We start from the raw sequence: 225828 nt of genomic DNA, 5'->3' as shown, positions 1-225828 counted from the left end.
CATTGAAGAGATTGGGAGATGGACAGGAGAACTTTGACAAGTCCAGCATGGTTAAAATTGAGTGTAGGGCTGAAGATGAGGCCTCTGGATATGACTGAAACCTCGGTGGAACTGAGGGTTTTGGTGGAGATGTTAAAAACCAGGGTTGCCACAAGTTTTCCCAAGTGAAATTCCCTGATTTCCCGACAAGTTTTAGCATTTTTCCCTGACAAATTTTGAGATCTCAAAGACATAAGTTGACAAAAAAATGTAAGGACATTTGTATTTTTAAACATGCGAGCAAAAATCTTAAGTACTAACATCAACATCTTGTGTAATGAACTGCTAGATGGAGAAAGCAAGCCAAATGATATATATGTTTCATTAGGACCACTGGTGATATTTTATTTCAATAAAGCGAAGAACATTTGGTGACAAAGGTACGCATTTTGTTGGAGTCGCAAGACAGATCTAAAATACCTTCACTGCTTTCAGAAATAACCTCAGAAGAAAGTAGATCTCTTGAAAGAAATGTGTAAGGTGGGGACGAGTTGTGTAAACCAAAGCTGTAGGTGACCGCGAATAAAATGTTGGTTCTACTATGTTCGTTATAGTCGGTTATTACTCACTGTGTTATGTCTATTATTCTACAAGCATTGTGTGATTTTTCTTTCAAGAAATATATGAGTACATAGTGTACAAACTGCCAGTGACTGCCACAATTTTCTTTTTCTTATCGTCCTTGCTTTCTAATATATAAACTACTTTCAAAGTGCCAAAATGTACTAGAATAAATAGAATGTCTATAAAATGCCGCACTGTACAATGTACTTGCAGTGAGACAGTCACAGTTCCTGAAATCAATCGCCTATGGCTTCTGGCCTGCCGAGGTGCTTGGGTCCATAGATAAACAATGAAAATCCTCCACATTACACCACACACTGACAGACCCACCCTGTGGGCAGATCAGCGATACTAGATCTGACAGGCAGGTCCCACACCATAGTGGGAAATTATGGGCTTCAGATTGGCAGGCCTGATCCATTAGAGATACCCACAGAAATGGCCTGTGGCTTTGGCCCGTCGTGGAAGTCCACTCGTGTAGCCAGCTATTCACATGTCACAGACACCATGTTGATGAAATGAGAGCTCAGTGACCACCCATGCAACAGATAACTTGCGCAAATATTCTGAGAATCAATACTAATCAGAATGTAGCAACTCACAGTAAAGATGATTGCTGAGCCACAGACACACACATAGAAAAGACAATCACTCTCTCACAGTTAAAATTTGGCCATAGCCTTTGTCAGAAAGAGAGAGCACACACACATTCACACAATCACTCAGACACAACTTATTCACACATGACCATTGCCTCTGGCCACTGCGTCAACAAGCTCTGAGAACCACATGCAACCAAACCACTCCTCATGCTGCCCTGCCTCGTGCAGCTGCTAGGCTAGCAACAAATAGTGGTGGTAGCATTGACTGCAAATGGAGAGGAGGGGTGGAGTGGGTAGAAGCAGTAAGAATGAGAGTCAGGAAGTGGCACACGTACTCAGCTGCGTCCGGTCAGTGATGAAGCATGCCATCTCAGTAAACAAACTATTTCATGCTAAGAGATTTTTCCAGTGCTTTTTTTCCAAATTTCCCAGATTTTCAGAACTTGTGGCAACCCTGAAAATAGTGTTATGGGAAAGTTTTGGCTCTGGATTTGGTGGAGTGTTGATAGGGATTTTTGGGGAATGTGGCAAGTTGAAAAGATCAGCGAGAAAATGTTTATGTGCTTTGAGAGGTGGACAAGGAGGAACACCTTGGATACGATATGGGTTGGATATTTATGGAGGTGGAGAGCAAGGGATTCAATTTCAGAGAAGTGATGGATGAAGCAAGGATTGCATAGTAGTAGTAGTATCCTAAGGAGGGAGCAGAGATGGTTCTGGGATGTCTGTGTCATGGAGATGTGGTTTTCCAGAATCAGGTTTGTGAGGGCCAGGGACTGGCAGAATGTGAAATGGTGAATGTCACTGTGAAAGGTGGGCTGCTATCCAGAGAAAGGAATTTTTATGGTTAGGCCATTTGTGGGGATGGTTTAGACAGCATTTGAGAAATAGGATGTGGGATGGGTTTTAGCCAGGGAAAGGGATACTTTTCTGAACTGTTGCAGAAAGATGGAGCAGGGGTCCATTGTGGTAGGATTGGTGCAAAGAACATGGGAATAACAGGGAAATGGCTGTGACAGGAGCTGGATGACAGAAAAGATGTGTAAGAAATACACCAAGACAAGCAAAAACATGCACTAATACATACAAATAGTACACAAAAATACGTGAAACCACATAAAAGAAGGCGTAAATACATTAAAAACATACAGAAACGTGAGAGGAAAGGAACGAATGAGGTGTGTTCGTTTGTGTGTGTGTTGCGCGATATGTAATAAGGGAAGAGAGGGGGAGGGGTGATGGGTTAGGTTGAGGATCAGAAGTTCGTGGGGAATGGGCAGATTTCGAAAATAAAACACTAAAGCACATCAGGGTGAGGGGTGAAGTCAGATCAATAGGAATAAATATAATTACTGTACAAATATTGGAGGAAAGAATCTGGGGCATCAGATGCTGCATCAACAATCCTGAAGTCACAAAGCCTGTGTTGTGTGTGGACGATTGCTGACAAAATATGGCTTGGAAGTAGATGTGATTTGGAGGCAGGAAAGAAGAGACAGTGAAAAGAGTAGTGTTATAGAGAAGCTAAAAAAGAAAAACATACGGGGTTATAGGATGGAAGAAATGCTGTTTGGTAAAATTAAACAGAGGAAACTCCAGTTAAGAATATCAACAACGTAGGAAAAAGATAGATTGCTACCTAATGTAAAGATTACATATTAAATTGCAGACAGGCTAGGAAGTTCTCCTCTGGATGGCCCATAAACAGGTTGGCCCAACCTCCCAAAATGTCATAGACACCTAGTCTGGTTCAGGTTCATTGATAATACCTCCATGATCTGGATGGAGGAGCCCAGACACCCTATCTGCATTCCTTCACAACCACAATACCTTCTCTCCCATCCGCTTCACCTGGTCCTCCTCAACCCAGATGCCACCTACCTAGACATTGATGACCACCACTCTGATGGCTCCATCAACACTTCTGTCCATATTAAACCTATCAACCGCCAACAGTAGCTGCATTTTGACAGCTGTCATCCCTTTCAAACCCAAAAGTCCTTCTCATACAGCTTTGCTCTAGAGCTCCCTTCCCCAATATGCTGATGTCTCTCCAAGGCCTTCACTGAGAGGCACTATATCCCAGACGTAGTCTGCAAACAAATCTCATGTGCCTTTCTCCTCACACCCTCGATCCTTACACCACCCGAAGAACAGGCCACAGGGGAGTGCCCCCCCCCCCCCCTCTCTTTCATCAGCCAGTACCTCTTTGGATTGGAACAATTGAACCACATTCTTTGCTACAGCTTTGATTACCTATCATCATGCCCTGAAATGAGGAACATCCTACCCCAGATACTTCCCACCCATCCTGAAGTGGTGTGCCATTGCCCACCCAACTTCCACAACATCCTTGTCAATCTCTAGGCCACTCCCAATCACAACCCCTTGCTACAAGCATCATATCCCTGTGGAAGACCCAGGTGCAAGACCTGCCTAATCCACCCACCCAGCACTTCCTATTCCAGTCCTATCACAGGTTTATCCTTCTCCACCAGGGGCTGGGTCACTTGTGAAAGCTGCCATGTCATTTACCAGCTCTCCTGGAATCACTACACAGCTTTTTATATTGGTATGACTACCAACCAGTTGTTCACTGGGTAAAGGACCACTGCCAAACTGTGGCCAAGAGCACAGTAGACCACCCTGTTGCACAACGTGCAGCTTAACATGACGTGTATGACTTCAGTGGTTGCTTCACTACTCAAGCCATCTGGAGCCTCCTCTCCACCAAAAGCATTTCTGAACTATGCAAATGGGAGTTATACTTACAACACATTCTGCACTCCCATAATTATCCTGGCCTCAACCTATGGTAACACTCATTCCCCACATCCTTCACCCAACAGTTTCCAGCCTCTCTTTTCTATCATATCCTCCCAATTCTCATCTCTCACCCTCTTTATTTGCCACCCCCCTGCCAACGCACCCACCATCTTTCCCTGCTGCTCTCCTTTTTTCCCTACCTCCCTGCCCAAAACCTCCGGTCTCTGTGCCCTCTCTCCCGCCACCTATACACTATTATCCCTTCCCCTTCCCCACCCTCTCCAGACTGCTGCTTCCATCTCACCTGAAAGTTGTATTCTGGCCCTAGCTGCCAGAGTTGGCAGTCGTCTGTGTGTGTGTGTGTGTGTGTGTGTGTGTGTGTGTGAGAGAGAGAGAGAGAGAGAGAGAGAGAGAGAGTATTCCACTGAAGTGATGTATAGAGAAACTACATGAAACCAATGTCAAGGATACTTAATGGAGGTTCCAGTGCCTCGGAGCCATGCCACTTTCCTGGATATATAATGTTCATATTCTAAATGGGAACTACTTACTATTTTCTTGGAAAGAAGATAATCGTTTGACATCCTGACAACAGTGATCATTAGAGACAGAGTACATGTTTTCATTGGACAAGAATGGAGTATGAAATATCAGCCTTCTTTTTTCGAGCAAACCATGCAAAACCTAAATCTGGATAGCAAGCCAGGAATTTGAAACCCTCTCCTTTCAACTACGAGTCTATCGATTTAGATGTTGCACCATTTTTCTGAATATGTCATCTTGGAGTTCCAGCAACCAAGCACAGCTCCAAACTCTCTTGTCAAAGCTACTTCTTAAAAATCAATTGTTTCAATAATTTTTAATATTCATTTCCTCCTTACATTCCTCCAGAATATCAGTTCCAAATAAATCTTTTTTCCTGTTCACTAAAAAAATTCCCCAGTTTATTATCATGCTTCCTTCGATATAAGTGTCTACCAGTGCGACTGGAAGTTATGCAGAACTGTATCATGAAGTCTATTTAACCACACAGTTAATGACACAAATTGGAAAGAATCAGTTAACAGTAGATAGTTGCTAGAAGATTTTTACACTGAAGAGCCACAGAAACTGGTACACCTGCCTAATATTGTTTAGGGCCCCTGCGAGCACACAGAAGTGCCGCAACACAACATGGCATCGACTTGACTAATGTGTGAAGTAGTGCTGGAAGGAACTGACACCATGAATCCTGCAGGGTTGTCCAAAATCCATGAGAGTACGAGGGGATGGAGATCTCTCAATTTGAAACAAGACTCGTCCAACCAGGCAACGTGTTTCCACTCAACAGTCCAATGACTGCTTTGTTGGGCCCAGGCGAGGCGTAAAGCTTTGTGCTGTGCAGCTAACAAGGGTACACGAGTGGGCCTTTGGCACCGAAAGACCATATCTATGGTGACTAGTTGAATGGTTTGCATGCTGACACTTGTTGATGGCCCAGCATTGAAATCAGCAGCAAATTGCGGAAAGGTTGACCTCCTGTCACGTTGAACGATTCTTTTCAGTCGTCATTGGTATCGTTCTTGCAACAAACTCACTTAAATCTTAATAACCTGTCATTGTAGCAGCAGTAACTGATCTAACAACTGCACCAGAGACTTGTTGTCTTATATAGGCATTGCCGACCGCAGCGCCATATTCTGCCTATTTGCATATCTCTGTATTTCAATACCCATGCCTATACCAGTGTCTGTGGCACTTCAGTGTAATATTCATATCAACTGAAGTTCTTTAAACCATTTTACCCTACAGAGTCTTCCAACATAGAAGCACCGTCATGTGTATCAAAACAACACACATTTCCTCATAATGAAAATATTTTATTGGAAAATATATAAATAAATAAATAAGTAGACATTTCCTCATAGTGAAAATATTTTATTGGAAAATATATAAATAAATGGTGCACACTTGTTCAATAAATATTAAATTAATAATTTATAAATTTATAAAACAAAGGTGTAAGTTAACGATCATCAGGAAAAACAGGATTGAACCCTAAGTGCTATAAAACAAAGCTGGTTATGACTGTAAAATGTGTGTGTGTGTGACCTATAGGTAACAAAGTTTGCAAGAAATACACACAAGTTCAGTGTGCTATTAAATTTAAACCTGCTGCCAGCCAGATTACAGTGTGGATCTTAAACACTGAAGCTATTACATTAATTTGGAAAGGACAAATTCCTACTTACTCCATAGGGCAGGCACTGAGTAGCAGACAGGTAAAATGGAAAGAGTGCTACAACTATTTCAGCTTATGGACAAAGTGCTTCGTCAGCAGTAGAAAAGTCATGCACAAGCACAACTGTTACTCATTTGGCCAGTCTCTGGACACTAAGGCCCTAGGGCATCTGGGGCTCCAGAGACTGACCATGTGTCATGTGTGTTTCTGTCTATGACTCAATGCCTCTTCTTCTGGGTGAGTAGCAATATCTCCGTACAGTAGCGCTGTTTTCCATCATACTTTCCATTGTTTGAAATTCTTATACTCATAAATAAAATGATATTTTAAGAATTCTTTAATGCTCTTGTAGAAAATATGAGAAAAAAAGATTAATGAGAAAATCTGTTACTAAGTTTGAAATTTGAAACAAAAATACGCCACTAACCGTGAAACATACCATTATTATTGAGTGGTAGAATTTGAAGTTTGGAGCTCTTCAAGGTAATTTGTTGCTGTCAGTTGTAACATTGAGGCAAATGTCTCGTTTACTCAGAAGATTGGTACCTCACATAGAACATTAAATAAAAACAATAGTACTTTCAAGGAATAGCTTACCATTACTTTTGTACATAAACATGTTCAGCTTAAAAGAGCAGTCAATTTAAGAAACTGTACTTTATTGTACACTCACACCTGCATTTGAAGTTGTTTTTTAATTTTATACAACTAGACTGGTCTGATTGTACAGAATATTGAGGCAACCTTCAAGGTATGTTATTTCAAAATGACACATATTGCCAAATTAAAGCCAGGATGTAAAATTACGTGAAAACATTAACATTCTTCGTGGAACCAGAAAAATCTGAATGCTGAATGAGCACAAGTCTCCTCACAGTAGACTGAGACCATGTAAGAAAATGTTACTTACAATGTAGGATGATATCACAGATGCAACATGCTCATGAAACAATGATAACACCTGTTGAACTGTTTTTCAGCCACTGCCATTTTCTTCAGTTTTTATTCTATTTTGACACTTAACTCAAATTTCAATAGTTTTCACTTTATACCTGCTTCACACACATTAGCTTCACTACACAAAACAAAATACTGCAGTGAAAACAGTAAATATATTTAAAGCAGGACACAATGAAAGTAATTAACTGCCAGATTAAAGAAACCAGCATGTATTATTCAATGAAGATTAATCCATTTGTTACTAGGGGAAACTAGGTCTTTGAAGCACCTGTTAACAAAAAATAATGTGGAGTAAAGGATGTAATGTATATCAGGCTTGCTACAAAACCAGACCTATTCAAATTTGAAGAACAATATGAAATTCAACAGGAAGAAGAGCGAGAATCGTGTGTACATTTTAGGCAGTTATATCTACCCCATCAGCAAGTCAGACATACTTCCTTACTAGATTACTACTTTATATTTAAGTACACATGCCTCTCTCAAGTTCCCTTCATTAGATGTTGCAAGATCCGATACATACAATGCCACAATTCTTAAAAATACCATTCCACTGCGGTACTGAGATGATCTAGTGTACTTATTACATAACGAATCACATCATGTCCTTTCTTTCATTTACCTAAGAAAATATATTCCTTTTTCCAATTTGTTGTCCTGACTGAAACAGCCATTAAACTATGCACATAATTACAAAATACTGCAAGTTCCATTCCAGTTATTAATGGAGATTGATCATGCACTGATGAACTAATACATGAGAACAGTCATTATGCATTATCACTCTTAGATTCTGCTGATGAAACTATATATAAAATGTTTGTTCCAATGTACTGTCGTGTACCATTGCACTCAAGTTCAATTCCAGGTTTATCTGTATTCACATGGAGTGTTCCCTCAAGGCTTATGCGTACAGCATGTTGAGTCTCTTTACCAGCTACAGGCACTTTACGGGGACCCAATTCAGGATCTTTATAAAACCACAACTGAATACATGATGTATCTGAAACCAAACAGCACAAATAGTTACAAATCAAACAAATGGACCTATGAACATAACAAAACTTATTTTTTAAACGATGCAACTATTTGTATGTAAATGTGTAATTAGTTGTCTCAGAATATTGACTTCACTGGCATGTATGATGTGACCAACGAAGTATCCCATTAGTGCATAGTGTTAACTACATTATCTTCTAAAAAAAAAATTGTTTGTTATGTAATGAGGTTCTTGGAGATTACACTGAATTAATGAATTACTTATACATGTTGCTATGTCGAACACCACAGAGCCACAAACATTTTAGTGACTCACTGGCTGAAAAGGACTCACTTAGTCTTTTTTCTGTTTGTTTTCCGAATTGGAGAAAAATATGCAATTAATTATCTTATCTGTTAGCAACTAACTTTTTTTTACATATATTGTTACACATTACATTTGGTTGTTTACTTGTGGGTGCACCGAGGAAAAAGCTTTGTGGCTGTCGTACACACGAATATGCTTTTTATAACAGTCCATGGGAGAACATCTAAAATTCACTCTGCAGCTTTAGAATATTTGTTCTTGTGCTTTCTAATCATATGGTATGCTAATTTTACCATAAATTTGAGTCTTTAAAAGCTGAATGGTGAGTTAGTTGAAATGAATGGAATTTGTGGTGTAATACTGACTTGCCTTTCCCCCATTATCATACTCCGTATTTGCCAATTTATTGGCTGAACTGTTACTTTTTTGTTGCTGAAACTGTCAACTCACACAATAGTTTCTCTCTATAAGTGGATACACTTTATTGATTGGTTGTTCATCTGTCTTTACTACATTGCACAACTTTTTGGTTATGAGGAGTGCAGATCAAAGTGATATCAGCCACTGTATTCTAAAACATTTGAGAATATTCTTGAACATTTCATAACACACATTAACATTCAAAAACATTATAAAATAATATGAATCTTTTCCCTTGAAAAATATATTGGTGGAAAATGGACAGAAGATGTCTTGGCAACCACTTCAAACATTCTTATCTTCACAACTTCAACAGTACACAATGAGGGGACTAAGGGTAGCATCAAAGAGAAAAACCAGCGATTGGCGGCATTTGGTTGTTTTCAAAGTATCACCAACTTCACCCACAAATACAACAAAATACAAACTTTTTAATCTGAAAGCTTAGTAGATTTTCACTATTTCAGAGGAGTTGTCAAAGCAATCTTACAGTGTACATAAATTTTATTACGTACTTAAGAATATTGCAGAATTGCTGACTACTGTAAACTGCTCAAACTTTTAATGTGGTATCATGTGAATGTGTCCAAAAGGTGTGAAAGTACAATGTAAAATTTGTGACCTTCATACTGTTATGTAAAATGACATTACACATTTTGTTTGAATGGTCAGACAGTGAACTTCTAATAGATTTTAACAATGGACCTCAGAACTAACTATTCTCATTGGCTGGCTAAGATGAAATGACCAGGCTGAATTTCACCTGCACTAATAATATATGCAAGGGTTTCATAATTCCACAGATGAATGATGACCATCTTTACAACTCTTGAGGTGATATTGCTGTACGATTGTCACTGCTATCAACAAGCACCAATCAGAACTGTATCTGTGCGAACTATCCACCAATCTTACAGTTTCATGAACTTTATTTCTGCTAGATCAGTTTTTAATTCTTCCTAGTAACTGCCCTGTTCTGTGCTCTGCTGAATTTCTACATTTAAAGATTAAGATTTCATAAAGATTTAATAGATCATCCTCAACCCAGAGTTTGGTTTGAACACCACAGTGAATTACAAGGCACAGTCCTAGTGAAGACAGTATTCCCTTAGCTTCCTCTGACTTATCCCGTCAGTTACAGGGGGACCTACAGTTCAATGTGCACTCCAAACCAATGTGCTGCTAGTCGTTTTACATATACTGCTGAAAGAAGTGATAAATGACATAAAAAATCTTAAGATTGACTGACAAATGAACCCTGCACCTTTCGATTGGCAGTCTGACACGCAGTTGGTCACCAAGCCTCACAAAATTGATAATGCTACTTTGCTCCTTCTGTAGCATAAAAAAATATGTTTTAAAACATAATTCTCATGGTCTCTGCCTTTTGTAGGATCCCAAATTTTTACATTGATCTAAAATGCCACAATGCACAAAACAAGCTGTTTAATTAAACTTCACTCGGACTTATTTGATATTGAACATTACTGAAATATATATAATTATGCACAAATGCAAAGATGAAGGCACAAGTGAATAAGTCATATTACATCCACCTCTCCTCCCGCCCCCTTGTGCACCCGCCAGCTTTATGTTCCTCAGCTTACCTGCATTATGCACTGCAATGTTGCACTGTATTGGGATTGTTTTCTGTCGTAATGTTGAATACAAAACTGTTAGTGCAGTTAATTTAGCAGACTTCAGCTTAGGTCAAAACAAGGGATGAGATCGAGGGGGGGGGGGGGGGGGATTTAAGATTTATTTGATTATCAGTGTCACTGGAGCAGTATATTACAAATTATCTCATCTGTAGCAGCCTGATTTGATTAACAGATTACGCAAAGCACAGTGAGCACTGTGATTTTTATAAATAAAATACTGATTACTAACCACAAATACTATTAGGGATTGTATATATCACCATAAAAGTTTTAGAATCCCAGTGTCACAGAAGCAGCTTCTACAAGATGTTTGGTTACAGACTTAACACAATACTCTTACTACATGATTTTGTAGAAGACATGGTATTTTTACCTTAGCTGCATTACCCTAGAAGATTATGTCATAGGGCAATCTTGAGTGGAAGTATAATAGTTGTCCATATATTGGTCAATACAACAAGGTCTGTAAATGCAAATCTGACAGAATTTAGCTTTTTTGTTTAGCTTATCCATGTTCTGATCCCACTTCAGTTCATTAATCATTTGGATACTGAGGAATTTCCCTCATGGAGCCTCATCTAGTGTGTGTCCATTGATCTCTACTTCTGGTACCTGCAAGTCATTCTGATTTGTTTGGAATTGCATAAAATGAATGTCTCTAAGATTGAGAGATAAGCTATTTGCTGTGAACTAGTTGTAAGTCTGTTCCATTATTCCATTGGCTCTGCATGGTATGGATGTGTAACTTTCTATGGTATATTTTTGTCAACAGCAAAAATCCTGCTTTCTGAAGATGTCCTCCAATGCCCCTATTAATTCATTTTTGATATTGTCAGCCATATTATAAGTATACAAAACAATTTTCTTTTACACAACATACCCTTACATCAGGAATGGCATAATGGTTCTGTGATGATCTGCTAGTTATCCACCATCCCTCTCTTTTTGTGTGTGTAAACATATCCACAGAAGTTTGTTGATACTTTTAAGCAGCATCATCTTCCCTTAAGATTTCTGCTGTTTTCTTTGATTTTCTTAAGTGCACTGTATGTCTATATCTGCTTGCGGCTCTTGCTTTGTCATATCTGTTCTTTTAAATAACATAATTCAAACCTATTTTTTTCATTATGAAGGACGCACAAATCTAAAGACTCCTCAATGTTTCTACCTTTTAGTACAATCTACATTCCCAGAAGAGCAGCCACATCTGGTCAAGTGAAACCAAAAGCAATGCATAACAGTCCTACCAAAAAATTTACAAAGTGTAAAATCTGAGCAACAAAACATGCCACCTGCGCTTGGTAATAAACTGTATTTTACATCACAATGCATTAACATCTGCAGTAGCACGTAAAACACAATGTACTAACCAAGCACCCATAAAAGCACGCAGTCATATTAACTTTCCATTCAAAAATTATGAATATGAAACTAACCTTTAATATTTCCATTGTGCTGCATCAGTTGCTTCAGAATTGTAGACACTGTGTCACCATTGTAAACAATTATATGTTGAGTGAAGTGTCCACTGCATGGTTGTGGATTCACTAAGGTTAATTCCACTCCCTGTTGAGCACTGAATGTCATGAAAGGAAAACCAGGCCTGCAATCCTGTGCAACATTTTCGGGTGCCTCATCTGTATAACGGACTTCAATGTCTTTTATCTGAAAAAAAAAAAAGAAGTGCAATTCCAAGTAAATACACTTAGCTCAGTTCTAACAAACACAGTTTATCCTTAATATCCTAAATAAAATTTAGAATAGATAGCGTATGAGAATCACTAATTTGTAACATAACAAACATTAAAATACCTGACACCACCGAATTATTCAACACACACACACACACACACACACACACACACACACACACACACTCTCTCTCTCTACAATGAGTCTAAATGTAGTCACCACTGCTCAATGTGAGATTGAATGCCACTTGGTGGCACTGTGTGCTCATGATGCAGCAAGGAAAGTATATATACAAAGCAGCAACCAATTGTGATTCATTCTAGTGATAATACAGTCTACAAGTGGGGAAAACTATTGACATAAGCAACTTTGACAAAGAGCAGACTGTTATGGCCCAGGGTCTCTGAACAAGCTTTTCGGAAATGGCAATGCTGGCTGGCTGTTCACATGCTGCTGTTGTCAGCATCTATGGAAAGTGACTGAGGGATGGTGAAACCATGAGTAGGCAATAAGGTATTGGGAATGAACATAGAGATCAGAAATTTGCACACGCTGTAAAGGAGGGTAGGCAGCTGTCTGCGGCAGATTTGATGATAGAGTAAAATCCTGTTGAGGTACAACTGTTTCAGAGTACACCATTCACCGTGTGTTGTTGAACAAGTGCTTCCATCGGCGACGATCCCTCTTGTGTTCCCGTGGTGACCGAGCAACACTGTCAATTACGACTGCGGTGGGCACAGGAGCATCGAGACTGGGCCATGGATCAATGGTCATATGTTGCATGCGTGGATGAATCATGCGTCTTGTTATACGTGGTTGATAGTCATGTGTGGATACATCATCAACATTCAGGCAAAAGACTGCTTGAAACATGCACTGTCCTGACAGCTGTGGACTAAGTGAACATTACTGTGGACCATTTGCATCCCTTCAAGTGCGATTTTTTTTTTTTTTTTTTTTGGGTAGGGTTTAAGGGCGCTCAACTGCTGAGGTCATTAGCGCCCAGTCACTGGTGTTAGAGCACAAGGAACCCGCTAAAACTCAAGGGGATGGGGGGACATCAAAAGGACCTGACAAAGATGCAGATGAAATAAGTAAAAAGGTTAAATGTCTTTGGTCAAGCCAGTTAAAGTTATAAAACGCAGAAGACGAGCAGCTGCTCGAGCGTCATCAGCTAAAACATCCGGTAAGGTAGATGGCAGGGACAGGACAACACGTAATTGACTAAAACGGGGACACGACAATAAAACATGGCGCACCGTTAATGCCTGACCACAAGGGCACTGCGGGGCTGGGTCACCAGAGAGCAGGTAGCGGTGGCTAAACTGGCAATGCCCAATCTGCAACCTGGTCAGAAGGACCTCCTCGCGCCGAGATGGTCGGGAGGAAGTTGTCCAAGCAGTTGGGAGCGGTTTTACTGCCTGGAGCTTGTTTCCTTGGAGGGATGACCAAGCATCCCACCACAAGGACACAAGCCTCTTACATACATCCCCACAAACGTCAGATGACGGGACACAATGGGAGGCTGGCCGAGGCTGGAGGACTGCAGCCTTGGCTGCAGCATCTGCAGCCTCATTCCCAGGCACTCCTACATGTCCGGGGACCCACAGAAAGCTGACAGAACCGCCATTATCAGCGAAAGAATGGAGGGACTGCTGTATTCGTTGAATCAAGGGATGGACCGGATAGGGAGCCCCAAGGCTCTGAAGAGCACTGAGTGAGTCAGTGCAGAGTGCATACGATGAATGGCGGTGGCGGCGGGCATACTGAATGGCCTGATGGAGAGCAAAAAGCTCGGCCATAAAGCTGGAACACTGGTCAAGGAGCCGGTATTTAAAGGTGGCGGTCCCGACGACAAAGGCACAGCCGACACCATCGTCATTTTTGGAGCCATCGGTGTAAATAAAGGTGTGACCAGCAAGTCGAGCACGAAGTTCGACAAACCGTGAGCAATACACTGCAGCCGGAGTACCCTCCTTCGGGAGTGAGCTGAGGTCGAGATAAATACGAACCGGAGCCTGGAGCCAAGGTGGTGTCGGGCTCTCACCCTCTCTGAAGGTGGTAGGGAGGGCAAAATCCAATTGTCGAAGCAGGCGACGGAAGCGGACTCCGGGGGGCAGCAGGGCAGACACATACAACCCGTACTGACGGTCGAGAGAATCGGCAAAGAAGGACTTGTAAGAGGGGTGTTCGGGCATAGACAACAGCCGGCAGGCATACCGACACAGCAGTACGTCGCGCCGGTAGGTCAATGGTAACTCGGCAGCTTCAGCGTAAAGACTCTCGACAGGACTAGTGTAGAAGGCTCCGGTCGCAAGACGTATCCCCCGATGGTGGATGGAGTTGAGCCGGCGTAAGAGGGATGGCCGAGCGGACGAGTAGACGAAGCTCCCATAATCCAGCTTCGATCGGACTATGGACCGATACAAGCGAAGCAGGACAGTGCGATCCGCTCCCCAAGATGAACCACTAAGAACTCTGAGGACATTAAGGGAACGTGTACAACGGGCCGCCAAATAAGAGACATGTGGAGACCAACACAGTTTCCGGTCCAACGTGAGCCCTAGAAACTTAGTTGTGTCCACGAATGGGAGAACAACGGGACCGAGATGTAAGGATGGCGGAAGGAACGCTTTATATCGCCAAAAGTTGATACAAACCGTCTTCTCTTCAGAGAACCGGAAGCCGTTTGCCACGCTCCATGAGTAGAGGCTGTCTAGACAACGCTGGAGGCAGCGCTCCAGGAGGCATGTTCTCTGGGCACTGCAGTAGATCGCGAAGTCATCGACAAAGAGAGAGCCTGAGACATTAGGTGGAATGCAATCCATAATTGGATTGATCGCGATGGCAAAAAGGGCTACGCTCAAGACGGAGCCCTGAGGCACTCCGTTCTCCTGGAGGAAGACGTCGGACAATACGGAACCCACACGTACCCTAAACGTTCGATCCGTTAAAAAGGAATCAATAAAAAGGGGCAGACGACCGCGTAGGCCCCACTTGTGCATAGTGCGGAGGATACCTCCTCTCCAACAGGTATCATAAGCCTTCTCCAAGTCGAAGAACACGGCTACCGTTTGGCGCCTTCGCAAAAAGTTGTTCATGATGAATGTCGACAAGGTCACAAGGTGGTCAACAGCGGAGCGGCGGCGACGAAAGCCGCATTGGACATTAGTAAGTAGTCGTCGAGATTCAAGAATCCAAACTAACCGAGCATTAACCATGCGCTCCATCACCTTACAGACACAGCTTGTAAGAGAAATGGGGCGGTAACTAGAAGGAAGGTGTCTATCCTTCCCGGGTTTGGGTATAGGAACAACAACGGCGTCACGCCAACGGATGGGGACCTGACCTTCGGTCCAGACGCGATTGTAGGTTCGAAGAAGGAAGCTTTTGCCCGCCGGAGAAAGGTGTGCCAGCATCTGAACGTGAATGGCATCTGGCCCCGGAGCAGAGGACCGGGACAGTGCAAGCGCACGTTCGAGTTCCCGCATAGTAAAGGGGGCATTGTAAGTTTCCAGAGTCAGCGAGTGGAAGGAAGGTCGCCGAGCCTCGTCTGCTTCTTTCCTGGGAAGGAAGGCAGGTTGGTAATGGGCGGAGCTTGAAACCTCCGCGAAAAAACGGCCAAAGGCGTTGGAGACAGCCACAGGATCAACAAGGACCTCATTACCTGAGGTCAGGCCAGGTACTGAGGAGTGGGCCTTAATGCCCGACAGCCGGCGCAGGCTACCCCAAACGACAGAAGAGGGAGTGAAACTGTTAAAGGAGCTGGTGAAAGAGGCCCAACAAGCATTTTTGCTGTCTTTGATGACTCTACGGCATTGCGCTCGGAGTCGTTTGTATTCAATACAATTCGCCAACGTAGGACGGCGGCGAAAGGTGCGTAAAGCACGTCGTCGAGCACGGATAGCGTCCCTACAAGCCTCGTTCCACCAGGGGACGGAAACGCGACGTGAAGAAGAAGTAGTACGAGGTATGGAACGTTCGGCAGCATGGATAATAACAGCCGTGAGGTATTCGACCTGACTGTCACAACTGGGAAAATCGTGGTCCGGAAAGGTCGCCAGGGAGGAGTAAAGTCCCCAGTCAGCTTTCAGTATGTTCCAGCGCGAAGGACGTGGGGATGGGGTGTGGTGCAGGAGACGAACGACACAGGGGAAGTGGTCGCTCGAATAGGTGTCAGAAAGGACATACCACTCGAACCGACGGGCAAGAGTGGTAGAACAGATCGAGAGGTCCAAGTGGGAGTAGGTATGAGTAGAGTCCGAGAGGAAAGTCGGGGCGCCGGTATTGAGGCAGACAAGATTGAGATGGTTGAAGACATCCGCCAAGAGTGAGCCTCTTTGACAGGATGCAGGAGAGCCCCAAAGGGGATGATGGGCATTGAAGTCGCCAAACAATAAGAACGGCGGGGGAAGCTGATCGATCAGGTGCATCATGTCAGCCCGACTAACAGCAGATGACGGTGGAGCGTAGACGGTACAAACTGAAAAAGTAAAAGCAGAAAGAGTAATGCGGATAGCTATTGCTTGGAGTGGGGTGGTCAATGGGATGGGATGGTAATAGACATCGTCCCGAACGAGCAACATGACCCCACCATGAGCTGGGAGACCGTCCGCAGGGGCGAGGTCATACCGCTCCGAGGTATAGTGGGAAAAGGCAATACGGTCAGTCGGGCGCAACTTGGTTTCCTGGAGACCAAGGACGACCGGACAGTGCAGGCGGAGGAGCAGTTGTAATTCCTCCCGATTAGATCGAATACCTCTTACGTTCCAATGAAACAACGCCATTGCTAGTCAAAAAGTTGGGGGAACGAGACGGGGAAGAGCTGGTCACCTCGATGGCCGCGGAGGGCCAGGTTGCGAGGCAACAACGCTACAGCTGACGGCAGGCGGATCCGGTTCCATCGACTCGTCGCCAGCTGCGGCCGCTGTCCCTGATTGTGTAGGAGGGGCCGCATCATTTGCCGACAAAAGGCCGGCGGAACGCCTGGCAGCAGAGCGTCCCGGCGAAACTGAGGACGGCCGGGAGCAGCGACTCACGGATGAAGCGTCAGATGAAACGCGCCGGGGTGGAGAGGGGGAGAGAGACTTCTTCTTGGAGGCCTTCTTGGAAGGCCGAGGAGGCACAGGGATGGTTGGCTGGACCCGAAAAAGGTCCTCACGCGCGGGGTCCGTTTTGGAACGCCGGACCTCGGAAGCTGGGGTCCGGAACGTTTCCCCGATGGACGCCTGAGAAGAGGATCGCTTCTCAGGTGGCGTGGGGGGAGGAGGAGGAGGAAGGGTGGCCCCTGGGGCAGGGGGGGTGGGGGTCGCGGGGGAGGAGGAGTTGGAAGGGAGGGATTTGGGAGGCGGAGGCAGAGCCCCCTGATGGGCAGAGGAGGCGGAGGGGGGACAGGATAGAGGTGAGGATACAGCGGAAGGAGTGGACACAACTGAGGCAAACGAAGTGGCCAGTGACACGGGATGAAGGCGGTCATACTTCTTCCTGGCCTCAGAATAAGAGAGCCGATCCAAAGTTTTGATTGCTTGTATCTTTTTCTCCTTCTGATAGGCGGGGCAGTCTGGGGACCTAGGCGAGTGGACGCCAGGACAATTAGGGCACCGAGGTGGTGGGGTGCAAGTATGTTCCTCACGAAGAGGACGTCCACAGTCGCCACAAAGGGGCTCAGCCTCACACCGGGACGACATGTGCCCAAAGCGCAAACACCTAAAACAGCGCATAGGAGGCAGGACGTAAGGTCGCACATCGCACCGGTAGCACATCACCTTTACCTTCTCCGGGAGAACGTCCCCCTCGAAGGCGAGGATAAAGGCCCCGGTGTCGATGCGACGGTCTTTGGGGCCGCGCAGGATTCGCCGGACGAAATGCACGCCGCGGCGCTCCAGGTTGGCCCTGAGCTCCTCATCAGATTGTAGCAGGAGGTCACGATGAAAAATAACCCCCTGCGTCCTATTTAGTGCCAGATGTGGGACAATGGAGACTGGGATGTCCCCTAGGCGGTCGCACGCCTGGAGTGCCGCCGATTGTGTGGCAGAGGTGGTCTTGATAAGAACGGACCCCGATCGCATCTTGCTGAGAGCCTCGATTTCCCCGAAGACGTCCTCAATGTGCTGAACAAAGAACATGGGCTTGGAGGTGGCGAACGTCCCCCCATCTGTTCGAGAACAGACCAAATAGCGGGGGAAGTACTTCGCCCCAAGCCGGCGGGCCTGCCCCTCCTCCCATGGAGTGGCCAAGGGGGAAAGGGCAGGAGAACCAGAACTAGAAACGGTACCTTTTCTTTTGGAAGACTCGGCCGCAGAGCGACCTGATACGTGTTGACGTTTCATGTGCGAAACGTCCGCCCCGATACCACCCACTCCGACCAGGGGCTCTCCCCACGGGCGCCACCCAGCCGCAGCAAGGGCCACCTGGCAGGATGACCATTGCCGGGAGTCCTGATGCCCCAAGTGCCCCAAGGAGACGGGCATCTACTCCTTGGCCAACGTGGGGAGGGTGCAGCTCAGGTATCGGCAGTATGATCCCTGTGTTGTCAGGGGGCTACAACCTAGAGGGTACATGACGACCCCACCACAACGGGCTGGCTACCGTGCTGGATTTCTGGTGCCATGGAAAGTCCATCATGATCGCTGGTGCAGATGGAGATGCACTATGGGCGTAACTTGGACAACCCATCAGGCGGTTAGGCCCAATTTGAGGAATAATGGGTATGATGACAACGCCGGTGCAATGCTGAGTGCCAAGGTCTTAGTGCACTTAGGACCAGTGGTACACCATGTAAGGTGTCCTTCCCCAAAAGGCTCGTACTTCTGTAGAATTTTGAAAAATGGAGGTCAAACCCCAAGGGGGACCATCACATTAAGGCCAAAACATTGGAGACTCCTTTTAGTCGCCTCTTACGACAGGCAGGAATACCGCGGGCCTAGTCTTACCCCCGAACCCGCAGGGGGGCTTCAAGTGCGATGTCTTCCCCTACAGTGACAGCATTTTCAAGCAGGACAAGCGACCATGTCACAAGACCAGAAATCACACTAAAGTGGTATAAGAACACAATATTTAACTCATTCTGATCTTTTGGTAACAACAATCGCCTGATCTGAACCCGATGGAAACCATCTGGTATGCGAAAATATCTTTAACACTTGGCACAGCAACAAACAACATTGATCATATTGTACCACTGGGCATGTTCATTACTATCACATCAGATCACAATGATAACATTCCAGCAGTCATCAAATATGCAACAGCAGTATACTTATTACTAAATATTCAACTTGCATTCCAAAATGCAAGAATGACAGAAACAGATGTGACATTACTGGCTGTCATACCATGGGTACATTTCTGTTTGATTCTGTCAATCTCCCTACCAGATGTCTTCATGCATATGTGCATGCCCCGTAAGCTCGAGTATTCTACTCTTCCTCCCCTCCTCACACTAATAAAACTTTTAATTCTAAGGCAGAAGTTATAAACACCGCTAATACAGTAAAACATTTATGTTTACACGATTATGGAAAGTACTGAAAAATTCCAATTAACAATGTCTTACATCAAGTGTATTCTTCAGATATACTAGATTCTTCGTAAGAACTTCCTTCTCATCAAAGTCCACAGAAAGGTTCAGGGCATCAGCTCCAAGTGTTTCCACCTTTTCCCGAGTTGCCTGGACAAATGGCATCAGCTTCTTGGCGTACTTCTTCAACTCAGGAATTGCATTTAGTTCTGCTGAGAGAACTCTGTTGTCTGGCAGTTTTCCATTTGCCTGTTAAACCAGATAAAACAATGACAGCTGTTCCAAATAAGAAAAAAGAAAATGGTATGGCATACTTATGACAACAGAAAAGAAAACAAGGACACAATTAATTGAAACAAACATTTAAGAGAATGATTCAGCTCCACAATTATAATGTTAACCACCTTAAAATCAAATCAGATCATATTAAAATCAACACTTTTGAGAGTAAAAGTTTCCAATTTCAGGCCAAAGGTGGAAGGTGAATGTTCTGAAATAAGTTGAATTCTTATTAAAGGTTACTTGGATCACTTCAGAGAATCATGAAATTAAGGAAATCACAATGAGGTTGAACTTTTCACACTTTCTCCCTCCACCCCTTCTTCTTTAGCAATTATAAGATGACAAAAATATCTCCCCCCCCCCCTCCCCCTCCTCTCTCTCTCTCTCTCTCTCTCTCTCTCACACACACACACACACACACACACACACACACACACACACACACACACTATATTACTCCACCTATTGAAAATTTCAGAAGATGTTGCTTGAAGGTGGTGTGCGGCTCACTCTCATTTGTAACAACGAAAATAATAAATTTTTGAAAATATGATGTAACTGGATAGGTAAAAAATATACTCACCAAGTGGCAGCAGGATAAAATACATGTAAAGATTAAGTAAATGTGCAAGCTCTTGGAACCAGTGGCTCCTTCTTCTGGCAGTAGGGTTGAAGGGGAAGGAAAAGAACTGATGAGGTTTAGGAAATGGGGAGAGTTCGGACCTCGAGTCAGGTTAAATGTACTGGACACGATGAGAAGGAAAGATTGCACTTTTACTTAACCTTTATATACATTTTTTCCTGCCACTGCTTGGTTAGCAGATTTTTTATCTGTACAATTACATTTCACTATCATTTATGGTTGATGAAATAAGTAATATCAGAATGTCTCTGAGCTTGGACATAACAGTGTGAAAGAGTTATAGTTCTCAGATATTTTACCCTGCAAGACAAATTTTAAAAAAATTCCACTAACTACCATGACACAACAGTCAACTCAGATAACTGTTACAGATTAGGTGCCCCGCATACTGCATTCATCAAACCTAAAACAGAACACTTCACAGTCTCATCATCTGCAACAAGGTCATAACAGATCACATTTCCGAAACCTCCTTCCTCATCCTCTTCTTGGTCAAGCAAACCCTTTCAACTGCAGCTGTTTTTGCATTTACATTCTAACTGAATAATTTATTTTCTGTAGAAACAATACACTCATTAACATGAATCATGTGCAGTGATTTCAGCTGCATGGTAACGTGTTTGCCTACCATGCAGCAGGCCCGGGTTCGATTCCCGGCCACGTCGAAGATTTCCTCTGCCCTTGGACTGGGTGTTGTGATACCACCACCACCACCACCACCACCACACCACCACCACCACCACCACCGACATACAAGTCGTCCAATGCTGCGTCACCTGAAATAAGATTTGCAACCCGGTGGCCAAACTTTCCGATATGGAGCCTCCTGGCGAATAATGCCACATGTCATTTCATTTCACTTCATTTCAGTAATGCTGAAATGGAAAAATTTAGTGCCTGCTATTAACTGTCAGAAAAGAGAACCTGGGATTTTAGGACATCAAAGAAAGGTTATTAGAAAGTTGGACACAAGGAGAAGATATCTAGAATATAAGCACTGATGAGACAAGGAGGGAGTAACAACAGCAGTAAAGAAAAAGGAAGAAACAACAGATTCCCTGCTCGAAGAACACCATAAAAAAAGAGACACAATAATAGGAAACAAATATGACTGAACAGAAAGTCTATGACAAAAGTTAAGTGAAAAGGAGGCTGACAAAAGCAGAAGAGTTTGGCATAAGTTGCAGTTATGTAGTGTTCAATGGTCTCTGATATCTATATGTGTTGCTTGGTGCTTGAACAAATGCATTTCAGTTCACAAATCCAAAGGTGTCCATCACTCATCTTTATTCTCACCTCTAATGCTTTGAACACAAGAAAAATGCTGAGAGGTGCAGTGGCTCAGATCCTAAACTATATGTTGTCTTACATTTGGGTGAGCAGTCCATTCACAGACGAAGAGAGCAAGAGTGTGTTGCTCTCAATAGGACCCCATGTTTTACACAGCATTGAAGCATTCATTTCATTCAGCCTTTGTGCTGAGGGCTCCTTACGATTTGGTGGGAAATCTGATTGTGAATAAAACTATAGCTTGATTAAAATAACTTTGTAACTGAACAGTTTAAGGAGTTAAGAGATGGAGTAAGCCTCCATCAAATCAACACTGTTGAAGCACATGTACTCACTGTGACATGAAAGGGTGAGAATAAGAGTGTTAGTATTCTGCATGTAATGCTGCTTCTCCCTGTGCTCTTAGTTCCCAATCATAAAATTATTTCAATTAAAGATGCAGTGAACTGATTGGGAGAAGTGAAGGCAGTGGGGAGGTTGGTTGTCTGTTTAGTAGAAACAGGAAGGAGGAGTGAAATTGGCAGAAAAATTAAGGATTTCACTTGGAAATGATGGCAACTGTCAATATCCAGGAACAGTTGTTTACCATGCACTTTTGTACAGAGCTTTATGGAAGAAACAATTCAATCTCAATACAAAAATTATGATTAACTGTCTAGCTTTTCCCAAAGTACAAATGCCTCTTAGCCCTTGGATTCTCTCTCTTCCTCTTTTAATAGATGAAGAAATAACTCAGCTTTATCTTTTTTGATGGTTTCATGTTTGATTCACTGTTCGCATATATTACTTCACTTTGCCTCCTGTTATTGCTCAACACAATAGCAGAATAAACTTATTAAGAACAACAGTTATCACATCTAAGATAAAAAAAATACGTGTTTCAAGAATAAACTTTAGCATTTGATCTAACATTATAGGCCAAGGATTTAATGGTGTGCATGATATCAGTTCTTTAAGGAATAGTCATAGTCCTGCTTTATTCACTGAACACCTTTCACCCATTTCTTTGTATTTATTTATTTGCAATTAACTGCCATTATTACACTTTAAGTTAGAAGTGCTATATCTCTATCATCCGAAGAGTTTCATACCCTGTTATGTTCACCAATTCCTCCGGTAGCAGGTAAAAGGCGTCAGCAGGCTGTCACATGGACCTAGCCATTGACATCACACCAGAGATAAAACTGGGCTACTGTGAGACTACAAGAGCCTTCAAGTTGTGCTGTGCTAAAATCTGTACCGCACTTACAACATACTTTCATGTTATAGCTGTTTACTGGATTTCAACTTAACTATTTTTTTTGCATGGTTGTAACATGGATTATTGATGGATTTGCTTGGCTCTGGACTATTTGGATTACTCTCTTGGTGTGTTCTACAATTTACAATAGCTTGGTGCAGTCTGGAATTGTGAACTATCAAGTGGTTACAGTGTATATTCATTTTTTGCGTAGTAAGAAGTGTATTGTACCACAGCAGATGTAGATATGTAGATGTATATAAAGTATGTATGTAGGTATGTTCATGTATATAAAGAGCACTGAAATATCAATATTTCAGAGGTTCTGAGGAGAAAAATGAGTAGGAGCATTCTTTGCTACTTACCAACAAGAAATTTTTCATGTGTGTCAGAACTGTACACTGCCATGGTGGAAATGTTTTTGCCACCCAAATAGTGGCATTGGTAGGCTTCACTGGTGCAATGGCGTTTTCACCTTTACGAGCTTTCCGTGGCTGAAGGTGATTCTTTAAGTATACTCTGAAAGCATGTGCAGCTTCCATGAGATAAGCAGATGACTTGACCAATATGTAATCAACAGGACCTGCCACTGGCCACTGGGCCTTGACTATGCTTTCCTTCTAAAGAAATGGAAAAGAACAGAACATTACACAGCATATTATTAAAACAACATTTGAGACACTATATGGCACAACCAGTAACATGTAATTTATGCAGAATTGCTGTATCTGTAGCAAATGCACACAATAACTCCAGAAGTATAAATTAAGATCATTCTTTCTGCAGGACAAAGATTTTTAACAGTAATTTACAATGTGTCCTTCAAATTTAGAGCTTGCTTACTTTGCCAAGAAGAGACCAAACATGTTCTGCAACATGAGGACATATAGGTGACAGAAGTAATGCTTGAATTTCCAAAAACTGCCGGATGAGACCACGATGCATTCCTTCCATCACAGTGAGTTCTCGGTACTTATCACGAACTGCTTGTAGCTCAAAGAAACCTGTTCTTAGAGCTTCCTTGAAAAGCAGTCTATTATAATTGTTTTCTGTCTCCTTTATTTTGAGATTCATCTCACTGAAACAATATTCAGCATATCAAAAAACTATATTGCAGCACCATAATTACACAGAATGATAGTTTCTCCTATTATTATTTACCTGAGAAATACTTGATCATTAAAGCTATCTGGTTCACCATCTCTCAGTTCTGCTTTCAGCATTTCTTTTGTCCACTCGATGAATGTATAAAGACGGAGAATACCTGTCAACACAGTAGAATAAATTTAAACAGAACTATTGACATCTTATTCACTGTTCAGATAATAGATGTTTTAATGAGATACCTGCATCAGCCATATTTTCTACAAAATTTGCATCCTCAAGTGAATCTCCAGCATCAGCCAGTGTTAGACGCATTCCGTCAGCACTGAATTTCTCCACGGCTTCCGAAAGGGTCAGAAAATTACCCTCAGATTTTGACATCTGCAGAATAAGAAATACAGAAGTCCCAGCAAAATATTATGGCTTCAATTTGCAGATAAAGACAGAAAAATTTTACATTAGACATATATGTAAACTACACTTTACAAACAGGATCCATTTGCACAAGACATGTATAGTACTTATCATTCACAGATAAGTGAATAATATATCAAGAGCTGTGCAGTGACTGTAAATTTCAATTTCCTGATACCAAACAACAGAAAATCCAGGATGGAATGTAATAATATTATGAGAGGGGAAGTTGCCACTCACGATACAGTGGAGATTCTGAGTCGCAGATAGGCACAACAAAAAGACTCGCAATTAAAGCTTTCGGCCATTAAGGCCTTCCCTCCTGGCCTCAACCTTCGTTAGTAACTGTCATCACCCATCCAGCCCCTTCCCTGTTCCCATTCCAGCACTACACAGCCGTCATTCCACCACCACACCCCGTCTTTTTATACCTCTCCTTTCCCATTTCTCCTCCCCCCTCCCTTCCCACCTCTCCCCTGCCTTCCATCTAACCTGCAGCACTTCATTGTCCACCATACTATTCCTCCCCCTCCCTGCCCCAGCCTCCTCCTTACCCCCACCCAGTCACCACTCCCATCATGCAATGGTACTGCTGCTTGCAGTGTGGTTTCAGTTGGCTGAGACTGCAGTCTTGAGTGTGAGTTGCGTTTGTGTATGCGTGCATGTACAAATGTGAGTGCGCACGCACCTGTGCGTTTGTCTATTGTTGGTGAAGGCCTTAATGGTTGAAAGCTTTAATTGTGAGAGTCTTTTCGTTGTCTCTATCTGTGAGTGGTGAGTAGCGACTTTCCTTCTCATAATATTGTTAATTTCCCAATATATGTATTCTTCCAACATTTTAAACTAAACTGACATGTCATAGTCAAAAATTAGACGGTTTCTTAATTCTTAGTATCTCCTGGCATATTTGTTGACAGAACATTCCACAGATGTAGGTGTATTTACACTTCAAGATGCACTGAAAAATTATCCTCCTGGATGCATAGTGGATATATAACCCACCCATGTCTCTGAAGCACTATTCTATACACTGGTGGAGTCAGGAACTGTGTGTCAGCAGTGGCAGTGATGTTGACATAGCTGTAGGTACTTCACCCATCTCAGAACCCGTTTCATTGTATTTGCTTAATACCTCATTCTTCTCCTTAACCATACTGAGTGTTGGTTCCCAGACAGTCACAGTTTTTCAGTTGGTCCTTGATTCATACTTGGATGGTGTCTTATGATATGGTCCCAATATTGAAAATATAATATAGTTGGAGGGATAAGAAATCTACTCACTAAGTGGTGGCAGGAGAAAACACACATAAAAGTTGTGGAAACGTGCAAGCTTCCAGAGTCAATGGCTCCTTCTGGCTGAAGGGCAAGGAAGAAGGTGAAGGAAAAGGACTGGCAAGGTTCAGGAAATGGAAAGAGTTATGGATAAATCACCCACCATCCCAAGTCAGCGGAGACATACCAGACAGGAACAGAAGGAAAGACCAATTGTTGGGGGGATGGGATTCGAAAACTTGAGAGCTTAGAGGTGGAAGATAGGGTAGTAAGCAAGACAGAGATTATTGACAAAACACTGTGTATGATTTAATAGGAGCAGAAGGCTGAGTGTATTACCCATGGTAGACAGGCGAGGTGGCAAAAAAATAGTTAAATCAGAAAGTAAAAGACATAGAAAACTAAAATGGAGTGAAGAAATGGAATAGTTATTGAAAAGAAATGCTGAGACTATAGCAATTTACATTAATTTAGGCCAGGTGGGTGGCAAGAATGAAGGACATGTTTTAATGCCAGTTCCCACCTGCAGAGTTCTGAAAGACTGATGTCAAGGGGAAGAATTCAGATGGCACATGTGGTAAAACAGGCACCAAGTTCACAACTGTCATGTTGCTTTCGTTTATTATCTGCCCGTAAAATGTAATTTTACAAGCATGGCACAATTTTTTTCCAGTTACAAATTACCAACATTTTACAGTACCCTACAGTTCCTGTACTTTTTTCTAAAACTGGATTGTTTCACGTATATGGGGAATGTTGGTATAAGTGTAGGTGGAATCAATGATGACGAGCAAGGACTGTGGTGGAAGTGGAATGTGCACAGATTCAGACTGTCTGGGAAATGGTTGGTATCTTAAGTACAGAGGGGAGTCTTTGTGCTATTGGTTGCAGGTATATGTTTAGTGGGTGCTTTGAACCCAAGAATATGGGACAGAAACGGTGGCAACTTCGCAGGTGGGAACTGCTGTTACAATAGATCTTTTGTTCTTGCCACCCATCTAGCTCCTTTCTTTCTTTCTTTCTTTTGTGGAGGGGGGGGGGGGGGGGGGGGGGGGGGGAATTGTCAGTCTTTTGATGGTTTAATGCGGCCTGCCACACGTCTCTCCTGTGACAACCTGTTCATCCCAGAGTAGCACTTGCAACACAAGTCTTCAATTATTTTCTGGATTTATTCCAATCTCTGTCTTCCCCTGCAGTTTTTCCCCTCTACAAGTCCCTCTAGTACCTTGGAGGTCAAGCCTGGTGTCTTAACAAATGTCCTATCATCCTATCTCTTCCCCTTGTCAGTGTTTTCCACATATTCCTTTTCTCTCCAATTCTGCGCCCTTCTCATTCCTTACCTTACCAGTACACTTAATTTTCAACATTCGTCTGTAACACCACACTTCAAATGCTTCAATTCTCTTCTGCTCCGGTTTTCCCACAGTCCATGTTTCACTACCATACAATGCTGTGCTGAAAATGTACATTCTCAGAAATTTCTTCCTCAAATTAAGCCCTATATTTGATACCAGCAACTTACCTTGGCCCGGAATGCCATTTTTGTCAGTGCTAGTCTGCTTTTGATATCCCCCTTGCTCCGTTTGTCATTGGTTATTTTACTGCCAAGGTAGCAGAATTCCTTAACTTCGTGACCATCAATCCTGATGTTTCTCACTGTTCACACTTCTACTACTTCTCATTACTTTCACCTTTCTTCAATTTACTCTCAGTCCATACACTGTACTCATTAGACTGTTCATTCCATTCAGCACATCATGTAATTCTTCTTTATTTTCAATCAGGATAGCAATGTCATCAGTGAATCATATCGCTGATATCCTTTTACTTTGAATTTTAATCCGACTCCTGGCCTAAATTTACATTAATTTCTTTGGTCTCGGCATTTCTATTCAGTAACTGGTCCTTTTCTTTTCCCCTTTTAGTTTTCTATGTCTTTTATTTTTGGACCTGTCTACTTTTCCACACCCCCACCCCCACCTCACCATTCTACCTAGTAAATGCAATTAGCTTTTTGCTCTGTGGTGCCGCTACCAGGTTTAAGAGTAAATTATGTCAGAAGATGCAGTGGAACAATGCATTAGCAGCTGTAGGCCAACAGCATGGCATATCAACATTTGGTTTTAAGACAACAAGCATGTGAAATTATTATGAGATGGGTTGGCTTTGCTCAGCACAACTTGCCAATGCAGCAATAATGCATGATGCAAGCAAGATGTCTCCATCTTCTGATTTTCAGTGGTGTTGCTGAGTATGTGACCAGGTGTGGCATATTGGCACAACAAATGCACTACTATCTGCTGTAAACAACTGTTGACTTTGTAATAGATTCATTCACAGTACAGTAGTGCCACCAAGACACAGGTGCTACGCCTGACGATGCGATGCCATGGAACTGCCAGCCCCAGCCACAGTTTCAAGCTCTCACGGGGGTACATGCTTCTTGCACTAAGTCCATCCAGAGAATTTGGTGCCAGTGCTGCAGGCTCTAGGCCCACTTCAGCAGAGCTGGACTCCTGCCAGGCGGCAGTGGGTCGCACCCTAGGCACAGCAGCCACCTTTCAACAATGTGGTGGGCGTGCCTCTTGCCACACACTTGGCTGCACAAATTCATCCAAGAGGGAGATACTTCTGCAAAATTCCTGTACACACCACTGAAGGCAGTGCTGTGGCACATTCAAAATAGCCATGGGCCCAGCACTAAGTGCATACTTAACAAAGCACAGTGCGGTACCAGCAAATGTTGCACCCAGCTGGACGGATGCTACCCAATGGCTGACCAACTACTAGCCCTCTCCTTTGTGGAGTAATGGTGCAATCGCCTCCACATCACACCACAGAACTAATATTTAAGTTGGAAATAAAGTGTTAGTTTTGACAGCTGCTTTGTTCTGGGCCTTGTAAGTCTGCCATCTACTCTCAGCCCCTGCCACCCATACTACTTACGAAGTAGTCATCATACCATCCAGAGGACCGCTATAAAATGATGGTAGAAGTGCTGACATCAGTGGATAGTAGAGTGTGAGTCGTCCATGCAGTGCAACATGTGGACTGCAACCTGCAGTATCAATATGATGGGGTGATTGGAGAAACTGTTTGTTACTTTTTATGTGTGAGTCAGGCATGGGATCTAAGAGGAAGTGCCATAACTTGAAGGCTCTGTTCTTCAGACCAGAAGAAATGGCTGAAATGTCTGAACTGGCAACAGTAAATGCCAGTGTTTAGAGCCTATGAAGTGTTCTCAGTGTAATCTGCTTGGACAGCATGTAGCATTTTGGTTATGTTACAAAGCAGCGTAGAGAATCTATATAGTTGATGATAGGGCACAGAGTGTAACTTGTTTATGATTGAAGGGTAAAAATTTAATGGGACAGCCATGGTGTCACTGGGCCAGATGCAGTTCAGGCATTAGTTAATGAGGTAACATCATGGAGAGAAGAAAATAAGGTCTTCTTAATAAGCCTGCAACTAAATGTGATGAGTTACTGTTGCTCAGGGCACCAAGCCTTGTAATAGAGCCAGCTGCCACTAAACAAATCAGTCCCTTTTCTGCAAGGTTGTCTGAGGATGCAGTTTGTGGAGGACAAAACAATGTTGGCGAGTATTGGGGATTGGTCTGCAGTGCCACTAGCCTTGGTGGAATAGTGGCAATATGGGTCGTCAACAGCATTATGGTAATGATGGTGGGGTGGACAGAGAAGAAACAAGCAGCCGTTAAACACAAGAGGGAGCCCAAAGTCTGCTGAAAGGCTTTCCCGTTAAACTTAGATGCAACAAGTACGAATACAGAGGCAGAATGTGCAATAATGGGTATGGTGAAGGGAAGAAAGTACAAGTTTTTATTAGATACAGGGGCACATGTATTGGTAGCCAGTAGAAAATCAGTGGGCTGGAGGCAAAGGAACCCACCACACTATAGATTGCATGGGGTGTGGAATAATGATATAAGGCCATTGGGGTCAGTGGAAATAGATTTTTGGGTGGAGTCAGTCGAGTTTAAGCAGTGTGAGGAAGTAGTGCCTCTTAAGTGAGGGCACAGCATGATCCAGTGGTTAGACTTTTTGCATCAAAATCCTGCCATAATTGGCCTTCAGTAACATATGCTGGAGTTTAGTGGGAACACATTCTTATGTATGCAGTTGATTAAGGTGAGCAAGAACGATGTCATAGGTTAGTAATTAGGTGAGCTTTGTTTGAGGTAAGGTTCAGCAGCAGACAGTCCATGTACAAGGGGAATTTTTGTTATTTTGCATTTTTACTGAACTCTACATTCACAGTACTTTAGTCCCCTACAAAGTATTGTCCATGTGCATTAACACACTTCTCCCAACACTTTTGGCACTGCTGGAAACAGCTCTTGAACACCTGAGGCTGGATTCTGTTCAAAGCCATTAGCGTGTTTTCTTTGACGTCACCCACATCAATGAATCTGTTTCCTTTCAGAGTTGGTTTCATCAGTGGGGAAAAGGTCAGATGGAGCCAGATTGGGTGGACGAAGCACAAGCACCATGTTGTTTTCTGTGAGGAATGGTTGAACCGTCAGAGCTGTGTGGGCTGGAGCATTGTTGTGGTGGAGCAACGAGTTCCCATTTTTCCACAATTCTGGGCGTTTTCATCACATACTCTCAATCTTTGTAACACATCCAAATAAAAATGTTGGTTCACTATTTGTCCTGGAGGAACAAACTCCTTGTGAACAACACCACTGACATAAAAAAATAAAATAACGTAGCTTTCACATTGGATTGCGCTTGATGTGCTTTCTTGGGTAGTGGTGACGTTTGAGTTTTCCACTGACCTGACACTTGCTTTGACTCTGGATCAATCCGTAGCTCCAACTCTCATCCCTAGTCACAATTCTTTTAAGAAAATTTGGATCATTCTGCACTTTGCTCTTCAAGTCGTGGCAAACATTCACGTGGTTCTCTCTCTGGTCATCTGTGAGCAAGTGAGTAACAAATTTTGTATACATCTGTCTAACGTGAAAATCTTTGGTTAAAATTCATTGGACCATGCTCTAAGACACTTTCATTTCCTCAGAAATTTGGTCAATGGTCCTTCGATGATCTTCATCAATTGCATGTTTGATTAAGGCAATGTCTCCATAATTTCTTCCTAAAAGACAACTGAAGTGTTGCATGTCTTCAGTTGACATGTTGCCCAATTTGAAAGGAGAAAACGATACGTAGACCTGTGATTTCCCCAGCGAATCACCATTAAAGGCTTGCCGAAGCATCCCAATACTCTTGGGTGCAGGAAACAAAATTTCACACACACTCTTTACTCCTTCTTATTGGCCATGTCATTAATATTCAAGGGTTGAAATAGTACTGCAAACAACAGAGAACCACAAACAAACCACTTAACTCTGACTGATGCCAGCTTACCGAGTGATGTGGGAGACCCAAACTAACACCACCTAGTGGCAAGATGCATAACTACACAGCGTGCATATGGAACTGTTCTATTCTGGTTACTTTTGGGTCATTCCTAGTACATGGGCAATGTTGGTATAGAGGGAGGTGGCATCAGTGGTGACAAGCAAGGTATGTAGTGGGAGTGGAATGTGCGCGGATTTCAGACAATCTAGGTAATTACTGGTGTCTTTAATATAGAGGGGTGTCTTCCTTCTACAGGTTGCAAGTGTTGATCAGCTAATGCAGATACACATTCAGTGGGTACTTCAAACCCAGCAACTATGGGACAGCCAGGGTAACTGGGTCTGTGGGTCTTAGGAAGAAGGTAAAAAGTGGAAGTGCATGTTTTGGACGAGCTCCAGTGGTAGCATCTTTAATTAATAATCAAAACATTCTCAGTCCCAGGTTCGAAACCCGCCACTGCATAAATTTTAATAAATAATTACCACTGGTGGCCAAAGACCTCTGGCGTAAGAAGTCATTCTGCCAACGGACTTGTGAAAGAGGGCGGAGGAGCGCACAGAGGTTCAGGGTGCTCTCTTGTCCTTGGGGTGGGAAATTGCCCCTAAAGGTAGAAGAATCAGCAATGATCAATGGCATGAGGATGCAGAAGGCAATGGAAACCACTGCAGTCAAGACACACAACATGTATTCGCAGGACATGAGGCCTGTAATCGAAAAAGTGTCACGATGATCTCTCCTATGGCAAAATATTCCAGAATAGTCCCCCATTCAGATCTCCGGGATGGGAATACCAAGGGGGAGTTGACCATGAGGAAAAGCATGAATAACCAATGAAAGGCTGGTGTTCTACAAGTTGGACATGGAATGGAGAAGCTTGCAGCAGCATAAAATGGTATAACACAAGTAGGATTCATTATGGACAGGAAGGTAGGGTGGAGAGTGTGTTACTGTGAACAGTTCAGTGACAGGGTTGTTTTTATCAGAATCGATAGCAAATCAACACTGGTGTGACAGTTCCGATCATGCAACATACAAGCAAGCTGGAGATGAAGAGATAGAAAACGTATACGAGGATATTGGAAGGGTAATACAGTACGTAAAGGGAGATGAAAATCTTATAGTCATGGGGGACTAGAATGCAGTTGCAGGGGAAGGAGTAGAAGAAAAGGTTACAGGAGAATATGGGCTTGGGACAGGGAACGAGAGAGCAGAAAGACTACTCGAGTTCTGTAATAAATTTCAGCTAGTACGAGAGAACACCCTGTTCAAGAATCACAAGAGGAGGAGATATACATGGAAAGGCAGATAATATGGGAAGATGATGTCCATGAACCATGGACCTTGCCGTTGGTGGGGAGGCTTGCATGCCTCAGCGATACAGATGGCCGTACCGTAGGTGCAACCACAACCACAACGGTATCTGTTGAGAGGCCAGACAAACATGTGGTTCCTGAAGAGAGGCAGCAGCCTTTTCAGTAGTTGCAGGGGCAACAGTCTGGATTATGGACTAATCAGGCCTTGTAACATTAACCAAAACGGCCTTGCTGTGCTGGTACTGCGAATGGCTGAAAGCAAGGGCAAACTACAGCCGTAATTTTTCCCGAGGACATGCAGCTTCCCTGTATGATTAAATGATGATGGCATCCTCTTGGGTAAAATATTCCGGAGGTAAAATAGTCCCCCATTCAGGTCTCCGGGCAGGGACTACTCAAGAGGACGTCGTTATCAGGAGAAAGAAAACTGGTGTTCTACGGATCGGAGCATGGAATGTCAGATCACTTAATCGGGCAGGTAGGTTAGAAAATTTAAAAAGGGAAATGGATAGGTTACAGTTAGATATAGTGGGAATTAGTGAAGTTCGGTGGCAGGAGGAACAAGACTTTTGGTCAGGTGATTACAGGGTTATAAATACAAAATCAAATAGGGGTAATGCAGGAGTAGGTTTAATATTGAATTAAAAAAATAGGAGTGCAGGTTAGCTACCTAGCTACAACAAACAGCATAGTGAACGCTTTATTGTGGCCAAGATAGACACAAAGCCCACGCCTACTACAGTAGTACAAGTTTATATGCCAACTAGCTCTGCAGATGATGAAGAAATAGATGAAATGTATGACGAGATAAAAGAAATTATTCAGGTAGTGAAGGGAGACGAAAATTTAATAGTCATGGATGACTGGAATTCGTCAGTAGGAAAAGGGAGAGAAGGAAACATAGTAGGTGAATATGGATTGGGGGGAAAAAATGAAAGAGGAAGTCGTCTGGTAGAATTTTGCACAGAGCATAACTTAATCATAGCTAACACTTGGTTCAAGAATCATAAAAGAAGGTTGTATACCTGGAAGAATCCTGGAGATACTAAAAGGTATCAGATAGATTATATAATGGTAAGACAGAGATTTAGGAACCAGGTTTTAAATTGTAAGACATTTCCAGGGGCAGATGTGGATTCTGACCACAATCTATTGGTTATGAACTGCAGATTGAAACTGAAGAAACTGCAAAAAGGTGGGAATTTAAGGAGATGGGACCTGGATAAACTGAAAGAACCAGAGGTTGTAGAGAGTTTCAGGGAGAGCATAAGGGAACAATTGACAGGAATGGGGGAAAGAAATACAGTAGAAGAAGAATGGGTAGCTCTGAGGGATGAAGTAGTGAAGGAAGCAGACAATCAAGCAGGTAAAAAGACGAGGGCTAATAGAAATCCTTGGGTAACAGAAGAAATATTGAATTTAATTGATGAAAGGAGAAAATATAAAAATGCAGTAAATGAAGCAGGCAAAAAGGAATACAACGTCTCAAAAATGAGATCGACAGGAAGTGCAAAATGGCTAAGCAGGGATGGCTAGAGGACAAATGTAAGGATGTAGAGGCTTGTCTCACTAGGGGTAAGATAGATACTGCGTACAGGAATATTAAAGAGACCTTTGGAGAGAAGAGAACCACTTGTATGAATATCATGAGCTCAGATGGCAACCCAGTTCTAAGCAAAGAAGGGAAGGCAGAAAGGTGGAAGGAGTATATGGAGGGTTTATACAAGGGCGATGTACTTGAGGACAATATTATGGAAATGGAAGAGGATGTAGATGAAGACGAAATGGGAGATAAGATACTGCGTGAAGAGTTTGACAGAGCACTGAAAGACCTGAGTCGAAACAAGGCCCCGGGAGTAGGCAACATTCCATTAGAACTACTGATGGCCTTGGGAGAGTCAGTCATAACAAAACTCTACCATCTGGTGAGTAAGATGTATGAGACAGGAGAAATACCCTCAGACTTCAAGAAGAATATAATAATTCCAATCCCAAAGAATGCAGGTGTTGACAGATGTGAAAATTACCGAACTATCAGTTTAATAAGTCACAGCTGCAAAATACTAACGCGAATTCTTTACAGACGAATGGAAAAACTGGTAGAAGCGGACCTCGGGGAAGATCAGTTTGGATTCCGTAGAAATGTTGGAACACGTGAGGCAATACTTACCTTACGACTTATCTTAGAAGAAAGATTAAGAAAGGGCAAACCTACGTTTCTAGCATTTGTACACTTAGAGAAAGCTTTTGACAATGTTAACTGGAATACTCTCTTTCAAATTCTGAAGGTGGCAGGGGTAAAATACAGGGAGCGAAAGGCTATTTACAATTTGTACAGAAACCAGATGGCAGTTATAAGAGTCGAGGGGCATGAAAGGGAAGCAGTGGTTGGGAAAGGAGTGAGACAGGGTTGTAGCCTCTCCCCGATGTTATTCAATCTGTATATTGAGCAAGCAGTAAAAGAAACAAGAAAAATTCGGAGTAGGTATTAAAATTCATGGAGAAGAAGTAAAAACTTTGAGGTTCGTCAATGACATTGTAATTCTGTCAGAGACAGCAAAGGACTTGGAAGAGCAGTTGAACGGAATGGACAGTGTCTTGAAAGGAGGATATAAGATGAACATCAACAAAAGCAAAACGAGGATAATGATGGAATGTAGTCAAATTAAATCAGGTGATGCTGCGGGAATTAGATTAGGAAATGAGACAATTAAAGAAGTAAAGGAGTTTTGCTATTTAGGGAGTAAAATAACTGATGATGGTCGAAGTAGAGAGGATATGAAATGTAGACTGGCAATGGCAAGAAAATCGTTTCTGAAGAAGAGAAATTTTTTAACATCGAGTATAGATTTAAGTGTCAGGAAGTTGTTTCTGAAAGTATTTGTATGGAGTGTAGTCATGTATGGAAGTGAAACATGGACGATAACTAGTTTGGACAAGAAGAGAATAGAAGCTTTCGAAATGTGGTGCTGCAGAAGAATGCTGAAGATAAGGTGGGTAGATCATGTAACTAATGAGAAGGTATTGAATAGGATTGGGGAGAAGAGAAGTTTGTGGCACAACTTGACTAGAAGAAGGGATTGGTTGGTAGGACACGTTTTGAGGCATCAACGGATCACAAATTTAGCATTGGAGGACAGCGTGGAGGGTAAAAATCGTAGAGGGAGACCAAGAGATGAATACACTACGCAGATTCAGAAGGATTTAGGCTGCAGTAGGTACTGGGAGATGAAGAAGCTTGCACAGGATAGAGTAGCATGGAGAGCTGTATCAAACCAGTCTCAGGACTGAAGACCACAACAACAACAACAACAACAACAACGTCTGAGGTCTGACAGATTCCGAAATCAGATACTGGATTGTAAGGCGTACCCAGGAGCAGATATAGACTCGGATCACAATTTAGTAGTGATGAAGAGAAGCCTGAAGTTTAAGAGATTAGTCAGGAAGAATCAATATGCATTTGAGATATGGAACTACTAAGGAGTGACGAGATATGCTTGAAGTTCTCTAAGGCTGTAGATACAGTAATTAAGACTATTCCAGTAGGCAGTACAGTTGAAGAGGAATGGACATATCTAAAGAGGACAATCACAGAAGGTAACTGCAAAGCAGGCATGAGTAACAGAAGAAATAGTTAGGTGATCGATGAAAGAAGAAAGTACAAAAATGTTCATGGAAATTCAGGAATACAGAAACACAAGTCCCTGAAAAATGAAATAAATAGGAAGAGTAGGGAAGCTAAGATGAAATGGCTGCATGAAAAATGTGAAGAAATTAAAAAGAAATGATTGTCGGAAAGACCGACTCAGCATATAGGAAATTCAAAACAACCTTTGGTGTAATAAAAGGCAAGGGTGGTAACATTAAGAGTGCAACGAGAATTCCACTGTTAAATGCAGAGGAGAATGTGGATAGTTGGAAAGAGAACACGAGGCCTCTATGAGGAGGAAGATTTGTCTGATGTGACAGAAGAAGAAACAGGAGTCAATTTAGAAGAGATAGGATATCCAGTATTAGACTCAGGACTTAAGAGAGCTTTGGAGGACTTAAGATCAAATAAGGCAGAAGGCATAGATAACATTCCATCAGAATTTCTAAAATCATTGGGGGCAGTGACAACGAAATCACTATTCACATTGGTGTGTAGAATGTGAGTCTCGTAACATACCATCCGACTTTCAGAAAAGTATCGTCCACACAATTCTGAAGGCTGCAAGAGCTGACAAGTGCGAGAACTATCGCAGCTGACAAGAATAATATAGAGAGGAATAGAAAAGAAAATTGAGGATGTGTTAGATGATGATCAGTTTCGCTTTAGGAAAGGTAAAGGCACCAGACAGGCAATTCTGACATTGCAGTTGATAATGGAAGCAAGACTAAAGAAAAATCACGATGCATACATAGGTTTTGTTGACCTAAAAAAAGCGATCGACATTGTAAAATGGTGCAAGATGTACAACACTCTGAGAAAAATGGGGGTAAGACAGAGGGAGAGACGAGTAACACATAATATGTACAAGAGCCAAGAGGGAATACTAAGAGTGGAAGACCAAGAACGAAGTGCTTGGATTAAAAAGGGTGCAAGACAGAGATGCAGTCTTTTGCCTTTACTCCTCAATCTGTACATCAAAGAAGCAATGATGAAATTAAAAGGAAGTTTCTGTAGGAAAATTAAAATTCAAGGTTAAAGGATATCAATGATACAATTCACTGATTACATTACTATCCTGAGTGAAAGTGAAGAAGAACTACATAACCTGCTGAATGGAATGAATAGTCTAATGGGTATAGAATATAGAATGAGAAGTAGCAGAAATGAGAACAGCGAGAAACTTAACATCAGGATTGATAATTATGAAGTAAATGAAGTCAAGGAATCCTCCTATCTACTTAGCAAAGTAACCAGTGACGGACAGACCAAGGTGGTCATCAAAAGCAGACTAGCACTGGGAAAAAGGGCATTCCTGGCCAAGGTAAGTCTACTAGTATCAAACATAGGCCTTAATTTGAGGAAGAAATTTCTGAGAATATATGTCTGGAGCACATAATTGTATGGTAGTGACAGATGGACTGTGGGAAAACCAGAGAACAGAAGAGAATTGAAGCATTTGAGATGTGGTGTTACAGATGAATGTTGAAAATTAGGTGGACTGATGAGGTGAGGAATGGGGAGATTCTGTTCAGAATCAGAGAGAAAAGGAATATGTGGAAAACACTGACAAGGAGAAGGGACAGGATGGTAGGACATTTGTAAGACATCAGGCAATGACCTCCATGGTGCTAGAGGGACTTGTAGAGGGTAAAAACTATAGGGGAAGACAGAGATTGGAATACATCCAGCAAATAATTGAGGACATACGTTGTAAGTGCTACTCTGGGATGAAGAGGTCAGCACAGGAGAGAAATATGTAGTGGACCGCATCAAACTAGTCACATCTGCCCCCCCCCCCCCCCCCCATCACCCCCGAAAAAAAAGTTCTATGGACTGAGATGTTAGTCCTTGTTCCTCCCTCCTCTCCCTACCTCACCTGTTTATCACACATTGTGCACTTAGCTGTCTGCTTTATTGACTCTTGCAAAATGTTTTGGCAGTGATCTCTGACTTGCTTATTACCCTAACTTCTACAATTAAGCTCACAGCTTTTCAAATTTCATCTGGTGCAGTGCCCAACAATGCCTTTCCTTCTCATCCCATCTGGCACTTCTCCTCTGATCCAGGGTTCTGGGTGACTCTCACCATTTCCCAAATATTGTCAGTCCATTTCCTTCATCCCTCTTTCCTTTCAACTTTTCACCCAGAGGGAGTCATTGGCACCAACAGATTGCACATTTCCATGATTTTTATACTGCATGTGTTTTCTCCTGCTGCCACTTGGCAAGTAGATTTTTTTATCTGCCCAATTATTTTCTATTTTCAAAAACTGGTTATTTTCATTGATATATTAGTACTTGCAGTCTCAATATTTAAATGTTTGTGCCAATTTCTGGTGTAGTCATTTTCCATAGTGTGTATTTCAATAAAACAGTGCTCTTCAATAGCCAACTTGTTTGGCAATAGTAAATGTGTGCGACACTGGTATTTACACATTTTGAGCACTAAACACATCTCTGGATTGGCAGGGGATTTGGTACAGCCATGCCAGGGTCATCATATTTAACTCGAATTACCAATCTATGTGAATTAAGCTGTATATGAAGTGTTATAATCCCAATTGTTAATGAGTCTGTGTGGACTTTCTTCTACGCAATGTGATCGTCTGTTCTGAATTGAACACAGATGTCAAACAGGATACCACTGAAAGGACCCTCACTTGACAATGTAATGTTTATAGCCCATGGTTTTAAGTGTAGCAATCGCCTTACCAACACTTTGAATTTTTATCTGAAGTAGCAGTAGTACTGATGAAATCATCTCAGTTTTCAATCCGCGTCAATTCCAATTAAATTCCCGAGCTTTAGATGGCTAGCTCAGCCATCTTAGTATGTTAAGTTCTGTACGTAACAACACATTTTGTGCCTCATTATAGCCTAGCCACATTTTCAGAACTATCCAATACCTCTAATTGTACCACTCCAACAGCTTTTATGAGCAGCCGTGGACTTCTCGCTTGCGGTGTTTTCACGAACATGACCCAAGACATTATTCGCACACTCCACCACAAGTGGGGCCATGTAGTTTTAGTCTGCCTGGTTGGGCTCCACAATCTTTCTTATTAGGAGGCTATGCTAACACAAGTCAACAGTGTAATGGCTTTGCCACACCATGGAAATTATACCCTGGCAACCTGGGAGCATTACACCTGGCATGTGGTAAGTACAGGAACAATTTGAAGTCAACCCAAGGGTAACAACATCTGTAACAAACCTAGAAATGCATAATTATTTAAAATCTCCACCACTATAGAGTACTCGGCATCATTTTAGGTAGCAATGTTGCCATGTCTGAAAATAACTTTTGACTCAATTTCACGCAGAAATGTTCAAGAGCTCCAATCCTTTTCAAGAAATATCAATTACTATGGAAAAATCATGTTCCAAGTGGTAAAACAAACATCTGTTGAAAAAATTGCAAAAAAGTGAGTGCTGTTTGCATGGACAGCAAAATGCAATGAAGCATTTATCATACAAGGAGTAAATTGAGGTTGGCACAATGCTTGGCTTCTTTTACTCCTGGGACAGAACTGTTCTGGTTGATACACAAAGTTGCAGTGCACTCTAGACTGAGCTGCCCTGCACTTCTGCCCTCTGCCAAGATTACAGGACTCTGACAACTTGAGCTCAACTCAACCAGTCGATGATGACGATGATGCCAATTACATGCAAGTGGATGACAGATCCCATGATGGGAGGGTCTCATCGGTCATAATACGGGCTCTTCTAATAGTGGGGGCTGAGTGACCTCCCCTTTCCTTTAAACCTTTGACAGCTTATCCCTCTTACCTCCCTGAGGAAGAAAGTAGTACTTCTGAAAGTAGGATATTTTATGTAATTTTATCTTTCACGTGTTTCTATCAGCAGTACTAAGAATTTCACCTTCTCCTCAATGTAAGCAATGGGTAAATCAACAATTTAAGGAAAAGATAAGATTGCTACTTACTGTAAAGATGACACACTGAGCTGCAGACAGGCACAATGAAAAGGTACTTACACAATAGCTTTCAGCCAAAGCTTTCATCAGAAAAGGAAAAACATAAACAAACAAACACACACACACACACACACACACACACACACACACACACACACACACACACACAAACACACACATATACAATTCTCCTTATATTGTTGTTATTCCAACCTAGAGTTTGGATTTAATATGAATCATAATGCAATCGACAATCCTGTCCCAGAAACAAGTACAATAATAAATTGCATATAAAATCAGCTGTTCACTATGAAATGAATTATTGTCCTACTTTCTGAGTTATTTAATTGTAGATTATTATGCTAAGAAATAATGTTCTTATTTGTACTTTGTTGATATAGCCTATACATTCAACATTATGTTACAAGCAGAAAATAAAATTGAACAATAATAATACATCAAATTAGTTTTGGTACAGGACTTCAGTTAATAAAGTATTTGTACAACTACTATGGCTGGCTGGCTGGCTGCCTGCACACAAGAAAGAAGGCAGGTAAATTAAGGTTTCTTTTCCGAGGATAACAAAATCGTTATAGGCAGAGACCAAGCTTGGATTCTCAATCATTTATCACTTTCAGAGCATAGATGCAGATGCAGTGTACTCTTCTATGCATTGCACTGGCTTCTTTGGCGTGCGCCTTAGTCAAGCAGTTTTCACAGGGTCAGTGTGGTTAGAATCGGATTCGGCATGGTAAATTTAAATGGGTGCCCTTCCTGGCACTACCCCATACACCCCCCCCCCCCCCCCCACAAGGACAGAATCGGTGCACCCCAACTGTCTGTGTCCAGTTTAAACTATGAAAGAGTGTGAATGTGTTTCAAATGTCTGTAAGTCGTGTAACCAAGGTGGGATGTGGGGACCAGCCCAGTATTCACCCTGCGGGATGTTGAAAACCACCTAAAAACCCCACCCAGGCTGGCCGACACACTGGCCCACGTCGTCAATCCGCCGGGTGGATTTGATCCAGGGCTGGCGCACCTCCCCGAATCCAGGAAGCAGCGCATTAGGACTCTTGGATAATTTGGTGCGTATGCATTGCACTGACTAATCTATTCTGACTCGACTCTACTTACTGAGGATTTTCACAACTTTAAGTGTCTTGTACATATGATGCCACTATTTTTGAACAGTTGTGAAAAGATCTAAGCCGTATTACATTTATAAAAATAAAAACTTCTCAGTAAGATTTTTTTAATGGTAAATATTAAACCAGACACTAATATTCCAAAGAAGCACAAAACCAATATAAATTTATACCAAAACAGAATGTGTGGAAAAAACAAGATTTCTAAGAACACTTACCTTAGCAGAATTGAGCATAAGGTGACCATTTGCCCTTATACCTTTTGGCCATTTGCTCTTATCATCAGACCATATTGCACAATGAATATAGATGAAAAAGGAAAGATGGTTCTGAATAAGATCTTTCCCACTGGCTCGCAGATCCACAGGATACCAAAACTCAAATTCCCGTCGCATTTTGTCCAAAATCTCCCGTGGAATGCCACTTTTCTCAGGGAATGGGGACCCTGCTATGAAGATATAATCCCAGACATCTGGAGTCATCTGTTCTGGCCTGTAATTTAGATTGAATTGTATCACAGGCACACACAGCTAAAACTGAAAAATATTAATACAAATACCACAGTGTAAAATCTCTGATAATTTGGTAGTATCTATTTTCCAGATAAACAAGCAGAAGGGGGAAGTTTAACACCCTCTCCACCTCTGCCCCATGACCCTAACTTCACACCCTGCAGTGACACCCTCTTCTCCACAGTTTCCATCTTCATCTGTTCTCCACTTCCCGACACTGTGCACTGCACAAAATGCCCTCCGCCTACAGCCAGATTGATTCCACCAGTATCTCATTCCTATCCTGTACTTTTACCGCCTCTCAACAATAAATCACCTTCCCCAACCCTCCTTCCCACTTACTGCTTCCTTTCTCCTCTTGTCCATTGCATTCAATATAGTCACTCACTCCAATTGACCTTACATGCTGTTACAATGTAATCAGCTAGGACAATGCAGCTATACAGGGGTCTGATTTTCTCTAAAGAATGGTTTGTCTGAACCCTAACAATGTATTCAATCTTGCTTATGCACCTATTAATGATTCAGCACCTCTGCTACTATCTTAAATTTCACACTTGTTAGTAGCTTTGGTGCTCTCAGGAAATGAAATAGGAACATATAAGGAACATACTAATAATAATCATAGTTATAGCTTGAGGGAACCTTTCAGGTGTTACTTAATGGTGTTTCAGGATTCCAGGAACCATCAGCATCTTGTGTGATCCTTTTACAGCACTCATACATACATTATTGAGCCTATGATAAATAACTGCTTAATTTTCAGGATAAGGTAGATCCATTCCATTTCTAAACCTCAAGCCACCATCCTGAGGGTTGATCCCATCCCATATGTGCGCAGATACATTATTTCATGCTTGTAAGCTCACCAACACACCAGAGAACTTTCAATTTGACAACTATCATCGTTTTGACAGAAAATGTTTTCTCCCATGTAGCCTTAATAACTAGTTTGTTTGGATACTTATTTACTACACAAAGTCACAGAACAGCCTCATCACTGAATTCACAGTTCAAAATTATCTCCACCAACTTGGTCCGCAAATAAATTTCCCTTGCAACCATTGCTAGCTCCAAAACTACTGACTCCCTCAACAAATAGAGAGACCAAATTTTATCTCATGGGACTATCCTAGCCTGGACTGAAACTGCCAGTTTCTTCACCTAAGCTATGATTTACTCCAGTTGTAGCTACCAATCTGAAACACATTCCTAATAACAAAGTGGAAGGTAACTACTCATCATGTAGCTAAAATGGTGACCAGTCAACAGACATATAAATGAGACAGAAATGACCAACACATCAACACATGCAAGCACGTCCACACTGTCCTCGAGTACTGCAGCTATAAGGATTGTCTCGTGCAGAGTAGGTAAGAGGAAGTAGCATGTCCCAGACGATGAACTGGAGGAGTGCCACGGGTGGATAGCCATGGACAATGAATAGAACAGAGGAGTTGGGAGGCCACAATGATATCAGTGGAACTGCAGATTAATGGAAAGGAGGCAGCAGCAAAGAAACAGGTTGTGTGTGTGTGTGTGTGTGTGTGTGTGTGTGTGTGTGTGTGTGTGAGAGAGAGAGAGAGAGAGAGAGAGAGAGAGAGGAAGGGGGTTATTGGAGATTAAGAGGAGGAGGATTGCTGGGTAAGAGGATGTGTTGCAACAACAATTAGCATCTATGCATCGAGGTGGTTCAAATGGTTCTGAGAACTATGCGACTTAAGTTCTGAGGTCATCAGTCGCCTATAACTTAGAACTAATTAAACCTAACTAACCTAAGGACATCACACACATCCACGCCTGAGGCAGGATTCGAACCTGCGACCGTAGCGGTCGCTCGGTTACAGACTGGAGTGCCTAGAACCACACGGCCACTCCGGCCGGCCATCGAGTTGGTACTGGGGATCCAGATCGCATGGATTATGAAGCAAACATTGAAATAGAGAACGTTGTTCTCTATGGCATGTTGAAACGCACTCAATGAATATAAGCTTCCAATGTTTTTCTAACATTTCTCGCTGTCTTAACAAATAAATGTCTCATTCTTTATTACCTTTACCTAATTATGTGAGACTTTCATTAAATTAGGGACTCTTATAGACTCTCTCAAGATGAATTCCAAAGTTTAGTGCACTTACAACCTGATATGCTTATTAAGATAAATTCCGTACTTCCTCGCTTCCACCCTTTCTGCTAAGAAGGTGCATTTGCAAGCAAATTATGCACACACAATTGCAGCTTCATACTATGAGTCAGATGTTTCATTGTGCCACTGATAATTTTAGTGTTTGCATCAATGCTGCTTACAGTGTTATACAGCACCTGACAAACATGCTTTACTTTTCTACGAGTTATTGATATTTCTTCTGAAATCTGAAAGTACTTATGATGTTTAACCCCTTTCAGAAACTATTATTGCACCACTGGATGTTTTCCTTCAATTATAACCTGAGAGCTGTCAGGGATTCTTCTTGCACCACGTACAGTAGGTAAATTACATCACATTTTTATTGTTCTGACAGTCTCTATAGCATATGCAACACCACCACACTATACAATGTTTTCAGATGTGCTATTTGTAGCACGTGTATGATTGGTATGAAAGTAAACTGTGCTCAAGATTTTATATGGTCAAAAGCTACATGCCAATGTTTACTACAAACTACTCCTAATGCTGTTCTAAATCTAATTCCTCCTATAAAACTCTTTCGTCGTTACTTCATTAAGTTTACCTATGCTTGTCCAAAGTTTCATAACTTTTAGCTGAAGACTATCTAAAAAATTTGAAATTGGAACATAATTAAATTTATTTTGGGATGTTATAAACACACCAGACATTGCATGGCTGTGTTAAGAATAAACAGTTTCTTAGTCTAGCCAACTTAAACATTTCCTAATGAATATTTTAAATATACTGAAGACCTGCTCTTTGTGTTTTGTGATTCTGAGATAAACTTTTCATCCTTGTGTGAGTGGCAACATCCACTGTAAACTTGTTGTAGACAATGGAGAAGGACAGTCAGTTGCGTTGTCTATGTGGATGACAACATCAAACATGCACAAGCCAGTTTTAAATTATCTGCACACAGTCTTAACCTAAAGATAAATTGTAAAAATTTGGGAAATACAGCAATTTCTCCACTGATTATTTGTAATATACACAATGAGACATAATATTAACAAGGTAAGTGCTATTACCTAAGAAAGAAATCTTACTTTATTCCAAGAGCATTGGATTTATCTCCTTTCAGAGTTCCACCTTGCAGAAAATGTGCAACAGTATAATATGCTGGGTAGATAGTTGAGTCAGACAGAGATTCTATCAGCCATTGTTCATCCCAAGGAAGTCTTGTACCTGGAAATTTTCCCACACATCAGTATAAATAAGACTTCACTTCTATCATGAGATACATAAAGAGAAGAAACATCAAGAAAAAAGATTAATAGTTTTATTTTTATTTTCAATTTAATATATTTAAAAAACAAGTTGATGATGATTTTACTTGTTGAAAAATAATTTCTTATATCATTTGGTCACTACCTGATCTCCTACTGAATCCAGGTACTGGCCACCGCAAAGACATAGATTACATAAATTATATCATTTACTAAACAGCATATTAAGGGTAATGCACATAAACAAGGTGCTGCACTGCAAAAGTATCGATTTTCTTCAAAAACAGCAAATGAATGTACATCATCAGAAAAAAACTATGTCGTACTTGTGAGCCTCCACCAATTTTTATGTCAGTGCTATGATTTTCTAAAGTTATGCCCTGAATGTGGCCAATCTTTTCCACTATTTTGCTTACACCACCTACACTAGATTTCCATAAACCTCCCAAACTCTGAAAAATTCTTTATATGCACTACATCTTCATTCATTTCACTGCTTTTCAGTTTTGTAGCCAAGTGAATGCCCCCATTACTAAATTTTTCCTATGCATCATCCTACCAGCATATGTTCTATCCCATTCATTTCTAATACCTACTTGATTAAAAAGGACAGCCAACTGTGATTTTATTTGCAGTCATGTGCCAATAATGAACAGCCACTGAGCAGCTTTCTATCTATACGTGAAAAACAACAAAGCTGTCTGTTGAGGTGAATGCACAGATATAGAAAAAAATTATATCTATATATGAAAACAACAGAGCAGTTGGGTAAGGTGAATGCATAGAAACACGAACACACTGATGTAAAGCACAATAGGCAAGAATTTGCTGCTAACTTCATAGGTGATTAATGCCTCAATCCCAGTGATTAAGAACTTTCATGTTGCCAATTTACTCTACAGCATGTGTTCAGTTTCCAGCACATATTTGGCACCAATTGAAGCAAATTGCTCCCATTGCTGTCTACCCTTCATCCACTATGTCCTATATGTTGAATGTCTCTCTCATTTATTTATTTATTTATATTTTGATGTATTTTTTTGTCTTTTCTTTCCAGAGCTATCCCCTCCTCTTTTTCCACTTCTAGTCTATGCATCAACTTTCATTCTGTCCCTCTTATCTAAGTTTCCTTAACTTCACTCTCTGTCAATTTTAACTTCTGAAGTTGTTGTCTGTCATCAGTACCAGTATTTTACCCATCATCAGCAACTGTAGTTGTATATATCGAAATAATCAGCAACCATTTGTGTTCTAACCCAAGATCACTGCAACTTTATTACACGAAGAAGCATAAACACGGGAGACAAAGTACATACAACAGATGCCACACATGTGGCCAGCAGAGCCTTCAGCTCCAGCCTATGTAGTCATTAGTTCTAACTGGGGATACAGCCAGCAGACTGTGCATGCAACTGCAGGCATACTAGCAGACCGGGTGGTCAATAGTGACTGAATCGAGCACAAACTCCACACAGGAACTATGAAGCAGTGCACAACCAAATGTGGCACTTACAGTAAGCTGCATAAAAGAAATTAAATTTCTTTTATGCAACTGGTTGCTGATTATTTCATTATATATCTGTCATTCTTAGTTCACTGTTGATTTCTCCCACTCTCATTTCTTTCACATATCACGTTCCATGGATCCTGTCTTGAAGGAGTGGCTTAAGGGATGTGGAACAAGACAATTTACACATTGAAGTGCTGAAGTAACCAGTGCTGGCTGGTCCTGTAAAGTGCACCAACAACAAATTATGAGTAGTGCGGATCCACTCAAACTATAATTATGGTAAAATAAAACAATGGAATATCAGGATGGAATGTAATGTCTGGCCACAGCAGCCAAGGACTTTTGAGTTACGTGGCATTTATATTCTTTAGTCCAAGCTTTCTGATAAATTCCAGAATGAGTGGCTAATAGTTTTTCTTACTTTGTTTTTAAATATTTGGGGATTTCCAATTTCCTGCCTGGTGTCTGCTAACAATCTGTTATGCACTTTTGCACCAGAATAGACAACTCCATTCAGAAACAAAACTGTTGGTGTATCTGATCATAGTTTCTTTTGGTTACCCTTTTACCTGCAGAATTTCTGCACCACCGTAATGACAAAACACACATTCAGAGAAGGAAAGGTCTGCATATATAACAACCACAAAAAATTAAATAAAAAATAAAACTAGAAACTCGAATACAGATTCAGGGAGGAAAGATGGAACAACGCAAAACAGATGGAATGACAACACAGAAACGTCAAAGATACATCAGAAACAGTAGTACAAACTGACTTCAAATGATCCATGCATATTTTCTATAACTGCCTCATCAGTAAATCATTTACTTTTCAGGAATTATCAGTTTTATATGATAATTTAACTCTCTATTCAACTCACACCTTTGAAGTAGATAGAAATTTTTAAAAGTCCTGTTCCCATAGTGATGATTCTCATAGAATTCCTGTGTGATTTATGTAAGAGAACAATTTACAGTTTTAGATCCACACCCTGAAGGATAAAGTTAGATAGGTTAAAGTTAGACAGGTTAAAGTTAGATATAGTGGGAATTAGTGAAGTTCGGTGGCAGGAGGAACAAGACATTTGGTCAGGTGAATACAGGGTTATAAATACAAAATCAAATAGGGGTAATGCAGGAGTAGGTTTAATGATGAATAAAAAAATAGGAGTACGGGTAAGTTACTACAAACAGCATAGTGAACGCATTATTGTGGCCAAGATAGATACGAAGCCCACGCCTACTACAGTAGTACAAGTTTATATGCCAACTAGCTCTGCAGATGATGAAGAAATTGATTAAATGTATGATGAGATAAAAGAAATTATTCAGGTAGTGAAGGGAGATGAAAATTTAATAGTCATGGGTGACTGGAATTCGACAGTAGGAAAAGGAAGAGAAAGAAACGTAGTAGGTGAATATGGATTGGGGCTAAGAAATAAAAGAGGAAGCCGTCTGGTAGAATTTTGCACAGCGCATAACTTAATCATAGCTAATACTTGGTTCAAGAATCATGAAAGAAGGTTGTATACATGGAAGAACCCTGGAGATACTAAAAGGTTTCAGATAGATTATATAATGGTAAGACAGAGATTTAGGAACCAGATTTTAAATTGTAAGACATTTCCAGGGGCAGATGTGGACTCTGACCACAATCTATTGGTTATGAACTGTAGATTGAAACTGAAGAAACTGCAAAAAGGTGGGAATTTAAGGAGATGGGACCTGGATAAACTGACTAAACCAGAGGTTGTACAGAGTTTCAGGGAGAGCATAAGGGAACAATTGACAGGAATGGGGGAAAGAAATACAGTAGAAGAAGAATGGGTAGCTTTGAGGAATGAAATAGTGAAGGCAGCAGAGGATCAATTAGGTAAAAAGATGAGGGCTAGTAGAAATCCTTGGGTAACAGAAGAGATACTGAATTTAATTGATGAAAGGAGAAAATATAAAAATGCAGCAAGTGAAGCAGGCAAAAAGGAATACAAACGTCTCAAAAATGAGATCGACAGGAAGTGCAAAATAGCTAAGCATGGATGGCTAGAGGACAAATGTAAGGATGTAGAGGCTTCTCTCATGAGGGGTAAGATAGATACTACCTACAGGAAAATTAAAGAGACTTTTGGAGAAAAGAGAACCATTTGCATGATTATCAAGAGCTCAGATGGAAACCCAGTTCTAAGCAAAGAAGGGAAAGCAGAAAGGTGGAAGGAGTATGTAGAGGGTCTATACAGGGGCGATGTTCTTGAGGACAATATTATGGAAACGGAAGAGGAGGTAGATGAAGATGACTTGGGAGATATGATACTGCATGAAGAGTTTGACAGAGCACTGAAAGACCTAAGTCGAAACAAGGCCCCGGAAGTAGACAACATTCCATTAGAACTATTGACAGCCTTGGGAGAGCCAGTCCTGAGAAAACTCTACCATCTGGTGAGCAAGATGTATGAGACAGGCGAAATACCCTCAGACTTCAAGAAGAATATAATAATTCCAATTCCAAAGAAAGCAGGTGTTGCCAGATGTGAAAATTACCTAACTATCAGTTTAATAAGTCACAGCTGCAAAATACTAATGTGAATTCTTTACAGACGAATGGAAAAACTGGTAGAAGCCGACCTCGGGGAAGATCAGTTTGGATTCCGTAGAAATGTTGGAACACGTGAGGCAATACTGACCCTACGACTTATCTTAGAAGATAGATTAAGGAAAGGCAAACCTACGTTTCTAGCATTTGTTGACTTAGAGAAAGCTTTTGACAGTGTTGACTGGAATACTCTCTTTCAAATTCTGAAGGTGGCAGGGTTAAAATACAGGGAGCGAAAGGCTATTTACAATTTGTACGGAAACCAGATGGCGGTTATAAGAGTCGAGGGACATGAAAGGGAAGCAGTCATTGGGAAGGGAGTGAGACAGGGTTGTAGCCTGTCCCCGATGTTATTCAATCTGTATATTGAGCAAGCAATAAAGGAAACAAAAGAAAAGTTCGGAGTAGGTCTTAAAATCCATGGAGAAGAAATAAAAGCTTTGAGGTTCGCCAATGACATTGTAATTCTGTCAGAGACAGCAAAGGACTTGGAAGAGCAGTTGAACGGATTGGACAGTGTCTTGAAAGGAGGTTATAAGATGAACATCAACAAAAGCAAAACAAGAATAATGGAATGTAGTTGAATTAAGTCGCGTGATGCTGCCGAAATTAGATTAGGAAATGAGACACTTAAAGCAGTAAAGGAGTTTTGCTATTTGGGAAGCAAAATAACTGATGATTGTCGAAGCAGAGAGGATATAAAATGTAGACTGGCAATTGCAAGGAAAGCGTTTCTGAAGAAGAGTAATTTGTTAACATCGAGTATTGATTTAAGTGTCAGGAAGTTGTTTCTGAAAGTATTTGTATGGAGTGTAGCCATGTATGGAAGTGAAACATGGACGATAAATAGTTTAGACAAGAAGAGAATAGAAGCTTTCGAAATGCGGTGCTACAGAAGAATGCTGAAGATTAGATGGGTAGATCACATAACTAATGAGGAGGTATTGAATAGAATTGGAGTGAAGAGGAGTTTGTGGCACAACTTGACTAGAAGAAGGGATCGGTTGGTAGGACATGTTCTGAGGCATCAACGGATCCACATTTAGTACTGGAGGGCAGCATGGAGGGTAAAAATCGTAGAGGGAGACCAAGAGATGAATACACTAAGCAGATTCAGAAGGATGTAGGCTGCATCAGGTACTGGGAGATGAAGAGGCTTGCACAGGATAGAGTAGCATGGAGAGCTGCATCAAACCAGTCTCAGTACTGAAGGCTACAACAACAACAACCCTACTTACAACACCTTTGGAACTCTTTATCTGAATGTTGTTACAATACTGGTCGTGACCACTTTTTTTCAAAACTTTACTGTAAATTATTAAGCAAAATTCATTAAAAAAGTGATTTTAGTCCTTAGAATTCTTGAATCTGCTACTGACCAGGGATATGATTGCCCTGACTTTTACTGAAATGGAATTCTTACTGTGAGTAATCTTTTCCACAGGCCTTGGGAGCAGATGTCAGCTCTTCACTCTAATTCCTTAACAAATGTGGGACCAATAGGGATTACGTGCTAACAAGATTTGTTTTAGTTTCTTCAGTGTAACATATATTTCTTCAAAATTACCTAAACCGTATGTCCTGGAACAAGCGTATTCGTGTAACCAGTTCAGGGTCACTTGAAAATTCTTCTTAACTTCTTCATGGAAGGTGTTCATTATGTCAAGGCACTCTTCAGCCTGTGTTCTCCAGTTGTTCTCTCCATAGTCAAGATACCACTGATCACAAAGAGCAACTACACATTCATCACCAGATCTGGAAAACAAAATAAAAATCCCAATTACAACAGCTGTCATGGCTATCAAATTTTATTCATGTAGAAAGTGGCTGTGAGGACAGGAGACAAAACTTTATTAAAGTAATATTTAAGGTCACAAAGAAGCAAGGTGTGAGACAGACATCAAAAAGTGGGGCCAGTGCTACCTACGAAGTCCCACTTGTTGACAACACGCTGAGGATACAGGAATGCTGTAATGGCTAGGCAAGTATAATACCCTCAGGCACCAAGGTGACTAACAGATGCTGGCATACAGCCAAGACATACAAAAACCTTCTGCAAGGTTCTGGAAGAATCTTTAGAAATACCTTCAGAAGAATCACAGAGTGTGGGTGGGTGGGTGGGTGGGTGGGTGGGGGGGGACAAAAAAATGTAGGGGAGAATCTCTTGAGTTTTCTGCCTGTCAATAAAGAAAAAGCTATGCACAGTTTGTTTCTAGTAGTAGCAGCAGCAACAGGTGATGGTTGGTATTTTTTATGTGTCAGAAAATAAAGAGGAATAAGCACTGCCTTAAACTTATCTCTTCTTGTGAATGACTTTGTAGAGTTGCAAAGACTAATAGTTGATTTTTCTGTGAGTCAGAATATAAAGAAGAACCACAATCTTGTATTTGTCTCCCATTGTGGTTAAATTATCTGATTGTGTATTATTGTAACGAGCTGCAAGCAGAGTACTCATCTCAGATGGGAAAAGGTAGAGCTCAGGGACTGGGCACTGCTGGATAAAACTAACAAATGAGTGATACGGTGTGCTAATTGATTTGCAAAGATATAAAGTTACTGTAAGACACCTGAATAAGGTTGAACTATTGGGAAATAGTCTAGAAATCGAAGGATCAAAAAAAGAGGAAGACCGAAACTAAGATGGAAAGACAAGGTAGCAGGGGACCTAGGGGAGAAATGTTGGCTCAGAGAAGAAGCAGTGGATAGGCATTTATGGAAGAGAAGGATCCAGCAAAGCAATGCCGACCCCACCTTGGCGCCTGAGGGTATTACCCTTGCCTAGCCATTACAGCATTGCTGCATCCTCAGCACGTTATCAAAATATCAAGGCTATGATGATGATGTAAATTTTTCTTAAACTGAATCCTTGTGTGTTTACATCCTTACTCACTTCCTACAAAGCAATCAATTTCTCCTTTGCATTCCAAAAGCACCTGTGCTAAGCATCCTTGGAAACTATTTCCCTCTCATTCTGTTAAACGTAGACTTTGGCCCACACCTTTGTCCCAAAGCTGGGAACCAGCAGTATGTCCAGAACTTGAGAGTAAAATGTAACAATTTTACAACACATACCCAACATAAAAAAAAAAAAAAATCCACATAGATGAAAATTCCAACTTGATGAGAAATGGTAATTCTTATTGTGCAAATGATAAAATACAATATAAGAAAAAAATAAGCTTGAAAAAAAAATTAAGAGAATAATGAGTAAAATAAAAATAGAAGACACTTTTTGATTTCTAATCTTCAGAAGTATTTTAATGTATGCTACCAATATTCAGTAAGAACACAATGAATCCAGCAAGATAAGGTAGACAGCAATAGAATGAAAATATTGATGAGTGGCGAAACAAATAAATCTCTTCAAGTAAGAAATCTCTTCAAGTAAGAAATTACAGTGATTTACTGACAACTTTCAGTTTGCTTCATAAATTTAGTTTTGTTTCAAGGTGTTATTCATTTCCCCAAGGACTACAAGTATCAAACAACAGTGAGAAAACATCCCAATGAGCCATTTCTTAAAAACTTTGAAGGTGCTTGGCTTATTAACTGGCACATGACTTAGTAAGACAAATGGACTCAATGAAGCTATTTTACACCATTTTACCAATAAACCACTTCCAAAAGACACAACTTATCTTTTAAAGAATTGAGTTTTCCCTAATATTGTTATGACACATATTGTTTCCCATTAAATAGTTTCCATTTTACATTCATGTTTCGAGTTACGTAGTGCACACTTCTTTTTCTCTCTGTTCCTGTAAATGTCCTTGTTTCTAGTGTTAGTACTTAGCAAAGCTTTAATCATGTCTTTTTGTGATATTGCTTGTGGAGTCCTACACTGGTTAGTTTGCAATGAAAAATAAACAAACAAATCTGAGATGAAAAGTCAGTTGGAATGGATGAGAGATCAGACACTAGGTGCCCAAATATATTTTGTCTACGAATTTGATAGAGCACATGTCACAGAGGTAGCAATGTCTTGTTATGAAAACTAATAAAAAGTTTGGGAAAACACACACACACACACACACACACACACACACACACACACACACACACACGTAACCTCAGTCAGCAAGGCAGGAGGGCAAGCTCCATACATCTACAGCAAATAGCTGCCTTTTGGTTTTTTATTCAGGTGACCCTAAAAGGAATTTTAAACATAATGTTTCACTTTCTGTATGAAAATGAAAATCTATTTCAGGAGTTCATTTTGAACACAAGTTTTTTTTTTGAGATTAAGGTTTAAAACTACATAAAAACAATTCTGTCAAGAAAATTATGAGATATAATTTCTGCCCAGTACTTACATTCAGGGGAAATGTCACATGTAAAAGTACGTACACTGAGAGGTTTAGGTTAGGGAAGGTTAAAAAGGTAGAGCAGCTCACTTAAGACTCTAGGATGAGAGGGATTCAAATATTGTGAGGACGAGAAGACAAAGAAGAAAGGTGGTGAAGCATCTCTCTAGCTAGCAGTTCTGTCATGTGATTTTAAGTCTTAAAACTGTTTGCTGTAAACCTGCACAGCTACCATCTGGGCTAAGTACATGGTGGGTGAATTCGGGCTTTTCATTGATATGCTTGTATCAGCAGCAGAACTTATAATTTTTTAACTACCCTCTGAAGTTGTTTGAAAGGGATTTAGTACAGTGTGCAGATTAAGTTTCTTAGAATTGCTTCTTCTTGTTAATGTACTGCTTGACTAGACTAGATATGGCTAAGAAATTGATTGATTGTGCTGAATGAGTTTCCTGTTATTTACAAACAGCTGAAAACTGTGTCGGCAACAGCCAACCAGCTTCAAATGGCAACTGTGAACTGTGCCAATTGGAATGACAGGGTGGGGTTGTGCTGAGCATATGCCATTGTGCTTGCCAGCTAATCCTGATGCTGATAGGGTCTGCAAAGAATCACCAATGATGGCTGGTAAGATGTCCAAGATCTGGAGCTGTTTTGCAGTGTAAGCTGTAAATCGCTAATGGCCAAAAGGCTAGCACCCATACTTCTTACAATTATCTTATTTTACGGACTATAAGATGCACCTTTTTCTTCGAAAAATTGCGTCCAAAATTCAGGTGCATTTTATACTTGAAATTAATGTGAAATGTCCAGTGTTTGATTTAAAATTACAGCCAGTCTTAAAAATGGCAGAAAACCTAGCTCTATCTGGCAACACTGGAGTCAACTGGCAGCAGCAGTGCACCAATACAATGAACATGAGTTGTCGGGTTTCACAAGCTTGCTAACACTGTCTCCCTTCTGCCCCACCAAAACAAACCCAAAACACTGTTTAGCCTATTATGTGTTATTGCAGTCTACAGCGCTAGTAAACTTGAATTGGAACTGATTTGTGTTATCGGTAACAGTACAATATTTTTGTTAGTAGCTAGTTTCGTAACAGAAAAATACAAAAGATATTCATATGATACAGGCTATAAATTGAAAGTAACAGCAAGTGCAGAGCAATAAAGAAACAGAGCAGCTGAGCGGCATTTCGGCCCTCCACCAACAGGAAAAACCATTAGTGATTGGCGAGCTAGTGAAGAACTGAAAAAAAAATTAGTAAGACTAAATGTGCAAACAGAGGACTGAATGCAAAATGGCCAAAACTAGAAGATAACGTATGGAAATGCATTCCAGCACAACAAAAAAATGGCATTGGAATTCATACAAAAATGATTCAAATACACACTTGTAAGCTAGCACTACTGTGGAACTTAACAGATTTTAATGGTGGAGTTACTTGGTGCTGCAGGTTTAGAAAGTGTCATGGACTTAGCAAGCAAACCACAACCAAAATATCTCAGAAAATACCACAAGAGTGTAAAGAAAAAATATTACTTCTCCATCACTTTATTTTTCAAAATAGAAAGAAAACCACTGTGGAACTATGCTGATAGCGAATATGGATGAAATTCCTCTGACATTTGACATGCCGAGTAACAGAACTATCGGCATGAAAGGTGTTAAAACTGTAACTAAAAAAAAAAAAAAGTGGACATGAAAAAATGCACAAAACTGTTGTCCTTTCATGTTGTGCTGATGGTACTAAACTTAATTCAAATGACCATTTTCAAGTGTATAACAATGCCAAAACCTTCTGAAATACTGCCAGGTGTTGTTATTCATGTACATGACAAGGGTTGGGTGGACAAGGCTGGTATGAAATTATGGATTAACGAAGTGTGGGAAAGAAGGAAAGGTGATTTATTGAAGGAGAGTTCTCTTCTTGTGCTACGTGAGTTTAGCAGTCATTTGAAAAATACTGCTAAAGAGAAACTGGGACAGGGAAATACAGAGCTTACTGTTATTCCAGGAGGACTTACTTCACAATTACAACCTCTTGATGTCTTGATAAATAAACCATTTAAAGTGTATATGAGAGAGGAATGGAATAAAGTGATGAAACACAAACATGAATTCGCATTAAAGGGAGCTTTAAAATTACCTACAATCAAACAAATGTGTCAGTGAATAAAACAGTCATGGTCTAGAATAAAAAAAGACATTATTGTTAAATCTTTCAAGAATTCCAGCATAAGTAACACTCTCGACGGCAGTGAAGACCACCTCATCTCATATATGAAGAGGACATCGATGATGATGAAGAGGGAGTGGAGGAGAAGGAGGAGGAGGAGGAGGAGGAGGAGAAAATTAAAGGTCAGTTCAGTTTTATAAACTAAGCAGCTTTTTTTTAGCCCAGCTTTGCAGTCTAATAATACAAATAGTAAAATTGGTACTTTTAAAAAAAGTGCTTAAAATTAAGGTGCATCTTATAGACTGTAATATACGTTGTGTTTGAGGCATTGTCTCATGCTGATAATTAGATAGAGCCAGCAGATCTTCCCTCTACTGCCTGAACAGTGGTTTCTCCTCTATTGAGGTTCGGGCACCCACAGTAAAGGAAGTAGCTGTTAACTGTTCCATTGTTAGGCCCATGATAGCCACTTCTATGGAAATGGGAGTGAAATATATAAAATGTGCACCATGTGTGTCTCTTGAGAACAATTGTCTGCCAAGAAGAAAAGGCCATCCTGGATACAAATGAGCGCACAAGTTTCAGTCAGCCGTAGGTCCAATGGCATATATTACACACACCCTGAGACCATTCTCAGTTTTATTCTAGAAAATGGTGGAAATGGTGAAGATAGCTAACCTAGTTCATGAGGTTTCTACACAATGTCGAATGGAGTGTACCGTTATGAGAGCTAAGTGAAGGGTCTACATCTAAAATTTTATTGTTTCTGTAATGAGTTCGGTTGTAGAAAATAGCATGCAAGAGGCTACTGCAACATGTGCTACAGAACAGTTCCAGCACATGAGGTTCTTAACAGGTGAACAAGCCAGCAGACATAGGACAAATACGATGACACACTGCTAGAATAGTAACAGATTGTTATAGGCCATACAAAAATATTAAGAGAACTGCTCAGAGAATCTAAATGGGAATCTTTGGAAGAAAGGGAATTTTGTCCTTGCATAATACATCTTGAGAAAGGGAATTTTGTCCTTGCATAACACATTTTGAGAAAGGGAATTTTGTCCTTGCATAACACATTTTGAGAAAGGGAATTTTGTCCTTGCATAACACATTTTGGTAAATTTAGAGTGTAAGTATTTGATGAAGGTAGTGCAAGAATACTGTTGTCACAATTGTATATCTTTTGCAGGTATCATGAGAACATGATAAGAAAGATTAGGGCACATACAGAGACATTCAGACAGCAATTTTTCCCTCTCTGATTATGTGAATGGAATAACGCAGAAAATAGCTAACACTGGTGCAAAGCACCATCCACTGTGTACAGTACAATAGAAAGCACAGTGTATGAAGTAGATTTAAACTATGATACTTCTGGGCAAATTAAAACTGTGTGGAGGACTGACATTCAAACCTGGAAAATTGCCTTTCGCAGGCAGTGCTCAATGGCTGACCTATCCAGGGATGACACAACCCATCTTCACTTCTTCTCTCGTACTTTCCAACCATATCTCTCATGACTAGCACTGCTGGAAGAAAGGTTACTATGAAAAAATGGCTTCGTCACAGCCTTGGGAACTGTTTCTAAAATTCCTCACACTGATAACAATTTTAGATGATTCTGTGGCAGTTTTCCATATAAGTAAATTCTGAGAGTAGAAAATCTATATCACTCAGTTAAGTATATCTCCCAATGAAAGATAATCACTGCTGGATTTTTAAACATAGATTCATCATCAACATCCCTTCCCCTTTCTGTTATCCCTCCCTGACCCCTCCAGACTGCTGCTTCCATCCCACATGATAGTTACATTTTGGCCTGAGCTGCAGAAGTTGGCAGTCATGCAAGCATGAGGTGTGATTCTCTTTTTCTGGTATGCTTATGTGTAAGTGTCTTAACTGTGCCTCGCTGCAACTTAGTGTGTTGTCTTTATGGTGAGTAGCAATCTACCTTTTCCTAGATTTTTGTAAAACTGTATTTAGTTTGATAACAGTATTTCAGGCTACTTTCACTGCTTTCCAGTCCAATCTATTGAATACAGGGTGATTCATGAAGATATGCAAATATTTTAATATGTTATTCTACAACTAAAACTACAGAAGATAGTTCATATTAACATACGTCTGCAAATGTTTAGTTATGGAGTTAAGGCTAATAAGAGATTTTGCCTGAAATTTGGCAACTTCACTAATATGAAGTCGTTGCAAAACTGTACAAGGTTAAAGTAAAGCACAATTTCTGTTTATTTTGCTGTAATTGGTCTGATGAATCTAATGAAACACATCCCAGATGTGTATCTGCAGTAGTTTTCCAGAACATTCAGAGTCAAAGATTATTACATAAGTAAATTTGTTTACTTTCAATTAAGAATGTAGAAACGTTTATGTCATTGTTTGCAACCATTAGTGAGTTGCTTCAGTCATTTCCTAACCTTGAAATGAGTTAGTTTTTTCTGGTTTAATTTGAATTCGCGTATGCTATGGTATTAACAACAACAGATTATCTGACACACTCTTACAGTTTCAGTTAACGTTATTACCATCATGTCTCCAAAAATACATTCTCTACAACTTCTGTTGAAAACTGTGCAACTGTCTGGAATTTAAAAAAAAAACTGGGCCAAGTAGTTAATAAATTAAAAATTTTATGAAATCCCTTCTTTGCTTCTCTGGGTGTTCTGGAAAACTACTGAAGATACACGTCTGCCACATGTTTTATTAGATTCACCAGACCAATAACAACAAAATAAATGGAAATTGTGCTTTACTTTAACCTCATACAGTTTTGGGATGGCTTCATATTAGCAAATTTGCTAAATTTCAGGCAAAATCTTTTATTGGCCGTAACTCCATAACCAAACATTTGCAGACCTATGGTAATATGAATTTTTTCTTTAGTTTTATTTGTAGAATAACATATTAATGAATTTGCATATCTTCATGAATTACCCTGTATATTATGATGCTTTAGATTTAATCATCATCATTGGTTGTAAGAATCCATTGATAGTTTAGTAATATTTCATTTCTGATGTGTTGGTTGTGTAGTTTAGTTCAATTACAACTGATTTTGAGGCCTATTTTCATACTCGCTCTGTCAAGATGCTGCAGTTTATTAGTATCACAAAGTGCCCTCAACAAAATTAAGGCAATTCAGTTATTTTCTCATAGAATAAGTTTTTTTTTAACCATGTTAAGGGCTTGGAAACTACCTCTAAGACTGCTGAGAATAATTTTAGTAATATGGAATCTCCTTGCCAGCCACCTCTCCATTCTGAGTTTCCAATTATCTGGATTAGGTAGGCTAACCTAGGTTAAATCAATAGCTTGTTTTTTCCTAGGAGCGTTAGTACAGATTTTGGTTTAGCTGAGTCAAAAACTTTTTCAGAATCGATGAATACCAGACAAAACAGTAATTCACACACAGTACACTCAATTCTATAATTTCATTTTTCTCAATGAGTAAGTTTGCAATAATTTCCTGTAGGCAAATCAAGTCTTTTTCATAAGTATTAAGAGTAGTATTTAACCTTTTGTTTTCAATACGAGCATTAGTATTCTGTCAAGTAGAGTAATTGAAGATTTCATGTGCTAATCTGCATTTTTTAAATATGCAGGCGCAGGGCACCTCTAGGCCTAAAACTTTCACAATCCAGAAACTGATTAATCTCTACGCAACTGTATTTTCTTTTTCTTTTTACTTAACAACTGTACGCTCGACATGGTATACAACTTCAGTGTTAACAGCAATGTATCAACAGGTTCCCACTCTTTACAACAAACATGTTTTAGAGCCTTTCATACTGAATTTTACATAGGTACTGTTTTTATTATCACATATGACCATGTTCCCAATACCTGTACAGGGCACATTATGAAATAAAACATGGATGGTCTATTTGAATGTTCATGAATGTCCAGCTAGAGCAAGACACAGTTTACATCAGTCACTCAGCTTCTGACAGTACATAGGCTGCAACCATTCAATGTTCGCTCTGGAACAGATCTTACCTGAAAGCGTCAATTATGTAAGTAGCAAGTTGAGTCACAAATAACATACCAGGAACCCGTAAATACATTTGTGTATTCTGAAAGTCCTTAAATGAAAATAACCAATTGCACTTAACATTGGATGACGGTTAATCACACACATGGCCAGAACTAAAGTCCTGATTTTTCATTGTTTTATGAATATGTTTACAACATTTTTGCAAACTGTTCTTGTCAGTAAACCTGTTTATACACAAGAGTTACAGTTCAGTTTATTAATGTAACTTGAAGTTTTGTAATGATTCAGTCACAAATATTTTGATGATAGTTCTTGTTTACATAAACACGTTGAGCAAACATCTTCCATTCGTTAACAGATACAGTACACTTCTATAAAAATATTTTTGTGTGACTTTTCACAATATTCAAACAACATTGCAGTACAACATTAGTTGAAATGTTACCACTTTCTGCATAATGTGATTTACTTTGCGGTACAGCACTATTCAGTTGCTTATGGAGGTCCCAAAACACTCTGACTGCCTTGTGTACATGCTGGTGACAATAACCAGCTCCAACAACAATGCCTCAAATCAAATTACAAGTGCCTGTGAGCAACATTAACGTTCAAATATTGTGTAAGGTGCAATGACAGTTTGCTCTCACAAATGAGCTTGAAGTGTTTAGTTCTAATGGTAGAAGGAAACAGAGACCATAGAACATTATCTGACTGTTTTTTCAAGGCACAAAAAATTGCTTTGGCCAGCTACCTCAGTTAGAAAAGGAATAATCTCCAGTAGGTGTAAGTGTAACTAAGGTGCAGCAGGTTGTCAATAGGAAATCAACTGTTTCAAAGAAAATGTGATGTCAAATTTCTTCAAACCAAGATAATAGCAATTGGAAGAGAATATAAATGTTATAGGAAAGTCTAGTAAAATGTAAGTAATTTTGGACTGAAGAAGATCACTCACTGAAAAGTGAAAAGCATTGAGCTGTTGATAGGCTGGGCTAACCATGCGTCCAGCCACCACCATGTAGGGGCATAGGAAGTTAGTTAGTTAGTTAGTTAGTGTGTGTGTGTGTGTGTGTGTGTGTGTGTGTGTGTGTGTGTGTGTGTGCGCGCACGGGCGTGCGCGCGCATTTTTTACTCTAGTTTAGTTCATCAAAAGATAACTTGAGAAGCTAGCAAAGTTTCTTTTTTTTGTGTGTACCTATAAATAATTCAACACTTCTGTTTTTCGGTGAGTGGTCTCCAGTCGCCGATTTAAAAATGTTGTGCCCCTAGGCACACCATATTATATACACACCACCTCAAAAAAAAACATGTTTTAAATAATAACTATTACCTGATCACCTCACAACTGCCATTTTGGGTGGGACTGGCGTGAGCTGTTTCCATACTCTGCTACTCGTTGTTGTGAAGGATGCATCAGCGGCCTAGTCGAATTCAATCAAAATGCAATATGGTTCCTGAACTCTACTTTGTGTACGGCAGTGGATAAAACAAACTTAAAACAGCATTGTTTTAACACATTCTTCTGTCGAAAGTCAACAGAAACAAACACAAGGAAAATAACTTTTCTTTTATGTCCCAAAAATTCAGCAGAGCATGTAGGAGACAATGGATTTTTGTTATACATTCACTTTTAATATGTTCTTTTACACGAAACCAATGAAAATAAAAATAAGATGTGTTAAGATCTAAAAATTGAAGCAAACGTGTCAATAGAAATTAATATGTACTCTTACAGAGATGTGTTCAAAATTAAAATTAAACTGTTGTTTTATGATATAATACCTTGAATGTGGGGCAGATAAAAAATAAAAAAAACACGTTAAATAAAAAACACGTTCGGTATTAATATGTGAATCTATAGGAAAGCATAAGAAATGAAAACGAAAAAGAGATTTTGGTGCACGAATTAATAACTAAATACAGATGAACAAACACAGAACTGGATTTGCTATTACATAATTTTAGAAACTAGTGTAGAAAAATCAAATTTGTTTTATAATCTAATAGTTAACATGTAAAGCATTAGGATTTGTATAGCTAGATGCTGCATAATAAGTGTACACAATACCTTTAATCCATGTAAGGGCTCAACAGTTTTGTACTGCAGCTACTGCTCTCACCATAGCTCTTTCTAACGGTATTAGCTAAGCTTTAACGTATTTATTGACAGCACTGAACTACGTTATTTAACACTTTTTCATCTGAGTGTACACTCTGATAACGTATAATTCTGCGATTACTATACATTTCAGCAGACGCCAAGAATACGTACCAGTGATATACTACAGTATCAGTATGACTTGATTGTACAGTGCCGAGCGTCCTGGGTCATTCGAGTATTGTATAGTATTGTCAGGTGCCTTGGGGCACGTCTGCATCTAAATGAGGTTTAGTTCCATGTTCTGCCATCATCATCAATTGTAAAATAAACAGGTAATAAGTAGTTTGTAAATCCAATGAATGTGTTCTAAGTTATAATAAAAATCACATTATAATCTTAGATTTTTAAAACTAATATGAATAAATAAACAAACTCACCAGTCAGCAAAGTTTGCGTCTGGCTTTGACAGCATAAAACTCGTTGATCGTATCTACGTAGTTCAGACGGTTATCAGTTAGAAGGTCGGCTTTGATGTGAAGATGGACAAGATGTTCAATCTCTCCTCAGACAACGTAGAACATAGGTACGATTTCAGTCTTTTAAGAGCCAAAAATGAGCGTTTTGCTGAACAATTTGTAAGTGCCATACACATAAATATTCTAAGAGCAATGTCAACGTTTGGAAAAACAGACTGTAATCTCTTTTCAGAAAAATTTACTCATTTGGATAGGTATATCAGTAATCTCAGAAGATTTCAAAATTTCCATGAAATGTACACATTCACTAGGGAAGGAAAGCTCTAAATCTGTGTCATATGAAGCTTGGAGATGTGTAGAACATTCAGAAATATTGCTGAACTGTTCTTACGGTTAGTGAAAACTGTGAAGGAGTCCAATGGTGTACTATAGCTTTCCTTCCTCCTCACTAATTTAGCGTACGAGTTGTCGAGTACTGGGAGAAATGTTTTGATCCTAAATGTTTCCCTTCCAGTCAGAAAAACTTCTTCAGAGTCCGCTTCTTTGTCATTATGAAGTTTGAATTTTCGTGATCTTTTGTAGGTGCATTCATAGTCTATATCAGTCACAATCTCCATGGATTTATTTCCATAGTAGTTGAACATGCCACGAATAGATGCAATAAATCCTACAAGTGATTCATATAATTCATGCACTATTTTAATTTCAATATTTACACCTTGCGCTTTCATTTTTACACTATAAAATCTCTGGAGTACGTCCTTCCAAGCTGTCAATATGAATATTGTTTCTAGTCTGCCGAGTTTATTGAATAAAGCTGAAGCCTCATTGTGTACAAGTGGTTTTTCAAACATATTATTGGCAATATGCATGAGGGCATTGCTAATGTCCTCCCAGTTTTCATATAGACTTATACTTCCTCTCTTGCTGACCAACGTGTTTTTAATGAACTTTTTACTGTTTTGCATCTGGTTGTCATGAAAGAAAGAAGTGTATTCTGGCGCTGTATAGAAGCAGAGAAAAATTTTTAAGGTTTTGCACTACATTGAAAAATGAACATGCTTCCCGACAACGGCTTGCAGCACTAGTGCTGATTAAATTCAAAGAATGCACTGCACAAGGACCATAATGAGCTTTCGGATTTCATTCTTTAATGCGTGCCTGCAAACCAGTGTAGGTTCCTGACATACTCCTTGTGTTGTCAAATGACTGGCCTCTACAGTCAGTAATATCAATGGAATTTATAGACACGACTTTTAGTATGGCTCAGCTAAGTTCTTGGACTTGTGTCCTGGGTGTGGTAAAAACAGAAGGAAACGTTCAACAGGTTCACCAATCTCATTCACATATCTTAATATGAAAGATAATTGATCAATTGTGTGAAATGACTGCACTAGAATCTACTATTATAGAGAAATATTTGGCACTCTTTATTACACTTGTGATAATTCTTTTTATTCATTCAGAAAGAAGCTCTATTATTTCATTACAAATTGTTGCAGAAAGATAACTTGTATATCCCTGCCCTGGACTTTCATATCGTTCAATGTGCTCTGTGAGACAAGGATCAAACTCTGCTATAAGTTCAAGATACATCATAAATTGACCATTATGTAATGAATGGAATCTTACAACGTGTCCACGTAGGGGAAGTCACGATTTGTTAGCTTCTTCACTACTGCAAACACCCTTTTCAACACACTGCGTCAGTACATTTTTTCTGTCTCAACATATGATTTCAAATGGTTATCTATTGTTCCAAGTGACTTTTTTCTTGTTAAAAGTGATAACTCAGAATTTTTGTGTTCAAGTGAATTCTCACGATGAGATGAAATATTAGAAATATTTTTCCAATCAGCAATACCATTAGTAGCAATCAAGGTCTTACCTACGAACAATTTACATGGTGCACAAAAAACAGCACTGGTGCTACAGGAGTATAATAGAAAATCACATAAATTTGATTCACCATTTAAAAGTTTACGGTAATATACATTTTTGTTCAAATATCTGGTTTTATAACCTATTGATCTTATTGAATCAGAAAAATCACTGTTACAATTTTGATTACTGCCACGTTGTAAGAGAATGTCAATTACTGATTCACTGACACACCATTCTGCAGGATCATCACTAACAAGGTTATTTCTTTTTGTGATGTCTGACTCAAAACTTAGTTTTTTGTGAAACTCAAAATCAGGAAAAATTTGTTTTTCTTCATTTTTAACTTTTGTTTCATCTGTATTTACTTCTTTTCCAATAGCTGCAGTGCCAGAAATATCATCCGTACTACTTGAACATTTTTTGCAAAAAATTTATCTACTCCTCCAAGTGTTTTGAGAACATTGGCTTCTTGTTCTTGTTTAATAGTTTCCGAAATGCCACCCCACTTAATTTTGCATATTTGCTTTTTTCACTGTTATTCATGTTAAGGCACTTACAAAATTGTCATCCAACAGTCAAAACAAAAGAAAAAAATGTACAAGAAAAGAAAGACTATCCAAAATGAGATTTTCACTCTGCAGCCGAGTGTGCGCTGATATGAAACTTCCTGGCAGACTAAAACTGTGTGCTGGACTGAGACTCAAACCCGGGATGGTAGAGCACTTGCCTGCGAAAGGCAAAGGTCCCGAGTTCGAGTCTCGGTCCGGCACACAGTTTTAATCTGCCAGGAAGTTTCAAGGCTGTATCCTGTTCCAATCATACTACACTGCACCTGAGCACAAAGTTTTTTACTTTAAACATGGCACAGGAGCACAAAGATTTTTACTTTAAACACAGAGCGATGAATTGACCAACTCTGATTACTCGACGTAACTGTGCTACGAAAGAACGACAATTCAGAATAATTTAATTTCATTGTCACCTGTTTCTCTGTCATCAGTGAACAGTAGAAGCACACCTGCCGGCTGGAATTTGTCTCGTAAAGAAAATGGAACAGTCCCTTTTTGGCTTCTGTTCCCCGTGTCGCCGGACTTTTAGCTGGGACGCAAATATGTTCTGAATACTCTTGGCACTGTCTTTCTAATTTAAAAAGCAAACAATTTTTGCAGTTTCTTGCAGTGAGGTGTGCTGGACCGACTCTTATCCCACTTATTCTTATAACATTTTAGCGGAGCAGAGAAGACAGACTACAAAGTTTAAGTAGTCTTGTTGGCAGTTGATGTGGTGTGTTGTCATTTGTGTAACACTGTTGTTATGTCTACACGCAAATGCACCTCTTGTTCCAACATAAAATAAAAATAACCTTTCATCAAAGAAAAAAATCTTAGTTAAGAAGTTTAATATAAAATTTGCAATGCCATGTACTATTTGATTCCACAGACTGCAGAACAATAAATGAGACAAACGAAAGTTGGTTTCTTCTTTTTTTGCCATTAAAAGTAACTAAGTAAATAAAAAAATAAATAAAATTTTTAAGCTGTTGTGAAGTGTATTTCACACATTATTAGATATTCAGTTTATGTTCTTTTTTATATAAACATGGGTTTAAAAATGTAAAACACTTCCATTACCAACATGTTTTGTTAAACGGGTGTCATTAAATCAAAGCTCAGATATTGAAGATCACAGAGCTTTCACATTAATTACAGTAATGAAGGGTTGACTTGATACTTCCCCATAATTTCTACAAGAAATTTAAGTAGAGTTGGGTTTTACATACAGAGACCCACACATGTTACAGTATTTAAGAAACTGCTGATCAGTTTATCACAGCTTTTCAGGGGTTCCAGTCTTCACAGGGAAAATACAGTAGGGTTAAGTAGAAGCCAACAACATTCTACATCTATATCTACATCTACATCCATACTCCGCAAGCCACCTGACGGTGTGTGGCGGAGGGTACCCTGAATACCTCTATCAGTTCTCCCTTCTATTCCAGTCTCGTATTGTTCGTGGAAAGAAGGATTGTCGGTATGCTTCTGCGTGGGCTCTAATCTCTCTGATTTTATCCTCATGGTCTCTTCGTGAGATATACGTAGGAGGGAGCAATATACTGCTTGACTCCTCGGTGAAGGTATGTTCTCGAAACTTCAACAAAAGACCGTACCGAGCTACTGAGTATCTCTCCTGCAGAGTCTTCCACTGGAGTTTATCTATCATCTCCATAACGCTTTCGCGATTACTAAATGATCCTGTAACGAAGCGCGCTGCTCTCCGTTGGATCTTCTCTATCTCTTCTATCAACCCTATCTGGTACGGATCCCACACTGCTGAGCAGTATTCTAGCAGTGGGCGAACAAGCGTACTGTAACCTACTTCCTTTGTTTTTGGATTGCATTTCCTTAGGATTCTTCCAATGAATCTCAGTCTGGCATCTGCTTTACCGACGATCACCTTTATATGATCATTCCATTTTAAATCACTCCTAATGCGTACTCCCAGATAATTTATGGAATTAACTGCTTCCAGTTGCTGACCTGCTATTTTGTAGCTAAATGATAAGGGATCTATCTTTCTATGTATTTGCACACATTACACTTGTCTACATTGAGATTCAATTGCCATTCCCTGCACCATGCGTCAATTCGCTGCAGATCCCCCTGCATTTCAGTACAATTTTCCATTGTTACAACCTCTCCATACACCACAGCATCATCTGCAAAAAGCCTCAGTGAACTTCCGATGTCATCCACAAGGTCATTTATGTATATTGTGAATAGCAACGGTCCTATGACACTCCCCTGCGGCACACCTGAAATCACTCTTACTTCGGAAGACTTCTCTCCATTGAGAATGACATGCTGCGTTCTGTTATCTAGGAACTCTTCAATCCAATCACACAATTGGTCTGATAGTCCATATGCTCTTACTTTGTTCATTAAACGACTGTGGGGAACTGTATCGAATGCCTTGCGGAAGTCAAGAAACACGGCATCTACCTGTGAACCCGTGTCTATTGCCCTCTGAGTCTCGTGGACGAATAGCGCGAGCTGGGTTTCACACAACCGTCTTTTTCGAAACCCATGCTGATGCCTACAGAGTAGATTTCTAGTATCCAGAAAAGTCATTATACTGTAACATAATACGTGTTCCAAAATTCTACAACTGATCGACATTAGAGATATAGGTCTATAGTTCTGCACATCTGTTTGATGTCCCTTCTTGAAAACGGGGATGACCTGTGCCAGTTTCCAATCCTTTGGAATGCTACGCTCTTCTAGAGACCTACAGTACACCACTGCAAGAAGAGGGGCAAGTTCCTTCGCGTACTATGTGTAAAATCGAACTGGTATCCCATCAGGTCCAGCGGCCTTTCCTCTTTTGAGCGACTTTAATTCTTTTTCTATCCCTCTGTCGTCTATTTCGATATCTACCATTTTGTCATCTATACGACAATCTAGAGAAGGAACTACAGTGCAGTCTTCCTCTGTGAAACAGCTTTGGAAAAAGACATTTAGTATTCCAGCCTTTTGTCTGTCATCCTCTGTTTCAGTACCATTTTGGTCACAGAGTGTCTGGGCATTTTGTTTTGATTCACCTACCGCTTTGACATAAGACCAAAATTTCTTAGGATTTTCTGCCAAGTCAGTACATAGAACTTTACTTTCGAATTCATTGAACGCCTATCGCATAGCCCTCCTCACATTATATTTCGCTTCGTGTAATTTTTGTTTTTCTGCAAGAATTTGGCTATGTTTATGTTTGCTGTGAAGTTTCCTTTGCTTCCGCAGCAGTTTTCTAACTCGGATGTTGTACCACAGTGGCTCTTTTCCATCTCTTATGATCTTGCTTGGCACATACTCATCTAACGCATACTGTACAATGGTTTTGAACTTTGTCCACTGATCCTCAACACTATCTGTACTTGAGACAAAACTTTTATGTTGAACCGTCAGGTACTCTGTAATCTGCTTTTTGTCACTTTTGCTAAACAGAAAAATCTTCCTATCTTTTTTACTATTTCTATTTACATTCTCGGAATAATAACATTTCAAACAATGTATTGTAGATTGCCGTCCTTACAGCTATTTTGAACAATCACCAAGTAAACTATGTATATTTCCAAGCTTGTATTGTCAAATTTCGTTTTTAAGGCTTATTTAAACTAGCAAGTTGTTTAACAATATTACAAATTTTTGTCATTTGTAAGCACAGTTATTTTTCTTGATCAAAGACTCTAAAATACCGTGGAAGAATCCCACATAATTCATCCTTTTTCATGCCTCTACATTCACTACAATGAAGCCATCGTTACAACTATCACACCCTATATCTACACATCAGAACTAAACACTTCAAGCTCATATGTGAGAGCAAACTGTGATTGCAACTTACGCAATATTTGAACATTAATGTTGCACTCAGGCAGTTGTAATTTGATTTGAGGCATTGTTACTGAAGCTGGTCATTGTCACCAGCATGTACACAAGGCAGTCAGAGTGTTTTGGGACCTATTTTTACTCAGTCACTCTGACCACCACTGAGTATCTCTCACTCACTATTACAGAATGGCGCTCCTGTCCAAAATCCTTGCACAAAAAACCTCCATAAGCAAGTGGATAGTGCTGTACCGCAAAGTAAATCACATTATGCAGAAAGTGGTAACATTTCAACTAATGTTGTACTGCAATGTTGTTTGAATATTGTGAAAAAATCAGATGAAAATATTTTTATAGAAGTGTACTGTATCTGTTAACGAATGGAAAGTGTTGTTTGGTCACAGTGTTTATGTAAACAAGAACTATCATCAAAATCTATATTCTCTTTCACATTAAAGGACACCACCAGTGGTGGATTTACATACAGTCTCACTAGGCATGGGCTTAGGGGCAGCCCCTTGAGGGGGACGGCATTTTTTGCTCTGTACTGATTTTTGTGACTGAATCATTATGAAACTTCAAGTTACATTAATAAACTGAACTGTAGCTCTTGTGTATGAACAGGTTTACTGACTTGAACAGTATTCAAAAGAGTAAATATAAATGAAAATTATGAACCTCAAATATTTGAAGATAAAAGTAAGTTAAAGTACACTTATTGCATCCAAATATTAAAAGGTTAAATAAAAATAAAAATCAATTAACTTCTGATTTGTCTACATAAATTGTAGTGTAAAAAGCATATTTTCAAAAAATCATTTGAGTCCTAATATGGAAATGCTGATTATAGATGGATATCACACCTCAACATCTAGTTACTGCAAGTAACTGGAGACAGAAGCAGCTGTCACTCACATCAAGAAAGGATACAACTATGTAAAAACTGATGCCATCAGATTCTGCAGCGTTCAGCATTTTGAAGCTTGTGCTGCAAAAGTTAATAACAAAAGTCACAATATACAAGCTCCACTGGGTAACGGAGTTAATTATGAAACAGTTTGGTGCATTATCGAACTTCTTAACTTCCAAGCAGAATGAGGTAATACTGAGAGGAAAAAAATTACGAATGTAGTAACTGTTTTTACAAACTATTTATCTTAGAGTTATACTAGAATCCTTTGTGTAAACATAATCTCTCTCTCACACACACTTTGCAAAAAGAGTTATAGGAAATAGCAGTACTTGAACCATGGACCTTGCCACTGGTGAGAAGGCTTGTGTGCCTCAGCAACACAGATAGGCATACCATAGGTGCAACCGCAATGGACGGGTATCTGTTGAGAGGTCAGACAAATGTGTGGTTCCTGAAGAGGGGCAGCAACCTTTCCAGTAGCTGCACGGGCAACAGTCTGGATGACTGACTGATCTGGCCTTGCAACATTAACCAAAATGGCCTTGTTGTGCTGGTACTGTGAACAGCTGAAAGCAAGGGAAAACTACATCCGTACTTTTTCCCCCGAGAGCATGCAGCTCTAATGTATGCTTAAATGATGATGGCATCCTCTTGGGTATAATATTCTGGAGGTAAAATAGTCCCCCATTTGGATCTCCGGGCAGAGACTACCAAGGAGGACGTCATTATCAGAAGAAAACTGGTGTTCAACGGATCAGAGCCTGGAACATCAGATCCCTTAATCGGACAGGTAGGTTAGGAAATTTAAAAAGGGAAATGGATGGGTTAAAGTTTGATCTAGTGAAAATTAGTGAAGTTCAGCAGCAGGAGGAACAGGACTTCAGGTAAGGTGAATACAGGGTTATAAATCCAAAATCAAATAGGGGTAATGCAGAAGTAGGTTTAATAATGAATAATAAAAAAAATAAGAACATGGATAAGCTACTAGTAAACACATTATTCTAGCCAAGACACGAAGCCCACGCTTACCACAGTAGTACAAGTTTATATGCCAGCTAGCTCCACAGTTGAGGAGAAGAAAGAGGAAATGTATGATGAGATAAATGAAATTATTCAGATAGTAACGGTAGATGAAAATTTAACAGTCGTGAGGGACGAGAATTCGATAATAGGAAAATGAAGAGACTGAAAAGTAGTACATGAATATGGACTGGGGGGAAAGGCATGAAAGAGGGAACCGACTGGTGCAATTCTGCACAGAGCATAATTTAATCATAGCTAACACTAGGTTTAAGGATCATGAAAGAAGCTTGCATATGTGGAAGAGACCTGGAGATGCCAAAAGGTTTCAGATTGATTATATAATGGTAAGACAGAGATTCTGGAACCAGGCTTTAAGTTGCAAGACTTTACAGGGGCAGGTGTGGACTCTGACCACAATTTACTGGTTATGACCCACAAGTTAAAAGTGAAGAAACTACAAAAAGGCAGGACTTTACAGAGATGTAACCTGGATAAACTGAAAGAACCAGAGGCTGTAGAGGGTTTCAGAGGGAACATTAGGGAATGATTGAGAAGAACAGGGGAAGGAATAAAGTAGAAGAAGAATGGGTGGCTTCGAGGGATGAATATAAAAGCAGCAGAGGATCAAGTAAGCAAACGGACAATGGTTTTTAGAAATCCTTTGGTAACTGAGGACATTGAATTTAATCAATGAAAGGAGAAAATATTAAAATGCAATATATGATGCAGGCAAAAGGGAATACAAACATCTAAAAGTGAGATCGGCAGGAAATGCAAAATTGCTAAGCAGCAATGGCTAGAGGACAAATGCAAGGATGTAGAAGCATATATCATCAGAGGTAAGATAGTTGTTTCCAACAGGAAAATTAAAGAGGCCTTTGGAAAAAAAGAGAACCACCTGTATGAATATCATGAGCTTAGGTGGAAAACCAGTTTTAAGCAAAGAAGGGAAAGCAGAAAGGTGGAAGGAGTATACAGAGGGTCTATACAAGGCAGATGTACTTGAGGGCAGTATTGCCAAAATGTAAGAGGATATAGAAGGACATGAGAATGGAGTTACGATACTGCATGAAGAATTTGACAAAGCACTGAAAGACTTAAGTCGAAACAAGGCCCTGGGAGTAGACAACATTCCTTTAGACCTACTGATTGCCTTGGGAGTGCCAGTCATCACAAAAATCTTCCATCAGGTGAGCAAGACGTATGAGACAGGCGAAATACCCTCAACCTTCAAGAAGAACATAATAATTCCAATTGGAAAGAAACCAGGTGCTGACAGATACGAAAATTATCAAACTATCAGTTTAATAAGTCATGGTTGCAAAAATACTAACACGATTCCTTTAGAAAAGAATGGAAAAACTAGTAGAAGCTGACCTCAGGGAAGATCAGTTTGGATTCAAGAGCAATGTAGGAACACGTGAGGCAATACTGACTCTATGCCATCTCCTACAAGATAAGGAAAGGCAAACCTACATTTACAGCATTTGTAGACTTAGAGAAAGATTTTGACAATGTTGACTGGAATACTCTGTTTCAAATTCTAAAGGTGGCAGGAGTAAATACAGGGAATGAAAGGCTATTTACAATTTGTAGAGAAACCAGATGGCAGTTATAAGTTGAGGGGCACCAAAAGAAAGCAGTGATTGAGAAGGGAGTGAGACAGGATTGTAACTTATTCCTGATGTTCTTCAATCTGTATATCGAGCAAGCAGTAAGGGAAACAAAAGAAAAATCTGGAGTGGGGATTTAAGTCCAGGGAGAAGAAATAAAAACTTTGAGTTTTGCCGATGACATTGGAATTCTGTCAGAGACAGCAAAGTACTTGGACAAGCAGTTGAATGGAACGGACAGTGCCTTGAAAAGAGGATATAAGATGAAGCACAATGAGGCTACTGGAACATAGTTGAATTAAATCAGGTGATGCTGAGGGAATTACATTAGGAAATGAGAAACTTAAAGTAACAGGTGAATTTCGCTATTTGGGGAGTAAAATACCTGGTGATGGTTGAGGTAGCGAGAATATAAAATGTGCACTGGCAATGGCAAGAAAAGTGTTTCTGAAGAAGAGAAATTTGTTAACATCGAGTATTGATTTAAGTGTCACGAAGTCCTTTCTGAAAGTTTTTGTATGGAGTGTAACCATGTTGTTGTTGTTGTTGTTGTTGTGGTCTTCAGTCCTGAGACTGGTTTGATGCAGCTCTCCATGCTACTCTATCCTGTGCAAGCTTCTTCATATCCCAGTACCTACTGCAACCTACATCCTTCTGAATCTGCTTAGTGTATTCATCTCTTGGTCTCCCTCTACGATTTTTACCCTCCGTGCTGCCCTAAATTTGTGAGCCCTTGATGCCTCAAAACATGTCCTACCAACCGATCCCTTCTTCTAGTCAAACTGTGCCACAAACTTCTCTTCTCCCCAATCCTGTTCAATACCTCCTCATTAGTTACGTGATCTACCCACCTTATCTTCAGCATTCTTCTGTAGCACCACATTTCGAAAGCTTCTATTCTCTTCTTGTACAAACTAGTTATCGTCCATGTTTCACTTCCATACATGGCCACACTCCACACAAATACTTTCAGAAACGACTTCCTGACACTTAAATCTATATTCGATGTTAACAAATTTCTCTTCTTCAGAAACGCTTTCCTTGCCATTGCCAGTCTACATTTTATATCCTCTCTACTTCGATCATCATCAGTTATTTTACTCCCTAAATAGCAAAACTCCTTTACTACTTTAAGTGTTTCATTTCCTAATCTAATTCCCTCAGCATCACCCGATTTAATTTGACTACATTCCATTATCCTCGTTTTGCTTTTGTTGATGTTCATCTTATATCCTCCTTTCAAGACACTGTCCATTCCGTTCAACTGCTCTTCCAAGTCCTTTGCTGTCTCTGACAGAATTACAATGTCATCGGCGAACCTCAAAGTTTTTATTTCTTCTCCATGGATTTTAATACCTACTCCAAATTTTTCTTTTGTTTCCTTTACTGCTTGCTCAATATACAGATTGAATAACATCGGGGAGAGGCTACAACCCTGTCTCACTCCTTTCCCAACCAGTGCTTCCCTTTCATGCCCCTCGACTCTTATAACTGCCATCTGATTTCTGTACAAATTGTAAATAGCCTTTCGCTCCCTGTATTTTATACCTGACACCTTCAGAATTTGAAAGAGAGTATTCCAGTTAACATTGTCAAAACCATGTATGGAAGTGAAACATGGATAATAAATAGTTTAGACAAGAAGAGAATAGAAGCTTTTGAAATATGGTGCTACAGAAGAATGCTAAAAATTAGATCAACAGAACATGTAACTAATGAGGAGGTACTGAATAAAATTGGGGAGAAGAGAAATTTGTGGCACAACTTGACTAGAAGAAGGGACTGGTTGGTAGGACACATTCTGAGGCATCAAGGGATCACCAATTTAGTACTGGAGGTAAGCATGGCAGGTAAAAACTGTACACCGAGACCAAGAGATGACTACAGTAAGCATATTAAGAGGGATATAGACTGTAGTAGTTACTCAAAAGATGAAGAGGCTTGCACAGGTCAGAGTAGAGAACAGAGCTGCATCAAACCAGTCTTTGGACTGAAGATCACATCATTTATTATTACTGACAACATTGACATAGACGCATCAATATTGAGAAGTCCTAATGTAATTCCTAGCCTAGGCCAATTGCTGACATTTAATGACAGGGTGTATGACAAATAGAATGAAATGAAAAACTACAAGGCTAATGGATGCAAAAGGAATTGAGAAATTCAATAGGCATTTTAGACATTTGCAAAATACAAGACTGCACAGGTATACACAAAACACTTGGTGTTAATGAAAAATATAATGTACCTCTAACACAATCATAGTCTATTTTGAAAATTGTTATCCTAAGACGTTAGCCTGCAAGAAGTAGATCAAATGCTCATCAACTCTGGGTTAGAACGAAATCAAAATATCATGTAAAACTAAGAGAGTACTACTTGATATCAAGGAACACACATGATCACAAGATTAAATCACACTATAAACTTCATTCTAAAATTCTAAGCATAGCTATTAAAGCATTAAAATGTCTGTATTTTGACAGTAATAATAATTTCTTAGGTAAAGTACTAGCATTAGAACTACAAATATATAAACAGCAGCTTTTAAGTGATTAACTGAGCTGTGTTTAGGAGCAACTTGATGCTGAAATTATCTTTCAAGAGGGGGAAAAATATTATTCATTACTTATCTACCACCAGCACAGCTTCCCAAGTACATGCAAGAAAACTATTTTACAGACTACTGCAAAATGAATCACACTACAGACACCAAGGGGACACGAACAAATGTTTTCTATAAATTCAGCAATGCTGTATCCTGCTACTAGGGTGTGTGTACTTAAATCATCTGCCAACTCTATCAGTGTGGGCCAGCCACTAGATGCTGCCTGTAGGAAGTGTGCACACGTCACGTCTCTACAGTGTCCTCTACCGGCAATTCACGCCTGTACAATATGCATGCGGAGCAATGCTGACCATGCTCACTATATACACTTTACTTTGTACCACTTACATTAGTTGTTCCGTGCATTGGTGAACTTTCTGTATGATTCTTTAGTCTTGTGATGTGAGGAGTCGTTACATGCTTATTACCATTATTGTTCAGAGGTTTATGTATAAATCCATATTTGTGTTGGTTGGATCAGTTTTGTGTATTACTTGGTTACTACACGATTCGTGATGAGTTTGGAACAGTTTCTGCGTGTGCAATTTTTAAGTGTGGTTTCATCAGGTTTAGTCATTATGGACATTGTCCTACTAATTTGTTCAATGAATCAGAACCTCTATGCTGTTAAGGAAAGTTGACTATCTCAGTTTTAATTTCTCAATATCACAATTATTCTGCTCACAAACACGGAGTTATCAGCTATGACAAGCTGAGTTCAACACTGTAAGTTGCATGTAATTATTTTCTACAAAAGTACTGTGGTAACAACAGACTTAATGATCAACTTAGTTTCCCCCCAAGTTAATACCATACTTTCGATTTTTCTTTACTCTGAGGAAGCCAGTGAAGAAACTAGCTGCATCACTATACAGTACTTATTATTTTAAAAGAAGCTGACAAAGATTATGGCCAGTAATTCAAAGATTATAAAAAAAAGTTAGTATAACAATGAGTTGGAAAGTCACCTGGAGATCACTTGTTTCTCTGGTTCGTAATATATGACTGCTTGTGAAGAGTCTACCATTTGCTTCTGTATCAGTTTCTTCACATCCTGAACTCTCTTTCCTTTAAAGTCACCAACCACCATAATCTGTTAAAATTTCCAGGATATGTTTAGTACAAAATTTATTTTGCAACTATTTCCACTTTTCATCAAATACCCTGATAACTACATACCCCATCATAGAAGGCTTTGAGATATGCCAATTCCTTAGCTTGTTGAAGTTTTTCATGGTCATTCTGACTCTGCACTTTCAATTGCTCGCACAAAGTCACTGCTGTAAGTTGGCCATATTCCGGTACTTCAATAACTGGAATCTGTGGTAAATTGAAATGAGGAATTAAAAATTATATATGCTTTCAACTAAATCCATTTCAGCAACTTCTGTGAGCTTTGGCCACTGTGTGATATTACATTAATTAATGTGCACTGGGAGAGTTTTAAGAGAGCTTATGTTTGTACTAGGGAGGAACTTTGTGAACATACAGAAAAATATTTTATTTATTGATGCAAAGAAACATATGCTATCCCTAGCAATATCAGCAATCAGTCTCTACTTTCAACCACTATTTTCCTCTTAGTTAAAAGCACAGTTTGACTGGTGTTGGTAATTCTATTCTCACATGCCCCACCAAGTTCTAAACATGCATATCCGTGAATAATTTTCCCCAATCAGATTTTAGTCATCCCAGAAAAACTTACTGTGGAGCAATACACAAAATAAGGGAAAGGCAACCACGTGTCTATAGCAGATAGAAGTGCGGGGCACAAAAAAACATAACAGTGAACAGCATTCACACTAGCTTCCAAGAGCTAGCTTTTTTTCTAGCACAAGTACACACTATAAATGAGTGGTTGCCTTTCTCTTATTTTACATAGCATAAATGTGTTTATGACAAACTGACTTTCACAATTTCTTTAAAATACAATGTAATTTATAACATATATTGAAGAATGTGTAATAATAATTTCCTAAATATACAAGAACATGAACTTACAGGGTCAAAGGGGAAAATCATATGATCTTCAATGCCATATTTTTCCCGAAACGGTTGTTTCCGTTTCAGATCCCCAAGAGCTGCATAATCATCTGGAGAGTCTGATGGAACACTTGTTACCACACCTGTGCCTTTGTCCTCTTTTATTGTCATCATAGGCAACACATAAATGGTCTTGTAAGCAGTCAAAGGTGCACTCAGTCCCACACCCATAAGATCCTGTAAGAAACATTAAAACCTAAATCATTTAGTACATAACAGAAACTACAATTTGCAGAAATTTAAGGCAAAAATGGAGAAAAGTAGCAGAAGATTCTTCAATTCAAAAATAAAATGGAAATAGCAAACTGTGGTTCAGCCTTATTTTACATATCTGTAATCTGAATCCTGACAATATAAGTTTCCACAGTAAAGTTACGTTACCATTTTTACAAATAACTCAGACATTTTGAAATTTTACTGGATCAATTTCTGGAAGTAACAAATGTCTCATGAAATATTTATTTCACATAGATAACTTTAACGGCAAACACCAATACAAACAATTGCAACTGTAAACATTACAAACATTAGTACATGGAGAGTGGCTGCACTGAATCTGACAGTCATCACATTATAATCTGACAATTACCATGTAGCGGAGATGCTAAGTTGCAGATGGCCACAACAAAAAAGAACGTCACAAATAAAGCTTTCGACGAACAGTAAGGCCTTCATCAACAATAGATGACAGATGACACACACACACACACACACACACACACACACACAGCAAGCAAGCAAGCATGCAAATGCAAATGCAGTCTCAGGCAACTGAAACCAGTTAGTAGTTACATTCCATCCTGGATTTTACATTGTTTGACATAATAATCTGATAGTCATCACATCATCAAACCTTTTTTTTTTAATGAGAGATCATCATTGACTTACCATCTGCCAAAAAAGTAACAACTAATGACTAGAAGGGATGATGGTGGAAAAGAAAAAGAAGCAAGAATAGTTGCAGTGACAAAGCAAGAACGCACAAAAGTATTATGCAACTGGATATGAGAGCAAAACAGTGACAGAAATCACAAAATCACACTGATCTGTGCTTATATTGCACATGAGGACATGGGGACACTGGTAGGAACAGCATGAGAAGCACTGTGTGAATACTTATTAAGCACGGAGAGTCTTGTGCAAACAACAGCAGAGGAAGTTATAAAAGAACTGCAGTGCAAGGAAGTGTATTTCAATTGGAAAGGATCCACATTTCTTATTTTCTATACTGGCTCTATTTTGACAAAGAAAAGTTGTTTTTTGTTGTGAATGATTCACCATCAGTACTGGATGTTTACTTGCATTTCTCCTGGCCTGAGTTTCCTCCCATAATTAACTGGGTGTGAACATTATAGGTTCATAGCTCTGCATTAAACAATTTTCATACAATAAAGTGATGGTATGAAATAGTTTGTTCTTTTATGCTCTCTTTACCCAGACAATTGAATATTTTGTGATCTGAGGTTTTGTTTCTAAATTATCAAGTAAAATCGAACAATGCAGAGTAGGCTGTATTCTACCAATAGTAAGCATTGTCTAATAGGTAGCAATTAAAAGTTAAATTTTATGGTGAAAAAGTTGATTAACAGTTGAGTGAAGTGAGTGCCAAGTTCTTGTTTTAAGCAAAAATAATTAACTTCTCACGTTATAACAGCTAACCCATAGGTCTAATTTTTGCAGCTTGTAAATTACTGTAAAATGCGTTATGTGATTGAATTCTGTTTTGAAGTGCTGCATTGTGTGATGAGTGTGGATGTCGCCATAAGGTAGTCAGACAGGGAGTGGTATGCACAGACTGGGGCGATTGAAGTGGGGAACTGAATGGAAGACTCAATGATGCTGGGTGTGTGTGTGTGTGTGTGGGGGGGGGGGGGGGTGTACTGAACAGGAGGCAAAGATTTGTGCCCTGATTACATGAAATATGAACTAGATAGGTTGAAAAGAGGGAAAGATAATGGGAACTGGGTACATGCAAAAAGTAACGGGGAAAGGGCAACAAGCTTTGCAACTCCATCTACATTTGAGGTTACAGTATCTAACAGGTTTGACTTGTTACCTGATGTTGTGGGTGAATAATCTTATCCTGCTGTAGGTCACAGTAGGGTGCAGCAAACTTCAAGCAAGGAAACTAGGTGTAAGTCAGTACCAACAGCAAGTAGCATTAAAAGAGTCTTGCTGCTAGGTAACAGCCATGGGAGATGTTTATGCCAGGACAAATCAGGAACCTGGTACCAGGTCACAAGTGTTGTGAAGCTAAGTGAAAGCCTAGCCAGATGACACAGGATGAAAGGAAATTGTGTATAGATTTTGACAAAGATGGTCAGGATATCAGAGTAGGGGGAGCAGGGAGCAGCTTGGCTGGAGCAGGGAGCAGCTTGGCTAGACAGACACAAGCGTGACTTTTGTTGAGGTCCGACGGCACCATGACCAGTGCTGTTTTAACTCTGCAATGCGATGTGTATACACACTGAGAATGGTGCTATTAACTGCAGTGCAGTGCCTGATGCTACAATTGTGATATGGAGATATACTAAACACACCCACACCTGAATAAAAGAGGGAAAGACAGGATAGCTGAGCTTCTTGCGGAAAATGTACAGGAGAAAAAAAGAAGGGCGGAGGCATCATCACCCCATTGCTATGAGTACTGATGTCAGAGGGGACCATCTTTTTTCATTTAGAAAAATAATTCAGGCACCCTGCTGGAAAAGAAGTTAAATTAACAGAAGAGCCTCACAATATGCTTCAGAACCTACATAAATGTAAAATTAGCTTATTTCAGCACAATATTTGAGGGTTGGGTAATAAGGTACATGTTTAAAAAATTGAGAAAGTCCTGAAATGATAGACATTCTGTGCCTATCTGAGAACCACATAGCCATAGCATCAGAGAAAAATACAAAATATTACATTCCAGCATCTTACTCATGTACAAGTAACATAGCAAAAGGAGTTGTTACATACCATATATCAAGACAGAAATTAAGTAGGTTTTGTAGTGGTCAGCACATGGAAGTGTGTGCTTGTGAATTAATAGTGGAAAAATAGTCAACTTTTAATTGTAACTGTATATAGACCTCTGCTCGGAAATTTTGAATTGTTTACAAGGAATTTGGATTGCTTACTACACTACCTGTCAGACAGCAGCAAACAGTTAATAGTCTGTGGTGATTTTAATGTAGATTTTTGAAATAAGTTTGATATGCAAAATGACTAGGAAACCTTATTTTGATACTTCAATTTAATCTCAGTAAACTCCCCCTCCTGTGAATAATGACAAGAGGACTCTAATTGACCCTGTTTTCTTTGATGAAGGCTTAAAGCAAGAAAATAACTTTACACCCAGTAACAAATGCTCTCTCTGACCATGATGCACAGTTAGTTAGGATATATAGTATGGCGTCTTCACAGTATTGATACTCCTCAGTGGACAAATGATTTTAAGGGTAGTTTCACGAGGTTACCTGGAACAAAATTTTCTATGAACCAAAAGCTGTCATGAAATTCAACCTGTTCCATGATAAATTCGTACCATTATTTGAAAGCAGCTTTCCGTCTAAGCTAATCAGAAAGGACACTAAACAGTTACGTAAAAAAACACCACTCATTGGGGAGTTAAAAGTATCTTGTGAAAGGCAAATGGAAATGTATCATTGGCAAGAAGCAGTAGATCCTGCAGTAGTTGCACACTACAAAAACTATCCAAAATTATTTATAAAAGTTGTTAAAAAATCAAGGAATAAGCACATTATGTCATAAATCTGTAATTCCGACAAAAGACTTAAGGCTACATGGAATATAGCAAAATTAGACAAGACAACCAGTCAGAGAACAGGATAACATAACTTTTGAATTAAATGGAAGGGTTACTAATGAAGAGTCACAGGTAACGAATGTGTATGGTAATCAACAGTTCAAGAGAAAAATCAAAGCAGTTATGTTAAAAAGGCAACTCTCGTAAAATTTAGTCATATGAATGAATCACCAACTTCTCCTCTGAAATTAAGAAAATTAAATTCAGTCTGCAGGTGATTGTTGAAGTGATCATTATAGCAAAAATCTACTAATATCAATATCACTGGCCCCCGTTTTGATCACAACCGAAGTAGATTTTTCCTACATGTCTGTCAAGGGCCTGAAAATGGCACAGTAAAATTCTGAAACTGGTTGCCAAATAAAATAAGGTTGGAAATCTGGTGGCTGAGAGGTGTTTAATTTGACATCCTCTATCGAACAGCAGAGTCCCGCAACCATCTCTAAAACGATGGACATACAGCGAATTAAATATTCTGTCAAAAATAAAGGCTCATCTAGACCTGCCAACATTTCCATCAGGATAATAAAGATTTGTTCCCCTATACTAAAATTCATGGATATGTGATGCATCACTATCTCAGGGCATTTTTCCAGAGAGATTGAAATATGCCATTGTTAAACGTCTCTACAAGAAAGGTGATAGGAGAAATGTCAACTGCTGACCTGTGACTACTGACATCATTTACCAAATATTCTGAGAAGATAATGTATTGTAGAGTAGTATCCCACCTGAGCAACAATAATATCCTCAGTAAATCACAGACTGTATTTCAGAAGACAACTCCACTGAAAACTCCATTACATGTTCAATCACCAAATTTTACAAGCATTAAATAACAAGAAGTAATGTCGACTGGTATTTTCTGCGACCTATGTACAGAAATTTGACTCTGTGAATCACAAATTCTCTTGGATAAATTGTGGTTTTATGGAATTGATGGTATAGCCAACCAACGGATGTCATATCTAATCACAAGAGTGAAGAAAGTTGTTCTTAGTAATTCAACCAATGTGATCAGGGGAGATGATTCTGACTGCGCAGAAATCGCATAGGGGGTTCCCCAAGGATCAGTCTTAGACTGAATTTTCTACATGATAACTTCTTGTGAAGTCCAACTCAAAATGATCACAAACTACTTGTGTCTCATTGTACATTTTATGTCCTTCAGTAAGACAATGTTCCACAACCACAGATATTTCTGGCTGAAATAAAAGTGTGTGTGATATTGCTCCACAAAGCAATACAAGACGGTACAAATTGTTTGTCCAATATAGGCTTTCCTGCAATGGCAGGGAATTTTGCAGACATATTAGGATGCAAGTGTTTATCGTAAGCCCAGGCATACGGACCAGTATCTTCACGCATCAAGTTGTCGTCCATATATCAACGCAAAAGGATCCTCCATACATTGGTAAAAAAAGACCTTATGCCACCTCAGATGCAGATAGTTTGACACAAGAACTGGATCATCTAAAGGCAGTGTTCACACAGAATGTTTATACTGACAATCAGATCTGTTGTGCTTTACAGATTGCACCTTCGCAGGAACCAACAGAAGATACAATGGTATTTCTATCTTTTGTGTGTAACATACCTTTAAAAATAAGAAGAGTTTTATAAAGATTTGAGATTAAAAGTGTATTCTGCCTCCCAGCTAAGACTAGAACACTGCTTGGCTCAGCAAAGGATGATTTTGACTTGAGGAAAGTATCCTGACACTGCAGGAAAGCCTATATTGGACAAACGATTCATATGGTCCACGATCGACGCATTGAGCACCATCACAACACACCTTTGTTTCAGCCTGAGAAAACTGCATTTGTGGAAACACTGTCTTACTGAAGGACATAAAATGTTGTACAATGAGACACACGTGGTTGCCCTGCGTCATGTTATTAGGACTGTATTGTGAAAGAAGCTATTGAAATCCAGCTGTCTGATAACATTATAAACAGAGATAAGAGATTTCTTTAAGTAAGAGTTAGAGCTCTGTTTTGCTTGACATTAAAAAACAATGGTCTTTGTTTCAGTCATCACAAGGTGTTGATTTATGATGTTATGGTAGACTAGTGCCCAGTAACTACAATTCTGATTTCTTCTCCGGCAGGCTGAACAACTGAGCGCTCTTTATCAGGTGTGTGCAGGTACTACCTGACAGTACACTTGTCCCATCAGTAGAAGATTTGAACTGAATTCACACAACAGAGATTCCCTGAGCTGCTAGGGAGATAAATATAGAAACAAGCAAAACCCTCTGTGCCTGAGCCAGCCTTATGTAACTGGAGGGCGACAGGTGTCCCACAGATTGTCTTCTAGAGACTGTTTTACCTCAACAGCCATTCACCTTGTCAATACACAGCACACCTTGAGGTTGAGGTGCCTTCTTTGCAGTCCAGGCATTGAAGCCAAGGCCTCCATTCTTTGACACACACAACATTCCACGACTACGTCTAATCATGGTCCCTGAAGTATGCCCACAGTTCACAGTTGAAGAGGTCTGGTGGTGCCAGCCAGTCCCCAGCTTGGGAAATCTGGTATCACCATGCAAATACCCAATCACTGTTGATGGAGACCCCTACGAAAAAGACAGTCCTCCTGCCCTAAGTTGTGGAATACTCTTTGTCGGACAGTTCTGCTTAGTCTTGTCTGGTGAGGCTGCCAGTAGCTATGCCACTGCCGGCATAGCCCATAGTGTCATTGAATTAGCAACCTCCCCACCCCTTCTGATTCTAAAGGTGTCTACAATAAGGCAGTGTCCTCCAGCAACATATATCGAGTAATGTTCTGACGTAACTCAGCTATAAGGAATTAAGTCTTCACTGCTCAAAGTGGAGCTCAACACACTCATCTTGAAGATATCTGTTTAAGGAGTTGGGCATTTTGACTACTGCTTCACAGTATGTTTACTCATGAAGTTTGTTGTAAATAATCCACTGCAGTACAAAAGGAACAATGATGTACATAATTTCAATACCAGAAGGAAAAATTAGTCGTTATTCTGCATTAAGGTTTTCTTTAGCGCAACAAATAGCGTATAACACAGCAACTAAAAATTGTAGTAACTGACCCAGTGATATAAAATGACTGACTGACAAACAAGTGAACACTGTAATTTCTTAGACTTTCCCGGCGATTTGATGACATCTAGTGGAAATTGGGTTTTCTGCCAGATATCAGCGTCTTCCAAACACGATATTTCGACGTCATTATTTGATGTCTTCATCAGGTGTTCCCTGAGACTGGCTGCTTGCTGGACCGGGTCGCATATTTATGCCTGCCCGGTGCTTGGTGTTCTGTTTGCTGTTCCCTAGTCGGTCCGCACCCGTGAGTGGCGCTCCCTTGCCGCTCTGGACGTTCCCTATTCCGTCTGTGCCCGCTCTGGCCGCCTCCGACTGAGGCTTCCTGGTGTTCCCTTCTTGGTTCGTGCCTGCAGTGTGCAGATGTCTGAGGCTCGTTGTTGGTGTTGGAAACATATTTTCTCTGGTATTGCTTCAGCAGTTCGAATGCCGAGTTCCATGCAGTGCTTAGCTGGTATCCTGCTTCCCGGTTAATCAGGTTTTGTGCCATCTTTATCTCTATAGATTCAATGATGACACTATCCCAAAACCTGGGGGTCTGGACCATGACCTTGGTGTTCTCATAATCCATGGAATGTTCCAACTCTAGGCAGTGTTCTGCTATTGCTGATTTTGTGGCCTGCCTTAACCTGGTATGTCGTTGGTGTTCCTTACATCTGATTTCAACCGTTCTAGTCGTTTGGCCAATGTAGGACATACCGCATTCACAAGGAATATTGTAAATGCCAGGCTTCCTTAAGCCCAGGTCATCTTTGACTGTTCCAAGTAAAGCCCTGATTTTGCTAGGTGGGCAGAAGACACTCTTCATGTTATGTTTCATTAGTATTCTGCTGATCTTGGCAGAAACAGGCCCGGCATACGGTAAAAATGCCAGCTTCTTGATTTCTTCTTCTTGCTCGTTCTCCGGTGTATCCTGGTGTCTGGCGGGATGTAGAGCTCTGTGGATGTCCCTGGATGAGACTCCGTTGTTAGCAAACACTTTTTGAAGATGTTAAAGTTCCCCCGCCAGGCTGTCAGAGTCAGACAGTGTCATGGCTCGGTGTACGAGTGTTCTAAGCACCCCGGTCTTTTGTGCTGGGTGGTGGCAGCTGTTGGCCTGTAGGTATAAGTCTGTGTGTGTTGGCTTTCGGTACACACTGTGGCTGAAGGTGCCATCCGCCTTCTTCTTCACCAGGACATCCAGAAACGGAAGCTGACCATCCTTTTCTAGCTCCATGGTGAATTTAATATTCGGATGCCTTGAGTTCAGGTGGTCCAGGAAGTCTTCCAGTTTTTCGCGACCGTGGGGCCAAATGACAAATGTGTCATCAATGTATCTCAGGAAGCATGTTGGCTGGTAAGTGGCAGTTGTAAGAGCCTCGTCCTCGAACTTCTCCATAAACAGGTTGGCCACTACTGGTGACAAGGGGCTATCCATCGCCACCCCTTCAGTCTGTTCATAGAATTGACCTCCACATAGGAAGTAAGTCGATGTTAGAATATGCTTAAACAGATCCAGCACAGCTCCATCAAACTTCTCACTGATTAAGTCAAGCGTGTCCTTAAGGGGCACTCTGGTGAACAGGGACACCACGTCAAAACTGACCATTAAGTCTGCAGACATCCGCACACTGCGGGCACGAACCAAGAAGGGAACACCAGGAAGCCTCAGCCGCAGTCGGAGGCAGCCAGAGCGGGCGCGGACGGAATAGGGAACGTCCAGAGTGGCAGGGGAGCGCCACTCGCGGGTGCGGACCGAGAAGGGAACACCAGGAGGCCACGACCGCAGTTGGAGGCAGCCAGAGCAGGCGCGAATGGAATAGGGAACGTCCAGAGCGGCAGGGGAGCGCCACTCACGGGCGCGGACCGAAAAGGGAACACCAAGAGGCCACCACCGCAGATGGAGGCGGCCAGAGCGGGTGCGGACAGAATAGGGAACGTCCAGAGTGGCAGGGGAGCGCCACTCACGGGTGCGGACCAAGAAGGCAACACCAGGAGGCCACGACCGCAGTTGGAGGCGGCAGAGTGGGCGCGGACAGAATAGGGAACACCTAGAGCGGCAGAATAGCGTGACTCGCGGGTGTGGACCGACTAGGGAACGGCAAACAGAACACCAAGCACCGGGCAGGCATAAATATGCGACCCGGTCCAGCAAGCAGCCAGTGTCAGGGAACACCTGATGAAGACGTCAAGTAATGACGTCGAAATATCGTGTTTGGAAGATGCTGATATCTGGCAGAAAACCCGATTTCCATGAGATGTCAAGTGAACACTGTCCAAACAGGCCTTGGAGGACCAACACTACCGACCAGCTGCTGTGTCATCCTTAGCCAACATGTGTCACTGAATGTGGATATGGAGGGGCATGTGGTCAGCACACAGCTCTCCTGTCTGTTTTCAGTTTTGTGACCAGTGTCACTACTTCTCAATCAAGCAGCTACTCAACTGGCCTCACAAGGGCTGGATGCACCTCATTCGGCAGACCTGGATGGTGACCCATCCAAGTGCTAGCCAAGCCCGACAGTACTTATCTTTAGTGATCTGACAGGAACTGGTATTATCACTGCAGCAAGACCACTGGAATGTCTGACAGACAGACAAGTGAAATTTAAAAACAAACCAGAACGGTTTCACCTTGGCAATTTCTCCTATTTTGCAGAAGAATTTGTATTATTGTAATGTGTAAATGGTGGTGGTTATGAATTACTAACTCACATCTGTACATTAAAATAAATAAATAACAATAAGAGAAAAAAAGCTTTTAAATGTACAGCATGTAGCCATATTCACAAATTAATTCGTAATGTGAATGTAAAGTGACTTTCTACATCATTATGATTTACAGTGTAAATGATCCACGGAACATAAAACTAGCTAATGAACTAACATATCTGGTGATACTGTATGGCCACCACTCTGAGAAAGTGTGATATACCTCACAGTAGACCTTCTGCCCTGGTGTCACTCGCTCCAAATAGAGGCTCTCACTACAGGCTATTCCTATATGGTGTGGAAACCATTTCCTGACACCCATATTTTGTGATTTCAAACCGTGCAAACTTCATTGGGGACCATACGGATAACAAGTTAGAATGGTGTCAACACATAAACTAATTGAGAAATTCAGTTTGGTATGTCTTGCACTTAGAAGCATCTTTCATTGTGTTGAACTAAAGACAAGAATGTTGGCTTATGTTGCATATTTTCATTGTTTTTGTATTGTGGGATTAACCTACAATAAATAAAGTAGATATTCAATAGGAGCAAGCTGTAAGAATATTGCGTACAGTAAGTGAGGTATGTCTTCCAGAAACCTTTTAAAGGATCTTTCATTTCTCAAGCTAACGTCCCAACAAATTTACTCATTAATGCCTTATGCTGATAAGACATTAAAACTAATTTTAAAGTAAACTTGCCTCCTTGTCTAGGGTTCAGAATAGTGTTACGTATGTTCACGATAAGACATCCAACAAGCTGCCACCTAACATAGAACAAGAAATGGAAATCCCAACCAATTAAAAAAATATCTTGTCTGCCACTCTTTTTACACATATTTAGATTCAAGGATTGAAAAGTTCTGTTAGCTACAGGGCAAGTAGCAGTGTTTGTTGGCTGGCTAGTTGATTTGGGGGCGGGGACGAAACAGCGAGGTCATTGGTCCCATCAGATTAGGGAAGGTTTGGTAAGGAAGTTGGCTGTGCCCTTTAACTGGAACCATCCCGGCATTTGCCTGAAATGATTTAAGGAAATTGCAGAAAACCAAAATCAGGACGGTCGGACACAGTTTGAAACATCATCTTCTCAAATGTGAGTCCAGTGTACTAATCACTGCGCCACCTCGCTCAGTCAGTGTTAGTTGTAAATCTACTACTTTATTAAAATGTAGTAATGCACTATAAACACAACTCAGCACGTACAGTATTTCAAAAATACCAATGTAATCAAGCAAATGGTAAGCTAATAATAGCTTATAAACAGACACTCTAGTTTAAATGACAAGGCAGCAACTTTTTGCAAAGTATTGCTTGTATTCTAATTTATTTGATTAAATTTGCATGGTTTAAGCATGAATGTAATGAAAGAGTATAATGACAGTTTACCACTAATACAGAAGTTTCTATGATTTCCCTATCTCCTTTTAATATATGTTGTTGTTGTGGTCTTCAGTCCTGAGACTGGTTTGATGCAGCTCTCCATGCTACTCTATCCTGTGCAAGCTCCTTCATATCCCAGTACCTACTGCAACCTACATCCTTCTGAATCTGCTTAGTGTATTCATCTCTTGGTCTCCCTCTACGATTTTTACCCTCCACGCTGTCCTCCAATGCTAAATTTGTGATCCCTTGATGCCTCAAAACATGTCCTACCAACCGATCCCTTCTTCTAGTCAAGTTGTGCCACAAACTTCTCTTCTCCCCAATCCTATTCAATACCTCCTCATTAGTTACGTGATCTACCCACCTTATCTTCAGCATTCTTCTGTAGCACCACATTTCGAAAGCTTCTATTCTCTTCTTGTCCAAACTGGTTATCGTCCATGTTTCACTTCCATACATGGCTACACTCCATACAAATACTTTCAGAAACGACTTCCTGACACTTAAATCTATACTCGATGTTAACAAATTTCTCTTCTTCAGAAACGATTTCCTTGCCATTGCCAGTCTACATTTTATATCCTCTCTGCTTCGACCATCATCAGTTATTTTACTCCCTAAATAGCAAAACTCCTTTACTACTTTAAGTGTCTCATTTCCTAATCTAATCCCCTCAGCATCACCCGATTTAATTTGACTACATTCCATTATCCTCGTTTTGCTTTTGTTGATGTTCATCTTATATCCTCCTTTCAAGACACTGTCCATTCCGTTCAACTGCTCTTCCAAGTCCTTTGCTATCTCTGACAGAATTACAATGTCATCGGCGAACCTCAAAGTTTTTACTTCTTCTCCATGAATTTTAATACCTACTCCGAATTTTTCTTTTGTTTCCTTTACTGCTTGCTCAATATACAGATTGAATAACATCGGGGAGAGGCTACAACCCTGTCTCACTCCTTTCCCAACCACTGCTTCCCTTTCATGCCCCTCGACTCTTATAACTGCCATCTGGTTTCCGTACAAATTGTAAATAGCCTTTCGCTCCCTGTATTTTACCCCTGCCACCTTTAGAATTTGAAAGAGAGTATTCCAGTTAACGTTGTCAAAAGCTTTCTCTAAGTCTACAAATGCTAGAAACGTAGGTTTGCCTTTTCTTAATCTTTCTTCTAAGATAAGTCGTAAGGTTAGTATTGCCTCACGAGTTCCAACATTTCTACGGAATCCAAACTGATCTTCACCAAGGTCTGCTTCTACCAGTTTTTCCATTCGTCTATAAAGAATTCGCGTTAGTATTTTGCAGCTGTGACTTATTAAACTGATAGTTCGGTAATTTTCACATCTGTCAACACCTGCTTTCTTTGGTATTGGAATTATTATATTCTTCTTGAAGTCTGTGGGTATTTCGCCTGTCTCATACATCTTGCTCACCAAATGGCAGAGTTTTGTCAGGACTGGCTCTCCTAAGGCCGTCAGTAGTTCTAATGGAATGTTGTCTACTCCCGGGGCCTTGTTTTGACTGAGGTCTTTCAGTGTTCTGTCAAACTCTTCACGCAGTATCTTATCTCCCATTTCATCTTCATCTACATCCTCTTCCGTTTCCATAATATTGTCCTCAAGTACATCGCCCTTGTATAAACCCTCTATATACTCCTTCCACCTTTCTGCCTTCCCTTCTTTGCTTAGAACTGGGTTGCCATCTGAGCTCTTGATATTCATACAAGTGGTTCTCTTCTCTCCAAAGGTCTCTTTAATTTTCCTGTAGGCAGTATCTATCTTACCCCTAGTGAGACAAGCCTCTACATCCTTACATTTGTCCTCTAGCCATCCCTGCTTAGCCATTTTGCACTTTCTGTCGATCTCATTTTTGAGACGTTTGTATTCCATTTTGCCTGCTTCATTTACTGCATTTTTATATTTTCTCCTTTCATCAATTAAATTCAATATTTCTTCTGTTACCCAAGGATTTCTATTAGCCCTCGTCTTTTTACCTACTTGATCCTCTGCTGCCTTCACTACTTCATCCCTCAGAGCTACCCATTCTTCTTCTATTGTATTTCTTTCCCCCATTCCTGTCAATTGTTCCCTTATGCTCTCCCTGAGACTCTCTACAACCTCTGGTTCTTTCAGTTTATCCAGGTCCCATCTCCTTAAATTCCCACCTTTTTGCAGTTTCTTCAGTTTTAATCTACAGGTCATAACCAATAGATTGTGGTCAGAATCCACATCTGCCCCTGGAAATGTCTTACAATTTAAAACCTGGTTCCTAAATCTCTGTCTTACCATTATATAATCTATCTGATACCTATTAGTGTCTCCACGATTCTTCCAGGTATACAACCTTCTTTTATGATTCTTGAACCAAGTGTTAGCTATGATTAAGTTATGCTCTGTGCAAAATTCTACAAGGCGGCTTCCTCTTTCATTTCTTCTCCCCAATCCATATTCACCTACTATGTTTCCTTCTCTCCCTTTTCCTACTGACGAATTACAGTCACCCATGACTATTAAATTTTCGTCTCCCTTCACTACCTGAATAATTTCTTTTATCTCGTCATATATTTCATCAATTTCTTCATCATCTGCAGAGCTAGTTGGCATATAAACTTGTACTACTGTAGTACGCATGGGCTTTGTGTCTATCTTGGCCACAATAATGCGTTCACTATGCTGTTTGTAGTAGCTAACCCGCACTCCTATTTTTTTATTCATTATTAAACCTACTCCTGCATTACCCCTATTTGATTTTGTATTTATAACCCTGTAATCACCTGACCAAAAGTCTTGTTCCTCCTGCCACCGAACTTCACTAATTCCCACTATATCTAACTTTAACCTATCCATTTCCCTTTTTAAATTTTCTAACCTACCTGCCCGATTAAGGGATCTGACATTCCACGCTCCGATCCGTAGAATGCCAGTTTTTTTTCTCCTGATAACGACGTCCTCTTGAGCAGTCCCTGCCCGGAGATCCAAATGGGGGACTATTTTACCTCCGGAATATTTTACCCAAGAGGACGCCATCATCATTTAATCATACAGTAAAGCTGCATGTCCTCGGGAAAAATTACGGCTGTAGTTTCCCCTTGCTTTCAGCCGTTCGCAGTACCAGCACAGCAAGGCCGTTTTGGTTAATGTTACAAGGCCTGATTAGTCCATAATCCAGACTGTTGCCCCTGCAACTACTGAAAAGGCTGCTGCCCCTCTTCAGGAACCACATGTTTGTCTGGCCTCTCAACAGATACCCCTCCGTTGTGGTTGCACCTACGGTACGGCCATCTGTATCGCTGAGGCACGCAAGCCTCCCCACCAACGGCAAGGTCCATGGTTCATATAACTTGAACTATATCACAACTCTGAAGGTTCTCTTTCTTGATGGGGTCTGCCAAACACGATGACTGAATGAATGAATGGAAGTAAAAAAGGAAGAAAACAAAAACTGTGTTATTCACAGAAGTTAAGAGAGATTTATTTGCACGTTCAACTAACAGTTATGACCTTAAAAGATATGCCACTTCCAAAGAAGCCACAGATTTTTAATCCCAGGCAGAATATTCGGTTTGTAATAATGAACGTCCTGTATCACACTCAAGCAATGTTGATTGCAACTTCATGAACGTCAAGTTTTATTTTATTTATCCCTCCATAGACAATGTAGGTTGTATGGATGTTGTCAAAACATAAATGCATAAAACACAGACACACAGATACATAAATATACACAATTACACACATAAATAGATACATACATGTCCTGTCTTGCTGACTAAACCATTGGACATTGTATTTGACTGTTCTATTGAATATATTGTAAAATGCCTCTTAATTGCAGTAATTAATCATTAGCACAATTGTCGACAAAATTTACACCTCATTTTAAATAAATTTTTTTTTATGTTCCTGAAGGCATGTATTTAACTTTTGTCTTTGATTTCTTGTGGTAGTTTATTGTATAATTTAATTGCATTATTGAGCATACTATTTTGGATTTTTTTTTTTTTTTTTTTTTTTTTTTTTTTTTTTTTTTTTTTTTTTTTTTTTTTTTTTTTTTTTTTAAAAAATTGAGATGTACGTTGTGGCTGGACCTGTTCCATGTTCGTGCAGAGACCTGTTCTTTGGGTACTGATCAACATCTTTTTTAATGCGTTTGCAAAATGTACTCACATGGAACAGTCAAGATTGCCATAGATATAAACAACTCAGTGCAGTGAGTTCTCTTGCTGCTTGTCATAATTCCCACATCCCTTTTCTGCAGCTTTAAGATTGTTTGTCTGTTCTGTTCATTTGTTCCCCAAAACATTATCCCATAACTCGTCACAGAATGAATACAGTATATGCAAAATATGTTGTTCTGGGGCAAGAGCTACTATACACAGAATTTATTATTCTCTCTGCAAAGCATGCTGAAGCTATTCGTTTCCCGATGGCGGTACCAGTAACACACTCAGTACATTTTAGTTGTGCGTCAACATGCATCCCTTGAAATTTTGTGTGCAATACACATTCTATGAGGTCGTCTTTCACCTTTAAAGAGTTATTTTTGTGTTTTCTGCTTATGAAGAAACTTATACTACTTTTTTGTAAAGTTAATTTCTTGTTGTCTGCCTATCTGCAATGAAGATTAGGAGCAAGGTGAGGGATAGAGCTTGTGAGGTACTCCATGCAAACATGTGTATTTTCAGTGGCAAACTATCTATCTTCCTACTTAATCAATTAAAAATTGGGGAAGACTGCTTAAAACTTTTCATTTTTTCACAATGGTAAGTTTAAAAACATGAATGAATCTGAATTCCTGATTAGATGGTCCCAACAATGCATTTTAAATACACACACACACACACACACACACACACACACACACACTCATTTTCAAGTCTTTTTTTAAATAAATGATTAATTTCATTTAAACTTTGGTAATTTTCTTTGCACTTACCTGACCAGTAAGCTCTGCAAGAATATCTACACGCTCACTTTGTGCTGTAAGACCTTGATAAGACATATTTCTTGCTGCTCTGGCAGTGCAAATGAATACTTCATCTTTTGCAGCAGCAAAAGCTATGTACCGCATATCAGGCTTCATCCAACAGTTTGTCTGCGCATACATTGTTTCTGGACGAAGAGTAGCAGCAACAAGAAAAACTGGTCGTCCAGTCAAGGATCTTGTAAATGTAACCAAAGAATATATATAGAACATTTCTTATAAATAATAATTTATGCAAGTTTTAAAATTACTCCTATTAAATGCAATAAGAATAAGCATGGAACACAAAAGTAGAGAGGATTGTGATATGTTTGACAGATAGTATTTTCCAGTGAACATGTTCACTGAAATCAATTACAAGTTCCTATTCAATTTATATCTGGATATAATAGTTGCTTTACAGAAAAGAAACCAAGCCTACCAAATTCTAACAGCTGGAAAGTGAATTTATCAATCACATGCTTCAAATACACTAGGAGAGCTCCTTATTTTCATTTTTGCCTTTTCAGAGAAATCCACTCGTAGAACTATCCTTATAATTAATAGCCTCGCTCCTCAGATTTGAAAGGCCCATTCTATGATCTGACTCTTGACCAGAGGACCTATTCTCCAAAAGAAAATTCCTGGTGGGTGGGTTTGGGGGGAGGGGAGGGGGGGGGGGGGGCTGAAGCGCTAATAGCAAAAATAGGTTTACTTTCCAAAAAGTACTGTTTCCTAAAGTTTTTAATTGACAGCCTGAAGGTCTGAGTTGGGAGAGGGAGGAGGCAGTGGAATATGCAGGCAGCACTATACTTTGAGCTTTGTACAGAGAACGTACAGAGATTAAAACTGACCCATACATCAGAGAAATTCTTGCACTATAAATACCATGTCACAGAGCATATTTATCTACTAACAGCAATATTTTTCTATAAATATGTCTGATTCAAATCCTGAATTGTCATTAATATAAAATATCCTACCCATATGACTGGCTACATGATGCTGAAATGCAATTAGTTTTACATCAAATGCCACAGTAAGTTGCTAATATAGTTTTGTTCTAGACTGTAAGTGAAAGCCCAATCTCTTTTTCATTATCATGCATTGTCCTGTACTCACTTTGAATTCTGTACCGACAGCTGCTGGAGAATTCCTCTATCTATAAATCTTCATTCTGATAACTTCTCTAGTAACATGGAGAAAAGGCTTTACTCAGTTTTCCTCACAAATACTCCACAACCTGCTGCTTTTCATAGTTCACTAAATGTGTTATTTATGACAGACACTTTTAATTTTGATTTCTTACTGAAAATTTTAACTACAACCTTGATTTTCCACCCTCCCTTCTCTTCATTTTCTGGCATTTTTCATTGTGAATATTCTTGTTTACTGAATTAATACATGTTATTTGTTCTCTGCAAATTTATTTTTGTTCTGCCATATCCCCCCGCCCCCCACCTCCTCCCCTGCTGTTATATTACTTCTATCACTTAAATTATGCATCCAAAACAGGAGCACACAAATAACTGTCAAATGTCAAAGTGAACTGAAGTACTTCTCTATTTGTTTACAACAGAACAGGAAAGAAAGTACAACCCCACCATGACACTGAAAATTAATTCGGATGCCCCAATGGAGCCTGGCTTTTACAATTATAAGGTTAATTTTTGTTTACATTAAGTATACCTTTTTCAAGATCTACCAATTTAGATAATTTTTGGTAAACATTTTTGGAAACAGTGATCAATAGAGTATCATAGGATCAGTTGACTTCGTAGCAGCTGAAGCTCCGCCTACCATCCTCCAAGGAAGGTATGGGTCTGAAGATGGTTATATAAACATAACCGAAACCAGTTACCTATGTTATTGAGACATAAATGTTGTGATCAAGACTGAACTTTAATTAAAATACAATTTAGGAAAGTTGGAATGGCTACTTAGATTTACAAAAACAGTGTGTGATATAGTACAATGTATGTAAAGCTTTCAACACCTGGAAAAAACAGCTATGTAACTATTCAAGACTTTGTACATAATAACTAAATTATCATCTCAGCTGGACATCTGAAAGAGCATTGCTATGTATTACAAGTACATCAAAAACCAATCAATGGCAAATAAATTGCTTTCTTGTATATTATCTTTGCTTCCTGTCCCCCCACATGCTTCTGAAAGGATGTTATGCCAGTTGTAGCATTACGTGGTTAATAGCAGTGGGGCAATACTATGTCTTTAGCAATTATTGTAAAATTTATACAAAAAAATGGCAATTTTAGAACGGCCCCCTCTACCTTGCCCTTGCCCCCTGCATAAATTTCTGCAATACTCTAATTACTTACTATGTCAGCACAAGATAGGAAACTTAATTAACACCGCAAAAAATTTGCTTTTTCATTCTTATAAACAGCTTGTCCTTTTTCTGATTTGTGTAAAGGAAGACTGTATCAGTGTGGTAAAGTAGTTTGAGTGTAGGGTCATTAGCATCAAGCATTATACACAAAATTAAATTTAATGTTCCAAAAAAGACACCAATTCGAACAATAATTCATGACATAAGTTTAATATTTACTTCAGCTTCTCAGGGTATGGCTCCTGAAGCTTCATCTTAACCACAGTGTATTCCATTGGACCAACCCCTTCTCCAGTGCTCCTGTCATGATCCATGCAAGGTTGCCGATCAAATGGAGAGTAGATTGTGTAACGCTTTCCAAACTTTACTTTATCAAGAGCATGAAGCCGTAGAAACTGCCATCGCACAAACTGGTCATAAAATGGGTTGGCATCTGTTGTGATAAATGAGCGTCGCCAATCAACCTGTAAATCATAAAGAGAATGCCTGCTTACAAAAAGTAGATGAACATACATTTACTGGCAGCAGCGTGGTGGCCATATATGAAAGGCTGACCTTATATAATGAATTGTACCTTCAGAGAGAGACTAGGCATATTGTGGTAGTGGTGGTGGTCAAGGTGGAGGAGGTAAGGAAGAGGAGGGGTGAGGAGATGAATGTGTCTGACAGTTGTATGCTGCATCTGTATCTTGGGCAGTGTCATTTCTTTTCAAGTTTATTAGTGTAGAGAGCTGCATTAAACCAGTCTTCAGACTGAAGACGATGACTACAATATACTTTAATTGTCCTCTACACGAGCAGGAACTGAGGGTCTTTGTTTTTTCATGAATGTAGGCAAATGATAAAGAATATAACTTAGTAAATACAAGCAGTAAGTAACCTGGGGATGTTTACTGAAAAAAAATTATCCTGGTCTTCTCGTATAAGTTATTTGGGAAACAAACTAAACAGACTTGCTTTTGCAGTGACAAAATTCTCCTACACAAGTAATAGGGACACTAGGAAAATTGTTTACTACAGCTATTTCGAGTCTCTTGTACAATATAGAATAATCTTTTGAATACAATAGAGGGGAACATTCCACGTGGGAAAAATATATCTAAAAACAAAGAAGATATGGTAATAATAGAGGGAAACATTCCACGTAGGAAAAATATATCTAAAAACAAAGATGATGTGACTTACCAAATGAAAGTGCTGGCAGGTCGACAGACACACAAACGAACACAAACATACACACAAAATTCAAGCTTTCGCAACAAACTGTTGCCTCATCAGGAAAGAGGGAAGGAGAGGGAAAGACGAAAGGAAGTGGGTTTTAAGGGAGAGGGTAAGGAGTCATTCCAATCCCGGGAGCGGAAAGACTTACCTTTGGGGGAAAAAAGGACAGGTATACACTCGCATACATACACATATCCATCCACACATACACAGACACAAGCAGACCCCCAAAGGTAAGTCTTTCCGCTCCCGGGATTGGAATGACTCCTTACCCTCTCCCTTAAAACCCACATCCTTTCGTCTTTCCCTCTCCTTCCCTCTTTCCTGATGGAGCAACCATTGGTTGCGAAAGCCAGAACTTTGTGTGTGTGTGTGTGTGTGTGTCAACCTGCCAGCACTTTCGTTTGGTAAGTCACATCTTCTTTGTTTTTAGATATATAGCATAATCTTTCATGGAAATGCAAATACTATAAATGCGTGCAATATTAAGCCTAGAGATTTATGCAGACCTTTATTCAGGGATCTAAAAATTTTAACTATTCCATGTATATATATTTCTGAATTGTTTATCTGTACCAACCCAAAATTAATTATTGAAAATCATTTCCAAAATATGTATTATACATGAAACAAAAATAATTTCATGTTACTATCTCACATACCAACACTCAGCTCTGACTCCTCAATACAAGGTTACTAAAATTCTTAATAAATTAAAAGTGAAAAAACATTCAGTATGGAACTAGGTTTACTGAAGATAAAATTACATACCATCCTACATCCTACTTTTGGTATTCACTCATGGAATTTTTAAATGAGTGATGAAGTTTTCTTTTTTAGAGTAATGAAATAACTTTGTACTAATTTTTGTAAATAAAGATTACCTTTAGATTTCTTTTGATGCATTTTATGTATCTCAGTTACATTATCTATAATGACATGTCTCCTATACTTTAAATCAATTATTTGTGTATGTGCATAATGAGACCATAAAATTTTGATTCTGATACATGTAGGTGCTGAGCAAATATTTCATTATGTTGTCCAAGTTTATCAGGGAGAGTAAAAAATACTGATTAGTGTTCAAGTAATTTAAGAATCTTCAAGCTCGTTGTATGATAAATGGCATACCCCTGACGGCATCTTAGATCCTATTTTAGCCCAATCATTGACGCTGCATGTCCATGAATCCATCTACACCGCCTGACAAAAGAGTGAAGCAGCCAGAAGAGATGGTCAGATGTCAATGTAATTTTGTACACACACACACACACACACACACACACACAGTATTAGCAGTCATGTAAATGATTACAGTTGCAATTCTCTATGAGAGGTAGAACAGAATGGGTGTGAACAGCATCATATGCTGTATAGGACACTACACTAGTTATTCTTTTAGACTGATCTTGTTACGAATGGTCCTATTTGGAATCTAAGTATAGTGATGGTCTACCTACCACTGTTAAGTTCTACTTCAGCTGAGTGTGATACCATATGGCCACGTGATGATTTAAGCCTCTCACACTTTCCAGCACTGTAATTCAATTTGTGTTAGTTCTGATTATGTCATTTGTAGTCCTGGAAATTTCCAGAGTCTGGAACTCTTGTAAACTATGGGTCATTTAGTGTGTGTTTCAGCACACTCAACAAAGTGCTAGTAAATGTAAGGGGATGAGGAGTTGCACACAGGCACAACAAAAAGACAGTTGTACATTTGAGCTCTTGGCCACAAGGCCTGCTTCTAAAGTAGAAAAACACACACACACACACACACACACACACACACACACACACACACACACAGAGAGAGAGAGAGAGAGAGAGAGAGAGACTGCTTTCCCATCAGGCACAGTTGCTACACATGGTCCGGCAACAGTGCCCCGACACAGTGGTCTTGTGTGTGTGTGTGTGTGTGTGTGTGTGTGTGTGTGTTTTCTATTTTAGCAGCCTTTTTGTTGAGCTCGTCCGCAACTCAACATCTTCATATGGTGATTAACAGTCTGCGCTTTCCATAATATTGTCATTACTCCATCCTGAATTTTCCATTGTTCAGTAAATGAGTTTTGTAATCTTTATTGGGGACTACAAAACTTGTGCCAAAACTGGCCCAATTCAATTGGATAGCATGGCTCCCCCACAGACATGAAATTTTTTGAATAGTGACAACAGCAGCTTCATCAGCATCATGATTTGGTGAAAGATTTCACTAGCTCGGCTCACACTGAAGCCGCAACCTCTGCAGACTATTTCAACTTTCCAGTCGTTTAACAATACATAGGACGACTTGAAAGTTTACCACAAAAGTGACAATTAGTGACTCATAACAGCAGCAGATTTTTTTTTTTTACCCTAATTTCTGTTTCCTCATGCTGAGATTGGCCCTGCAGTCAGGGCATTGCTGACAGAACATTTTTTTTTATAGTTTAATTAGAACTTTTGCAGCACTGTATGTCAGACTCAGGAAGTTACACTTAATGGATCACAAATCTTCAAAGACTGAGAAGTAAGTGTAAATTTACATGTTCTTGTGGCGCACTACACACAGAAAGTTTAATCAGAGATGTAATTCATATTTCCCCTGATAGAGACATACGTGCACAGACTGTGGCAGTCAGATCAATTGATAGCAGAGGATTTGTGACTGACTTCTGCTTTTGTAATTTCTCAAGCTGCCCAGCAAACATTTTCACTGACTTTGAAGTGTCTACTATTGTCCTGGCAAGGACTAACAAAATGCTTCACAATTTCCGTCCAATCCTACTATGGTAAAAATGTCTCATTATTCAATGGTGGCCTGACAGCCCTGTTCTACTCCACCTCATGTGGATGAGGGATGTCACACACGATGTTTTCGGTTTTTGCCTACTTATTCTGATTTGTTTGACTTTACAGCCGCATTGAAACTGCCTTCATTATGATGCTGAATCCCAACAGTGTTTTCATAAGGGACACAGTGGAAGTATGCAGAGTCAGATAGCTGTCTGGCCGCTGTCTTTCTACAATCCAGTTCAATAACATTACGGGAAGTCATGTTCAGTGGTTCCACAAAAAGTAGTGTTACACACATAAATCAGGAATGTAACTTACATTCTTATTTGATGCAGGTACACATATCACTATGATCAATCAACCAAAATACTTTAGTTTTCACACTCTGCCTCTGAACACTTTCAATCCAATTTTTGAGCTTATGGGCGTCATGAGGTTCATTGTTAAGCTAAATGAGCCTCTCTGGAAGTATAAACAAGTGGTCAGGACACTGCCTTTTCTTGTGGGTACCGATCAATCTCCAGAAATTATTTTTGGGCTTGATGGCTATTTGGCTTTGGTTTTCCAGCCTTCAGTGCCTTGTGAAGAAACTAAAACTTTATGTTACCAATCTGCACCATTATTTGAACCTGGTCTACAGACATCCTTGAATTTTCAGGCATACATTATTTAAAATCTTCTGCAGTGATGTGTTTATAAAGTATCAGATTCTGATGATCTCAGAATGAAGTGAAATAGGAATTAGACAGGTTGGAACAACAGCAAGTGCTTTTGCCTATATGTTTCAGTCAATGGTCTCTCCCTCAGTGGTCATAAATAAGCCTGGTGACACCCTAAGCACATATGGTTACTTTAAAATTATTGTAAATGCCCAAGCAGAAATAGATTCACATCCGCACAATGAACTCTCTTTCCACATTAACTGGTTGCCATTTTTTTTCAAACACTGACCTGGTGAAGTCTTATTTCTGGCTTCTGCTGGCTGAAGAGTCGCAGAACATCTTTGTATTAAATACACCTTTAAGTCTTTACCAGTATAATAGGCTGCTGTTTGGGGTGGCAAGTGCACCTGCAATTTTCCAACGGCTTTTAGAACAGCTGATAGCAGGTGTTCCCAAATGTAACTGTAACTTTTCTAAATGTTTACTGTTGCAACTTTGTCACTTACCTAGGATCATCCTTAGTAAAGAGGGGTTATAGCTCACAGGACTACATCAAAACAATCAAAAACATGCCAGTTTCCAAATCTGTCAGCAGGTGTTTCAAACTTTGAAAACCTGCTCATAATTCACCACTGGTTTTGGCAACAGATGCATCTCAACATAGCATCAGGACCATTCTTTCCCTGATAGTTCTGAATAGCTGGTTGCATGTTTCCAAAATCCTAAACAAACTTCAAGAATATTATTGGGAAACAGATGAGGAACTGCTGGCCATCACTTCTGGAGTGAATCAGTTCCATATTTTCCTTCATGGAAGTAAGTTTCATATATTTTACAGTGACTTTGATAGGCCCAAGGCAAAACTGCCATAAAGAACATTGTACTCATTCAGTTACAAGTACTTCATACATTATTGAGTTTCCCAACAACATTCCATGACAGACTCTCTATAGCTCCAGGCTTTAAACTTGATATGAAACTGTTTTCAGACTCCCAGGCTGAAGAGTCTTTGGAGAACTTCTCAGTAACTTCTAGGAATGATCCAATAGCTTCCAGCAGGATCCTCTACTGAAGTGTGTTTTTCCGTGTGTCTGCGTAGGATAGATGGCCAAATTGTCAGCCTCAGTATCACTAGGCCTCAAGTTTTTTTGTATGATGCCACCGGCTCCAGATTTGCTAAGGTGTTCTGATCATGAAGCAGGAGGCCAATTGTCAGGCACAGGTGTCTGTGGCTCTGTAGCTATGGTGCTGTGGCTCCTCCATTAATCTCACTGGGAGAGCAACATGAAACAGTTTACTTGCGGTTATGTGTATTGATTGCAAACGGACAATGACATCACACAAGTAGTGTGCTGTTGTTTGACCCATCAGGCACAGCAGCAGTCTTATTTCTCTTTGCCACATTCCACTCAGCCATGGGAACACCAGCATGTACAATTTAGTCAGACCATTCTTTGGAACTACATACCTCGTCCATGTTTATTCTTTTTTCCATTTTCCATATGTCATGAGGTTGCAGCAGACAACAACAATGACAGCTTCTGCTGTTACTGCTGCTAATGAGCCACAGTTTACAGTGGTTGCCTTTTCATGATTCTTCTTATGCCCATGATGGCATTGGACAAATCATGAGTCCTGTGTTCAATCCTGCCTCCCAACAGTTTGGCGGAACATTCTGTCCACAGCTTTATGACCCAAATGTCAAAGGCTACTGAAGGCAGCCACATCATAATCAGATCTCAATACTTTCATAGCTCCTTGCAAAGCAATGTCCACTAATGGCTGCAGTCTGGTAAAGCTGCTGCATGGACATCCCTATGGGATGCTGCTGGATCTATTACTACCACTGCCTGCTCCACTTGAAGAAGCAACAACTTTTTGTTTGGGCGCTCCAGTGTCAGTGCATACCAATGAGCTGACCCCCTGGTTGGGTCTGGGGAATCCCGGCAGTTGTCCCCACCATCTGAGGTGCTACTGCAGGAGTGATCGCCTCTGCACCATGACCTACAGCATCCTGCCAAGGACAACAGGCATTCGGTCCTTCCATCACCTATGTGTGATCTTTTTTCCTTGCCAGTGAAGCCGACAGTGCTTCTGGTACTTCAACCTGAGCAGCCAAAACCACCTTATTCACTTCCTCTTTAGGGTCAGAACATCAATGTCCTGGAGGTGCCAACTGAGACCTGATCTGGTAAGGCACCCCTCGCTACACACCACTCAACACTGGTGTAATATTCTACAATATTTATTATTTTACTCATCAGTTTCTAGCTGTTACGACTTCATCAGATAAGAAATTAAGTGTGTCTGGCTGTGAAATATTTGTGGACTCAAAGATTTTAAGCTAGTGAACCTATGGAGTATCTCAGTTGGTTTCCATAGTTGCCAACTATTAATGTTTGATTTAGGACTAAACAAGAGGAATTATTTCAGTAAAAGTGGGATGTAAAAGTATTTAGCTTGGATTATATATGTGCAGATTCATTAAAGAACTACATCACAAATTACCACAACTGTGCTGAGAAGTTCCGGTTACCTTGTCAAAAAAGGTAACTACAGCTATTTCAATTGCCCATTTAGTCTTACTCGTAGTATTTTACCTGTTTGCAACACTGGCTTTGTTAAAGATAAGCTTATTTTGTTCAGTCAATTCTTTGAAACAAGCCACTAAGTTTACAACATATTATTCAATTCATCCTCGGAACAATTGCTGTAATTCGTCATGTAGATAATTATTAAATGTGTCACATATTTTATCTTAGCTAAATAGCTGTACCTCTCATTTTAGTCATAAATCAAATATTAACACTGGTCACATTTCAGAACCAACTGTGACACCCTAGTTTAAAAACTTGGTTCGCACAAAAATTGCGCAACCACACATTCGTGATAGGGTAACGGCCAAAAAAAAGTTCATAAAATAATAAATATTGTAAAATATTACACTAGTTTTTCATTGTTCACAGAACACATCTGCTGGCATTCCCTCTATGCATTCATTTTTCTGTATGGGAAGTTCATCCTTTCTGTTAATGACACTCCTGATGTGTTAATGGAAGATGCTAAATGCAGTTTCATTAGTATCCATGCCTTTGTCTAAGCTGTAAGTTTTGTTTTGCTGGCAGCTGTTTCAACTGTAACATCGTTTTGTGGCTCTGTCTTTTGGACAACTTTAGCCTGTGAGAGGCTGAAGGTATGCACTGGAAATAAGATGACTGGGAATGGATACTGTTTTAATCATACATGATGCTTTTGGCAATTAGCTGTGCAAGTGGCACTTACCAGAAGCATTCAGATGCAGTCCATGCCATATATAATGCAACCAAATGAGTAGCAATATATCAGTCCCATCTGTGAGTGAATGTCCCTTCCTGGGCAATTTCACAAACCCTGTATTAACTTGTTACAAAGAACACTTACAAAAAATCTAATTATCTGGTTAGTTATGAGCTAACTCTGACATTCCTCTCCCATGACTACTACCCAGAACTAAGACTTTCTTGGTCGTCTTAAAACTTTCCCTGCTAGACTTAGATCTCATCCTTCATCCTGAAACATCTGACTGCCTCTGCTGAACTTCATGGGTTGTCTGAATGCTTTTGTCAGCCTCATAGGCATGAAAGCCACAGAGACAGCTAGATTGAAGCTATCGGACTTTCTTCTCCTCCTGGATCTTCTTGATGATTAGAAGGCTTGATTGTAATCAAATTTTCTGGTCTAACCTTAAATGATGCTTGTAAAAGTACTAACTCTATGATGTAACATGTCAATTCTGTGGAGTAACATGTTTCACTTCTAATCACTTAGGGTAACGAAAGATGTTCGTAAACCTGGAAATGGGTAGAAATCATTAAGTGTGGAACATCTCACTGTGGTCGCTCTGGTTTGCCGTATGTGCAAGATTTGGTGCAAAAGGCATCAGTTCAGAACATTGACAAGGCGTGACAGTGACCATCTCCACTTGCTACGGAGGCCCGCTTATGCTTTGCTGTCACTGCTTGGCAGTGCCTCAGAAGCCACGAAGCAAAAGGTGCATGTGATAATGTCAATACTAGACCAGTTCAAGATTATAGGTAGGAGTGGTTACTCTCTAATGTCAAATGAGTACAGCAGTACTGCAAGTTAATAGCATCTGTATCACCTGCAATTATAAGTGAAATTGTACAGTGGAAACATTGTGATTATACGAGGTGTGATTGGAAAGTTTTAAGAATGGGCTTGTAAATTGTACAATGGTGGTACTTACATGCTACTGTGATGCATCTCCTTCAAAATAGTCCCCTTCTGACTGAACACATCAACTCCAACGATGTTTCCACTTTTGGGAACATTCCTGGAAATTTTTTCCTGAAGTGTGTTAAGGACCCTCTCTGTATTTACCTGGATGACTTCAATCGAGTCAAATCGCTTCCCTTTTAGTGAAAATTTCAGTTTAAGAAACATTTACAAGTCCACAGGGGCCAAATCAGGGGAATGTGGTGGTTGTGGAAGCACAGGAATTTTGAATTTGGTCAAAAATTCAATGATGGAGAAGGCACAATGAGCCGGAGCATTGTCATGGTGTAGCACCCAACTCCTGTCTTTCCATAATGCAGGCCTTTTCTTCCGCATCTTTTCGCGCAAACGCTCAAGGACACATTGTAGTATTCCTGGCTAATTGTCTGATCTCCAGGGATAAATTCATGATGCACAATACAGGTAGAACGGAAAAAAATCACCAACATTGTCTTCACCTTCGGCCGACTTTGCTGTCCTTCTTTCCGGTAGTGGTGATCCTGGAGTCTTCCACTGCTTTCAGGATCATATCCATATACCCATGATTCGTCACCTGTAATTACCCTATTCAACAAATAAGGCTCATTTTTAGTCCTATTAATCAGTTCCTGGCACACTTCAAGTTGGTATTGTCTCTGTTCACTTGACAACACTTTTGGAATGAATTTTGCGGACACTCGATGGATGTTAGATCTTCAGTTGAAATTGACTGAACTGCAAAGAAACTTAAATTAAGCTCATCAGTAATCTGCTTGATTTTAAGTCTACGATCAGAGCGCACTAAGTCATGAACTTTCACAACATTTTCACTTGTTTTTGAAGTGGAAGGATGGCTGGACCATGGTTCATCTTCAAATGATTGGTTGGTCGGTTGTTTGGGGGAAGAGACCAAACAGCTACATTATCGGTCTCATAGGATTAGGGAAGGATGGGGAAGGAAGTCAGCCTTCGAAGGAACCATCCTGGTATTTGCCTGGAGTGATTTAGGGAAATCACGGAAAACCTAAATCAAGATGGCCGGACGCGGGATTGAACAGTCATCCTTCTGAATGAGACTCCGGTGTGCTAAGCACTGCGCCACCTCACTCGGTTTCAAATGATTCATGGCCATTTTTAAATCTGTTGAACCAAACAAGAACATGTGACTGGCTCATACAATTATCTCCAAAAGCTGTTTTTAATAGTTTGCAAGTCTCAGAAGTTGATTTCCTGGTTTTAAAAGAACATTTCACACAAACTCGTTGCTACATTTTACGTCCATTTTCACGCAGACAAAATTCAGCAACAAGCCTAACAGACCCCCACTCAACCAGCTGCCACAATGAACTGAATAAAGGAAACACAGTTTCCTGTCAGAGGGCGTTCAAGGACACGGCAATGACTCACTCTCCACCCTCCGTGTACCTGCCTGTCAAACCGGTAAGCAGTAGCGGATCCATTCTTAAAACTATCCAATCACAACTCATGATACAGAAGTGTTATTAAAAAACTGATTAAGTCATTTTAGTAGTTTGAATAGATTGGGGGGCTCTTTTAGCATCCACACACCACAAAAATCACACGTCACAGTCTAGTGGCACTGCATAGCAGGTCCACTACAGCATATAACTTCAAGAATGGAGATCACATGATACTTTTAAGGTAAAAGTTGGCACACATATTGTGTAGCAGGAGTGATAACCACTCCACCTATTGATGCGACCATTAAAAGTAAATATTTTGTGCAATGAAATTTTCTTACAACAGAAAATGAAAATTATTTACTAGAGATCATGTTTATGTGATTTGTTATAGTAGTATTTGTTATTAAGTGCCAATTAATGGAGATTGTACGATAGACACAAATGACTATCTCGCAAATAGATGCTGCTTTAGTTCACAGTCATTACACAATTGAGATAAATCTTAAAAACATATATGTGTGGATGGATATGTGTGTGTGTGCGAGTGTATACCCGTCCTTTTTTCCCCCCCTAAGGTAAGCCTTTCCGCTCCCGGGATTGGAATGACTCCTTACCCTCTCCCTTAAAACCCACATCCTTTCGTCTTTCCCTCTCCTTCCCTCTTTCCTGATGAGGCAACAGTTTGTTGCGAAAGCTTGAATTTTGTGTGTATGTTTGTGTTTGTTTGTGTGTCTGTCGACCTGCCAGCACTTTATTTGGTAAGTCACATCATCTTTGTTTTTAGATATATTAATAACATATCAGTTAGATTATATTCAACTAATGCTTTAGTAAACACTTTAGCTATATAAAATTAGTACTTTCAATAATGTACTGATAATTTTGCAAGACCTAAAATTTAGCATTGCTACAGTAGATTATTGAATTTTATTTCCCCACTAACATGTGTTATCTATTGGGTACATGAAATGATTACATGGCATCAGTGGCTGGGAGACCCCATCTGGGGTACTTTGGCTGCCTGGTGGAAGTCTGACGCCACTTTGGCAACTTACATGCCGGTGAAGGTGAGATAAAATGATTAGGATAATACAAACACCCACTCATGGAGCAAAGAAAGTCTCAGACCCAGCCAAGAATCTAATCCACGATCCTGCGATCTAGAGGCAACAATGCTGATCACTGGACCATGTGCTGCGGACTATTAAGTACAGATATGTTAATATTGGTACAGTTATAAATGCACTTAAATTAAATGTCTTTGAAACTGTAAACAGCAGTATCTCCACTTTCAATTTAGATGATCTGAGCATTTATTTAATAATCATGTGCTCCTCATGTACAACAATTGCCTCAGGTTTCTCCTATCTCATTTATAACTGAGAATAAAGAAGACAGATTTCTTATCTATCAGTTTATAGCAGTGATTGGTCACACACACAATCTCTCTCTCTCTCTCTCTCTCTCAACATCGCTTGAATTCACTCAAGATACACTTTTTACTTTTTAGTTACTTTTGCAGTGAAATAATTAAATAATTATTGGATACAAGCACAGGTCAGTACTACAACAAGAAGAAGAATCCCTTTTTTTCAGCATACAAAGTAAGCCACTTTTCAATTTTGTTTTTACTGTTTCAAAGTTATAATGGTAACTATGGACATGTATAAATAAAATTAACTGAAAGACAATAATAGCAGCCACTAACAGGAATGCAAAAATTACCCAGAGCATAAACTGTGTGTGATGTAATTATATTTAAATTATATGTGATTGAAGATTACAATCATTTAATTAAGAAATCATAAAAAGCACTTACATGGAGGCCAATAGTTTTCAAGTCAACAACAGCTAGTGGTGGAAAGTAATCAAGCCAGTATAGCGGATCAGCAAATTTCTTAATTTCCTCATCATCAAGTCCCAGACTCTGCATAATTTGCCACTGATACTTTGCAGCACCTGCTTTTGCAGTGGCTTTGCTCTGAAATAGGCAGACAGTGTAACAAATTACTTATTTGAAGGTATGGGTTTCCTTCTCTCTCTCTCTCTCTCTCTCACACACACACACACACACACACACACACACACACACACACACACTGTGGCAGTAGTAATATCTGAACAGATGATGATATGCAGAGGATCAGGCAAGATAAGGAGGAGGATGAAGAGCAGTTAGGATGGACAATTGGTGGCCTTGGAAGGATGACCACTTATTTGAGGGGATGTGGCTAGCACTACAGATACAATTAAAACAAGGATGGGTGGAGGAGGTGAACAAAGAAGAAGGGTTAGGAAGAAAAAAATGAGATGAAAGAGAAAATAAATAATATAAAAACTTATAAGTAATAAATACATAAAAAACTTGAACATATAATTACAGTAAGAAATTTAATATACACAAATAAGTGTATTAAATGAAGAAAGAAATGAAGAGAGAAGGTACAGGAAATTTATTTTCTTCTTTTGTCTCTATGCATTTAGAAAGACATGAGTATTTTCAAGTAGTGCTCACCCAGTATAAAAATGCGGGATGAAATATTATTTCTTCCTCATTCTATTCACTTTTACAGAGAAACTCGCTTTATAAAAGCAACACACCAACAGTTGAAATACAGTTGAAATAGAAAAAAACAAAAAGGACAAAGTTTACATGAATCACAGACAGATGCTGTACATGATTTTCCCTAGCATCTTAGGGTAAGTTACCACGTGACACGGGTGGTACCCTATAATAGAAAAAATGTATTGTCCAATTTTGAGTGAGAGCCATCTAATATGGAAACTCCAAAAAAATGGGATTTATGATAGAGAGAGAGAGAGAGAGAGAGAGAGAGAGAGAGAGAGAGAGAGAACTGGCAAAAAAATCCTTTCGGTGGTTTAGGAGAAACCATTTTATTTTTGGTGTTTCTGAAGCTCTTACGGTATTACGATCAGTTTGGTGAACAACATTTTGTTAACAGAATCAGATACTGTGCTTTTCTAATTTATGTACAAATGAAAAAGAAGTCATCAGCAAACATTCTTTCTAATTTGATTAATTTTGTAATATATTTGAAGTGGGTTTATGCTCTACACATTTTACATTAATCAGACAGAATATTACCTGAAACTCCATTCTGCTATGGAGGCAATATTTAGCAGATATAAAAAAACTCAAATAAATTTTACCTTTTTGCCTTTGCTTTTATCCTTCAGAACATTATCTTCAAGATCAGCTGCTTTGACCATCGGAGATATATCATCAGAGGGGAAATTTGGAGGATAGCCAAATTCCTCCATCTCTCTTTTCAGTTTATCTGCACATGCCTTGATGGGCATGCCAGTGCAATGAAAGCCAAATGGGAAGAGTACATGTTTGCCTCTCATTCTCTGATAGCGAACCGCAAACTGTCAAGCAAGCAACAAAACAAATATGAATTAAAAACATAGAAAAGCTAGGAATAAATGTTTTCAATATAAAAAATGCTGTCAATATAATGGAAATACAAATTATTTGCACTTGTTGAACAACTGTCACTGGGAACTGGCTAACAGACCAAAATCCAGACAACAGAATGAGTAAAAATAATCCTCACAGTAAGTTGTAGACGTACTGAGCAGTAGATAGTTTATCAACGAGGATTGACACAGTAGTCAACTTTATGAAAGGGTGTTCTTCTGAGTCCACAGATACATACAGTTACACTGACCATGTTCTGCACCTTGGGTCATAATTAGTCTTGGAGTGATTGAGATAGACAAGGAAGAGGTAGGAGAACTGGAGCGGTGAAGATAAGATGGGGCTAGGACACAGAAGGGCAGCAAGGAAATGAAATAAGAATAAGGCACCAGAGAATTCAGCCTAGTATAAAACAGTGTAATGGAAGAACCCGAAAAGAACCACACAAATGAACATTTATAGACTTGTAAATCCATGAATTGAACTAAAGTGAGAGAAGCAGGCTGTTTTGAGGAGTGCGGAATTGAACACATGTGGGAACAGGGGAGATGATAGGTGTTGGACAGGGACTAGCAAAGAGTGAACCAGTTCAAGGGAATGGAGAATGTGATGGAGGGATATAGTTCCCACTTAAGTAAGCCAGAGAAACTGGTGTTATGGAGGGGGGTCCAGATGGTATGGATTGCAGGGCACACATTTTAAACTGACCATGTTGTAATTAGTAATCACCAGCATTTACTACCAATGTGCCATCTGTCATGTCATTTGCCAGTCGCTATGGGGCAGGTGTTTATTTGTGTAGGAAGCTGGCTGATTGTGATGCCTACATAGAAGACCACAGAATAATTAAATTAAGTTGCTACATAAAGTCATGCAGAATGTCCTTGACTCTAATGTACATTCTGAACATGTTCTATATCACTGCTTTATTAGGTCACTAAAATCAGCAGATGACTTCCTACTAAAAATTAAATATCTGCCACTCAAAACACGACATAGAAATTGGGAAGGAGGTGGTGGACAGAAAGAGGTGGAGGAAGTGACTGACAGAGAGAAGGGAAAGGGAGGGAGCAGGAGGAGATACAGAAGAGAGAGGGGGGGGGGGAGGAGGTGGAGATGGACAAACAAAGGTGGAAGAGATAATGGACAATTTGGAAGAAGGAGGAGATGGACAAAGAGTGGGGTAGGGGGAGATGAACAGAAACAGGGTAGATAAGGAGGTTAGAACATAAATCCAATTCCCATACATATTAGAAATGTGTGCTTTATCTTTTCTTCCTTTTCCATCTAAGTAGACAGAGCCACAGCAAAGTCTGGTTGGGTACAGGTAGAAAAATATAAAAGATACCAACTATTTCCTCCACCAACTCTTAACTGATCCCGTTTCTTTACCACACAGCACCCTGCTCATCATTATTAATGCCACTTCCATCTACACTAACACCCTGAATTGCCAGTATTGAAGACTACTTTTCCCAATGCCCAACTGACTCCAAACCCACTGTGGCAACTATATACTTATCCACAATTACTTCTCCTTTGAATACATCACCTACAAACAAATATGTGGTACACCAATGCACATCAGCATGGCACCATGCTATGCCATTCTGCTCGTGTGCCATCAACAGCAATCCTTTCTAACCACCGAGAATCTTCATGATCTGGAGTGAGGGTGAGGACACCTTATCCATGTTCCTCCAGAACCTCGACACCTTTTCCCCCACTCACTTCACCTGGTTGTCCTCATCCCAACATGCCACATTCTTTGATGTTGATTTTCACTTCAAGGGTGGTTACATTACTACCTCCATCCATATCAAGCCTACCCACCAATACCACATCCACTACGACAGCTCCCACACACTCCATACCAAGAAGTTCCTTCTGTACCACCTAGCCCCTTACAGTTGTAAAACCTGTAGTGGTGAGCAATCCCTCTCCAAATATACCAAGGGTCTCACTGAGGCCATCACAGACTGAAATTATCCTCCTTGTATAGAAACAGACCTCCTGCGAGTTCTCTCCAGTCACCTACCACTTCCAACATACCATCCATGCTCCTGGCCACAAAGCACTTCTTTCATGACTCAGTACCACCCAAGACTAGAGCAGCTGCATCACATTCTTCGCAAGGTTTCCAACTACCTCTTGTTGTGCCCTGAAATGAGGAATATTCTATCCACTATCCTTCCCACCCCTCCCACAATGGTATTCAGTCACCCACTGAACCAATGCAATATCCTTTTCCAACCACACTCCATCTCTGCTCTCAACCCCTTGTCTCGTAACGCATGTCCCTGCAATAGACCTAGATGCAAGACCTGTACAATACTTCCTCCCACCACTATCTACTCCAGTCCTATCCCATCAAAGACCGGCTACCTGTGACAGTACTCGTGATATACAAAGTAAGCTGCAACCACTGTGCTGTGCTCTTTCTATGAGGGTATGACAACTAACAAGCTTTCTGCCCCACAAATGGCTGCCGACAAAAAATGGCCATGAGACAGCTGGACCACCTAGTTGGTGAACTTGCTCCCCAACACAATGTGCTTCACGTCAATGACTGCTTGACATCTGGATCCTACCTACCACTAACTTTTCTGAATTACCAAGGTGGGAAGTCTCCCTGCAATACAGCTTTCTTCCCCAAAAACCGCCAGGCCTCAATTTTTGCTAGTCACCTACCTATCCTTTTCCATGCTGCCACTCCAGCACTACACAGCCCTGTATTCCACCAATGCATCCACTGGTCTTTTCCCCCTTTTCTACTTTTCCACTCCCCTCCCCCCCCCCCCAAAGGTTCTGACTGCACGCAGCAACCCTACCCAATACCCATCACATCCTTGCACGCTCCCATAAGCTACAGCACACCTCCCCCTACCCCTAACTGTCTATCCCTCGGCTCCTCACCCCAACATCTTCATTAGCCACCCCCAACAGATCGCTTCTCCAATCGGGTGCAGCTGTTGTCTGCAGTCCGGCCACACTGGCCAGAGACAGTGGCCGTGCGCTAGCAGGTGTGTGTGTGGAGGGGGGGGGGGGGGGGGGGGGGGGCATGCACTTATGCGAATGTGTGTTTTTTGCTTCAGAAGAAGGACTTTTTGCTAAAAGCATAAATGCACAGCAGACTTTTCCTTGTGCTTGTCTGTGACTCAAAGTCTCCTCTATATTGTGAGTAGCAATCTATCCTTTTAATAATATTATGGCCGCAAAATACTAACAAGAATTAACTAAAAATGGAATGACAAGAGGATCAATTTGTTTGTGAGAGATATAGTAACATGCAAGGAAATACTGGCCCTATGACTTACTGTAGTAGATAAAGTGCATGGAGGTAAACCTGTATGTATAACAGAAACTTTAGATTTAAAAAATATTTTTGACAATGTTGACTGAAATTCACTGTTTGGTGTTTTACAGTTATCAGGGATCAAATTCCTAGAGCATTAAGGTATCAACAATTTGTATAGAAGCAAAACTGCAGTTGTAAAAAGTCCATGGACATAAAAGGGAGGTGGTAACAGAGAAGGGAGCAAGACAAGCTTGTAGCCTATTCCCCAAGTTGTTCCATATGTACACTGAGCAAGCAGCAAATGTAACAAAAGGATAAATTTGGAAACAGAATTAAAAGTTCATGGAGGAGAAATAAAAAAATTAACATTTGCTAGCAGCAAAAGGCAACAGAGTTTGAAGTTCATTTGTATGAACTGGACAATGTTTTAATGTTGACCTGTTACTTATTACAATGTTTGTTTCATCTGAAAACAAAACAAACTTAGCATCTGGCAATGTAATAGATGAGAGGTCATTAATGTACACAAGAAAAAGCAATGGTCCCAAGATAGAACCTTGAGGAACACCACACACAATTAAAACCCAGTCAGATGAAGACTGACTGCTTACTGCACAGGTATTTCGCAATGACACTCTTAGTTTCCTATTGGATGGATAAGACTTGAACTATTTCGCAGCATTGTCGATGACACCATAATATTCTAATTTACTTAAGAGAATGCTGTGGTTCACACAGTCAAAGGCTTTTGACAGGTCACAGAAAATGCCAGTAGCCTCTAATTTATTATCTAATGAATTAAGTACATTCTCACTGTAAGTGTAAATAGCTTCCTCTACATCAGAACCTTTAAGAAATCCAAACTGTGACTTGGACAATATATTATTTGCAGTCACATGCTTAAGAAGACGCTTGAACACAATCTTTTGAAATATTTTTGAGAAAGCCAGCAAAAGTGAAATTGGTTGATAGTTTCATGGTATCTCTTTATCCCCCTTCTTGAAAAAAAAATGCTTAACTTCAGCATATTTTAGCCAGTCTGGAAATGTTCCACTAATAAGAGATTGATTACACAAATAACTTAAGATAGAACTCAACTTACATAAGCACTCTTTGGTTAACTTCGTTGATATGTTATCATATCCACTGGGATACTTAGATTTTAAGGATTTTATGACAGATACTACTTCTTTGGGAGACATGAGGGTCATTTCCATTTTACTGAAGTTATTTTTAAAGACTGGTCTCAGATACTCCATTGCACTGTTCGCTGAACCTGATAACCCCAAACTGTCTGTAACAGAAATGAATTACTTGTTTAAGAGGTTTGCAACACTACATGTACTTATTACCAAAGTCTCCTTTATTTTTAGAGCTATCTGTTCCTCTTCCTTTTTGGCCCCACCTGTCTCTGTCTTCACTAAATCCCACACAGTTTTTATTTTGTTGCCTGATGTACTTATCTTTTTCTCATAACAAAGCTACTTTGATTTCTGGATTACTTGCTTCAATATTTTGCTATATTCTTTGTAATACATTACATTACACTCATGCTCATAAATTAAGGATAATGTTGATACATGGTGAAACAATGCTCTGGTGGGCAGTTTGTGGGTTTAAATCACCTCGGGGTATGACCATGTGGTGCATTTGACCTGCGGTCATCGCACAGTGGTGCTGGCAGCAGTCCACATACGCAAAGGTGTGTTGGTGCATGTCAGAGTAAGGTGCAGACATTTTCAGATGTGCTAATGGTGACTGTGTGTTGAAAATGGCTCAAATAACACATATTGATGACGTTATGAGGGGTAGAATAATAGGGCGACTGGAGGCTGGTCAAACACAGCAGGTCATAGCATGGGCCCACCATGTGCCACAAAGTGTGATCTCAAGATTATGGCAACGATTCCAGCAGAGAGGAAACGTATCCAGGCACTACAGTATGGGACGTCCACAGTGTACAACACCACAAGAAGACAGATACCTCACCATCAGTGCCCGCAGACGGCCACGGAGTACTGCAGGTAGCCTTGCTTGGGACCTTACCATAGCCATTGGAACACTTGTCTCCAGACAGTTGGTGTGGGGTGTGATTATGTTTAGTGTATGTACACCCCTCCATGTCTCTGACAGAGGAACTGTAACAGGTCAGGTGTATCGGGACGTCATTTTGCACCAGTACGTCCACCTTTTCAGGGGTGAAGTGGGTCTCATCTTCCTCCTGATGAATGATAACGCACGGCCCCACCGAGCAGCCATCATGGAGGAGGACCTTGAAACCGAGCAGCCATCATGGAGGAGTACCTTAAAACAGAAGATATCAGATGAATGGAGTGGCCTGCCTGTTCTCCAGACTTAAACCCCATTAAGCATGTTTGGGATGCTCTCAGTCGACATATCGCAGCACGTCTTCAAACCCCTACGACAGTTCAGGAGCTCCAACAGGCACTGGTGCAAGAATGGAAGGCTATACCCCAGCAGCTGCTCGACCACCTGTTCCAGAGTATGCCAACCCATTGTGCGAACTGTGTACGTGTGCATGGTGATCATATCCCATATTGATGTCAGGGTACATGCGCGGGAAACAGTAGCGTTTTGTAGCACGTGTTTCGGGACAGTTTTCTCAACTTATCACCAACACCATGGGCTTACTGATCTGTGTCGTATGTGTTCCCTATGTGCCTATGATATTAGCGCCAGTTTTGTGTAGTGCCACATCGTGTGGCACCACATTCTGTAATTATCCTTAATTTATGAGTATGAATGTATTACTGCTCATCTCTATAAAATAAATATTTTCTTGATTTTAACTGCTTTGCCAGAGAAGATTATGCCACATGATAATACAGAATGATAGTATGCAAAGTATGCTTCTGGAACCCTCTGCAAGTCAACACAATTTCTTGGTGCACAGTAGGCAGAACTGAGCTTTTTGGTTAATTCATGCTGATGTCACCTCAGTATATTACCCATTTGGATGTCTCACAACTTCACACAGTGAGCTTTATCTAATGTGTCTCCATCTATCTCTGTTTCGGCTACTAGCATGCCATTTTTATTTGTTTAGAACTGTACGATATGAGCCTTCGTAAAATTACAAGTTAAGCTGCTTGCATCATTCTCCTGACAGTGTTCAATATGGAAATGTTTGGACCTTTTCACTACAGTGTGCAAGATATGGATTCATTTAGGAGTAAGATAAAACTACTGGCAAAAATCCTTATTCCACAGATGGAATTACAATAATACCCAGTCACAAATATACTCTCAACTGTTGCAAAGCGCTCAGCAGAAATCTTGTCTTCAAATAACTATAGTCATGAGTAACTTAGTGAAAGATATGGACTGCATTGCGTATGGTAAAGGTGAAATGGCCTGGAGGTGTACTGAATCGTATTACCTTTCAGAACCTTGTCTCAAGTTTCAGGTATGTGCATTAAAAAAATAAAATGTTTCAATAAGACTCATTAACAATCTTTTGAAAGAGAATTGTGGCAACCTTTGTTTGGGAGTACCCCATCCCACTACATACGCTACTTGTAGATAGCATAAAGGCCACACTCTAGGGCAGAATGATCAGTCAAGCTCCAATTTTTATGCTCTCTGAATACCTCTTGGTAGGGAACATACAATTCAATTGTGTGAATACGAGATCCCGCACAGCACTTTGCTGGTAACTACTACATCTATTAATCAGGCCTACTCACGCAGATGAAGGTGTAATTAGCGAAATGACGAACACTAACTTCGCTTAATGAATGTTTATTCAGCACTTTGCACATACAAGAGCACAGAGCAAACTGCCTCCGGCCAGAACACATACAATATATATATATACAGTTACAAAACATTCCACAATGGTTCTTGACATTTGTGGATACTTCTAGAATGTACTCGAACCGAATACAGAAATTAAAATTGTACAGTCCGGTTGAGTTTTGAAGTCACGACCCTCCATGCAACAGTTTAGTATCATAACCACTACACTACGGTTCTACTCAGCTTCTCCGCGACAATATCATAATTTCCATGCCAGCCCAAGTTTATTGTTCCAGAAGTAATTTGCCCTTCACAGCACACAGATCTCTCTTCAAACAAGTGGCTTTGGCAAGTGGTCTAAGTTGTGCGACTTTCTATTGTGCCCAAAACATAAGCACATGACATCTCATACAATGTATATGGCTGTAATGTCACTGCCGGTGTAATGCAGTCTATCTGTTATAGGTACAAAGTGTGTTCAGATCGACACAGGGTCTTATGTGAGATGATCAGGTAAATTTTGGTGTGAAAGATGGTTCTGTGGATACATTTCTTCTGAATTCTTGTGAATTTTACCATCAGTGGTCCCACAAGCGGTAGAAACATTGGTCATCAGCTCTCTTCATGAACTACATTGTCATTAAAGGTTGCAGGTATATTTCCTTCCTTATAGCAAATTCTAGTGAGGCAATGTCTTTCTAAGCCACACACAGTAAAATCTTTCTGCTACTTGGATGCTGGGCTCTTCACCAATGTTTTGCAATGCTGATGACAGTCAGGGGTTCACGGCGAAGCTTATGGTTGCCTTCATCTACTGGCAGAATTAAAGAAAAATATAAGAGAGATGCAATTCTGTAATTACAAAATGAGCAAGAAAACAAATACAAAAGGTGATAATTTTTCTGAAATTTGCATACTGGCAACACATCTCCAGTGAGAAACAAATGGGGAAACACCAAGCAAATTAACCTTGCTCCTAAATTGTGATAATGATGTATTTCTGTTTCTCAAACAGAACCAGAGTGTAAAAGACAGTAATTTTTAGACCATTGATGAAGTTTCAATTGAAGAATGATAAATACTTATTCTGATGAAAGTACTCTTACAGTAATTGCATTGACAGTGACAGGATTGATGAAGTATTGGTAAAAAGGTAAAGGTGTCATGAAAATGAACCTGAATTACCCAACCACTTATAGGGGCACCTGCAGTTAAACTTAAATTCCACACCACATTGCATCTTAGCAGTTTTCACATTAGCGTATATAGAGATGAAATAAATGAAAAGTGACATAAAAAATCCTAGGACTGACTGGAAATCAAACTCAAGACCTTTGCATTCAAAGTCTGGCAATTTACTAATGAGCCACAAACTATTGTTAAGTGGTGTTAATATTATTAAGTGAATCCTAATGTCTTGCATTCAGACATTGACTAACATGCTGGAAATACCAAAGCAACATTGAGAATGTAGTTATCTAATGTTTAATGAAATGTAAGTACTGCATTTGAACAACATTAGTTTCCTTAAATTAAGATAAAAATCACAAAAGCATAAAACAGTAGAAGAGACAGACTGTCACATACAATAAAGATGATATGTTAAGTTGCAGATAGACACAATTAAAAGGGTCTCACCAGGGCCTTCACAGACAAGACAGTTTCGCACAGATCTAGCCCACACGCAGATCTACCATGCCATTTCCCCCTCACACCCTCAGTGCTCCACCACCCCCAAGAACCAGCCACAAAAGAGTGCCCCCTTTGTCACCCAGTACCACCCCAAACTGGAACAACTAAACCACGTCCGCCACCAGGGCTTTGGTTACCAATCATCATCATGCCCTGAAATGAGGGATGTCCTACCCTAGATCCTTCCCATCCCTCCTAATGTGGTATTCCGTCACCCACACAACCTCCATGACATCTTAGCCCATTCCTGTGCCACTCCCAATCCCAACCCCTTGCCACAAGGATCATATCCCCATGGAAGATCCAGGTGCAACACCTGCCCAACCTATCCACCCAGAACATCCTACTCCACTCCCGTCACAGATTTAAGCTACTCCATCAGGGACCAGGCCACCTGTGAAAGCAGCTCTGCTGCCATTATTACGTAACTTTTTATATTGGCCTGACTACCGACCAGCTGTCCACTACAACGAATGGCCACTGCCAAACTGTGGCCAAGAGCAAAGTAGACCATCCCTCTGGCACAACTTGCAGCTGAACACTACACAGTTGATTCCAATGGCTGCTTCACTACTCAGGCCATCTGGATCCACCCCTTCACCACAAATCTTTCTGAACTACACAGATGGGAGTTATCCTTACAACACATTCTTCCCTCCCCACTCCTCTCCTTCCCACTCCGTTTTTCCCACCTCCTTGCCCAAACTGACACTGTGCCTGTTGGCAGTCTAGCCCCAAACACTCTGCCAGACAGCACTCCTCTCCCCATCTACCCACACACTGCTAACCCTTCCTCTTCCCTGCCCCCCCCCCCCCCCCCCCCAGACTGCTCCTTCCATTAAAAGTGAAGGTTACATTCTGGTCTGAGCTGCCTGAGTTGGAGGTCAGATGTGCATGAGGTGTGCTTGCTTGTGTGAATGAATGGTGTGCATTTCTCTTCCTTGTTCTGACGAAGGCTGTGGGCAAAACTAATGTTCAAGTGTCTTGATTGTGTCAGTCTGCAACTTAACATGTCATCTTTATGGTAAGTAGCAATCTATGTTTTCCTATATTGTTGATATTCGAACCTGGAGTTTCCATTCCTTCATATAGCGAAGGAGTATTTTTTTAACTGCATGTGCTTTGTAAAAGCACCACACGCAGCATTGTTATAATCTGTCTGTCTCATCTGTGCATGTCATCTTTGACAACAGGGATGCAGCACCTGCCTTCAATAGGTGGGCTCTCTCAACCTGGAGTCTGAGTGACCTGCTCTTCCTTTTTAACCTTCTCCAACCTATCCCTCTCTTTTCCTTGAGGAAGGAACGATTAGTTCAGAAAGCTAGGATAGTGTATATATTTTTACATGTGTCAAATCTAGAGCAATAAAATTTCACCTTCTGAAGGAAAGTTCTGGCCAGAATTTCAGTCTCATATGAGGGTTGACTGAAAAGTAATGCCTACACCTTCATAACTCTTCAACAGTTGTCAGCATTGGTATGTGGCAGATATTGGCTTGTTCTGGAGCCTCTTCTCTACAGCACTAGTTGGCAGGAAGCCTTAGCATTGAACAGTTGTGTTGTTACATTGTAAAGTATGGAACCCTGAGCAGATGGTCCGTCAATGCAATTTAAGCAACGTGTAGTCACTGAATTCTTGACAGCAGAAGGTGTCACCCCAAAGGAGATTCATCAGAGAATGAAAGCAGTTTATGGTGATTGTGTTGATGTGAGTACTGTGCGCCGTCGATCGAGTAAGTTTAAAGATGTTTATGAAGGAACATCTGACCTGCATGACAAACAAAGAGTTGAACATCCTGTGACAGCAACCACCAAATTTCACAAGCAAAATGTTGGCAGATGGATTCAGGTGATTGTTCTAGCACTCAGAGATAACTTGCAAGCACAATCGGCATTTCACAAGAATGTGTGGGTCACATTATTGCTTTGTTTGGCTACCAGGAGATCTGTGCACGATGGGTACCCCGGATGCTGACTCCTTAAATGATAGTGAACAGACTTGAAATTTGCCAGGAACTTCTCCTGTGTTATGAGAATGAAGGTGACACCTTTCTCCTTTCAATTGTGACAAGAGACAAAACATGTGTACACAAATTATGACCAGGAGATGAAACATCAGTCTATGGAATATCGACACTAAGACTTGCCTCAGAAAAAGAAATTTCAAGTCGCAGTCCTCAGATGAAAAAATCATGGCCACAGTGTTCTGGGACGCAGATGGTGTTGCCCATGTTGACTTCCTTGATCGTAGAACAACAACAAATTCAGAACATTATATCACAATGCTGCAAACTCTGAAACGATGTCTAACAAGGGTCTGAAAGAAAAAGAGAAATGTTTTCCTGTAGCATGACAATGCAAAACCACACATTTCATGTGCCACCACAGCAGAACTTCACAGACTGAATCTCACCACCATACGGTATCATCCATACAGTCCAGATTTAGCACTGTCGGACTTTCATCCATTCCTGATAATGAAAGACGATCTGCAGGGCCATCATTATGCTTCTGATGAAGACGTTGAGAGAACTAAGAGACTGTGGTTGCGGAAACAGTGTGTTGACTTTTTACGTAACTGCTTCAGAAAACTTGTTCATCGTTGGCGGAAATGTATCCAATTGCCTGGTGATTATGTGGAAAAGTGAATACTGATAATTAAAGATCATATTCTAAGGATTATTTCTGCGTTTGATTTATTAAAATATTCCCATCAAAACCCAATTAACAAAGATAGAGGCATTACTTTTCATTCAACCCTCATAGTTTTATTGTTTTCTTGAGCGAATTTTTCATTTGATACAACTGAGACATCATCAGACACACTGCAATGAAGGACCAGTGACACACGAGGGAGATGGTATAACTTGGAGGGAGGCAGCTAAGTAGTGGTTGTGTTTACGGACCATAGCAACAATTTCTAACCATAGCTCATCTCCCACAATGGTTAAACAAGGAATATCTCCACAGTAAACAACTCAGTGCTTGAAGTAGCAAGTGGATCTCCAGGTCCAAATTTGATGCAGCTGTTTGCAATACTCTATGATGTGTCCCACTTAAGACACATGCTGCACTGATTGCAGCTTTGCAAACAGTACCTCATTTATTTCTGACAAAAATAGCAGGAGACACCAACACCAACACCAACACCACCACCACCACCACCTCACATTGCTGCGTGTTGTGTGTTGCTGCATAGAATAACTTGACTTCTGTGTTGATCTTAATTACTTTACGCCCAAGTTGTATACATTTCATGCATTCATACATGTTCAACCTTAACTAATAGTACCCTGGTAAATATAATTAACATTTAAAATAACAGGGTATCTAATCCTAGTTTATTATTTAAATTTCACAGGTTCATAAAAAGAGCTATAAATAAATTTTAACATTTCACCTTACAAATTTATATTTTAACCCTAATAATATAAACAACTGTTTTAACCAATAATATTCACTAGTATCAATCGTATAACCACGGCTGCTGGCACGAATTATGCCAATACTAAATCAATTGCTAAATCCAAAGTTCAGGAAATAACTTTCCTATGGAAATAGGTTTTCACATTTTGTTTATGCATGTCAAATGTTTCATGCAGTAGTTCTGTGTTATCACATAAAAAACTTTGAGTTATCTTTATTTCATGTTTTTTCTTTTATTTATGAAGCTAGTGTGTTTCCCATCAAAAAGTTGTCAATGCAACTGCACAAGCAGTAACTGCTACCGGTAGTCTTCTAAAAACAATGGTGATGCTTTAAACTTTTAGTACTCACAATTTAAGTTCTAATTATAAAATACTATGGTAGGTGCACTGATGAATTTACATAAAACCAAGATAATGTAAGCGACAATAATAAAATTAAAGTGCCTACATCACATCTCAACCTGTGGAAGAAGCAACGTTCATGATTGTGTTTCATATACAAAATCTGAAGCCACAGAAATCTCAACCACACAACTCCGTTTAACACGAGAATATTTTTTGAGTAAATCCCCCCCAGTAATACAAAGCTTTCATAACTAAAACAACAGTCCATGAATTTGAATACACTTTGAGCCATAATTTTATTTCTTCTTAACTAATAAGCTTGGCTAATATTGTACATCGTCATATAACTGTGATTACAACTTACCTCACATTTTGAAAGGGAGAAAGTATGTCCCAGATGCAAGCGACCATTCATGTATGGATAAGGAAAAGTAACAAAATACTTTTCGCTGGCACCCTCATTTGACAGCTGAGGTGCATCTACTTCATGAATTCGTTGCTGTTCCCATTGTTGCTGAACTTCTCGTTCAATTTTTTGCAGATATTCAACTTTGAAGGTTCCTTTTCGATCAAGTGTAGCCTGAAACAAGAAACATTTCTGTACCACTACTGAAGATCTGACATTCTTCCAACAGCAAATGTGTGGAAATAAACGTCTTAAAATTAAATTTCAGAAAGTTTGGCAACCCCTGATCCACACATCTGTATGGGAATCAAATCATTGAGTCATGTTCCTGATAAAACTGCATGAAGCTTTTTAAATATACAGAAGAAAAACTCCTTGTTCTTTTTGCGAATTGTTTAATATTTGCATTAGTCAGGGCAAATTGTATGCTACTGAAGAGTGTGCGTGTGTGAATGCTATAACCGATAACGTTATGTTAAGTGAACAGATAAAAAAATCTACTCACCAAGTGGCGACAGGAGACCACACATATAAAAGGTAATAAACTCTGCAAGCTTTTGGAGCCAGCGGCTTCTTTTTCTGGCAGAAGGGTTGAAGGGGAAGGAAGAGGGGTGAAGGAAAAGGACTGGTAAGATTTAGGAAAAGGGGCAGAGTTCAGAAAAGTCACACAGAATCCAGGGTCAAGAGAGACTTACAGGGCAGGATGAGAAGGAAAGTTTGCAACTTTAATACCTTTTTAAATGTATGTTCTCCTGCCGCCGCTTGGTGGGTACATTTTTTTTTATCTGTCCCCTTTCGTGATAACATTAGTAATCTGAATGTCCTACGCATACAGATCCCCCTCCATGAACCATGGACCTTGCCGGTGGTGGGGAGGTCTGCATGCCACAGTGATACAGATAGCTGTATCATAGGTGCAACCACAATGGAAGGGTATCTGTTGAGAGGCCAGACAAACATGTAGTTCCTGAAGAGGGGCAGCAGCCTTTCAAGGAGCTGCAGGGGCAACAGTCAGGATGATTGACTGATACGGCCTTCTAACAGAAAAAATTGTCCTTGCTGTGCTGGTACTCCAAACAGCTGAAAGCAAGAGGAAACTATAGCCGTAATTTTTACTGAGGGCATGCAGCTTCACTGCATGGTTAAATGATGATGGAATCGTACTGGGTAAAATATCCCAGAGGTAAAATAGTTCCCCACTCGGATCTCCGGGTGGGGGCCACTCAGGATGATATCATCAGGAGAAACGGAGTGTAGAATGTCACATCCCTTAATCAAAAATGGATAGATTAAAGTTAGATACAGTGGGAATAAGTGAAGTTCGGTGGCAGGAGGAACAGGAGTTCTGGTCAGATGAATACCGGGTTATACATACAAAATCAAATAGGGGTTATGCAGGACTAGGTTTAATAATGAGTAAAAATATATGAGTGTGGAGTAAGGTACTACGAACAGCATAGCGAACACATTATTGTAGCCAAGATAGACACGAAGCCCACGCCTACCACAGCAGTACAAGTTTATATGCCAACTAGATCCATAGATGAGGTAGATACTGAAGAAATCTATGATAAGATAAAAGAAATTATTCAGATAGTGAAGGGAGACAAAAATTTAATGGTCAGGGGGGACTGAAATTCGATAGTAGGCAAAGGAAGAGAAGTAAAAGTAGTAGATGAATACGGACTGGGGGTAAGGAATGAATGAGGAAGCTGCCTGGTAGAATTTTGCACAGAGCATAACTTAATCATAGCTTGGTTTAAGAATCATGAATGAAGGTTGTATATGTGGAAGAGGCCTGGAGACACTGGAAGGTTTCAGACATTTCCAGGGGGCAGATGTAGACTCAACACAATCTATTGGTTATCAACTGTAGATTAAAACTGAAGAAACTGCAGAAGTGTGGGAATTTCAGGAGGTGGGAAATAGATAAAGTGAAAGAACTAGAGATTGTAAAGAGTTTCAGAGATTGCATTATGGAACGACTGACAACAACGGGGAAAGAAATGCAGTAGAAGAAGAATGGGTAGCTTAGATGAAATAGTGAAGGCAGCAGAGGATCAAACAGGTAAAAAGACGAGGGCTAGTAGAAATCCTTGGGTAACAGAAGAGAGATTGAATTTAATTGATGAAAGGAGAAAATATAAAAATGCAGTAAATAAAGCAGGCAAAAAGGAATGCAAATGTCTCAAAAATGAGATCAACAGGAAGTGCAAAATGGCCAAGCAGAGATGGCTAGAGGACAAATGTAAGTATGTAGAGGCATATATCACTAGGGGTAAGATAGATACCACCTACAGGAAAATTGAAGAGGCCTTTGGAGAAAAGAGAACCACTTGCATGAATATCAAGAGCTCAGATGGAAAACCAGTTCTAAGCAATGAAGGGAAGGCAGAAAGGTGGAAGGAGTATATAGAGGGTCTATACAAGGGCGATGTACTTGAGGGCAATATTATGGAAATGGATGCGGACATAGATGAAGATGAAATGGGAGGTACTGTAGATACTGCGTGAAGAGTTTGACAAAGCACTGAAAGACCTAAGTCGAAACAAGGCCCCGAGAGTAGACAACATTCCATTAAAACTACTGATAGCTTTGGGAGAGCCAGCCCTGACAAAACTCTACCATCTGGTGAGCAAGCTGTACAAGACAGGAGAAATACCATCAGACTTCAAGAAGAATATAATAATTTCAATCGCAAAGAAAGCAGGAATTGACAGGTGTGAAAATTACCAAACTTTCAGTTTAATCAGTCACGGCTGCAAAATACTGACACAAATTCTTTACAGACGAAGGGGTAAACTGGCAGAAGCTGACCTCAGGGGAAGATCAGTTTGGCTACTATAGAAATGTTGGAACACATGTAGCAATACTGACCCTACAACTTATCTTAGAAGATAAATAAAAAAAAGGCAAACCTAAGTTTACAGCATTTGTAGACTTCGAGAAAGCTTTTGACAATGTTAACTGGAATACTCTTTTTCATGTTATGCGTGGGTAAAATACAGGGACTGGAAGGCTATTTACAATTTGTACAGACGGCAGTTATAACAGTCGAGGGGCACGAAAAGGAAGCAGTGGTTGGGAAGTGAGTGAGACAGGGTTGTAGCCTATCCCCAATGTTATTCAATCTGTAAATTGAACAAGCAGTAAACGAAACAAAAGAAAAATTTGGAGTAGGAATTAAAATCCATGGAGACGAAATAAAAACTTTGATGTTTGCCAATGACACTGTAATTCTGTCAGACAGAGCAAAAGACCTGGAAGAGCAGTTGAATGGAATGGATAGTGTCTTGAAAGGAGGATATAAGATGAAAACCAACAAAAGCAAAACGAGGATAATGGAATGTAGCAGAATTAAATCAGGTGATGCTGAGGAAATGACACACTTAAAGTAGTAGATGAGTTTTGTTATTGGGAGAGCAAAATAACTGATGATGGTCAAAGCAGAGAGGATATAAAATGTAGACTGGCAATGACAAGGACAGCTTTTCTGAAGAAGAGAAATTTGTTAACCTCGAGTATAGATTTAAGTATCAGGAAGTCCTTTCTGAAATTATTTGTATGGAGTTTAGCCATGTATGGAAGTGAAACATGGACGATAAACAGTTTAGACAAGAAGAGAATAGAAGCTGGCGAAATGTGGTGCTACAGAAGAGTGCTGAAGATTAGATGGGTAGATGACATAACTAATGAGGAAGTACTGAATAAAATAGGGGAGAAGAGGAATTTGTGGCACAACTTGACTAGAAGAAGGGGTCGATTGTTAGGACGTGTTCTGAGGCATCAAGGGATCACCCATTTATTATTGGAGGGAAATGTAGAGGGTAAAAATTGTACAGGGAGACCAAGAGATGAATACACTAAGCAGATTCAGAAGGCTGTAGGTTGCAGTAGGTACTTGCAGATGGAGAAGCTTGCACACGATAGAGTACCCTGGAGAGCTGCATCAAACCAGTCTCTGGACTGAAGACCACCACCACCACCACCACCACCACCACCACCACCAACAACAACAACAACAACAAACATACATACATACATACATACATACAGATGTGTGAACACTTACAGGGAACCACAGAAAATCTAAATCACGAGATTGGGCATAGCAGATGCCACCATCCCTTCAAAACTGAAGGCCATGCCTTAACAAATCCATTACCTAACAAGTTATTCCTAATGTACAATGCTCTTATGTTTATCCATACTTTGAACAAGTTAATAATATTAAAAGTAATTATATACTTCATTTATTCTCTCTACACATTTCACTGCATGAACAACACACATGTGGTGGTGATTTTAGGGCCATGATCTTGCTGCCCCACTTCTCTTACGTCAATTTCTTCCCTTCTGCCTGTCTGGAAAGCTACGTCACCAGATCGCCCATCCCTCCTCATTGTGAGTGAGATTTCAAGTTTGGAAAAAAGGTGAGACATCAGTATTATGCACTAGCAAATACTTTGTGACACTTTTTTACTATTAATTTCAACTCTGGATTTTATGTGTAATGTTTAATTGTGCAGCATGCATTAGTGAAGAGGTATGATTTGACTGTTTATAAATAATTATAGTTTAACTATCTGTTCTATCTCCTTGAGAAAATAACAACATAATTCTAATTCTTAAGACAATATGCTATTTAGAGTTTTTTTCTTTGCTTTCCCTTGGTAAATGTAAGTGCAAACTCATTCTTGTTCCATGAACATGTATAGAACTATCTGTGTAATACTTATTAAGGTTTTTTCCTTGGTGTGCACAACATACTGGTAGAGGAACTCACTTGGTGCAGTACAGATACCCAATTTTTAAAATACTTCCTTAAAATGAGCTTGATGACTACTCAAATTCACCAGGAATAAGATATCATTTTTGCAATGTCGTGTAGAAGGTTTAGGTAATAAAACAGATTCTCCTGAAGCAGGTATCACAGGACTGGCTCAAAATATAGTTGTTACAGGACATTAGGTATCAGCAGATAACATAATTACTTCATATTATGTAGCTATAACCAAGCAACATCTTACTGTTGAGCACATAATAAATGTGGTGTAGCCATTTACTTGAAATACATAAGCTTATAACCATCATAAAAAGGTACTTTGTATGAAAAACTTTTCTGCTGAGTTTGAAATTACCATCCTCAAATTTGTATTTTGTAGTTTCTATGCTTGTTGTATGTATATATAGATTCTGCCCCTCCCAAAAATTTTGATACCTAATTTCCTGAAACCACTCGATGGAGTTCTGAGTAAATTAATGTCGGATCACAAAAGTGTGCATCCCATGATACTCAGACTTCAGTATCAATACTTTAAGTGACTATCAGTAAAGATTGTAACCTATCTTACAGATCTAGTAATTGACACACTCAGATAGATAGCTCATGGTATAACAAATTATGACCACTCTCTCTCACCAGAAATTATAAATGGTCACCTCTCTGATGAATTAGGCCAGACACTACAGCTACAATGTAATTCTAAATTCACCCCAAGAAACACGTATTAGCACAAAGGGACACTATCTGCAAACAAAATTTCTCTACTAAGACATAGCTGAAGTAAGGAATTTTGCTAACCAGCAATTATTACTTCTGAAGTTATTCTATCCACCTGGAATCCACTGTTATGCAAAAATGACATATAACACACGCTGCCACCCATCCTGTGCTGCTGTTAACACCACTGCAGGAGATGCAGGATAAACAGTGAGATCACAACATAAGACAGCATTCCATTAGAACTTCTGATAGCCTTGGGAGAGCCAGCCCCGACAAAACTCTGCCATCTGGTGAGCAAGATGTGTGTGACAGGAGAAATACCCTCAGACTTCAAGAAGAATGTAATAATTCCAATTGCAAAGAAAGCAGGTATTGAAGGTGTGAAAATTACCGAACTTTCAGTTTAATCAGTCATGGCTGCAAATACTGGCATGAATTCTTTACAGATGAATGGGAAAACTGGTAGAAGCCGACCTCGGGGGAAGATCAGTTTGGATTCTGTAGAAATGTTGGAACACGTGAGGCAATTCTGATTATGTTTGTTGTCAACTGCACCAGCCACAGGAGCCATGTTAACACATGGTTCCAGGCATCCATTTAGCACTCTTATCATGGGCACTGATTCTTCCTCCGCAGATCACATGCCTGCTGATCATCTCGGCACTATTCTTCCACCAGGTCTGTATTATGGATGCTGCTTGGATTATCAGATCCACTTTGCATCAGAAGTCGCTCCAGGCCAACGACCAACTGCAATTGCTGACTCCTCAGTCTGAGCTCTCTTCACCCCAGCGTAGTTCTTCCAAACCACCTCACACAGGAAGTTGCTCCAGACTAAGTACAAACTGCAATCACCAGTCCTTCAATCGGACTGTCGTTTCAAGCCATGTCCAAGTCTTTCCTCTGTACTTCGTTTGAGGTTTCAAATTTGGGCCCAATATCTGCTGTATCTGCAGCCTGTCAGTGAGCAGCTTACCTTCACCCTAGAGCATGCAGGCAGTGTCTGCAGCCCATCCAATGGACCCATGTCTCCACATCGTCCACAGCAGCCACACTACCTCTGACTGGCTACAAGCTCCCACCTCACTGGGACCTCTCCCTCTCCTGCACCACCTCTGAGTACTACTGCTCTCTGCTGATATGGCACAAATGCTGCCCTAGTAACAACTATACTAGTGGTACGCCAGCACCTATCAGTGGACCGGAACCAAGTAGTGTGTACTCAACTCCAAATGATTGCTTTCTTTTATTTCATTTAGGACAATGAATAAAGCTCGTTTATTCTCACTACCTGGGACATTAATTGAGGTGGCTGTCTCAGCCATGACACAAGGGAGTCAACAATAGCTCAAACATGTTCTTTGATGTCCTGAATTACCACTTAACCACAGTTTTTCCTTAAGTGCTAACGACATGTTTATACATCCCATTCCTCTGGCCCTCTCACTGTTGGGGATGAGTTTAAGTGCAGTGAACCACAGATACCTGCATCCTCTAGACATGTTAACATAAAAAGCTGATTTTCCACACTGTTCTTCCAGTAGTGGCTGTGCGTTCTAGCTGCATAATTTGAGTGTGTATCTAGGATTGCTATTGTGGTCACATGTTGCAGATTTCTGCTTTGCCTTGCATGTACCCATCAGAATTAATTTCTTTTAATCTATGAGAGAAATGTCACATAGCAGTGGCTGCACAAATCGAGAGAGAATAGAGATACTCACTATGAGTGGCAGTGAGAGTGAATTCTCTGATGGTAATAGCAGTGATGTGCCTTCAACAGGATCTCCAAATAGTGGGCTTCAACCTGCACATCAGCTGGTACAGCTAAACAGTTTGATGTTTCTATAATATGTGCAGTCAGCAGTTACTTAGAATCTAAAGAGTCAGAAAGTGATAGCGAAACACTTCGGAACAGAGCATGCCTTTGATAACTCTGCTTTAGGACACAAATGTCAACTGGTTAATAACTCAAGCATTTAGTAATTTTTTATGATATTTTTGTCACGAGATCTGTTCCAATTTGTAGCAGATGGTAGGAATTGATTTTACATAAACAGAAAGGCTGCTAATGTGGGAAGATACAGAATTTAAAGAGCTTTGTTATTTTGTTGCTACTTGTCTTCTAATGACTGAAGTTCAAAAGCTGAAAATTAATGATTACTGATCCAGAGATATAATTTAACATAGTTTTTTGAAAAATTATGTCCCAGGCTCTTTTACTTTTGAGAATGATTTACAACTTTGAATACTGGAGGCCACAATTTGTTTAAAATTAGAATATTGTCAATCAAGTTTACTAAGTGTTTCGCAGTTTATTTAGTCTACATTAGAAGCACTGAATTGATGAAAGTCTCATGTTGCTCAAAGATTGATACTCTTTTAAATAATTTGTCCAATCCAAATGAAGTGGAGGGGGATGGACAAAAATATTCAAACACCAAAAACACACCACATGGTCTTGTCTAATATGGTGTAGCAAAACTATTGTCACTGGAAACTGTTCCAGTTATCTCAGAATGGATAAATAAACATCCTGTATGGTTTTCAAGGGAATCTTTTACCATTCTTCCTGCAAAGTCTAGGTAACAATGACAGAGATGGATTGCAATTACTAAAGACAAGAACTCCACACTAATGCATGTTTTTATAGGGTCACTGGACATAGCTCAAACTTAGTACTTATCCATTTTATTACTTTCCGATTCCAAATAGGTATACTACTTCTGTGCATATTTTGACCTTTTTGGGAATAAAAACATGCATAATGCACATCTAAAGCACTTTTACTTTAATTACGAATGTAACACATTATTTTCTGTTTAAATGCATATTTTAATAGTTCTAAGTAGACACCTCAGTTTTCTGATTTTCGTGATCCTCATTTTTGCTTCAGGAATGAGGACTGAAGAAAGAAAAGGGTTGGGACTGGGGATAAGAAACAAAGTTAAGATTCTGACAATAGGAAGAGCACTCATACACAAGGTTAAGGGAGGCTGCATCCCCCCCCCCCCCCCGCTCCCAGCTCTCAGAGAAAGGAGAATACAGTGTAGTTAGGTGTTTTTTCTTCCACAAAAATTATTTAAAAGTCACTATAATGCAGGTTTTTAACAGGGCTCAAACTGAAGCTTCTTACAGCTACTTAAAAGTCACCATTAGTCTTCCAGAATATTAGAAATACTCCACATACCTCCAGGTCTAGGCTCCGTGTCCTGTACAAACTATCATATGGGCGCCTTTGTACAATAGGATGACTTCCCCAGAATTTTACCAAAAGCCCTCTGCAGGGCACATATCATTTATTTATCCATAAATCCACAACAACCTTTGATTCGTGACAATGGAAAATTAGCCCAATAACTCAGATACCACAGATGACAACATCACAGCTGCAGAGCTGTATGGAGAAATTTGAACAAACCTCACTAGCAATTTTGATTCTTCTAAAACTGAAATTATTCACTAAACTGTCTTCGCAATATGTGTGTGAACCTCATTACTGGTAACTGTCTTTGTTATTCTGTTTCCATGTGGTAATGTGCTTCGAATATGCCTTCAATTAAAGGTTCAGGTGAATAAGAGGAGAGGATTTTATAAGATCAGATGGAGATGTATTCTGTGATTGCTGTAGTAAAATGGTAAACTAGTCTTTTTCTGAAAACTTTCTATTGCACTAGGTATTTGTAAAACATTACAAAATTTAATTTAAACAATTAATTAAATAAGAAGTCCAGTTCTTTTTTTAAAAAATCATATCCATATAACGAGAGGATCTTAATTTCAGATAAATGTACTGGAAAATTTCAAGTCATGCTTTGCAAGGAGAACTATTTTTACACACAAATGAATATTTGTTGTTTTACTAGCCAGCTATTGAATAAAATTCACAAGAACTTCTAACATATGGATATCTTTATATGAAACAACTGACCCGATGGTGTACTATGTCGCTAACCCAATTGTATGAAAATTAACTGAGGATGGGTCTGGACAACCCCATCTAACGTGCTGTAAAATCCTGCAATGAGCAAGTAACTCCACTATTGCTCCAGTCTTTGGTGATGAAGTCTGTACGTTTTAATAAGATATTGTAAAGGGATAACATTTTAAATAATACTGAGTTCTCATTTAAGTCTCTGCTTTTATGAACCATTCTCTGAGAAAATGCTTCTTAAATTTTACATATTCTGTGACCAAATAATATAAATAGAAGCAGAGTTATTATGCTGTTAATCGATGCTGCTCCCTACACGCTGAAGGCTGGGAAAGCTATTAAAATGTTCTACTCAAATGTAAAACACAATGTATGTCTTGCTCATGGGCTCCATCATGTTGCAGAAGCAATATGCTCTAATCATGACACTGTCAATAATTTGATATCTTCTGCTAAAAAGATGTGAACAATATGGGGATGTACTATTTCAATGGTCACAAAGTTGTAAAAATAAATTAATCACTTTAAAGTGATATTTTGTTCTACACCTGTGTCTTCAACAGCCCCTGCATGTGTAGCAGCTTACAAAAAGAGTCTACCTGAGTAGTTATTACCCCCTCAGCCCATCCTTACTAGATGAGGTACTTGGTTGGATGCTGTGATGTTTTACTCTGACTATTTTGATGCCATTAAATTGGTATATAGTAAAATTGATAGAGTGTTAATTCAATGACGTCAATACTTTAATGTTTAATTCTAAAGTAAATACTTCGCACATTTTAGGTAGCAACCGGTTTCCTTGCAGGTGATGCCATATGTATCAGAGATGTACAAGCAGCATTTGAATGCAAAAAAAATGAGCAGCAAACTTCTCTAAATTGCCTTTACAGTAACAAAATTAGGAGCCATGTCTCTACCATGCCACTGGTAGACTCAACATCAGCTGTTGAGGAATTCCAGAGATTTCTCAGTCATGCCCAAGAGAACATGAGAGTACATGCACTGGACAATGTCAAACAGGGACCCAGACTACAGATTCTTTTGTTCAGCAAAGTAAATATATTGTAGTGAAAGTGTGAATGAAGAACTTGACTTGCCACTGTAACAAATATGTTCACTCAAATTTGTGCCTGTAACTTTTTGCAATGTAAGGAGATCATCTACCTACAAAAATACGTTGACTGATAAGCTGAAAGGTTGTTAGTTATCAACGGTGCAAAAAGGGAAGTGAATTAATAAACTGGGAACAAAATGATAATGCAATATTTTAACGTATTTTGCACTTGACCATGCATGTATTTTAGTTTGACAGTGCATGATTGCATGATTACTTGGGGATTTTATAGTTCATGGAATGCTTGTCTTTACCAATAACACACCTTTCTCCTCAAAGCAGATCACAAAGACTCAATAATACTGAGAACTGGTGACTGTGGTGGCCGGGGGAGATGCAAAATTTATCCTCACGCTTACAAAACCGGTCCTGGATGATCTGAGCTGTGTGTCATCTTAAAAGAAAGCATCACCACTGGTGAACAAATATTGCATTGTGGGATGGACCTGATCAGTTAAAATGGAAACATAATTCTTGACAATAACGCAGTCTTGCAGAGTAGCCACGGAACCAATGCAATACCAAGATACGGCTGTCCACATCGTCATCAAACCTCTGCCATGTTTCACCCTTGGGATGTAAACATGGTCAGAAATTAGACACAGAGTGAAACAAGACTCTTCCATTGTCCCACAGTCCAAGTTTCATGGCTTTAGCAACACATTTTACGGGCATTTGCATCACTGATGGAGGGTTCTCAAAATTCCAGCTCACCCTGCGATTCCCTACTTACGGAGCTCCATTTGAGTTGTTCTGGTGGTGATAGTTCTGTAGCGATTTTTACAGTTCTCGCCCTTTCACCTTTTCGTCACAATCCTCTTCAATGTCATGATCACTAACAAGTGCTTTCGTAAATATTGTGACTTAGCAGATGAAGTTTCTCTGCTTTCTCAGTATGCAGAATAAATCTTCGATGCAGTGCCTCTTGAAACACCAAACACTTCTGCTATATTGGTTATGAAAATATCCACCATATGAGCACCAGCAAGTTGTCCATGTTAGATTTCACTTAACTTCGATACAATGCACTCACAACTAAACAGAACACTTTTCTGAATACAGCTGATACTTGCAACATACTGAGGACATTGCACAGGAGCTGGTCGCATTCAAATGCAACCGCACACCCTGCAGGCTTGGTTGACAACTGCTTTTATGTTCAAGCATGCATTTCCTCAGTGCTCCTATTTCCTGTCCAACTCCTGTAGATTCTGAATAACGACAAGGCTGGGTACATTTTGGATTTCGTTACATACAGTGCACTGTTGCAACAACTGAAATTGTGCTCCTGCTCCACAATTTTGCAAAAAGTGGTGACTGAGTTGCAACATTTATGGGACCATATTTGGAACAAGGACACACATTGTATGCCGCCAATATATACTGCAGGTCAGATCTGTTTCTCTGGCCTCATATCCAATTAAAAACTGCATATGACACTGTTCATAAAAATAGGAGCAACAGATTAACTGAAACTGAAATGAGAAGAAATGAGTTTATGTTAACTGACAAGATGCTTGCTATCACATGGTGCAATAAGAGAAATGTGGATGCTGACCACGCATATCACAACACAAATTATTGAAACAGAGATGACTGACGTGACTATTGGCAAAAAGTCAAGAAATCCCTATGAATTTTAGATTACTGTTTTAGCTGGGGTGATCAGTGCATATGACTGTGAAACAGTAAAAAAATATATTCTTCTCATTCTGGATTGTGCATTTTAAATGCTCATGCTCTCCACAGGTAGGTTACAGAGCAAAAGATGGCACCTGCTGAGCTTGAAAAAGTTGAAAAATATGCACCAGAATGGAAAACAGCTGGGAGAGGAAGGAGCACTGATGATGAGAATCCTCTACAATTTACAGGGAGGCAATTACCAGGTGTTACTGTGAGTGAACATCTAAGTAAAGTGCACTAATGCGCAGATGCATAGAACATAAAGCATACTCTGAAACCAGATACCAATGCAAAACTTGCAACATACAATTGTGTGCTGTAGACTTATCACACAAAGAAGCATTATTAAATAATTGGGAACTAAAAATGATACTTGAAATTACCTGACACTTCTGATTAAATTATTAAAAATAAAAGAACAAGAAATGAAAAAATATTTTAAAAAAAGGAATATAAAATGCTATTTTTAAGTTTGCCAGTGCTGGTCCAAAGCCCAGTTTAAAAAGAAGGATGGAGAATAGATACAAGGTGTGTAAAAAGTAAGTAGATAAATTAGTTCACAGGCATATGAACAGACTGGGTGTTTCAGATGGTACAATATCAATTCTTATGTGATGTAAACAGACTGGGTTCATTCTGCCAGTTAAACAGAAACTATACTTATTCATCACTTTACAATGTGATGAAATTCCAACATGATGGTAACAATTATATTTGCATACTCTGATTGATTATTCATGAAAGTTGCATAAGGATGAAAATAAGGATTGAAAATACATATTTTAAAAATTAATCAAACAATTAAGTATTCTCACTTTGGAGAGTCTCCCTAAATGAAGAAGTATGCTGGAAAAAAATAAACTTGCTGTTTCAGATGATGATGATGATGATGATGATGATGATGATGATGATGGGTATCTTTTTTACATGATGTAATTATGCAGACTACAGAGTACAATAACAAAAATTATGCATATTTATCTCCTTCAGACATGCTGAAATTATTCCCATGTAAAATCGACAATTATATTCGGTATTGTGATTTTTGGTCATGAATCGTGTCTTGAAACACAAAAATGGTTTGAAAATATATACTACATGTTGCAAAAGTATTCAAACATGAATTCAAGTTTGAAGTGTCTTTCCACGTGAAGTTGTATGTCAGCAAGAGACAGACCTGATTCTCGATTTGCAGCAATATTCACTGTTTGTTTGTTTTCTTTTGCTTTGCTTTGCTTTGCTTTAGGGCACAGAAAACAACTGGAGTCATATTCGCCCAAGTCAAAACTATAGAACATGAAGACAGAGAGAAGTTAAAAACGACTATATGTCAGTCCTAACTGACACAATAAAAGACAGCTAAAAACAGGCACGCGGAAAAAGGGCTAAAAAAAAACAACATACTGAAACAGAGGTCCAGAACTAAAAATTAAATGGCCTTCGCCATATTGCTTTGATGGATAAAAAATAAAAGTTGGTCGATAGCCTGCTTGTCATTTGCTAAAACGGCTGATAACTCAGACAGAAAACTCAAGCGGGAACGTAAACGGTTAAAATATGGGCAGTCCATCAGGAAGTGGCGGACAGTTAATACTTGGGCACAATGTGTACAAAGTGATGTGGTAGCACCAATTATCAAATGATGATGGTTAAAAAGGCAATGCACAATATGCACCCTACTTAAAATGACCTCCTCCTAGCAGAAGGGGGCCGAGAGGAGGTTGTCCAAGTTACTGGGAGAGGCTTAATAAGGCGGAGCTTATTCACGTGAAGCGAGGGCCATTGGTGATGCCAAAGGGACACCACCTCCTGACAGACGGCAACACAAAGCTCATGAGAGGGAATATAGGAACTTGGGGGCTGAAGTACGAGGACTGCAGCCTTGACAGCAGCGTCAGCAGCCTCATTTCCTGGCAGACCGACATGACCAGGAACCCACAGAAACATCACACTGGCTCCACCAAGAGTGAGCAAGTGACAGTTTTCCCGGACCTGCTGCGCTAAGGAATGGGCAGTGTACAGCACACAGAGACTTTGGAGGGCGCTGAGTGAGTCTGAGCAGAGGACACAATTGGGAAGGCTGTGCCGCCGGATGTACTCCGTGGCCTGATACAAGGCGAAGAGCACAGCTGTAAATACTGTGCAGTGTGCCGGAAGCCGATATTGAAAGACATGGGTGCCAATGATGAAGACATACCCGATCCCACAGCCAGTCTCAGAGACAAAAGTGTATACAAAGGTACTATCGTGAAGTTCCATGCGAAGGTCATGAAACTGAAGGCGATAGACTGAGGCTGGAGTAGTGTCCTGAAAAAGCAAATGAAGGCCAAGGTTGACATGGGCCACTTCATGAAGCCAAGGTGCTGAAGAGTTCACACCCATCAGGAAAGTTGCAGGTAGTGTGAAGTTAAGCCGCCATAGCAAGTGTTGAAAGCGGACTGCAGGAGGTAACAGACAAGAGGGACGTGCCCCATACTAGTGATCAAAGGAATCATCAAAGAAAGAGGCATAGGATGGTTGGCCATGCATGGCAGACAAATGCCATGCACACCTGCTGAGAAGAAAGTCACGGCAGTAGGACAGTGGTAGTTCAGCAGCATCAACATACAGACACTCAACTGGGCTAGTGTAATAGGCGCCCGTGGCCTAATGGATGCCACAATGGTGGATAGTGGTGAGACGGCGTAAGATGGATGGACGTGCAGACATTTAAACAAAGCACCCATAGACGAGTTTTGGAAAGACAAGGTATTGGTACAAATGGAGGAAGGTGGTTCGATCAGAATCCCAGGAAGTACCACTGAGGACATGTAGGACATTGAGGAACCACGTACAGCAGACTGCCAGATCAGATACATGGGAGGAGCAAGAGTTTCTTATTGAGCATCAGCTCCAGGAATTTCGTAGCTTTGATGAAAGGAACGGCAACAGGCCCAAGATGTAAAGATGGTGGGAGAAACCAATTGCGTCGCAGGAAATTGATACAGATGGTTTTGTCAGTGGAAAAGCGAAAGCCATTGTTGACGTTCCAGGAGTAAAGATGATCAAGACATCACTAAAGACGCTGCTCAGCAAGACAGGTCCATGGAGAACTGTAATAGATGGCAAAATTGTCAGCAAAAAGGGAGCCAGAGATGCCTGGCGGGAGACTGTTTATTATAGGGTTAATGGCGATTGCATAGAGGATGATGCTCAGGACGGAACCCTGAGGCACACCGTTTTCTTGAATAAAGGTGTCCGACAAGTTAGAACCTACACGTACCTTGAAAACTTGGTCTGTTGAAAATGCCTGAAGGAAACAGGGCAGGCAGCCACAGAAGCTCCACATATAAAGAGTACGGTGGATACCAGTTCTCCAGCAGGTGTCGTAGGCCTTCTCCTAATTGAGAAAAATAGCCACAGTCTGGAACTTCTGCAGAAAACCATTCATGACATGGGTGGACAAAGTAACGAAATGGTCAACTGCAGAACACCATGCTCGAAACCCACACTGTGCATTCGTCAGTAAATTGCGTGACTCGAGCCACCATACCAGCTGGGCATGAATCGTATGTTACATCACCTTGCAAATGGAGATGGTAAGAGAGATTGGCAGTAGCTAGAAGGAAGGTTTCTGTCCTTACCGGGATTGGGTATGGGTATGACAGTGGCTTCACGCTCGCATCCAGGAAATGTGCCCTCTGCCCAGACGTGGTTGTACGTGTTAAGCAGAAAGTGCTTGCCTGTAAGAGAAAGGTGCTGCAACATCTGACTGAATGTGGATGGCGTCTGGCCCTGAGGCGGAAGATTGGGATGAACTGAGAAAATGATCTAGCTTCATCATAGTACAGGTGGCATTGCAGTACTCACGATTCAGAGCAGAGAAGGGTATCGTCCGAGCCTCCTCTCCTCGTTTCTGATGGAGGAAGGCAGGGTGATAGTGAGAAGGGCTCGAAACTTCCGCAAAATGGCGGCCCAAGGTGTTGCGAGATAGCAATAGGGTCCACGAGGACATCGTCTGCTACTGTCAGGCCGGAGATTGGGGAATGGATCTCGGTCCCAGAGAGCCATCTGAGGTTGGCCCACACAAGAGAGGAAGGGGTGTAACTGTTACAAGAATTAGTGAATGAAATCCAGCTAGATTCCTTGCCGTCTCCAAGAATGCAATGAGACTTTGCACTCATCTGTTTATAATGAATGCAGTTCGCCATCATACGATGACGGTTGAAAATGCGGAGAGCTCATCTATGTGCATAATTTGCATCATGGCATGCCTCAGTCCACCAAGGTACTGGGACACGAAGTTGTAAAGAGGAAGTGCGAGGAATGGAACGTTCTGCAGCAGAAATGATAAAGTTTGTGATATAATGGGAAAGCTGGGCAGTGCAGAAGAATAGGTCCAAATGACAACAGGTGTGCGAGGGGTCAGAAAGGAAAGTGCGTGCTCCAGTGTTAAGGCAGAAGAGGCTACGTTGGTTAAGAAGGTCAGCCAAGAGGGCACCTCTCTGTCAGGCCTGGGAGATCCCCAAAGGGTATGATGCCCGTTAAAAGTCACTGAGTAGCAAAAAATTATGGAGGTAGCTGCCCAATAAGCTGAACGAAGTCTGCTCTGGTGACATGGAATGATGAAGAGACATAAATGGTACAGAGGGAAGGAAAAGGTGAACTGCACCAGCTTGAAGATGGCTAGTCAGGGAGATGGGTTGCCTATGAATGTCATCCCATATGAGCAGCATGACGTCCCCATGAGATGGAATGCTGATCTCAGGGGGAAGGTCAAAACAAATCAGTAGGAAATGTGAAAGCTCAAAGCGGTCGTGAGGGTGCAATTTCATTTCCTGAAAGCAGAGTACAAGTGGACGCTGTGATGCTAAATGCAGCCATAAATCCTCTTTGTGAGACCAAAGGCTGCGAACGTTCCACTGAAGGAGAGTCATGCTAAGGAAGAGATGTAGGGGTGTCATCTCGGTGGCTGCCGAGTGACAGCCGGCGAAGAGTAGCTACTAAAAGGCACAGGAGCAGGAGGATCTTGCTCCATGAGGTCCACAGAAGCATATGCTTGCTTGTGCGGTCGGTCTGAGGAATCCAATGCTGAAAAACAGCTGGTGGTGCATACCAGTGACACGGAGGCTGGCGGGCTAAGGTGTCACGTGGCAACACCGTTGAAGAGGATGTTCGAGTTGGTGAAGGAGAAGACCGTTTGCCTTTGGTGGACTTCTTCGAGCCTTTCCAGTTAGAGGAAGATTCAGGTGTTGTTTGGCTGGAGTGACGGAGGAAGTCTACACAGCAGTACTCCTTTTGTCCTTTCTGGCCTACCAGTTGGGTAGCTGGTGGCTTCACCCCTTGAGGCGAGAGTTTGACTGCTTATTGCACAGCTGGACAGGGGGTTGGCGATGCTACCTTGACACTGGGTGATTTCACAACCTCAGAGCTGAATTGGAGGTCACACATCTCCGTGGCCACGTCCTTCATGGAGCGAGGGATAACAAGAACAGAACTATAGGTGCCAGACGGGAGAATGCAGAGTTTGCGACTATCCAGTAACTTGCGAGCTACTGAGTAAGGCACTTTTTCCTTTACCCAGATCTCTCAGACAGCCCGCTCCTCAAGATACACGGGACAATCCCGAGAGCCGGTGGCATGGCCGCCATTGCAGCTGATACAGCAGGGAGAAGGAGGCGGACAGTAACTCTCATGAACATACTTACCACATGTGGCACATTTGGCTGGGTGTCGACAAGATGTTCCAGTGTGAGTGAGACGACGACAATAGTAGCAGTGCATCAGGTTCGGAATGTACGGCCAGACTGTGATTATTTCATAGACTGCTTTGATGTTGGACAGAAGCACCACTCTATCGGAAGGTGAGAAAAAGAGTGCGGGTGGGCACTAAGGAGGAATCTACCTTTTTCAGTACATGATGGATGGCAACGACACCCTGATCAGAGAGGTAAGATTGGATTTCGGCCTCAGTTAGACCATAGAGCATAGACCATAGAGCCGGGTGTAAATTACACCACGGGAAGAATTCAAAGTTCTATGGACCTCGACATGAACAGGGTACCCATAGATATGTGAGGCAGCAAGCAGTTGATGTGCTTGAGAATCAGAAATAGTCTCCAAAGCAAAGTGCCATCCCGTAAATGAGAGCAGGATTTCACAGGGCTGGCACCTGCATCGACACCATTCTGAATAACAAACAGATTTATTGTGGCGAAGGACTGACCGTCTTCAGTACGTGAGGCCACGAGGAACCGTGGTGCAGCAGGAAGGGTCTCTGAATCATTAGCCTCATTATGTTTACGCTTTGTAGATGTAAATTGGGAAAATGATTGACTCATTGTGAGAAAATTCGCCATGATTGCCAGCATCTCTGATGGTGGACTCCTTCCAACAGGGGGCCTCCTTCACAAGGGGACGCACCTGCCTTAGGTGATTGTTCACACCTCTGGTCACACCTTCTGATCACCTGATATAGGGTCCAATCGGCAATTTGGGAAGGCTGCAGCTCAGACAATCACACCTCCGTGGGCCTGGCCTGTACCAGGTGGCATGTGCGAATCCTACCTGTCGACCTGGGGCTGGGAATTAGTCACCTGTTCTGCGTCAGACACGTGGGCCAGCCTTCAGGAGCGCACAGGGAGGAAGAAGAAAAAGAGGAACTTCAAATGCCGAAGCAGAGAAGTGAGAAGAGAAGGGAAACAAAGAAAGGAAAAGGGAGCGAAAAACAAAGGTGAGACTGTTCCTACGTCAGCGACAGACAGTGCAGAACATTCCCAATAACATCCCATACACGTTCCCCAAGTAAGGGGAAAAAGAACAGCAAGAGGATAGACCTGCAGCACAGAAGGGAAAAAATGCTGCAAATGCTGGAGCCTGGTGGTAGCCAAGCACGAACTCACCAAAGAGTGCATGAAGTAAATACATCACATACCTAGTCGAAGTGATTAAAAGATTGTACACATTCAGGTCTGTGCAATGTAATCAAATTATTTCAATGCAAAAGACAGATTTGGCGTTCAAAAACATTTGTTTCTGATCTTGGAGTTTGTCCGACAAAAATTTGGGTACTCTAATCATATTTAGGTACATTGGAAGTATCTTCCAATGAGCACTTCATTTCCCTCGTGAATTGTTTATGAATGAATTATTGTGCTAGCATTAACAAAGATGGTTTGGTTGGTTGTTTGAGGTTAAAGGGACCAAACAGCAAGGTCATCAGTCCCTTGTTTCAAATAGACTCCATTCTGCTAACGGGACATCTCAGAAAAGTCAGAACAATAAAACGGAAAAAGGGGAAACGTAAAAGGGCAGTCACGTTGTCAATAGTAAAAACAAATGAGGGAAGTTGGCAAGAGAACGAACCCAACACTATGCTGAAGCAGCATAGGCAAGACCACCTGTGACTTAAAAGGTACAACTGCTATAATGCAGAAAGTACATATGGGAATAGAAAAACTAACCAAGCCTTAAAAAGAAGGGGGAAAAACAGAGTAAAAGGGAAAGAAAAGAGGATTCCGGTCAGGGAGGTGAATCGGGAATCTCTGAACACTGCCTACAGTGGGAGACACCCAAACACTCACCGCCCTGCCCCAACACCAGAGGGAGATTAAAAACTTTAAAACTGAGAATAAAAACCACTCTCCCGGAGGAAACCTAGAACCAGAGAGACCATCCGGGAATCGTCAGCCAACATCAAAGGTAAAGTGTGGGGGAGTCTGTACCTAGCACGCAGAGCCAAAAGAAGGGGGCATTCAACCAAAATGTGGGCCACTGACTGGAAGGCTCCACAACCACATAGCGGGGGTGGCTCATCACGCAAAAGGAAACCATGGGTCAGCCTGGTATGGCCAATGCGGAGACGACACAGTGTGGTCGAGTCCTTGCGGGAGAGGCGAAAGGAAGAACGCCATGGGCCTGGATTCACCTTAATGGCACGAAGTTTATTAGACAGTGGAGTAGCCTCCCAAGAATTGGCCCATGACTGTGCAAAGTGGGATTTGATGTGAAGCCGTAAATCCGCTGCAGGAGGGGTTACAGAAAACGGGGGGTAAGTAACTGCTCCCCCAGCCAAACGATCAGCGAGCTCATTACCCGGGATACCCACATGGCCCGGGACCCATAGGAAGTCAATGGAACAAGCAGCACGGTGAAGATCAGCGAGATGGTCATGGATGGCAGAGACTAAGGGATGGCGCGAAAAACACCGGTCAATAGCAAGAAGGCCACTCATCGAGTCCGTACATAACAAAACGCGGTTGTGTTGGGATTGTTTAATAAAGGTAAGGGCCCGGGAAATTGCCATCAATTCCGCAGTAAACACCCCACATGAGGGTGGCAGTAGATGATTTTCCGTTCCAACAAAGGACGTGAAGGCATACCCAACATGATCAGCAGATTTAGAGCCATCAGTGTAAAAAACAACAGCATCCCGAAACTCCCATAAAATTTGGCGGAAAAAGGAACGGAACACCACCGGGGGGATGGAATCTTTCGGACCGCGGCAGAGATCCATCCGAATTCGAGGCCGAGGAACTAACCAAGGAGGGGTGGAGGGGAGGGAGCGAGGAAGACAGGACAAAGAAGGAAGCCGAAAATCATGGTTAAGAGACGCAAGGCGCAGTCCAACCGGTAAACCCGCCCGAGGGCGGGAGTCAGGCGGGCGACGTCCATGGTCTGGGAATAGGATAGAATAGGAAGGATGAGCGGGAGAAGAACGGATAGTAAGGGCATAAGACACCAGAAGCTGGGACCGCCAAACAGAAAGGGGGGGGATCCCAGCTTCAACCAGGAGACTATCAACAGGGCTAGTAGGGAAGGCACCGGTGGCCAAACGGATACCACGATGGTGGACCGGATCCAGCACGTGCAGCGTGGAAGGAGCAGCTGAACCATAAACTTGACAACCATAGTCCAAACGTGACAGAACTAGAGCACGATAAAGACGGAGGAGGAGGGAACGGTCCGCACCCCAAGAGGAGTGGGCAAGGAAGCGAAGGACATTGAGTTTACGGAAACATCCTACCTTCAGGAGTCTGATATGGGGCAGCCAAGTGAGCTTGTTGTCGAAAAGAAGACCTAGGAAACGAAACTGTGGAACCACAGGCAATCTTTGTGCAGCGAGATAGAGCTCTGGATCAGGGTGGACCGTAGTACGGCGACAGAAGTGGACCACCCGCGATTTTAAAGGAGAGAATTGAAACCCGTGTGAGAGGGTCCATGCAGAGGCACGCCGTATAGCCACCTGGAGCTGCCGTTCTGCAGATGGCATCGAGGAGGAACTAACCCAAATGCAGAAATCATCCACATACAGGGCAGGGGCGACCAAGGGACCGACAGAGGCCACAAGTCCATTGATAGCAATGAGGAAAAGAAGGACACTCAAGACAGAACCCTGTGGGATGCCCGTCTCCTGGGTCCGTGGAGAACTAAAAGCAGTACCAACTCGAACTCTGAATGACCGATGGATCAGGAACTGGCGGATAAAAATCGGGAGTGGGCCCCGAAGACCACACTGATGAAGGGTTTGGAAGATGTGATGGCGCCAGGCCGTGTCATAGGCCTTGCGAAGGTCAAAAAACACTGCAACCAAATGGCGGCGCTGGGAAAAAGCCTGCCGAACTGCGGATTCCAAGCGAAGTAAATGATCGATTGGAGATCGTCCCTCTCGAAAGCCACACTGGTAAGGGGACAATAGATCCCGAGATTCGAGGACCCAAGTGAGCCGACGGGCTACCAGCCGTTCAAGTAACTTACAACCAACATTGGTCAAACTAATTGGCCGATAGCTGTCAACAGATAGGGGGTTCTGACCAGGCTTAAGGACAGGAACCACAATGCTATCCCTCCACTGAGAAGGGAAGTCACCCTGGAGCCAGATACGGTTAAACACCCGAAGAAGATGGTGCCGTTGTGGAGCACTGAGATGTTGAAGCAGCTGGTTATGAATGGAATCTGGGCCAGGGGCCGTATCGTGAGAAGAAGATAGAGCAGAAAGAAATTCCCATTCAGTGAAAGGTTCGTTGTAAGATTCTGACTCACAAGTGGTGAAACATAAGGTGACAGCTTCAGCCTGCTGTTTTTGATGAAGGAAAGCAGCTGGATAGGAGGCCGACGCTGATGCCACTGCAAAATGGGTCGCAAGATGTTCTGCGAGAACTAATGGGTCCGTACAAATGCCATCTGGGAGGTGAAGGCCTGGGAGGGTGGACTGCCGATGGCAACCTTGGAGAGAGCGAAGTGTAGCCCATACCCGTGACAGAGGGACAGTGGAACCAAGGGAAGAAACGAATCGTTCCCAACATATCCGCTTGCTCTGTTTGATTAAATAACGGGCTTTAGCGCGAAGGCGCTTAAAGGTAGAAAGGCTGGCTACAGATGGGTGCCTCTTAAAGTGTTGCAAAGCTCGACGGCGATCACGGATGGTAATGGCAATGGCCGTACTCCACCACGGGACTTGCCGACGACGAAATTGTCCAGAGCGCGGGACAGCAAGGTTAGCAGCGCGAACAATCGCGTCAGACACGTCACGTAGGACGTCATCAATACAACCCGACAAAGAGGGAGAAAACTCGACCTGTGCAGTATATAGAGGCCAATCGGTGCGGTGGAAAGACCAACGAGGTAACCTCTCCATCGGGGAGCGGGAAGGGAGCGTGATAATCAACGGGAAATGGTCACTATCACAAAGGTCGTCGTGTGGCGACCAGTGTAATGAAGGGAGGAGAGAGGGAGAAGAAAGAGAAAGATCAATGGCAGAAAAGGTACCATGACCAGCACTGAAATGAGTAGGGGAGCCATCATTAAGAAGGCACAGGTCGTGGTCTGCAATAAATTGGTCTATAAGAAGACCTCGTCTAGATGGAAAGGCACTGCCCCACAAAGGATGATGAGCATTAAAATCCCCAAGGAGGAGGAAGGGAGGAGGAAGTTGCTGAAGAAGGGTGGTTAAGGCAGCAGGTGTAAGAGTCCTGTCAGGAGGGAGATAAAGATTGCATACTGTGACTGCAGAGTCTAAATGGACCCTAACAGCAACCGCTTCCAATGTAGTTTGGAGAGGAATCCACGTGCTAGCAATGTCTGTACGGACCAACGTACAAACGCCACCAGAAGCCCGCAAGGGTCCGACCCGATTTCGACAGAAAACACGGAACCCACGGAGGGTTGGTGAGTGAGCATCAGTAAAATGAGATTCCTGGAGAACCACACAAGCTGCTGAGTAGGACGAAAGAAGGGATTTCAATTCCGGAAGGTGACGATAGTAGCCATTACAATTCCATTGGAGAACCACAGAACGATGGTTTAAATGAGGGCTGAACACGCTAAATCCAGTCATACCGCCAGGTCCCCACCCGTCACCGACAAGGAGGGGGCGACATCCATAAACGACAGGTCAGAATCCGGTTGTGAAGTCGGGGAAGGGACCTCCGGTGACACCAGAGGCTCTTTGTCCCGGGACTTATGTTTCTTCTTCTTTTCAGGCTGAGATCGAGGAGGGCTGTGTGGCATAATGGAGCCAGCTGCAGCAAGATCAGGAACAGAAAGAGACCGGGCGACCTGGGGGCCGAAAGACCGCGGCTCTCGCAGTCGCCGCGCTGCAGCAGACCTTTGACCTGGAAGGTGCCGGGAAGGGGCATCCCGGGAGAGGCGCCCTTGACCGGCAGACGCCGAAGGAGTGGGACACTTCTCCGGCTGGGGAGGGGGAGCAGCGCCCAGAGGAGAAGGTGTGGGAGCCGCAGGGGAGGGGGGAAGGAGAGGGGTCCGGGATGGGGGTAAGGAAGGGGGAGGAAGGGATGAAGATGTAACCAAGGCGTAACTGGATGTCATGGACACAGGGTGCAATCGTGCATATTTCTTACGGGCCTCCGTGTAGCTTAAACGATCAAGGGACTTATACTCCTGTATCTTTTTTTTCTTTCTTATAGACTGGGCAATCTGCTGAACGTGGAGAATGACTACCATGACAATTTACACATACAGGAGGGGGAACACAGGGACTCCCCTCATGGAGTGGACGTCCACAGTCACCACAGAGAGGGTCCTGGGAACAGCGAGAAGACATGTGGCCAAAACGCAAGCACTTAAAACACCGCATAGGAGGTGGGATGTACGGCTTCACATCACAGCGATAGACCATAATCTTAACTTTCTCAGGAAGGGTATCCCCTTCAAAGGCCAGGATAAAGGCACCAGTATCAATACGATTATCTTTAGGACCCTTCTGAACACGCCGAACAAAGTGAACACCCCGCCGTCCGAGATTGTCCCGAAGTTCCTCATCAGTTTGAAGGTCTCTGTGAAAAATCACACCTTGTACCATATTTAGAGACTGGTGAGGGGTAATGGACACGGGAATTGTGCCAAGATGGGTACAGGCACGAAGGGCCGCAGATTGGGCAGCCGAAGCAGTTTTTATCAGCAACGAACCCGACCGCATCTTGCTCAGGGAGTCCACTTCGCCGAACTTGTCTTCAATGTGTTCCACAAAGAATAAAGGTTTGACACTGGTGAAAGTATCTCCATCAGTCCTGGTGCAAACTAGATAACGGGGGAAAGGTTTTGCCCCTAGACGACGGGCCTGACCCTCCTCCCAGGGGGTAGCCACGGAAGGGAAGGCCGAAGGGGCAAGAGAAGCAGCACTTGAGGAATCAGTACCACGCAGAGAGACGGCCGCAGAAGAGCGGCCAGAGTTTTGGACCCGTATGCGTTTCATCTGCATAGCGTCCGCCCTGATACCACCCACTCCGATCAGGGGCTCTCCTCACGGGCGCCACCCAGCCACAGCAAGGGCCGTCTGGCACGGCGGCCATTGCCGGGAGTTCCGATGCTCCAGGATGACGAGCAACCACTCCAAGGCATGCATGAGGAGGTCACAGCTCAGGTATCAGAAGTGTGATCCCTGTGTGTTCAGGGGGCTCAACCAAAAGGGTACATAGCGACCCCACCACACGGGCTGGCTACCGTGCTGGCTATGCACCCTAGCATCAGACAACGACGTAAAAGAAAAGGTGGAATGTACTAGGAGGGCACACGTCGGAGACACTAGGTAAGGTGCTCTTCCCCAAATGGCTCACACTACGGAAGAGAAATTTTGGAATGGAGGTCAAACCCCAGAGGGGGACCAAGGAATGCCAAAAGGAGGAGATGATTACGCAACAAAGCCGGAGTGTAAAACCAACAGAACCAGGAGGATAGTGGGGGCCAACATAAGCAAGGACACCAATAGAGGGAGAGGAGAGGGCGAGGGGAAAGGGGTATGGAGGGGAAAGGAGGGGAAGGGAAAGGAAATACAGCCCGGGAGAGAAAGAAGGCTGCAATGGCTCGGGGCCCCGTGCTCGCCACACACGTATCCACAAAAGAGTTGTGGACCCCCAGGGGGGCATTAACAAAGAGCACAGAGGAACTGGATACACTGGATTGTAAAGCATGTAGCTCACAAGCTACGTTCAAAAGATTCAGCACTGCGCCAGGAGCCCAGTGCATGTTATTTAGCAGGCAAGAAGCGGTTCCCTAGGAAGGGTCTGGGTGCAGGTAGTCGGCTTAGGTGATAATGGCTCAACACTTGACATGACCTATGATAAAAATATCTGTATCAGCAAAAGGTTTAAATAGTGCCCTCACGTTAAAAAATGCACAAATATCAATAAATATTGATCTCCGAGTTATTCTACATGCAGTGCAAATATAATTTCCACAAAAAAGGCAGGACAGCAAAAGCAGAACTAATTAGCCGTCCAATAGGAAGCTTCGATAAAGTTTCAGTCTTGCCCATCAATTGCAAATAAAATCAGAAACAATGCAACAGAAAGTAAGATTAATAACATGAAATTAACTACGAAAAAAGATAACACATTGCATCCTCTTCTAGTTAACAATACTTTAATGATTACAACAGAAGTTGACAAATGCCTAAGCAGCCAAAAGCTATAATTGCGAGTCTTTTTGTTGTGCCTATTCTGACTCGGTATTCCACTATATGGTGAGTAGCAACTTTCCTTTTCATAATATTTTTAATGACTTTACAGACTTTGTTGGTAGCAATGTCTGCATGAAACTGGATGCACAACATATATATTAGTTCACCATAGAACGGGTCAGCAGTAAATTATCTGCAGTATGCCCTCAGACATTCTGTCAATTACTGGTAGCCTAAAAATACATAAATTAAAAAATAAAAAATCAGCAGAATCAGATGAAATTTCTTCATTTCTATTGAAGAAATTTAAGCATGTGCTACTGAACCCATTTGATTATATAATACTCTGTGTTCTTGATGACTATCTATTCCATGATAAGTTGATACTAGCTGCTAGGACAAAAATGGAAAATATATAATGTTCAGAACTACAGACCTCAATATTCCGCAAACTGACTGAGAAAATAACGTTAAATAGCGTCTTGGAACACTACAACTAAGCTGACAAAGTAAGTTATTTCCAGAATCTACATTACTAAACCACTATCGTTCAAGCCAGCACAAGTTGTAGCTTAGGGGCAACGAAACTTCAGTTTTCAAATTCCGTGTAATTATTGCCTGAATTAACAATTTTAAATGCTCTCATGATCTACTCATTAAAAGGTAGAATTGGACTTAAAATTTTGTTTGCGATTGCATGTGCGATGTGTGAGTGCGAGTGAGTGTTTGTGTTGTCTATGTGGCTCAGCATCTCTGCTATAACTGTGTAATTGTCTTTAAGCAGTGTAACTGAAGGTGTGCAAATACATGAACTTCACTCATCCAGCATTCGAGAATGAGTGCAGTTCTATTCACGCAGTCAAAGTTCAGCATCAGGCATGGAGTTTTAATTTATTAGCTCTCTACTATGAATTCTATTTACAACACATTTTGCACACAGTATCTACATATATCACTGAATGTGCCTGCTAAATTAAATAATTGGATGACCCTTAGTTCAGTCTACTTACAGTGGAGAAAGTTTTGCTTACAGTAAGATCTGCTTACAGCAACTTTTGCTTTCAATGGAAAGCAAATTAACCAGTTTATATTCATCCTGTGTTTCATAATGAGAGCACTTGGTGATTTCCAGCAAACTTTAAGCATAATTTCAAACCTTCCCTAACCTTTTTCTCACTTACATGCTTACAGGCAAATATTTCACAAATTAACTCATTTGCAGAGTGATTGAAGCTGCTTTATATATGGGAGTTCGGTTCTTTGAAGAATGGGGAGTTTACTGAGGGTGTCATTAACAATCTGAGTACCCCATCAGCTATAGTACAATTTGTCTATTATGTACACGAAGAAAAAAAAAATAATTACATGAAAAGTCTCAAGCAGCAGGAGCATTCCTGGACCTTACCAAAGCTTTCAACAGATCCTATCATCATGCAATCTTATCTGAAACTGTGACAAGTAGAATCACTGGAAATCTCATGCAATTACTAGAAACAAATGTAATTGACAGACAACAACTGAAAGAAATTATAGATGATAACTGAGAAGTACTAGTGACAAGATGGTAACGAACAAGAAGTATACATTTTAGTGAACCTCAGGGCTCCATTTTAGATTCATCCCTGTTCATATGTTGTGTGAATTATTTTCCAAATTCTGTGGGTAATTAGCATCTGATCACTATGTGTGCTGACGAAGCATCTCATGTCTGTTACGCAGACAGTGAGTCTAGCCTTATTGAGGAAATTCACAACTTTACTGAAAAGGCAAAGCTCTCTTTGAAAGAGACACTGCACAAGTTAGCATAGATAATAAAGATTATACAGGGTGTAAACGGTATCAGGCGCCAAAATTATACAGATAGCACATCTCACAATGCTTGACAAAAAAGTCTAGTAACATGTTTGCGTATTTCCTACGGTTGTCCCAAAAAAAAAAAAAAAAAAAAAAAAGGAGTTCATCTCAGGATAATGGTTTTCAAAAAGTAGATACTTGACCGTGCATGTAAGCAATCAATTCCTGTTATTGCCCGCTGCACGTACTGACATCGCAAGCGTAAATCGTAAACACATAGGCAACTGCGGCCTGAGTGGCTGCATCATTGTAATATACCGGGCGACGACAGTAGGCGAGTAGCCTGTGCAGATGTTATTGCAACTCTGTTAACTGTTAAGATGGAAAGGAGATTTACTATAGCTGAACTATGCGATATGCATTTAATTTATGGTGAGGCAAAAGATGTTGTGAGGGCAGCTGTACGAATTTATCGAGAACGCTTCCCACAATGACGAATTCCTGCACGAAAGACACTTGCTGCTGTGCACCAAAGGTTTGCGTCATTGTAATTCTCTACTTGTATGCGATTATTATGCATTTACATCTTAATTAAGTACAGTAGTTATCTGCACCTTTGCAAATTTTTGTCCGTATGCAAAACGTATCTTCTGTTCCGATATGCTTTTCGTTTTTGTTACATCATGACAGAATACAACTGACGAGTACGTATTTAATTTCCTTATATTGAGAGATACTGGCTCTTTACTGCCCCGTGCAGAAGGCAGAGGCCCACAACACGCCGACCGTGTATTGGAAGCTGAGGAAAGAATTCTGGACCACGTCCAGGAGGATCCTTCTCAGAATACTAGAAGCATCGCCTGCCATGTGGGTATATCGCACACTGTCGTTCATTGCACTTTGCACGAGAAGCGTCTGTGGCCTTACCACATTCAACACGTACAAGCATTGGAAGAACAACATTTCCCTCCACGACGTGAATTCTCAGAGTGGTTTTTGTTAAACAGTGCGCAGCATGATTTTGTCAACAAAATACTCGTCACAGATGAAGCGTGTTTCACTCGCGACGGAATAACTAATTTCCATAACATGCACAGTCTTGATCACGTTATGTCTGTTTTAATGAGTAACCGGTTTCGGTTTTTTCTATAAAACCATCATCAGACCCATTGGCTCCCTTGGGTTGGTAGGTGGAGCTCTCCTCGCTGCTGTGCTGTGCTGCACAGCAGCGAGGAGAGCTCCACCTACCAACCCAAGGGAGCCAATGGGTCTGATGATGGTTTTATAGAAAAAACCGAAACCGGTTACTCATTAAAACAGACATAACGTGATCAAGACTGAACTTTAATCTAAATATAACAATTAATTGATCACTGAATTCCAAAAATGTTTACCAAAATTGTATAACATGAATGATGGTGTAAGCAACACTCTGCCCTAAAAATAAGTATAGCAGTAAATTGGATATGAACCAAACTACACTATGGAATGAATTATTGTCCTACTGCTTTAATTATTTAACTGTAGAACATTGTAAAAAAACTACTCCGAGTCCACAAGTAATGCTGTAAATTGCACTTTGCTGACATTGTACTCACATGTAAAACTGAATGTTAAGAGAAAAATATAAAATTTCAAAAATCAGATAATATTCTGACGGCCCTTTTCTGCTGTTGGAAAATTGTGTCCATGTTTAAAGCTTCAGATCTTCAAAAAATAATTCCATAGCTAAGAAGTGAGAGTACTTAGGAATAGTTAATCAGAGACAAGTGTTCACCAGGAGTTCCCCAGGGAAGTGTGGCAGGGCCCCTCTTGTTCTCTACCTATGTAAACGATCTAACAGACGGAGTAAGCAGCAATCTGCAACTGCTTGGCGATGATACTGTAATGTACAAGATAGTGCCATCAATGAGTATGTGTAGTAGCATACAGGTTGATTTTGACATGCTTTATGTTTGGTTTGATGAATGGCAGCTAGCTCTAAATATAGAAAACTTGAAGCTAATACTGATGAGTAGGAGAAAACAAATCTGCAATGTTCAAATACAGTACTAGTGATGTGCTGCTTTATACAGCCACACTGACTAAATATCTAGGCATAATATTCAAAAGTGATACGAAATGGAATGAGCACTTAAGGTCAGTTGTGTGGAAGACAAATGGTTGATATCTGTTTATTGGGAGAATTCTTGGAAAGGGTAGCTCATCTACTACGGAGACCACATATAGAACACTTGTGTGAATACGTCTTGGGTACTGCTTGAATGTTTGGTATCCCAGCTAGGCTGAGTTAAAGGAAGACTTCAAAGTAATTCGGAGGCATTCTACTAAATTTATTACCGGTAGTTTCAATGAACACACAAATATTACTGAAATTCTCTGAATTCAAATGGGAATCACTGCAAGGAAGACAATATTCTTTTTGTGAAGCACTATTGAGAACAGTTAGAGATCCAGTGTTTGCTATTCTGACTGCAGAACGACTATTGTTGCAATCAAGTGTCTCATGTCAAGAGTGTGAAGACAAGAGACCAGAAATTACAGCTCTTATGGAGGCATAGAGACAAGACTTTTTACTTCTCTCCATTTGTGACTGGAAGACAAAAAGGAATGACTAGCAGTGATACACGAACTAATTGGCAGCTTGCAAATTATGTATGTAGATATAGTGTTACCAGATTTCAGCTTATATACACTCATGAGAGGACCTCAAGGACATTAAATAGTGATTCTGTTCTCTTTGCCAGTATCTTCATGTGTTCATTCCAGGTCAACGGACAATCAATATTTGATCCCAAAAACTTTGTGTTTGCAGCATAGTAAACTCATTTATTATTTATGTTTAAAGTGAAAACATAATTATATTATGAAAAGGATAGTGACTGCTCACCATACAGCAGAGATGATGGGTCAACAGATAGGCACAACAAAAAGCTGTCACAAAATAAGCTTTTGGCCAACAAGGCCTTTGTCAAAAAAAGACAATGGACACACACACACAAATGCATCTCACACACATATGACCATAGTCTCTGGTAGATGAATCCAGACTATGAACAGCAGTGCATGATGGGAGAGGCAACCGGGTTGGAGTGAGGAAGGGGCTAGGGCAGGGAGGGGGAGGGATAGCAGGGGTAGGGGTGGGGGATGATGAAGTGCTGCAAGTGGGCTCATGACGCAGGGATGAGGTGGAGAGAGGGAAGGGCAGCTAAGCGCAGTCGGAAAGTTACATGTAGGGCATGGTAGAGGGGGGGTGGGGGTGGGGGGAAGTAAATAGATTGAGTGCGTTGGTGGAATCAATGGCTGTGTAGTGCTGGAATGGGAACAGGGAAGGGGGCTAGATGGGTAAGGACAATGACTAACACGGGCTGAAGGCAGGAGGGTTATGGGAATGTAGGATATATTTCAGGGAGAGTTCATGCCTACACAATTCAGAAAAGCTGGTATTGGTGGGAAGGATCCAAATGGCATAGGCTGTGAAGCAGTCACTGAAATGAAGAATGTCATGTTGTGTGGCATGTTCAGAAACAGGACGGTCCAGCTGTTTCTTGGCCACAGTTTGTTAGTGGCCATTTGTAGATCACATGACTTGTTTCACAGGTAGCCCTGCCTTTGAGGGACAGATAATGTTTGTGACCGGACTGGGGCAGGTGATGGTGGGAGGACATGTGGGACTGGTCTTGCATCTAGGTCTATTACAGTGATATGAGCTATGAGGCAAGGGATTGGGAGCAGGGGTTGTGTGGGGATGGAAAAGGATATTGCGTAGGTTCGGTGGGTGCCAGAATACCACTGTGGGAGAGGCGAGGAGGATAGTGGGTAGGACATTTCTCATTTCAGGGCACTGCGGGAGGTAGTCAACCACCTTTCTTTAGGAAGAAACTATTATTTCTAAAGGCTAGGAAGAGTCTAATTTTTATTTTTATCTGTGTCTATAAGCAGTACTACACACTTCATCTCCTGAAGTTAAGTACTACCAACTCCTCTGTTATTTCTTGTGTTTGCTTATTATCTCATTGAAAATTTACATCATCTGTAGTGTAGACTCTCCCTACATCTATTTCTAGTGATATTAATCTAATACACAAAGTGTGATGTCTAACTTGCACTTTAAATATCTTTTGGCTTTCCTAGACAATCTGTACTGTTTTCACATAGGTTAACTTGTCCTCAAAAGTAAAATAAAGGTTTTTTAGAAACAGATTAGCTTTTCCCACTGAAATAACCATAAGGTTCATAGGTCCATCAGGAAATTACAAAACAGTATTCACATCAAACTGGAAGTTTTAAGTTCTTTTGGAGGGTTTACTGAAACACTGACCAAAAGTTTACACTACTTTGAACAGAGATAAGACAATTAGAATGAAATGCAGTAGAAGCATTGATTGCATTGATCATGTATTTTGGGAGGTTTGCTGAAATGCCTTTACAGTATGTTTTTCTTTCAAATATGTATTCATGTGTCTAAACGCCTGTGCTGTGTTTTCATATTGGCCAATTTTCAGAATGAGATTAACACTCTGCAGCAGAGTGTGCATTGACATGAAACTTCCTGGCAGATTAAAACTGTGTGCTAGACCGAGACTCGGACTCGGGACCTTTGCCTTTCGCAGGCCATTGCTCTACCAACTGAGCTATCCAAGCATGACTCACGACCCGTCCTCACAGCTTTACTTCCGCCAGTACCTCGTCTCCTACCTTCCAAACTTTACAGAAGCTCTCCTGCGAACCATGCAAGACTAGCAACCCTGAAAGAAAGGCTATTGCGGAGACATAGCTTAGCCACAGCCTGGGGGATGTTTCCAGAATGAGATTTTCACTCTGCAGTGGAGTGTGCGCTGATATGAAACTTCCTGGCAGATTAAAACTGTGTGCCAGACCGAGACTCGAACTCTGAACCTTTGCCTTTCACGGGCAAGTTCTCTACCAACTGAGCTATCCAAGCACGAGTCACGTCCCATCCTTAGAGCTTTACTTCCACCACTACCTCATCTCCTACCTTCCAAACTTTACAGAAGCTCTCCTGTGAACCATGCGAAACTAGCACTCCTGAAAGAAAGGACATTGTGGAGACATCCACTGCAGAGTGAAAATCTCATTCTGGAAACATACCTCAGGCTGTGGCTAAGCCATGTCTCCGCAATATCCTTTCGTTCAGGAGTGCTGGTCTTGCATGGTTTGCAGGAGAGCTTCTGATAAGTTTGGAAGGTAAGAGACAAGGTACTGGTGGAAGTAAAGCTATGAGGATGGGACGTGAGTCGTGCTTGGATAGCTCAGTTGGTAGAGCACTTGCCTGCGAAAGGCAAAGGTCCCGAGTTAGAGTCTCGGTCCGGCACACAGTTTTAATCTGCCAGGAAGTTTCATTTGCCAATTTTATTTTTTTAATAAATATGTGAATTATTTAGGAATAAACGAAGTAGTGTTGTCGATAGGTATGCAAACAAAAGGTATAGAGCTTTGTTAGCTTTTGGAATGAAATTCCTTTTTCAAGCTTGTAGGAGAGACATGCAGTTGACTGCTAGCTCTTTCCTGGCCCACAGTGAGTGTACAGGGGTGAGGTCGGGGTGCAGGGTAGGGCGGTATGACGTGGGGAGCAGTGAGATGGGGTAGGGTGAGGCGGGGTGGGGGACAGAGAGAAGCAGGAGGCAGGGAGGGGATTGGGGGGGGGGGGGGGGGTAAGCACCTGGTAGCTTGTGGGAGAGTGGAACTAGCAGACACAAATTGGGCAGGGGTAGTGTGACAGGGAATTATGTACACACACACACACACACACACACACACACACACACACACACACACACTGGGATTTTTATCATTAGGCCATTAGGGGGGATTCCATGTTCTAGGCAACATTTAAAGAACAGGATATGGGACAGGGTTTTGGCTAGGGACAGGAAAATTTTTCTGAACTAATGCTGATAAACAAAGCAGGGATCTATTGCACTGGGGTCTCCATGGCACAGGCATCCCTGAACACCCTCCACTCCCTCCGCAAAATACTGTTACTATGCAATCCCCTCTACCAATACCCCATCACCCAAATTGAAATCCTGACACCGCAACACCTAGAAGAACATTCCAAACACCTTCTTCACAAGTCATCTAGCCTGCTGAAATCCTGCTCCTGCCCTGGGGCAACCCTTATCCAACACACTGGACTCGCATTCGGCAGGACGATGGTTCAATCCCGTGTCCGGCCATCCTGATTTAGGTTTTCCATGCTTTCCCTAAATCGGTCCAGGCAAATGCCGGGATGGTTTCTTTGAAAGGGCACGGCCGACTTCCTTCCTCATCCTTCCCTAATCCGATGAGACTGATGACCTCGCTGTCTGGTCTCCTCCCTCAAACAACCCAACCCCAACCACTTATCTAACCCCAATCCTACTCCCAGTGTTCCTCCTCGCCAACCCCTCATAGCACCCAGACACTGCCTACCTGACCATTTCAACCTACCACATCCTCCAAAATCCCCTGCCAACTCTCCGCAAAATTCAGAATCAAAACAATCCCAGAAAAATGTTTTTAACCTCTCCACCAAAATCCTCAGTCTCACAGAAGTTTCAGTCCTATCCACAGGCCTCACATTCAGCCCATTACCATGTTTAACCATGCTAGACTTGTGAAAGACCTACTCTCCTTCTCCCATTCCCTTTAGTGGAAACACTTCTTTGCCACTGACCCCTCCAACCAAAGGCAATCTAATCCTAGCATCGAACCCTGCCTGTCCCAATGCCTACCAACCACCCAACAGTGACCCTCCCACCCCTCGTCACCTTCTTGGAATTCCTAACTTTCAACCTGGCCTCACCATCCTTCCCCAGATCCCCCCCAACAACCTTTCAGCAGAAGAAAGGACTGCCCTGCACAACCTAAAAACAGATCCTGACCTGATCATCCTTCCGGCAGACCAATGTTCCACCACTGATGTGATGAACTGGAGTGACTGCCTGGCTGAGGGTCTTTGCCAGTTGTCAGACACCTCCACATACAAACTCTACCTAAGTGACCCCATCTCAGATGTCCAACATAACCTCCAGTCTCTGCTGAAATCCTTAAGCCCTTCCCAGAACCTCCCCCATGAATGTAGCTGAATACTCACCCCAACAACAGCCTGCACACCCATCTTCTAAATGCTCCCCAAAAGCCACAAACATAACAATCCTGGGTGCTCCATTGTGGGTGGTTCTTGGCCCTTGCTGACCAAGATCTGCAACCAACTGTCCCACACCTAGCCTCCTACACTAAAGATACCAACACTTCAGCCACTGGCTCTCCACTCTTACCTCCTGAGTCCCTACTCATTACACTAACATCCGTCATGCCCATGGCCTTGTCGCGATTGAACACTACCTCTCCCAACAACCTGCAGATTCCAAACCCATTACTTCATTCCTCGTACACCTAACCACACTAACGCATAACTACTTCGCCTTTGAAGGGAAGGCATACAAACAAATTCTTAGCACAACCATGAGCAACTGCATGGTACCCTCCCATGCCAACATCTTCATGCGCCACAGTCAGAACTATAGAACATGTGGAAAAAAAAAAAAAAAATAAATAAAATAAAAAATAAACACCATACAAAAATGGAGATCGAAAACTAAAAATTAAATGGCCTTCGCCAAAAGTAGAACGCGGGCAACAGCCCATGCGTCATTTGCTAAAATGGCTAATAAATCAGATGGCAAACCCAAGATGGAACATAAATTGGTAAAAAACGGGCAGTCCAGCAGGTAGTGGCGGACATTTAAAATTTGGGCGCAATGCATACACAGTGAAAGTTCAGTGGCACTGAGCAAATGACGATGGGAGGGCTGACAGGAGGTCGTCCAAGGCGCCCGGAGAGGCTTAATAAGCCGAAGCTTATTCCCATGAAGGGAGGACCACTGACACACCACCTCCTGACAGACGACAATGCAGAGATCATGGGAGGGAATAGAGGTACCCGCGGGCTGAGGTACGAGGACTGCAACCTCGGCAGCAGTGTCAGTAGTCTCAGTTCCTGGCAGACAGACATGACCAGGGACACACAGAGACATGACATTGGCTTCACCAAGAGTGAACAAGTGACAGTTTTCCTGGACCTGCTGCACTAAGGGTTGAGCAGTGTACAACACACACAGACTTTGGAGGGCACTGAGTGAGTCTGAGCAGAGGACACAATTGCGAAGGCTGTGCCGCCGGATGTACTCCATGGCCTGATACAAGGCAAAAAGCTCGGCTGTAAATACTGAGGAGTGAGCCGGAAGCTGATATCAAAAGACACAGGTGCCAATGACAAAGGCACACCCGACCCCACGGTCAGTCCAAGAGCCATCAGTGTATACAAAGGTACTAGCACTAAGTTCCATACAAAGGTCTTGAAACTGAAGGTGATAGACCGAGGCTGGAGTAGTGTCCTTAGGAAGCGAATGAAGGCCAAGGTTAATATGGGCTGCTTCATGAAGCCAAGGTCATGAAGGGTTCACATCCATGGGGAAAGTTGCAGGTAGTGTGAAGTTAAAACTCTGTAGTAAGTTGCGAAAGCAGGCTCCAGGAGGTAACAGATAAGAGGGACGAGCTCCATACTGACGATCTAAGGAATCATCACAGACGGAGGCGTAGGAAGTGGGGTCACGTGTGGCAGACAAACGGCAAGCATAACTGCTGAGAAGAACGTCATGGTGGTAGGACAGTGGTAGTTCAGCAGCTTCAGCATACAGACTCTCAACCGGGCTGGTGTAAAAGGTGCCCGTTGCCAAATGGATGCCACGATGATGGATACTGTTGAGACGGCACAAAAGGTATGGGCGTGCAGATGCATAAACAAAGCACCCATAGTCGAGTTTCAAACAGACAAGGGACCGGTACAAATGGAGGAGGGTGGTTCAATTGGCATCCCAAGAAGTACCATTGAGGACACGCAGGACACAGAGGGACTGTGTACATCGGGCTGCCAAGTTAGAGGTATGGGAGGACCAAGAGAGTTCCCTATTGAGCATTAGCCCCAGGAATTTCGTAGTGTCAATGAACGGAAGGGCAATAGGCCCAAGATGTAGAGATGGTTGGAGAAACCATTTGCGCTGCCACAAATTCATACAGACGGTTTTGTCAGTGGAAAAGCGAATACCAATGGCGATGCTCCAGGAGTGAAGATGATCAAGACAGTGTTGAAGATGCCGCTCAGTAAGACAGGTCCGTGGAGAATGCAATAGATGACAAAATCATTGACAAAGAAGGAGCTGGAGACGTCAGATGGGAGACAGACCATTACAGGGTTAATGGCAACAGCAAAGAAATTACGCTTAGGAGAGAACCCTGAGGCATACCATATTCCTGACTAAAGGTGTCTGACAAGGCAGACCCCAAACGCACCTTAAAAACTCGTCTTGAAAAAATGTCCAAACAAAAAGGGCAGGCTCCCACGGAAGCCCCACGTGTAAAGAGTATGGAGGATACCAGTTCTCCAGCAGGTGTCATAGGCCTTCTCCAAATCGAAAAACACGACCACAGTCTGGGATTTCTGCAGAAAGCCATTCACGACATGGGTGGACAAAGTAATGAGATGGTCAACCGCAGAACGCCCCACTCGAAATCCACACTGTGCATTCATGAGTAAATGGCGAGATTCGAGCCACCACACCATCCGGGCATGAATCATACATTCCATCACCTAGCAAATGCAGCTGGTAAGAGAGATGGGGCAGTAGCTAGAAGGAAGGTTTCTGGCGTTACTGGGCTTAAGTATGGCTATGACTGTGGCTTCATGCCAACGTCCAGGAAAAGTGCCCGTAGCCCAAATGCAGTTGTATGTGTTAGGCAGAAAGTGCTTGCCTGCAAGAGAGAGGTGCTGCAACATCCGAATATGGGTAGCATCTGACCCTGGGGCAGAGGACTAGGATGAACTGAGACAATTATCTAGCTCCCTCGTAGAGAAGACGGCATTGTAGCATTCACGATTCGGAGAAGAGAAGGGTATCACCCGAGCCGCTTCTACTCATTTCCTATGGATAAAGGCAGGGTGATAGTAGGAAGAGCTTGAAACTGCCACAAAATGGCGGCCCAAGATGTTGGACATAGCAACAAGATCCACGATGACATCTGGATCTTGGTTCCAGAGAGCCACTGGAGGTTGGCCTACATGACAGAGGAAGGATGGAACTGTTAAAAGAACTCGTGAATGAAGTCTAACTAGTTCTTTTGCTATCCCGAAGAACTCGACGACACTTTGCATGCACCTGTTTATAATGAATGCAGTTTTCCAGTGTAGGGTGGCAGTTAAAAACATGGAGGGTACGTCTCCATGCGCGAGTTGCGTCGCAACACACCTCAGTCCACCAGGGGACTGGGACATGATGTGGTAAAGAGGAAGTGCGAGGAATGAAACGTTCTGCAGCAGTAAGGATAATGTTGGTGAGATAGTCCACTTGGCCAACACAACTGAGGAAATCCTGTTCTGCAAAGGTCGACAGGGAGGAGTAAAGCTGCCAGTCAGCCTTAGTAAGCTGCCATTTGGGCATGCATGTGGATGGGGTAGGATTCAGCAGATGGAGAGCACACGGGAAACAGTCACTCGAGTAAGTGTCGGAAAGAATGTACCACTCAAGACTATGGGCAAGCTGGGCAGTGCAAAAGGATAGGTCCACATGGGAATAGGTGTGAGAGGAGTCAAAAAGGAAAGTGGTTGCACCAGTGTTAAGGCAGAAGAGGATGAGTTGGTTAAGAATTTCAGCAATGAGGGCAGCTCTCTGGCAGGTCCTGAGAGAACCCCACATGGGATGATGCGCATTAAAGTCACCAAGTAGCAAAAATGGTAGAGGTAGCTGTCCAATACGCTGAAGGAAGTCTCACCAAGTGGCATCGCAGGATGGACGGACATAAATGGTACAGAGGGAGAAAGTCAGTTGGAGAAGGAAAGGGCGAACGGCAACAGCTTGAAGATGGGTAGTCAGGAATATGGGTTGACTACGTCAGATCCCTTAATCGGGCAGGTAGCTTAGAAAATTTAAAAAGGGAAATGGATAGGTTAAAGTTAGATATAGTGGGAATTAGTGAAGTTCGGTGGAAGGAGGAACAAGACATTTGGTCAGGTGAATACAGGGTTATAAATACAAAATCAAATAAGGGTAATGCAGGTGCAGGTTTAATAATGAATAAAAAAAATAGGAGTATGGGAAAGCAACTACAAACAGCATAGTGAACGCATTATTGTGGCCAAGATAGATACGAAGCCCACGCCTACTACAGTAGTACACGTTTATATGCCAATTAGCTCTGCAGATGATGAAGAAATTGATGAAATGTATGATGATATAAAAGAAATTATTCAGGTAGTGCAGGGAGATGAAAATTTAATAGTCATGGGTGACTGGAATTCGTCAGTAGGAAAAGGGAGAGAAGGAAACATAGTAGGTGAATATGGATTGGGGCTAAGAAATGAAAGAGGAAGCCACCTGGTAGAATTTTGCACAGAGTATAACTTAATCATAGCTAACACTTGGTTCAAGAATCATGAAAGAAGGTTGTATACATGGAAGAACCCTGGAGATACTAAAAGGTATCAGATAGATTATATAATGATAAGACGGAGATTTAGGAACCAGGTTTTAAATTGTAAGACATTTCCAAGGGCAGATGTGGACTCTGACCACAATCTATTGGTTATGAACTGTAGATTGAAACTGAAGAAACTGCAAAAAGGTGGGAATTTAAGGAGATGGGACCTGGATAAGCTGAAAGAACCAGAGGTTGTACAGAGTTTCAGGGCGAGCATAAGGGATCAATTGACAGTAATGGGGGAAGGAAATGCAGTAGAAGAAGAATGGGTAGCTTTGAGGGATGAAATAGTGAAGGTAGCAGAGGATCAAATAGGTAAAAAGACAAGGGCTAGTAGAAACCCTTGGATAACAGAAGAAATATTGAATTTGATTGATGAAAGGAGAAAATATAAAAATGCAGTAAATGAAGCAGGCAAAAATGAATACAAACATCTCAAAAATGAGATCAACAGGAAGTACAAAATGGCTAAGCAGGGATGGCTAGAGGACAAATGTAAGGATGTAGAGGCCTATCTCATGAGGGGTAAGATAGATACTGCCTACAGGAAAATTAAAGAGACCTTTGGAGAAAAGAGAACCACTTGCATGATTATCAAGAGCTCAGATGGAAACCCAGTTCTAAGCAAAGAAGGGAAAGCAGAGAGGTGGAAGGAGTATATAGAGAGTCTATACAAGGGCGACGTACTTGAGGACAATATTATTGAAATGGAAGAGGATGTAGATGAAGATCAAATGGGAGATATGATACTGTGTAAAGAGTTTGACGGAGCACTGAAAGACCTGAGTCGAAACAAGGCCCCAGGAGTAGACAACATTCCATTAGAACTACTGACAGCCTTGGGAGAGCCAGTCCTGACAAAGCTCTACCATCTGGTGAGCAAGATGTATGAGACAGGCGAAATACCCTCAGACTTCAAGAAGAATATAATAATTCCAATCCCAAAGAAAGCAGATGTTGACAGATGTGAAAATTACCGAACTATCAGTTTAATAAGTCACAGCTGCAAAACACTAACGCGAATTCTTTACAGACGAATGGAAAAACTGATAGAAGCCGACCTCGGGGAAGATCAGTTTGGATTCTGTAGAAATGTTGGAACACGTGACGCAATATTGACCCTACGACTTACATTAGAAGAAAGATTAAGGAAAAGCAAACCTACGTTTCTAGCATTTGTAGACTTAGAGAAAGCTTTTGACAATGTTGATTGGAATACTCTCAAATTCTGAAGGTGGCAGGGGTAAAATGCAGGGAGCGAAAGGCTATTTACAATTTGTACAGAAAGCAGATGGCAGTTATAAGAGTTGAGGGGTATGAAAGGGAAGCAGTGGTTGGGAAGGGAGTGAGACAGGGTTGTAGCCTGTCCCCGATGTTATTCAATCTGTATATTGAGCAAGCAATAAAGGAAACAAACGAAAAGTTCGGAGTAGGTATTAAAATCCATGGAGAAGAAATAAAAACTTTGAGGTTCGCCGATGACATTGTAATTCTGTCAGAGACAGCAAAGGACTTGGAAGAGCAGTTGAACGGAATGGACAGTGTCTTGAAAGGAGGGTACAAGATGAACATCAACAAAAACAAAACGAGGATAATGGAATGTAGTCGAATTAAGTCACTGAAGGTATTAGATTAGGAAATGAGACACATAAAGCAGTAAAGGAGTTTTGCTATTTGGGGATCAAAATAACTGACGATGGTCGAAGTAGAGAGGATATAAAACATAGACTGGCAATGGCAAGGAGAGCGTTTCTGAAGAAGAAAAATTTGTTAACATCGAGTATAGATTTAAATGTCAGGAATTCGTTTCTGAAAGTGTTTGTATGGAGTGTAGTCATGTATGGAAGTGAAACGTGGACGATAAATAGTTTGGACAAGAAGAGAATAAAAGCTTTCGAAATGTGGTGCTACAGAAGAATGCTGAAGATTAGATGGGTAGATCACAAAACTAATGAGGAGGTATTGAATAGAATTGGGGAGAAGAGGAGTTTGTTTATGGCTCTACTTGACAAGAAGAAGGGACCGGTTGGTAGGACACATTCTGAAGCATCAAGGGATCACAAATTCAGCATTGGAGGGCAGCGTGGAGGGTAAAAATCGTAGAGGGAGACCAAGAGATGAATACACTAAGCAGACTCAGAAGGATGTAGGCTGCAGTAGGTACTGGGAGATGAGGAAGCTTGCACAGGATAGAGTAGTATGGAGAGTTGCATCAAACCAGTCTCAGGACTGAAGACCACAACAACATGAAGGTTATCTCATATAAGCAGCACGGCGCCCCTATGAGATGGGATGCCGACCTCAGAGGGATGGTCAAAACGGATCAGTAAGTAATGTGGAAGCTCGAAGTGGTCTTGAGGGTGCAATTGAAGGCAGAGTACAATGGGATGCTGTGACGCTAGAAGGTGCCGTAAATCCTCTGTGGGGGACAGAAGGCTGGGAACATTCCATTGGAGGACTGTCATGAGGAGGAAGAGATGTAGGAGTGTCAACTCTGTGGCCGCCAAGGGACAGCCAGTGGAGAATCGCTACTGCAGGGCACAGAAGCAAAAGGATCCTGCTCCATGGGGTCCACAGAAGCAAGAAGCACTGGCGTGCTTGTGCGGTCAGTCGGTGGGGTCCAATGCTGAAAAACGGTTGGTGGTGTCCATCGGCGAGACATAGGTCAGCCAGGCTAAGTGACCACGTGGCGACACTGTCGAGCAAGATCTTTGAGTTGGTGAAGGAGAAGATAGTTTGTCTTTAGCGGACTTCTTCGAGCCTTTCTGGTTAGAGGAAGAATTGGGTGTTGTTTGGCTGGAGGGACAGAGGAAGTCTTCTCGGGAGTACTTCTGTCTTTTCTCGCCTACCGGTTGTGTAGCTGGTGGCTTCGGCCCTTTACGAGAGTTTGACAGTTTGTTGCACAGCGGGACAGCGATGCTACCTTGACACTGGATGACTTCACAACCTCAGAGCCAAATTTTATGTTGCATGTCTTCGTAGCCATGTCCTTCAAGGAGCGAGGGGTAACAAGAACTGAACTGTAAGTGCTAGACAGGAGAACACAGGGTTAGTGACTAGATAGCTACTGGGCGATTTACCTGAATCTCTTGAATGGTCGCTCACCTAGATACAATAGGACAATCCCAGGAAAAGGCATAGTGACCGCCATTGCAGTTAATACAGTGGAGAGAAGGAGGCAGACATTTGCCCTCATGTGCATCCCTGCCACAGGTTACACATTTGGCAGGGTGTCAAAAAGATGTTCTTGTGTGATTGAACCGATGAAACTGGTAGCAGCACATCGGATTCAGAATGTATGGCTAGCACCACCCTATGAAAGGTGAGGAAAGGAGCACAAGTGGGCATCAAGGAGGAATCGACCTTTTTCATTACATGATGGACGGCAATGACACCTTGATCAAAAAGGTAAGATTGTTTTTCAGCATCGGTTAGACCGTCAAGCTGCCTGGTGTAAACAACACCATGGGAACAATTCAAAGTTCTGTATGCCTCGACAAGAACATGGTAGCCATGCAGAAGCGAGACAGCAAGTAGTTGTTGAGCTTGAGAATCAGAAGCCATCTCCAAAAGCAAAGTGCCATTCCGTAAATGAGAGCAGGATTTCACAGGGCCAACAATGGCATCAACACCTTTCCGAATAATAAACGGACTGACCATGGCAATGGACTGACCGTCTTCAGTACATGATACCGCAAGGAACCACAGTGCAGCGGGAAGGGTCTTTGAATCATTACGTTTACGTTTCATTGACAGGGAGGATGAGTGACTCATCACAAGGAAATCCCCCACAATTACCAGCGTCTCCGATGGCGCGCTCCTTCTAACAGGGGGCCCCCTTCAAAAGAGGGTGCACCTGCCTTAGGTGATTGTTCACACCGCAGGTCACACCTCCCGAACACTTGACTGAGGGACCAATGGGCAATCTGGGAAGGTTAAAGTTCAAGCATCACCCCTCCCTGGGGCTGGCCTGTACCAGGGGGTGCGTGTGAAACCTACCTGTCAACCCGGGGCTGGAAATTATGCATTACTCAGTCACCTTTTACGCGTCAGATGTGTGGGCTGGCCTTCAGGATCACACAGGGAGGAAGAAGAAAAAAAGAGGATCCTCAAACGCTGAAGCGGAGGAATGAGAGGAGAAGGGAAACAAAGAATGGCAAAGGGAGCCAAAAAGAAAGTTGAGACTGTTTGCAGGTCAGCGACAGAATGCAGAACATTACCTATAATACCCCAGACATGTTCCCCAAGGGAGGGGAAAAAGAATAGCAAGAGGACAAAATGCAGCAAAGGCTGGGGCCTCGTGGTAGCCAAGCACGAACCCGCCAAAGAGTGGCAAACCCAATGTGTGTGTGTGTGTGTGTGTGTGTGTGTGTGTGTGTGTGTGTGTGGGGGCGCGCGCGCGTGAGTGCGTGCGCCTATTGATGACGCAGCACTTCTGCCCTTTGGAAAGTTGTCTCCTCTATTTCTAAATAATTCGTAATTCTCAACCTGAACTTTCCATGCATTATAATGAGTAAGTGAATTATTTAAAGAGATTTAGATCAATATACATATACTAGTTGGTGGTCAAAATTATCACCTTGGACTGTGAGCCCCATTTCCAGTCACATTGATTGCATTTCACCTCTAGGGTTTTTCTGGTGTAGAAAATTTTGTGCTTAATCAAGAAATGTAAGTATTACTTGATAAAAATTTCCAGCCACTGACAACATAATTTGTGCCCAACAACATTTCTGTCACATGTGCAAAAATATCAGCAAAGCGCCATACTGAGGATATGCTACTGGTTAGATATATTAACATGTTTAAGGATAAAGCTATGAAATGTCCCTGAAAACTAAAGAAAGTGCTCTCTTCAAAACTATAGTCAGCAGTACAAAATCACTGTGGGTCACTGAAGCAGTCAGCATGAAAGACATCCAAGATAGTTGCAATCTTTATCATAGATTCCAAAAGGCTGGTTTGCTTGTGACTACCTGCTGAACATCTGCTTAAAATTTGGATGACTGACCATACTAAATCCCAATACTGCAGCAATGCTGGTATTTTCATGGAGGTTCTCATCTTGGGCGAGGGCAGTGGGGATCCGGCATTGTGGTTCACTGTCTGCAACATGCACATGTTGTGAGACTGGGTGATGAACATAAGTGTGTTAAACTGTACACAAACATTTAATAAGACCATTTACTATGGATCAAATGCTGTTTATGGTTATTTTGCAAAGAATGTTGCACTAACGTTGCTGTCTAACACAGCAGAGCTAACATGGTGGAAGAACTATGTAATTATTTCATCATTGCTCAGGCCTGCATCTTCTGACATTCTGGCTGATAAAATAATAAGAAGTTAGTTGATAAATTTTAAAAATAGAAAACTGCATAGAAATGGGGAAGGGTGGAAGGAGGGGTGAGGGGCACGGGGGTGACAGATGGCTGTTAACATCTGCACAGTCAAGCCCCACCCACACAGTGCAAGTGCACAAGATCAAATCTAGTTACTTTAACACTATAGACACACATAAGAGTTGAGTTGGAATCCCTGATCAGCCAGCCAGATATCAGTTTCCCTAAATTATTTAAGGCAAATGCCAGGATGGTTTCTTTGAAAATGCCATAGCCAGTTCCCTTCTCCATCCTTGACTATTCACAGAGCTTGAACCCTATCTCCAGTGACATCATCAACGAAGCATTATACCATAGTATTCCTTTCTTTCTTACAGTAACAAGGACAGGCCTACTTTCACAATTGGGTTGGGACCTACTAGTAAAGCATAAATAAGTTACAAAAACCAAAAAATATAATTAACTGTCAATAAAATTCTTCTGGGTTTGAGGCCGCATTGTCAACTATAAAATTCCAACGTTTCGGCGCCTATTGCAAAATGCCTTCCTAAAGGTGTGCTGCTAACTGCTGAATGAGCACTAGTTTGGTTACTTATATAATGTGGAGGGGTGCTATCATTGGATATGAGGATGAGGAGGAAGGCTATTAGATGTTCTTTTGTTAGTCTTTGCATTGTGTGTCGTCTTTGGCAGAAATAGACGTTTTCTATTGGAGTTTCCTTTATTACTTGCCATTGGTGGAAATTGGCAAATAGGAAACTAAGCGGCGGCTGCAGCGTAGCATTGTTTACTAACTGCCTTGTATCAACTAGGTAGCGTCAGCAATTTGTGTAGCGTCGGCAATTTGTGTACCTTCCACCACTGTGGCCTATCACACGCCTGTTGCTTTACAAGACTGTCCTTCCACAAAGCTGTCACTGCTGGCAGCCAAGATGCTTGAAGTTGGTACCCGTCTTCTCTCTTCATGTTGTCGGGTCGCTTGGCTGTTTCTATAGGCTCTCTATCTTCCTCCTCAAACTAAACAGCTGTTTTGCCAGTACGCAGGCCCCTCGAAATTCGATCTTCATCCTGCACTGTTACTGTTGTTCTGCCACTGCTGATTTGTTGTATTCAGATAACCTTGTGCTTATTGGATGCCCAGTCTCACCAACATTCACACCCAATTTCACCTCCGTGTGGCCAGATGACAAAGGTGTCATCAACGTATTGTAGCCAGCATTCTGGGCATATGGTGCGGACTGGAGTGCCGTTTCTTCAAACGGTTGCATAAAAATGTCTGCTGTGACAGGTGATAGAGGGGAACCCATAGCTACACTGTCTGTATGCTCATAGAAACCCCTTTCCACCTGAAATAGGTGCTCGTCAAACAGTGGCACACTAGCTCGCAGATATCAGGTGCCATGTGTTCCTTTAAGATGTTCATGGTTTCCATCACGGGTAGATTCGTGAATAAAGACTTCACATCAAAACTGACTATCAAATCCATACCCAAGACATGATTTCTTTCGAAAGGGCTACAAATTGTGTGGAGTCCTTCACCTATGAATCTGTGTGGCTCACTAGACGTCTAAGCTTTGGAGCCAATTCTTTTGCTAGTTTGTAGGTGGTGAGGCAATACCACTCACTATTGGCCGTAAAGAAAAGGCTTCTTTGTGGACCTTTGGTATGCCATAAGTTTATGGTAAGAAGATTAGAAGAGGAAATTTAGAGAGGCTAAGGAAATAGCCAACATGAATAGAGAAGACGTGTACCAATTTCCAGCATCTTGGCTGCCAGCAGTGACAGCTTTGCGCAAGGACAGCTCTCGCAAAGCAACAGGCACGTGGTAGGCCACAGCGGCAGAGGGTACACAGGCTGCTGATGTGCCCTAGTCGATACTAGGCAGTTAGTAAACAACACTATGCTGCAGTTGCAATTTCCTATTCGCCGATTTCCACCAATAGCATGCAATGAAGGAAACTCCAATGGAAAACACCTATTTCCGCCAATGACAACATGCAATGCAAAAACCAATAAAAGAACACCTAATACCCTTCCTCCTCATCGTCACATTCAATGACAGAGCCCCTTCATAGTTATAAAAGTAACCAAACTAGAGCTCATTCAGCAGTTAGCAGCACACCTCCTGAGGAAGGCATCTTGCAATAGGCACTGAAACATCGGAATTTTATGGTTGACAATGCAGCCTCACACACAGAAGAATTTTATTGACTGTGACAATGGCTGCAGAAGCCTATGTTTACAAACATTATCCCATTTACAGTAGTTGATATTTGACAGTATTCAGGTTGCAATGCTTCCACTAGTAATACACCCATGGGAGCCTGGCATTGTGGAATCCCACCGTGTTACCACTTCTATTAGTGCAAAGCATTGTACCTCCCAATCATCAGGTACAAAACTTTTCTGAAGAGAAAAAATTCAATTAATTGAAGAAGAAATGTAATTCTGGCCCTAACTAAAATTAAATTAAGAAGAGATTTTTACCATGCTTAGACACACAATTAAGGTCCATACCATATTCAAATTCAGAATTTTTGCTTGATTTTTGTAGCATGAACTTTGTACTTGTTGTGTGTTATATATTGACAAATCTGCAAGAAACGCCAGTTTTGGAACCTTATACATAGCAAACACAATGTGACATGCAGCCTTGGAAACACCTGTTAATGAGCACAGTATTTTGGCAAACGTGGTAAACAAATGCATTTTAGTGATTCAGTAGTTCTGATGTTATGTGATAATACCATATCTTTGTATAGGAAAATTTCATCCCTTTCAAAAAACACTAACATTATTGCAGTCCTAATTAAAATTAAGAACAGGTTCTTGACATGCTTACGAACACTATAGAGATCCATACCATACATGAAATTCATTTTTACATTCATGCCCATAAATTAAGAATAATTGCAGAATGTGGTGCCACACAACATGGCACTACACAAAACTGGCACTAATAGCATAGGCACATAGGGAACACACACAACACAGATCTGTAAGTCCACAGTATTGGTGATAAGTTGAGAAAACAGTCCCAAAACACATGTGTTACAAAACACCACTGTTCCTGCACATGTACCCCAACATCAATATGGGATATGATCACAATGCACATGTACACAGGCCACACAATGGGCTGGCATACTCTGAATCAGGTCGTCGAGCAGCTGCTGGGGTACAGCCTCCCATTCTTGCATCTGTGTCTTGCAGAGTTCCTGAAGTGTCCTAGGGGTTTGAAGACATGCAGCGATATGTCGACCGAGAGCATCCCAGACGTGCTCGATGGGGTTTAGATCTGGAGAACAAGCAGGCCACTCCTTTTGCCTGATATCTTCTGTTTCAAGGTACTCCTCGACGATGGCAACTCGGTGGGGCCATGCGTTATCATCCATCAGGAGGAATGTGGGACCCACTGCACCCCTGAAAAGGCGGACATACTGGTGCAAAATGACATCCCGATACACCTGACCTGTTACAGTTCCTCTGTCAAAGACATGCAGGGGTGTACGTGGACCAATCATAATCCCAACCCACACCATAACCCATGACCTCCATGCAGGTGCCTTTCAAGAACATTAAGGGGTTGGTATCTGGCTCCTGGTTCACACCAGATGATAACCCAGTGAGAATCACTGTTCAGACTATACCTGGACTTGTCGGTGAACATAACCTGGGACCACTGTTCCAATGACCATGTACTGTGTTCTTGACACCAGGCTTTACGGGCTCTTCTATGACCAGGGGTCAGTGGAATACACCTTGCAGGTCTCTAGGTAATAAACCATATCTGTTCAGTCGTCTGTAGACTGTGTGCCTGGAGCTAACTGTTCAAGTGGCTGCGGCAAGGTCCCGAGCAAGGCTACCTGCAGTACTCCGTGATCGTCTGCGGGCACTGATGGTGATATATCGGTCTTCTTGTGGTGTTATACACTGTGGATGTCCCGTACTGTAGTGCCTAGACATGTTTCCTGTCTGCTGGAACCATTGCCATAATCTTGAGATCACACTTTGTGGCACACGGAGGGCCCTTGCTACGACCTGCTGCGTTTGACCATCCTCCAGTCGCCCTAGTATTCTATCCCTCAAAACGTCATCACAATATGCATTCTTTGAGGCATTTTCAGCACACAGTCACCATTAGCACGTCTGAAAACGTCTGCACACTCACTCGCTGCACCATACTCCGACATGCACCAACACACCTCTGCATATGTTGACTGCTGCCAGTGCCACCGTGCGACGACCGCAGGTCAAATGCACCACATGGTCATACCTAGAGGTAATTTAAACCCATAAACTGCCCACCAGAGTGTTGTTTCACGATGTATCAGCATTATCATAATTTATGAGCATGAGTGTAGATTTTTGTAGGAGAGACTTTAAAGCAATTTTCTTGTGCCACAGAGAGCAGAGCACTGTGATAGCTGCCTGCAGACAGTACTTGTCTACACATCATAACTCTGGATCTTGAAAGCCCAGGTGCCAAGTAATTTCAGAGTATAGTCTTACCTAACATTACAATTATTGTAACAGGATAGTTAAGCTTCACTTTATCAGTCTCTATAGGTTAGTGGTTGCCTTTCCCTAATTTTGTATATAGCTCCACCCAGGAACTTCCTTTACTGTTATTACTGTACATTCTTTTACCTTGTTTAATTCCTTTTCTAAATATAAATTTGTATTTTCTGTAATATGTACATTCATCTACTGAGTTATTTCCTTAGATATGCAGTATTCTTTATTTCTGGCATGAAACTAATCTCCTTAGTGATACAGTTATTTGCACTCCCCTTGCTAATACATAGTGTACACAAAGAGCAGGCTGATTCCAAATCCACTTTTAAAGTAGACACCCAACAAATATTCATTATTTATTAATTCATTAGTGTGCTTTATATTAGTCTCACTGGAGAGTTTTCAGCCTAGTAATTTTGAAGACTACTTCTTTGATATTCAGAGAATTAGGGACTCGTGAAGAACATAAAGACACAGTTGAAAAATTCTTAACGTGAATTATTTGCACAAGAATGGAAGGACTGGTAGATGCTGACAGTGGAAAAGACAAATCTGAATTCAGGCAATACTTACCATATGAATTATCTTGGAAGGTGCACTGAAAAAAGTAAACTCCCATTTATTCACTTTCAGATACAGAAGTGTTGACTAAAATTCATATCTGGAGTTCTGAATATTGAAAGGATTTTAAGGTGAAAATTATGGTCAGAAAAGGGGGGGAGAGGGGAAGGTTCTGAAAGTACACACAAAAAGATGCAGGTGAAATTACTTTATTTGGGTTTAAACCAGCTACATTAACTTTCTTTGCCCCTTTTGTAAGGTTCTGTTATACTGGATACTTCGTTTCAATGTTTTTGACACCAATCTGCTTTGTGCTCAATTGCTCCTTACATACGGAGAAACTTGGCTCGACATCTACAGAAACGAGTGCATCGTATCTTGTCAGCATCTATAAAGTACGTTCAGTCAAGTTGCAAAGGTTTCCATATCTAGATTGTTCTTCAAATTTAATTCGAATTTGTCTTTATCAATTCCATAAAGGATTATCCTAACACTTATCAATTTTTTTCCCCCTGTTCCTGCTACTCCATGTCTTCTTCCATACTCTGAATCACATCAGACAAATACTTGTAGCCATGCGCTGCAGAAAGTTCTAACTTTAAGTCGTCGTTGCTGACTAATTGTTGGGCCTGCTTGACAGCTGCTGTGTCCAGCAAGTCTGGGGCACATACGCAGTGTTTGATTTTATCAAAGCTTTTGCATAAGAAAACTGCATCTTATCCAAGTAACCCACCTTGTGATGACAAGTAAATGTGGAAGGAGGAACCCTGTATTTCCTAATACAAATAATGACAACTAGGAGCCTTTAACATAATTGTCTTCAGAGCAGCAATGAAATCATTTACTGTGCAGTAATTTTCCCTGATACTTTCACAAACACAGTGCAGGACATGTGAAATACATGTCATATAGTTGACATTGGGGTACACTCCTTTTATTCATTGGAAAGCCAAAAGCATGTAGTGTGCTTGCTCAGTCACCACAAGCCCAACTTTTTCATACTGTATGTCTCCCCCTGAACACAGGTCCACACACGAGTTGTGGAACGATTGCTTTATCGTGCATGCATTGAGTTGGTACATTTTGAAAAGCATAGATTTTACCCATTCACTAGGTAACGGAACAAACAACACATTCAAAATCTTTGCAGCTAACCGTTAGTTTCATGTAACATGAATTCCACTTTATGTTTGCTGATTTCCTCTTACTTTCTCTAAAACGTTCTCATAAATTGGCTGTATATAACTTTTTCTCAATACTGACCTTTGTATATACTTCTCCAGAAATGATTTGAATGCAGGATTGTTTACCTTCTGGATTAATACTATGAAAGTTGCCACTCACTCACACAACAAAAAGACCATCACATATAAGCATTCCGCTTACAGAGCCTTTGTCAAAAATTGACGACAGCCGCCCCCCCCCTCCCCCCCAAACTCACACGAGATAGCTATCTCTAGCAGCTGATTGGATTGGATTGGTTGGGGCAAGAGACCAAAGAGCGAGGTCATCGGTCTCATCGGATTAGGAAAGGAAGTCGGCCGTGCCCTTTCAAAGGAACCATCCCGGCATTTGCCTGGAGTGAATTAGGGAAGTCACGGAAAACCTAAATCAGGATGGCCGGACGCGGGGTCTAGCAGCTCAAGTCACACTGTATATTTCATAGTAACGTTGGATTCCATCCAGGATTTTCCATTGTATGATTTTTACCTTGTGGACTAGAATACCTGACTACATTAATGAAATAGCAAGATCTGCACTAAACTCATTCAATGACTGCTGCTTTTCAGATCATGAAATGATATGTATCAGAGTACACTGCTTAGATTCTGACTTGCTAAGTTCAATATTCTTTAAGTGTTTGTTGTTCTGGGTGTGTGATCATTGTTGACTTCTGAGTAAAGAAAGAGAAGATAAGAGGGGAAAAAAAAAATCTGTCAAAGCTATTAAAAATGCAGATAAGATGGGGGATAGGTGCAAAATGTAGTAATCTCACAAAAAGGTGAGAGAAACCGTGCTTATTTTGCTTAGTTTCATGCCCACGAACACATATATTGGCTTGTCTGTGTGAAAACTGCTATACTTTTGGAAAGGTGCTGCACTTCAAAATACTTTCTTTAGTTAGCAGAGAAACTATAGGGAGCTCAAGAGGTCATCTACATATCTTACAGTAACTAGATTGCAGGTACAAATGTGAAAGGACATGAAAGGCAGTCAATAGTTGAGAAAGGAGTGAGCCAGTGTTGCAGCCTATCCACAATTTATAAGACCCGAACGTTGAACAATCAGCAACGTTTTTAGAGAAGAAATAAGAACTTCAGGGATTACTAATTACAATTTAATACTGTAACGAGAGATCAAAGGCTTTGGATTACAAGTTAAACAAAAGGGATTGTGTCTTAAAACCAGACATTTTAGAGAATAGTCATGTTACACCAGGTGGTGCTGACAAAATTAGATTACAAAATGGGTCAACAAACACCGTAGATGAATTCTGCTATTTGGGCAGCAACATAACTGGTGAGGGGAGGGGGGGGGGCGTAAAATACCACAGCCTGACAACAGTTATGCAGGTTTAATTGGATGTAGATTGCAGGACCTATGTAGAGGTGATGTGGCTTTGGACATTATGTATTACCAGCGACAGCTACAACAAGCCGGTCCACAGATTGAAGTCATGTCAGTACTACTAACTAATTGAACCGCTGTTGAAGAAACCTTTCTGCCACTATCCCCAAATTGCAGGCTGAAATTCTGTGGCCGTTCAGTGCTATTTCAGTATTCTCCATCTTGCTTTCATGTTCTTATTGACAGTTGTGATTTAAATTATCATTAGTTTTTCTTCGACGTCGATGAAATAACCGGTGCCACCTAATACATGAAGAAATATTTCAAGAATAAATACACCATTTGGTCGGTGTTCCTTAGATTAGTGTGTGAAGCCCTTTGTACGTTGTACCTAAACTTCAACACACGATAATATCTGACAGTGTCTGCAACATGTTTTCGTATATTTCATCTTTTATAATCAATAAGTTTAAAAATAGCGGTGCTTATGTGCATGACTGAGTTGTAATATCGTATGAATTAATATATATTTGGTCTTGTTACCCGTAAATGACCCCACTGACGCGTGGCACTGACCGGCAACCATCCCCTGATTTTTGCACCAGTACATATATTCGGGTACTACCAACCACTATTACGTGACAAGCAAAATCATAATAGTTTTCTGGCAGCCAAATTCTGTTGTGCGTTCGGAGAGAGCATATTATGGAAAAATGTCCTTGCAGAGACTGCCATCCGTTCCGAAATATAAACCATTCTTTCCAGTGAGTACAATAAAATACGTATGTGTTAGGAAGAATTACAGGAGATCAAGTGAATAACTGGCACTCACTGCGAAGCACAGTATAATATCCCGTATTGATACTGAATTTGGGGGAGGAATAGGGAACATGACTGCTAATCTATTTCCAGATGCAGAAGGCGCAAAATTGTTAAGGTCGAGATCGTTAAATAAAATAGTTATCATACCATTTAGATGTGAAACTATTTCGCCACGATTTTTATAAGGTCTGTCAGCACAAACTTCAAACACTGGCACGTGTACTTCCTCCACTTCTGATGCAAGTTTCCCTCTTCCTCGTCATGCCTTCTAGCAAAGCCAAACATTTAAACTGCCAACCTTACTTGGCAATTGTTGGGTTTCCCACTTCATAAATCGCAATAAGTAGTTTATAATAGTTTGAGAATGAAGCGAAATATCTTCCAAGTCTGTAAATGATTCGAAGCTGTCTTATATCAGGCGTTATTATCTGCTTTGTTTTATTTTATTGTTAGCTAATACAGAGGTCAAATTTGGCTATTCTGAAAACGAAGTCAAATTCAATTTGAAATCGTAAATTGAACATAACAGCATCATGTGTGTACAATGAGTAAATTTAGTATGGTCTTAATTATTAAATGGCACCGCAACATTAATTGTCAACATACTTCCAACATAGCTTTGTAAAATATAAGTACTGAAATCTTGTGTGTAGTGTTTGTTTTGGCCGCCGCCACTTGCGCCCTCCATCCAAAATAATAAATCTCAGTGCCTCAGCTGAGTGTGGTCGCACGAGAGTTTGTGGATACAAATTTTGTTTAAGTTTGGATAAGTTTCAGAACGAGTGATTTGATTTTGATGTCGCATAGTTTGGGTTGGTAACGGAAGGAAAACTTTGTTGTGTACTTAATGCGTCTGTAAACAAAATAATCTGTTGATTATATTGAAGTGCCTCAGTTTCCACCTAGGGGGCCTACGTGACGTGTGGTTTCTTTGTTTGAGTTTTTTATTTCCGAATATAATTAAAGCTTGCAATGCTCATTTCATGTAAGTGTTTGAATGTCACAATCGACACGCAGAGTTCAGAAATAAAAGACGTTATTATTGCTAACCTGGGTCTGAATGCCGATGAGGAAGCCGATAAATTTTTCAAAGAGGTATTATTTATCTTTCTTTTTTTTCAGAATTCCATCGGTTGATATCAGATTATTTACGAAAAAAATGAGTACCCGAAAATGTTCGTAATGTATTGCGTAATATTTACACATACAATTCTTTATTGCAGACGATATATGCTGTTGAGCATGCAAGAATATCAAAAATCCAGTCCTGCCTTGTGCAAATCAGATGCGTTGGAAACTGGATAATTAACTTTTGTTTAAACTGTTCGACAAATACTCACGCTATCAGGAGGGATAAAGGAGCAGCGTTTATTCTGTTCACCAAAGCTATGTTGGTATGTATCCGTACATATGAGAGATTCAAATGACACAATGAATGTGGTATTTTCTAATAACATTCATAACTAGATATCCCCACTTCTTGAATTTGCAGTAGGTTGAGATTCTGATGCTGAATCAAAATCTGGTACAGTCAGTTCTGTAGCTATGTTGCAAAGTGAATTTGGAATGAGATAAATTTTGAATATGCAGGAAAAACCGTCATGCTCTGAGCATGCTGGAAACTTGTGTTGGTCAATAATGGCAATATGTGGACGAAAAATGCCCAGCTCAGAATGTGGGAGTGACAAAGACAAGAGGCAGGGCTTTATTGAAGTGCAAATTTTAATCTTCAACCTCAGAGGCAGTCACTAAGCATTTTTCTCAACTTTCAACATTTTTTCAGAGAATATTAAGTAGTCATGATGTCAGTAAATGCGAAAGGAGAGAAGATAATATAAAATCAGTAAAGATGAGAAACAACCAGTTTCAATAGTGCTTGTTTTCAGCAACCACAAACAATTTCTTTAATATGGTGTATTACTGAAATGATAGGCCTGTCCAGGACCTTTCATTGCATGCGTAATTTGGTTGACAGATTAAAATAGATTTTGAAATGATACTGTTGCACATAAGAGATTATCCCTTGTCTTCAAGAAGTGCCAGATTTAATTTGCAAAGAACTCTCGTAAGTTTATGCGGGTGCTACAGGGTTTGTGTGCCAAACTGATTCCCAAGTGTATAGTGACTGTCATGATGACAGGAAAGTGGGTAAAAGTTACGTATTGGATCCCTTTGCACTTTTCAATATGGCACGGACATAAACATTAAGCTCCACTGCTGGTCAGTGTGTAACAACAACCGTTGTTTGTCTTCTTTCACATTTGTTACCTTCACCAGTTCGCAACCAGATTTTTCCTTTGACCTAACCTAGACCTCGGGTTGCACTACATATCAGTCTGTCACCACAACAACGATTTTGTGGGGAGGGGGAGTGGAGGGCGGTTCTAGTACAACACTTTAATCGGAAAGTGATTGACATGATACATCATGTACATTAAAACACACACACTTAGACTGAGTGGGGTGGCACATTCGTTAGCACACTGGACCTGCATTCAGGAGGACGACGGTTCAATCCCAAGTCTGGCCATCCTGATTTAGGTTTACTATGATTTCCCTTATTCACTCCGGGAAAATGCCAGGATGGTTCCTTTGAAAGGGCACGACCGACTTCCTTTCCTGTCCTTCGCTATTTCCGATGACCTCGCTGTTAGATCTCCATCCCCCAACCCCCACCCAACACACACTTATTTCTGCCACAGAATTATATAAATTGTAGTACAACCAAAAGTTAGACAATGTAGTGTGTGTGTTTGCAGTACCATATTAGTTTCACTGAGCCGAACAAAAGCTATAAAGTTTACCAACTTTCAAAATTTCGTTGTTGTTAGAACTTTTTTTTTGTATATTAGTTGCTCTGTTTCTATTCATGCAGAAGATACTTTAGTGTATCTTTTTCAGAATGTATCTTAATTCTGAGCTTTTGATTCTGGTTTCTAAATAATCTTTATGAATTGTGGTTGATCATGCAGACTTCCAAAAAAAGTTAAATAGTGAAAGTCTAAACATAATCAGAGTATTTAGCATCCATGATTTTAGTCCCATTGAATACCATTTGGCTAATTGGTCTGGTTACCTTTGCAACTAGTTACCTGCACTCATCTTTTATGAATATTACTTTTGTCCCCAAGATATATTTCACTTGTTCTGTTTCGAGACAATTATAATTACAAATTATGTCTGCTGTCAAGCTTTGGGAAATAGATGTGTGGTCCAGATGTAGCACAGCTGCCTTAAGTGACTGCTTCATATTAAACATGATTCTGTCTCTAAAGGGCTGCTGGAGGGGAGGGGCTGAGGGCGGGGAGTATTACGTGTATTCCTCTTACAGTTAGGGAGCAGTATTGTTTATATTGCTGTCCAGCCATTGTGCTGTAGGGTTTCTATGGTTACATTAAATCACTTCCATTGAATGCTGAGATAGTTCCTTGAAAAGGCTGTACCTAAAGCCTCCATATTTGTTTTACTGAACTTACCGTCTGTCTCTGATGACTCTGCTTTTGACAAGACATTAAACCCTGACGGTCCTTCAGCTTTCCTTTATGTGTTATCTGCACTGCTTTTGCACTCTTTAAAAAAATTGGTAGGTGTTGGATTTTATTTATCAGATTTCTCATCCAGCATAGAACATAGTAATGTTATTCTTTATTGCATCTTCTTTGTACAAATCCCACCTGTTGGAAAAACTCCTTATGCAAATATAACAATAATGGAAATTCCTGGAAAAAATACATAAGATGCATTGCACATAGAAGCACTTACGAAACAATAGTATTGACACTAGTTTTTGAGCTTTTTATCTGTCTGTAGTAGAAGTGCGTACATTCACACACACAATAACTCAGACACCCAACTGCACAAAACCGTGATCTAAATATTATACCTATGTTTTGCAGGATTTTCTTTCATTTTCACTCCTTATTTTAGTTGGATTTCAACCAGTTAGTTTAATAGAAAGACCATTATCAACCAATTAGGCATGTAAATTTCTTGTTTGCATTTCTCAAGCCAGCTAGATTTTACAAACCACTGCCTAAGTTGAAAAGTGTCAAAGCCCATTCCTAAAGAGGTGTGAACTACATTAATACGTCAGAAGGGAGAATATTTAATAGAATAGACTTACACTAATATGTAAATATAATATGGGGAAACATTATATTTAGTTGCCTACAAGATTTGGTACTTTGCTCACTTAAAAAACTGTGGTATTTGCTGATGACACATGTGTACTAATAAATGGCCAAAACATGTTCATATCAGACACAAGCAGGAGAATAATGGCCAAGTTTACAACTGGTTTTCTTTTAATATTACAAAAACTCATAGTATGCAATCTCAAACAGCTCAAAATGTCTTACAGATATCAGAAATAGAAATGAATGGTCACACACTAGATGAAGCTACATGAGTAATGTTCCTGAAAATCAAGACAGATAATAAACTGAGTTGGCATCAGCACATGTATAAGTTAACAGAACTGTTCTGTGGTGTAATTTTGCATACTTTATCCCAATAGTTCCCTGCAGCATAATTCTCTGGGACTGTTCAGCTAAAGTCAACAAAGTACTTATTCTACTGAAGCATACAATAAGAATGTTATCTGATCCACCAGGAAGTTTCATATCAGCGCACTCACCGCTGCAGAGTGAAGATTTCACTCTGGAAACATCCCCCAGGCTGTGGCTAAGCCATGTCTCCGCAATATCCTTTCTTCAAGGAGTGATAGTTCTGCAAGGTTCGCAGGAGAGCTTCTGCGTAGTTTGGAAAGTAGGAGACGAGGTACTGGCGGAATTAAAGCTGTGAGGATGGGGCGTGAGTTGTGCTTTGGTAGCTCAACTGGTAGAGCACTTGCCCGCGAAAGGCAAAGGTCCCGAGTTTGAGTCTTGGTCCGGCACACATTTTTAATCTGCCAGGAAGTTTCAGCTTCATTCTGGTCTTGTTCTATGCCTCCTCAATGGCAGTACTGCTATGCACTTCAGTGCTGCTCATGGCACATTTTTGGCTTATCAATATTACGATCTCTTCCCCCCGATCTTCTGGCTTTTTGACATTGGTCACTCCAGTATGATGTTTGTGATAGTGATCAATTCCTGGTAATCCTGTTACTTTTTTGCCACTGCCTGACATACCAGTTACCACAATTGGTTTTTCGAAGAGCCAGTAGGCAGTTACATACTTCTGCTGCTACCTCCAACCCTCATTGTCAGGTTGCTCTGACGAGGTTGTGGGATATGACTCCAGTTCAATAACCTGCACCGCTGGAACTTTTATTCGTCTTCCTTCAGATGCTTTCTGCCACCGGCCATTCCCATGGTGGACCAGAGACATTGCAACAGTTATTCAGAATCATTGTAGGGCCCGCAACACCACATGTGGCATCCTTCACAGGCCATCCTCCTCACTAAGACCCACCAGCTAATTTAGTGCAGTAAGAAGGAATGCTGGAAACCCTATGTCTCCTATTTAGGACCATATGCCTCTTCCTCCCAGGCATGGGGCAAGTTTCGTAGTGATCTGGGTTGTCAAAGATCAACTACTGTTCTGGGTCTCGTCCTTCAGGGCAGGTTTTGTACCACAGTTCTTGCTGAACACCTAGCAACTATTTCTGGGACAGCATCAGCATCATCTTCTGACTCGGCTACCTTTCTAGTGCAGAAACAAAGTTGAGCACACTCCCCTATGTTTCATCCCCCTTGTCCACCGACCAAGCCAAATTATATAATGAACCCTGAAGTACAATTTTGGTAAACATTTCTGGAATACAGTGATCAATTAATTGTTATATTTAGATTAAAGTTCAGTCTTGATCACGTTATGTCTGTTTTAATGAGTAACCGGTTTCGGTTTTTTCTATAAAACCATCATCAGACCCATTGGCTCCCGTGGGTTGGTAGGTGGAGCTCTCCTTGCTGCTGTGCAGTCAACTGTGCAGTTGACTGCACAGCAGCATGGAGAGCTCCACCTACCAACCCACGGGAGCCAATGGGTCTGATGATGGTTTTATAGAAAAAACCGAAACCGGTTACTCATTAAAACAGACATAACGTGATCAAGACTGAACTTTAATCTAAATAGAACCCTGAAGTGACTGAGAACTGCTGTAGGCTCTGGCCTTGTCTCATGGTATGGCTGTATCTACTACATGTGCCCTACTGTTCTTCTTTCGAAGATCTCTTCCTTTTACAATGCTGAGATAGTTTCATCATCCCTCTCCTTATGCCAGGCAAAAAGCCAGTGTCTGTTGACAATTACTGACTGATTGGATGGCCTCACCAACATGCTGTAAAAACTGCTTGAAGGTTTTTTTTTTGTCCCCCTGTCAGAGTGGTTTCTGGGAGGGATTATTCACAATTATCTGGTTAGCTCGGCTTTTTCTAAATGCCAGCAGCTCATCAGTCTTTTCTGCCCTACTTAAGGCATACACCACCATTTGGCACTATCACGTTTTACTTATCCTCCACGATAGGAGCTTTCAAGGATCCTTACTAATATTTATTTGTCAGATTTTATCCCACCAGTAGTTCTGGGCTAGAGGTGGTGCTTCACCTAGCCTTTAACAAGTGTAAGAGAATTACATCCCACAAGAACACATGCCGAGTGTCATACTCTTCCTCATTGTCATGAATGGGCTAGAGACCTATGTCTGACCAGCTGAAAGTAGGACCGATCTATTCCATGGTCCTAAAGCTTACTGGACCCATGATCTTTCAGTTCCCCAAAGGTATCATGGTGCTACTGTCATTTACACTGACAGATCTAAAACCATTGATTGGATGGAATATGCTTCTAAATCCCCTGCTGTTCAGGAAGAACATTTGTTACCTGGAACTTGTGATTCTATGGCACAACAGATAGCCATTATCAGAGCCCTACGTTTTATTAAACAAGTCTCTCTTGACCACATTTTTATTTGCAGTGTCTCAGTGAGCAGGCTTTGGGCCATTGATCACTGTTTGTTGTCACCCTGTGATAGCTGCTGTTCGTGGCCTCCTCCTGGCCTTAGTTGTACTGCCTGCTCAGTTGTCTTTCTCTAGGTCCCAGGACATTTGAGTATACCAGGGAACGAACTAGCTGACCATTTGGCTAGAGAAGTGCTACCTCATCCCCATACTTGCTTTGACAGCCCCAGATGCAGATAAGGTCTCTGATCACTGGCAAATGGAACTACTGCTGCATGGCACTCCTCTTTCCTTAAAGAGCCTTAAAGACTGTACTAATATATTGGTGGAATGCACCCTCCTCGTGGCCCTCCATACTAAGTGTGATCTTTGAATTCCGTGCCTCTAATATTAGCAGACAATTCAGACTGTTGAACTGGTTTCCACTTTTCTCCATGATAGATGTTTTTATTCTCAGATATAAGATTTTTTAACTACCTTCAGAGCAGGGCAGGGTGATTGGGGTTTAGGGCTTCTCCCGCTGCACGGTGCACCTAGGTGTCCCCAAGCCTACCAACTTTGCCAACTGCCTCTTCATCCCTCTTTTACTCTATTTTAATTGCATTCAGATGCAGTTAGCTTCTGTTTCTGGTAATCGTATTTTCTATTTTAGTGTTAGTGTGCTATTATGAGTACCCTTTAACATCTTGACTGTAATGGAACAGGGGTGGTGGTATAGCTGTGGATAGAACAGCACCTGTTGTGTGCAGTGTCTGGGACACATGCCTGCTCTCTTACCTGTTTCTCTCGTCTTGCTTTTGTTATTGACAGTCCAACTGATGCTCACTACATTTTTAGCCTTCTCACTTTTACTGTTCTGAATCTCCCTACTGAAAGGTATTATTTGCTCTATAACTGTCTTTGTCTTTAATTGGGTTGTCAGGGGGTGAATGCGGTGGAGTTTCTCTCACCACGGATGAGTCCTGTGAGACCATATGAGGTGACCTGACTTCTCAGTAAATTATTCCTCAGCTTTGGCATCAGTATTGCCTTCAGTGTTTCAATCTTACCACTTCTATGTACTTTCATCATCAGAACACGTTCCTGGTGGACATTACTAATGCCAGATGAACTACCCCTGGGCTGAGTGACTAATAACCTCCTTGTTTAGTGCCTTAACCCCCAACTAACCAACCATCTATTTTGAGTCCTCTGTTGTTTATGATAAACATCAATGATATTGCACTTGCACTGTCTGAAAATACAAATTTTGTACTTTTTGGAGATGACAAAAGAATAGAAAGAAAAAATAGTACCTGTTGTCTTTACAAAGTACTTGAAAATTTCAACAGATGAATCAGTGCAAATTGATTATCATTAAATTGTCACTTCAAAGAATACAGTATGGAGAGTCTTGGTTGAGCAGAAATTGCACCCCTAGAAACAATAAGACAAATTGTAGATCTGAAGATGATCAGTACTTTGTGCTGGTCTTGACAGTAGACTCTCAATGTACAAATGTAACATACTTCACATACATAGATGAATGTCCATGTTATACAATAACATGACTGTGACAATGGTGTACAAAGTGCCTTTTGCCATACACCACAGGGCGGCTTGCAGAATATGGATGAGGTTCATTGGTAAGATTCTGGGAAAATGCAGTCAGTCTACAAAGGAGGCTGATTACAAAAAGTGTGTGACCTATACTAAGTAGGACTACCAGGTGGTATTGAATGTATGCATATTAACAGGCTTCTTCGACACACAGCATAACATCATAGAAATATTGGACAACCTGACCCAGCAAATGCTTGATGATAGACACTGACTATCCCGTGACAGCCAACTTACAAAATTTTAAGTACCTGAATGAAGTGACAAATCTAAGACTATATTACGGCTTCCTAGGTATTGCTCGTGTAAGGATTGTGAACACAATATTAGACTGATTATAGTGGACACAGGGACACTTAAGCAGTCATTCTTCCTTTGCTCCATATGTGAATGTAACAGCAATGAACACTAATATGTGATAAATTGGGAAATACTTCATAGTGGATTGCGGAGTACGGATGTAGAAGTAACATGGCTATTGTCAGTATGCCCAGTTGCTTAGAGCTATCTTCTAGTGGTTCTTTAGTGGTCTCCACATACTATTCATAATATATATTTTTGTTAAGTGAACACTTTCTTCCTCAGTGAAGAGTTGCTTTAAATTGTGATGCCATGAGACATTAGTGAATAGAAGCAGGAAAAGTAAGTCAAATTTGTGGGTGGTTGGTTTGGGGGAAGAGACCAAACAGCGAGGTTATCGGTCTCATCGGGTTAGGGAAGGACGGAGAAGGAAGTTGGCCGTGCCCTTTCAAAGGAACCATCCCGGCATTTGCCTGGAGTGATTTAGGGAAATCACGGAAAACCTAAATCAGGATGGCCGGACGCGGGATTGAACCGTCATCCTCCCGAATGCGAGTCCAGTATGCTAGCCACTGCGCCACCTCGCTCGGTCAAATTTGTGACCTTCCCATCTTCAGAGTATGCTTACTATCCGTAGTTCAAAATTTCCAGGGCTCAAACATAAATACTTAAGCTTATCTTTAATGTATGACTTCCAGTTAACACCTAAAACCCCTTTTGTTGTTGTTGACATGTGTTGCACAAGTGATGGAGCGGTGCGAAGAGAATGTAATGTTGCTGATAGAAGGGTATAGGTATCCCACTTGCTTGTGGGATCAAAGAGATCCACAGCACAAATTCTGAAGACATGGAAATGTGATTAGTAGAAAATTGCTCAAGTGCTTAAAGACCCTACTGGGGACATGAAAAAGATGATAAATTCATTAGATCATTGTATCAGGTGAGAACGAAGTGAAATAAGCACAAGATTTGTATGTCTTTATATTAATAAGGTAAGGCACAATAAATTTCCTTGAAAGTAACCAAATGCAAATACTTATCAGTTATGCCAATTAAAATTGAAAATATGTTATCATTATTATTGCTTATGTTCATGGTCTCTGTAATTATTTGGGTGATATCTCACTATTATGTTAATTATTTTTGATAAAAAATAATAGTGATTTACCTGGGATCACGTTATCTGCCCACTGAAAAACAATATAGCAGACTTGACCAAGTAGCCTATTCCTAGAAATGCTGATTTATAGCAGCTGTTGAAATAAGAAACGGTTGCTTACGTAAATGTCTTTGGCTGCTAATAACAAAAGTATAAAAACTACCTGTTCTTCAGGTTATCTTGGTTGTTGGTAATTAGTGTTCAGGTTTTAAATTTCCTCCTCGGTTGTAATAAGAAACCAGCAAAAAGTGTCAAATCAATGAATGTGCAAAGTTTTTGACTAAGCTAAGGAAAGCTGGAGCTATGATTCAGTGCTAAGTGCACTACGTCCACACTTTCTGCATTATGTATAAATTGAAACCCACACATTATCTGGTTATTTTTGTTTTGCATTGTGGCTGTAGTTCAGTGTTGTATCCTGTGTGCCAATTATTAGTGACATAAAGCAAAGTTCATAGGCTGTGTTCACTATCTTGTGTTGACTTCTGTTCCCTCTAGTATAAAAAACTTGGTCACAGATTAAGCAAATTATAATGAACGCTGATGAATTATTTGCAAATGTGTATTCACTGGTGTTTGTTTCCATTCGCTCCATTGTAAAGAGGGCTTAAGAATTTATGTTACCCATTAACCTGAATACTTTTTCTGTATTTTTGGAATATGATTGACATACCTATATGAGGTCACACTTTTGATGAGATGTGAAGTATGTGAAAGGAAGGGAACAAAAAATTAGTTGCTAGTGAAAACCTTGAAGAAAAAAATTATTGTATAGGCATCAGTCAGTTTCCACCTGACAGTTCTGTCCTCTTGCAGATGCGATAAATATATTCATCTAATTTCAGTTACCTTCCCCATGAACCATGGACTTTGCCGCTGGTGGGGAGTTTTGTGTGCCTCAGTGATACAGATAGACGTATCGTAGGTGCAACCACAACGGAGGGGTATCTGTTGAGAGAACAGACAAACCTGAAGAGGGGCAGCGGCCTTTTCAGTAGTTGCAGGGGCAACAGTCTGGATGATTGTCTGATCTAGCCTTGTAACACTAACCAAAACAGCCTTGCTGTGTTGGTACTGCAAACGGCTGAAAGCAAGGGGAAACTACAGCCGTAAATTTTCCTGAGGGCATGCAGCTTTACTGTATGGTTAAATGATGATTGGGTCCTCTTGGGTGAAATATTCCGGAGGTAAAATAGTCCCCCATTCAGATCTCCGGGTGGGGACTACTCAAGAGGATGTCGTTGTCAGGAGAAAGAAAACTGGCGTTCTACAGATCGGAGCGTGGAATGTCAGATTCCTTAATTGGGCAGATAGGTTATAAAATTTAAAAAGGGAAATGGATAGGTTAAAGTTAGATATAGTGGGAATTAGTGAAGCTCGGTGGCAGGAGGAACAAGACTTCTGGTCAGATGACTACAGGGTTATAAACACAAAATCAAATAGGGGTAATGCAGGAGTAGGTTTAATAATGAATAGGAAAATAGGAATGTGGGTAAGCTGCTACAAACAGCATAGTGAACGCATTATTGTGGCCAAGACAGATACGAAGCCCACGCCTACCACAGTAGTACAAGTTTATATGCCAACTAGCTCTGCAGGTGACGAAGAAATTGAAGAAATGTTTGATGAAATAAATGAAATTATTCAGATAGTGAAGGGGGATGAAAATTTAATAGTCATGGGTGACTGGAATTCGGCAGTAGGAAAAGGGAGAGAAGGAAACGTAGTAGGTGACTATGGATTGGGGGTAAGAAATGAGAGGAAGCCGCCTGGTAGAATTTTGCACAGAGCACAACTTAATCATAGCTAACACTTGGGTCAAGAATCATGAAAAAAGGTTGTATACATGGAAGAAGCCTGGAGATAGTGACAGGTTTCAGATAGATTATATAATGGTAAGACAGAGATTTAGGAACCAGGTTTTAAATTGTAAGACATTTCCAGGGGCAGATATGGACTCTGACCACAATCTATTGGTTATGAACTGTAGATTAAAACTGAAGAAACTGCAAAACTGACTAAACCAGAGGTTGTTCAGAGTTTCAGGGAGAGCATAAGGGAACAATTGACAGGAATGGGGGAAAGAAATACAGTAAAGAAGAATGGGTAGCTCTGAGGGATGAAGTAGTGAAGGCAGCAGAGGATCAAGTAGGTAAACAGACTAGGGCTAGTAGAAATCCTTGGGTAGCAGAAGAAATATTGAATTTAATTGATGAAAGGAGAAAATATAGAAATGCAGTAAATGAAGCAGGCAAAAAGGAATACAAACGTCTCAAAAATGAGATCGACAGGAAGTACAAAATGGCTATGCAGGGATGGCTAGAGGACAAATGTAAGGATGTAGAGGCTTATCTCACTAGGGTTAAGATAGATACTGCCTACAGGAAAATTGGAGAGACCTTTGGAGAAAAGAGAACCACTTGTATGAATATCAAGAGCTCAGATGGAAACCCAGTTCTAAGCAAAGAAGGGAAAGGTGGAAGGAGTGTATAGAGGGTCTGTACAAGGGCAATGTACTTCAGGACAACATTATGGAAATGGAAGAGGATGTAGATGAAGATGAAATGGGAGATATGATACTGCGTGAAGAGTTTGACAGAGCACTGAAAGACCTGAGTCGAAACAAGGCCCCGGGAGTAGACAACAATCTATTAGAACTACTGACAGCCTTGGGAGAGCCAGGCCTAACAAAACTCTACCATCTAGTGAGCAAGGTGTATGAGACAGGTGAAATACCCTTAGACTTCAAGAAGAATATAATAATTCCAATCCCAAAGAAATCAAGTGTTTACAGATTTGAAAATTACTGAACTATCAGTTTAAAAAGTCACAGCTGCAAAATACTAATGCAAAGTCTTTACAGACGAATGGAAAAACTAGTAGAAGCCGACCTCGGGGAAGATCAGTTATGATTCCGTAAAAATATTGGAACACGTGAGGCAATACTGACCCTACGACTTATCTTGGAAAATAGATTAAGGAAAGGCAAACCTACGTTTCTAGCATTTGTAGACTTGGAGAAAGCTTTTGACAATGTTGTCTGGAATACTCTCTTTCACTCTGAAGGTGGCAAGGGTAAAATACAGGGAGTGAAAGGCTATTTACAATTTGTACAGAAAGTAGATGGCAGTTATAAGAGTCGAGGGGTATGAAAGGGAAGCAGTGGTGTCGAGGGGTATGAAAGGGAAGCAGTGGTTGGGAAGGGAGTGAGACAGGGTTGTAGCCTATCCCCAATGTTATTTAATCTGTATATTGAGCAAGCAATAAAGGAAACAAAAGAAAAGTTTGGAGTAGGAATTAAAATCCATGGAGAAGAAATAAAAACTTTGAGTTTCACCGATGACAGTTGAACGGAATGGACAGTGTCTTGAAAGGAGGGTATAAGATGAACATCAACAAAAGCAAATAAGGATAATGGAATGTAGTCGAATTAAGTCGGGTGATGCTGAGGGAATTAGATTAGGAAATGAGACACTTAAAGTAGTAAAGGAGTTTTGCTATTTGGGGAGCAAAATAACTGATGATTGTCGAAGTAGAGAGGATATAAAATGTAGACTGGCAATGGCAAGGAAAGCATTTCTGAAGAAGAGAAATTTGTTAACATCAAGTATAGATTTAAGTGTCAGGAGTTCATTTCTGAAAGTATTTGTATGGAGAGTAGCCATGTATGGAAGTGAAATGTGGACGATAAATAGTTTAGACAAGAAGAGAATAGAAGCTTTCGAAATGTGGTGCTACAGAAGAATGCTGAAGATTACATGGGTACATCACATAACTAATGAGGAAGTATTGAATAGGATTGGGGAGAAGAGAAGTTTGTGGCACAACTTGACTAGAAGAAGGGATCGGTTGGTTGGACATGTTCTGAGGCATCAAGGGATCACCAATTTAGTATTGGAGGGCAGCGTGGAGGGTAAAAATCGTAGAGGGAGACCGAGAGATGAATACACTAAGCAGATTCAGAAGGATGTAGGTTGCGGTAGGTACTGGGAGATGAAGCTGCTTGCACAGGATAGAGTAGCATGGAGAGCTGCATCAAACCAGTCTCAGGACTGAAGACCACAACAACAACAACAACTTCAGTTAGGAGTCAGTATGAATCTTTAATCATTTTTTGGCTCTACTGTGTCTTCAAGTTGGGGGTGGGGTGGGGGGGGGTGGAGGTTGGGTCATGTCAGGTAAGGTACTCAGACCAGAGAGATTCACCTGTAGGGAGGACAGGGGCTCATTGCATGATGTAGCTCTGTGATGCTGTGGCATTTATTGAACAATGGTATGACGCCATGTCATTGACTCAGTAGATCAGTGGATCTTTGTCAGCAACCAATCCAATGCTCTCTGGTAGATCTTAGGTTTATTTTCTTTCACTTATCACTCCTTTCACCTCTGTGTGAAAAAGCTCAGAGTTGCACTGCGATTCAGACCCCTTGTTAAACTGTAGATGCCTCTTTAACTGACTGAGTATATCAGTTCAAAGATCGGAGGAAGAAACAAGCATTCCAACTCCTACCAGACCAAGCCTATTAAAACATTGTGGTATTCATACAAACCTCCAGTATGAGGACAAGCTGTACTGTCATAACATAAAAGAAAAATGAGTTAGGTTGCATATTCTTATGTGCATTGTTAATTGCAAATATGAAGAGAGAAAATGGATATCAATCGTATAGTTAATAATGAAATAATATAATGGTGAAATATCAAGGGATGGATTAAGCACATCAAGTAGAGACTACAAAATTTACCTTTCACATTAACCATTTAATTTTTGAAAACCTGGATTATGATACGCATGTCTTCAAGCACAGATTTTAGAATTTAGTTTAAGAAGGTGCTATCCACACAATTGCATTTACAGTGTAGTGTTATTAATTGATCTTGGCAATTATTTTGTCATGAAGACCAAAAAGTGAAATATTGGAAGTGACTATGTAATACTTCATTGCTTTCCAGACGGACCAGGCAGAGATAAGTGCTCTGAAAGACTCTGAAAACTGTTCACCAGCATTTCGAATAATTGTCAGTTGCAGTGCTGAAAATGCAAATTCCAAGGCACTGAATTTTTCAGGTGAGTTAGTGGTGAACTGCTCTCATATGGTTGCTGTAATTTACAAACAGAATTTTGTTTACTTATCATAGTGTCCTATAAACATATTTCCACCTTCTGAATTGCATCTGAAAAGGGCCTAATTAGTTTTATATTCAATGATTTGCTCAGCAGTACTGATATAAATTATCAGGGACATGAGGAAGATGGGGGTTCAACATGCAATTGATGACTACTTCGTTAGGCATGGAGTGCAAGTTGACATTGAACGAGGGCGGTAGGAAATCGGCCATGTCATGTTCAAATGAATCAACCTGACATTTGCATTGATTGATTTAGGGAAGCCATTAAAACATAAATTTCAGCCACTCTCCTACCTAATGGGAGTCCACTGTCTTAACCACTGCACTACAGTGCTTGATGCATCAACAGATTATGTGATTTTTGTGTGTGTGTGTGTGTGTGTGTGTGTGTGTGTGTGTGTGTGTGTGTGTACAAGTACTGCTCTGTATGGTAACTTCAGTAAACAGAGGTGCTGGTTTCCTCAAATCAGAACACTCAACATCACACTTGAACTATCTACCATTGCCAAACTGCCACAACGAATGATGCACTTACTTTCCAACTTACTCTCCTGGTGTAATTGGGTCCTGAATCTTGGGACTTGCCTCTTTTATTTCACATTTCATCAGACATAATTACACACAAACAACAACAAATGCACTACGATGGTAACAATATAAACGCGTTTCATACACAGCACTAGTCAAACACTACCATACTATAATATTTAGCACAAGACACAATTTGTCATCACATATTCAGTTATTATCATCACAGGGTCAGCCTACAGTAGATAAGATTCATACAAATTGCATCATTGTTGCGACTGAACCTGTAAATGAATAAACATGAAGCTACATGAATGGTGTGTGGTTCTGTAGCATAGTGAGTAAGTAACAGTCCTGACAGGCAGAAATTCGTGAACTCAGATCTCAACACATAATAATTTTTTTTATGGTTAAATCTTTATCAGAACGACTTTGATTGTGATTTTTATTCAGTTCATTGGTTTAAATGTGATTTTTTAAATTCTGTGTCACATCATTTACATAATTGTATTGATTTTTTTACATGTTTTTAGTTTTTCTTCGTACCCCAGACAACCATTGTCATTTAGTATTGTCTTTGTCTTGGATGTATTAATCAGCTACTTCGACAAGGCTGTGATTTCCTAAAATCATGCCCTGAAATGAGGTCCATTCTGAGATTTTGCCCACTCCATGTAGAATCGCTTTTCGTCACCATCCCAATCACCATAATATCCTTTTCAGACCATATGCTCCTTGTGCACTACAACGTGTCCTTGGTTCTTGCCACCTGCCTGGCCTTAATTTACATTAATTTCTTCTGTCTCAGCATTTCTTCACAGTAACTACTCCTTTCTTCCTTCTGTTTTAGTTTTCTACTCCTTTCATTTCTGACGTGTATATTTTTCGTCGTCCCCCTCCTGCATCTGTTACATACAATGCACTTAGCTTTTCTCTCTAGTAAGTTGTGCACACTGTTTTAGCAGTAATTTCTGTCTCGCATATTACCCTGTCCTCCAGCTTTAAGCTCTCAGGTTTTTCAAATCGCGTCTGGTGCAGTCCTCAACAATGTCTTTCCTTCTCATCCAATACGGTAAGTCTGTCCTGACCCAGGGTTCTGGGTGACTTTTCCAAACTCTTTCCTTTTTCCTAAACCTCTCCAGTCCTTTTCTTTCATGCCTCTTCCTTCACCTTCAACACCTCTGCTAGAAGAAGGAGCCCGGCTCCAAAAGCTTGCATACGTAAAAGCATGTTTTGTGTGTGTGTTCCTCTGCCACCACCGCTTGTTGCTTTGATCAAATATTTTGTTATTCAAAACACAAGGAAGAAAAATCTAGATTCTGGTAAGAATTTCTAGTCAGGTATTTCAAAAGTTGCACTATGTTTTTCCTTTCTTTGTATATAAATCATAAAGTTTGTCATATTGTGGGCCAAAGCAGATTTATCATATTCTCTATCCCCCTTCAAATAACAGAAATTTTGTTGAAATTATAGAGATTGGTTGGCTATTACTTGCCTTCAGGAGGGTAAATTCTAGTTCTGCTGATACAGCATTTAAAAGTGGTAACTATTCCTAACTTCCCTGAATATTAGGTATTCCTTGAGGAGTAAGTTGGGATAAGTTGTGGAAAATAGCTGAAGACTAGGTGACACTCAGGCAGGAGGCTTTTGCAAAACATTATCTATGTACTGACAACTATAGAAAGCTCTAATAATAGTGAGAAGGAAACTGTGACATGCCAATCCTGTACAGGCAGTTTTGTTGTAGTGTATCTGTCCACCCTTCGTGTATTACCATAAGATTTATTGGGAAATAATAAAAAAAACAGCAAATTAGTCATAAATTATACATAGAACTTATCAAAAAAGTCAGAAGAAGAAAGAGTGAAGGTGTTAATGTAAGAGATTAACAGTATCAAAAAAGCATTTACCAGCTTTGGAAAGGGATGGACATCAGAAGGTGCCGAACCCCTTCAACTTAGCCTGAAATTAATAGCTGATGAATGTTAAAGAGCTAAGGATTTTATGTTTTGAAAACTGTGTTTGTTTATTTATTTATGTATTTTTACCACAGTACACATGCAAATATGAGCCTAGATTACTTAATTTTGATATGAGCCAGTACATAAACAGATTCACAAACACTAATTAGAAACCACCATGCATTGGGATTTGGCATAGTATGTACTTAAGAGTTATACAATACGGCAAAAAACTCTTTAAGTTATATACAGTGCCGTAATAGTGCTTGTTTAATATACAAATAGATTTTTTTAGTCATCTATCATATTTCATGGCAGGTTGTTAATATATAGCAAGAAAATTGGTGGATAAAAATCAAAATTCTGTGATCATCCCTCATCACCACCTACATCAGATTACAATTTGTATTGGGTTCATTAACACTGAATAAAAACTTTGTCATTACCCTTTTGTAGATACCAATATTAGAGGCGAGGTAGAACTTGGTCCAAACAGTTAAATGTTTTTGTTGAGTCGAAGAAGATACCTGGTGGCCTGAACTTGTCATTTAGTCTTGTAACAGCCTTACACACGACAGAATAAACTGCATTTTCTGTTGCTGTACAATTTGTGAAGCCAAAAACTTCCTAGTCTGACGAAAAATATGTGCCATTCACCATGATAAGACAACATGTCTGGCATATGTGAAACGTGGAGGTAACTGACCTGGAAGGGATTCTAAGCCCCATTCGTAATTTCTGAGATAACATTGTCTTCCAATAACTGGCACATGTTGTTGTAGATCAGTATAATGCTGAGTAAAAGATGTATTATAATTTATTCTAGATGGAATTCCTTTGTTGTGTTTCAGCTTCACAACAGCCTACCGGAACAAAGACAGCCATATCAGCATTGCAGCAGCAATTGGCGGATGTTATTCAACAGGAGACCTTACGCATTGATGAAGCTGTGCGTTGTTTTCAGGAACAGCAATATGCAGCACTGGAAGAATTCAGAGAGCGAGCACACAGGGATCACAATGCTCTTGTCAAGTGAGAACCTCATAAATAAAATAATTTTGTAGAATGTAGACACTGTACTGTTTGTTACTATTATATGTCGCGCTGAAATATCATTGGGTAAAAAATTGGTTTTGTAAGCATTATATTCCAATATGACAGATATAATCAGACTGACAGATATAATCAGTTTTTTATTTCCATTCCCATAATGCTGTCTTGTTACCTTATGTTAGTCAGTTTTGTACATAGCATTCATGAGTCAGAAAAACAAATTACTCCGTGTGAGGTACACACATTTGGTCATTGTGTCACTTCTTGAAATGTATCACATTTGTGGTATCCTGAATGATTTCCCTTACATTTCTAACATTTCCCTATTGAGTATCTCTCTTATGAACTTGTTGTTGACATAAAATTAAATCCTAACTTTTCATCTTTCCTTTACTCCTGAATCTTGTTGAATTTGCAGCTGTTTAATCTTCAGGGCAAAAGGCTGGTATGAAAGACTGTGCGGGTATTTTTTTTTTTATCATATATAATGTAGGTAGTTACACTGCTGTGATGTTCAGTTAGGATATTTTTTCACATTTCTCTTTTTCCCCAGTTTTATGGAGGGTCAATGAGTACATTTCATTGATCATTGTTTTGTACCGCTTCTCAGAGTCTCTGCATGCCATCGCCTCCTTGAAAGTTTGTGGCTCATAAGTGACTTGTGCAAGCTACATAATATTGCAAACCAACTGGAGGGCAAAGTTAATCACGATTTGTAAGGCTTATTCCTTGTTGAGCAACTTCCTCGTTAGCATAGGGTCCTTGTGTCTTAAGCAACTTTATCATCTTTGCAAATATTGGGACGTTATAACCATATATAATGTTGTAGGCCTTGAGTTCTGTAGAATACCCTGTGCCAGTTTCGTTGAAGACTGTCTCATGAAACAGTTAGTAGTTAGTTAGTCAGTCACATGTTCCATTGAGCATTTTGCACAGTGGAGCATGGTGATGTGGAACGAGTCATTTTACATTCACATCGTTTACATACGGTTACTTTCTGAACTTTTCAAAGTTTTATTTTATTTTTATTATGAAAACAAAAAGATATACGTATGTGAGTTAGTCATCCCTACCCACCACCTTTTACATATTACAGCAATAGAAGTTCTTCTATGGAGTAGGAGTTATCAAGGAGAAACTTTCTCACTTTGTTTTCAAATTTTACTTTGCTGTCTGTCAGACGTTTTATATCATTGGGCAAGCGAACAAAATTTTTTGTTGCAGCATTCTGCACCCTTTTTTGTGCTAAAGACAACCTTAATTAGGAGTAATTAATGTCTCTTTCCTTCTGGTATTGTAATTATATACCTCATTGTTCCTTTTGAACTGTACTGGATTATTCACAACAAATTTTATGAGGGAATAAATATAATGTGTATAAGTAGTCATAATGCCAAACTCATTAAACAGAGGTCTACAAGATGATCACGGGTGGGTGCCACATATTATTTTTACAGCACGTTTTTGCACAGTGAAGACTCTCTTTCTTAAAGATGAGTTACCCAAAACATTATTGCATAGGAAATAATTCAATGAAAATATGCAAAATATGTCAGCTTACGGATTTTTGTCTCCCCAAGATTTCCAATGATTCTAAGCACAAATGTACCTGAAGTAAGTTGTTTTAGGTGTGCCAAAATTGTTTTTTTCCAATTTAAATTCTCATAAATATGGACCCTGAAAAGAAATTTGATGTTTCCACCCTGTTTTATTTATTTATTCATTTCTTTGTTTATTATTTCCTCACCATGTGTTATACTTATCATTGGTGTAGTACCACTAGGTGTGTAGATCTGAATACGTCATGTCTTTTTATTGAGGGTGAGACTATTTGCAGAAAACCAGTCAATGATATTTTCAAGAATTTAGTTTACCATTTCTTTTGTTTCTATACATATGATTGGATTGAATTGCAATATTAGTCATCTGCAAAAAGAACTAATTCTACTGGTTGTATAGTAGATGGAAGATCATTTACATGTTTGGGGAATGGTAGTGGACCTGATATTGAACATTGGGGAGCCCCAATTTGAGTATGGGAAGAATGATCGTTTAAAGGCCTCTGTCTGTGCTGTAATTAATCTAATCTTGTCCTCATGATAAGGATAAATGGGGATTTGTAGTTTTATGAACAACACCAGTCTGCTTGCAATGAAACTGATCATTAATGAATTTTGTTTCCTTAACAGTCCTAATAACTTTAAGCCCATTACCAGGCTGTCTTTCCACCAACTGTTGATACTCAAAGAATACAGAACCAGTTTCACTTTTGTTCATAACAAATTGTACAAATCTGTATGAAGTACAATGATCTTCAAACACAAAGTAGCGGGCTCCATCTAATATGAGTCACTGTGGGAATATATAAGATGACTTAGACAAAATTTGTAGTTGGTGTGATGCATGACAGCGTGGTCTAAGTGTAGAAAAAATGTAAGTTGACTGCAGAACTATACTATTGCCATCAACATACATTTCACTTAAAGACCATGAAGATAAGGTGCAAGAACATCAGAGGCAGACTGCTAGATTTGTCACCGGAAGGTTCAAACACCATGCAAGTATTAAGGTGATGCTTCGGGAACTCCAAAGGGAATTCCCGTAGGGAAGACGACCTTCTTTTCGAGGAGCGCTGTTGAAAAAATTTAGAGAACTGGCATTTGAGGGTGACTGCAGAGTGATTCTACTGCTGTCAGTATACATTTTGCCTAAGGACCATGAAGATAAGCTTAGAGAAATTAAGACTGGCATACAGTCAGTCATTTTTCCCTTGCTCTATTTGTGAGTGGAACAGGAGAGGAAATGACCAATAGTGGTACAAGGTACCCTCTGCCATGCACTGTATGGTGGTTTGTAGCATATTTGTGTAAAGCATTTTATTTTAAATTTTGAATCAAACTGCAGTCGGCCAATTCCATCAAGTTTTGTAGGTTAACATGTGCCAACCTCTGAGACCTTAACAGAGATAATTAAGATGATGCAGTTTGCTTGTTCAGTACTTTCCATACAGAACAACATTTTGTAACATTGATTTTTGGTTCTTATGCCAATTGCCACTGGCTCCCAGTACGTAAATTCATTCTTACTGTTGTTAAACTTTACTGCTTGTGCTGTGTTCTTTATCCAGCCAATTTCAAGTTGGGTCTGGTACGCTACTTCTCAAGATTTTTGGAGAACCAGCCCTATTCTTATATAGACTGTTGTTAGGAAGGGGTTGTCGTGGATGATGTTGCCCCAGTTGATTGATATTAGTTTGAATTGAATTGTCTACATTAAAAGAAGAAAATTAGCTACTGACAGTATTAATTCCTTGTACAGCAGTTACGAAACTTGTTGCAATAATCTCTTCTTCTTCTTCTTCTTCTTCTTTTTCTTTTTTTGTTTTTGTTGTCACAACTACTTCCTATCTCACAGTGTTTTTTCACAAGTACTTCACACATCCCACTTGCATTCATCTCAAGTGTGGAGTTGGGGCATCATCGTGACAAGAAACAAAGCCCTGGAATGTCACATTTTCAGGAACATACATGATTCTATTCCATTCTATTCTATTGAAAAAGGTCATCTTCAACAGCAGCTAATGTACCACAACCAGCATCAAGTGAGGTGGCACAGTTGTTAGCACACTTCACTCGCATTTGACAGGATGACGGTTCAAACTCGCATCTGTCCATCCTGATTTAGTTTTCTGAGATTTCCATAGATCACTTCAGAGATATGCCGGGATGGTTCCTTTGAAAGATCACAGCAGATTTCCTTACACATCCTTCCCTGTGCAATGGGGCCAATGACCTTGCTGTTTGGTCCCCTCCCCGAAATCGACCAACCAACCACAACCAGCCTTTGCAGAACAGTTTAACACAGTCTGTTATCCTACACAATTCCTGGTAGCAACAAACATACGCATAGCCTGTAGAATGTTGAGTCTCGTTGCTCCTGTCTTTTGAAGGACTGCAGTTGACTTCTGCACAGCTGCTACTTTGAGTTTGGCTTTAATAGTATGTATTATGTCCAAGTCCAGAGGCTGCAGATGGCTTGTGCAGTTTGGAGGAAGGAATACAATATTTACATTCTTCAGAAATGATGTTTTCTTGGGTTGTAAATGTCATCAGTCAGTAATAAGTACTATTTTCCTCCCTGCTGCACCTGTCTGAAGAATCTTATGGAGATTTCTGACATCATCCAGTTGCTACTGTTGTATGCTTAAGAACAAGGAGACGCTTTGATGTTTGTGGAAAACCTAGGAGTTTAAAATTTTCCCATTATTAGAGGGGACAACTTTTCACTTGCATCACGATTTACACACAGTAACTGTCATTCTTTGCTTTTACCTCTGAGACATTTTTATCCCTTAACAGAATATATTTTTGCAGGAAGTAAATTATAAAAGATGCCAGTTTCATTTGTGTTGTGAAAATATCTCTGGGCTCATAACTCTGTACTCATTGTGGCAAAGTAATGGTCTTCCAATAGTTTACGTTTTGTACATCTACAGCCATACTTTCACCACTTACGCATTGAAATGAAAGATTATGAAGTCTTTTAAAATGATCCATCCAGCTGTCTGTTGTTTTTGAGTATGCTACACAATGGAAAAAAAAGCACCAGATCATACTTTCCTGCCCTATGGAACTTTTTGTGTTATGATTGTCTTTGACATCATGGATGATCATCTGCTTTTGTTGAACTGTTAGCTCTGTGTATTTGCAGACTATAACTCTAAAAATAAAATTTTCTGGTAAATTGAACAATAAACAACTATATGTCTCAGCTTATGCATCGTACACTCAGTGATTGTGATGTAAGATCACATGAACAAGGCCACATTGTAGAAAGGAGGGAAACAGCTTTTCGATTGGTTCATTGCATTTCCCAATATCACTACCAAGGAATTAGCTACTGACCAAAAGACTATAATCTAGAAGTGTGTTGACAGAAAGAATCTATTTCCATTTACTGCCATCGCGAAATATGACCTATGTGAAACTGAAATAAATTAGAAACTCACTTGGACATGTTAAGAATTGCGCAAAACTTGGATTTTAATAGGCAGAATGTTTCATCTTGATTCCTTAAAAGTGGAGTTTTTGTTAAGGTGGGGTTTGTTAAAAATGGAAAGCAGTAACATTGTTTTTATGGGAGTTTCACTGGGAGCGACAGAAATATTCATTAAATGGGAGAATTACTTAAAAGTGAGTTCACTGATTTGAGGCTCTACTGTAAATGCGCACAAACATTCGAAGATAACCAGCACAATAGGCTATACTACTGAATATTTTGTCTCATATAATCACTTGGGAATGAGGATAGAGCTAATCAAAGAAGTGACTAGTGGTGTCAACTTTTACTGTGGATGAATAATTGCTATTGATAGTCATGGTGTCAACAGTGAAACTCAATTCCTTTTAATGCTGTCATTGTTCTTGCAGCAGATATGAGGGCAGTTTATTAATGAAACTTTTTAGAGCCATATAGGACAGTTTCATTAATACACTTTTTAGAGCAATATAGGGCAGATAATAAATCTCCATTATAGAGAATTTCCAGGCCACAAAGTGATAGTATTTGTCTGTATATAATTCAGATATATGATGCCACAGAGTGGTTGCATGGATAGATTGACATAGGAAGAGAGTAGAGGATAGGGCATGTAGAAATGGAGAAAATGAGTGGGGCAAGCAAAAGTTAAAAAAAATGTTTGGGAAGACATACTGCTCATATCTACTCACCCTTTTTTGCTAAGTGTGATCAGTGCCAAGCATCGCCTGTTCTGTCATCCTATCCCTTCTTCAGTAGTTGCCTAGAACACACATAATAAAACATCATCAGACACTTTCTTGTGTAGAAACACACAGTAAATGCAGTACAGTTGTCTGTATAAAAATGTACCTAGCAAAATCTATACAGGATAAGTATGAGGTGTCATCAAAAGTACCAGGAATTTTTGCGTTTTTATTTATTCATCATCACCACCATCTACTTTGCCCCCTTTCACAATAATCCTCCTCATATATAATATCTTGTGCCAACTCTTTTTCCAGTCTTGAAAGCACTCTAGAACTCATATTTTGTTACAGTGTTCAGCTTCTTCAGCGATTCTGTTTTTATCTCATAAGTGATGGCAAAATGATGTCCTTTCATGGTTCTCTTCACCCACGGGGAGTAAAAAAGTCGCAGGGGGCCACATCCAATGAATACAGAGGCGGAGGCAACATAATGTGTAGCGGTTCTGCCTGTTTTATTTATTTCATTTGTTTGTCCTCGGTGTTGATCACTACACTGGCTGAAAATTGGGATTTGTGTTTTGGACACTGACTACTGTAAATAATGTAGCAGACATATGCATAGCTGCATTGCATGGTCTTTTACTTGCACTGTTTACACAACCCCCCAACAATACACAGTTATATATGTATGGCCAGTGCACTATTGTTTAAACTTTCCATGAGCCTCATTAATAGTTTTCAGGAGAAACTTCACATACTGCTACAATAGTTTTCTGTTGAACATCTATGAGCAGTAAAAACATAACCACAAAGTTCACAGTTCTTGAAGAATAATCAGGTCTGTATGGAGCAGACACTGTCACTGTTTTTACACATGGCCTAATTGTTTAATATTTATTCCACAGTTAATTTGTTTAAAGTGAAATATTCAGAAAATACAATTAAAACTTAACTCATTAAATTAACTGAATACATCGAAAAATTGTGTCTTTTTTACCAGTTTCTTCTACTGCAAGAGTTAGGCCAAATTATTTGTTTAAATCATGAAATTAAGAAATATCATTACAAAAACAAATGACAATAAACTAAATATTCAGAATGCAAACATACATCAGGAACATATATACCCCCTCGCTCCCCTCTCTGTGTGTTCTCTGAGTATTACATGAAAAACAGACGATCCCTGCTGCATTACAGCAGATGTCAGTGTATACATTTACATGATGCTGAAGTTATTGTGTGTGCTGAATCTCTTTATGCATTCGCTTCAAATCTTAGCTACCAGAGATATGGTGCCTTGAATTTTTAATTATACATTGTTATGTGATTTGCTATTTTATGTGTAGGCTGTGTGTCAGTATTTTCCTTACTGTGTTTGGCAGATACTCGGAGGGGGGGGGGGGGGGTGTTCATGTAATAATTCCGAGGCTGTAGTGTACAGATCTCAAGCTACTGACTTGTTTATCCAGAGTATCTCTCCCCTCGTGATATTTCTTTCTTGCTTTTGTTGACTTTATCTCCCATGCAGTTTGCCTGTGCTTGAGATGGAAATCATGCTTATCTAATTCCAATAAGCTACCGAACTACAGAAGTCACTCTCTGAAGAATGTGCATATATTTATACAACTTTAAAACACACTATATATACAACTGTCTGCCAGTGTGATTTGTTAATTACATCAAGTGTTGCAAATTGATAGACGGTTAATAGTCAGCTCTCTACCAGACTTCAGAGGAGACTCTAGAGCTGATCTAACTCTTCTTTCTTCTCATGACATAATCCATTTTCATGGTGTGTGCTATTCCGTGGAGTGCAATTTGTTTCTGAAGCAGGAGTGCGGCTGCATGGAGTGATTGCCAAACCAGCAGGTGCTGCAAAGCGTGACCAAGCTGCCAGCACCACCTCCTCCTTGCAGAAATGCTGTGTATATCACGGTCATTAACATGAATAAGCAGTAAGAATTCTCCACACAATATGCGTGTCCAATCAAATTTAACTGTAAGTTTCACGATCATCTTTGTGTCAGTACTACAAGCATTGGGCAACACACAACTTCTCTGAAGTGGTATGTTACATCTCAGTGTGTGTACATTCTCTCAAAAGGAGCAGAAAACTGCTGACATTTGGTTTGTGTTCATATGTGGGTGTGTTGGCAAGGAATGAGTTATTTTTACGCAGATGTTCTGTAGCTGGTGAGAAAAGATGAACTTCTGTACCAGTTGAAATTTGTTTCTTTAGCCACAGTTTGCTGTACAGTGTCAGCAAATAGAATTTTATGTGATATCAGTTTGTATAAGTAGATAAACTGTTCTAACTATTCACAATATATGAATATTGAGAGAATTATTAAAGCTCATTTCTCAGAAAAGTGACACAGACTTGTGACTAATAGTGAAGTAATGTAATGAAAGTTGCTAACTGTTGGTCACTAGACTGGCTTGACTTTATTATTAACATATATTTTTTGTGTGATTAAGTAGCTGCGGGCTAACTTACATGCTGCTTTTAGTGTATGGTCTGTTATGTGAACAGTGATGAATCTGCAGAGAGACTTATAGTGATTATGTATTCTCGTGTGTTTTGATCACTAAAGTATAAATAGTAGTGGAATATGGCCACTGAGAGCACTTATTTTGTTTAAGGCTGCTAATGGAAGTTTCACAGGAGCATGAGATGACACTTCAAATACAGAAGGAGTCTGCAGAGCCTATCAGTAAGACACCATCAGCACCACACAGTGCTGTTGTGCCTTCCTCTATTCAGGCTGGAGGTCTGTCGGGTGGATCACTGCAGGGCCCTCGTGTCGCTCTGAAACAGCCTTCATCGCGTGTAGACGGTCGCCAGGCTAACAGGCACAATCCACTTGTGCAAACTGTAAGCAGTTCATTTGTTCTGTAGTACAATATTCTTGAGTTATACATAATATTTCCATCTAATGATAATAAGGAACTGTGTTGCTGCTTAGTTTAAAGTAGAGCTACCATTGTTCCAGCCAGTTTGGCTTTTAGTGATCAGGGAAAGAAAGGTTCTGGCTGAAGTGTTCTGACTGTCTCTTCCAAGGTATAGAGATTTCATAGATGCAATGTATCTGAATTGTTTGAAAAAAAAGTCATCAACACTATGATTTCTTAAGTTTTCTTTGATACAGCTTGAGACTAAGTAAAAGAAAATTTCTACATACAGGCTGGCTACAAATTTTCTAAACAGAGTTACCAAATTTAAACAGTACCAAGTGTCATGAACATAAAAATTGTATTATTAAAAAAAAACAAACAAACAAAGAGAGAGTAGTAGTTTCCTCTGCACTGTTACTTCTAAAATGTACTGACAGTAATTATCTGTTAGTCACCAAATCTTCGTAGTAAAATATTAAAATATTTCATCTTCTATATATCTCATATTTATTCGTGTTTGTTTCAGAATTCAAATTCAAAGACTGATAGGCACCAGCCTACAAAGGTGCATGCTCATATTTCCACTCGTAGCATGCCTGGTAATGGAAATGGAGGCTCTTTTGATTCTGAAGGTCTTTTCGATTTGGATGGCATGGATGATACCAGCCCTGGAGAAATACTTCAGTCTGAGGATGAAACAGATACTGATGGTGTGTGACAGTATTTTATTATCATTATTATTATTATTATTATCATCATCATCATCATCATTACTGAGGTGTTTTACCAATTTAAGAGTGCTTTTAAACTTGTGAATGGGTGTTGGTGGTGGGGGGGGGGGGTGCATCCTCCCCTTCCCCAATCTTAAATTCCCAAAATCTCTTCATGAATTTCCTATGTTGTTTATTCCATTCATCTGCCTATTGCTATGCATTTATTATAGTTTCACTTACAGTGGTAAACTTCCAATTGAAAGTAAGCTAAGAGTTACTGAAAACTAAGGCACAATATTTTTTCTTTAGTCTCCACTTCCCATTCTCTGAGAACCCACGCATTTTTTAGTATTATGGCTTTTTGCATCAACCTCCAAATTTCAGCTGGCATGCCCAGTTGCCTTAAGACTCCAAGGAGAGTGTGAGAGGTACTAGTATTCTTGTGCTTAAATGGTGATGGTTATTGCACAAAACGGTTATTATGCGACTGTTTGTGTAATTGTTCTATTTGTTCAGCGTGTTTATTCTAGGCCTATCCAAATGTTTTAAGTGTAAGCTATGTTCACCAATCCTTGACCCATCTGAGCTGCTTCTCTGTCACAAATGAACTCCTCATCAGTGTGACACGCAGATCTTGATTGACCCTGTTAGGATGATTTCATGGAAGGAGTTTTGCCATCCAAACAATGATTTTCTGGGTGTCACTACAGATGTTGGGAGTTTGTTACTGGCTAGGATGACGTAATGTTAAATTGTATTACCTACACATTCACTATTGAAATATTGATGAACTTTATTTATGGAAGAAAACTTCCCTGATTGATTTTTACGTTTTCTTTATATCTACAAAATCTCCATCTATGTATCTTGGAAGTGTGGCATAATTTACTTATGACTTCAGATAATGGTAGGGAACTTTTGTCAACAGCACTCATCATTTTCATGTTTTACTCCAGTTGAATGACATATCCTGGTTCAGCACATGCATTTTAGATGTGAACATTTAATGTTTATGATGGTCATTAGGAACTTCTGAACATGCCACGTGAATATTTGCAGCTCTGTCTTCATTTTAATGTGATCAATGCATCGTATATGACTAATTGTGAGATACTTGTTAGCTTCAGTTACTGTCATCTTCAAGCTTTCATGAGACATGGGATAGTTAACATAGCAGTAATTCACTATGTGTAATGACTTGTATGTAGCTATTTTGTATAACATTTAGATAGATTGTAGTACAGTATATTGCAGGGTACTGTTGACTTTATAGGTCTTTCTAAATGAGTTATGTAATGTTTCTACAGGAAATGAGATGCTATTCTTGGATTCTGAAGATCAGTAATCAGTGTGATCAGTTTCTGCTATACATACTCGAATATTTTCCAGTGAAAATGTATTTTTCAAAACCCCAGTGTTCTAAAATTAGAATAGCCACTCAAACATTGGTTCAAGTTGTTCACCTTAAATTAAAGAAAAGCCAGAGCAGGAGATCAGTGATCTATATACCACCTTCTTTGTATGTCACTGATGTTGCCAACAGCCAATTCCAAAATATAGTTATATGCATTTTTGTTTGCCATTTTGCAATTGTCCATAGTTCTCTGACTTACACAATAGCATATTGTCTTTATTTTGGTTTCTAGTTGCCCTAGATCTAGAAATGAGAAATACAGGCAAGCATTACAGACAGAATGAGTTGTTGATTATACATGGTGTCTATGGCATCCATAGCTTTTAGGTTTGAAACACTACCAAAGAAGTGAGTCCTCCTCTTAAATTGGTCCGGTACTGTAGAGGCAGGCCAGAAAGAAATAAAACACTTGCACAAAAAAATACACAAATAGCCAAACAGTGGCAGTATGAGTTATAAATGGAGGAGATCAAAATCCCCCCCCCCCCCCCCATGAACCATGGACCTTGCCGTTGGTGGGGAGGCTTGCGTGCCTCAGCGATACAGATAGCCGTACCGTAGGTGCAACCACAACGGAGGGGTATCTGTTGAGAGGCCAGACAAACGTGTGTTTCCTGAAGAGCGGCAGCAGCCTTTTCAGTAGTTGCAAGGGCAACAGTCTGGATGATTGACTGATCTGGCCTTGTAACAATAACCAAAACGGCCTTGCTGTGCTGGTACTACGAACGGCTGAAAGCAAGGGGAAACTACAGCCGTAATTTTTCCCGAGGGCATGCAGCTTTACTATATGATTACATGATGATGGCGTCCTCTTGGGTAAAATATTCCGGAGGTAAAATAGTCCCCCATTCGGTTCTCCGGGCGGGGACTACTCAAGAGGATGTCGTTATCAGGAGAAAGAAAACTGGCGTTCTACGGATCGGAGCGTGGAATGTCAGATCCCTTAATCGGGCAGGTAGGTTAGAAAATTTAAAAAGGGAAATGGATAAGTTGAAGTTAGATATAGTGGGAATTAGTGAAGTTCGGTGGCAGGAGGAACAAGACTTCTGGTCAGGTGACTACAGGGTTATAAACACAAAATCAAATAGGGATAATGCAGGAGTAGGTTTAATGATGAATAGGAAAATAGGAATGCGGGTAAGCTACTACAAACAGCATAGTGAACGCATTATTGTGGCCAAGATAGATACGAAGCCCACACCTACTACAGTAGTACAAGTTTATATGCCAACTAGCTCTGCAGATGATGAAGAAATTGAAGAAATGTATGATGAAATAAAAGAAATTATTCAGGTAGTGAAGGGAGACGAAAATTTAATAGTCATGGGTGACTGGAATTCGAGTGTAGGAAAAGGGAGAGAAGGAAACATAGTAGGTGAATATGGATTGGGGGACAGAAATGAAAGAGGAAGCCGCCTGGTAGAATTTTGCACAGAGTACAACATAATCATAACTAACACTTGGTTTAAGAATCATGAAAGAAGGTTGTACACATGGAAGAACCCTGGAGATACTAAAAGGTATCAGATAGATTATATAATGGTAAGACAGAGATTTAGGAACCAGGTTTTAAATTGTAAGACATTTCCAGGGGCAGATGTGGACTCTGACCACAATCTGTTGGTTATGACCTGTAGATTAAAACTGAAGAAACTGCAAAAAGGTGGGAATTTAAGGAGATGGGACCTGGATAAACTAAAAGAACCAGTGGTTGTACAGAGATTCAGGGAGAGCATAAGGGAGCAATTGACAGGAATGGGGGAAATAAATACAGTAGAAGAAGAATGGGTAGCTTTGAGGGATGAAGTAGTGAAGGCAGCAGAGGATCAAGTAGGTAAAAAGACGAGGGCTAGTAGAAATCCTTGGGTAACAGAAGAAATGTGTTGTTGTGGTCTTCAGTCCTGAGACTGGTTTGATGCAGCTCTCCATGCTACTCTATCCTGTGCAAGCTTTTTCATCTCCCAGTACCTACTGCAACCTACATCCTTCTGAATCTGCTTAGTGTATTCATCTCTTGGTCTCCCTCTACGATTTTTACCCTCCACGCTGCCCTCCAATACTAAATTGGTGATCCCTTGATGCCTCAGAACATGTCCTACCAACCGATCCCTTCTTCTGGACAAGTTGTGCCACAAACTTCTCTTCTCCCCAATCCTATTCAATACTTCCTCATTAGTTATGTGATCTACCCATCTAATCTTCAGCATTCTTCTGTAGCACCACATTTCGAAAGCTTCTATTCTCTTCTTGTCCAAACTATTTATCGTCCATGTTTCACTTCCATACATGGCTACACTCCATACGAATACTTTCAGAAATGACTTCCTGACACTTAAATCAATACTGGATGTTAACAAATTTCTCTTCTTCAGAAACGCTTTCCTTGCCATTGCCAGCCTACATTTTATATCCTCTCTACTTCGACCATCATCAGTTATTTTGCTCCCCAAATAGCAAAACTCCTTTACTACTTTAAGTGCCTCATTTCCTAATCTAATTCCCTCAGCATCACCCGACTTAATTAGACTACATTCCATTATCCTTGTTTTGCTTTTGTTGATGTTCATCTTATATCCTCCTTTCAAGACACTGTCCATTCCATTCAACTGCTCTTCCAAGTCCTTTGCTGTCTCTGACAGAATTACAATGTCATCGGCGAACCTCAAAGTTTTTATTTCTTCTCCATGAATTTTAATACCTACTCCGAATTTTTCTTTTGTTTCCTTTACTGCTTGCTCAATATACAGATTGAACAACATCGGGGAGAGGCTACAACCCTGTCTTACTCCCTTCCCAACCACTGCTTCCCTTTCATGTCCCTCGACTCTTATAACTGCCATCTGGTTTCTGTACAAATTGTAAATAGCCTTTCGCTCCCTGTATTTTACCCCTGCCACCTTTAGAATTTGAAAGAGAGTATTCCAGTCAACATTGTCAAAAGCTTTCTCTAAGTCTACAAATGCTAGAAACGTAGGTTTGCCTTTCCTTAATCTTTCTTCTAAGATAAGTCGTAAGGTCAGTATTGCCTCACGTGTTCCGGTGTTTCTACGGAATCCAAACTGATCTTCCCCGAGGTTGGCTTCTACTAGTTTTTCCATTCGTCTGTAAAGAATTCGTGTTAGTATTTTGCAGCTGTGACTTATTAAGCTGATAGTTCGGTAATTTTCACATCTGTCAACACCTGCTTTCTTTGGGATTGGAATTATTATATTCTTCTTGAAGTCTGAGGGTATTTCGCCTGTTTCATACATCTTGCTCACCAGATGGTAGAGTTTTGTCAGGACTGGCTCTCCCACGGCCGTCAGTAGTTCCAATGGAATATTGTCTACTCCGGGGGCCTTGTTTCGACTCAGGTCTTTCAGTGCTCTGTCAAACTCTTCACGCAGTATCATATCTCCCATTTCATCTTCATCTACATCCTCTTCCATTTCCATAATATTGTCCTCAAGTACATCGCCCTTGTATAGACCCTCTATATACTCCTTCCACCTTTCTGCTTTCCCTTCTTTGCTTAGAACTGGGTTTCCATCTGAGCTCTTGATATTCATACAAGTCGTTCTCTTATCTCCAAAGGTCTCTTTAATTTTCCTGTAGGCGGTATCTATCTTACCCCTAGTGAGATAGGCCTCTACATCCTTACATTTGTCCTCTAGCCATCCCTGCTTAGCCATTTTGCACTTCCTGTCGATCTCATTTTTGAGCCGTTTGTATTCCTTTTTGCCTGTTTCACTTACTGCATTTTTATATTTTCTCCTTTCATCAATTAAATTCAATATTTCTTCTGTTACCCAAGGATTTCTACTAGCCCTCGTCTTTTTACCTACTTGATCCTCTGCTGCCTTCACTACTTCATCCCTCAAAGCTACCCATTCTTCTTCTACTGTATTTATTTCCCCCATTCCTGTCAATTGCTCCCTTATGCTCTCCCTGAATCTCTGTACAACCTCTGGTTCTTTTAGTTTATCCAGGTCCCATCTCCTTAAATTCCCACCTTTTTGCAGTTTCTTCAGTTTTAATCTACAGGTCATAACCAATAGATTGTGGTCAGAGTCCACATCTGCCCCTGGAAATGTCTTACAATTTAAAACCTGGTTCCTAAATCTCTGTCTTACCATTATATAATCTATCTGATACCTTTTAGTGTCTCCAGGGTTCTTCCATGTATACAACCTTCTTTCATGATTCTTAAACCAAGTGTTAGTTATGATTATGTTGTGCTCTGTGCAAAATTCTACAAGGCGGCTTCCTCTTTCATTTCTGTCCCCCAATCCATATTCACCTACTATGTTTCCTTCTCTCCCTTTTCCTACACTCGAATTCCAGTCACCCATGACTATTAAATTTTCGTCTCCCTTCACAATCTGAATAATTTCTTTTATTTCATCATACATTTCTTCAATTTCTTCGTCATCTGCAGAGCTAGTTGGCATATAAACTTGTACTACTGTAGTAGGTGTGGGCTTCGTATCTATCTTGGCCACAATAATGCGTTCACTATGCTGTTTGTAGTAGCTTACCCGCATTCCTATTTTCCTATTCATTATTAAACCTACTCCTGCATTACCCCTATTTGATTTTGTGTTTATAACCCTGTAGTCACCTGACCAGAAGTCTTGTTCCTCCTGCCACCGAACTTCACTAATTCCCACTATATCTAACTTCAACCTATCCATTTCCCTTTTTAAATTTTCTAACCTACCTGCCCGATTAAGGGATCTGACATTCCACGCTCCGATCCGTAGAACGCCAGTTTTCTTTCTCCTGATAACGACATCCTCTTGAGTAGTCCCCGCCCGGAGATCCGAATGGGGGACTATTTTACCTCCGGAATATTTTACCCAAGAGGACGCCATCATCATGTAATCATACAGTAAAGCTGCATGCCCTCGGGAAAAATTACGGCTGTAGTTTCCCCTTGCTTTCAGCCGTTCGCAGTACCAGCACAGCAAGGCCGTTTTGGTTATTGTTACAAGGCCAGATCAGTCAATCATCCAGACTGTTGCCCTTGCAACTACTGAAAAGGCTGCTGCCCCTCTTCAGGAACCACACGTTTGTCTGGCCTCTCAACAGATACCCCACCGTTGTGGTTGCACCTACGGTACGGCTATCTGTATCGCTGAGGCACGCAAGCCTCCCCACCAACGGCAAGGTCCATGGTTCATGGGGGGGGAACAGAAGAAATATTGAATTTAATTGATGAAAGGAGAAAATATAAAAATGCAGTAAGTGAAACAGGCAAAAAGGAATACAAACGTCTCAAAAATGAGATCGACAGGAAGTGCAAAATGGCTAAGCAGGGATGGCTAGAGGACAAATGTAAGGATGTAGAGGCCTATCTCACTAGGGGTAAGATAGATACCGCCTACAGGAAAATTAGAGAGTCCTTTGGAGATAAGAGAACGACTTGTATGAATATCAAGAGCTCAGATGGAAACCCAGTTCTAAGCAAAGAAGGCAAAGCAGAAAGGTGGAAGGAGTATCGATGTACTTGAGGACAATATTATGGAAATGGAAGAGGATGTAGATGAAGATGAAATGGGAGATACGATACTGCGTGAAGAGTTTGACAGAGCACTGAAAGACCTGAGTCGAAACAAGGCCCCCGGAGTAGACAATATTCCATTGGAACTACTGACAGCCGTGGGAGAGCCAGTCCTGACAAAACTCTACCATTTGGTGAGCAAGATGTATGAAACAGGCGAAATACCCTCAGACTTCAAGAAGAATATAATAATTCCAATCCCAAAGAAAGCAGGTGTTGACAGATGTGAAAATTACCGAACTATCAGCTTAATAAGTCACAGCTGCAAAATACTAACACGAATTCTTTACAGACGAATGGAAAAACTAGTAGAAGCCAACCTCGGGGAAGATCAGTTTGGATTCCGTAGAAACACTGGAACACGTGAGGCAATACTGACCTTACGACTTATCTTAGAAGAAAGATTAAGGAAAGGCAAACCTACGTTTCTAGCATTTGTAGACTTAGAGAAAGCTTTTGACAATGTTGACTGGAATACTCTCTTTCAAATTCTAAAGGTGGCAGGGGTAAAATACAGGGAGCGAAAGGCTATTTACAATTTGTACATAAACCAGAAGGCAGTTATAAGAGTCGAGGGACATGAAAGGGAAGCAGTGGTTGGGAAGGGAGTAAGACAGGGTTGTAGCCTCTTCCCGATGTTGTTCAATCTGTATATTGAGCAAGCAGTAAAGGAAACAAAAGAAAAATTCGGAGTAGGTATTAAAATTCATGGAGAAGAAATAAAAACTTTGAGGTTCGCCGATGACATTGTAATTCTGTCAGAGACAGCAAAGGACTTGGAGGAGCAGTTGAATGGAATGGACAGTGTCTTGAAAGGAGGATATAAGATGAACATCAACAAAAGCAAAACAAGGATAATGGAATGTAGTTTAATTAAGTCGGGTGATGCTGAGGGAATTAGATTAGGAAATGAGGCACTTAAAGTAGTAAAGGAGTTTTGCTATTTGGGGAGCAAAATAACTGATGATGGTCGAAGTAGAGAGGATATAAAATGTAGGCTGGCAATGGCAAGGAAAGCGTTTCTGAAGAAGAGAAATTTGTTAACATCCAGTATTGATTTAAGTGTCAGGAAGTCATTTCTGAAAGTATTCGTATGGAGTGTAGCCATGTATGGAAGTGAAACATGGACGATAAATAGTTTGGACAAGAAGAGAATAGAAGCTTTCGAAATGTGGTGCTACAGAAGAATGCTGAAGATTAGATGAGTAGATCACATAACTAATGAGGAAGTATTGAATAGGATTGGGGAGAAGAGAAGTTTGTGGCACAACTTGACCAGAAGAAGGGATCGGTTGGCAGGACATGTTCTGAGGCATCAAGGGATCACCAATTTAGTATTGGAGGGCACCGTGGAGGGTAAAAATCGTAGAGGGAGACCAAGAGATGAATACACTAAGCAGATTCAGAAGGATGTAGGTTGCAGTAGGTACTGGGAGATGAAAAAGCTTGCACAGGATAGAGTAGCATGGAGAGCTGCATCAAACCAGTCTCAGGACTGAAGACCACAACAACAACAACGAGATCAAAATGCTGTATTGTATGTATTCTGCAGATGTGTGAGCCAATCTTGGCCAGCCCTGCTTGCTTGCACTCAGCCAGTGCAGTACGATCTAGATGGAACAGCCTGCATTATGGTGACAATCACACAAGTAATGTGTACATGTGACAACATAGAAAACAGAATGAAAGTTGCTTCATTGGCAACTCTACATAAAATTACAAAAGCGGTATTGTCTTGTTGGTTTTGATTCTGCAGACTGTTTCAGTGGCACTGGAGTGCCAAGATCCTTCCTGTATGTCAAAGAAACCTCGTACTTCCTAAATGAATCGCTCATAACACTCTTGAAGATTTTACTTGCCTTCATTTTTACTAATTACAATGAGAAATCCATGGACGTACCATGAATTACCTTTAGTTGTAAAAGGGTAGCTTGAGAACAAGATGAAACATGACGAAAGAAAAACTTAATGATTATGTAGAATATGAAGTTGGATTAGAGAAATCGGTGGAGGTGCAACAGTCCCATGAGAAGTGGAAAACAGTATTGATTGAGTGAATGTATGATGAGAATAAAAAGCCAAATGCTGTACATCTGACATTGTATTTTCCTGTTTGAAGAGACCACTTCTCTTTTGAGACTTTCAATTTTTACATCTTCAAGTGGATGTTCTCATTTTGTGCTGTATTTGTGGATGCATTACACTGAGCTTCTTGTACTGACACATTAGATGCAAAGGTCTTCCTTTTGGGTTAATTACTGTTGATTAAAAGTGTTTTGCAATGACAGAGCAACATCCTTACTTCCATACAAAAGGAATCATAGAATTTTGGTAATTGACTCATCACATTTGGGGGGAAAATGTTACCTTTTCAGTTTCTTTCCCAGGCTGGTTTTTGTTATATGACTTGAAACACTTGGCCTTTTGTATGGGGGAACATAGTAAAACTGTTCCACCTGGAACAGTTATTTCACTAAAAAGGCTTTTACATCAAACTTTTTGAACCATTACATTATATGATGAGATGTTTCCAGATAAACCCCTATGACTTGCCAGCTTTTCATATATCAGCATATGTCGGTTGGCTCATATTTTTATCTTCATAATATCCTCCATGTTTGCTTCCAACCCTTTATTCAGGATGAGTGTTGATCTTTGTGATCAAGATAAAAGGCAAGAGTTTCAAAATCTCTCAAAAACATTCATTTTGATTAATTTGTGTCATGGACTTAGGAAAGGCTGCATGAATACACATGATGAGTTGTAGTCATTGCATTCAGGTAGCACAAATTGATATGTAAATGAAAAAAGTTATGCAAACTGTCACTTGCAAATTACTTAGCTTGAGGTGGAATTTCTACAAGTATCCAAGGCTATGCTACACCAAATTCGTTACTGAGATGCTAAACTGTTAGAAACTATGTACATGGAGTTAACAAAAGAAATTGTTAGGCTGACAAAACATCAAAGCCCGACATCTGCATGTGCTTTTTTTATTGATAATAGAGTGGTAGAGACGTTTCATTTTTCACGTAATGATCAGTGTTGCAAATGTGGGCTTTTTATATTGATGCACACTGCAAACAATGTATCTCAACTGAAAAATTCCAAGAAAATACAGTCTCAAATGAAACTATATGGTTCCAGAGACCTTTCCAAGTCTCAGACATCTGTGATGTATATATCCAGATTGAAGCAACAAATGAAAATTTGTACCAAGGTGGGATTTGAACCCATTGTAGATGTTTGGGACTTGAAAAGGTCCCTGGTACCATATAGTTTCATTTTATTAAAAGCATCTGTGCCTGGGTCCCAGGCAGGATCCCCATTTCGCTCAATGCCGAGGCCCATTCGTTCAGTGCTGAGGTGCTATTCCAGTAGTTGGAGATCATCCTCGGAGTGTTTCACAGCGGCATGCTTCAGCAAAATCTTCTCAGTTTACGAGCCGTGTCATTTCAAATAAAACACTAGAGTTTTCGATAGCTGTCTTTGCCATCATCACCGCCATCAGAAGTTGAAATCAATGATTTCTGGGGCCTGGCATAGTGCTTTGCTTATATAAATGTAATGGCAGCATCTGGAACATTCTAGAGATGGCTGGAGTTCTGCATTCATGGAAGGTGAGTTGGGCAGCTTCTAATGGCTCCATCCTGTCACAAAACTGAGTGACATCGTGGCTGGCTGGCGCCACATTTGAAATTGTCGATCCAGCATCCTTGTAAGTGTAAAGACTATGTCTTTGCTTTTGCTCCATGTCCAAAGCCCAACCCCATGCCCTACTAAGTTTGTAACCCTGGTCTCTATTAAAATTGTTGCTGTTTATTCTAGTTAGCCATGGCTGAATATTGTGTAGAAATCGAGCATAAAATACAATTTGAAAAAATGAGAATTTTGGCCCAAACACAGACTGGGATTCTGTTATCAAGGGAGCAGCCAAAATTAGAATAAACAGCAACAATTTTGACAGTGATCAGGGGTACACACTTAGTAGGGCATGAGGTGGGCTTTGGACATTGAGTGAAAGCAAAGACATAGGCATGACAATTGTAAGGACACAGGAGTGGCAGTTTCAAACGTGGCACTGGCCACTTGCGTCATATGACCTCACACAATCCCATGGTGGGACGGAGCTGCCCAATTTGTCTTCCACACCTGTGACACTCTGGCCCTCTCTGTAAGGTTCCAGATGCTGCTATCACGTTTGTATAACCAGAACACCATGCCAGCCCTGGAAGGCAGGGATTTCAACTCCTGGTGATGATGGCGGCAGCAGCAGCTATCAAAAGATTAAGCATTTAAATTGAAATGATACAGCTTGTAGATTGAGAAGATTTTATTGGGACACTTGGAGAGCCTCTGCATTGCTGTTTGAGTTTTGGAGGGAATGCCAAGTGGGCCAAGGTGTGAACGTGAATTTGGATTGAGACGGGAAATGTGCTAGCATAGTCCATAGCCAATGTGCCGAGGTGGTGTAGCGGTTAGTGTGTGTACATCTAGTTACGAGGAGACCTGGGTTTGACATCTGTCCTTGGCACACATTTTTATTCATTGGTTAGTCTGCACATAAACGAAATACAATCTCCTTGGAAAATTGTGGCAACAGGTGCGAACTTGGTGGATTTCACAGAGATGTTCCTAGATGTAAACACCACTCAGGAATTAATCTTGAGGTCTATTCTGACTGGCTAACTACTGCCTACAAGGCAGTGCAAAGAATGATCTATGATGGTGGGACATGTGATCAGCATGTCGCAAATCCCTCCAGTCGTTATTACCAGTAGATAAATCCTGATGGTACCACAGTTTCTTTATTCAAGCAGCTCCTCATTTGGCCTCATGAGGCTGAGTGGGCCCTGTTCCAGGCATCCGTATGTCAGAAAAAATCCTGAAGTGGTACTGGGAAACAAAACCAGATACTCCTGCACTGAAGGTAGCAACACTGTCCATTCAGCTACAGAGATGGTCATTATCTCCAGATGTTCCTATCTCACAAGAACATGTGAGGCATACCATAAGATGTGTATTTGAAAGCAGCTGGCTTCGCTGACACTCTTATTGGAAATGTGAGCCCAGGGCTTAGCTCTTAGTTTAGACACACCACACGTGTGCTACGCAATACGTTGTATCAGGGTTTACAAAAATTTATACAGAGGTGCTGACAGAGTTTATGACATATTGTGCATTGTTGCCAGTTCATTGGTAGAGAGATTGTCAGTTGGAAAACACATAAGATGTTACTTGTTCAGGGTGATATCCAAGTTGTTTTTTATCGAAACCCATGTTTATTTTTTACAGAATCAGGAAGCCATGATGAAGGAATACACATTCCACGTGGCAGAAGCTCTAGCAGCCACTTAGCTAAATCACTTCCAGTCAATGTGCCTGCATATGTGCCCACTCAGAGGCACAGTGGTGAATTTGAAGAGGATGTGGTAAGTTAAAAATTTGCAATCATTCCCTCTGAAGAGGGGAGGGGCATACAATTGATGTCTTGAAAATATTAAACATGTAAATTAAAGGTAGTTGCCAAGTGATGGGGTGTAATTTGTCAGAGGGTGAGAAGAATACAGTATGGTAGAAGTAATGTTGTCTCTTGATGGATCATACAGAAAAAAAGTGTCTATCTGAGAAGGCATCCTTAAGACATCGGGCTGTTGTGGGGCATGCGGTTGTTTCAGTATATGAAACTGTTATACTCCAGAGTAGGTTAAATGTGTGTTGCCAGTCCCAGGTGCATGCTTTTCAGTTGGAATTCATTATATCCAGCCAGTTCCAGCGGCATTGCGAAATAACAATTAAAGTGACAGCATCTTCTGTATTTCTGACTTCTACAAAGTTTGTTTGGAAGCTGGCAGATAGATTTTACTTTTTGAAGGGGAAGCTGATGCTGTTTTAGTTATAAATTTATTCTAATTCAGTTTTTCAGTAATTTTTATAAAAAGTGCTTAACTGTCATTACCATAACCATCAGAAGACGGTTTTTGGGTTTACAGACCTGTTTCTTTTTTATGTTTACTCTCAGTACTATGGGCTTCTATCAAGAAATCTAGGCTAGACAAGACAGTTCTTGAATATTTGTGGGTATCATTTGTGAGAAACCATATTTTTATTACATCCTTGTATTTTTAGTACTCATCTCAAGAATTCACAGTGAGTGTCTTATTAGGTAGAGGCTGTTTATTATTATTATTATTATTATTATTATTATTAGACAAAAAAGATTAGTAGTTAAGTCAAATGGCATCAGAGTAGCTGTGATGCCTTTGTTCTTTTGCAGCATTACCCTCAAGATCCTGTGGATATTGCTGCTTCCATCAGAGCTCTGGCAAAAAGTGTACACGGAGAGAGTGATGTGTTTGGTGATCTCCCAAGGCCACGCTTCAGCACACAGATCTGATAAGTCTTTATTGTGTGTGGTAAATATCTTTACTTATGCTGGTCAAAGTATTACTGCCCACAGTCTCCTGCCCTAATGTCTGCCCTGCATGCAGGGACTAGCTTTTAAGAATAATGATGTAAGGTCATACCACAGCAAGACATATAAGAGTGACTTATTTTAACCATAGAAAAATATGAACAAAGAGTAACTAAATGTGTTTAGAGCTTTGGTGTAATCATCTGCTCGATTGTAGTTTTTTAATAACAGCTTTGTTCAGAAAATTGTTTTAGAAGAGGGCTTCACTTTCAGTATTTCATACTTGCCTTCTGTATGACTGGTCTTGCTGAAAGCTGTTGCCCTAGTCTGGTATTTCAGATATCAATACCGTTTTCGAAGGGACACAAAATATGCTTAGTTTTGTGTGATTGTATATTTCTGGGAATGCATAAATTTCCCATCAGCAATGTTGTTAATTTCAAAGCATTGTACAAATATACGCTGTATTGACGCAGTTTACGCTGGCTTACAATTTTAGATGGTAACTTTGGAATGGACAGTAATATGAACAAAACAATAAGATGTAAACTTGTGTCTTAAATAGTCATTTTAACTTTTAAGTGTACTTGGTAATTTAAAGAGATGTATTTTTTTATTGTACTTGAGAAAATAATTGATCAGCAAGTAACAGCCAAGCAAATGGATTGTTTTTCCCCTTAAACATTGTTCTTATGTACTCCATGCTCTAGTAGTTTGCTTTTACCCACCTTGAATTGTGATAATACAATGTCTTTCATCAGTCTTGTATAGTGTGTCATAGTGAATTGTTGTAAACTGCTGCTGTCATAAACTGTAATGACAGATAATGTCATGTGGATTAAGATTCTGGTACTGTTTGAAGTATAGCAAGATGTTGAAAACTTTGTGCTATAGGAATAATAGAATGATATACTTTCTATGTTTACCATTGTGGTGAACATACAGTTTCTGTATACATATTAAGTCTGCTGATTTAATATTTTGTTATGACTGTTATACTTTTGTTAAATTTGAAGCAAAGATTAAATAAAGTATGTTTTCTTGGCAGCTGTATTTACTGTTGTATAATTAAGACAAGAAATATCAGAATCACAGTTTTTAAGAGTTAGTGTGATTAGGAGACCAAGTTGCTATGTGGAAATTGTTCTACCTTGTTCCTCCCTTCTTGCGATCAGACTAGACTCTTTCAGTTATGAGATTCAAATCTCCATTCAGTGTTTCAATGGGTCACCAATTTACATTACTTCAGGCAAATGTCCCGATGTCTTTTATGTTGGCATGACTGAATAAAATGCTGTCAGATTTTGAAGCCATGTCAACCAAGTTAAAAATATTGAGTCTGAACCAGCTGTCACAGAATTCTCATCACAAGTTTAATCCACTGACTATCAGGACTTACACAGTCCAGTCACGTTAATGTGACCACTGCCTATGTTCAACATCAATGTGCAATAACCACACACAGGTGGCAGCACTAGAAGTGCTATACAGTGTGTCAGGGGCACACGGAAAACAGTGCAGTCACTGTTGTAACGTGGACACAGAGCGATTTATCTGACGCCCAAAACGGCATGATTATTGTCTTTCTGCCCAAGGGTGGAAGCATTTCCGAAATGGCTAAGTTTGTGAACTGTTGGCATGATGCCGTATTTAAAGTGTACTATGCATGGCAAAATAGTGCTATCCAAAACTTCTGAGGCAACTGTGGTGCAGCATAGGCCACAGAGAACAAGTATGAACGGCTGCTACAGAGGTGTATATGGGCTAGTAGACGTGCAACTGTTGAGAAACTGACCGCTCAGGCGAACCAAGGGGCCGCCAACAGTGTTTTCTCAATGACTGTTCTGTCAACATTGGTGTGTATGGGCTCCACATCATTTGCCTCGTTCATACACCCATACAGACTGCTGTTCATTGGCAACAAAGACTGGAATTTGCACACCAGTACTGCAACTGGATGTCCATTGAGTGGTGACACGTGGCATTTTCAGATTAATCATGTTTTATGCTCCACCGGGCAGAAGGCCATCAATGTGTACAGTGTAAAGTGCCTGAAAACAAACACTTTGTAACAATTATCATAAAAGTGCAGGTTGGAGGGCATTCTCTGAGTGATCTCATTATACTGGAAGGCACAATTGATCAACGGAAGTATGTATCTATCCTTGGTGACCATGACCACACCAACATGCAGTTTTTCTTCAGCAGATGGCATCTACATGCAGGACAATGTAGCATGTCGCACAGCTCACAGTGTACATGTGTGGTTCAGAGAGTGCCAAGAGGAGTTTACTGTACTTCCCAGCTTCGAACCCAATTGAGAATCTGTGGGACCACCTCAATCAGGCTCTTCATACCATGGATGCTGAACCAAGAAACCTAGTGTAGTTGGCCACAGCACTGGAGTCAGCACGATTCCACATCCATATTGGTATGTTCCAGACCTTTATTGACACTCTTCCTCCACATCTTGCAGCAGTTCGCACTGCAAAAGGTGGTTATTCAGGCTGTCCCATGTGAAAGGACAGTGCAGATGTCCTTAAATGTGCAGAGCTGCAGGTTCTAGAGGTGGGTCAAATTTACACATGCATGGGAAAGCCAGTTGCATCTGGCCCACTATGTGACATACAGGATACCTTCAAAACTGCCATTCCATGTCCCTGTAACCACTGCACGTCTTTTCTTGCTTTGGCTTGGTGCCCAAAACTCCCCATATGCCCTCCAAAACATTCACACAGTCACCACTGTTGTACTGAAAACTATCTGATAATTGACAGTAGAATGAATGGCAGAACTACACCACCCTGAGAATACCATGCTGTGGTTGAAATTCTCCACACCCACCCACCCAAGATGTATGACCAAATTCCTTATACGGACATCCTTCCCGATGGGGTAACAGATGCCCTGCATCCAGGGCTGTTCAGTAGTTTTATGCCCCCTTCCTAAACTTTGCAATTTGTTACGGACCACCAACATAAAGCTGTGTAATCATTAACTTCAATTTTAAACTTTAAGTAATTTAAATAACACATAACATGGAGCACTTATGAAAAATAAAATAACTACTTTTTTTTAATAGCCCCTTTTACAGAAAAATTACCACAGAAACATTAAAATTGGCAGAGTTCTTTGATACTGTTTTGAACCACAACTTCACTTGAATCTGGCATATGGTAAAAATACAATCTCTACAGTATAATAGCCTGTAACAAAATTACTTCAATTAAACGTGAAATTTGTTCAGACCAAAATACATGATACAGCACGATTGTGTTTACTATTTAGGACAAATGTTTCACCTGCACTTCCAAAGCTACACTGTTCTTTGATACTGTTTTGAAACACAACTTCACTTGAATCTTCATAGACTGCTACTCACAAGGGAACCTCCCCATCGCACCCCCCTCAGATGTAGTTGGCACAGTGGATAGGCCTTGAAAAACTGAACACAGATCAATCGAGAAAACAGGAAGAAGTTGTGTGGAAGTATGAAAAAAATAAGCAAAATACACAAACTGAGTGGTCTATGCATATGATATACAACATCTCTGAGAAAGTAATCTCATGAGCGCCGTGGTCCCGTGGTTAGCATGAGCAACTGCAGTGTAAGAGGTCCTTGGATCAAGTCTTCCCTCGAGTGTAAATTTTAATTTTTTTATTTTCAGACAATTATTATTTGTCCGTTCGTTCATTGACGTCTCTGTTCACTGTAATAAGTTTAGTGCCTGTGTTTTGCGACCGTATCACTAAACCGTGCGATTAGTAGACGAAAGGACGTGCCTATCCAATGGGAACCGAAAAAGTTTGATCGCAAGGCCATAGGTCAACCGATTCCCCAACAGGAAAACACGTCTGATATATTCTATACGACACTGGTGACGGCATATGTTGTCGACCCGCCTAACGTGTACACTTGGCGAATGGGTAAAAAGATTCTTCTACCTCGCACGATTTAGGTTTTCTTGTGGATGTGATAATCAGTCCCAAAAAAGTGATCGCATCCGACTGACGGACGGACAGATAATAATTGTCTGAAAATAAAAAATTAAAATTTTCAGTCGAGGGAAGACTTGAACCAAGGACCTCTTGTACTGCAGCTGCTCACGCTAACCATGGGACCACGGCGCTCGTGCTCTCAAGCTGTCCTTTATGTAGCATATAATATGCATAGACTACTCAGTTTGTATATTTTGCTTATTTTTTTCATACTTCCAGACAACTCCTTCCTGTTTTCTCGATTGATCTGTGTCCAGTTTTTCAAGGCCTATCCACTGTGCCAACTTGTAATTAAATCTGAGGGGGGTGCGATGGGGAGGTTCCCTTGTCAGCACATAGAAGATGCACCAAGGTACCTCAGCAGAGAAACAGATACAAGAGAAAGGAGTCGTAGAAATATTCTTAGCTTTCGGATGAAGTCATCCTTTGGAAGAAGAAAATATACATTGATGTCCATGGTCTCCAGGCACTAAGGTCCAGCTGCATCTGATGAGACTAGCAATCTGGCTGTGATGGGTGGAGGGGGTACAGAATAGGCATGAGTGGAGGGGGGAGAGCAGAGTAAGAGTTAGGGGAAAACGCTACTGCTGCCTTTGGGAGTGTGCAGTCACGTGGTGAGGATGTGGGGGAGGTGAAGGAGGGGGGAGAAAAATACAGTAAAAGAAAGGAGTATGTAGGTGCATTGGAGGCATGTATAGTACTAGAGTGGGAGCACAGAGGGGATAGGCAGATGAGGCAGGGCCTACTACTTCATATAATGTGATGTGCAGCATGCTAGCCTGCAAGTCAGGGAAGTGATCCACAAACAGATCGAATCTGCTTGGCAGATTAATGACTATGGGCCGATAAACTGGTGAGCATGGGTGGGATTTTTAGGCAAATGCTGGTCTGGTCTGCAAATTCTGCCTCTGACAACACTAAGCAACCATTTAAAGTATTATAATACACAAAACAAAGTTTAGATGATTCACAACCACATGATGCATATGACTTTCCTCCTCCAAATCCTCTTGATGACTGTGGCATATGGAAGGGGACACAGACACAAAATTAAATAATAAAATTTGCCAAATACTGAAAAATGGACCCCACCCTAGACAGGAAAAGGTAGTAGTGTAATTCTGCCACCCATTCTGCTATCCGGCATATAAAATAATAGTTGGTGTTATTGTCCAAAATCAGTGGTGGTCAAACTTTTTTGCTCAAGAGTGAATACTGACATTGGAGTGGAAACTCGGGCAGATTGGTAATCTACATAAATTAGTATGTTAATGGCATTCAATAGACTAGCAGCAGTAGGGGTTCCAGATTGCTGCCACTGTCAGCAACCCCAATTGCCTGATGAAATGTTGTATTGTCTGTGTGAGTGGATGATTAATTGCACTTACATTTAAATACATTATGCAATATGAGAAACCATCACAAATGTTTACCAAATGTCATATTTCTTGCTACAAATAAGTACTGCATTTGAAAATGACTATCTTTGCAATGCTCGTACACAAATCCCTTTACATGTGTCAAAATTTATACCAGTCACTGATCAGCATGAGTCTTGCATGTCCATGAGTTGTCAGTACTGGAAGACAAATAATATGAACAACTAAGATGAGTGCAGTACAGTACGACTGGTACTCAGATGAAATTGACCAATTATATATGGCTTGAATATAAACATTGGGCTACACTGCAGGTAAGTCTATTACCACAAGGTTAATTTGGTGTTCACATTTGTTGGCTTCACCAGTTCACAACCAAACTGTCACCTTTCAATCCAACCTAGACGTCAGGCCAAGCTTCAGATCGAGCTGTCAACACTTTGAAATCAGTTGGTTTCAGCTGAACAACAGCTATGCTACTCTCATTTTAGTGATTCATCAAGCAATGAAACATACCCCTCCTCACATACTTTAAGCCCACAGTGCTGCATTACTTACCCCTCTGCCTGAGGTAATTGGCCAATTCTGCTTAGACTACAGCCGAATTCACCAATGTCAATATTACTCTCCTTAAGTACTTTTGTTTGTTACTGAACAGAAAAACTACACTCTTCAGCTCATAAGTTGATGTTTTTGAATTCGGCTAGTTGTTGCCAAGTGCAACTTTTACCACAATTGCCTCATAGTAATAATTGTGTTCTGTTCTAACCTATCACCATATTATTGTCCCTCTAGTGTGGCAACTCAGTTGCAAAGTCCAACAATTTCATATTTGTACTTGGTTCTATTTATGATTAGATACATTTGATGTTCTGTAAGGCTATGTATACTGTGATAATAAATAGGAATACTTGAAAAAGGTCATCACAGAAGCTGGACAGGCAAATATAGATAAAAAGAAGGTAATTGCGAAGAATCCTTGAGAAACATAAAAAAACACTTTGTTTGATTGACAAAAGTTGAGTCAGTGTAACTTGGTAGATGCAATGGGCTGGGCACAGCAGCTCTGTGTGACAATCTCAACCAGTCACATAATGTGATTTTGACAAAAATGTTTGGGACAAGACTGGAATACAGTGATATAAGTCACTTAGGAATGAAATAAATAGTGAGTGCAGTGAAGCTAAAGTGAAATGATTGCAGGAAAATGGAAAAATCAAAATGGAAATGGTTGTTTAGAATACATAAAATCCAAACAACCTTTCATTAGATTACAAGTCATTGCATCAACATTAATAGTGCAAGAGGAGGAGTTGCGTCTTTCCTCCGTGTTTGTTGAGATGGATGGAAACAGTGTATTGATGGCATGTATGAGGGGAGGAACTGTCTCAAGTTGATATGGAAGATACAGGGGATCCAGTTTTAGAAACAAGAGTTTAGCAGAACTTCGGAGGATGAGATAAGGTAAGTCTGAAGGTACTGCTCACATTCCTTTTAAATTTCTAAAATTACTGCCAGCAACCGAACAACTATTCAAGCTGGTGTTTAGTATCTATTAGACTGAAGATATACCTCAAGACTTTCAGAAAAAATATTATCCACACAATTCCAAAAATTGCAAGGGCAGATAATTGCAGAAACTATTGTACACTCATCTTAACAGCTCATGCATCAACCTTAGTTACTCAAATAATGTACCGGAGAATGGAAGAGAAAACTGAGGAACTGTGAGGTGGTTGTCCGTATGACTTTCAGAATGCACCAGAGAGAGCATTCTGATGTTGCACTTGATAAAGGAAGCGAGACACACACATACAATTTGTGGATCTGGAAAAAGATTATCACATTATAAAATAGTGCAAGATGTTCGGAATTCTGAAAAAAAAAAGTGTAAGTTACAGGGAAAGCTGAGTAATACAGTACAATGCATAAAACCCAGGAGGGAACGATAAAAATGGAAGACCGAGACTGAAGTGCACACATTAAAAAAGAGTGTAAGGCAAGGATGCAGTCTTTCTCCACAATTGTTTGATCCACACATTGAAGTAACAACTGAAATAAAATAATTTTGAGAGTAGAATAAAAGTGCAGAGTGAAAGGATGTCAATGATAACATTTCCCAAAAATATTGCTATCATCACTAAAAATGATGAATAATTACAGGATCTGTTGAATGGAATGAACAGCTTAATGAGTGCAGAATATGGATTGAGGGTACACTGAAGAAAGACTAAAGTAACGAAGAGTAGTGGAAATAATACTATTGTAAAACTGTACACCAAAATTGGTAACCAAGAAGCAGATGAAGTAAAGGAATTCTACTACCTTAGAAGCAAAATTACACACGACAGAAGTAGTGAGGATGACATAAAAAAAGGAGACTAGTACAGAGGATGAGGACTTTCCTGGCTAAAAGAAGTATACCAGTATCGAACATTAGCCTTCATTTGAGGAAGAAATTTCTGAGAATATACACCTGGAACACAGCATTGCCTGGAAGTGAATAACGGACTGTGGGAAACAGAAGAGAATTGAAACTTTTGAGATGTGCTATATAAGGATGTTGAAAATTAAGTAGACTGTAGAGAAATGAGGAGGTTCTTCACAGATTCTGTGCAGGAAGGAACATATTGAAAACACTGACAAGGTAAGGGACAGGATGATAGGACCTGCGTTAAGCATCATGGAATAACTTCCATCGTTGTAGAGGGAGTTGAGCGGGAAAACCTGCAGTGAAAGACATGTTGAAATATATATAGGGTGTACATGAAGTCCAGGAACACTTTCAATTATTTATTGCACAAGAACCATATGCGAACCATGAGTGACCCAGCAGACGTCAATATGGTAATCGAATTCTTGCCATATCCGTCCCAGCATGGCACATTGTCGACTGTGGCAGTTGCTTCCCGTATTCTCTCCCGGAGCTCTCTGCTACATCACATGGTAGAGGCAGTTCATACACCAGATCTTCAATGTGTCCCCACGGAAAAAAAGTCACATGGTGTGAGAGCTGGTGATGGGGAGGCCATTTCATGAAACAGCTGTTCCCTTCTGTACCATAGCCAATCCATTGATGCGGCAGCTCCGTGTTCAGGTACCCACGAACTTCACAATGAAAAAAAAGGGTGGAGCCCCGTCGTCCTGAAAGATGAACGGAGAGTCCGATTGTGTTTGCGGCATCAGCCATTGCTGCAACATGTCCAAGTAGGAAAATCCAGTGACGTGCTCCACATTCACTTCACTCACACTGGGATGTCTGCTTCTCTTTGCTGGGCACAAGCAACCTGTCATAACAAATTTGTCGTGCCAGTGGTAAATGGCCTTTCTAGTTGGTGGCTTCATACCATACTTGGTTCTAAAGATCCGTTGAACAGCTGTAGCACACTTGTTTTTGTCGAACTCCAACACACAGGAGTTCACTCCGCACCGGAACTCGCCATGTTTGTGACTAGCGATGACTATCGGCAAATTACCAAACTATGATGTTGTATTATACATGAAAAAACTTCAGGGTTTTATTTTCAAAATGACATGTGTATGATATCTGTACAATGTTTGGTTCTAGTGCAATAAATAATTGAAAGTGTTCCTGGACTTCATGTACACCCTGTCTAACCAATAATTGAGGATGTAGTGTGCATGTACTTACTCTGAAATGATGTCGGCACAGGATAGGAAGTCGCGGTGGGGCGCATCAAATCATTCAGAAGACTGATGACCAAAAAGGATGTATCTGTGTGAATATCTAAATTTATTGTATTATTGTAATCTGGCATGAGACATGATATGCAGCCATTGCAATTCACTGGCACAATGGTGAGAGATCATGGAAGATATATGCCAGCTGGGGAAGCTTCTTTTAACAAAATTCTCTCAGCCAGTTCCTGAATC

The 225828-nt window shown here is 40.7% G+C and overlaps 2 protein-coding genes across 2 annotated transcripts; one reads left to right on the top strand and one right to left on the bottom strand.

The window, feature by feature from the left end:
• Positions 1-5896: 5896 nt before the first annotated feature.
• On the bottom strand, positions 5897-175546 carry LOC126412037 (leucine--tRNA ligase, cytoplasmic). Its single transcript, XM_050081412.1, has 19 exons — positions 175370-175546; positions 121909-122124; positions 108753-108971; positions 107401-107562; positions 95468-95712; positions 92869-93094; positions 76924-77142; positions 76102-76242; positions 75891-76015; positions 50998-51185; positions 45154-45292; positions 41644-41917; positions 24552-24690; positions 24367-24469; positions 24049-24283; positions 23571-23825; positions 19787-19999; positions 11976-12204; positions 5897-8155 (listed from the first exon to the last, which is right to left on the bottom strand). Exons 1-19 carry the CDS (start codon positions 175370-175372, stop codon positions 7923-7925), a joined length of 3564 nt encoding a protein of 1187 aa, XP_049937369.1. The 5' UTR covers positions 175373-175546; the 3' UTR covers positions 5897-7922.
• Positions 175547-175899: 353 nt separating this feature from the next.
• Positions 175900-217582, top strand: LOC126412464 (uncharacterized). The gene is made up of 8 exons (XM_050082076.1): positions 175900-176317; positions 176446-176616; positions 190133-190247; positions 193650-193830; positions 202221-202452; positions 202999-203182; positions 215437-215573; positions 216419-217582. Exons 1-8 carry the CDS (start codon positions 176195-176197, stop codon positions 216536-216538), a joined length of 1263 nt encoding a protein of 420 aa, XP_049938033.1. The 5' UTR covers positions 175900-176194; the 3' UTR covers positions 216539-217582.
• Positions 217583-225828: the final 8246 nt, after the last annotated feature.

This window comes from Schistocerca serialis, chromosome 7, assembly GCF_023864345.2.
Source record: "Schistocerca serialis cubense isolate TAMUIC-IGC-003099 chromosome 7, iqSchSeri2.2, whole genome shotgun sequence".
Lineage (NCBI taxonomy): Eukaryota > Metazoa > Arthropoda > Insecta > Orthoptera > Acrididae > Schistocerca > Schistocerca serialis.
The sequence above is the reverse complement of the archived record's forward strand: the minus strand, read 5'-3'. Positions and strand labels throughout refer to the sequence as shown.

Excerpts from the sequence above, each read along its gene's own strand:
- LOC126412037 (XM_050081412.1), bottom strand. Across the intron at positions 77,143-92,868 it reads TTGCAGAGCTTACTGGTCAG|GATCTTATGGGTGTGGGACT; the intron begins GTAAGTGCAAAG and ends TGTTTCTTACAG. Across the intron at positions 76,016-76,101 it reads TCAAAGCCTTCTATGATGGG|ATTATGGTGGTTGGTGACTT; the intron begins GTATGTAGTTAT and ends AAATTTTAACAG.
- LOC126412464 (XM_050082076.1), top strand. The coding sequence starts at position 176,195 with ATGCTCATTTCATGTAAGTGTTTGAATGTCACAATCGACACGCAGAGT. Across the intron at positions 190,248-193,649 it reads CAAGGCACTGAATTTTTCAG|CTTCACAACAGCCTACCGGA; the intron begins GTGAGTTAGTGG and ends GTTGTGTTTCAG. Across the intron at positions 193,831-202,220 it reads GATCACAATGCTCTTGTCAA|GCTGCTAATGGAAGTTTCAC; the intron begins GTGAGAACCTCA and ends ATTTTGTTTAAG.